Source organism: Dermacentor andersoni, chromosome 1 (genome assembly GCF_023375885.2).
Source record: "Dermacentor andersoni chromosome 1, qqDerAnde1_hic_scaffold, whole genome shotgun sequence".
NCBI lineage: Eukaryota > Metazoa > Arthropoda > Arachnida > Ixodida > Ixodidae > Dermacentor > Dermacentor andersoni.
In genome coordinates, this window is record NC_092814.1 from 255,505,830 (window position 1) to 255,745,881 (window position 240,052).

At 45.9% G+C, this 240,052-nt stretch overlaps 1 protein-coding gene, 1 long non-coding RNA gene and 1 pseudogene across 2 annotated transcripts; 2 read left to right on the plus strand and 1 right to left on the minus strand.

The window, feature by feature from the left end:
* Positions 1-19,229: 19,229 nt before the first annotated feature.
* LOC126548144 (solute carrier family 23 member 1-like) lies at positions 19,230-174,812 on the plus strand. Its single transcript, XM_050196262.3, has 13 exons — positions 19,230-19,316; positions 24,700-24,913; positions 26,785-26,886; positions 50,209-50,310; positions 51,249-51,406; positions 65,014-65,197; positions 84,288-84,469; positions 88,225-88,345; positions 137,919-138,060; positions 163,656-163,909; positions 165,956-166,229; positions 168,694-168,789; positions 173,996-174,812. The coding sequence occupies exons 2-13, from the start codon at positions 24,734-24,736 to the stop codon at positions 174,241-174,243; spliced, it is 2,043 nt and encodes a 680-aa protein (XP_050052219.1). The 5' UTR covers positions 19,230-19,316; positions 24,700-24,733; the 3' UTR covers positions 174,244-174,812.
* Positions 174,813-197,429: 22,617 nt separating this feature from the next.
* Positions 197,430-205,314, plus strand: LOC126548632 (uncharacterized). Its single transcript, XR_007602998.3, has 3 exons — positions 197,430-197,768; positions 199,267-199,402; positions 204,522-205,314. It is a non-coding gene; the product is annotated as an uncharacterized lncRNA (long non-coding RNA).
* A 19,221-nt stretch (positions 205,315-224,535) lies between these two features.
* Positions 224,536-225,348, minus strand: LOC140215310 (uncharacterized; annotated as a pseudogene).
* Positions 225,349-240,052: the final 14,704 nt, after the last annotated feature.

Here is a 240,052-nt window from a genome sequence, read left to right on the forward strand (position 1 = left end):
GTTATCACAATTAATAGAAAACGATGCTCACATCCGAGTGTTCTTAAAGCGATCAAGTTTCTGTCACTACATAGTACGTATAAAGTATTGTTTATTATGAGCACAAATGGACCATTAGAAGTAAACAGGTAGTTTTTCTACATGTACAGGGTTCTTCAGAGAGCGCGAATTATCGCGTTACCGCCTGAAATGTATCATTACCTAAGTGACGTAGCCTGTTCGACTACGCAAGTTCTCATGCTTTATGTCCATAGTAATCCCGCGGGGTTGAAAATTGACCTTACTTTTGCTCCCATTTTATGTTTGCTTGGGCGCAGTTGACGTTCTGAAATATTCGAAAAGTACTCGAAAAGTAGGCGCATATTACGAATACTGACTATTTGATTCGTTATTCGAAGGTTTCGCATATTCGCACACCTCTGCTAGTATGGAGGGAAAACACGGGGAAGGCGAGAGGTGCAAATTCAGGACGGTGAGCAAAACGAGAACACGGTAAAAGCGGGAGCCGGGTTCCTGCTATTACCTTGTTCTCGTTTTGCTCATCGTCTACTGATATGCGTTAGACACGTCACCGTACGGTTCAGGAAAAGACCCTGTGACGCAGCTCGAGCTCTATGTATGTATAGTTGGCTATCTGTGACGCGGTGTCTGTATGTTCCGGTATTGTCAGTATTGCTATGCCGTTTCAGCTGCATTCGCGACATTTGTTCTCTCTCCGTGCAGGTCATATATTCTGCCCTATATGAGAGCACAAGTGCTCTTTTTAGCTCTCTTACCGCTTGGTTTACTAAAGTAGCGATGCTTATTATGTTTTTGTATCATACATTATTGTTTATCCTCCTTGCATCGTGAACATTAGTAGCCATTATAGCTGTAAGGTAACTAAATCTTCCTCCTTTACTGTCATTTCAATAAGGAAAAGAAAGAAGCACTGTGTACACTGCAAAGCAGGTTTAGAGGAAAGCCATCTGCTTTTGTGATTGCGTAGCCTGCTTTTTCACCAACGCTACGCTGCGGGGAACTGCCGGCGCCCAATGGTGATGCTGTTAGACTGCGCACAAGGGCAAGCCATGCAGTCTCATGCGTTGCCTCCGTCCTCCTGGGTGCTCTCTCCACCTTAATCTCCTCCTCGCGGCAGCTGCTTAGCATATCCGATGAAGCTCACTAGGTTGGCCTAGAAGAACTAAACTACAGTCGCAAATATAGAAGCACCCAAGTTGGCGCCAGCAGCTACGAAACACATTGTGCGCTTGAGACATCAAAAACTGAAGCTGCACCACGGAGGCCAGAAGGGACAATGGAAGAATAATTCATTCTTCTTTGCCGATGCTATTATATTGAATAAGGGCGACGAGGGGCCTATCGTCACGCCAGAATGAAACTGTGGAGTGGAACTTACATAACACAATCTTTATGTCGCCCAGAGAAACAGCACGACAAAAATGTAAACGCCCTTATTATATGTATTTTTTTTTTTTTTTTTTTTTTTTTAAATGCGAGGATAAATGCCTCAGGGCATACAAGGGTATGTGATGGGGGTGAATAAGGATGAATAAGGACAAATATAAATAATGTAAGAAAGCAACAATTTTTCGTTATTGCGCTAAGAATATTATGCGAAGCTGAACATGCTTCTCTTCAGTAAAAAGAGAATATGGCCACTCTTTTTGGCACAATTCTTTCATTACAGGTAGCTCGGCCTGCATAGCTTAGCCATTCAAACGTATCATATTATTCATCCCAGCTACAACTAGCTTCACGAAAAGAGAGTTTTCTTAGAAACAAAAGCATTTTTCGTCATTTTGGGTGTATGATAATATATACGAGAGAGTAGAGCTGTATTACACGACTGCTTCTCGACCACAGATAGGTTGCTATATTCAATACGTGTTAAAAGAACGCTGTGGAAGTGGTAACGATGCCCGCTCAAAGAGATAAAGACTGCGGTTTTTGTTTGGTCAGCGCAATTAGATTCACCAACAACGTTGTCACATTTTCATCCTTGTGCACTATTAGTGCATGTACGGATGCATAATGGTACGTATAAAGTATGACATGGCTTAAATAATGTAAATGACATATCTACCAGGAGGTACTCTGGAAATGTACACGTGTCGTCTAGTGATCGTAAAGTTACCCGTGCAAAAGCATGCGCAAAGCTACAGTGCTTTATAATCGCGAAAGTAGGACTTCAAGAAAATTGGTAGGCGACTTTAATCTTTGACTTAGGTGTCTCTTAGTGGCACTCGCGCCCCGGCGTTGGTGTTCCTTAAGGCTCATTCACACCGGCGACTGACAGTGGTCGCGCGACCAAGTTGGTCGCAAAGCGATCAGTCGCACATGGTCGGAAATGGTCGCTTTTCCCGAAAAGCGACTATTCTGGGCCAGTCGCTCGCTGCTGCATTTTTCAGTTGCGCAACCATGGTCGCAAAACTGCCAAACCAATCAGCGGTGCGCCGAAAGTCATGTTATAGCATGTGTTTTCTACGGGCGTTCTCCTGCGTAGCAGTAGGTATAAAGTTCAGGCCACCATGGCAGACTATACAGGAATGTGATTGGTGTCTTGCCTCGTGATGCTGGGATGCTGCAGTTCCAGCAATGTGCCGAATGTACGCGGTAGCATTCGCAGGAAGCGGAACAACAACAAAAGAAAGCCCAAAAATTGGGCATCGATTCCCGCGCAACGCGAACTAGAAATTACAACTTACTCTCGATACTATACTCCTCGTCGCACGCGCGCAGTTCGAGCAGGAGGCGGCTTGCGCGGCCGGCCACGCATCGCGAACGGAAGCAACGGCGCACGCACTAGCGTCGCTTTTTTTCTTAAGTGGCTTCCGCGCTGCCACAGCTCTCACCACGCACGGCACAGCGCATCAGCACAGTGTCGACGTCTTCCTCTTCGCTCGAATCTAAATCCATGGCTGATGCCTGAACGCGAAAACAGTCAAGTGTGCGCAAACTGCGTAGATCCCTACAGTTGTCGCTGAGAACGATAATCACCGGAACTGCGACTTGCAGGTAGCGCTCAGCCGTACTTGCCCGTGTGAGCCTCTGTCACTTTCAGTCGCTTTTTCGTCGCCAGTCGCAAATGGTCGCGCGACCTCCCCAAGTCGCCGGTGTGAGTGAGCCTTTGGTTAATTTTAGGCGAACGCAACGCACGAACCGTAGTCAAAGGCAACTGTTTTCCATTAATTAGCCGGTTAAATATCATGCCACCTTCTTGTGTGTGATGTCATTAGTGACGTCATTACTTCCGCTTTTTATTTCCGGGTTTCCAGGAATTTCGCCAAGGTCGTGCTCGCGTGGCGGGTCTTCGAAGTCTACGATTCTGTGCTTTGGTGTGTGGTAATCGGTGATATTTAATTGATTTTGATTATCCCAGACACTCCAGTAAGTGAACATGTAACTAAACTTATGCTCCGATATCATATCTCTAATGAAACCTATGAATTTCGTACTGTACTTTTTTTGCTATTTTTTCGGGTTTATCTTGAATTTCCTCCCCGGTCGTCTCAGGAGGCGAACCGGAAGTGCTGCGCGAGATACAAGAGTGTCACTCGATGCTCATGCGACTAAAAATGCGATAGGAGGTTTAAAATGCTCGGTGTTCACACTGGCCTCTCAGATGCCAGGCCATATATCTCCTCTTTGTTTTCGTGTACTTCGGGTTACGAGGTTGTGGTTCAGGAGAGAGCTTCGTGACCCGACATTGAAACATGTAGCGTCGCGCTGTCCTTCCGTCGATGTGGTCGAACGCCGATCGAAGACCCACATCGGGTGTGAGCATACTCGAGTGCGCGTTTCCGAACTGATCGAACAACTGCGGCGCCGCGCTCTCCTTCACGAGTCGTGCCAGCAGTAACGAGAGAGCCGACTGCCGCGTGCACCTCGGCGACTACAGAGGCGTACGGGCAGGACTATAAACGAGCCTCGGAACTCCTTTACGTCTCCCGTCTTTCGACACATGGCAATGAAGTCGTTTGTCTTCCCCTTTTCGTCGCATCCGCCCTCTGCAGTCATTATTCAGCCGGTGGGCGGCTTATACGAGCGACGCGAGATAGCGGAACCACTCGGCTGCCCTCCCCTTCGCCATCTTCATATCGGCTTGCTCGGGGCGAATACATTAAGCCCGAGGCGTTTATCCTCTAATCGCCTGATTAGATTACTCAGGCCGTTCTGTGGGCCGCTCCGTTTTCTGTGTGCCGTTCTGCAGCTCCTGTTGTGGCAGGCACACAGTGCGCGAGGTGGTTCACCTCCTTTCTTTTCCCAGTTGCGCCTTCTTCTCCTCTCCGTGCCAAGACAGCAATCATTTGTGCTTGAACGAACTGCTCTCAGGGCAACGGAACAGAATAGAGAGAAAAGAAGCAGCCAAAGGAGTGATATGAATGAGAGAATAGGAGGGGCCGGTAATGGTACTCGTTTCAGCGACGTTCGTCCTGACCATTTTGTGTGTGTGTGTGTGTTTCCTGCATCTGACGCGTTCTTTAGGCTTACGCCTAGCCCAGTACAATTGCGCAAAAAGTGCGAAATTCAAGTTACGACGTCAGATTAAGAGGCCATGTGAGTGTCTGCCGCAGAAGAAAGAACAGTATGACCACGCTTTGGGGCAATCGATGATGAAAAGTAAGGAGAAGAGGAACCTACGACAGAAATTGGGCAGCCGCATAGATTAGACAGCACACCGTCGAGTGCGGCTTTCTGGAAGGAAACGAGCGACTGAAGCAATTAAAATGAAAAATGATGCAAGGTTAGGGAAAGTTTTTCGAGTAAGCATTTCTGAGACCCTATTGAGAAGATCGTTCTCCGAAATGGCATCATTTGTATATATAGGTCCAGCCATTCTGACAACTGTCGGCGAGCTTAATAACTTAGTTCCACTGTAAAGGTCGAAAATGAAAATAGAAATATGATTGTTCGAAGTGATTGCACCTCATTGTAATCTTATATACGCGATCAGTCTGATTTGCAATGAAATCTCCTTACATTGCTTCAGGCTTTCTGTGCGAAAGTTGTTACCCTGAATGGAGTAACCATAGGAATTGACGATCATAGCTGTGGTATGAACGTCGTCTTCGGCAAACTGCAGAATTCGTATTTTCTGGGCTTTGTTCCAGCTAAAAGTAAATGTCTCAGATAAAGTGCTGCGACGTTAGAGCCGAAGTGGGGAGTGAATTAAAGAAAATAAACATTAACTGTGCGATTTTACACCTTAATAAGACATTCTGGCTATGAAAGACACCCGCAAGCCAGGCTCTCGATTAATCTTGACGGCCTCTAGTTCCGTAGCGTGCACTGAAATCTGAAAGACGAAGATATTTGCAATTAGCTCCCATCTGAACGCGGCCATCAAAGCCAGGAATGCATTTGTAATCTCTTCTTTTCTTCTGCATTCATCGGAAGTCGTCATCCGCGGCCCCGCAACGCCACCGACGGTCATCCTGTTCCAGCCCCACGACCTTGGGATGTTTTCTAGGTGTTGCAACGTTGACGTCGATGAATGGTTGCAGAATTACGAACGGGTCAGCCTACTGAAGAGGTGGGATAATACGCTTATGCTGGCTAACACAACATTATACCTAAAGGAAACTGCACGGGAGTGGTTCGAGACTTCTGAAAAAGAGATTAAAGGTTGAAGCCAATGCAAACCTAAGCTTCGAGATTTTTTAGACAAGCCCATCGGCCGCCAACGTGCTGCTAAGTAGGACCTTGGGGCCGGGGCACAGACGTCCACTGAATTTTATACTTGGCTTAGATCCAGGAGGTCCTGGCTCTTTGCCGCAAGGGAGATAACAACATGGCAGAGACAGAAAAGGTCAGGCCACGTTTTAAAAGGCATCACGGCGTCTTGTTTACAAGAACATAACAAGGGCGGTATAACGTAAAACTATTCCAATATGTTTATATTCTAATCTCCTGATGTCAAATTTGCCTAATCACCGACGCAAGCATCGGGCGGTCGCCCACAGGGTTGTCTGAACAAACCAATGAAATGCTCCCCTCGTTCATAGGAGGTCACTTTTTATTTGCTTGAAAAACGAATAACATTGCCTGCACTGAGAGGCTTGTCTTATCTAATTGGCTGACAAGAGGCGAGGAGCATGCTCAAGTGGAGAGAGATTCGATGGGGCCGAACCACTGCACTAAATATCGATAACCGGATGAAGAGGGTGGTGCCGGCGTCTGCGATTGGTCCGCTGTTACATAGCTCGCGGTGGCTCGTCGACAATCACGGCGGGATGCAACGGAGCTTAAGAACGACGCTAAAATGGATCCTCAGCAAAGAAGAGTTGGCAGAACGAGGTCGCAAACGTGTCAAAAGTTCTCTAGAACGTTACATGGCCACACAAAAGGTTTTATTACACGCAAATAAACCCATGCTCTCCGGCAGGGGCGAGTAGCCAGTGCCGGACCGATCGGCGGCAGCCATCTTTTATTCCTTTCGGAATGGGGCAGCCTGCGGCTATTCAGAAGAAAATTCAGTTTTGTTCGCCATATTATTGCATCTTTAACGCTACGCGTCGCTTATACGCCGTAAGGTATTGCGGTTTTGTGACGTCGCGTGAGAAGCAGGTGAAATGGGTGCAGCCCGAAACTTTTGACCAATAGCCGAGGGCTAATGGCAAAAAGGCGTCGAATCAGAAATAACTATCTTTTTTTTTTTTTTGTCAAATTGTGCATAATCAGTGAGCACACATCATATCAGATGGGGAGGTATCGCGGCTTTCGTGACGTCGCGTGACAGACAGGTGAAGTGGGGGTGGTCCAAAAAAGTTTATGACCAATCGCGGTTTGCTGATTGCAGAATTGGAATACAAAAGCTTGGAATAGTTTCACGTTATAGCGCTACAACAGTCAAAAAGATCGTTAACAAATGTCGATACCTTGGAGACGCGAAGAGCCGCCGCATAGTTCAGCAGTTCACGCATCTACCCAACACCGCTGCTTTATCGACATGCGAAGACCTTTGTCTTCCGCGTGCGCCCACTTCCTGTGAGCACGTCGTAAGTATAGTCCGGCGAGAAATTGAAGCAGCGTCTCCTGCTACAACAGTGACGCAGTGCTTCAATCGAGCCATTCAATTGGTCATTCGCCAAGCAAATGCCAATGTGGATCTGCCGTTGATCTGCTCCGGCGACCATCCTGACTTCGCTTCGTCTGCAGTCTCTGTCCGTGTTGACCGAAGCCAGTACGGTCCCTACCCGAGCTACCGCGATCCGGCTGAATGGCGCTCACATGATGATAGACTGATCTGCTTCTATTGTGTGCGTGTGAGCCACATTTCTTGCCACTGCCGAAGTTGCTGCTCGGCCCACTCTCAACCAAGCTTTCCTGTCTACTGACACTCCCCTCTGAATACTCTCCTGCCTGCACCCTCCACCGAGATCGAGTATACACCTGACAACGCTCGATTCACTGCGACTAGCCACTCACCATTCTCAACCACTCTCATTCGCCCCACCTGCGTCGCTAGCCGTTCCCAGCTTGCCATTGCCACTCTCCAACAGGAAACTAACTGGGGCAGCTCCTGGAAGTGACGCTTCTATAGCACTCCACCCTGAAATTCTCTACTGACCCTGCCTCCTGGTCAGAACATTTTGGACGTGGACGTGGATGGTTCGACATCGACACTGGAGCGCAAATTTCCATCATGGTTGCAGAGCTTCGAACGCGCTTGAAAAAAACACTTACTCCTGCTCCGACTCGACTGCTCCAGGTCGCCGACGGTGGAACTCCGGCTGTGCTTGGAATGCGTGCTGCACGTGTCAGTGTCATTGGCCGCCACAAGTCCGTTTTGTTTAGTGTGCCTCGAACGCTGCTGTTATGACATGATCCTTCGACTCGACTTTTCGATCATCCTTTCCGCTCTGATTGACGGTTCAGTCTGTGTTGTACAACTTGACCTACCCCTTTCCATTCACCTTCCTTTCAATTTCAAGCCGGAACCCAGCTTTGTTCTGTGCATTTTATTAGTCTCCCACCTCAAGCAGTAACCTGCACCACTGTTTTAGCCTGTCCACCTCTACCTGGCCGAGACTATGTCCTTACTCCCGCGACTTACATTGTGTTGGAGCATGACCCAAATGTTATGGCCATAACCAAGACCAGGCTACATAAGAATGTGAGTGATGCCGACGTCACATCCCCTGGGAATTCGTTCGTGAGAAGAGACCTGGAAGGTCGACGTGGTGGTGTAGCATTCTTGTTAAAGAGGTTACCGTATATTATACTAGAGACTGGGAGAGCGATGGAAACGGTTTGGATCAAAACCAAGTTAAGTGACCGTCACGCCCTTATTTGCTGTATTTACAGGGCTCCCAACTCACCTGTGGATGTTATCTTTCACTTAAGAAAATTTCTGGAGTGAAACATTCATCAAGGCAGTAATATTATACTTTCAGGTTATATTAACTTGGTCGGCACTGACTGGCCGACACTTTCTCTGGGACAGATAATCTCGATATTCCAACAGATTTTGCAGCATGCTTTCAAGTAATGACAGATTATACAAGAATCTGTGAGACTAGGTCGTCAATACTTGATTTAATTTTTATGTCAAATTCTTTAAGATCATATCTAGAAATATGTAATACTGAGCATGGTCTTTCGAACCATAAAATGGTGCAAATATTGCAAAGATTAGCACATGAATCTTATCTATGAGCCACTCATAAAACATTTTAAAAATCTTTCTCCGTTAATGATCGTATGTCGGACTTTTTAGGGCATTCATTCGACCATTTCCTTTTCTCTTTGAGTCGAATGCTAGTACAGAGGATTTATGTGATTACTATTTGGTAATGGTCATGGATTGTATTAGAAACTACATACCAAAGCGCTATAATAAAATTAAAAGGATAAATCTTTGGATTAGAAGGACACTTACACATCTAAAGCGAAGATTGAGACGGAGACGTAGGGTCTGTGCGAAGTATCCAAGCTCCGATAAGAAGACCTTAATTCAACGCGTAAGCCAACACTTGAAATGTCTTATAAGAGAATATAAAGACAACTTTTATAAGGTGACACTAGCGATGTTTTTTAGGGAGGTACCTTTTAGAAGTTTTTCCGTTATGTCAACCCATCCACAAAACAGCTATCCTCGGAATCCAGCGGCACTGCTGAAACGCAAGATGATCATTTAAAAAATTAAATTATGGGGTTTTTACGTGCCAAAACCACTTTCTGATTATGAGGCACGCCGTAGGGGAGGACTCCTAAAATTTCGACCACTTGGGGTTCTTTAACCTGCACCTAAATCTAAGTACACGGGTAGTTTCGCATTTCGCCCCCATCGAAATGCGGCCGCCGCGGCCGGGATTCGATCCCGTGACCTCGTGCTCAACAGTCCAACACCATAGCCACTGAGCAACCACGGCGGGTGCTGATCATTTTAATTCGTACTTTACATCCGTTTTCACTAAAGATAATGGTCATGTACTTCATGTTATCAACACGCCCACTAGACCACCCATTTCAGACATTGAAATCCATGAACAAGGTCTTTTAAATTTCTTGCTGAATACTGATGTTAAGAAGAGCCCTGGTGCTGACGGTAATCCAAATAAGTTTTTATGTAGATATGCGGAATGGAACTCTAAATAACTAACTAATGTTTTCAGTCCTCTGGTGATAGTGGTTTCTTCCCGGTAGCCGGGAAACGCGCAAAAATTATACCAATACACAAAATGGCAGCGCCAATTTGTGTATTGCGCCAATAATTCGTGCCAAAAACAACTTGCCGCAGGTGGGAAACGATCCCGCAACCTTCATATTTCGCGTGCGATGCTCTACCAATTGAGCTACCACGGCGCCGTTTCCCCATCCGCTTTTTCCGCTGGAGATAAGGTGCGAGAAGTGAAGGCTATGATGCATACATTATGTCCGTCGATGTGTTCGAAAACAGCACCAAGGCCACAGTTAGAAGCGTGTGTGGAGGCAACAACAGGAAGAGCAGGGTCGTACATATGAAGCAATTGGATGGAGGAAAGTTGACCTTGCAGAAGCTAGCGTGGCAGTGCCACTCCAAATAAAAGGTTGGCCTTTCCGAAGCAGGACTCACATTCGTTCCACTACGCCAGCAAGATTTGGCACAAATTGAGCATAATACTGCACCAATCCAAGAAATGAACACAGGCTTGCAGTGTCGGTAGGTGCAGGGGCGCTATAACGTAAAGCTATCCCAAACTTTTCTATTCCAATTCTGCAATCAGTCCACCGCGATTGGTCAAACACTTTTTTGGACCACCCCCACTTCACCTGTCTGTCACGCGACGTCACGAAAACCGCGATAGCTACCCATCAGATATGACGTGTACACACTGATTATGCATAATTTGACCGAACAAAACAAAAATGGTTATTTCTGATTCGACGCCTTTTTGCCATTAGGTCAAAAGTTTTCGGGCTGCACCCACATCACCTGCCTCTCACGCGACGTCAAAAAACCTCAAAAACTTACCACGTCAAAGTGACGCGTACGCCTTAAAGATGCATTAATATGCCGAACAAAACTGAATTTTCTTCTGGGCCGGTATTTTGTGGCGATGCCTTTTCCGATTCTATGCTTTTTCAGACTTCTCGCGCTTGGCCAGTGGTCAGAGCGACGGTGTGCCCACATTATCAACGGGATCAGGCGGCCGTGTGTGGTGGATGATAAGAATAGCATAGAATAAGGCATAAGGCATCGCTACAAAATAGCGGCCCTGAATAGCCGCAGGCTGCACCATTCCGAAAGGAATAAAAGATGGCTGCCGCCTATCGCTCCGGCACTGGCTACTCGCCCCTGCCGGAGAGCATGGGTTTATTTGCGTGTAATAAAACTTTTTGTGTGGCCGTGTAACGTTTTCGAGAACTTTCGGAACGTTTACGACCTCGTTCTGCCAACTCTTTTTTGTTGAGTATCCGTTTTAGTGTCATTCTTAAGCTCGACATGTCATTCTTAAGACACGGCATGGCGCTCGCTTAACTTTACTGACGCCAGTCGAAAAACAAACTAGAGCATTGGGGTCGAAACAAAAGCAGATAATACAAAGTTATCAGATGCGAGAATTGGGCTTTGCGATGGTTAAGGGCACACATTTTTCTAGCCATGATTCACTTAGTCGATCGTTGCTTTTGGCTCCCAGCGAATATCAGACAAGATAGTCAAAGAGAGACTCTATGCTAAATAAATGCAAAAAGTTCACTCAATAGAGTACTAGATATACAAATTGCTAAAGTATCAGACTAGAGTACGAGATTCTGAAAATTTATTTCGTTGGACTCAAAATGTTTTCAAAGTACTGTAGACATATAAAACAACACAAATGTAGGGATCGTCGAAGTGCTTCATATTGTCAAACAAATACAAAAGGCCGAATTGATAAAAACTTTTGTTCGCTTTCAGAAAGAGCTGCCTTTGAAAACCTGCGTTAGACAGCCTGCCCCTCTTCTTTTTGTATATATAGCCGCGACGAAGAGTTGACGGAATTGTAGCCGGATGGTCTAATGGAGCTTGAACTTCTTTTTATTATTATTAACTGCGCAGAAAATAAAGTTTTGCTAATAAAGAGTTGGCTATACCAAAGTGCTGGCTAAAGAAGCACTTAACCGGAGAACGATATGGACAGAAAAAAACAAATGCTCAAATATTTTCACAGTTGCGTTGCTGCTACAGCACGCAGTTCCATTTTGTACGAGCACATATATTATTGAGTATAACCCACCGTGGTTGCTCAGTGGCTATGGTGTTAGGCTGCTGAGCACGAGGTCGCGGGATCAAATCCCGGCCACAGCGACCGCATTTCGGTGGGGGCGAAATGCGAAAACACCCGTGTACTTAGATTTAGGTGCACGTTAAAGAACCCTAAGTGGTCGAAATTTCCGATGTCCTCCACTACGGCGTGCCTCGTAATCTGAAAATAGTTTTGGCACGTAAAACCCTATAATTTTTAATTGGGTATTTATCACATCTTAATTGTATTTGTGGGTACTTCGTTTTCTATTTAAACTGACAAAGGTTTTTCATCTCTACTAAGATGCTTGTTTAGAAATTCTTGTCGGCTTTCACTGTTTTGCTTCAACTTAGTTACAATATTTTTGTTACATACGATGCGTACTTCTGAGTTCCATTGCAACTTGTATGACATATGCTTCTATTGCATTTACTACGTATAGAATACCGCATGCTTGGTCCAATGTGGCCGCAGTAAATAGCAAAGAAAGAAAATCTTATAGCTCCACATAAAGTTACAAATATCATGTATATCAAGCACAATGCCGACTCACGACCTATGGTAAGGATGAGTGTTATCTATTCACGCTGAAATAGTTCAATGCACAGCAAAAACACACAAAAGGTCAATAACGCGGAACAATTATCAAAAATTTCAGTTGAGCAACCTGTGTCGGCATAAAGCAGATCAAATGTCAATGACGAGGAAGTCGACACGATGTTATCATCTAATACAAAAGTCGCAGTTTCTCCCGAAAGGCGATGCATCGATTGCGATAGCGAAACAGTGGACTGCTATACGAAGTAAGGATGTAGTTTTATCGGCCGTGTAAGGTTGGAAACATTCGCTTACTACTGAATTAACAAGCATGGTGTCAGCGCGCACAAGTAAACATGAACACATCACATTCGATGAGCACGAACACTCGCTGTCAAAATGCTGGTGGGAGCAAGCGCGGCAGCAGTAGCGAGCGAAGTGACCTTCGTGCGGTGTATTGCTTCAACGCAAGAGCGGCGAGAACACCGCACACGCAGAAGCATGAGCCATCTGCAGATCCCCTTCAATATAAGCGCGCGCAACCGTGCAAAGTACACGCTTGTTGGGGGAGTTCAAGCCGCCCCCACCTCCCTCCCACACTGCCTTGCCGCTTTCCTCTATATATGGCGCGAGATTGAGCCGCGATCGTCAGATCCCCTTGCGCCCCGTCGTTAAATGCGTAGTTGCTGCCAAAGTACAACGCCGTCCCCCACCCCCCACCCTCCCTACCGTCTTCCCACGGCCTTTCGCGCAATGGAAGGCTTGCTCTCTCCTTTCCTCCTTCGCGCGCGCCATATTGAGCCGCGATTGCCCGTTTCCCTTGCGTGCTTCACTCGCACATACAGCATACGACGCGCGGCGATGGTGCTATCGCCCGTGGGCTTTACACGGAACATCACGGCGATGCCGAAGGCCTCGGGAAAAATGCGTCTGGAGTGTCCATATAATTGCTACAGCAAATGAATTATGCAAGAAAAGGTGAGGCGTGCAGACAGAACACAAGAGAAGTGGACAACACGAACGCGTGTTGTCCTCTTCTCTTCTCTTGTGTCCTTTCTGCACGCCTCACCTTTTCTTGCATAATGAATCCTTACCAACTAGCTCAGCTTTCTGTCGTTCTACGCAAAAAATTACGGCTCTGGAATAGCGCCATTCACAAATAACTAATAAGGTCACGGTTCCCAAGAAATCAAGTAAAGTTGATACAGCTTATATCCGTTTATAGAAACAACCTCTACCAACGTCTGAGCGGTTCCTTCAACGGCAATGGACACTTGTTTAGAAGTCAAGACGACTACGAAGTGTCAACCAATATTGCCCAAATTGTGGGAATTTGATGACGATGTGCGCTACAGAAGCGTCCGGAGCGCCACAATGTCTAGTGAACGTCGACTGACCAACATGACTGCAAGGCCTCAGAATATGCATAAGATTCTCTGGTTCAGCGTTGATCACTCTTGTATTTGAAGGGAGGTAACCGCATATCCATGCTCCTTGCGTACAAAAAAAAAAATAAGGAAAACGCGTCGCCATAGTCTCCGTTTCAAAGAGCAACGTCATGCAGAATCCAAACATGTAACGCGCAGTAAAACACCACAAAAGAAAAAGATACTCTAAGTCTATTTTTTCCTTGTTTATCAGGCGCTACGCATCTGAAGTGAAGACGCACCAACTCGCCCAACCGCTGTAGACGCATGCAGAGGCGGGGAAATATCTGCAATGTGGTGTGAACGCTACAGAAAAAAATTTCCAGTTGCTACACTTCCTGTAGACGTCAGAGACCAACCCTAGTCACGATGTGCACCTCCTCAATGAATCAGAACCCGCCGTGTTCTCTCGCCTCTTATGTCCCTGTTTTCATCTCTTAACCTCCCTGGTTCCTGTGTAGTGCAGCAAATCGGACGAGCTTCTGGTTGATCTCCCTGCATTTCATTTTTCCCTTCGTTCTATCTCTCTCTCTCTCTCTCTGGAGACGCTGTCTCTAAAACGAAGCATGGCAGATGTGCTCAACGACACAGCAACCTTGCGCTTGAGAAAAAATTCTGAAAGGCTGGGGTACTTCATTATAGATATATCGCTCGCTACTGCCTTACTCGAGGGAGGTTCGATAACTCGTCCTTCGCAGCGGCACTCTCGCTGTTGGCTGCCGGCAATGGTGGAACGAGAAGCCGCCGTCTTGTGCCGGACCTTGTTGCTCCTTTCCATGCAGAGCTCGCCGACTCGCCCTGCGCGGCCGTGTCAACGCGGCTGTCGTCATCCATCTTAAATATAGATGACGGCGTTCCTGCTTTTAGCGTTCCGATTTTGTGACATACGAAACCACATTGGCTCATGCTGATTGTTGGTTAATGTCGGTAGGAGCCATGACTAAAGTACTGGACAAGGTTGTGCATCAGGCAACAATGCTATGCAATCGGACAACTGGGGTTGAAGTACTTTGAAAAGTATCTTGAGGCAGTGTGGAAGTCAGTGCCAAAAAGTATTCAAGTTACAGTACTATATAGTGCTTTGCAAAAGTGTTAATAAAGTATCCATATACTCAGAATAATTAAAATACAGTATTTTGAATAAAAAGAAAGGAGGTTAAGTGAGGGGCCCTATTTTTTATTAATCATATCATAAGAAGCCAACAAACAAAAACACCAGGGCGTAGTGCGAAGACGTGGGATCGTTTCCCATCTGCGCCAAGTTGTTTGTTCATCTACTTTCATTGTCATTAATTTATAACTTCTTTGATTCATTTAGTAAGTACAAGTAATCTCCCCTATGTTGTCTTTGGTGTCTTTGTTTGTTGGCTTCTTATGATAGTATTTAGTTTAGAGTATTTCAAGGATACGTAATAGTCTGGCATCAATTAACTTTTGCCTTATGCTGGCCACCTAGTACAATTGTGTTCAACCTCTGGCGCAGAATTGGCAGATTGCACTTTCTTCACTTTTTCCACTTTAAATCTCCTAAATAGCACTTTACTCACTTTATTTCTGTGTATTTCATGATGACCAGGTCCCCAGAAAAGTGGCGGTTATCAAATGACTGAGAATTCATTTTATCTATTAATTCCTTATTAAATAATGTAGAAGATAACGTTGTTTGCATAAGAACAATATACTCCCGTTTGCAAGTACAGTCGTCATCATACTTAACCAGAACATGCCTTAAGGTACATTTGGTTCTCTTGCAGTGGGTGCTGGAGATGTTTGGTTGGGGTATGTTGAATGGTGCTAGCTTACTGCATCTTCCTTCTAAATCATGCAATGTTAGCTCCTCAGCGCCCAGGTTTAATAAAGTTAAGTCGGTGCATATGTGGGGTTTCAATGGTCGGTTCAGGTCTCACGGTGGCTGTACAGTCACGGACAGATACCGAAACCTAAACAAACGATTCACATTGGGAAAAGAAAGGGAGGTTTTTCTTAAAGGAACTAAATTTGAAACTATTCGTGTAACCAAATATACCGTATATAGGAAACCGGGGGCAATTCCTTTCGTATCTAATGAGATAAGATTTCTTTTTCATCTTTATTTTTGCATTTTCGCGTTAACGGTTCATTCGTCCATGGCTGTGCCTGCACACAACAGCAAAACTAACCCAAGCTTCTTTAAAAATATCTCTACGGTTACCTCGATAATACATTTGTGTGTGGCTGAGGGTGCTGTTAAGGGAGAACATTACTGTATAGAAACCGAAATATTCATAGAATTGTTACTTGCGGATTGCACGCACTTCAAATTACAAGGAAATGATGTAGGCTGCCTTTTACAGTAAGTCCGGATTTCGAAACATACGTATAAAAAAAAAGGACAATTTTTTTCACAGCAAGAGGAGGCAGCCGAGATGAGAGGAGTGTTTTATCTGTTCATGCTTGCAGTTTTGCGCAATGCATTTTCCTACGCCGCAAGCAGATTCAATTTCACCATCACTGCGAAAACTACTATGGTTTCCGCGGTCCTATTGCAGTTTTCCGGCTAGATGCATGAAAGTCAAACAAGTTTCTACCCTGTTGTCTTTATATTTGAGAAACTCGCAGACCGTTCGCTTTTGTGATAAAAGCAACATCGAGACGTGGGAAAAAGAACGTTTTCCCTCAAGAACACCATATTGAGGGGCTGCATGTGGAAGTGGGAGCATGTGGCTAACATTTGTTCTGCAATAGGCTGCTTTAGCTCGACCTTTTTCCTCTCCTGCCACCGCTGATCCGGAGCGCGAGGGGTGTGAGCACGACCAGACCGGCGCACACATGTCCACTCGCAATCTCACTCGGCAAATCTCTGACCGGTGTGACGAAAGGGAAAGCACGCGGACAGCCAGTCGCGTTCCGGTTTATTACGCAGTGTAAAAGCACAATGCTATGAGGTTAACACGCTAAAATAATATACACTTGATGTCAACTACTGCAAGAATTCCCGTTAAATATAAATAACACTTTCTGCGTAAAGCTGCTTAAATAGCACATGTTTATAGTCCCTATGTGGGACTAGCCGGGTGGCGCAGGGTCTCCTCTGCGTCCGCTCTGGACCTAATAAAGTTATTTCACTCACTCACATATTTATAGTAGTCCCAGTTTTCGCTATCAAATCCCGCCATAATTAACGAGCTACACGTTAAGGTATACTACTGCACGCCAGCTCTCATACGCCGCTCTCGCACGTTGCCCAAGATTAAGTCACAAATATAGGTCACCTGGTATACCTCCCCCGCATTCGCGATCCATCAGGGGCACCGGTTTCTCCTAGGGTATTCGCCCTGCTACTCTTTCTGAAATATGAGGAGTCTTCACTCGAGTTGTCATCCTATTGCGCGATTGTACTTTCCCGTTGCGTCGGCAAAGTGGTAGAAATTATTATTTTTTCTCCCAATAAATGTTACCTCGAGCGCTTCAACATCTATCCTGACGCCATTACGGGCTTTCAGCGGCTTCGCCTTTCATCGACAACATTATTAAGTTCGTTACATGTGTTCAAGGAAAAAAGACCTATCAATCGCTGATCAAAGTGTCTTTTTCTCGATGGCGAAGGTGCATAGTAGAATGCCGCACATGAATACTTCCTAAGCTCACATGTGTTGGTCGGATATGTCAATGGATAGAGGATTTTTTGGCCTCGAGGTGCTTCTTGCAGACCCAGGACGGCCCGCACTCCGGAGTAGTCTGATGTTGAGCCCTCTATTCTTCCTCACCTTCATAGGTCTTGCTGAACATATACCGTGTATAGTTGATCTCTCAATAAACGCTGATGATATTTGCCTCTGGGTCTTTGCGGTGACTCGCCCCCAGGTGCAGGCAAGGTTTTAGCGGGCGGAAACAGTGACGGCGTCTTATCTCTGAGAGAAAGGCCTAAGTACGTCTACCGAAAACAGGGCACGCTCATTGTCCTCACGCCTGAGCCTATGTCGTTGCATAAGTGGCCAAGCTGCGTTCTTTGTTAAGACGCATCGCTGCTCCATTGTCATCATAAATCGAAACATCTCGTGGAACCTACGATTCGCAGGTTCCACGCGTCCATTCCAGCGCTCCCCCTCTGCAGTGTTTGTTTTCATCGTCATCCGTACGGATTACGTGCAAACCGTACAAAACAGCATTTTTTATCGGCTATACCTTAAGTAGCTCTCTTAGACGTATAAGCACGCTGATTTAGGCATTTGCATAGGGAAAATCTGGCGGTCATAACCGAATGATAAGGATTTCTTATTATAAATAGTACATTGTAATTTAGCAACATAATATTACAAATATTAAGAAGTTCTGAATATATGCAGAAATTAAATTAAAAATACATGAACTGTGATATGGAGCACATGCACAGGGATTACGAGTGGCAAATCTTGGAGAAAAATGACATATAATACTGGCCATAAAAAAAAAATCGCTCCGGCGGCGTCGCGACCAGCGACGCCGCTGGAGCCGCCGAGTCTGGCCTAGTCTGAACCGGCTCACAAAGGTGAAAGCGAAAGCGAAAGCTACGCTCACATAGCACCACTGATTCACACTTGCCGGCGAGGCTTCCCACATTTCCTTTCCGAACTCCCTCTATCTTGCCGTGGAGGCGCGAGAAGTGGTCACAGTTCTAGGAGCAAAACGACGTGCAGCGGGTAGGGAGCGTGGGGCAAGCAGCTGCCGTACGTTTAGACTGAGCGCCACCGACACTGCAACGGCTCCGGCCTAACGCTACATGCGCGTACGAAAAGCTCATATGCGGGTGCAGGTGTGTGTGCGAACGTAAGTGCGGGGGACCTTCAGGCGGCAGTGTAGATCCAAGTGTTGTGCCGTTGTGGGGCGATAACGCGGCGGCTGCGTGGTTCCCTGCTGGATCGTTTTTTTGTTCCTCTTTGTGCAGTCGTTCGATGTGTGGTGCGCGCCGAACGTTTCATGTTGCCGACGTCACCACTATTTTAGCGATCGGTTTGTTTTAAATTGACCATAGGTCTGCAATATAATCACAACTCACTCATACTCGCTCACAAAATTTCTTTTTAGCTTAAGGCTCACTCGGACTCAAACTTACGAAAATTCTACTCAGCCAGAGTATACGCCTTTCAATAAATATACTCGAATACTAACTTGCCCCATCTGCCCCCCATCCGGGTAATGAAGCCAAGCGGGAGAAAGTCAAGTGGCTCTGGAAAAGACCCCAGCCGGTGGCAATGACGCGAGCAGCTATCGGGCAATGTGGATACCACGGGGCGAAGACGGGGACGTGGGGTTGGGCGACATATCTCAGCACCTTTTCGAGCGTCGCCAGACAGTGATCATAACCATAAACGTTAAGAGCACCAATTCTGTGTCAACGTTTTCGTAGAGACATGCTGCTGCCGGTCGAAAGCATCCTCCACTATCTGCTGCTCTGAGTTTCCTTCACAGCCCCTGTGGTGGGGCGGCAGCCGCCAATTAGCGGCGGAGGCTCACGGTAGTTGCTGAATTACACCCCCTACTTCTCCCGCCCCCACCTGTGGATTGACGGCAGTGATAGCAAGTGTCCCGTTCTTTCACACTCCCGACCTCGGAAGAAACACTTGCACATCAGGAGCTTAGAAACTACCTCGTCGCGCTCGGCCAGGTCCTAACTGCGGAGGTAAGCCTGTACAATTCAGACGCATAAGGGTATTCTTTCGGTTCATAGAAAAACCACAGTGCGTATTGTGGTGCACGTATCTAGCCTGTCGCTTTGGTTGTGTATGTTTTCATAATCCAGCACAGAAAAAGAGCAAAAGCTCTGACGAGGCTTATCGTTATGCCATCCGAAGGTGACAAGATCGTCGAACAGACCTTTTACAAATATTTGTAAGAGATCTTTTCAGACGCATTTTTAAACACTCGTAAATTGGTGTGCAGCATTAACAGACTCGTAGCTTGAGGCTGCGCTACCTTTCCGCCTTGTCACATAAAGAAGCACGGTCTTTCACTAAGCTGTGAAGTTCGTCCCAGTGGCGTGTTAACCCTTGCACAGGAGACCTGCAGTCACCTGCCTTCATTGTCATCAGATTTCGTGCAGAGACTCACTGCAGATTACATCCAACGAACATATTTTTGTTCTTCTGTAAATTTTCTTCGCATGATGAAGGTTCCGTGTGAGTACCTTACCTAGATAAACGTACTCACGCGCATACTCTAGAGGCTGACAGGCAATCATGAATCCTTGCTCCCTTTTCAGGCTATCGAACGATACCTTTGTCCTCTGCATATTATTATTCAACCCGACTTTTTTTTCTTCTTTAGTTAAGGTCCTCAATTATCTGTTGCAATTCATCCCCAGTGTTGTTGAACAGGACAATATCATCTGCAAACCGAAAATTAAGATATTCGCCGATGATCCTAACTCCCAAGCCTTCCGAGTCTAATAGCATGTAGTGAATAACGTTAGATATATTGTCTCCTTTCCTGTCCCCTTTCTTCTTATAAAATTTTCCATGTTTCCTGTGGAGAAGCAAGGTAGCAATGAGATCTTTGTAGATATTTCCGAAGATATTCACGTATGCCACCTGTACTCCTTGATTACGCAATGCCTCCATGACTGCAGGTATTTCGATTGAATCAAATGCTTTTTTATAATGTATGAAAGCCATCTAGATAGGCTGATTGTACTTCGCAGATTTTTGAATTACCTGATTGATGACATGGACGTCATTCATTGTAGAACAGCCCTTCCTGAAGCCAGCCTGTTCTATTCGTTGATTACAGTCAAGTGTTGCCCTGATTCTGCTGCAAATTATCTTCATGAATATTTGTACAACAGTGGAAGCAAGCTAATGGGCCTATAATTCTTCACTTCTTTAACGTCTTCTTTATCATGGATTAGTATAGTGTTGGAATCCTTCCAGCTCTCTGGTGCACTTCAAGTCCTGAGGCATTGCGTATGAAGGGTCACAAACATTTCAAGCATATCTCCTCCATACTTGATGAAATCGACTCTTATTCCGTCTTTGTCTACCGCTTTTCCCCGGGATATTACTTGCATGTTTTCAGGACACGTCTTGCATGACTTGTAAATTTCAAATGAAGTGTCTAAACATGCTGAGGGGTCAGGTGCTCCTAACTGGAATTCTCCTTTGGCACATCAAGGGACAAGCATTCTGTGGGTGCGACGGCGCGCATTTTCCATTAACAATTCTTTCTTTCACACATGAATGTGGCAACTATTCGTAATCTACAACCGTTTCCCTTAGTGAGATTATACCGTCCACATTACTAGGAGGACAATACCGGAATGACTATTTTCACGAGTGCGTGAAGAGGAAACTGGACTTTAATAATCGCTTTGCTCGCAGTACTCGTCTGCTTTTCGTCATCTAGTTTCCAAATCAGCTCCATGAATTTTCCATACTGAATAACTGCTGCCGTAGTCGTATACCCTTTGTCACTCACATTTACACTGTTCTGCTTCACCTTTTCGTTGGTTGAATCGCTAGCTTCGGTGTAAGCCAACAAAACTCTATATTTCTTGTTCTGCTCCCTTTGATGTTTTCTGTTATTCTACGAATATTTAATGGTTCCGCGAATGGCATGCGAGTAGCAGGATTCTTTATGGCTTTCTTTAGCATTAATATGACAAATGCTATGTCGTAAGCGTGCGACTGCGCTCAATAACTCTGTCGTGCGGCAATTTTCGACAACCACGTATTTGACTTCGGCAAAATAATATCTTGGGGCGAAACGATCGACATCATCTGCTCATATTACAACGTGGCACCTTTTCCCGTTATCCATCAGAGAGCCATTCGTTTGAATGAGTGATGTTTATCGCTGAGTCATGAATGAGTGATACTGCCCTCAATGGCGTCATTATTTGGACAAATACACAGCATCTCAACGCGAGTATTTAAGTGCGTAAACATGATAATTACTAAAGCTGATGCCCCCATGTGTGCGAACAAAAATTATGCCTTACGGCGCCTGCAACAAGGCCACGATACACTGCAAAAGTTCAAAGCACCTCATGAAAGGATGAATTGGCATCACCGATGCACCGATAGTAGACAGCTATTGTAATTCTTACGCTTCTTGGTAAAAATAGGCACGGGACCACACTCTATCATGGCAATTACGATGTTAGGCAGTCCTAGCTTGGGTCGATTACTCACAGAGAGTGTCTTATGAAGATTGCTGATTTGAGTGCTAGGCACCGCCTAGTCAGCAGTTTTAATGGTAATTCTGAGTGCATGTGCCAGTCCTCGTGTGCGAGGCGCGTGACGCACTCTTGAGGAGAATGAGGTGGGTGGATGGGGACAGTAAAAAGCAATACTCAAGCAGCTTGGACTCGTACTACAGTGTGTCAAAATTCGCTTTTTATTCATTTGGCAGAAAAAGGTTTATTACTAGAGGGAACGAAGACCGCGCCTCCCTTTATTTTTGACTTCGCGCCAAAGCTTTAGCGCCTCTGCGTCAGTGTGACCTCATGAATTTCAAGGTACTTTCTCCTATTTGCGCTGTTTCAAGCCCCTTGCGTCTTTTGAACAGAATATGCAGTCCTTGCTTACCTATAGTCAATTACTTACGCTCAATCAGACGCTGTCAAAATCTGCGACCATGCGGCGAGCTGGTCCGGTGAACTTTAGGGCGGCGTCACTAGCCGTCTTTCCTTCTTGGGCCGTTTCTGGCCTATTAAACCTCCTCGCACCGTAAGACCTTTGATTTTGCTATTGCAGAAAGATAGTTTAGTAATACAATCAACATTTCTCTTTTCGGCTCTTTAAATTATTTTTATTTCGATCGTTTCGTTGTACAGTCATGGAAGGAGAAAAACACAGCCACAGCATAATATTAAGAATGAGATTGAATGCACAACGCAGCTGTCTGCAGCCGTGTTGATACTAGTCTCGCGTTATCTCTGACGTTCACCGGTGCTAATCACAGCGATATCGTTGGTTCCCAGAACCGACCACATTTACCTGGACGCACAAGCGCCAATGCAAGACGCGCTTTCATACAACATGGCTGCAATGGTGTCCAACGAGGCACGGTTTTCCATCACCAGTCTTGTAGTCAATCTTGTGACCAATCTTGGGACGCACGTTCTTTGTCTAATATCTTGAATCGAGCTAGTTGGTTGCACATATCGAAAACAAATACGGCAGTTTAACGGCAATGCACTGCAAATAATGTGGCTGCCTCCCGCCTTGTTTTGCAAGAATCAGTTCATCGGGGGAGGACTAGACAAAACGTAAAGGAAATTATAGAGGCCTATCATATCAATTGTAAAGGTGAAAAGTGCGTCTGAATGGCACCCTTGTCCCTTCCAGAAAAGGAATTGGTGTTCCTAGATGTATCTCCCTGTTCCAGTTTATATGCGTGCTAGTCTTGAATTTCTGGTGCCTTTTCGTGGCACGGCGATTGCGCTCACCAGACAAGCAGGATGCGCCAATGGATGCGTGTGTACCTTCGAATCAGTTGGTAGTAGGCGCCCGTGTCGTTGCACGTGTTTCGTGCTCGTCTCTAGTGCCGTCAAGTGTTCTCGATTCTTGGTCTTCTAGAATTTTCGAAGAATATTCATTTTGTGCTGTCCATTGCGCGCGACGGCCAGGATTCCGTGTTCGCGTTTCATAGGCGCAGGTTTCAGCCGTGTTAACCTCAGTGCCTGCCTTGTGCTCAGAGATTGAGCAGTACATTTGCGGCAATTCTCAGTCCCCCGATTCGTTGGCATCGAACACTCGTGGTGCAGCATATTACATGCAGTTCGCAATAAACGGCGTGCGCAAGTATTTTCGACGTTGGTCATTTGTTAGTTCATTTTTTGTCTTTCAGCTGTGTAGGAAAGTTAAATATTGGAAGATGAAGTGCGTTAAGTGCATTAGATTTTTTTCCCACAATACGACATTTCAGTACAGTTGCTAGCAGAGTTTAATTTTCTGTCGTGCATAAACTCCTGGAGTATAGTAGCTGCGGCTTTTTCTCAATGTTGCTTTTGCTCTAGAAAAATGGATAACTGACCGTAGTTGCCTAGACACCGCAAGTAAATAGAGTAATTTTTCGTCTAGTAGTATATGTTATTGTTCTTTCTCATTTAGTCAGCAGGTCAGTAATTTTTCTTGTTTTTTTTTTTGTTTGTTTCAAACAAGTTGATGTTCAGACGAGTTTAAGAGACCAGAGGCTAAAATAAAGCAACTCGTTGCGTAGGGACCTCTCCTCTGTGCTGTTCTTCAACCATGGAGGATCATTTAATGAATAGAAAAAATAAAGTCTTTTAAGAAATCACAAAGCGTTACTTCATAGCGTCTTTTCAGCGCTTTGTGAGTCTCGCGTTTCTTTAAGAACACGTTGCCCGCTTTTCTTTTTCTCTGAGCTCCCTACATGCAATTTTAGTATCCGTTTTTCTTTCTGTGTTAATTAAACAGATAGGGCCATACGTATCGGAAATGTGGATGGTACAACTGTAAAGCAGCAGTGCGTTTGTCTCAATGATTATTTCCCTGAAAGAACAGCTTTCTTTAGGTAAATCTATAGTGACTAAACATTCACAGTTTTCTTTGCATTCTCACGTGTTTTAATCGTAAGATTTTAGAAGCGGTCACCTCATGTTTTCAGTAGAGCAGTGAGGAGGAGACAGTGAAGCATTTGCGACACATATACTTTGTTGCTTTAAATTGGCAAATAGCGGATAAACGAGCAGAAGCAGAAAAACCTACCTACCTAGACAATGCAGACAACAGGACGGCAACACGAAGAAGCCCGACACATCTGGGACAGCTCTTACTGCCTTTCGAGAACCTCGAACACCTCACGGTTGAGTGGTTCTTACTCTCGTTATTGTGCACGTTTTGTTTGAATCTGTCTGCGAGAGATAGCGCTTTCTTGTAAACGCCCAAGGCAGCAACACCCTACATTCAGAATTTTGTAACGAAAAGCAAGAAGGCAATAAAAAAGAAAAAGAAAGCATACAGAGAAATACTAAAGCGACTGAAAGCCAATTTTTTTTTCAGAGCTCCTCCTCTTTATTCCTTTGGGTCGTATTCTCCTTTCAGGTTCACAGCAGGCCGCCACTGTCGGCACGCCATAATGGATCCAGAGAGGGGATCCAACGCCGGGGCCCAGGAGGATCCGTCTCCTAACCACGATGGAAGTGCCCGGGACGAGAGTCACGCTCACCACAACGGCCAGCCGACGACCAGAGTCCCTGAGGAGGTTCCCGATGACGGCACCAAGCTGTCCGAGAAAGAGCCGCTGTTTGCCCACAAGGTGAGGGGAAATGAAGGATACAACCGGTACTGGGGGCAGCGCATCATAACGCCTAAGGGTCATCTTTCTCGACACGAGACGTCACACACCCGTTCGATCTCTTCCTCCACCCCTTCCGACACACACGCACACTGTCCGTGCCCTCCTTAACCTCAATCGTATGGGCAACATCACGTGCTCCATGTCTTGAATATGTGGATTTTCTTTTCTTTCTCTTTCTTTCTGAATTTTTTTTTTCGTAAGCGTAGTTCGACCACGCATTTTTCGTTACCTAAGGCTGCGACATTTTTGACAAATGGAGAGGGCAGATAAAACATTCTTAGAACGAATCTACGCGCAGAGCATTGCCTCGATCCTACCTTGCAACGTACAGATGCAAACAATCGCTCGTATAACATTTCTTCTGTACTTATGGTATGGCAGGGGGATGACGTGTATTACCGTTAAGCACTAACATAAATCAATTATTGGAGAACATCCCAGCTTAAAAATTAAAATTAAATTATGGGGTTTTACGTGCCGAAACCACTTTCTGATTATGAGGCACGCCGTAGTGGAGGACTGCGGAAATTTCGACCACCTGGGGTTCTTTAATGTGCACCTAAATCTAAGTGCGCGGGTGTTTTCGCATTTCGCCCCCATCGAAATGCGGCCGCCATGGCCGGGATTCGATCCCGCGACCTCGTGCTCAGCAGCCTAACACCATAGCCACTGAGCAACCACGGCGGGTAGCATCCCAGCTTACTAGATCTTATTGTCTTCTGTATATATTTACGGCTTTAATCTCAGTCCAATAATTCGCGCAGTCACATACGTTAGAATTACATATCAAGATTCATTACAGATCAGGATTGAGTTCCACAACGAGGCGATTCGCTGCAACTTTCAGGCAGTTTTGGCACCACTTTAGCAGGGCTGGTTCAAATGCAGAAGCTTAAGCGCACAGAAGCCGCTTATCTTCACGTGGTCGTGCTGCATCTCTGCGGGGGGTTGAAAATAGTCTGCTTTCTTTCTCCTTTGCTCAGAGAGTGCAGCGAAGTAGCTAATAGAGAGTATTTTGTCCAATCCTGCCGGTTCTTCAGTGTTCAGGGCAAGGCAGTGTTTCACAGCTTGCGAAGAACTTTGAGAAGAGAGGTTTTTCGTTGCACATTTGTACAATGACTATTATTCACCACACCACTGATGACAGTGCAAAAGTAACTGTTCAGTTTTTGCTTCCAATTGCAGCCAGAAACACAATTCTTGTACACGTGGTGACAATACGTCTTAGCGTCCTGTAAAAACATGTTCGAGCAGAGCCTCCTCTGGCCCAGACTACCAGGCTTACTGAACCTAACGAGCACCCTCCCTCCCCCACAACCCTAATCAGCTCCACCAGATTCAGTAACAAAACAAAAGACCATAACGAGCACACCATGTAGGAATTCTTAAGGGAACTGCGAGAATCCTGGCGCCTTTCTTGATTTGTTCGCTCTCAGTATGCCAAACAAAGCTTCAAAACGGCATGCAAGCCGTGTGCTCAAGAACGCTGGAAACATTGCAACGGCATGCAAACAGAATTCAGCAACTATTCGTAAACAACCAGTATCACTACAAAGAGCACGCATTCTTTTTGTTCCCGCATATGTGGGTGGTTGATGTATGTTAGCTATTGTTATTAACACTTTTATAACGCATGCCACATCCGGCATGTTAAACCAGGGCAAATAATTTTGTATGAGCTATCCTTGTTCTTACCAACCAGGGGCACTCCTCGACGACTGTTTCTAGATTATGCAAAATCCACTACCTAGTTCTTTGTTAATTTAAAATTTCGACATGTTTGTGTTAGTATAACACATAATGTTCTGTTTCATGCTTGTGTCGGACAGGAATTACCAACTGGAGAAGACGTTTTCGACTTCAGCAAAGCACCAATGGAAACCCCGCGTCCTGGGAACGGGGAAACCCACCTCACCTTCGAGAAAGAGCCGGTAGGTTCAACCGATTTTCCAAACATTAGACCTCGTATTACAGAACGGTGCTACACTCGGAATTCCACTTCAGGATGGATGGATGGATGGATGGATGGATGGATGGATGGATGGATGGACGGACGGACGGACGGACGGACGGACGGACGGACGGACGGACGGACGGACGGACGGACGGACGGACGGACGGACGGACGGATGGGCGGACGGACGGACGGACGGACGGATGGATGGATGGATGGATGGATGGATGGATGGATGGATGGATGGATGGATGGATGGATGCTATGAGTATGGATGGATGGAAACAACTTTATTTTGAATCCGGCAAATTTGACGACCCGGGCTCAGGTCTCCCATGAGGGGACTTCGAGGCCTTGCCTCGTCGCCGTCTCGCGGGCTTGCTGGACAGCCCGAGACACTCTTGTGTCTTGAGGTTGGAGCTGCGCAGAGCGGCGGCCCACTTCGACGCAAGAGCCTCCGGAGCTACTGCCATTGTAGCTGATGTAACCCGACACTCCCACAACATGTGTGACAGCGTCGCTCTAGTTAACTGACATAATTTGCAAATAGCAGTCGGGTATTGCGCGGGGAAAATGTGCTGCAATCGCACCGGACTGGGAAATGTTTAAGTTTGCAATTGTCGCCAGATGACTGCCTGGCGACGTTTCAGCATAGGGTGAGGGGGGGGTAGCAACCGCCTGCCTAGCTGGTAGTGCTTGGTGATGTCATTGTACCTGACCAGGCGTTCTCTCGGGTTTTGGACCAGGAGTTCCGAACTCGAAGAGGTGGTCTCCGATTCTGCGCGGCGGGTCAGTTCTCGCGCAGAGCGATGTGCTACCTCGTTCAAGTTAATGAGGCCTTCATCGGTGGGGGTGGCGACGTGCGCTGGAAACCATATGATCGCGGTGTTATCGAAGTGCTGTCGACCAGCTTTCCTTAGAATCTGGAGAGCTTCGGAGGAAATGCGCCCCCGCGCGTAGTTGCGAACTGCGGATTGTGAGTCGCTAAAAACTACCTCGCAGAGGGGGTCGGTAAGCGCAAGCGCAATCGCTACCTCTTCCGCTGTTTCGGGGTATTCCGTTGCGACACTACACGCGTGCGTAAGCCGGGAGCTAACGTCTACGACTACCGTCGTGAACCGGTGTTCTCGTGTGTATTCTGCGGCGTCTACAAAGCGCGTAGTCCTCTTTCCACCCAAGGAGCGCAGCAGTGTCTTGGCACGGGCCTGGCGTCGGCCCCGATTAAATTCGGGGTGCATGTTTCGAGGTATAGGGGCGACAAGCAGCTTGTCGCTGAGGTCGGGTGGAATGACCTGTTTCTGACCGTGTTGGACGTGGTAGTTGAAGCCAAGTTTCTGCAGGATGTACCGGCCCGTGGCTGTCAGAGACATGCGTTCGAGTTGAGAGGTTCTTTGCGCTTCCACGACTTCCTCAAGCGTGTTGTATACCTCCAGCTGTAGCAGACGAGCAGTGCTTGTGGACTCCGGTAGGCCAAGGGCATTCTTGTAAGTCTTGCGTATAAGGGTGTTGATTTTCTCCCTTTCAGTGACATTCCAGTTATAGAAGGCAGCCACATAAGTGATTTGACTGATTGCGAAAGAGTGTATGAGGCGCATGACACTGTCCTCCTTCATGCCCGTGTGCTTGTTTGTAATGCGTTTGATCAGGCGGGTAGCCGCTGTAACCTTGCCTTCGATTTTGCGAATAGCTTCTATGTTTGACCCGTTGGCTGTTATATGCATGCCTAGGATGCGTATCTTCGGGACTCGGGGAATGCAGGAGCCGTCTTGTGTATAGAGGATTATGTCGTCACATTGGCGCGATTCGGCTGTAGGCTTGGGCCGGCGGCGCGGGCGGTAGACGAGCAGCTCCGATTTCAGTGGAGATAGTCGGAGACCTGTGTCTTGGAGGTAGGTTTCGACTGCAGAGACCACTGCTTGTAAGGTGCATTCTATCTGACCGTCACTGCCCTTGTTGACCCACAGGGTGATATCATCTGCATACAAGGCGTGATGGAGGCCATCGATCTCGTCGAGGTAGGCCGGGAGACCCAGCATCACGAGGTTGAAAAGGAGCGGTGATATGACCGATCCTTGAGGAGTGCCGGTGCTTCCTAGTGTATGTTCGTCGGATGTCATGCTGCCGACCGCGAGGGTGACTGTGCGGCGCGACAGGAAGTCTCTGACGTAGTTGTAGCTTCGCTCACTCAAGTTGAGCTTGTTTATGCGGCTCAGGATTGCTGCATGTGCTACATTGTCAAATGCCTTTTCCAGATCTAGGCCGAGGATGGCCCGGTTGCCACTAGTTGGGTCATTGATAATCTAGGCTCCAGTGTTCTCGAGGTGGTGGTTGATGCGGGAGAGGAACGCGTGCTCCATCACCTTGCCAACGCAGGATGTGAGGTAAATGGGCCGCAAGTGATCGAGGCTGGACGGCTTGCCTGGCTTCGGTATCAGGACTGCTTTAGAGCGTTTCCACGCCTCTGGGATGCGACCTGCTCGCCAGCATTTGTTGATGTATGCCGTAAGAGCGGTTATCGAGGCATCATCGAGGTTTCTTAGAGTCTTGTTGGTAACCTTGTCGGGACCAGGTGCTGTTTGCCATTAAGGTCGTGGAGAGCTTCGCGGATCTCTGACTCGTGAAATTCTTCATCGAGTGACATTTGTCTCTCCAGTGTATTCTCCGTGTTGAACATCGGGCCGTTGAGGGAAGTACTTGGCTAGCAGACGTGTCACAAGCTGGTGATCACTCGTGGTAGCCTGTTCCTTGTGCAAAAGGCGTTGCAGGTTTGCTCGCTGAGCAGACTTGCTCTGCGTTTCCCCCAAGAGGTGACGAAGGAGACGCCACGTGCTTCCATTGTGGAGCTGCCCATCGACTGCGTTGCAGATGTCATACCACTGTTGGCGGCTTAAGGTCCGGCAATGTTCTTCCAGCTGGCGATTGATATGTGCTATCTTCTTACGAAGCTTTCGGTTGTGCCTTTGCTTCTTCCATCTTGCGTTTAGTGATGTCTTGGCTTCCCACAGGTGGGCTAGTCGGCTGTCGATCTTGTCCACCTGGACTTCGGGTGCGAGCGTCTGCGTCGCCTTGTTCATGTCGTCGTTGAGCGTCTCCATCCATGCCTCGATGTCATCGATGTTCTCCTCACCTCTCTGTTCCACTCGCTGCTTTCGGAATTTGTCCCAGTCCGTCCATTTGAATAACTTGGGAAAAGGGGGTGTACCCGCCTGAGGAATTCGTGTTTCTATGATCATGTGGTCACTACCGAGATCTTCAAAGGTATTGCGCCACATTGCTTGAGGGATGCTATGAGTATCCCCATTGGAACGGGGTGGTGGGTTGCGCCACCATGCTCTTGTAATATACTGCCCAATGCCCTAGCTATGCTAAAAAGAAAAAGAAGGAAAGGCAATAAAAACAAGTGATGAATTCCCATAACTGAACTTTCTGAGCCCCTATTGTAAACTTTGTTTTTGCATGCCTCCGTTGTTTGCCGTTTCCCTACTTTTCTTCTGCCAATCTTTCAATCGCCGCTTACTAATCTCTACTGCGGACATGTTTACTTTCCCCCTGCTCTCCCTGAACCCAAGGGCTTCAGGGAGGTCAGATATGCCTAAATCAACCGCTCGGCAGATATCTTCACATTCTAATAAAACATGCTCCATCGTTTCCCTACCTTTACCGCAGCAAGCACATGGTTCTTCTTCCTTCTTATATCTCTCTTTGTAAGTGCGTGTTCTAAAGCATCCTGATCTCACTTCGGAAAGCAATGAGCTTCCTTTTGAGTTATCATAAATTGTTTCGTTCCTGATTTCATTTTTTCCTCGTAAGTAGTTACTCATGGCAGGTTTCTTTTCTATTGCGCCACCCATGAGATTATTTCAGCCTCGCTAACTTTCCGCTTGACGTTCTTTGCTGCCACCTTATAGGCTGCATACTCGCTGGTAAGCTTCCTAGTTATTTTCCTCCACTGTGAATCAACGTGTTTCCTGTACAAATATCTCAGCACTCTCCCAGCCCAGAAAAGCGTACGGCAGTGCCGCCTCTCGACTGCAGGGGTCACTTCGCTGCAATGACACACGACGGTAATTCCTGAGCGAAAATGTAGTAACCAGGAACCGTATGTTCGGTCGATCACTTTCAGGGGTATCACTTTTTGTGGACACTGGTTGCCTAAGCCAGCAGGTATCGCAGAACTCGTCACGTCACGCAAAAGTTGAACTATCCCCGAATGTTATCAACCGAAAATACGACTCCAGCCTATCTGAACGTTCACTCGAATTCCATGGACGGAAGGTGAGCGAAACGAGAACAAGGTGAAAGCAGGAGCCAACGTTTCCACAGTGCTCTTGTCTTTTTCAAGACGACATACGCTGTCCTCGGCACAACATATATAGGTATGGTTTTACTAAAGTGGAGAGAGGGTAAAGCGGTGGGCGAGGAAACTACCGAGGATGTGTTAGCGGTGTGGGTGTAGAATTGAAAAGAAAGGTGTGCTACTCAACGTCGGTGGAGGAATGCGAGGTAACGCCATGTATCAGCCGGTTAGCGTGTACTATTGGTTCCTCTTTTCGTGGAAGAGGCCCGGACGACGAAGAGGGGGGGGGGGACGAATATCGGCTCCGCTTGAGGTCAACGAACAATCGTCTCTGTGAAAGCAAGAATGAAAATAGCAGCAGAAACTGGTGCTCCTGCAAAAAATGAATAGATATGTAAATAAAAAAATGAAAGAAAGGGAGATGGGAAGATTGGAATAGTACTGACAACCTAATAACAAAAAGAGAAGAGAAAAAAAGAAAGAAAGAAAGAACTAAGCAACCCAATGAAAAATAACTAAGTAGCGAGACATAGAGGGAAAGACAGGAAGGTTACCAAGTTCTCAGACCGGCTGGCTAGCCTGTGTTGCTGCCTATGTTAAAAAGGGAGCTGATAGATGGAGTAGCATACGTGGTATAAAGGTCATAAACAGGGTAAGATCCCTCAGAAAGGCTGGCCAACATTTCGAGGGGAGGACCTAACTTCGTCAAAGGCGGCCTCGTCATCCTCGGTTAGGTTTAACGGGTTAGTGGAGCGACGTCTGAGAAAAGCGTTCCCGGAGGTACCAAGGGTTACCTATCGCCGCAGCAGAAACTTAAAGACATCTTAATGCACGCAAAATCAGCCAACCTCATTCCCCCGTAATAAACGTATGTTCTCCCCCCAGGTACAATACCTGCAGGCACCTTCAAGGTGACCTTAAAATTAAAGGCACCGCAAATAGCTATACACACGAAGATACACTATAGCAAAACCCAGTATCCAATGTCCAGTGCCATGCCGGATCATGGGCCCAGTTTCGCGCCCAGCATGCTGGGGCGCTGGGTGCTATATATATATATATATATATATATATATATAATCTATCTATATATATATATAACATTTGAATATAGAAAGCAACGCAGAGCATTTTAAAGCAAAAAAGAAAAACGAAAATATAAAATGCCGCCACCAGGATTCGATCGTCCGTCAGATCCCAAACCCGGTACTTTACCATTATGCCATTCCAGCACATAACGACTTGTGAATAATTTGCCATATCAAGATTCTGGCGCAGTTTCAGTTTCGCACAGACCTGTCTCGCACCGTGGAGGAAGGGAAAGAACCGTTTTCTTACCTCCATGCCTCGCACAGACATCGTAGATTCGCTATCGCCCCGAAACTAAAACTTACGCCTGTATCAGTATCAGAAAGAAAAAGTTGTCCGTATTCAGTAGTGTGCCTGGAAGTGTCACGGCACTGATTTTGTTTTGCGATTGGTATTTTAACTTCGAAAAAATCCTAAAGGAACAGCTGACCCGGGTCGCTGTATCGGCTGTTACTGTCGATTTTGATAACCGTTTCTTGTTCTTGGCGCTAGGGCTATGCAACATTTTCTTAGTTCAGCGATGCGTTTCAATTGACATGCCTGTGTAGTCACATATCACCATCAGATAAGCGTATGGTAGCGCGGCTAGCAGCCTTTGGCGAGAGCACATATACGTATGTTTATAACGCGTTACGTCGGTGCTCATCGCTTCTTGTGGTGACACTGTGGACACAAAAAAATGGGTTATTTAAGAACAACGAGGCAAAAGCTTAAATGTAGCGTGATTTGTCCTTGTTAGACTTGTTTGCTCCTGAGCCCAGACTTCTTAAAGAAACCACTGTTTCATGCATTAAATCACAAAAGTAACTGGAATACCAATGCGTTTCAACGGACATTTCGAAAGTTTAACACGGCGCTTTCTAGCGCAAAAACTCTAAAAAAAAAAACAGAGAGACGAAAAGGAAAGGAAAGACGAGCGCGCGTCTTTGCTTTCCTTTTGCGTCTCTCTGTTTTCTTTTTTTAGAGTTTTTGCGCTAGAAAGCGCCGTGTTAAGTAAACACCAACTCGCCCAAGGAAAAGTCATCCTCAAGTGCTTTGAAAGTTAATATATCGGAACCAGGGCTCTCCAGGAAATTTGTTCCAAGTGGATACGCCGTGCGAACTCAGCGGCTATAATTCGTAGAATAAAACATGTGGCGTAAAGTAATGAATTAAAAAGTTCATTAGCGTAATTACGCGAATGATTCGTTTGCACATTATGAGTTCTCGTATAAGTAAAGGCCGCCGCATCAAGTACCTGAGATCAAGGATTAGAATCGTGCTATCCGACATGGCAATTCTATATATATATATATATATGAAGAAAAAGAGTACGACGTACGTTGAATAAGCACAGTATATTTGACTGACGTTTCGGCTGGTGGGCCCGCCTTTGTAAAAGTAGAACCTCCGCGATATGTTAACACCCTGAAAATTAAATGAGCACAACAAGACGTCTGGCTGCGCCCCATGCAACAAAGCACGTTGCAAGGTGTGTGTGCACATGCAAACCGCAGAGAGAGTGATTAGTACGTCCTCCGACTTAACCCTAAAACTTCGCGGATGTCTAATTGCGATACCTCGAATGTTGTATACATGCTGGAGTGCACAGTTTGCAGGAAACAGTATATTGGCCAAACAGAAACCTCGTTTCTGTTTAGCAATACGCTTTAATAACCGCACATCGCATGCCAATACTCTTCCTAACCTTCCATCATCAAGACATATTCGCTTACCAGAGCATTCTTTCGAATAACTCAGGGCCACTATACCTGAATCAGGCTTTCATTGCCATCACGATCGCGAAGTCCGCGAGTCTTACCTAATCTATAAGTTTAACACCGTGTCATATGGCATTAACGAAAGCACGGGCACACTAACCAGCGTGCCTACTAGGCATCCTTGACATTAGCCGTGACGCCTTATGTATGCTATGAGACGCAGCTTTCTTTCAAGAAGCCTCTATTATTATTGCCTTCTTTTCGCTGTAGCGTCAATTCTGTGTCACATAATGTCCATAGTCTGCACACGACAGTGTATTCCACCGTATACATGCCAATAAAAGCCCTGGTCATTCATCCTGCTCGCTATGACGACTACTGAGCAGTGCGCTTCACCTTACCCTGAATGTACTATCGCGCGGTGCCTTATTATCTGCATGTTTCTTTTTATTGTATTGTTACACACGAGGTGTTTAATTCAGAACCAGATGAATCTGGTTGATAGGCGCTGTTGTTGAAGAGCGGTCTCGCGGCAGCTTGGCTAACGTCGTTCTCTTCTTCTTCCACCTCGTTGTCTGCGCGGCAGGCGTGGTTCATGACAGCTTGTGACATTTCCCCGCTGGCAGACGAAGCCCGCCGGGTGAGTCAGTCATCTCGTGGATAGTAACGCCTCAGACGCGCGACGTGTGTCACTTCAGCCTTGGCCGAGCGTCGTCCACTGCTCGTGAGACGCGCAATGCGGTAGTTTACTTCGCTGAGGCGCTCCAGAATAACGTAAGGGCCGACGTAGTGGGCGAGAAACTTCTGGCACAAGCCACGCTTCCGCAACGGCGTCCAGAGCCACACAAGGTCACCAGGATCGAAGTAAACGTGGCGGTGACGCCCGTCATAGCGTATCTTGGACTGGTCCTGCGATGCTAGGGTGCGTAGCCTAGCGAGGCGTCGCGCTTCTTCTGCTCGACATAGGATCTCATCAATTGATTCGTTGTCGTGAGCGAAGTAGGGAAATATGGTGTCGAGGGTGTAGCGCGGCGGACGAGCATACAGAAGGAAAAATGGTGAGTAACCAGTGGTCTCGTGTCTCGCGGTATTGAAGACATAGGTAATGAAAGGCAAGATACTGTCCCAATTCTTGTGTGCTGAATCGACGTACATGGACAGCATGTTGGCAAGCGTTCTGTTTGTGCGCTCGACCAGACCATTAGTTTGTGGATGGTAGGGCGTAGAATGGCGGAAGCTACATGAACATAGACGAAGGGTTTCTTCAACCACGTCCGCGGTAAACTGTCGCCCACGATCACTGATTACTATGCGAGGAGGTCCATGTCGGAGTATAACGTTAGCCAGCAAGAAGATAGAAACTTCTGTAGCTGTGGCCGATGGCAATGCGGCGGTCTCACAATAGCGGGTAAGGTGATCTACGCAAACGATAACCCAACGATTACCCTTGGAGGATCGCGGGAAAGGGCCCAGAAGATCTATACCAACTTGCTCAGAGGGGACGCTAGAAGGGGGAACTGGTTGAAGCAGGCCATGTGGCGCTTGTGACGGACGCTTGTAGCGCTGGCATTGAGAGCAGCTGGCGACGTACCGTTCAATATCTTTCCGCATCTTAGGCCAGTAAAAACGTTCTTGAGCCCGATAGAGTGTACGTGTGGAACCAAGATGACCGGAAGTTGGGTCATCGTGCATGGCGTGTAATACTTGGTGGCGAAGGTTCTTGGGGACAACTAAAAGGTAGCGTGCATCGGTGGTCGAGTAGCTCTTCTTATACAGCGCGCCACCATCACGTAGGCGAAAGCGACTGCCTGCAGGTGACTCCTGTGCTGCCGCGAAGAGCGGTTGTAAGCTCTCGTCCTTGTGCTGCTCGGATATGACGGTACCCATATCCGGAAATTCCGGGGACACAAAAGCGATGTATTCATCAAAATTGTCCGCAGCACATTCAGTTGTTTGAAGTGGCATCCGAGAGAGACAATCAGCGTCAGCATGTCGCCGGCCACTTTTGTAGCAAATAACGAAATCGTATTCCTGTAGACGGAGGGCCCAGCGCGCTAGTCGTCCTAAGGGATCCCGCAGATTCACAAGCCAGCATAGCGAATGATGATCTGTTATCACAGTGAAGGGGTGCCCATAGAGATATGAACGAAACCGTTGCACGGCGAAGATGACCGCCAGACACTCTTGTTCGGTGACTGTGTAGTTGCGCTCGGAGCGGCTCAAGGACCGGCTAGCGTAAGAGATCGCGTGCTCACTGTCGCCAACACGCTGAACTAGCACAGCACCGATGCCTACGCCACTGGCATCGGTGTGAATCTCAGTTGGTGATGAAGGATCAAAGTGGCGAAGAATTGGTTGGGATGTCAACAGGAACTTGAGCTGGCGAAATGATGAGTCGCAATCTGCAGTCCACTCAAAGGGAACGCCTTTTTGGAGAAGACGTGTAAGGGGATGAGCCATGTCGGCAAACCGGGGAATGAATCGGCGAAAATAGGAGCACAAGCCCAAGAAACTTCTTAACTGCTTGACAGAGTTGGGTACTCTAAATGCTTCGACGGCGGCAGTCTTTTGTGGATCTGGTCGGATGCCTTCTTTAGCGACCAGATGGCCTAGCACAAGAGTTTGTCGTTCCCCAAAACGGCATTTTTTTTAATTGAGCACAAGACCCGCTTTCTCCAAGCAGTTCAAGACCAAATCCAAACGCTTGTTGTGCTCACTAAACGTTCGCCCGAAGATCACAACGTCGTCTAAGTAGCACATGCAAACTTCCCATTTTAAGCCGCGTAATATCGTGTCCATGAACCTTTCGAACGTTGCGGGCGCGTTACACAACCCGAAAGGCATCACGTTAAACTCGAATAGTCCGTCGGGTGTTACAAATGCTGTCTTTTCTCTGTCGTCCTTGTGTGTAGGAATTTGCCAGTAACCTGACCGTAAATCGATTGAGGAAAAGTAAGATGCCGCAAAGAGACCGTCGATGGCGTCGTCAATTTGTGGGAGCGGATATACATCTTTCTTAGTAACGGCGTTTAGGCGACGGTAATCAACACAGAACCGCCACGTACCGTCTTTCTTCTTCACCAATATCACGGGGGCTGCCCAAGGACTAGATGATTCTCGAATGACGCCTTTGCATAGCATTTCTTGGACCTGATCGCTGATTATCTTGCGTTCTGACGGGGATACACGATAGGGTTTTTGTCGGATTGGCTTGGCGGCTCCTGTGTTGATGCGGTGACGAGTTCTGGACGCAGGAATTGATGGCGGGCCATCGTGCGGCGCAAAGTCGAATACCGAGGTATGTTTCGTAAGCAGGGCCATCAAAACTCGACGTTCATGATCGCTGAGTGACTTATCAATCATGGAAAGTATCTTCGAGCTCCCGGGGCTCGAGACACTGGTTGCTCCTCCATCGGGGAGCTCTGTAAGTACTGCCACCGATACGGGCGAGTCTTCCTGAAACGTGGCAATCTTTAGGCCTTGAGGTAGCACTGCCGCTTCAGTGGAACAGTTTAGCGCCCACAGCCCCGCGTATCCATTGGTCACTGAGACCACGCAGTGCGGAACTAACACGTTTTTCTTGGGGCACTTCCGATGTACAGGTTCCACTGCAGCATCGAACGAGATAGGAGTCGGAGATGAACAGGCGACGGCAACACGCATCGCGGATAAGGCGGGCACAACTGTATCCTCAGACACGCACAACACACTCTCCGTGCAAGCTTCACCTTCAAAGAGCACAGGTGAAACACTGGTGTCGACACTGAGTTCTCCCGTCCGGCAGTCAACATTCGCACCACAATTGCAGAAAGTCAATCCCCAGAATCACGTCATGCGAGGAGCGAGGAAGAATATATTATTTTATATTGTTGATTTCAAGTGGTTTACATTGGGATATTGAGCAAACGAACGATTCATTTCTGCACTGTGCGCCACGTGTGTGGTATCGCTATCGCCAGTGGTATGGCTACATTTATGTTGTTTTTCTTGTTGTTATTATCGCGCACAACTTTATCTGATGTATCGCGGGTTTTTAAGGAAGCCCAAATGCATGTACATGTTACTTTGACAAAGGCTGGTCCACCAGCCGAAACATCAGTCAAATATACTGTGCTTACTCAACGTGCGTCGTACCCTTTTGCTTCATTTTAATACCGGAGCCAGCGTGATTTCCTCAGCCCTAACTATATATATATATATATATATATATATATATATATTCACACAAGGAGGGGGGCTGCAAGGGTCACCCATCTGTATATGCCAGTGGCACAGGCGTCAGTGCCGAGTGTTGTGGGAGCTCTTATTGAAGTTAACGAAAACTGGCTCTAAAGTGAAGTGTTGCTTAAGGCCTTGAAGAAGCAGATGCGCAGGTCCTCAGACAGTGCGGAAGTGACCACGAACAGGAGCCTGTGTAGAGAAGATGCAACTCTGGCGAAGTTGTGTGTGAACCGATCAATGTATAGTTGAGAAAGCTGTGCAAATATTTTTTTATGCAAACGGAGAGGGAGTTTGACAACTGAAGCCATCGTCTCCCAGTGTAGATGGACGCCACATTTTGTAAAAACGTGGTCGGGGACTTTAATGCTATTTCTGGTGAATTTGCACTTGCTGCTGATTTGAACCTCGTGGTAGAAAGGCATATCGGCTCTTCGTCCAAACTTTGGAAATGCTGGCAGAAACAAGATGTAAAAAGATAACGATGCGTTCCAAGAAACAACGCAGGTATTCCGTTTTATTCCTTGAAGAGCAGCTGTATGTATCTGTCGAGTGCGTATTGAGCTCGGATTGGAGCGACAAGAAAGCCTCTACGTAACCGAAATACACACTGTTTTATATTTCAGTATACTCCAATACGGTCTCGCGTAAGACAACAGAGACGTGTTACTTAAGAGCCTGCTACGTCGGCGGTTCCAAACTGGTACTAACGTGGTCTTAATTCTCCCGGCTCCTAACACTACAATACCCTGTGTTCAGACGTGCCTGGGAGATAGAGAGATATGAGGTTAAATGCAAATGTGGCTGGACTGTTACAAAGTCCTATAGACATCAGGCTGAACATGTTATGGCCGTCTCATATAGCGAATACTGTCAGTCGAACACAGGATCAGGCCAGTGGTAACTGGGCAGCATGACGAATTGTACGAGCGGTGATAGGTACTTCATATAGGTACTGTATTCCTGAGTAAGTTTTGATTTCAGCGAGCCTAAAAAGGGTGAAATACGCATTAGCGTAGCTCTCACACAAGCTCTTTTATTGAAATTTTCATTGTTTGCCTAGGCAAAACGTCGAGGATGGACTTCAAGCTACCCGAACGTCTAAGCCACTTAAGATGAATCATTAAAAAGTTAATTCATGCAACCCACCTTTATTATGCACGTAACTGCGCAAATTACTCCTTATCTAGAGGCTACCAATGAGCAGCTCGAATGATAAACATAACGTCGCCTTGATTTACGTTGCTTCAATTTCAAACATTTGGTACAGCTACCAAAAAAAATAACAATGCAGTATTTTCTGCTTCCGAAGATCCTATTTCTTCGGGCGCGATCGCCGTCACCTGAGAAGCAATCGGTATGAGCCAATCCGCTCGCAAAAGCCAAAGGCCTCCTCATGGGGCAGAGGGGAGCCCCAATGCGACCAGGAGACAGCGCAGCAGCCGTGTCGCCGCTTCACGGCGGGGGTGCGTCAGGGTTGGCGCTCGGCGAATCGCTTCGTTTTCCCCGTTCCAGGGACTCAGTGACGGAGATAAATCGAAGTCAACACGAAGGCCCACCAAAAAATATGCCAGCATCAGTTTCGTACTTCTCGAACGTCTTGCGAGCCAGCAGACCCTTGAATCGATCTATCTTCGGGAACACCCGGGAGACGACGCTACGCTCCGGTGCGCCAATCAGACCATGAGCGAGTCGGGTTCGATCATTCTCGCGTGCTTGCGCTGACTGGCAATAGATTCTTGCGCCTTTCTTAACGATAGCTGCAACCTTTTCCGAAAAGCTATGCAGCCGCATTGCGCAGCAGGATCAAACATGCAGTCGACAACGTCTAGTGCCATCGCACAATATACAAAAATGTACGGTCGTTGGATTTGAGGACAATGGTGGTAAGTGCTTAAGGTTTTGAAAAAATACAAAAAGTAAGGGACAACGTGAATATGCTCTAGCATTGGATATGCTGCCAAGGTCGCGTGCAATTTCGGACCTCGACTGTGTCGAAAAAGCTTACTTTTCCGGTTTGCACATTTATTTATTTATTCATTTATTTATTTATTTATTTATTTATTTTACCGGTGCCCCATTAGGACCAATAAAATGAAGGCCAACATAGAGAAGGCGAGTCAGCAGTGGTTGACATCGAAGAAAGGCAAGATCGTCTTGAGCGCATTAGTGCACCATGAAGTTTGTAGTTTAGACTGCACGACATTGGGGATCGGCCCGCACATTTAGGCTGCACTATCTTTAAATGAAATGAAATGAAATGACGTGAAAGTTTATTTCCATCATGTAAGGTACAGATCTTGTAAGGTACAGATTGGGGGGGGGGGGGGGAAGCTATCCATTGGACAGCTTGACAAGTCTACCATCCCTCATTTGGGCCGAGGCAGCATCACATTCTTTCATTCATTAAAAATATACACACGTATACCGCACATACATAATATTGCACATCAGATACATTACTCAAAAGTCACGAAGAGCATCAATGGAAAGATACACATAGAATGGTCACACAAGTGTTACAAAGCAATCACATACATCAGCCGGAGCTCATCGAGAGACGAAGAGAAAAGATTGAAACGAACCGAATTGTAATAATTTAGGAGTGTGGGTAATGTATACCTCAGGCACTGTTTCCCATAATTTGACCATGGTGTCGGTACTGTCCAGTCTTCGAAGTGCTTGTGATATAATTTGGAGCTCTAGTTTGCAATTGGGCGAGTTTATGCAGACTAAAAATATTCTTATAGACTTCCGCCTTACAGACGTGACTTAATCGATATTTGTACAGATCATACGCTGGAATTACACCGGTGTTCACGAAGAAAGTTGTTGTCGATGCAGTGTAGGGAGCATTATATGTATGTCGGAGATTTTTTTTCTGTAGTAAGTGAATATGCTCTAGATTGTTGGATGTCGTGTTTCCCCAGACTAACTGACAATGGTTCAAGTGTGAAGAAAATAGGTAATTGTATAGCAAGAGTTTGATGCGCGTAGAAAGAATATACCTTAAGCGGCCTATTACACCTGTTATTTGGTTCAATTTGATTACAACATATTCGACATGATTATCCCAAGACATGTTCGCGGAAAAGATGATGCCCAGACATGTGAAATTCTCGACTAATTCAATACTTCGCGAGTTTAATTTAATATCTTGATGCATATATATATATATATATATATATATATGTTTGTTTTTCGGCTTAAATATAATTGCTTTCGCTTTGCTCTCATTTACCTTCCTCAAATTAAGTTTCGACCATTCCTCTAAGGGTTTCATTGTACTCTTACATTGTTTAATATGAGTATGGATATCATTACCGGAGAAAAAAATGCTGGTGGCATCTGCATAGATAATAAATCTTGCCTGAGGTTTAATGATGATATGATTAATATAAATATTAAAAAGTATAGGGCCTAAAATACTTCCCTGGGGCACTCTGCAATGGACAGTCCTGGCTTTCGATATAAAAGTATCTATTTTAACAACTTGGGCTCTGTTGGAAAGGTAGGCTTTTATAAGAGATAGTGACTGTCCTCGTATCCCATAATATTGTAATTTCTCCAGCAAAATATTATGGTCAACTAAATCAAATGCTTTAGAAATGTCTACGAATATACCAACAACTATTGCCTTGTTCTCAAACTCTGTTAGTATATATTCTTTCTGTTATAGTAATGCTAATTCGACTGATTTGTTCTTACGAAAACCGTATTGATGTGGTGTTAACAAGTTATGTTTTTCAATAAAGTTTGTCATCCTTGAAGACAAATTTTTTTCAAACACTTTTGAAAACACAGGTAGAATGGATACCGGCCTGTAATTGCCCAGATCATTGCGATCTCCTTTTTTTATGAATAACAGTAACCTTTGCACACTGCATTTTCGCAGGAAGAATTGCTGATTGCAAGCACGTGTTAAAAATATGAGCGAGTACTGGGGCAATAATGTCAACCACATGTTTAATAGGGCCAACTTGAAGACTGTCAATGTCACAACTGGTGCTGTTGTTCGAGGCTTTTATGACGGACGCAACTTCATACAGTGTTACAGGATGAAGGTACATTGTGTTGTCATTATGAGCGCATGCGTAGTTACTAGCCAGAGAGGATGGAGACCGAGTCTTACCGATACTTGTGAAAAAATTATTAAATGCGTCAGCGAGTTTAACACCGGTTAAATCTTTGCCATTAATTTGTAATTTCGTTAAAGGCCTATGTGAATGACTTCGATTTAGGAGAGTGTTCAACCTCGACCATAGCAAACTATGTTGACGACACTCAATGTTCAGCAAAGATGAATAGTATACTGTGCGTGCATGTAGCAACTTTCTTGTTAGCTTATTGCGATACTTTTTGAACGCGACAAGGTCATCGGTTGATCGTGTCTGAAGGAAATGTTGGTATAACTTGTGCCTAATTTTCATTTCATTGAGTAATTCAGGAGTAATCTATGGTTTCCGCGTTTTCTTACTTTTTCTTCGTGTTCTGAAAGGGAAGCTCTTGTGGTATAGTTGTGTCAGTATATCCAAGAACTTGTCGTAAGCCTCATTGGCATCTGTAAGTTTAGTTATCATGTCCCATTCTGTTGACATCAGGGCGTCGCGAAAGGACTTCAGTGTTCCATCTGTAATTAGTGGATACAACACTGGTGGCAACTTCTTTCCTTGTGACTCGCTTAATTCTGCACACAGAAATACCGGCAGGTTATCACTGATTGAACACGATAAAGCTCCAGATTTAACGTTTGACTGCATGAAATTAGTGATGAATAAATCAAGAGTTGACTCGCCTTTTGGTGTAACCCTAGTTGGCACATTAATTAAGTTGGCAAAACCATTTTATAATATAACCATGTCGAAAGCATTTGATGAATAACTGTTTGTACTCATGTCAATGTGAAAATCTCCACTGCCTATTATTGTCTTAGAATTATGATTTTGAGCCACAAATGCTAGAAATTGGTCATAAAACTCTAGAAACGCTGATATATCACCGTACGGTGGCCGATAACACACTGAAAATACATGCTTATCTGTGCACAATGACAACAGTTCATAGTCTGGAGACATTACGGTGTAAGACTCAATGATTTCACATTCAGCATCACCCGTACTGAGGAGTGCTAATCCACCCCCTCTCGAGTTTGACCTGTTTAAATTATAGGTATTATAATTAGGCAACCTAAAACCATCACAGTCATTAGTACTCCATGTCTCGGTTAGCATGATAACCGAAAATTCAAAAGAAAATCTGGTAAATAGCTCCTTCAAACATGACACCTTATTTCTCACAGATTGTGTATTCAGGTGGATACATTTGATGCAGGGTGCGGAAAATGCTGCGATAATTTCATCTACATCATTAGGCAAGTGGAACTTCACCTCCTCATGCATCCTTCCTTTATCACCCACAAAAAAAAAACTGTTCATTATGGCTCTTCCATTTCACCCCTATCCTTAATGTGAAAGGAATGAGCTCCGTTAGTCTTTCGAACAAGTACCTTGCCGTTAACATAACAAGCTAACTTATAGCCTTTCTCTTTTGCCGCTTCTTTTGCGGATCGTAGAAGCTCCCTGTTTTGCCAAGTCTAGTTTTCTTGAAAGAAAATTCGCGGTTTTTCATCCCGAAGGTCGTTGTTTTTCTTAAGCCATGCATCTCTGGTGTCCTGCCTTGTGAAACGAACGATAATTCCCGGCACGTAGTCTCTCCTCGCGGGCAGCCGATGCACGGATGCAACGTCAGCCTCTACAAGCTGAGGTATCTGGAGCTTATCAGCAACCTCATTGAGAGAGGACATCAAGTTTTCATTCTCCTTAACAGGGAGTCCATGGACTTCTAAGTTCAGTCGCCTACTCCGGAACTCAAGGTCATTCACCTGCTGTTGAAGGCTGGATTGTACGGACGCATGCACCTTTTCTCTTTCTTCCAGTTCTGGCACTTTTTTTCTTAGATCTTTGCTTTCGCTGTCCTGCTTAGAGGTCTTTTCCTGAAATTCATCAAATTTTTGTGACAGATACTGAACTGCCTGTTCCATGCTGTTCACTTTTTCTACCACAGTCGGCAGGCCCTCAAGCTTCTCGTTGATTGAAGCAAGTTCCAGGCTTATGGCAACGTCATCCTCACTGCGACTAGCCCGCAAGCCAGTGCTCTTGCATGTCGCGCATTTCCAGGCCTTTTTTGCCGCCTCAGATTTTGATTTGTAAGACTTTTCTTGCAAACCAGCACACTTCCCGAAATGATACATGTACGTGTTGCTTTACTAAACATGTACAAACACTCACTACATTTCACAGACCCTTTGTCCTGTACAGCAAGCTGGCACGTTAAGCAAATGTCAGACATAGCGCAAAAAAGGCAAAAATAAATGAAAGCAAGGAAAAACTAGCAACCAGGAACTACAGTAAACCAGTCATTGGCTAGCACAACTGTACGATTCTACAACAGTGGCAGCAGCGACAGCATAAATGAAAACCGCAGGATTTCAAAAGAAAGCTGGAAATTACTAAACTGCAACAGCAGAGTACAAGGGTTCGACGTGTTTCCAGATGCTGCCGCCACTTCCAAATGACCGCCGACTGCGAAACGCCGCACTATATTAGACTACGATGCGTCGAACGGCGCTTGCGCAGAGAGTGTCCGCACGGTTGCCAATCCAGAAGCAGAGCAGAGCCGAGCCGTCGGATTTCTTCGCAGAAACAATGATGATACGAACGGCCGCAAGAAAAGCAGTTGATCCAGGGATGCTCCAATTGGATCAAAACAGCTAGGCTTCGATGCAGCAACTGCAACAGCAGAGTACGAGGGTTAGACGTGTTTCCAGATGCTGCCGCCACTACCAAATGACTATCTGCCACTGATAGTCATTTGCAGCATGACCACTGCCAAATGAGTATCTCCGGCATCGGCCGATATTAATCGTTGAGTATGCCATACTTCCGGTTTCAGGGGCGTGCAGTTTGAACGAGTGTATATATGTTTAATTTCGGCCTTTCTGTGCTAATGGCGCATTATTACTGCTCCGTAGATAGCTCTACCATACTTTTATTTAGCTGCACCAAATTTTTAAGAATTATCTGTACCAGGTGCTACAATTCTAACCCTCGAGATAAATTACTCCGTGAGGTGATCCATTGCCTCTACGATAAATCAAAATCCCTAATTGAATAATTAACATAACTGCGCTAATTCAATTTTATTGCTATAGCAATTATATGGACGCTCCAGGCGCATGTCTGCCGTCGACGTCGCCGTGACGCTCCGTACAAAGTCCGAGTGCGATAACATCGTCGCCGCGCGCCGTATGCTGTATGTGCGAGTGGAAGTGTGTGAGGGTGAGCCGACGATGGTCGCTCACCTTTAAAGCGGGATGTATCGCGCCATCTTCCATCGCGCACCGTGGCAGGGGGGTGGGGTGTTCTACTCCAGCGGCGGTTGCGTATGGCGCGACTGAGAACGACCGTTCGAGCCCTATCTTGAAAGCGATCTGCGATGGGGACAGAGTGCGCCGAATGCTGATACGACGCCCCCTCTACAAGAGCAGGCCTGCGCGCTCGGCGAGCAACGTCACGGAGGGGAGGCCGGCGGCGGGCTCGGGGATACGGGTTGAACGAAGGGATCGCGCCCTTATGGGCAACGTTAACCAGAGCGCCGTTATTGTTTTATTTTAGGCATAGTTCAGCAGACGGCCCGCAGAGAACAGAGGGTGTTCCAAAATTATTTTATTTATGCAAAACTATTTGCGCGCTGCATTATTAAAAGGCCCGTCCATAAAAAATGAAATGGTTCAACCTTAGGATTGAGAACGAATTTCGGGTAAATGCTGACAGGGAGCAAGGCTTATATCGAAAAGTCACACTGCTGCCTTCTTCTTCAAAGTAGCTTCATTGCCTTGATTTATCGTCTGCCGCAAAGAGTTTGCCGTTCATGCGACCACAAAAGTTCTTCAACAAAATGTTAGCGCTGCACCAAAACACATATCTCATGACAACTTCACCGGTGTGCCCTTCTTCACATTCGGGACACATGCATTTATTCCAGTCTAGATCAGGCTCTAAACGAATAATTTCGCTTTCGAGGCATTATTGCATACAGTAGCGCATTCCACATATTTACAACACCTCAAATGAGTTTAGCAATGGAGATACAAAACATTCGTGCAACTATTTACAAACAAACAGTTGCCTTATTCCACAGCATTCCAGCTTTTCTCTTCTTTGCTTTAGCATTCCCACCCAATATTCTGTCATTGATCTTGCGAAAACATGAACGCATGAATTTTCGGCCCCGATTTGTAATTGCTCTAGCAGTTGGGCAAGCAGCACTTATTAGGCATATCCTGGCATGAACGTAATCCACATTCCGCGGCAATGAAGGCTTGCCGGACACACAACCGCAATCGCAGCACAAGCGCAGAGACTACATGCACGGTTCACGCCCAGAAAAAAATTGCGCTCGGAAGCATGTCGCAGCATGCCAGGACTTTTCTAACCCCGAAGCTACCCAAGGAGCGGCAGGGTTCCCGGAACTAATCGAATTGTTATCGCCCTCGTCGCCCACTCGGTCTTCCGCGTCTCATTTTCAACACAGGTGCGCCGCTCGGAGCTTCGTAGCACGCTGCACGGAACTTCTATGTGGGCCTCTTTTGCGTGACGTAGCTCAAGGGGAGAGGGTACATCCAGAAGGCCTTAAGTTCTCTAGAGGGTGTTGACTGATAGCTTCCTGTGCGCTGCGTTCTCACCGCTTAGTTCGCGTTAAAGCTAGAGGGAACATGAAGGGCTATTCGCTCACTGCTACTGCCGCGCTTCTTCACTCCAGCATACTGCGGACAGTCTGTACGTGCTCATCGGGTGAGATTTGTTCATTTTTGCTTGTGCGCGCGAGACACAATGCTTGTTAATTTATTTAGTAAGCGAATCTTTACATGTTTATACGGCCGATAAAACTACCATCTTTACTTCCTCTAGTTGTCTACTAATTTGACATCGAAATCGATGCTTCACCTTTCGGGAGAAACTGCGATTTTTTAAATTAATTACTTTAAGGTACTTATGGTGAGTTCGCAAAGCGTACCTACTTGAAATGAATTCTCAGGACTACGGCAGTTTCGAGCTATTAATTTTCAAAAGTGTCCTACGAAATGCATTCGCTTTCGAGTTACTTTAGTGCTTCAGTGCACAAGACAGCGTTTTATTAAAAAGTAAGTCTTACAACACTCCATCTTTACCGCATGTTTGACGGCGCATATATCGAAACCGGTGTCATTCTGAGAATTTTCCCATATTGGAGCATAGCGATCGCTTCACGTTCCCATCACGAGCCCCGCTTCCAATTTTAAAAAAATTGTGGGGTTTTACGTGCCAAAACCACTTTCCGATTATGAGGCACGCCGTAGTGGGGGACTCCGGAAATTTCGACCACCTGAGGTTCTTTAACGTGCACCTAAATCTAAGTACACGGGTGTTTTCGCATTTCGCCCCCATCGAAATCCGCTTCCAATTTCTTTCCGACCTGTTCTTTTTTCGCTGAACACCGCAACCAATGGCCGTTAGGAGTTTTCTGTAACGGCCGATTTATTGAAGACACGTACCATAATCGGTGACGTTGCCGGCAGTGCGTTTGACGTACAGGCGTCTATGCGTGCAACCTTGATTCTCCTTCAGGGAGCGGGGCTCCCTCAAGAGGAAGGCCGCGCGTGTTCTAGTTTGAAATTTCAGCTTTTTTGGCGCCGGGCAGTGGTTCGATACTTTGCAGGCACTATGGTCAATATGAGATCGACACACAGCGCTTGTCTGTTTGCAATATCCAGACCTGGCGAGGGGCGCTTTAAGGAGAAGTGCCTCAGCATCGCATTGTAGCCACTGAATTCATGCTGTCCCAACTGGAGCTTGCAACGTAAAAACTGAAGATATTTTAAAATTATACGCTTTTCTTCGCTTAGCAAGAGGGTTGAAGTAGGAACTGCTCAATGTATCAGTTGGCTTTGTCAAGGTTCCAGTCAGGTGGCCGCATCCGTGACATTTTTCCTTTGAGAGCCCCAGCACATGCTCCTGCAACATAAAAATATTCGAAGACTAACAGAAAAATTAAGTAAATACTACTCTCAAGTATCACGTGACGACTGTGGACCGACAGTCATCCGCAGTGGAGTCGGGCGTCTCGCTCCTAACGCAATAAGAAGGCTTTCAGGGAAATTATTTGTTCATGCAACTTTGCAAGCAACCCGTCACCATCGCTATGGAAACGCGGGCCTATAAAAGCGACAGGAGTTGCTGGCGGTCGCGTGGACAGATGCAGCGACCAGCCTACACGTTTCCAGTCTTTCGCCAGATTCTCGTGGTGATAAGGGCTGCTGCCCACCGCTGACGGAGGCGTTCCTGACGAGAGGGATGTTATTCTATAATGCCTCTTGATGCAGGACAAAGCCCGCCGTCGTAAGAAAAAAAAATAAAAAATCCTGTAGAACTCAGAGACAGACTAAGGGGGGGCTATATTAAGAAAAGAAACGAACCACTATTTACAGACATTATACATACAAGACCTTTACAGTTATATTATGAGTTATTTAATAAAAAGGCTGTTCTAGTTACGCAAATTTTGCTTACGCACATGGCTGGCTTATGCTCTTTGCCGCACGCAATGCGAGTTAATACATGATTAGCAATGACCTGTTACTTTACTTTTTTTTATGTAGGGATTGCGGTATACGTCTATGTTAGGTACATGAAGAGACTAGTATTAAGAGAAAGCTCTCCATTATGTTGGATACTTCTAGAGCGTTTGTTTTCCAAGATAATCATAGTCAAATTTGGCACTCAGTACAATGATTTCGTTTTCAGAGGCGGGAATCTTGACGAAAAGACATAACTTCAATGGGGCGCAGCTGAGAATGAATCCCGTCTTGTATTCGCTACCTGACAGCTGGAGCAAAGCTGTTATCAACACCGCTAAATCAGCTACGTCTTGACGAGAGCCGAAGAGAGGGGAAGGGGGAGTGAGCGGACGTCTTTTTGTCTAGACTCCCGCATCTGAATGCAAAATTTCTGTACTGAGTCTGCAATTTGTTGTTGAATATCTTGAGACACAAGCGCTATGGAAGTGTCCAACAATATAAAATTAACCTCGAACACCGCTGCCGTCACGTACCGTAATCGGAAAGTGAATAAGTTAACAACAACACTGTCCACTTATGAAGTCATGGACCCTTTTTTGTCTGCGAAAATTGTTTACTTTGAAGGTCTTATATACAGGTATCTTGAAGTTAAACTATCGCACTTTTAAGGGGGGAAAGGCTATGTTAGCTAGCTACGCAAGTGCTGCTTGCGCAAACTGTTTATGTGCTTTGGTGGGCACAATGTTCAATAATAAGCAAATTATAACATATTATTAATACCAACATTGCTAATGCCAGGGTACAAACGCCAATATTGTCAGTAGCCCACCTTCTCTTTAATATCTTGTTGTCTAAGTGTATCAGTAGGGGACAAATGCACTTGTTTAAATATGTATTTCTATTTCAACAGAGAACCCACATTTTAAAATTTTCTGCAAGCAGCATTGTTCTTCCTCACTCGAGTTTTCGTATGCGATGCCGAAAAATACGCAAGAATCAAGGCAAATGCAAAGCAATTCGCAAAGATTATCTTAGGCAAGAGCACTTCCCCCTTGGCTGGCGTTTGGACACCCGCCATATAAAGAAAGACGTTATAATGAGTCAATATATAGCAGAGCCGATGATCAATCGCAGAAAGTACATACGTAAGAAATGTTCTGCGAATTCGGACCCTGAAGTGTTAAGCTTGCATTACTAGACAGCATCCTTAAAACAATAACAAACACCAGCACCCTACAGAATATGGCTTTAAACCTGTTTATAACCGCACAAATATATACTTCAGAATAATTAGGTGTTGAAAGTATTTTCATTACTAGAAGCCGAAAGTGGACGATAGCCTTTACCCATCATAACCGACAGATTATGCCAATGTTTCAGGAAGTCAAGAGGCTCACCTCACAGAAGTCCTCGGACAAGGCCATGTTCTACGGTGTCGATGACAGCCCGGCGTGGTACTTCAGTGCTGTACTTGGCCTGCAGGTAAATCACTAATGCCTCAGAATCTTAAAATTAAATCAATGCATCAGCTGTAGACGGTTTCATGTGTTCGATAGCAGGAGCAAGCGAGCGTCCCCAAGGAGCTTGTGGTCACGTGCCTTACAAGCCTACTACGCCGGAACAAAAAGCGTGTTATAGTTGTCTGAGTGTACTTAAAATCTCTCTTTACTTTTTCAGATAAAAGAAATGCCCACAATTGAAGATAATACCTCTAATTTTTCGTATAGCTTACGGCAAATTTGATTTTAAGAATTGTGGTTATGCACAGGGGAAACGTGTCCTTTAGTTTTAAAATACTTCTGCTGCTCGCCGTTTCATTTTTCGCCCCATAAATTTAGCGCGCCACGTGAGTGGCAGAACCAGAAGTCACCCAGGGTCCATGTTTGCAAACAGTGAAATCCAGCAAGGGCTGTCAAGGTCTGCTGTGGTAAGGTTGAGGAGTGACGTAGCGGTGAGCGCTACCTATAGTCGTCATAGCATTCACAACAGGTCCTCTATCGTAGACTCTGGACGAATATTAAATGGCTAGCTTTCAGGTAAATGCAATTAGCAGCCTGACGACAAATTGGACATGCAGTAGCATGCTGTGATTGGCGAACATGGCATAGTTTCTACAGCGTTTGGCCCCTCCCATATTTATTTTTGCCTCACTAACCGTCTTACCGCTACTTGGATACCTGGCTGACATATAACATAGCTGATGCACAGTAATGGGGTATCGGTGTTGATCTACACTTATCTGCAGACGATATGAAGACGCATGCTAAACGCACTAAACTTCCAGTCAGACGCGTCTTTATGGGCCTTTCGTTTGATTGTTAGAAGCACCGTTTCCGTTCTGTCTTTGTTTCTTTTTTTTTCGACCTGACCTTTTGGCTTTGGCTGGAGTGCAGCTGCGTCTCGTTATGGCCATTGTGCAGCACTACCTGATCGTGACATCGGGAGCGCTGAGTTATCCCTTCGCCTTGGCTCCGGCTCTCTGCATGCGCGAAGAAGACCCGGCGCGCGGATACCTGATCTCAACGATCTTCTTCATATCGGGCATAGGCACGATCATCCAGACAACGCTTGGCATCAGGTGCGCGGATGGCGCACGAGCGCCTTTTTCCCATTTTTTATCTTTGTCACTCAGAGATAGGTTAGATTGGACTGGCAGATTAGACGGGCAAAGTATTCTTTGAAAACTCAGTGCTTTAACTCTATTCGTTTGGCAGAAAAAAATGTGTATTTACTCTTACTGGGTAAAATAGAATTCACAATTGTGGACGTCACGTATTTCGAATTATACGAGGGACGTTCCGAAAGTAAGTTTCGTTATTTATTTTCGCCTGAAAACCTTATTGCCCCTCCCCCCACCCGCCCCTCCCCCCCAAAAAAATACATCATGACGTCATGAACTATACACCTTGCAATATTTTTCCACATAGTCGCCACCGACATTAAGACATTTGTCGTAGCGCGCAATCAGTTTGAAGAAACGACTCTGGTAAAACTCGGTGCCCTGCGATGCAAGGAATCGTCGCACAGCCGGCTACGCCGCAGCATTCTTTTGGAAGTAACATCCAGAGAGTGCGGCTTTCAATGGAAGGAACAGGTGCCAATTCCTAGCGGATAACAGCGCACATTTCCATTGGAGACCACGTTGTTAGCACACGTCAGTCTGCCATTCTGATTTGTACTCGAATAACCTCGGACACCGTCGGTCTGCTGCTGCTCTCTCTTTTCTTAGGCGCTCTCCGCATATCGTCATTCCTCCTCCACTGACGCTCCTTCCATCGTTGAACCAGCAACGAGCGTGGATTCTTATGGCGATTGTTTGTTTCACCTGGTGTACCATCTTCTCTTTCAAAAAAATGACGAAACTTAATTTTGGAACGTTCCTCGTATTTATTAGGTGTGGAATTTTGGCATGAAAAAAGCTTTGTTCCTTTGGAATACAATAAAGCCATTTGTGGCGATTTCTCCTACCTGTATTTTTCAGAATAATTGTACCGCTTTTGACGCTGTCAAAATCCATGATGATGTCAAATGCATGACGGCGCGCTGGTATGCAGAAGCTTCAGGGCGCTGCCGAAACACGTCTTTCGTCTTCTCATCTTTTCAGGACGGCGGCCGTTTTGCTGTTCCACAAGCGAAATTGATTATGCAGCTTAAAATAATGTTGCCGTTCAGTCCCCCTTTATTCACAATAATACTAGGGGTTCTGCATTCCAAGGCGCACTGTTGGCAAGAAAGAACGCCGTAACGGGGGCTTCAGTATTGCTTTTGTCCATCTGATGATCCTTAACTTGCGGTTAATAAGGCGAAGGAGCGCTCTATTTTGTTTTTCTTTGCCTTCTGCTCTTACCAGAATGCAATGGCTGCTATCTTTATGCTTCGATATTTCACTTAAAGAGGCAACGCTCCGCATTTCTGCAAACCCCTCAGCCCTCGGCGAATCACCGTGGGGATTTTGCGCGCTCTCACATCGACTTTGATGCCATAACCTTTAACTCTCTCGTTTGTGTTACAGGTGCATGTGTGTGGGGAACAGAATGAGTAATTTACTCTCCGCCATCGCATTCTCTGCTGGGCAAATTGAAGAATAGCATTCTGAGCCCTACAACGATCTCTTGCTCTTCTGCGATGGTTTCGTCCACGTGCAGATACTTGTAGGGCCGACGCTGTTTCGCGCACATAGACCGTCGGTTAAAAGACATCGTTCTATTTCGATATCACTGTAATATTTGCTGGCAATTTGCCTGCCTGAAACTTAAGCGCGCACTTGCACGAATTGTAGTCATTGGGCCCTATAACGTAAAACAATTTCAATATGTTTTTATTCCAATCTCCTGACGTCAAATTTGTATAACCGCCGACGCAAGCATTGGGAGGTCACCCGCAGGGCTGTCTGAACAGACCAATCAAACGCTCTCCTCGTTTCATGGGAGGTCACATTTGTTTGCTTGAAAAACGAATATCATTGCCTACACTGAGCGGCTTGTCTTATCTAATTGACTGACAAGATGCGAGGAGCACGCTCAATTGGAGAGCGATTCGATGGGACCGAGTCACTGCAATAAAAATCGATAACCAGGTGTAGAGGGGGCTGCCGGCTACTCCGATTGGTTTGCTTTCCCTTACTTAGCTTGCAGTGGCTGTTCGAAAATCGCGGCGGCATGCACCGGAAGCTTAAGAATGAAGCTAAAACGGATCCTCAGCAAAGAAAAGTTGTCAGAACGAGGTCGTGAACGTGCCGAAAGTGCTCGAAACAGTTACACGGCGAAGTAGAAAGTTTTACTATACGCAAATAAATCCATGCTCTCCGGCAGGTGGTACGAGTGAATTTTCTTTTGAATACACGCAGGCTGCCCCGTTCCGAAAGGAATAGATCACTCAGGCACTGGCTATAGCCGGCCCCTGAGCGATTGGCGGCAGCCATCTTCTATTCCTTTCGGAATGGGGCAGCCTGCGGCTATTCAGAAGAACATTCAGTTTTGTTCGACATATTAATGCGTCTTTACCGCGTACACGTCATTTTCACGCGGTGAGTTTTTGCGGTTTTCTGACGTCGCTTGACAGGCAGGTGAAGTGGGTGCAGCCCAAAAACGTTTGACCAATAGCCGAGGGCTAATGGCGAAAAGGCGTCGAATCAAAAATAACTTTTTTTTTCCTTCGTTCGGTCAAATCATGCATAATTATTCTGTACACGTCATATCAAATGGGGAGCTATCACGGTTCTCGTGAGGTCGCGTGACGGACAGTTGAAGGGGGGGGGGGGGGGGGGGGTTGCTCTAACAAAGTTTTAGACCAATCGCGGAACGCTGATCGCAGAATTGGAATAGAAAATTTGGAATAGTTTTACGTTATAGGCCTTCCTTTATATGCTTAGGACTTCCAGATTTTGCGATAACCTTAATATTACTTTAGGAAAGCGTAAAAAAGATCTGCTTCCTACCAAGAGACCATTTCACAGTCTGCAGATACTGTACGAACGCAGATTTGTGAGTGAAAATGATGTAACACCCCTTTGAAGCCCACGTATACGACGCTGTAGAAGGTACGGTAAAACAGGGAACGCGCAAGGCTGCTATATTTGCAGTTGTTTCTATATAACCATTCTGAAGGTTACAACCTTGCACTATCCAAAAGTAAGCTGAACAAACGAACAAGAGAGAGCTTAGATTCTTGCGCAAGGTCGCTTATATGAGCTCTTTCGACATCGATACAGTTGTTCTAAGACTGAAATTCAGTTTAGCCCGCGGGGCGAGAAATCAGATGTTTTTTTCTCGTGATATCGAACAAAATCTAAGGCGCCATTTGTTATTGTTTACTGCTGTAGGAGGGGTTTGGGGAATAGCGGTGATTGCAATAAACGGGTTGAAAACAAATACATAGCACGCACACTGAACGGCCGCCTTGGAATACCCGATGGCGGCCTCGTACGAGTCTGAAGCGTCTCATATTGCGCTTGCCACTTTTTTAATTTTTATTTACATGATACTGCAGACCTATTTTGGTCCAAAGAGGAAGGGCAAATGCAAAGGAGGAATACAATGCATTTTGCAAACAGCAATGTACATATATGTTAAGATGCATGCATGTAGATATAAAACACTTCCCAATACATATAGACATCAGGCACCTCCAAAATTATCACAATGCAAGTGGCAAAAGACTCTCTATTAGAGGTTAAAAAATATCGTTAATGGCCTTTGTAAAGTTTCCACACGTGAACAGCTCTTCAGGTAGGGAATTCCAGTCGGCTATTGTTTTCGGGAAAAATGACAACTTGTGGGTACTTGTTTTGGGGAAATTAGGAGTTAAGCTATAGTTGTGTTTGTGTCGTGCTTTGCGGGTTAGAGCCGGCGTGACAGATGGTGTGGCCGGGATGCCGAGCTTTGCATGTAACAAGAAGTGCAAAATTCTGTCCTCGCTATTTTGCTTCTGGTACAGAGAAATTTTATTTGATTAGTTTTCATGAGGAGATATGGAGAGTCAGAATTCCTGTATTTGTTGTAGAGGAATCACACGGTGCGCCTTTTAACCTTCTTAATCTGTGCAGTGTCTTTTTCTCGTGTGAGGATCCCACACCATGGCGGCATACTCAATTTCTGGCCTTACAATAGATTCATAGGCTAATTTCTTCCCACTGGCAGGTGCTCCCCTTAACTTGTGTCTTAAAAACCCGTTTTTTTCATAGCAGATGAGAGTATAAAGCAAATGTAATCACTACAAGTTAGCTGCTTGTTATTGATTACGCCTAAATATCTGAATTTTGTGACCTGACTCACAGATGTAGTGTTGAGGGTGTAGTTAAACGTAAGAGGCGTCTTTTTCCTGGTGATGCACATAAACAATGTTTTTTTTTTCAAAGTTCAGTGACACCCCCCAATTGTTCACCAAGACAAAACATAATTCAAAGCAGTATTCAGCAGGCTTTGATCTAAAACAGAACGTATTTCTTTAAACAACATGTAATCACCGGCGAATAGGTTAATTTTGACGTCTTCATCAATAAAGGAGGCCAAATCATTTATATCGGCCAAAAACAATAGCGGTCCCAGCACATTCCCCCGCAGAACACCTGATGTGCCCTCAAGTGGAGGGGAACAAAAACCGTCAATTCCCGCTTATTTTTTTTCTCCGCTTTGAGTTAGCAGCAATCCATTTTATGAGTGGTGCCGGTACTCCAATTATACCCCAGTCACACGAACATGTCAAAGGTCCTTTGAAGTTAAGGAGCATTGAGCTTTCGAAGGCACATTAGTTCAAGGGATATGTGTCGGAGCTACACGATCTCGAGTCTCCGTTGAGGCTTTTAACCGAAACCACAACGTATCGTTAGCGCTGCCATCGCTTCGAAAGTAATAAGAAATATGGCCCAAATACGTCATATAATAAATTTGTCACATTTTTAGCAATATTTATTTTCCCTAATACATAAAAACATCAAAACAAAATGCACACGTAGTAAAGGCATTACTTTACCAAATACAGATGTATTTATTGTAATGATGGCGACCATGTGTACCGCTTCGTACACCGCATGTTGGCGTCGATTATTCGTTGTTGCCCTTGCTTCAGCTGCTTTGTTTCATTCCTTATGGCTAGGCAGCAGTAGGTACGCGTAAACGCGGTAAAACAAAGGACTACAAAACAAAAGTGACGAGGAAAGAAGACGCGCAGAAAAAAGCCGAGGAGACAGATGCCTAGAAGCCGCTAACCAAAGAACCAAATCGCACATGGCAACCGTGTTGTGTCGATGTTGCTGTTGACGGCAGGCCGTGAAAACGCTGCTGTACCGGCACTTTCATGATGCAGATTGCGGGTGTCCCGAAAGTGTTTAATACTTTAGTAATAGTATTCAGTACTTATAAGCTTGTTCCGAAGAGGTAAAAATTGAACTTCCATATTTTTAGAGATTATGTTTTCTGCTGTCCGATGCCCTCTAGGCTCGAGAGTATTCCCTTGAGGTTTCAAAGGACGAACGCGCACTCCTTTGACTCAAAGCTACCTTCCAGTAGGGCTCCTTTGCTGTGCCTGTGTGACAGCGCGCATTTTCCCTTGAAGTAAAGGATCTTTGGTTCAAAGGACTTTGAAAGTGCCCGTGTGACTGCGGTATTAGTTTAAGCTTCAGAAGTAGTTTATCGTGAGGAATCTTGTCGAATGCCTCACTGAAATCAAGATAAAATACGTCAACTTGTCCGGAATTACCTAATACGGCCCTAAGGGTGTGAACAACTTTTGTTAATTGTATAACAGTTGAAAATCCCTTTCTGAAACCATGCTGACATGGACTGAGCGCGGAACTTGTATTTAGAATCTGAAATATATCATTTGCAATTATGTGTTCGATGAGTTTATAGAAAGAACAGGTTAAGAAGATAGGACGGTAGTTCCCCACTTGTTTCACTGGGCGGTAAATCAAAGCTTTGAGCAACATCTCCGATTTTTTTTTTTTGCTTCGCATTGTAACAAAGCAAATCAATTGCAAGGTGCAATTCAAAGGCTATGCAGATTTATTGATGGCCTTTTCTAGGTCTCCCCAAGATTGCTTATGTCAATGTCCTGCTCGCTCTCACTTGGCACATTTTTGCGGTAAGGCATCCACAGGAAGCTTAAGATGGCACGACACGAATCTGAAGTTTTACGCGTATAGACTAGTTTCACACGACAAATGAGAAAATGTGACAAAGAGGATGCCCGTGGTGCCTTTCATTTCTTGTGAGCGTAGCAAAAGGCTAGCGGAAGGGGCAGACAGGCAAAGAAAGATAGACAAATCTTAAAGTAAGAACAATAAAGACACAAAGACAAAATGCAAATAAAGCAGGTGATGCTTTCAGAAGGGATCGGCAAAGCGAGAGAATAAACAGAGGGAGGGGCAGACGTGTTAACCAGAATAAGCCTTCGTTGGAAGACAGGCGAGGAAAAGCAGAAAAACGAAAAAAAAGGAATGCTTGCAGAAGCGAGAGTGAAAGAGTGTGAAATTAGTTTCATACCTTGTCACAAAAGCCGCATGTCCTCTGCAACCCCATGACGGGCTGAAAGCTTCCTTTCCACAAGCTGGTTTTAAAGGAGAGAGAACCTAGACACTGGAGAAAAGTTAGTTTATAAAAAAAATACGACCTGATAGTATGCGTAAGCAGGTGCAAAGCGCATCTATTAAGATACCAAGCGCCGGTTTCAGAAACTGCATACATGGATAAGTGTGCGATTTGTGCGCACCGGCTAATATACTGGTATTGGAGACGCGTATGCACGTTATAAGCATGTACTGCATTCAACGTACATCGAGACACTGTAAGCGAGTAACCTCAATTTGCATATACATATTTCAAGTACCGCCATATTTACAGCTATAATACATGAACCTGTGTACACTGGTCTAACGTGTAGATGGATGATATGTCACGTGAGCTCTCAGTACGGCCTTCAGTTCAAAGGCGTGCAACAGTGATGGACACCGCTCGATACAGTGAATATATTTAAAGATAATCTCGCGATAACGCATCGGAAGGTGTGACAACAACATATATGGGAGTTTCCTCCATAATGACTTAACACATGAATGACACAACATGTTTAAGCGGGAAGACAAGTTTCGCTACCGCCTCCCGTTCCTCTAAAGCTGGCGCTTCGACGAAACTTGACTCAATGTCAGAGTTTAAATGGCTCGCGCGTCATTAGAAAGCCATGGTGTGAACATTCAAGATGTTACTGCCGAACTGAGCATGAACCATGGATTTGTACTTCAAGCATTTCGTAGTACTGGCACTGGCACTGGTACTAATTAAATTAGTAAGGATGGTGTCATGCGCACAAGCAAACATGAACACATCTCGCTCGATGGTCACACTCACTGTCAGAACGCTGGAGTTAGAAATTGCAGCCGCAGCAGCGAGCTAATTGACCTTCACGCTGACTGTCGCTTCAGCGCGAACTAAACGGCTAGAAAGCGCACACGAAGCTATCAGCACTCAGCGTACTCTGCCCCCATCGCGGATCGCTGTCAAGGCAGGGCCCACGCGGCCGCGTGCGGCCACTGAATTAGAGCCCTCCCTCCCTTCACCCCGGTGCCTTGCGTAAGACGGAAGACGGCGCCCTTCCTTCCCGCATTCCTCCCTTGCGTGCGCGAGATTGAGCCACCATAGTCGGCTCACCCTCGCAAGCTTTCTGTCGCACATACGCTTACGGCGCGCGGCGACGATGTTATCGTCCTTGCACTTTATACGGAACGTCAAGGCGACAGTGACGGCAGAAATTCACCTGGAGTGTCCCTATAACTGGCATCGTAATAAAACGCTCGCCAGTTAGGGACGATAATCGAATGCACGGTATGCTTAGTTGGAAACACCATGACTAGCCAAAGGACAAGCATAGGCAAGCGATGAGTGCTTTCAAGTTTCGTCGCAAAGATTAAAGGTTTTCAATAGTACCTTCAAAGGAAATGGTTGTGCCCACGGTCTCCTGCATTCATAAAAAGCTAATTCTCGGATATTGGGCTATAACACTTGTCAACAACAATGCGACTTCCTCGAACACAACTGGAAGCCTCCCACAAGGTCGAAGCGATTTTGCCTCCTAACAGCATGAGAATGAGCGCTTCCGTACGACTGCTGAAAAATGCCATGGTTCGGCGGTGTCAGCGTACTCCGCGTACTAATCCGACCAGGAAACAGGTGATCTTATTATGCCAGTATCACTTCAAGCAACTCTTGGGAGAATGAACTTTAGCAATGAATGAATCACTAAAAGTAGAGCAGAACGCATTACTGTTCCCGTCAATAACCTTCCTAAATTTAAAAGAATGTGCGTGGAAAACTGCTGAATGAAACAGCAAAGCATTCTTTGTGAAAGTATTCCCTGTGAGAAAATATAATTGTCATTTAGCTTGCATGTATTTTCTCTCTTTAATACTGCGCTGACGCTAATTTCATGTCGCAAACTGCACAAGCGTATGAGCGAGACGTGATAATATGATACTATGCGATGTGGCGGCATCCAATCGGGCATCACCGAAAGTTCCCCTCGGCCTTGCTTCCTTCCCTCGTACTGCTCCAGAAAATGACCAGCCGCTCAGGTGTCGTGTGCTTTCTATGATTCGGATATGGATTGTCTTGCAATCCGACTCGGAGTACGGGATCAACCACCCAAATTCATCGTTAGCAGGGTGTGAGACCGGGCTAGTTGGCATTCCACTGTCGCATTTTTAGTGTCCCGTGTCCACTCTTGCGCTAGTCACTTCAGCTTCACCGTTCGATTGCTAGATTGCTATACCCCCCGTGCTGAACTGAACATCAGCGTCAACAACCGCCACTTGTGGAAGCACACCGGCGTGCTTTTCCGGGAATCCGAGAGGAGATGTGGCAAGCGATAAATTATTATCCACTGTTTCACCGGCACTACGAGCACTATCTAGGCATTTGATAATCCTATACTCGTGGACAACTTTCTGCGGCTATGAAAGCTACGGAGGCAAAGCGCGCACAAGTGAGAGCACCTCTGAAAGAGTCCCGTGTTTTAATGCACGTCAGTTTAGGCCGGGTTAAAGAAAACATAAACACCTTATAAGCAACAGTTAAGTAAGACAGAACACACCATTGAGTTCAAAGGTTTACTTATTTTGCGGCTTTCCGTTCCGCGGCTTGGGAAACGGGAAACCCTCGCACGTAAAAGCTGCGTCGATTCAGCGTCTGTTCCGAGCAACCAAAAGCACTCTCAAACGCGGCCGGACTGCTTGGCGTGGTAACACATGTGCAGCAACCTTGTGCCCGTAGCTTTCCCTCAATAGCCACAGAAAGTTGCCCGCGAGTATAGCTCCTTCGCGAAAACGGCCAGTGAGATGGCATAAAGAAGCCGGCTAAACTCGGCAAGAATGCTTCGCATTAAATGAACCAGTTCTGTGCGTAAAAGAACCAAACGTGAAATTCTTGCAGAGACAGAGTTCCATGTGTTTTTTTTTTGTTCATCCTTTCAGTTTTACCCTTAGTTTAAAAATAAGTAGAGCAGAACGAGTTAGCTTCAAAACACGTGCTTTATGTTAAGCGTGCAATGAAACCGTTCTTTTGTATTCGGGCCATGACAAGCCTAACAAATAGACACCGCCACAAAGAGACTGCCATGTTAGGAACTACTTGCAACAGCTACAGCGAGAGCGGGCAATCAGAAAAATCCGGGGACACCTAAACAATTCTTATGCGTTGTGAAGGCGAAAGCATTAATGTCTAATGGAACAGCCTTGAGCGGTCCTTCGATTTTGGTGCTGCGAGTAATGTACCATAGCGGTACGCGCTGCCCAAGCCACCAAGCAGCAGCAGTAGCCTGCGGTGTCAACGTCACATGCCACCGACGCGGCGATGCCCATCGGGTGACGCGTCGAGGGGATGCCCTCTCCCCTCACGCATCCCCTGCCGCGCTAGCATCCCAACAGGGGTTCCCTTTTGCCCGCTCTGCCACTCTGCTCCGTCGAAGAGCGCTCCTGCAGAGAGCAAGAGCGATGGTGACGTGGCGTCGCGGCGGTGTCCTCTCCACTCATGTAACACCTGCAGCGCTATCGAGGAGCAGGTGTTCCCTTTCGCCCGCTCTGCACCATCGAAGGGCAGCTGGCGACATGGCCTCGCAACCAATGGCAATGCGAGTTTAGATGCCTTTTCGCTGATAAAGAGTACAGACACTAGTTTTTCGCTAAATTGGCCATTAGACGCTTTCGCTATAATAAATTCACTACAATGGCAGCGATAAACAGCTTCCGCAGTCCGGCAAGCCCAACAGCTTACAGAAGGATCTAATAAAAGGTCCAGTTATTCGCACCATACTGCTTTCTTCAATGTGAGTTGCCGCTTCACCTAACATCAACTTCTATAAAACGGCTTTTATGAATTTCTCCTTCCGCTCAAGTATGCGCGAAGAGGAATTTAAAATATAGATGTTAACATGGCTAACAATGCAAGCAAGGGACTTAAACAGATCTTTTCAAAAAAGAGAACAGTCGTCTGTGTTCTCCTGTTATCTTAGGCGAAAAAAAAATAATCTTTGTTTCAAGGGTGAAGGAACAGTTCAAAAACTGACAAAGGTCGTTTGCAAAGGGCTTGCGTACTGGAAAATATTTATTAGGACCAAAATACAGCGACAATTTTGAAATTTACATCGCATAATGTGCATCAATTGTGTACTGCGTAAAATAACAGAAAGTCTATCTCTGCTCGGTATCAAGCACATGCATTGATTTGGAAAAGACTTGCAGTACAGAGTGATTGACAGTGGAACACTGAGCTCCGTAGCCTCGTGTCACCACGTGCGGGCTGCTTCGCAAGATCTCGGACGTGAAACCCGTTTCTGTCGAGGGCTGCCGCACGCTGGCGCAAAAGCCACACGAAGTTTTCTCGCTCCGGTGCAGGCTCCGACCGCAGACCGCGTTATGCCTGCAGAGTCATGTCGCATAGCTGAAGCCTTTGACTCTCCTTTGCTCCTCCTCGTACAGATCGACACGTGTAGATTTCGGAAGCACTCTCACGCATCTTTAGCTTTAGCGTGGCTCGACGACTTGGCTATTTAATATTTGTGGAGGTAAGATTCACTATTTAAATTAATTTCTGTCCGTGCCTTCCACCTCAACTTTTCGCATTTCTCTCTTTGGTATATTTATATATATATATATATATATATATATATATATATCGTTCTGTGTGTGCTGAGATAACAGCAGCCTCCATCGCAATATTATTTTGTTTTGAATTGAAGGGACACTCATGAAGTTCCGGCGACTCAGCATGTTTTCAACTCTCCCTCTACCCTTGCTGACAACTCTGTGCCCTGGCATTTGGACGACCTCGATGAAGCCTTAAAATCTCCTTCACACTGCGAAAGAAAAAAAGATAGTGTCCGTTTCACTGTCCTAATAAAACTGTGCACCGCTGCGGAGCCTGCAAGCCGCCGTTAACGTACCTCGCGCCCAATTCACAATAATGGCCGCATTTCACAACGATTCGGGCATTCCAGGTTAGCCAGCGTAGGCACCGACGCCGAAAACAAGAGGCAGGAAACGATAACAGACGTTTGCAGTGGAGAACTGAGAACTTTTCTTGCCCAGCTCATCGAAAACCATTCTTGCCAAGTAATTCTGTACCAAATACCTGCCAGTCAGTCCTGAACAGCTCTTACCGGTAGATTGAGAGCCGTTCTTGCCAGCCGATTGAGAACCGCTGGTGCGCGAGACCGATCAACAAACACTAGCTGTAGGTTCCACAACGCTGCATCGATTTAGTGAGACGCACAGAAGATCGGCTGCTCCATCCCACTCGAAAGACTAATCGCTTCTTCCTCAAATTTTCGTGGGGGCACCACGCACTACCTTCTCTGCGGTCCGAAGGTCGATCGAATGATTCTGGAGAAGGTTAGTGTTTCCGATTGATTTACTTTATATTTTTGTTCCTTCCGCTGGAATTAAATTTCACAAAACCGGGGACGGGGTGAGTTTGTGCCACCATGTGCGATATATTTAACTGGTAGGAAAGGCGAGACATTGCGAACAGAAAAAAAAAAAAATCCATTTGTGCCTCTATCAGTTCGTTCCTTCATCCCTGCCCGTAGGTAAAAAAATAAGTTCACTCTAAACAATACACATTTGGCTTTAGAATCAAAGTTTTGGTTGCTATGAGAAGAATGAAAAAAAAAAAAAAGACATTCGCACTTTCGGTACCGCTTTTTTATTTCCCACAGTGTTCGGGGGAAAAAAACGCAGTCGCGTAAAAATGTGCCGTCCCGCATTCCAGCACATCCTCCAGACTCGGTTTACGTTAAATATCTCCTAACTTAAGACAGATTATTGCAACATAAATATATCCTCGAATGCAATGTTATCCGTGGCATATGAAACGAGTGTCAATGTACATAGAAACGGCATGAATACGACCTAGTTGGTACGAATCCAGCGGTGATAAAACAGCGCGAAAAGTAAAAACTGGCAAGGAAGGAACACAGGACAAGCTCTGTGCCCAGATCCACAGCAGTTCTCCGTACGAGTCCGTTGTCTCTCCGTACGAGTTGTATTTCACAAGGCAGCATTGCATGTCCTCAGTGCACTTTCTTTATCCTTAGTCCACTCACCAGCGCTGCACAAACTACATCGTGAACGCATACCAACTCGCTCAGTTTTCTATCCTAATGCAGCACTGCGAGGCTGCAAAGAATCTGCACCAATATTGACAATCAGTCCAGAAGTTTTAATCTGCCAAGTCTATTCAGTTTCCGGGTGAATTCGATTAAAGTTCAAATTTTTCGCCAAGAAAGACGCTTCCGTGAACTCATTTTCATATCTGCAACTACGACCAAGCTACTTCCGTCAGAACTGCGAGTAACACACTTATGAAGCAAGTTACAATATTGAAGAATTATTTGTCTTGATCAAGGCATGTGATCAAGTTCATGTTCCTGTTTTTACAAGTCAATGCAGACAAACCTTATGACTTTATCGCACTGAGAAGGTGACGCGCAGTGTATATTACTTGCTACCTCTAGTATTCATGTTTTGCGTGTTGTTACCCCTATAAAGGATGGCGCTCTTTGTCCATTAACGTAGTCGTCACTATAAGCTAATGCAGATTAGTAATGCAAGGTGGAGACATCAAACTGGCCATAAACAGGCCAGTGATCAGAAGCAGGACTCACCATCTGTTATCCCGGGCGTTGTGGCTACTGCAGTGCTGCGGGCTTATTGAACGGAAACGGGAATGAAAAGCGAAAACTGCCTCTCTGGTGAAACGAAACGCCAGCACGAGAACGACGATCCGAGTCGTCTTAAGGCAGTGGACGCACGAACATGCGATGGAACGTCGATATTGTCAAAGCTCAAGCTTCTATGAACTTTCCGTGCAGGAGAGTCCTTCTCCTGCACGGAAAGCTTCTGAAGGCATGTCAGCCGCTTCCGCGCAGCTGTCACACGTAGCAGCTGTCCGTTCTCTGACGTTAGGGGCAGAATTCACCAAACTTTTTGCTCGCAAGTGATGCTTCCAATTAGACAGCTGTCTTCTCTAATAATATGTCCAACATTACGTCTGTTCTTGCAAAAAATTATAATATGGGAACTTTTTTTGTGTGTGTCTGTATTAGTACTGGATCGTAAACATGGAGTGATCGCTTGTTGCTGCAATTACTTTCTCGTGTCATAGCCGACTCACGAACGTGGCTGATGAACATGTGCCGCAGGCTTCCTATCATCCAGGGTTGCAGCGTGACGTTCCTCGTGCCCATTCTTGCCACCATGGCCCTGCCAGAGTGGCGCTGTCCGACCGAGGATGAGCTCATCGCAGCACGTGATCCGGACTCAGGCATCACGGGCCCCGCCACTGACCAGGAGTGGACAGCCGTCTGGCAGGCACGAATGAGCGAGGTACATATAAGCGCAGCATCTGCGCCCTGACCACAACCCGCCGTGCTGCCGCCGTGGGTGACCACACCGGCGGTGCCTCTGTGACGGCCGCACAGACGCTGGCGGTTTCAGCAGTGGGGGCGCACCTAATGGGCGCAGTCCTCCGCTGGCGTCCACCAGCGGAGGCGCCGCAGGAAGCAGCGATGGGCTTTGTGCGAGGCGGTGCGACCTATGGGATGTTCCGGAGCATGCCGCCTGCTTCTGTAGTGGCGATGACCGAGCGTTGTTAAAATTGTTGATGTTGTTCACTTATCAGGCCATAACCACGAGAGATATCGCTTGATTATGGATGAAAAAATCCGGTCTCGTGCAACTGGGAAGCATGAGCTACGATGCAGAACTGTAGGGCCCGTACTGACAAAGGGATGTTGCGCTAGAATTGTTCGTCTCTGATAATTCTAGCGAATCCTTATGAGGGATATGCTATTAGCGAAGGCAGCTGGCTAATGGAAAAGAGCACTTACAAACGAAAAGCTTTGCCACTTCGGCCCCAAAATATTGCGCACACTTACAAACAAAAAGATTTGGGAATTCGGCCCCAGAACATTGTGCACACTTATAAACGAAGAGCTTTGCGAATTCGGGCCCAGAACATAACGCACTTTACTGCTCTATAAAAGTGAAAACTGCGGAACGAAAGTACGTCGAGGTTTTGACGTGACTATTTTACATGCGCAGCTTTCTACCCGGGGCACCGAGTAAACGTGCATGTGATAATTATTTTTGCAGCGGTGGCGTACAGGTAGAACACCCGCCTCGCGTGCAAGAGGTCCGTGGTTCGATTCCCGGTGCCGCGCAATTTTCCACCGGATTAAAAAAAAAAATCCGCGTGTTGATAAAATTGCATAAGCAGGCCTGGAGTGTGGCCTGATCCCGGTGACCAGAACCGGTAACGCACTCCCTCACCAGAGCAGGATTGGCCACCCTGGTGCAGTACTTGGCCACAACCTCCTATATGAACACAAAAATAAAAACCCCGGCCCTCAGTCCCCAGCAGCTGCGAAGCAACTGACCACGGCGGCGGTCAGACCTGCGACGCTGCAGAGGGTGCTAAGAATCCCTGGCTCCGCACAGGCCGCCATTGGAATATGAACCTGGCAACGTTTAACGCTAGAACGTTATCTAGTGAGGCGAGTCTAGCAGTGCTATTGGAAGAATTAGAGGGCAGTAAATGGGATATAATAGGGCTCAGTGAAGTTAGGAGGCCAAAAGAAGCATATACAGTGCTCAGAAGCGGGCACGTCCTGTGCTACCGGTGCTTAGCGGAGAGACGAGAACTAGGAGAAGGATTCCTGATTAATAAGAATATAGCTGGTAACATACAGGAATTCTATAGCATTAACGAGAGGGTGGCATGTCTTGTTCTGAAACTTAATAAGAGGTACAAAATGAAGGTTGTACAGGTCTACGCCCCTACATCCAGTCATGATGACCAGGAAGTCGAAAGCTTCTATGAAGACGTGGAATCAGCGATGGGTAGAGTGAAAACAAAATACACTATACTGATGGGCGATTTCAATGCCAAGGTAGGCAAGAAGCAGGCTGGAGACAAGGCAGTGGGGGAATACGGCATAGGCACTAGGAATAGCAGGGGAGAGTTATTAGTAGAGTTTGCGGAACAGAATAATATGCGGATAATGAATACCTTCTTCCGCAAGCGGAATAGCCGAAAGTGGACTTGGAGGAGCCCGAACGGCGAGACTAGAAATGAAATAGACTTCATACTCTGCGCTAACCCTGGCATCATACACGATGTGGACGTGCTCGGTAAGGTGCGCTGCAGTGACCACAGGATGGTAAGAACTCGAATTAGCCTAGACTTGAGGAGGGAACGGAAGAAACTGGTACATAAGAAGCCCATCAATGAGTTAGCGGTAACACGGAAAATAGAGGACTTCCAGATCAAGCTACAGAACAGGTATTCGGCTTTAACTCAGGAAGAGGACCTTAGTGTTGAAGCAATGAACGACAATCTTGTGGGCATCATTATGGAGTGTGCAATAGAAGTCGGCAGTAACTCTGTTAGACAGGATACCAGTAAGCTATCGCAGGAGACGAAAGATCTGATCAAGAAACGCCAATGTATGAAAGCCTCTAACCCTACAGCTAGAATAGAACTGGCAGAACTTTCGAAGTTAATCAACAAGCGTAAGACAGCTGACATAAGGCAGTATAATATGGATAGAATTGAACAAGCTCTCAGGAACGGAGGAAGCCTAAAAGCAGAGAAGAAGAAACTAGGAATTGGCAAGAATCAAATGTATGCGTTAAGAGACAAAGCCGGCAATATCATTACTAATATGGATGAGATAGTTCAAGTGGCTGAGGAGTTTTATAGAGATTTATACAGTACGAGTGGAACCCACGATGATAATGGAAGAGAGAATAGTCTAGAGGAATTCGAAATCCCACAAGTAACGGCGGAAGAAGTAAGGAAAGCCTTGCGAGCTATGCAAAGGGGGAAGGCAGCTGGGGAGGATCAGGTAACAGCAGGTTTGTTGAAGGACGGTGGGCAGATTGTTCTAGAAAAACTGGCCACCCTGTATACACAATGCCTCATGACCTCGAGCGTACCGGAATCTTGGAAGAACGCTAACCTAATCCTAATCCATAAGAAAGGGGACGCCAAAGACTTGAAAAATTATAGACCGATCAGCTTACTGTCCGTTGCCTACAAAGTATTTACTAAGGTAATTGCAAATAGAATCAGGAACACCTTAGACTTCCGTCAACCAAAGGACCAGGCAGGATTCCGTAAAGGCTACTCAACAATAGATCATATTCACACTATCAATCAGGTGATAGAGAAATGTGCGGAATATAACCAACCATTATATATAGCTTTCATTGATTATGAGAAAGCGTTTGATTCAGTCGAAACCTCAGCAGTCATGGAGGCATTGTGGAATCAGGGTGTAGACGAGCCGTACGTAAAAATACTGAAAGATATCTATAGCGGCTCCACAGCCACTGTAGTCCTCCATAAAGAAAGCAACAAAATCCCTATAAAGAAAGGCGTCAGGCAGGGAGATACGATCTCTCCAATGCTATTCACAGAATGTTTACAGGAGGTATTCAGAGACCTGGATTGGGAAGAATTGGGGATAAGAGTAAATGGAGAATACCTTAGTAACTTGCGCTTCGCTGATGATATTGCCTTGCTTAGTAACTCAGGGGACCAACTGCAATGCATGCTCACTGACCTGGAGAGGCAAAGCCGAAGGGTGGGACTAAAAATTAATCTGCAGAAAACTAAAGTAATGTTTAACAGTCTCGGAAGGGAACAGCAGTTTACGATAGGTAGCGAGGCACTGGAAGTGGTAAGGCAATACATCTACTTAGGACAGGTAGTGACTGCTGATCCGGATCATGAGAGTGAAATAATCAGAAGAATAAGAAAGGGCTGGGGTGCGTTTGGCAGGCATTCTGAGATCATGAACAGCAGGTTGCCATTATCCCTCAAGAGAAAAGTTTATAACAGCTGTGTCTTACCAGTACTCACGTACGGGGCAGAAACCTGGAGGCTTACGAAAAGGGTTCTACTTAAATTGAGGACGACGCAACGAGCTATGGAAAGAAGAATGATAGGTGTAACATTAAGGGATAAGAAAAGAGCAGATTGGGTGAGGGAACAAACGCGCGTTAATTACATCTTAGTTGAAATCAAGAAAAAGAAATGGGCATGGGCAGGACATGTAATGAGGAGGGAAGATAACCGATGGTCATTAAGGGTTACGGACTGGATTCCGTGGGAAGGGAAGCGTAGCAGGGGGCGACAGAAAGTTAGGTGGGCAGATGAGATTAGGAAGTTTCGAGGGTCAACATGGCCACAATTAGTACATGACCGGGGCAGTTGGAGAAGTATGGGAGAGGCCTTTGCCCTGCAGTGGGCGTAACCAGGCTGATGATGATGATGACGATAATTATTTTTGATAACATTTGAGTTTATGGCTGACACAAAAAGTGCCACGATCGCCGCACGGCAACAAAATCAATTGAATTCAGTTTTCGTTAAACTACAAATTATGCAATGGCTCCGAGGTCGCAAAAAAGAAGCCACCCTTCTTTTTGTGCTTCACAGTGTCCGCGAACCTACATGGCAAATGGCAGCATCCATACTAATTCCAAGGGCACATATCAATACTTGTGCGTCTCGACAATACGGAAGAAAGGTGAAGCGAGAGATCGCTTCACCTTTCTTTCACCTTCACCTTTCTTTCACTTTCACCTTCACCTTTCATTACATCCTTTTGTAATATCTCAAACAAAAGGATGTAAAGACGGCGAAAAAGTAATTTACTTCAGTATATTTTGCTTCAGATGATGACATAGTAAAGGTAATTACGCAACACCGTAGGATGTGTTTTACCCGGATTTCTCCACAATTGAGAGGAATGTCACGCGTTTTTGTTCGTAAACTTAGAGTTGGCATCTTGCTTAAGAAGTTATCGTTTTGCGTGCCTGCTTTGTAGCACCTATTTAATGCGGTTTTATAGAAGCCTGGGAGCCGAAGGGAATTCGTTTCTTGAAAGAGCAGCTTTAGGCACTGGTCGTGTGGAAGGTTTGCAATGAAATGAACAGCCTTTCTTTCCACTTCATAAAATCAGCTTACATTACAAATTGTCGTGGCACCTCAAAGTGAACGGAAATAATTTATGTGTGACGAAGCAGCGTATTGTAAATGAAGTTTAACTCCTTCATGCTGGCCAAACTGCATTTTACGAAGTACGCCACATACCATGGATGTTTTACTGATAAAAAATTTTATCTGCGCATTCCAAAACATAATGTGCCTCAAACAAACGCCACGAAAAGCCGCTTTTCCAGCCATCAACGTGACTTCGCGCTACACGTAGCGCCCGTCAAGGGGCAGCACACGGAAGCGTTGCGACTTACTATCAATACCGTAAAGAGGAAACTGGCTCAGAAAAAGAATTTTGCCAGCGAATTGCTACGCCCGCAAAACTTATGCGTATGTGTACGTTGTCTACGAGTTGAGAATTGTCCACGTAAGTTTTGGGGTTCACTTAGTCACACAACTGCACTTACCTCCTCCTTTCTATCGTGCGCAGGTTAAAAAAAATAAAAGTGGCATATTTGCAACTACAACTTCATTTGAAACATAATTTGCTTCGGTCAACTCGACGAAGCTTTACACTATGTCAGAAACCAAACCAAGGACGACATCACATGTCCTCGTTAAGTCAGGTACTCTTCGCGATAAACAAAAGGGGGAGGGAGGCGAGGATAAAAATCGCGCGCAACAATCCACGTTACACGCTTAGAGTTAAGCTTATTGCAAGAGTCGCAGCGTGCGCGTAATTAGTGTTGAAACAAACTTGCGCATTTCCTGCTTTTGTTCGTGCCGCCGCTCGGCGCCTTCCTTTAATACCCTTAAATAAAATGTATTCGCGGATCTGATGCGTCACGGCAGACATCCAGCGAATGTAATCCATGGCGACTGTTTACATACTAATAAGGTGTAGTGCGCAGCTGTCCCACATATGACGCACGCGAAGCGCCGGAACGTAATCCGCCGTTTGTAAATCCTACACAACGGCCACAACAGCCGAACCTCAAGCGACAGCGCGACTGTGCGACTGGCGCCAGCTGGCTGAGCTAGCGACGACATTTCTGAACTAAATCAGGAAGAACGAGAAGAGGAAGAAAGTTTTGCGCGCACTTCCCGAGAGCGTTTCTAGTTATAAGCTGTTAGACAACTGTTTGGAGCGCGCGTATTTTGGCGCTTGCGTCAGTGAAATACGTTGCTCCGAGCCATCCCGATATCGACATGAAGGTCTCTTTACTGAATTGAGCCATATTCGATTTCGTTTGCATTGGCTTTCCCCCACGTATGGCTAATTTTCGCAATGGAGAGTCGCCAAGAAATTGCCGGTGGAAATATAACAGGAATTTAGTCCCTTCTTGGGGAACAAATTAAAATAACATAGTGAACTAAAAATTTTCTGACACAGTCAGAATCAGAATCGATTTTTATTGCATAAGATATGTACCGAAGAAGGCCTCATAATCAAATACTGTAAGGCCGAGACCTCCTGTCTATAGTTACAAACAAGAAAATAAAAATTGTTCTTACAGTAGACGGCAAATCGATATGATTTCAACATGAGCGTAATTACATAAAAATATGTATGATCGTCTTGAAAGAAATGAAAATTAATCAACTTTTGAGCATGCATGCTAACGTTTGTGACTAAGAAAAAGGGCGTCCAGAGAAAGAGTGTCAGGAATGGGAAAAAATTCAGTCCTAAACAGCCAAACGTTTTGTCGTTTCTATATCGCCGTCGTTATTGTTATTGTTCTTGCTCTTTTACTACCTTCTCTTTCTTTTGAATCCACTTGTCTGTTCACGTGGTCTGCTTAGTCAATTCTTGTAGATTCTCCAGTATTCTAGATTTTTGCTGCATTCCTGCCTTTAATAGATTTTTTTCTTCAACTACTCTGTTCTGTTTGTTTTTTGTTTCAGGCTCATAATAATCAACAACATTATCATTACTGATTAGCAGTGGCAGATGCACAGTACTGCGGAGAGTTGGCCAACACTTGTGCCGCATGAGCAATAATAATGTGAGGGGCTTTATAGATGAGGTAATGCGTGCAGGATAATAAAATACAGCGGAGAAATGTCAAAACCAGGAACAATGAAAAAATACTAAAAGAAAAAAATAGCAACGCTGAAGGCATAAAGTGATAACAAGAAAAGGCGATACAAACGCTTACGAATGTTCCAGAACACGGAGGCTGAAAAATTATACAGTAAAGAAACATGCAGGCTGAGACAATTATGACGCATCCGAGAATTGTACAGTCGCTCTCCTTTATGACGCACACACACACACACACACACACAAAACCAATTGGCTGCCAACCCGCAAAAACAATCCCATCTTTCGGGTTTACTGTGGAGTAAATGTAAATAGAATATTCGCATTTGATCCGGACGCGATACAAGTAAATATTTAAATTAAAGAAACACAGCGCAGTCTCACGAATATGGTCTCTCCGTTCCACAGACTATGGTGCTCCAGGCGAACAATAAACGCTGATAACCAGGGAGAAAAGGCCCGTCCGGAGTAAAAAAAAAAAAAAAGTCATCCATAGGTTCAAATCTTCGGAAGCTAGCCATATAGAGATTTAAGTTAGAAGGAAGGAAGCTGCTGGCTTTGTAAGGAAAGCCTTGTCCCATGAATAACAAACCTCATATATGGCCGCAGGCATGGAAGGAGGCCTTAATGACACGGAAGCAATGAGTACAAGGCCATTAACATGAGTGAGCCATTGCGCGCAGTAAACGGCGAGCTTATCGATAATGAGTCGGTGGCTATTCCAACTGTTCCGAGGCCAGAGTTTAATTTACGCAAGCCTAGAATGACCGCTAACAATTGCGGAAGATAGATTCGAATATTTAGCCAGGGGGTAAGAGGGAGATCGGCCGAATTAGAGATAAAGAAATTATTTCGACAACTGCGTATTCAGTTTCCGAGCAGTCCGTCACTACTGCAGTGCTCTTAGGTATAAATTAAGGGATCGTACAACTGCATTATCAAGCGACACTGCGTTGCTCCCCACTGCGGGCCTACCACGTAAATACACAGAATCGAGGTTTGTTTGCACAAAGACAATTAAATTAAATCCGACGACACCTGAGCCCTTTTATGAGTTGTGAATGCGAAATCATTAATGTCCAATTGAAAGCCGCTGAGCGGTCCTTCAAGTTATGAACTTCTCGCGGGAAAGTGAGCGCCTTGAGACGCTTGGCCAACGCCTCAGCGATAGCACAAGGCCGGTACACTTCGATCCGTGACGTCATGCTACCTTGTCCGACTGCCATAGAATCTTATGGAGAAGCTCCCGAGTAAGCCGCGGGGATTTTGACGTCACCGCTTTCGTCACACCTGGCTTGGGAATGCTAATTTTTGAACAAGTAGGATGCTGCCGCAAAGCAGAGTGCCTGCTATGTGGTAAGGCGCTTGTTTAGCCCAGTGGGCAAGACACTCGGCTCCTGCGAGTGGGGTCGCAGGCTCGAAACTCACTACCGCCAACGTTTTTCCTTTCGAATTTATTCTGCTTTTTATACACAAATTTCTTTAGAGCGATTAGCGAGACGAAGTTAGAACGCAGGTGAGAGACTTGCGCGTACAAGGAACGCGCGGACAGCGTAGGCTTCCGAGAGTGACGTGGCTGTCGCATCGATGCCGTCACGCAACACCTGGCGCGGCAGCGAGTGTTCCCTCTCGCCGGCACTGCTCCGTCGAGGGGCGCGCGTGACGTTGCGTCGCAGCCAGTGGGAATTTAGGTGCCGTTTCGCTGCTACAGACGCCGGCGCTTTCTCTCATTGAGCCATCTGATGCTTTCGCATAAAAAAAAATCCAAAAGGGCTGCTATCATGCATGCTACGTTTCGTACAGTTTATGTAGCGTACTTTAATTTCTTTTATCTTTCTACTTGGAATGACGTGGTCAGTGTTTTCATTCTTTAAGTAAATTAAAAAAATATACGCTGCATTTTGCTGCGCCATTCGACGAAAACGGGAAAATGAATTAGAATCAGTACCAGAAGTACTTCCGGCTAATGGCAAATGGACGACTGCAACAAGGGGCGCTATAACGTAAAACTATTCCAAACTTTTCTATTCCAATTCTGCTATCAGCCCTCCACGATTGGTCAAAAACTTTTTTCGACCAACCCCCACTTCACCTGTCTGTCACGCGACGTCACGAAAACCGCGATACCTCCCCATCTGATATAATGCGTACACACTGATTATGCATGATTTGACAGAAAAAAGAAAAATGGTTATTTCTGATTTGACCCCTTTTCGCCATTAGCCCTCGGCTATTGGTAAAAAGTTTTCGCGCTGCACCCACTTCACCTGCCTGTCGCGCGACGTCACAAAACCGCACAAACTCACCGCGTCAAAGTGACGTGTACGCGATAAAGATGCATTATTATGCCGAACAAAACTGAACTTTTTTCGGAATAGCCGCAGGCTGCCCCGTTCCGAAAGGAATAAAAGATGGCTGCCACCTATAGCTGAGACGCTGGCTACTCGCACCTGCCGGAGAGCATGGATGTATTTACGTGTAATAAAACTTCTTGCGGGGCCGTGTGACGTTTTCAAACACTTTCGGCACGTTTACTACCTCATTCTGCCCACTCTTCTTTGCTGAGGGTCAGTTTTAGCGTCATTCTTAAGCTTCCGTTGCATGCCGCCACGATTTTCGACCAACCACCACAAGCTAAGTAAGGGAAAGCCGACCAATCGCAGACGCCGGCACAACCCTCTTCACCCGGTTATCGATTTTCAGTGCACCAGCTCTGCCTCAGTGAATCCCTCTCCACTTGAGCGTTCTCCTCGCCTCTTGTCAGCCAATTAGATACGATAAGCCGTTAAGTGTAGGCAATGTTATTCGTTTTTCAAGCAAACAAAAATGACCTCCTATGAACGAGGAGAGCGTTTCATTGGTCTGTTGAGACAACCCTGCGGGTGACCGCCCGGTGCTTGCGCCGGTGGTTACGCAAATATGACGTCAGGAAATCGGAATAGAAACATATTGGAATAGTTTTACGTTATAGGGCCCAAGAACTAGTGCTAGGCAAAGTCAGAAGACAGTCGTACTGTTTCATACGAGGGGGCGGTGCAAACACAATAATGCAATGTTTTTCTTTTCTTTCTGTTTTTGTCATTCCTTTACATGCGCTTTCATTAGGGATAGGCGCGCGATGTACAGGGTACTTCTGTTTTGTGGATAATATTGTAATCAACGTTTGGCAGGAAGGAAAGTATACCTATTTGCACGATGCCGTGTTTGGCATTGCAAATTTTTGCGGAAGCTTGTGTTGTTGCTCCAGCCCTCGGAATTTGGCACAAAGCCTTGTGTGGTTTCCCTCCACCTGGACGTGCCTGGACGTTCTCTATTGCTTTGACCGACCACAATAATGCGTGCGAAGACAACTTCCCTCCACGAAAAGCGTCACCACCTGCGGACATAAAAAGTTTCGCTTAGCAAGTGCAAGGTTCCCGTAATAAAACATTTTAGGCAAAACGAATGTGAAGAATTCTGTGGCGACTGTCGCAAACTTGGCGCTCAACCATTTACGATTTGCATTGAATTTTTTTTTGCCTTTCAGAATAAAAAAAAAAAGTATTCTCGCGAAAAAAATTACCGAAAAGTGTTTTCAAGCAGCTGTAGCGTTGTCTGAATTTTGCCGGGAGAAACTAAACTATGTACAATAAGAGGCGTTGCGAAAAAACACATTCTTTCGTTGCGAGGCCAAGGCTTATTTTTCTCTGTCAGAGAAGTGTCAGAAGCCTAAGATAGCTTTTGCTTCCACCAATCATTATTCCCCTCCTCAGTTTCTATACGCATTAAGTGCGGCGAAATCGGTTGATGTTAAGGAATTCTTGGGGGGAACAGCTGTGTTTCAGTACAAGCTTACATTTCTTCTCAATTAAGTATCCAGAATTTATACTATGCGTGAAAATTGTTTTGTGATGGAAATAACGTGCAGCTATACAAAGATGACAGCGAATTTCCAAAGAAGCTAGTTTTAGTGTTTATGTTCAGCCACAGATGAAACACTGCGGTAGCACTAGTGAAAGACATGCCACATTGCAAACCTATTTAATTGCTTCTACGTTCAGTTTATGGAATCAGCATGCTTTTGTAAGGGGAAAAATGTTTTCGATGTAGTGTCCCACTTGTCTAAAAATAGGTGTCGTTTTTCGTCGTTGCCGCGAAGCAACCTGAAAGCAAATGAAACCTGCAAGGGCGCAGGCGTTATTGAGTCGACGTACACATATGTGCATCTGTAGGACGCTTATTATAGATTTCAGTAGCCGTCGTCCACGCAGGCGCTACTCGAAGACATCGATCGTCGGCCCACAAGGCTGTGAAGGCACTCTTGTGTTTCTCGAGGGAGACAAGCCGCTGTGAACGCGTTAGACTTTGTGGCGCCCTCCGCGCGCGTAAGCGAAATCACCGCGTCTCTCTCTCTCTCTCTCTCTCTCTCTCTCATTTTCCACATCGCCGTTCCCATAACCCCCAGCTTGTACAGGTTAGCCAACCAGACGCCTTTCTTGTGAACATCCCTGCCTTCGCCCTTTATTTCCACCTGCTCCTCAGGAGGGAAAGGAGGGAAAGATATAAGTAGAAGGCAGGGAGGTTAACCAGAATAACGTCCGGTTGGCTACCCTACACCGGGGGAATGGGGAAGGGGGAAGAAAGATAACAGGGAGAGAGAGAGGAGGGAAGGAAAGAAGGAAATTGCGGTGAGTTTGCTGACGTGTGTGGTCTTACAGAAATTGCATTAATAGTCACAGGTGGTCGCACAAGCCCGTCGTCCTTAAGAAGCACAAAAGCGCCTTCACCGCTTTATGGGCCGACGGGCGATGGGGGCGGTGTTCCAGCAGCACCTGCACAGAAAGCGGCCGATTGTCCAGTTTTTGGAAAGCTTTGGCAAGTTCTTGTCTCTCTGGGGTGTATCGCTTGGCAGTGGCACAGCAGGTGGTAGATGTTTTCTTCGGTGCCACAGACCTCGCATGCTGCACTGTCAGTCACTCCAATTAATGTAGAGTAATTGCGTTCAGCGCTATAGGGAAGCTGCAAGCAGTCTCAGCCATGTAGACACGCGAAGACCTATGCTGGAGTCTGTTCAACCACACGTCGCTGTCGGCTGACGCCCCGTTTGTCGTCTTCCAATGGCTTCCGGAAACATGTCGACGCTGATCTGTTCAATCTACACTACAGTGCTATAGAAGAGGACAGAACGTATATATAATATTATATGTAACAACGAGAAAAGAATTCTCATCGCTTTAGAATGACTACTTTCTTTCTCCTTTTATTCCCTTTACCTCTTTCCCCAGCACAGGGTAGCCAGCCGGTACTTACACTGGTTAACCTCCCTGTCTTTCCTCTCCTTTGCCTCCTCTCCTCCTTGCCGTCATAGAGAAACACAATTTTGTTTGAGCGTCCCAGCTGTAGGGGCGTTAATATTTCCCGAAAAGGCATCCCATTAGGCTTAAGCTATCGCCTAAAGAAAGTCCTTCGAGGTAAAAGAAAAAAGAGGAAAAACGTTTCGTTGCTCTCTCACCGTTTTCAAGACAATTTGGCGAAATGGAATCGCGTTTCACCGTTTACTCGTACTAAACGTGAGCCGCAAATTCGAGCCGACGGTGAGTCAATGGTGCCACGTGGAAGAACCCGGCAGCCTGGAAATGCCCCACGAGTAGAGTGCAATGCTTAAACGCTAAACCATCGTCCATTTTCGGAAGCAAAATCTCATATATCTTAATTTGTCTGGTGTCATGGTGTCCTTTGTAATAGCGCTGTAGAGAATGAAAGAAACATTATCGTTTTTTCAACGAACTCTGGAGCTTTTTGACCACATATTAACCACAACAGACTTCGGTCAAATAAAGACAAATATAAGGGTTTGTCGCTAGTCTACTCAAAGGAAACCTTTACTGGGAGTAATAAATGCCCGTTTCCTTGAATCAGCCTTGAGAGGAGCGCAGCGCATAATGCGACAAGTATGAAATAGCAAGGATGACAGCTTATCCTAGCTTCTGCATGTTTTCTTGCGAAAACTGGCCCAAAATACCCCCTCCCGTCCTTCCGCCATGATTTCCGTGTCGCGCACGTTACGAACGCTTGCTTGTACGAAACGGTTTGCTGCAAGAACGTTTGGGAAAAGGTGTCATTTGTATAGGCACTATTCATACGTACATTGTGCATGACTCATCTCTCCTCTGCACTTCCTTAAGTATCCGTGACGTCATGCTCCGTGTCCACTTTTTTCTTTCCTCTGATGTTTTGTTTTTTCATGCAAGAAAGGAGCACATATAAACTTTCTAATGTCCTCCGTATTGCTTACCGACTCCACCACCGCCTTTCCTGCTTCCTCTCCCTTTCTTTTTTTTTCTTTCAATTTTATGCATTGGAGAATAATAAGCGCTTCACTGTCATATGTTTTCTTTTTGTACGTTTTCTTCCCGATAGTGACTTCATGAAATATTGCATGCTGGAGATAGGTTTTTCGCGTTGCATGCCTCATTTACTTCTGCCTATTCATTTGTCTGCATGCCATGACTCTATACTCTTTTTTTTTTATACAAGGAGGCCTTAGGAATATTTGTTATGGACCTTCATTTGTTTGTGAATTATTGATGTTATTTAACTCCACAGCAGTGAAGGAGCACGTAAACGCGAAAAAATGAAAGAAGGGGGGGGGGGGGGGGGGCAATGGTGCACTCACATAGAGCAACTATCAACATTTTTGATCGCTCTTGTTATTGTTGTTGTTTTTTTGTTCACGGCTTCAGAGCACAAGTGGGAAACTGGAAGCATTCTCGTACGTTCAACTGTACATTGGAAAATAAAAATAAGCTTTGGAATAAAAGGAAGGAAGGCATGCCTATATGTTGGCCTGAGTAAGTTATAGATCTACTGGGGTTCTGGGCCTCAGGGCGCCCTAAATTTGTATGGATGCGGCCATAAAAGCTCATAAATGGTAGAAAGAGAACATTCAGCCGTGCATTAAAATTGCCGCTTCAATTTCGCATATGAACGAAACGTAAAGCCAAAGTAGAGAGTTCCGCTATCGTCAGACAGCATTGGTGCAAGCCGTCAAAGTAGGAAAGCTGCTTTTTTTTTTCTTAAAGGGGACGAGGGAGTTGGTAGGAGGGGGGGTGGGGGTTCCTTTGACTTGGTAGGAAATTGAGCGCGTCGATAGCCATGTTTTTGGCATTGTTATGCTTGCTTGCACAGGGCACACATGCAGCTTTCGTAAGTTTACAAAGTACGCTGGCTGCTTCAGCGCAATTTATCACAGGAATGGTCATGTGTCTTTGTGTCCTGGCTCTGTGGTCCCCCATAACATACAGAACTAGCGCGAATAAATTTCACTTATTGTCACTGATGGCTGAGTACATTTCGATTCCGTATATTCAAATGAATATATGTGCCCACCCTCCTTCCTTGTATATAAGACCGTGCTGCTGGCCTGCCAGAAGTAACTCGGCATGTAAATTTTATTACCTTAAGAAGTTCTGGATGCTGTAACTGTGATTACATGTTTTCTCGTCAAGGACTATAGCATTCTGTGCGACATCCCCATGATCTTCCTTACAATTCAAACCAGCCACATAGCGAAACGCATTCGCGATTTCATTGGAGAGAAGGGCATAAATGATGTGGGAAAAACACTGATGTTAGCCGAAGTAGACACATCCGGTTTGCTACCCAACGCTGGAGGACTGGTGAAGGGAGAAAGCGCGAAAGCAGAAACGTGGGAACAAAACACATGCACAAGAAAAAAAAGAACACAGAACAACATCGGAGTTTCCGAATCGATCGAATAGATTGCTTGAGCGTAGAAAATTAAATAGCAACCTTCGTCGCCTGCTGGTGTCACGAGCGTAAAGGGCGGCACTGCAGGCTCGTTATCACCGAAAACAGTCCGTGGTTGAGACGCGCTCGGTCATGAGCGACTGCCTCGGTGCACTGTAGCGAGGACAGCAGCAAATACCGTGTTCGATGGCTTCCTCGAAATTGAGAGCATCACAGAATCCCGTTGGATCTGAAGGGAACATGTTAAATGCAAACACAGAAAACAAAAGACGTAATATTGTTAGTGTTTCGGCTCCCACACGTTGTTCACAATGAAACTAAAGGCCATAAAAGAGTCGCTTAAGTATGTTGCATAATGCGACCGACACCCATCGCACACAGGTAATGAATTACCATCATTTCGGCGAAAAGTATCCACCATAGTTTGTATGTGAAGCGACTCTGATAAAGACGCATTGTTCGATTCCTATATTTCGCATGCATACGTGCTTGATCCCAATTAAGAGCATGGCTTGACGAAACACAACCTTCAGCAACCGCGCTCGATGACATGTGTTGCTTCTTGACGTCGTTTTGATGCTGCTCTTGAAGTTACCACTTTCGCTGATGTATATGCACGGACAATTGGTGCACAGAATAGCATACAACGCAACCGCGAATTTTCTCATTCTTTAGTTTATCTTTGAGGTTCTTCCCCGCTGCCGGTTCCTCACTTGGCTTCCTCATAGGGTCGTCGCTACCTCAGTGGTCGCAAGCACCTCTGTTCGCAGTTCGGTTGCGAAAAGCAAGAGTTTTGTAAAGGTTACACCAAGCCAGAGTTGACAAAAAACAGTTATGTCAGTGTAAAGTTGTCCAGGTAGAAGATGGAGTCGGAGACAGGGGGCGCTATAACGTAAAACTATTCCAAACTTTTCTATTCCACTTCTGCAATCAGCCTTCCACGATTGGTCAAACACTTTTTTGGACCATCCCTACTTCACCTGCATGTCACGCGACGTCACGAAAACCGCGATAGCCCCCCATCTGATATGACGTGCGCACGCTGATTACGCAGATTTGACCGAGCAAAAGAAAAACAGTTATTTCTGGTTCGACGCCTTTTCGCCATTAGTCCTCCACTATTGGTAAAAAGTTTTCGGGCTACAGCCACTTCACCTGCCTGTCACGCGACGTCACAAAACCGCCAAAACTCACTGCGTCAAAATGACGTGTACGCGTTAAAGATGCATTAATATGCCCAACAAAACTGAATTTTCTTCTGAATAGCCGCAGGCTGCCCCGTTCCGAAAGGAATAAAATATGGCTGCCGCCGATCTCTCAGGCACTGGCTACTCGCACCTGCCGGAGAGCATGGGTTTATTTGCGTATAATAAAACTTTTTTCGTGGCCGTGTAACGTTCTCGAGTGCTTTCGGCACGTTTACGACCTCGCTCAGCAAGCTTTTCTTTGCTGAGGATCCTTCTTAGCGGCATTCTTAACCTTCCGTTGCATGCCGCCGCAATTTTCGACCACACACCGCAATATAAGTAAGGGAAAGCAGAACAATCGCAGACGCCGGCACCACCCTCTTCATCCGGTTATCGATTTTAAGTGCTGTGGCTCGGCCCCATCGAATGCCTCTTCACTTGAGCGTGCTCCTCTCCTCTTGTCAGCCAATTAGATAAGGCAAGCCACTCAGTGTAGGCAATGTTATTCGTTTTTCAAGCAAACAAAAGTCACCTACGAACGAGGAGGGCGTTTGATTGGTCTGTTCAGACAACCCTGCGGATGACCGCCCGATGCTTGCGTCGGCTGTTACGCAAATTTGACATCAGGAGATTGGAATTAAAACATTTTGGAATAGTTTTACGTTATAGGTCCCAGGGGTCGAGGCGATGTGCAGGTGTGCTGGAAACTTGGCGTGCTTCACGCGAACTGTGTGGCATCATGCTCGAGCATGGTAAATTTTGTTGTTGCTGCACGTGTTCTTGGAAGTAGAACGGGATCCTGCACGCCCTCTTGAAGAGCAAACCGAGCAGCGTCATCGGCACGTTCGTTGCCCACTATTCTACAGTGGCCTGGAAGCCACTGAAACGTGAGGTTGTGCTGTTGTTCGGCGATACGATAAAGGCCTTCTCGAGCTTCTATTTGGTCGTATGGTACACTCTACAAGGCGGATACCAAACACTGTGCAGGTGTTTTGGGATCACTCAACCCACTCCATTTTAGAGTTTGTTGCTCAAGAATCAAAAGAACCGCGCTACGAAGAGCAGCAAGCTCTACAGCTTTCAATGTTGTCCGGAAGTAGGTCTTGAGGAAGGTCACAGATCCAGCAGATCCACCCACAGTGAGCAATCGATCAGTGTAAATCTATTTATGGTATTTGTTTGTCTCCTGTATAAGAAGTAGATATAGCTGCAGCAGAGCTGGCACCGTGAACCCTACCTTGGTCCAGGTGCCTTGTACTTATGGTCGAACTTGTCGTTCACTTGCCACTGGTGGTGAACCGGTAGTGTCGCAGGAGCCATGTAAAGTGACAAAAAGGCAAACAGAATGAGGCGATATCGCTTGACAGAAAGAAGCACGCGTGGCCGGTTTTGTGGCATCAAAGCGAGGTAATTAGAAGGGGCGTGAGCAAGGTGCCTGCCTGACATGTGCTCTGAGTGCTTTCAATGTATACAGCGTGAGTAGTGACAGTGCAGTCATGAGCCATTGCTATAGTTCGTGCAGTCGACCCCACACATCGTGATATTCCAGGACAAACCCTAGAGCCTGCTTGAAGATTTTCAAGAAAATTGCACCAAAGCGCTGTGCATGCCATCGACACCTGCAGCCATTGACAGATCTAGAAATCCAAGAAACAACGTTCTTTTGGGGCTCAGACGTTGACGTTAAAATTACTAGACAAGTACGAAAACCATTATCACAGATAGTCTTTGCCAGCCATACTACCCCAACTGAAGCTTGATGCGCCTTGTAAACCGGCTGGGCATGAGACCGTATTCAGTCACAAAGTTCTTAAGCCATAGCCTTATTCGCCACCCACGTGAAAATTTACGCACGCATTACTTTAATTTACAGGATTGACTGGCCGCAGTGACCATTTGTAGAGATGACATGCACATCTTCGGGTACGCGCCGCGACTTTTGTCTTCTTTCTTTTTAGTGACGATTACCATTTTCGGATTCACTATCGGGTCTTTCCCTAGTAACTGTATATAACAAAGCGCTCGCTGAGTTTCGATGAGTCTTTTCAAAACGCATAGCAAACGTATTGCAGCTGTAGCGCACCTCAATTGCACACGAATAAAAACACTGCCGCCGTTTGAATTTCACTAGACAGGTGTTCAAGGTGTTGAACTCTTTTCAGCTCCAATGCTTACATGTTCTAGCATTAGGAGCTAGTAACATTAACTAATCATATTGTTACTACACCCTCTGTTGCTAGGAAAGCGGTAAATACGTACTGTATTTACGAGGAGCTGCTAAGATTATTTGGGTAATATTTTTTTGCCTTTTTTTTAGAGTGTTACTGCAAAGTGCATTTTGTCAGGCTTTACATGCCTTCCTTCTGTGTGCCAGTGCGGTTTTCTTCTGTGCCGCTCTTTCTTTCTGTGCATTAGTTAAATTTCTGTTACTGCGTTGCGTAGCTAACTCAATGTTCCCAAAAGTGCGGAAAGCGTTGACATCAGCGAAGAGCAGTAGTGTGTTTTTAAATTTCCCTTTCTCTGCACACCTTGCCATGTGCGGTTCCGCCATGCAGTTAGAAGTACGTGAGGTCCGAAAAAGTGAATTTAATTAAACTGTTTGTTTCTTGTTTGTTTTTTCTCGGGCAAGAAAAGCGCGACTAAACGGGTCCCCATTTACTGCCCCCACTTTCCGTTTAAAAAATTAAACGGATTGAGGTAAATGACCTAAAATATGAGTTCGTGTCACTTTGCGTATTTATGCGCCCGATTATTCATCCACTTTGTGTGATGCTTTTGTTGTTAGGTGGTTTGCTGTGTCTCCATTGTTCATTGCACTGAGAAGCAGCCGCGATCTGCGTCGCCTGTCTCGGGACACTGGATCCGACTTTTTACGCATGAAAAACGACATGGAGGACAACCTTGGTAACGTTCACAGAGACGTAGCAAAATAGACTGTGAGAAGTAGGAGAATGGTGAGGATGAAATGAGGAGCCCCTGCAGGCTGAACCTTCCTTCTGTGCATTCCCTCGTCCGCGTTAAATTTTGTGCTTGTTCCTATTCTAAAAATATGTACCAACTCGTCCAACAATGCACATTACTATGAACCTTCCTGTTGCACCGTAATTCTTATCGTCGAATAGTACTCATAAATGAGGGTCCCAGGGAATTGTCATTTCTTCTGCAGGGTGCAGGAACTCAATTTACACTCCCTGATATGAGACATGCGATAATTTGCCCCCTTCTGTTCATAGGCCTCGTGGTCATCCCTGTAAATAAATCCGTTTTCACCATCTTTCTTCTATTTCGTTTCTCGAGTTCGTCCAGGGGTGCCTTGCTCTGCGTAACGTGTAAACAGCAGCATGCGACCTGCATTTCTTTCTTTCTTTCTTTCTTTCTTTCTTGCTTTGTCAAAGCGCTTCACGCTTGGATTAATAATATTGCTCAGCGGACGCCAACGTCAAACGTCCATTGACGGGGATGCTCAGGTGCTACGTCGTTCTTGTGCAGATCTCCGGCGCCATCATCGCGTCAGCGGCGTTCGAGGTGCTGCTGGGCTTCACGGGCATCGTGGGTTTTCTGCTCCGATGGGTGACCCCGCTGGGCATCGCGCCCTGCATCGCGCTGGTCGGCCTGTCGCTCTTCGAGGAAGCCGCTCGGCTGAGCTCCGGCAACTGGGGCGCCTCGTTCATGTTGAGTGCCCACTTGTCCTTCTGCCACTGTCAATAACGAGCGTGCATTCTGCTGCAACTGGTTGACCGCAGTGTCCACTACACCAACTCGCGAGCGCACGTACAGGCACATGGGAGGTTCACACACACACACGTACACACACAAAAAAAAAACCTGGGGCACTATAACGTAGAACTATCCCAACATGTTATTATTATAATCTTCTGACCTCAAGTTTACGTGACCGCCGACGTAAAGATCGGGCGGTGATCTGTAGCGTTGTTCGCACAGCCCACTCAAACGCTCTCCTCATTTATAGGAGATAACTTTTGTTTGCTTTCAAAGCGAATAGCATTGCTTACTTTGACTGGGTCTTCTTATCTAATTGGCTGACAAAAGGCGAAGAATACGCGTAAGTGGGGAGGTTTTCGGTGGGGCCAAGCTAACGCAGTGAAGGTAGGTAACCGGATAAAGAGGGTGGTGCCGGCGTCTGCGATTGGCCTTCTTCCCCTTATTTAGTATGCAGTGGCTTGTCAAAAGCCTCGGTGGCGAGCAACAGAAGGATAAAAATTCCGCCTAAAACGAGTCCTCAGCGAAGAAGAGCGTATAGAGCGATGTCACATACGAGTGGAAAGGGCTCTACAACGTTATACTGCCATGCACAAATTTTTATTCTACGTAAATACATTCTCTCCGTCAACTCCGAGTAGTCAGTGCCTGAGTGATCGGCGGACAGCAATAGTCGATTACCAATGTTGAAGACTGGGCCTGTTGGTATAGCATACTAGAGGTACTTTCGAAACGGGGCAGTCTCCAGCTTTACCGAAAAAAAATAATAACTCAGTTTTCTTCGTCATATTATAGCACCTTTAATGCCTACATGTCACTCAGATGTAGTGTGTTTTTGCGGTTTTGTGACGTCGCGTAAAAGACCGGTAAAGTGGGCGCAGCCCTAACCTTTCGAACAATAGCGGGACTAACGGCGCAAAAAACATAGAATCGGAAATAATTATTTTTCTTTTGTTCCGTCTAGTCATGCTTAATCAACGTGACACGTTATAGCAAATGGGAAGTTTTCACGATTTTCGTGAAGTCACTTGACAGACAGGCCAAATGGGGGTGGCCCGAGAAATGTTTGACGATTGTGAAGGACTGAGTGCAAAAATGGGGCGCTATAACATAAGGCTATTCCAAACTATTTCATTCCAATTGTGCAACCAGGCTACCACGACTGGTCAAAAATGTTCGGGCCAACCCCCTCCCCCATTTCACCTGTCTGCCACGCGACGTCACTAAAACCGCGATAGCTTGCCATGTGACATGGCGTGTATACACACTGATTATGCATGCATGAATAGACCGAACAAAACAAAAAAAAAATATTTCTGATTCGGCGCTTTTTGGCCATTAGCCCTCTGCCACTGGTCAAAAGGTTTCGGGCTGGGCTCACTTCCCGTGTCTGTCACGTGACGTCCGAAACTGCGAAAGCTCACCGCGTCAAAGTGGTGTGTACGCATTAAAGATGCCTTATTATGCAGAACAAAACTGAATGTTTTTCTGACTATGCCGAGACTTCCCAGTTCTGAAAGAAATAGAAGATGGCTGCCCACCGATCGCTCAGGCACTGACTATTCGCACCTGCCTCAGAGCAAATCTTTTGCGGGGCAGTATGATGTTACCGAGCCCTTTCGGCACATATACGACATCGCTCTGGCGGCATTCTTGTACAGGGGACGCATGGTAGGATTCGGCGTCCGATGCGACTCGCGGGGCTGCTTGCTCCGGCATGCCGCATACGGCGATTCGGGGCGCAAAGTACCTGTATCCGAACGAGCGAGCAACGCTCAAGCTCCGCCCTAATCCAGGGCCCCAGCTTGTACGCTGGGAAGACTGCATATCCACGTCGAAAAATCCAACATAAACAACTTTGCACTGTTTGCACGCGAACACTGTTAATAAAGTGATTCCTCTGTGAGTGAGAAAACACCTTACAACGGCGCGTTGTCCTGTGACGGATGCACTGAGAGCCAGCGATAGGGCCGGTAGGCCTAGCTCGCGACGCCGCTGCCGCCTGCGCTTGCGATCCAGCACGAGCTCGTCGAAGAGCGCTTATTTTTGCCAACACGATTACCACTGTACTCTTAGGTGACCCGTGATTAAATACACTTGGTTTACTCGACGCCGTCGATGCGAAGGGCAAACGTGCAAAGCACTGCAAGCCAAGCGAGCAGCCTCGCTCAGACGATTGGTGTGTGCTACGGTCGGTGTGTGCTGTCTACGTGCGAAATGCCCGCGTATCACGGCTCGCTATATCGCCAGCAGCTTAGTACCAGTGCAGTGGGCGCTGTTTTGCAGAACAGCAACACGTTCCAGATAATTTGACTGAACAGTTAATTATTTCATGTCGGAAACGAATTTTAGCATACAAGACGAAGAAAAGAAAAGCGGCGAGAAACCGGCCCACCGGTACCGCCTCTATGGAGGGAACGTCAGAGAACGTCACATACCAGCCACGCTGTCATTGGCTGCGGCAAAACGATGGTGCGTTTATGAAAACCTGCCCGGTTCGCCGCACACCGGGAGTCCGATCGAGTGCTTCCGCACGGCAAAACACCTCGATTCTGGCTGCTGTTCCACGCGCCTGACTCCGTCTCTGACATCGAATAGGACCGTGTGTCTCCCGCTTTACCCTCCGTTACACGCCGTCGCGATTTTCGACCAGCCATCGCAAGCTAAGGGGAAGCGGACCAATCGCAGACGCCGGCACCACTCAGCTCATGCGATTATCTATTTTCACTGCGCTGGCTCGGCCCCTTCGACGCCCTTTCCAGTTGAGCGTGCTTCTCACCTCTCTTCAGCCAGTTAGATAAGAAAAACCGCTCAATGTACGCAATTTTATTCGTTTTCAAAGCCAACCGAAGTGACCTCCTATAAAAGGAGAGAGTTTGATTGGGCTGCTCAGAAAGCGCTTCGGGTCACCGCCCTATGCGTGCGTCGGAGGTTACGCAAATTTGATATCAAGAGATGCGAATAAAAACAGATTGGAATAGTTTTACGTTATAGGGCCCGTGGAACGTATTATAAGACCTCGCTTCGAAACAATATCCTTGCGTCTTCGAGCAAAGCATTGTGTACTGCTCCACACAAATCGTCGGATTTTAGCAGCGACCATTCTAGATATATATTTGCTTGAGCGAAAAGCCGTACGGCCGATTTGCTCAAACAAATCGTGCGCAGCCAGACGCTTTGCGTTGATCTGATTTAATTTCACTTCGCTCAAGAAATGGTTATTTCCTGACTAGTGTTCTAAGTTAAAACACTTAAGATCGCCACTATAAAGCCGATCCCAAAAATAGCATTTATGGGGAAAAAATGACCACACTGTTTTATCACTGACACTCCCCAGCCTCACTATTTATTTTCGTTTCATTTTACTGGTGCCCTAAAATGATCGCAGGCCAGAGTATTGTCCCATATTTCAAATCTGAACAAGTTGATAAGAAAAATTAGGCTTTAACTGCTTGTACGCGCAAATAACAATTGTTAAAAGTATAAATTCTCCTGTACCAAACGGCGGCCGCATTTCGATGGAGGCGAAATGCGAAAACACCCGTGGTACTTAGATTTAGGTGCACGTTAAAGAACCCCAGGTGGTCAAAATTTCCGGATTCCTCCACTACTGCGTGCCTCATAATCAGAAAGTGGTTTTGGCACGTAAAACCCCATAATTGTTTTCCTATACCAAACTACAATTATTTTTCTTCTTCTTTAACAGGAGCATCATACTCATGACGATCTTTTCGCAATATTTTCAAAACGTCACAATTCCTGTTCCTGGATGGGAGCGCGGCAAAGGCTTCTTTGTGAGACAGTTCGCCATCTTTAAGCTTTTCCCGGTAAGTTGAAACTCCTTATCTCGGTTTTTAAAAACGACAAAAAGTGAATGTACGCTTTGAAAGAAAGACATCGCTAGCTGTTATTTCGCTATGCTCTCACCAATATACGCGTGGCCAGATAGTCGTGTGTCCCAGTGAGCAGCAACTGTCGCTGCTCAGTGGCATCATTTGGTTTCTGGCTTTCATTTGAGGACATAAAGAAGAGAAAAGTGAAAGTATGTGTTGCCACAAAAATGGAAGATAACGCCCATCCGCCCGTCTGTCCATTGTTTTTTGTTTGTTTGTTTGTTTGTTTGTTTCATTGCTTGCTTGCTTGCTTGTTCATTCGTTCGTTCGTTCGTTCGTTCGTTCATTCGTCTGTCGGTTTTGTGCTTGTTTTTCTATTTTTTTGTTCGTTTGTCTGTCTGTCCGTCTGTCTTTGTTCGTTTGTTTTTGTTTGTTTGTTGTTTGTCACTTTTGATTCCACTCGGTTTGGAATGTTCGGGAGCTGAGCTCATTCAAGCCTCGAAGCCAGCACTCTTAGGCCATGCGCAGAGCTATTTCCGTATTGTTGATGCGAATAAATGAAATCACACGAATGAAACTGAGAAAACCAGTTTATCTGACCATGCTGCAGTGTCGGATATACGTGTACTTTACGCTAATATGTGTCCGGTAAACGCGAATTTCATGCATTATGCTGCTACAACTGGCTGATATGAGCGATAAAAGGTTAAATATAAAAGCCTCCACTGTTGTCAAGCCTATGTTAAAATATTTATTAGTCTCAAGTGGAATGCAAAAAAATTTAAATGAACACGAAGAGAAAAATGAAGAAAATTAAAATTCGCGTTCTAGATACGCGGTATTGACTATAGGCGCAAAGAAGCAACGCGATATGATTTGTAGGACTAAATAAAGAAAAAGGTAAATCAAAACTGAGAACACCCGATATAACAATCGCGATGCTATAGCATCTTCGTGATGGTGTGAGCATTGAAAGCACCAAAGGATAAATGGTCGCCTCTGATACTGGGTGAAGCCAAGACAGTACTACGAGGCTGACGATTTAAGCACAAGAAGCTTTTGACGAAATGATTGGAGCATTAAAGCATCGATAACTAGTTTGATTCACGTTTTGCCCTGTACTTGCAGCTGTTGTCGTCCACTGAATCGAAATTGGATGCAATACGTAAAGGAGACGCTATCACTGTTAAAGCTTTCGACTTTGGAGCTATATTTGATTGTTAAGAGGCGTCACTTGGCAAAAGCAAGATCTGCATCCTGTATTTGATCGTAAGGAAGATGTTTACGCGTAAGTTTGTACTCAGGCACACAAAGCTTAGTCGGGAAGCGTAAAACTGCGGTAATCTTCGGACGTACTGCCAAACATGACTAGCGCAAAAGTAGCGCCACCGAGTGATTTCAGGCGACGCGAAAGAGATAAGAATATTTTTAAGCGTTTTTCGTTTTTCGTTCTTTATTTCAGAGAGTAAAATTACTTCTATGAATGTGTGGTACCCAGTAATATTGAGCTTTTTAGAAAACAAAACTAAAAATGCCTTTAAAGCGAAGTAAGAAAGCCTATGCAAGAAGAAACAAATAATAACAATAAAACTGCGATGCTTCTAGGTTTGAACGGAAGCGATAAGAGTGGCAGAAGAGCAGCTTACGGCAACTTATTCGTTGTTACTGCATGCCAAGTCTCAAGCCTTTCATTGCTTCCGTACAGATTATCCTGTGCTGCCGCATCGGTGCTTGAACACACTACAACAAACAAAGCCGGATGATGAGGATATTGATCGTGTAATGCTCTTAGTTTTGTCACGCCACGCTGGAGAAGAAAAATTCTCACTTGGACACGCTGTTTCCGCTAACTTTAATGTTGTTTGCTTGCGCACCCCTTTGGAACTCTGTCATTTCCACTGCGTTTATGCGCCTCTCAAAACATTTCTGCTTGCAACGCGCTACAAATTGAGCGACTGGATTAGCAAGACTCTATAAGCAGCTTTGACCGGCCAAAAGGTACAAGAACGCTCTCATTCAGCACCTGAACGTCGCCGACACCAGCTTATAGGGACGCAAAGAAAACGACATTGTAGGGAACCGGGGGCTCGCAGCGGAGCACCAGAACAAGAGGATCAGCGCAGCAGGGTTCTAGAACCGAACTCCGTGTGCCGCGCTTGCGCCTCGAAGGCGCGCTGCCCATCTTTATTTTTCTCTTCTTTTGCAGCTGGCGCCGAGAACGCCGACCATAGCGTCCCCGCGTTTTGGCGTCGGTGCTCGCTACAAGATATTCGCAAAAACTCACGCTTCATTCGTGTGGATGTTACGCACCGAGATTTGCCGAGCATAAGCTCGAGAATGCTCGCACATCTATCGGAAGCACGCCGAGCCACGCTGCGCATGTGCACTTGTACATTCTCAGATCTCGGACACCATTGACTGGTAATAAGCGATCAAAGATGTCACAGCGAATGTTTATCGCCTCCCTGCCATTTTGCTTCCATTGCTCGTCAGACGCCGCGTGTTCTAACGCAGCTGTCAACTGCGCAAAGTTTCAGCGCAAGGTGCCTATAGCTGGCACGGGACCTACAGGCATTTTCCTATAGCGCCTGCCTGTAGGCGAAACAGTACCAGAGCCAGCCACTGACTGAGTTACAGTGGCGACAGGCGCCCAACGGAGATAGTCTTTAGTAGGGTTTAGGTGATACTTTACGTACGGGCCTTGGGTGTACTACGAAATCATATTTACAGAAGATCGCGAGTTCTGCTACGCGTCTAAGCCGTCTGTAGTACGAGGGGAACACCCCAACCCCTTAATAACGCGTTGGTTTTATGGAGCTCTTTGTAAATCTGTTGCTACGTTCTCACGCTAGGTGGGTGTAGCTGGACACATTACAAGCCAGTAGTCAAGCCAATGCCACAACAGAATGTCTTACGGGTTTGTTGTGGCATTCATTCCCACTGTTCTCCCGGTGTACTTTTGCCAAGTCGTGACGTCTGCTGGTAACAGAGAGCGAATCTTCTTGTGTTTTTATCGTTCTACGAAAAAGCAACGATAGAAAAAACTTCAAATGCTTCAAGTGACGTTTACGGAGGAGTCACTCAGCCACACAGGAGTTTTTGAATGCTTTTGGTGATTCCAAGAAGAAAAATGGGCGTCAAAATCCACCCTCGTGTCGGCCGACCTTGAACGAGATTGTTGTAAGCGTAAAAAACAACAACAACAATGAATTAATGAATGAATGAATGAATGTTTATTTTGACAGAAATAAAATACAAAGAATCTCTGTCAAAGAGGTTGACAAAAAGGCACGAATGCCTGACTAAGTGTCAGTCCCCTTCCCCGACCCATTCCCAGTGCACAAAACACTCAAGCACACAGGGCAAGCATGGTACACAGAGTGGATACATACACAAAAAAAATGAAAAGTACATGAAATACGTAACAGCAATACTGAATTTGATTTGTGTACAAAGAATGAACAGTCATACCTGAAGCGACAGCAAATACATGTTCACTTTTTTTTGGAAGTCTTTAAGGACGGTGATTCATTTATTATAGTGAGTAATCCAGGGTGATGATTCAAAAAATCCGCAACTATGAATGCCTGTTTTTGCATGCCGTAATTGGTACGGATCTTGCCCTTGTTGTAGGTTAATTGCCTTGTGTTGTATTTATGTTCATTCGGGAGGTATGTTTTAAAAAAGGCGCTTTCATTGAGTCTTATTTCTTTAAATATTGCAATGGCTGTTTTTTTGTTAATAAGGTTTTCTAATGTTAAAATACAATTCTTCTTGAAAAGCGGAGCGGAGTGACTTCTATAGGGCGCATTCTCAATTACCCGAATCATGCGTTTCTGTAAGGTTAGTAAACTATGGATGTTGGTTTTCGTCGTGGTACACCACACAGATAAACAATATTGGAGGCGCGAATGCACTAGGCTATAGTATAATTGTTTTTTTAATCTAGAAGGTAACAGATGTTTTAATTTATTAATAACACCGATGGATCTTGCAATGCTGGTTTTAATGTTGTCGACATGACTGGACCAGCTTAAGTTTTCTTCAAACGTAACACCAAGGAACCTCTGGCACGTAGAACGTATAATGACTTCATCACGGAATTGTAATACTAAGCTCTCATCAATACCTTTGTTACGAGGCCGAAAAATAATGTATTTTGTCTTTTTACTGTTTAATTCCAATTTATTTGCTCTAAGCCAGTTTGAAAGATTACTGAGCCAAATATTTGCTTCTTCCTCGAGAGTAAGCAAGTTTCCACCAGAAAAGAAGATATTAGTGTCATCAGCATACATGATTATGTCAGGTGTTAGAGGCACGTTTGTGATGTCATTAATGTATAATAAAAAAACAAGTGGCCCTAGGATGGACCCCTGCGGAACACCGTATTTGATTTCACCCATTGCCGATTTGGAATGACAAATGTTTGTGTACTGTAGTCGGTTGGTTAAATAATTTTTAATTAGGTTAAAAGCAGTTCCCCTAATGCCATACTCACTTAACTTTTGTAACAAGATATCGTGTTTAATGGAATCGAATGCCTTTTTAAAGTCAAGAAATATTCCTATTGTGTGCAGCTTGTCCTCAAAGTTACTTATTTTTTCTTTGATCTTTAGCAGCGCCATTTCAGTACATTGGTGTTTTCGGAAACCGTATTGCTTTTCTGTTATAATATTATTTTGAGTACAGAAATTTAAAATTCGTTCGTTAATGACCTGCTCTACTATTTTGGAAAAGATTGGGAGAACTGAAATCGGTCTGTAGTGGTTCACGTCATTCCTGTCTCCCCCTTTAAAAACTACCGATGCCCGTGCAATCTTTAATTCATCGGGGAATGCGCCAGTGCACAAAATTAAATTGCATATGTGTGACATCACGTTACAAATATGCAGCGCCACAGCTTTTATTGGTTCTGCCTTTATGTCATCCACACCACATGCTGTGGAATTCTTTAACTTTAGAAATAAGCATCTTATTTCAGCCTCATCTGTTGGTGCAAGAAATAGCGATCTGCTCATACTACATGAAATATAAGACCTGTAACTTGGGCTATCAGCATCAAACGCATCAGACGCGCCACATTGTAAGAAATGCTGATTAAACTTATCAGCCAGCGCAGTCCCTGTGAAAGATACGCCTTTATCCATAACTTCAAAAACAGGATTATGGTCACTGTTCGGAAGCAGATCATTCAATGTTTTCCAAACTTTTTTTGGATCATTAAGAATATGAGTGAACTTATTCTCATAGTACCTCTCTCTTGCCAGTTTTATAACACGGCCCAATTTATTCCTGATTTTTTTGTAGTTCATTAAGTACTCTGGTTGCCTTGTCTTTATAAAAGTAGCGAATAGTCTATCACGTTCCTTTATGCGTTTTAGAAGGGCGGTGTCAACCCACGGTTTCCTGCATTTCTTGCTTCTTGTAGCTTCTCTTAGAGGCAAAGCTTTGTGATAAAGGTCTTTGATTACGCCAAGAAAGCGAGTGAATGCCTTGACAGGATCCGTCAATGCGTATATTTCGGACCATTCCACTTTGCTGACTGACACTTCAAAATCAGCAATCGTGTTCTTGGTTATCAATCTGTACTGAGAGCGTGTGTCATTTGTGCGCTGTCGGTACACTTTCCTCTCACGTGTAAAAAACAGGAAAATAGGCATGTGATCGCTTACATCAGAGATGAGGACACCCGACACTAATCCAATTAATCGCGTTGTAAAACACAAGTCAAGTAGGCTTTCGGAATTGTTCGTCACCCTGGTTGGAACATTAATAACATTTTCGTAGCCAAACGAAAAAAAAACATCCAGAAACGCTTGTTTGGATCGGTCCATTGAAAGCAGGTTAACATTAAAATCACCCGTTACAATGAGGGGAATGCCAAGCTGTGTACAAAAATCCAGCATACGTTCAATGAAATCTAATAACATGGATACAACACCGGATGGAGGCCTGTAAATAACCACAAATATAGTATTCGCACACTTGATCATGAGGGATTCATAGTGCTCGTGTATTACAGAAAACTCGGAAATTACATCAAAGCATAGATCGTGTTTTACATAAATAGCGACACCACCCCCTTTCTTATGTTTTCGGGACAGCGAAGAACACTTATAGCCTGAGAAGTGTACAGCGTCGTATTCGTCGCGGAACCAAGTCTCAGAGAACGCTAAAATATCGAATTCATGCTGTATTTCATGTAGAAGCATGCAGACAGATTCGTGTTTGCCTTTTAAACTTTGTGCGTTCAAATGAAACAAAGACATCTGATTTCTATTACGTAACTCTCTGCTCTGTCTGAAGGAAAGCTTGTCGTAGTACTTGCTTTCCTGAAAAGGGATTGCCATCTTGAAGAATGCGCATAAAAAGCCATACTTCTAGATTATCTTATTCTGTCAAGGTCATCCATTGTGATAACCCTAATGACTCGATCACGAGGACCACGACGCACGAAGAATTTTCCATTCTTGTGCCAGGCGAACTTGTACTCTTTTTCAGCCGCCCGCGTCTTCATATGCCAGAAAAGCTTTTTGTTCTGTGCTGTGAGATTTTCATTCAGGTAAATTTTTTATTTTGATTTCCTCAGTTCCGTTTTTTTCCCGAGCCAAGCATCTCTGGTCGCGCGAGATGTGAAGCGAACCAGGATAGGTGGGACTTTTTCTGATTTTTCTGTACCGATTGTTTCATTTTCATCGTCAATTGGGTCAGCCCTGACTTTCAACGGAATGCGGTGGACGGCTTCAATGTCCTGTTTCGAAAGTTTTGGAAGCTCGAGATCATCCGCTAAGCAGTTCAACTTTTCTAGCAAGTTTTCATTGACATGATGCGGCAGACCATGCACTTCCAAATTCAGGCGTCTGCCGTACTGATCGATGTCATTCAAGTCTTTCCTAAGTTTGTCGATTTCTTGTTCTTTTACCGTGATCTCAAGTTTTTCCACACGCTTTCGAAGGCCTGCAATGTCTGAACTTTGCTGCTTCATCTCAAGGATGACCTCATCATATTTTGTAGCCATTTCCTGCATTGCCTGTTCAACGCTTGTCATCGTTTCTTTTATTTCTTCCAGAGCGTCTATCTTGATTTTCATTTCAAGCAGCACAGCAAGCTTGCGGTTTATTTCTGATATTTCGTTTGTTAGGTTCAATTCTGGTCCTTCGTCGTCATTTGCTGTGTTCGGACTGCTTCTGGTCCTGCCTGTTTTGCATGTAACGCACTTCCAAGATTTCAAGGCGGTTTCAGATTTTTTTCGGTACGTGCTTAATGTTGCTCCCGAGCAAGTGCCCGCATGATAACCAAAATCCCATTCACAGCATGATAAGTATGGCTCATCATCGTGAAGCGGTTTGTGGCAAACAAGACAGTCCGACATGATTTAGTTGTCACGTCGAAAAACACGATCACTCGGCAGCAGTGGTAGCACTAGACCGTACGAGTACAAGTTGAAAAACAACCAACCTGTGCAGAAAGATGATGCTAGCTCAGAATCAGAGCAGCAAGACCGAGTGAAGCCACTGCTGCCGAGCGTGTGCGGGTGCCTGCAGGATGTCAGCGTCCTTTTGTAGAAGCTTGCGTTGACGTAAGCAGCTGGTTCTTTCTTGGGGCCAATGGCAGTCTTCTAGGTCAAGGGATGCGCCGGGCTCTTGCCTGGTATGTGACGCGTCAGTTCCTGTGCAGAAAGAAGATGCTAGCTCAGAATCAGAGCAGCAAGACCGAGTGAAGCCACTGCTGTCGAGCGTGTGCCAACAACGTGTGCCAACAAGCGTGTGCCAACAACAACGAATGTCGTCGCAGCCCAACTGACAAGGTTTCAGAAGCTGCTGGCACGAGTTGTGGCTCCTGTGAGCGGATTTTGAGAGTTGCACTTGGGCATCATACCCGTCGGTAGCAAATTTATTGCCCACCTACTCATAGAGAACACTTTGCCGATCGCGAAGATTACAAAAAAAAAAAAATCACGTCCAATGTGAGCCAAACCTTCTTTGGAAGATCTTCATGCAAGGACGACGAAACTTGGTGCTATGGGTATTACCGCACAACCAAAAAAAAAGTTTCTAGTAAATTGAAGACGTCTTCATTACAAAAAAAAAAAAGAAAAGAGAAAACGAAGCAAGCAAGAAAGAAAAAGCGACGAGTGGGCTTGTGTGAAATCGGTGGTCATCGCCCCCCCTCCCCCCCCCCCCCCGCCACTCCCTTTTTTTCTTCGGTGTTTGTGGAATTGTGCTGCGGAAGTTTGTTCTTCCTGGACACACTGTTATTCATAAATTACACTTGGACGTCTTGAGCCGATTGAGAGAGAATATTCGAGGACAGCGCGCAAAATTGGGGAATGTGGATGGATATTGTAGAAAGCCGCACAACAGGCGAACACAGGCAAACCGACCGCTGATCAGCTTCCCTTCGGCATGCCAGACAGGAGAGTCAGCGCTACCCGTGTTACTCGCACAGCTGTGGTTACGTCGGGTCTCCGTTTTCATGAATTCCCCCGCGCGACTGGCGAACTTCAGCAGACAGAACGCTGATAAGAAGGCACGTGCCTCATTGCCTATATTGTGCCCTATCTCCCACCACAGTGGTCATCATAACTTTGCAGCGGGCAGAGATAGAATAACGAGGCCACCAGAATGGTGGATTTGGGCTCATACAGCAAACCCTTTCGGTGCCTGGAAAGAAAGCACTCGCTGCGGACCGCCTCCCACGTCGTTATTCTGTGAAAGGCCGTAAATTAGCGCCCTAAACGAGCCACTGCAGTTTTCGCCCAAATAACTAGAATGTCCTTCCTACGCGTATCTAGCATCTAGACAATCCTATTGGAATAAATAACGCCATAAATAGCATGCGGTCATGCTACCGGAACTGGTCGATGAGCTTATTTCGCTTCTTCGCGAATCAGAAACGGCCGTCAACCGCCCCTCTCCCCACAATCCCCAGCCTCTCCCACTTAGACAATGCATTCGAATCGTTATTGCCGGTTGCCCCACGCGCAGAGGATATCAGCTCGCCAGCAACTCTTTCAGTCCGGACTTCGCCACGCTTCTAGTCTCGCGTGTACCGGGTAACGACGAACTCTAACATAGTGCAGGTTACTTGAATTCTGCCTTCCACAACGTGCCCTGACGCTAATTTTTTCTTTTCACAATTGAAAGAGATAGAGAGAGAGAGTGAAAGAAAAGAAGCTGGAAAGGCAAGCAGGTTAACTGGAAGAGACGCTTCTTGTTTACTACCCTGCACTGGCAGAAGGGTAAGGGAGAGAAAACACGGAAATAATAGCTTTCGCAATGAGCTCTCTGCGTCGCACTAAATGAAATCATCGGAGAAACAACTTTACGGTTTCTTCGCGGCTGTGAATGAGACGCCAATGTGCGTTTTATTGCACGTTTATATAAGGAAGCATTGAGCTCTGGGCTTTTTCCACTGAGGGCTACAACATTAGAGCTGCTTCGGTGCGCCGGACACAGCCCGCGACGCTGCAGCTTGTCTCTTTGTCTGCATGAAATCTATTTTAGTAGCATGTCGCTGTAGCCAATTAGTGATAAACAAATTATCGTTTCCATAAGCCTGAAATGACCCTCTCCACAACTAGAATTAGGCCGCGTTAATCGTCTGAAACACATGTTATCGCGCGTTTAAGAGGCCAAGAAGGCAGAAGATAGCTCGCAGGAGGTGTTCGCTCGACAGGCAGAGGGAACTTGCGGATCGCACCGATAGCAATCAGCCGACGGCAAGTCGTTGCTTTCTCTACTCTCACTCCAAACCGACCTGCATTGCTAGCAATCTTATGTTCAAATGGCCATCTTAAGACTCGATACATCACTTGCGCTGCTCTTCCCATTAAAGAATCTCGGCGTCTAGCACTGATGCCTTTGAAGGGTTCTTTTCTTTTTCTTTTTTTTAAATAAGTAAGCACTGAAAAATGATGTTACATCCTCCTTCAAAATCTCCGTTCCTTGGCTTGTTCGTGCCAATACGGCCTGTTATATTAGCTGACGGATGAACTGCAAACATTCTTGAAATATTCATTTCCACCGCTGCATGTTTCTTTTTTGCACTACAGAGCTTACACTCGAAATATGCGTGCGCGATTCTATTGTGCTATAACAATGTCGGGCCCCATTGCTGTTCTTTCTCTGCGCTTGAAATTAAAGTTATGTAGGATAAAACAGTGATCGTCCTAACACACAATGCAGTCTCTCGTGCAAAGACTGCTATAAATGAGTTCCTCCTATGCAAACTACCGTCTGCGAATAAAAGTTGTATGCTGTGCAAGTTGGTATTGGTTCAAGATGTAAACGGAGCAAGGAGAGAAAAGAAGGACGGAGGAGGGCATTGGATAGGGCACGTGCGTTCGCACTATCTGCAAGCTTTCCAATGCACCAAAAAACCAAGGAGGCGCATGGTTAGCCTATTATATGCGTGTACATACGTTAAGTATGTCTGCAGGACAAGAAAAAGTTGAGAGAGCACTAAGGGATATGAAATGCAGGAAGGTCTAGCCATAGTTGTTCTGCCACCACACAGATGGGTAGTAAACGAGATACTTAGGAGGAGCTATAGAACATTTTGTTACATATGGAGAGGTTGTCTCTACAGGAAGCTGGTTGTGTGAAATGTAATGAGCCAGTAACTTTTATAAAAGAAAGCTGAAAAGTGAAGCACGAGAGAGCATAGAAACATAAGGAACTTTATTAGGGTCGATAGCCGGACTAGTTGGTACGGATGCACTGGCACAAACTGCGCGACAAGGCGGGACACAAGGTGAAAAGAGTTGCACACGAGCGTCCCATGTCCCGTAACTTGTGTCTCGTCTTATCGGGTAGTTTGTGCCAATGCATCCGTACCAAGAATTCCAGCAATCGACCCTATCATTGTACATTTCTAGAACACAGGGTACCTCTCCGCGTTACCTGTGCTCATTTATTCCCGTTTTTACATTGTGCTCAATCTTGTCGCACCATCTGTACAAATACGGAAGACGATGAAAGCACCTTGATAAGCAAATTACAGCCTGTTAGAGTACGCTCAGACAATACGTTTATTATGTCCTCGGTGCGCTATCGTCCATACGTGTGCTGTATGCTATCGGTGTCAAACGTTCACCAAGCGCGGATTCCGGGATAAAGCTGAAATACCGCGGCGTTTGTGCCATACTGCCAGCAAAACAACGCAACACATAATAGTGCAGGATGCAAACCTAGGGACGAATTCACAAAGCTTATTGATTCTTAAGTGCTGCTTACTATTGGACGGTCACCTTCTGGAACCATATGTCTGAAATCACGATCAGAAGGCGTCTTTCCTTATGAACAATTATAGCGTGAGGATACCGACAAGTTAAAGCCCCGAATTCCATCCTTTGTCGGCTGACTGCTCAAATATTCATATGCTTGCAGATTCTGCGCCCCGCAACCTTCTCACTCCGATAGTAGACGATGAATGCATCAACTACTGTATAATGTCAGTGTCAGAAACTTACGGTTAGTGCGTTCTGCGAATGTGCTCAAGTTCTTTGTTAGGGCGCGCTGCAGTACTTAGACGAGTGAAATATCATAGCGGTCCCTTCTGCACGTACTGTTGGAAACCATAACATTGAATTCGAGACTATATATGGGAACAGGCTTTGCGGGAAGTCACTTTCATTTGTTATTTGTGGTTATTTGAGGTATAGCTGCCCGCGCAAACAACCGGAGCCCTATGTGTAACTTGTCAGTCTCTAGCATGTTAGCTAGTAGTGTATATTTTGAATGATTTTGAGAATAAACAAAGCCTTCATTTGATCACAATGAGCGCTTGAAATTTTTCTTTCTTTTTTTTTACGTGCGGGGCAAAGCGAGATGTGTTCTCACAAGTGTGGGAAGATGGTTTCGCAGAACGATCCGCTCACTCGTGCGGCAGCAAACGGTCCACGGGTGGCATCGGTCTCGTATAGCGGCAAGCACAGCTATATAGGGTAGGCCGCAAAATAAATTTTGTGAGGCAATTACTGCCCATACATACGTAGCGTCCATATTTATCTTGAGTCTACATCCAAAGTTGGGACTGTGCGGATGCCGAAGGTGTGGGCAGAAGGAATGCTGCAAAAGTGCGGTGAGCCAACAAGATGAAACGGCGTATCTCCACAATAGGCGCGCAGCGGACTACGGTGATGAACGCGCCCTGCAACCGTCAGAGCAGGTGTTGGAGAAACGCGACAGAGCGACACCCAGGGTCCGTATTCTGAAACGTTCGCCTTCCGCGATAGTCACGCTCAATAAATCAAGCAGCTGCTTACCTGTGACGTCAGCGTGCACTACCAACACGTGCTGTCGGGAAGAGGGAGGAAGGTAACGACAAAAAAAAATTTTTTTTTCAAACACGGTCATCCACCAATGCCAAGCCGGCTTTGTCCTGTCATCATATTTGCTGCACTTGACATCGCAAAAAAGGAACCACAGGATACAAAATTTCAGATTCGCGCGTTAGAAAATTTATTTCCTTTGCACTAAGGGATACTGATGGCATGCTCACGCACATACTTCCCAAACGCGCAATTTCAGCAGCTTCGATTATCTCTTGCGTCATTTGGCTGCCATCTTTGCTCAGAATCTTGCATTTCTGAAAGAATGGCCGACATCCGCAACCTCTACAATGTATCACAAGGTGTCCGGTGACTGCTTTTTAAACGTTATAATCATGCTCCTTTAATCTTTCATTCAAACATCGTCCAGTCTGTCCGATGTACTTTTTGCCGCACCCTGAAGTGGAACAGAATATACCATTCCCTTAGTGCAGTCGACGAACTTTTTTCTGTGTTGTGTTTCACAGCCTCGTTTCTGTGTGGCACCTGGGTTTACCGTTGCACACATGCTCAGCAATTTTTCCGGTTTCTAAAAAAAAAATTTGTTTTTTTGTTCTTCTCGTTTTTTTTTAATTGTTTTTTTGTTGTTTTTGGCGAAGCGATTCCACAAAGCTTCTCACAATCGCTTTTACAGTTGTGGAGGAAGAAATGAAACCGTGAGTGGTTTCTCTCACGGTTTAACTCGTCAGTCACCTCTTTATGGAGTAGTTAGTAAGTTATAGTCTCGATTCAATTAAAGAGTGATTTCAGCGCACTTTGTCCCCTTCCTCGCTCTCGTAGTACAGCGCTTGTGCACTTTAGCCCGCATGTAGTGCCGAAGGAAAGAGACCCAACCAGAACAACGCCAATCGCTTATTGGCTTGTCCATTTGCAGGGCAGCCCGCTTAACGGCCATGAGCTGGAAACAGGCGCTGTTTGTATGTAAATGCGCTGCTGTTCGCGAATAACTGATCATAGAGACCATTATTGCAAAACGACTGGAGGATTCTACACTCTCATCCCCGCCTATCACTTGATCGGTACTGTTTGCCAAGCCGAAAACTTGTTCAGCACGCATTTGAAATTTTAGATAAGCGAGTGAATAAAGGCTTACCAAATTTCGGGAATTTTCGCGCAAGGAAAAAAAATTCTTAAGGAAAGTACGGCGTCAATTGGTATGCTACACAGATGTGAAAAAAGTTCCAACACTCCGGTTAGAGCTCGCTCTTTAATCTCGAAACGGTACATTTCGAAACGACTGCACGAAACGGGAACTTAAATGCTGGAGATGGAGTGGGGTGTTCGTTCAAGCGTGTGGCCGAGCGGTTACGAGGGGCAATCAAAGTCGCTGATAAAGGCACGCGCCGCGTATTGTTTTTCGCCGTAACTTGGCCCAGTTCACTTACGGTCCATTCGATTTGCCTGCACTCTTTTTTTATAAGTTCACCGCGCAGTTTTAAGCTCGTGCAGCGCCACTGAAGATCTGAAGTGAAGGAGCTAAAACGACGGTGGACGAAGCAGGAACACACACACACAGGGCGCCTGTGTGTGCGTGTGCGTGCGTGTGCGTGCGTGTGCGTGCGTGTGCGTGCGTGCGCGTGTGTGTGTGTGTTCCTTCTACGCTCACCGTCGTTTTAGCGCCTTCACTTCAGATCATGCTTAACCAACGCGCCCAACTACCCATCCTAACGCCACTGAAGAAGTACGGCAGCACTGCGACACTACAGGGCCCTCCGGAAACGAAGGCAAAGTCCCCGATATGCTGCAGGCCTTCTGTTTCTACGTTAGCATCTCGCGCTTTTTTGTTTCTGGCGTTGACCAGAGTGTGCTATGACTGTATTGCGAATGGGTCTTTTTGTCAGGTTCGCGGCCATCGTGCCATAACAAAAATGATGGGCAGTAGCTCTTTGCAAGCACTTTGCCAGTGAAAATGATCTGCTGGCGCGTGAGCTGGTGAGATCAAAAAAATTAGATATCTCGACACAGTGAAGAGGTGCTAACAGATTATTTAAATTTGAGTTCAAGCGCTTTTTCCGCTGGTCTGGAGAAACGTTCGAGGGCTACGTAGAAATACTGGCTTCTCTCGTGTACATGGGTGCAGTCATTGCCGATTCAAGGCGCAATTTCTTCCATTCAGCCGCACGGTAATATTTCTTGTAGCGCCATGTGCTGCCATGACGCCGAAGAAATTAATTGCTGCTTCGTCGCTGCACTGACAATCCCAGCGCCACAGATAGTTTAGAAAATGGGCATTATTCTCCACTTTTTGAAACGAACAAGCGCCGTGCAGAGGGTGCCAAGCTTGCATCGCTGGAACGAACTAGTTCGCGAAATGCTAGCAAATTGGACGTACAATAACTGTTCTACATAGTGTTCTTTGCCACTGCTTGCGTCATGGCGGAAATTTTGAACACTAAATCTCACGGTAAGAGCATCCAAACTCTGATGCACCTAATTTCTTATGGAATGACGAAGAATGAAAGTGTCTAACTCAAGAGATCAGATATAATTCGCGGAACTCTCAAAACTGGTCAACAAGGCGAAAATAAGTTATATTCGAAACTATAATGTGAGAAAGATTGAAGAAGCCGTAAAAAATGGACGCAGCCTGAAATCAGTCAGAAGGAAACTTTGCATAGGACAAACCAAGATGTATTCACTGAAAGATAAGCAGGGTAATATCATCAGCAATCTCGAAGATATAGTAAAAGCAGCGTAAGAATTCTATACTGACCTGTGCAGTACCCAGAGGAGTCAGGATACCTCAATTAGAAACAGTAATGAACAGGATACAGAAACTCCTCCTATAACTGGCGATGAGGTCAGAAGGGCCTTGCAAGATATGAAACGAGGAAGCGCGGCAGGAGAAAATGGAATAACAGTCGATTTAATCAAAGAGGGAGGAGTCATAATGATTGAAAAAGTGGTGGCCCTCCATACGTAGTGTCTATGGACTGCAAGGGTCCCTGAAAACTGGCAGAATGCAAACATTATACTAAGCCACAAAAAGAGAGATGTTAAAAAATTTAAAAATTACAGATCATTAGCTTACTCCCAGTATTATATAAAATATTCACCATGATAATCTCCAATAGAATAATGGCAACAGCGGACTTTAGTCAACCAAGGGAACAGGTAGGCTTCAGGAAGGGATACTCTACAATGGATCACATCCATGTTGTGAATTAGGTAATTGAGAAATCTGCAGAGTACAATAAGCCTCTCTATATGGCTTTCATAAAATACGAAAAGGTATTTGATTCAGCAGAGATACTAGCAGCCATCGAGACATTACGTAATCAAGGAGTACAGACCGCTTACGTAAATACCTTGGAAAATATCTACAGAGGTTCCACCGCTGCTTTAATTCTACACAAGAAAAGCAGGCAGATACGATACCTATAAAGAAAGGGATCAGACAGGGAGAGACAATCTCTGCAATGCTATTCACTGCGTGCTTGGAAGAAGTATTCAAGCTATTAAACTGGGAAGGCTTAGGAGTAAGGATCGACGGCAAATATCTCAGCAACCTCCGGTTCACCGATGACATTGTTCTATTCAGCAACAATGCGGACGAATTACAACAGATGATTGAGTACCTTAACAGAGAGAGTGTGAGAGTGGGGTTGAAGATTAATATGCAGAAGACAAAATAATGATCAATAGCCGGGCAAGGGAACAAGAGTTCAAGATCTCCAGTCAGCCTCCACAGTCTGTGAAGGAGTCTAGGTTACCTAGGTCAATCACAGGGAACCACGATGATGAGAAGTAAATTCATAAAAGAATAAAAATGGACTGGATCCCATACGACATACATCGTCAGCTCCTGACTGGAAGCTTACCATTATCATTGAAAAGGAAGGTGTACAATCAGTGCATTTTACTAGTGCTGACATATGGGGCATAGACTTGGCGACTGACAAAGGAGCTTGAGAACAAGTTAAGGAGCGCGCAAAGAGTGATGAACGAAGATTGCTAGGCATAACGTTAAGAGACAGAAAGAGAGCGGTTTGGATCAGAGAGCAAACGGGTATAGCCGATATTCTAATTGACATTAAGAGAAAAAATGGAGCTGGGCAGGTCATGCAATGCGCCGGTTAGATAATCATTGGACAATCAGGGTTACAGAATGGGTACCAAAAGAAGGGAAACGCAGTCGAGGACGACATAAGACAAGGTGGAGCGATGAAATTAGGATATTCGCAGGCGCTAGAGTTGGAATCGGTTGGCGCAGAACAGGGGTAATTGAGATAGCAGTGAGGGGCCTTCATCCTGCAGTGGACATAAAACATGATGATGATGATGATGATGATGATAATGATACCACTATTTGTTTCAGAGCGTTTTGGCCATGCTAAGAAAGTTGCGAAAAGCTGCTTTCAAAGCTGTACTACGTGGCTTAGCGGTTCAAGTAGGCGGTAACCTGTAGCGTCACTATCGCCATCAAACCCGCCTATACGCTAGTAGTAAAGCCTAGTAGTTGTGTTACATTATTTTCCTGGTGCTTTTAAGCGCTCTGAAACGGTCACTCGAATATGCCATTAGTATATCGCTGACCGGGCGTATTTTACATGTTCTGCTTGCAAATGAGTAGAGCTTCGGACAACGCGCATCAGCTGCGCATGCTTCTTTAAGTTACAAGGTAGCCACTTATTGCTGTCGAAAAATTTCCTCTTGTTTTTGCGGTGGCAGCCGAGTTTGGTAAAAAATTTTAAGAGTACCCAAACTCCTTCTGGTGTTCACATGGGATTCACTAACCGTATCGAGGAGTATGTTTTGTCGAAGTATTTCATGCAACACAGTATTATACGCGGAGACAACTTTTCTTTCCTATGATGCCAAATTTACGGCGGAGCAGTTTGCGCACGCGTATCAGTCCGCAAGCATAATCTACTTGTCAGTTAGGAGTTTAGTTTTCGCGTCCGAATGTTTAACCTTCCGCAACTTAACACGTGCGCAGCCTTGCAGCCGCTACCGGTCCACGTGTACGCAAGCTATTTGAAAGCTATTCATGACGCCAATATTCTTTAAATGTTAACAGTTATACAGCGTAACAACAGCTCGTACTTTTTTATTATGTTCCAGTGGTAAGTGATGTGACACGACACCAGACCTCACTTTCACCAAAAACGCAGGCAACGCACATTGGCGCAAAACCCAACACGACCTCGGGAGGGATCACTCTATCATCGAAATTACTCTCCCACACCTAACAGCCATTATGAGAAGAACAAGGGACTTTACTTGGACGGACTGGGATGCGTTCCGTAAACGCCGTGTAACAGCAACGACGGACACTCCCATTACCGACATAGAATCATGGTCATGCGATCTACTGTCTGATACTAAATCGGCCACCCGCATTATCACAACAGACGCCCCGACTGAGCGCATGGACAGTAGACTCGCCCACCTTATCGAGGCCAAATCATCCATCCTCTCTAGATGGAAGGGACAACAGCTCAATAGAAGACTCAGACGGAAGGTCGCACTTCTCAACAAGGAAATTGAAGCACACTGCCGCGTTCTAAGTCAACAACAATGGACAGAGCTCTGTCACTCTCTAGACGGGCAACTTCACCACCCCCGCTCGTGGAAAATCCTCAAACATTTGATTGATAGCACCACCACCCTCTCATATCAACAAGATCGCCTCACCAAGCTTTTAGTCACCGAAAGCAAGATGCATGGCCAGGACCACGTTAAGAATAGCTTATGTCAAAGGTACATCCCATCTAGACCCACTCAGCCTCACGGGCCATACACAGGGACCTCCAACCCTGCCCTTGATGAAGATTTCAGCGTGGCAGAGATTCATGCTGCCCTGCATAAGCTGATCAGCCGTTCGGCGCCAGGCCCAGATGGTGTTACGAATAAAACACTAAGAAATCTAGATGACCCCTCGGTGCAACAACTCACCGAATACATCAACAACTGCTTGCGCCAGGGATCCATTCCCCCGACATGGAAAATGGCCAAAGTAATTCTCATCCCCAAACCCGGTAAGCCATCTAGCCTCGCCAATCTCCAGCCCATATCGCTAACTTCATGTGTAGGCAAGGTCATGGAGCACGCACTCCTAACCCGTGTAAACACTCACCTCAAAGACACATGTGCTTACCCCCACTCGATCTTTCCACCCAAGACGCTATGCTCCAACTTCAGCATCAAATCCTAGATGGCAAATCCCGTCCTACGAAGGCGATCTCGGGCCTCGACCTCGAGCGCGCCTTCGATAACATAAGGCACTCCACCATCCTCGAACGCATCTCCTTGCTCAACCTTGGAGAACGCACTTACAACTACGTAAGAGACTTTCTATCCAATCGGAATGCCTTCCTGTCGGTCGGAGAGATTCGATCGGAGGAACTCTCCCTCGGCAGCGCGGGCACACCGCAAGGCTCTGTCATTTCCCTAATACTGTTTAATCTGGTTATGCTAGGATTAGCACAAGAACTACAAAACCTCGACGGCATTGAACACACCATATACGCCGACGACATTACGATCTGGGCTGCAAAGGGCAGTGACGGCCAAATCGAAACTGCCCTACAAGACGCCATTGACGTCGTAGAAAATTATCTTGAAGGCACGGGATTCCGCTGTTCCCCTAAAAAGTCGGAGCTTCTCCTATACCGCCCCACACTCCGTGGACGCCCCCCGCGGGGCTCCACGAATAAACGCCAATACGAGGAAATAGAGCTCAACCTTAGAGATGGCAGACCTATACCCGTGGTCCCTAGCATCCGCGTTCTTGGTATGACCATAGAAGCCAACGGAGATAACTCTACGGCTATCTCCAAGATCCTTCGACAGACCGCTAATACATTCAGACTGCTCAAACGAGTGACCAACCGGCGAGGGGGTATGAAGGAAGAAAGCCTCATCCGCCTTGTCCAATCTTTTATCGTCTGTCACATTACTTACGTTGCGCCCTTTCTCAACTGGTACAAAGCTGAAAAGACTAAACTGGACATCATCATCAGAGGAGCCTATAAGCAGGCCTTAGGACTACCCAACCACACCAGCACGGAACTTCTACTACAATTAGGTATCCAAACACGCTAGACGAGTTAATCGAAGCCCAACGTCGATCTCAACTAGAGCGGCTTACCCTCAAGTAAACGGGCCGCAGCATTCTAAACAAGCTTAAATCACCTACCACCGTCAACATTGAGACAAACACCCAATACCACGCGACATTCAGCAATGGATACACGCCGACCCTATTCCGAAAAACATGCACCCAGACTACAACAAAGAACGCAGGAAGACACGAGCTACCTCCCTCATCAAAGCTTATGCCAACACCGCGGACGTCACCTTCATCGACGCAGCTTAGTACCAAGATGGACGGCGCTTTGCGGTGGTTACCATAGCAGGCGGCTTGCTCCGACATGCTGCCAGCATCGTTACCAAAAATGCCGAGACGGCCGAGGAAGTGGCCATCGCCCTGGCCACTGTTGACCCAGCCTGTCACACCATACTGAGCGATTCTCGTGCAGCAATCAACTTGGCGGCTCCTAATGCAAAAGCGCAGCGACCAGGAACGGCAACACAGCCCGAAGCACTGCCCAAAAAGGCGACAGTAAGCAACAGCGCGAGCGGAGGCGAGCCGCGCGTTGGCGATGCGGCTGTGCCACGAGGCGCGTCTTCTTCTTCACAATGTCCCGCCGGACAAGAAGAGCCATGCTGGTGCCTTAAGAATCAGGAGACAGAGGGTCGTGGTAGGGCTTGAGACGCGAGACGTGGACAATGTCACGTCCACGCCGGCGCAAGTCTTCAGGCAGTGACAGTGACTCAATTAGAAAATTCACCGGAGATGTTTGCTCCAAGACCCGGCAAGGCCCTTCGAATTTTGGGACGAGTTTCGAGGAAAGCCCCGGAGTCTGGAAAGAGACAGACAACCACACAAGAACGCCTAGAGCGTAGGTGGTGTTTGGAAGCGTGTCGGTGAGGTTTTCTTTCTGGCGCTGCTGTTGCTCTGCCGTAAAGGAGCGCGCTAGCTGGCGGCATTCTTCGGCTTATCGGGCGACGTTGGACACAGGTAGACACTCGGAGGCGTCAGAACTGTATGGAAGGAGCGTGTCGATGGTATGCGTAGGCTCGCGGCCATACAGGAGGAAGAAAGGTGAAAATCCCGTAGTGGCCTGGATCGCGGTGTTGTACGCGAACGTGATGAATGGAAGGATGCGGTCCCTATTACCATAATCAGATGCCACGTACATCGACAGCATGTCACCAAGTGTGCGGTTAAATCGCTCTGTAAGCGCGTTAGTCTGGGGATGGTATGCCGCGCTTGTCCGATGAATAATACGGCATTCCGAGAGCAAACTTTCCACGACTTCGGAGAAGAAGGCGCGACCTCGATCGCTGAGGAGTTCTCAAGGTGCGCCGTGTTGAAGCAAGAAGCGATGTAGGACGAAAAAGGCTACATCCCGCGCTGTAGCACTTGGTAAAGCAGCAGTTTCGGCGTAGCGTGTCAAGTGGTCAACAGCAACTACGATCCACCGATTGCCGTCTGGCGTCATAGGAAGCGGGCCGTATATATGTCGATGCCGACGCGATCGAAGGGTGTGGCAGGGCACGGGAGCGGCTGCAAGGCACCAGACGGGCGTAAAGGCGGTGATTTGCGGCGTTGACAGTCAAGACAGCACCGAACAAATTTTTGTACAAAATTGTACATGCCGCGCCTGTAGTAGCGGTGGCGAATTCGTTTGTACGTCTTGAAAACTCCGGCGTGGCCACACTGTGGATCGTTGTGGAAAGCGGCACATATTAGTGACCTTAAGCTGCGGGGAATCACCAGAAGCCACCGACGGCCTTCAGGAGAGTAATTGCATCGGTGGAGCAGCTGGTCACTAATGGCAAAATGAACTGCTTGGCGTCGGAGGGTTCGGGATACAGGGATGGTCGATGATCCAGATAGATAGTCGAAAGGAGAAGCGATCCATGGGTCACGACGTTGTGCGGTGGCAAAGGAGTCCATGTCAAGAGATGACAAGGAGTGTGCGGAAGTTGTTCCGCAGGCCGAGTCTGGAGGTAAAGGTGAACGAGACAGGGCGTCTGCGTCGGAGTGTGTTCGCCCACTACGGTATACGACGCGAATATCGTACTCCTGGATGCGTAATGCCCAACCGGCTAGGCGGCCAGTGGGATCTTTTAAGTTGGCAAGTCAACAAAGCGCGTGGTGATCTGTGACCAAGTCGAATGGGCGCCCGTACAGGTATGGTCGGAACTTGCCAAGTGCCCATACTAAGGCCAAGCACTCTTTTTCGGTCACGCTGTAATAGGCCTCAGGCTTCGTCAGCGTGCGACTCGCATAGGCGACTACGTATTCTGGGTAGCCGGGCTTTCGTTGGGCGAGGACGGCGCCTAGACCGACCCCGCTGGCATCTGTGTGTACCTGAGTTGCAGCTGACGCATCGAAATGGCGAAGAATAGGTGAGGAGGTGAGAAGACGACGCAACGTAGCAAAGGCGGAGTCACATGCAGGGGACCAGGAGGAGAGGGTGGTGTCACCGCGCAGAAGCTGAGTCAATGGCGCCATGATCGATGCGAAATTCCGAACAAAGCGCCGGAAATATGAGCATAGGCCCACAAAACTTCGAAGTTCTTTGATGGTCTGAGGCTTTGGAAACTCAGCGACTGCTCGAAGTTTTGCAGGATCGGGTAGAACGCCGTGCTTGGACACAACGTGGCCAAAAATGGTGAGCTCTCGCGCGGCGAAGCGGCACTTCTTGGGGTTGAGTTGGAGGCCAGCGTTCGTTAGACAGGTCAAAACAAGTCTGAGGCGGAGCAGGTGAGTTGGAAAATCAGGCGAGAAAACCACGACATCGTCCAGGTAACACAGACATATGGACCACTTGAGGCCACGCAGCGTGTTGTCCATGAGTCGTTCAAAGGTGCCAGGGGCGTTACAAAGCCCGAACGGCATTACGTTAAATTCATATAAGCCGTGAGGCGTAATGGATGCGGTTTTCTGGCGATCGGCTGCAGCCATCGGTACCTGCCAGTACCCTTAACGCAAGTCAAGGGACGAGAAGAATTCTGCTCCCTGAAGAATGTCGCGGGCGTCGTCGATGCGCGGCAAAGGATAGACGTCTTTGCGCGCTACCTTATTTAGCCGACGGTAGTCGACGCAAAAGCGAATAGACCCGTCCTTCTTGCGAACGAGAACGACAAGCGATGCCCAAGGACTGTGCGAAGGTTGAATAACGTCACGGCACGGCATATCTTCGACTTGGGTGGTAATGACACGACGCTCTTCGGCAGAGACGCGGTACGGTCGTTGACGTAACGGCTGATGTGAACCGGTGTCAATGTATGACGTAGTAGTTCTGCGGAAACCCGCAAGGTGGAGGGAAGTAATGAATAAAGGGAAAATCAGACATCCACCCGTTCGTAGCAATTGCTGCAAAGGAAACCCATACGGGTTCCTCGAAAGAAAAGCCTCAAAGTTGAAGAAAAAGTCGTCCTGGTCTGCTGTGCTCGGGCGCGAACGCGTTGTTCAGCAGGCAGCTTGCGAACAGCGGGTCGGCCGAACACTTCCGTAAAGGTTGTCTTGAAGATTGACCATGTGAGTAGGTCACTTTCGTGGTTGTGAAACCAGAGTTGGACAACACCAGCCAGATAAAAGATGACGTGGGTTAACTTCGCTGGATCATCCCACTTGTTGTGCGCGCTCACCCGTTCATATGACGCCAACCAGTCTTCTACGTCTTCGTCGTCTGCACCGCTGAAGATCTTGGGGTCCCGTTGTCGTGGAACGCCGGTGCAAGTGACGGACTGTGGCGTCGGCGTCGTTTGGGATGAGCTGTCGGTCATGGCGGGCGATGGCGTTCTTGATCGCAGCGCAAGGGTTTCAAGCGACGGGGTTGAGTCCCCGCACCTTCACCAATTGAGAAGAGGTTTATAGGCGGCTCCTAATGCAAAAGCGCAGCGACCAGGAACGGCGAGACAGCCCGAAGCACTGTCCAAAAGGGCGACAGTAATCAACAGCGCGAGCGGAGGCGAGACGCGCGTTGGCGATGCGGCTGTGCCGCGAGGCGCTTTTTCTTCTTCACAACTACATCAAAGGTCCTATTTCTCAGCAATCACTCCGTATCCTACGACAAGCCCCGCATTCATCTGAAAATCCAATCACCCTCGTCTGGATCCCAGCACACGCCGGCGTTGTCCACCCTCACCTCACCAACCTCAACGAGGTTACACACTCCGTAGCACGAGGACTAGTCAACCGTGCCGGAGACGGTGCAGGTGCACCCGCAGGACGCGACCGCCTTACAATATACAACGACCTTGTGAAGTCATTTTACCTCGCAAGAAAAACCTTCCCCACCCCTCACCGCAAGTTAAACAGGGCACAGGCAACCACCCTTCGCCTGTTACAGACGAATACATACCCCTCCATCACACGCTATCGTATTGATCTCGCATTGATAAGGAGGAAACCGAACGACATCGCCTCCAGCAGCTTTGGCCTGTGTATCAATCCGATATGCTTAAAGGCGGTGCATATTTCGGCTGGCGAAGTTTGCTTTTCAGTTGGTCGTCGGAAAGAGATGCTTTTCTCCCTCAGCCAAGATGTAATATCTGACTTTTGGGTTAAAAATGTTGGCACTTTTTCTGGTTGAGTGTTGTGAGACGATGCATCGTGCATAACAGTCACATTGCGGAACTTGATGCTTGGATAGAAGCTGCTCAATAAACCATGATTCAAACCACACAACGTCTATCTCTGCATGATTGTATTGCGCTTAGTGTTACACTGACGAACATGAGCAACAAGCCGCGGGCGTACGTCTTGTTCCTTATGTTCGTCCGTGTAATACTACTTAAGCGCAATACAATCAAGAAAGAATAACTGCATCTTCCAAAATGAAAATGTCCTTGCAGCCTCCTCATTTCTCGCATGATTTGGAGGTACTTCCGTCGCCATGTAAGCATATCGTCTCTTTCGAGCCGGGCGGAATTGCGCTTTCTTTTTTCAAGTGCAAACTCAGTGTCCTTAACAATCATTCGTATAGTGCCGATAATGACATTCCACATTCCGGATGTCATGATAGCTGACGGCATTGTTACGGATCTTTCCCGCTGTTGGTGCCCCGTTGCGCATAACTTAGCCATGCGCTTGACGTCACAGAGCAGCTGTTGTGAGCATGTCGCAGACACCTCGTTCTTCCAGTCTTCTGGTGATATTGTTCACCCGTGAATTTCAGTTGTGCACGTTTCGTTTTTCGAATGTCAGCGCAGAGCTTCATCCTGGCGACAGACCGTTCAATCACGCCGGTGATCTCGCTCACTGCGCGGTACGCACCAACTGTGGATAAGCCGCGCAGACTGCATCGTACACCGGCGTACAAATGCTTCGTCTGCTTTGACAGTCATTATTTCCCGGTATTTGCATAAATCCTCATCGGGGAACGAAATGGCGAGACGTCGTTAACACACGTGCTGGTGCACAAGGTGGACGCCATGTTTGCTGCGGAGGGCAATCGTACTTGCAAAACGTGGAGCAGACGAAGGAAAAAAGAAAAAAAAAAACGGAAACGAATGTTTCGCTGGAGCAATATAAAGCTTTGTTTTTATTCATGAGCGTTCATGGGCGTGCTTTTAAAATTATTAAATTCAACAAGAGGAATGCATTAGGCTAAGCAAACATTAAAATTATAGGTGAGACTGAGGAGCTATTTCGTGGTGCGTAGGAAAAGGACGCGTTGCGGTTTTGTAGCTTCCGTTGGTAAGAAAAATCCGACTATAGAAGAGGGGGGAAAATAGACGAAACTATAAACAGAAGGAGAAAGAAGACGGGCTAAGGTGAGGAGAGACAAGGGCGCTCTCCTTGTCCGTCCGTCTCTGTGTATCGAGAAGCCGGAGGCTTACAATTGCTCTTCGCAGTAATTTTGTTGAAGGAAGTCTCGAGATTTCTTTTTTCGGAAGTTTCAAAACACCAGTCACTGTTATTTATTGTCTATTTATTTTTCCAAACACCATCAATGTAAAGATATGCCCTCACCGTAATATGCCCTTTCATTGTTTCGTAACTCAAGCTTCCAGGGTGTTTGGGCTACGAATTACATAACGAAAATGAATGCGGTCCCACACGCGTGACCTCGACACTATAGCATTGATATGACCTCTGATGATCTGATTCTATGATTAAACTTACAATCTTTCTTTGCATAGAAAAGGTAGAACAAAAGTAATGGACAGCAGAAAGAAGGAAGGAAAGATAGGCGAAGGATAAGAACGGCAGCACTAAGGAAGAGAATGAAGAGAAAGAAAGGAATGAAAATAAAAGAATGACACAAGGCCCGGAAGGTCGAAGTAAATTAAAGATATAAATAAAGATGACAGAAATGATGAAATACAAAAAAAGTAAATAATAAAAAATAAATGTAAACGAATAAGAATATAGAAGAGAGAAGATGGAGGAATAGGTAAGGAAGGAAAGATAATAAAATGGTGGTAAACAATTGGGAAAGAAACAAAGAAAGAAGGACTGAGAAGAAGGAAAGAAAAAAGATGACTAAATAAATAAAAACAAATGATAGAAAGTGATATAGGAATGGAGGTGAAGGAAACAAAGAAAGGTGGTGTGGTTTCAGTATCGGTGTCGTTGCCTACTTGTGTGCTTTTCTTCCTTTCAGCGCAGGAAAATTAAGGCGTTGTTGATGTATTGGCGATGAGAAAAGGGATGGGAGGGGGGGGGCGACTTCAATCGTGATGAGTGAGGGGAACGATAACTTCATAGCGCTGCAAAGACATTCGAATTCGACGAGAATAAAACTCCACGACGTGATACCTAACCTTTGTAAACACAAATGATGCCACCTCACCGAGCTAAGGCATCCTGGAAGCATTAGAAGCATTTATTAGTTCTTCGGAAGTTTACGTCCGAGAACCCAGAATGCTATGACCACATAGTTGCAATATTTCTAGTAAAAGTTTATTATCACGTGCGTAGTGTGTTATTTCCGACTAAAAAGCGCTCCACATGTACACCCATTCTGTCGCGTAAAGAACGAGAGAAAAAAAGAAGAGAAGAACAACATAGATAAAACAGTAGGCTGTAACCCGATAATATATCTATGAATTCTGGTGCCAGTGTTCTCAACCCCACATAGAAGAGGAAAAGGAAATCACAGCGAGACCCAAGCAACAAAAGCAAGAAACGCGCAAGACGTTCAAACGGCAGCAGAGACTGCGAACCAGACCAGCAGGTTCATATATACGCGAACACTTCTTTCAGCTACGTACGAGTTGCGAGAGCCGAATCGGACGTTTCAAAGTTATAAAGGCTGATTTATGCCAGGAATGACGCGAGGAAATCGACTAGTAAGGAAACGTCGTGTTTGTGGAGGCGATATTAAAAACCGGCATGGCCATCCGCGAACGCTCACCGCACCTCAGAGGCATTTCGATCCGTTCCTTTGTTCTTGCTGTTTTTTCTTTGTTCGGAGAAATGTAGGAGTCTCAGCTAACAGCAAGTCCAGTGGGACCGGAACAATTTCCTTGCAAGTGGTTTTCGTCCGGGAACGACGACGCAAATGTTTGAGACTCTGACGCGTGTTAGAAGCAATTCCTTCCATTTTCCTCTTTTGTTTGCCTTTTTTCTGCCTGCCCGACTGAAGTGCAGTACTTTCTTGAGCGGGTGAGCCAGGTCTGTTCGGCTCTTTGGAAAGCACAAAATGCCGAAAGTAGAAACAACAACAATAACATACCAAATTTTGTATGTATACTGAATTGAACCAGGTCTCCCTCTTCGCATCTCGTTTCTCTCTCTCTCTCTCTCTCTTGCTTCCTTCTTCATGTTCTAAGTTATCATTGTGAACTTCTTTTGTTTTTTGTCTTTTACTCACTGCTCCCTGAATGTTGGAAAATGTGTTTTGTCACATCGAGATACAGCCTTTAAAGATTCGCGGGACCAGCAGGACGATTGCTGCGTCACTTCTGAACGATACATCCACGCCTGAAATGACAGCGCTGGAGTGGCATTCATAAGCCTGTTCGTGTTCTTCGTCCAATCGTGTGTCACTCATCTAACGCTCTCCTAAAAAAAATTAACGACGAAAGCCAGAGAGAAAATATACGCATTAAACAAAATGTGTACCAAGCGCCAAGGAAACTGAACATGGTTGTACCAGGAATTCCCGGAATTTTGCGACACGGAGAAGAAATATTGTGAATGGCAGATGTCGTGAAGAACAATATCCCGCCGGAGGTAGACAGAAAATGGCAAGAATTAAAGCTGCGAAGCCTGCTGAACTTGCTTGTCCTTTGTCGCTATGGTTTCATCGATTTAACCCTTTTCCAGCAGTCGATGCCGCGGGAGATAGACGGTGTAAGTACGAAAGTTTCGTGCGAAATATGTGGACTATTTATTACCCTGAATTCTGACCAACGAAGCAGTGCCAGTGGACACACCTGTGTTCTGCGTAAATAAACAACAAATCACGACATAAAGCCTGCATTTAGGCTCGTACGTATTTCTTAATCACAGATACATCGTAATTGAGTAGCGCATGACATTCAGCGGCTTCTTTGAGTTTCCTAAATTTCTAATGCTTGGCCTATAAAAATCTTGGGCCACTGGGTCTGTGCCGGTACGTACGCATTCTTGGTCAATCCCCCGGGTAATATATGCGCTACTGCAACAGGCCTTAAGTGTGATTACGTATTGTGTTTCTTCTACAGCGAAGTTGTTTATGCGGACCCTGTGCCGTCCTTGTCGGACTTCGCTAAAAAGGTGTCACGCGACCTAGTGGGAGAGAGAAAGAAGAGCTGAACAGGGGGAAAGGGGTTGGCTGAGCCCTTTCCCCCTGTGAGAATGCTTCTTATACGCGAATTCTATACGGGTGTCACACGGTGCATTTTGGTTGATAGAGCCAGATCGGCATCGAATTTATCGACGATTGATTCCCCCTTGCCGCGGCAGAAACAAATGTTATCCTGGCGGTCCAACGAACAGTGCCCAGCGATTGAAACGCGACACCAGGAGCGCGTGGCTGGCGGGACTTCTTGCGCCAGTGGCCAGCCGCGTCAATTGTCAAACCAATCCAACCAATCGTCAAAACGATTGCAGCGCCTACATCTCCAGTGGTGGGCCTTGTGTCCAATACAAGGAGCTATGGATTAGTGTTTCCGCACATTTCATCCCAGCTACAACTATGGAAGACCACGAGTAGTGCGTACTCCCGAGGAAGAAGCTGCCTACCGAGAGCGTCAGCGAGGGGCGGCAACTTCCACGCGAAAAACCAGGCGGAGCAACTTGCATGCGAAAGAAAGCACGGCAAAACAGAGACAGAAACGTCACGCGAAATGAAAAGAAAGGAATACTGAGGGAACCGCAAAAAAAGCACTCCTAAAGCATGCTCACCCCGCGAAGCACGTAACAGCGAAAATGAGGTGAAGGAATGGTGAAAAAAAAAAAAGATTTACAATATAGACTGCTTGCGAAGTTTGACTTGCATGGTGTAACACTAGGTGTAACTAACACTGCTTCGCAGTTCGACCATCTTCACGGACTGGAAGGGGCGGTGATCTTTATTTATTATTCTATTATCGGAAAGAAGAATAACTAACGCGCAATTTACAGGTCCCCAAAAATTTGAATATAGTTCAAAGGCACAAGAAAAGAGCTTAGGTAGCGCCCAGAAAGCCCAATAAATATGCATGCTGCATGCGTTGCTAATCCTTGAAGACTTCATGGAATGGAGATTATCTGGCGTTACACCTCGCCCCGTACATGCATCGCACGTGCCTTTCGGAAAATATTTTCCTTCGCCTTAAGCTGTCGTCAGCCGAGTGACTATGAAGTAACGAAAGGCGTTTCTCCATTAATACGAGAGCGGACGTTTGTGTATACAAAAGCCTGCAACTAAGTAAGACAACAACTTAATTTGATGCTAAACGTACGTAATTATCAGCTTTTGGAAGCAACGCTAAGAGTGTTATTGCTAATCTGACCTACTTGGGAAAATATTAAGATGAGCAAAATGGTGTAAAACAACAGCGAAAGAGAAAAAGACGCGGACCTAATAATTTCCGCAATAAAAATTTAAGAAATGAAGAAATTATCAAGTCAGATTCAAAGACAAAGGGAAAAAAAACTTCAAATTGTGTCATATCCTATGCGGGAGTTTTGTATCCTAGTAAGGCTGAAACCAAAAACTCGTTTCGAAATTTTAATACGTTCGAGTAGTTTAAAAATTAGGCGGTTTTACGTGCCAAAACCACGATCTGATTATGAGGCACGCCGTAGTGGGAGACTCCGGAAATTTGGAACACCTGGGGTACATTAACATGCACCTAAATCTAAGTACACGGGTGTTTCGCATTTCACCCCGATCGAAATGTGGCCGCCGTGGCCGGCATGCAATCCGGCGACATCATGCTCAGCAGCCCAACACATTAACCATTGGAGTAGTTCTTGATGTAGCAGCATCAGGCGAAGCCGTCTAATGTTATAGCTATCTGCTCTGTGGTTACCGTCTACATAGGTTACATCTTCGCGCAAACTAGAGAGATTTACTATGACAGAAAACCTGAGAGGTCGGCCTGAACTACTGTTCCGACTTGCTACTCAGCGTGGGGAAGGGGAACAAAAGGAGACGGAGGAAGTGACTATGATGATAATAAATAGAAGAGATATGAGTAAAAAAATAAAAGAAGACGTTTACCGGGAACACTCATTACGGCCGTATGTCCTGTCCACTATCTGTCAAAAATCATACAACGACCTTCAAGGTCTCTGTTTCAAATAAAGAAGGTGCGCCGCGCACGAGCGGCGGCCACGGGCGCTGCTCGCGCAGTTGCTGACATGAGGACGAAGGAGTCAGACGTCCGGGTCAGGGTCTAACCCTGTCATTGTTTGCTACATCTGAAATGGTGCCGAAACCCACCCTGTCGTCTAACCCTCGAGTTCCGGCAATAGAGCAACTCCGCGCCAAGCGCGGCTTCGTGCGGAGGGCCCTCACCGAGGCCATTGCTACAATCGACGCCTTGCCGACGGATGATGCCAGCCCTATTCACGGCTGCTGCACCAGCACCTCGAGCTTGTTTTAGCAGAGCAGGCAGAGCTCATCGAGTTTGACCGCCGCCATCTAAGATACGCTTACTGATGCCGATTTGGAAGCGAACCTGACCACAGCTTTCGAGTATGAACAAAAGGTCACCTTTGACAAGACAAGCGTGCGTCTCGCTACCGAACCGCGGCCGCCTGTCCTGCCCATCTCCATCGAATCCACAGTGAGCCCTGCAGCGCAATGTGCCTCGACAACGCATCCAGCTGCCCCTTCCGCGTCGCGTGGTGTGTCGCCCGCGGCGTCGTTCTCTCGCGGTGCCATCACACAGCTGCACATCCCGATTTTTTTTTTTGGAGAGCGGCGCGACTGGTAAGGGTTTTGGGACCAGTACCAGGCAAGCATTCACAGCAATGACTCCCTATCCAAGATCATCATCATCATCACCATCAGCCTGGTTACGAACACTGCAGGGCAAAGGCCTCTCCCATACTTCTCCAACTGCCCCCGTCATGTACTAATTGTGGCCATGTTGACCCTCCAAACTTCCTGATCTCATCTGCCCACCTAACTTTCTGTCGCCCCCTGCTACGCTAATCCAGTCCGTAACCCTTAATGACCATCGGTTATCTTCCCTCCTCATTACATGTCCTGCCCATGCCCATTTCTTTTTCTTAATTTCAACTAAGATGTCATTAACGCGCGTTTGTTCCCTCACCCAATCTGCTCTTTTCTTATCCCTTAACATTACACCTATCATTCTTCTTTCCATAGCTCGTTGCGTCGTCCTCAATTTAAGTAGAATCCTTTTCGTAAGCCTCCAGCTTTCTGCCCCGTACGTGAGTACTAGTAAGACACAGCTGTTATACACTTTTCTCTTGAGGGATAATGGCAACCTGCTGTTCATGATCTGAGAATGCCTGCCAAACGCACCCCAGCCCATTCTTATGTTTCTGATTATTTCACTCTCATGATCCGGATCAGCAGTCAATACCTGTCCTAAGTAGATGTATTCTCTTACCACTTCCAGTGCCTCACTACCTATCGTAAACTGCTGTTCCCTTCCGAGACTGTTAAACATTACTTGAGTTTTCTGCAGATTAATGTTTAGTCCCACCCTTCTGCTCTGCCTCTCCAGGTCAGTGAGCATGCATTGCAGTTGGTCCCCCGAGTTACTAAGCAAGGCAATATAATCAGCGAAGTGCAAGTTACTAAGGTATTCTCCATTTACTCTTATCCCCAATCCTTCCCAATCCAGGTCTCTGAATACCCACTATAAGCACGCTGTGAATAGCATTGGAGATCGTATCTCCCTACCTGACGCCTTTCCTTATTGGGATTTTGTTGCTTTCTTTATGGAGGACTACAGTGGCTGTGGAGCCGCTACAGATATCTTTCAGTATATTTACATACGGCTCGTCTACACCCTGATTCCGCAATGCCTCCATGACTGCTGAGGTTTCGCCTGAATCAAACGCTTTCTCGTAATCAATGTCAGCTATATATAATGGTTGGTTATATTCCGTACATTTCTCTATCACCTGATTGATAGTGTGAATATGATCTATTGTTGAGTAGCCTTTACGGAATCCTGCCTGGTCCTTTGGTTGCCAGAAGTCTAAGGTGTTCCCAATTCTATTTGCAATTACCTTAGTAAATACTTTGTAGGCAACGGACAGTAAGCTGATCGGTCTATAATTTTTCAAGTCTTTGGCGTCCCCTTTCTTATGGATTAGGATTATGTTAGCGTTCTTCCAAGATTCCGGTACGTTCGAGGTCATGAGGCATTGTGTATATAGGGCGGCCAATCTTTCTAGGACAGTGTTCCCACCATCCTTCAACAAATCTGCTGTTACCTCCTCCTCCCTAGCTGCCTTCCCCCTTTGCATAGCTCCCAAGACTTTCCTTACTTCTACCGGCGCTACTTGTGGGATATCGAATTCCTCTAGACTATTCTCTCTTCCATTATCATCGTGGGTGTCACTCGTACTGTATAAATCTCTATAGAACTCCTCAGCCACTTGAACTACCTCATCCATATTAGTAATGATATTGCCGGCTTTGTCTCTTAACGCATACATCTGATTCTTGCCAATTCCTAGTTTCTTCTTCACTGCTTTTAGGCTTCCTCCGTTCCTGAGAGCTTGTTCAATTCTATCCATATTATACTGCCTTATGTCAGCTGTCTTACGCTTGTTGATTAACTTCGAAAGTTCTGCCAGTTCTATTCTAGCTGTAGGGTTAGAGGCTTTCATACATTGGCGTTTCTTGATCAGATCTTTCGTCTCCTGCGATAGCTTTCTGGTATCCTGTCTAACGGAGTTACCGCCGACTTCTATTGCACACTCCTTAATGATGCCCACAAGATTGTCGTTCATTGCTTCAACACTAAGGTCCTCTTCCTGAGTTAAAGCCGAATACCTGTTCTGTAGCTTGATCTGGAATTCCGCTATTTTCCCTCTTACCGCTAACTCATTGATCGGCTTCTTATGTACCAGTTTCTTCCGTTCCCTCCTTAGGTCTAGTCTAATTCGAGTTCTTACCATCCTGTGGCCACTGCAGCGCACCTTACCGAGCACGTCCACATCTTGTATGATGCCAGGGTTAGCGCAGAGTATGAAGTCTATTTCATTTCTAGTCTCGCCATTCGGGTTCCTCCACGTCCACTTTCGGCTATCCCGCTTGCGGAAGAAGGTATTCATTATCCGCATATTATTCTGTTCCGCAAACTCTACTAATAACTCTTCCCTGCTATTCCTAGTGCCTATGCCATATTCCCCCACTCCCTTGTCTCCAGCCTGCTTCTTGCCTACCTTGGCATTGAAATCGCCCATCAGTATAGTGTATTTTGTTTTCACTCTACCCATCGCCGATTCCACGTCTTCATAGAAGCTTTCGACTTCCTGGTCATCGTGACTGGATGTAGGGGCGTAGACCTGTACAACCTTCATTTTGTACCTCTTATTAAGTTTCAGAACAAGACATGCCACCCTCTCGTTAATGCTATAGAATTCCTGTATGTTACCAGCTATATTCTTATTAATCAGGAATCCTTCTCCTAGTTCTCGTCTCTCCGCTAAGCACCGGTAGCACAGGACGTGCCCGCTTCTGAGCACTGTATATGCTTCTTTTGGCCTCCTAACTTCACTGAGCCCTATTATATCCCATTTACTGCCCTCTAATTCTTCCAATAGCACTGCTAGACTCGCCTCACTAGATAACGTTTTAGCGTTAAACGTTGCCAGGTTCATATTCCAATGGCGGCCTGTCCGGAGCCAGGGATTCTTAGCACCCTCTGCTGTGTCGCAGGTCTGACCGCCGCCGTGGTCAGTTGCTTCGCAGCTGCTGGGGACTGAGGGCCGGGGTTTGTCTATCCAAGATAGACACATTTAAATGTCTGCTGACGTACGTGTCCGGGTCAGCTAAGACGGCAATTCAGGGTATCCGCCTCGCCGAGGCCAACTACGATGTAGTCATCAAGGTGCTGTCTGACCGGTTCGGCCGTCATGACATGCTGGTTGATGACCATCTGGACCACCTACACGCAATAGCACCCATTCGTAGTTCAGCAGATCTCGACAAGCTTCAACATCTCTATAATGAGATCACTTTCCACACGAGCGCACCGGAGAGTCTTGGCGTTTCACCAGACGACTGAGCTGCTGTGTTGCGACGCATGAAGGCCGTACCACCTGTCAATGGTATCCTGTACCATCAGTGGCAGAAGGCGGCTTCTTCGTCGAAGCACGCTGACATGTCAGCGGTTACAGAAGACAAGTCCCAGCAACTGAAACATCTTATGACCTTGCTACGAATTCAAGTCGAGGCGAGAGTGGAAGGCCGTCTCGACCAAGCTAGCTCATATGCAAGCCAGCTGCATCGTCAGCGTGAATTGCCATATCGGGAGGTAAGCCTGCCCACTGCTGCGGCTCAATCAATTGAATTAAAATAGCCCTACACGCCCCGCTGCCTCCTGTGCACCGCGTCGGACCATACAGTTCAGGAGTGCTTCACGCCACTCAATTCGGAAGAAAAACGCAGCTAACTTCCGGCGCGCAGGCGTTGCTTCCGCTGCGCCAAGCGCAACCACATCACCGAAGAGCGTGCCGAAGCGCCAGAAGTTTGCAATGCGCCCACTGTGATGAACAACACTTGAAATCGCTGTGCAACTTATGTACTCCGAGCCAAAAGTGATCAGTCTAGACAACGCGTCCGCGCCGCTCCTGTAACGTGTAAGCGGGATGGAATCCATCAACACTTCATCTCGAGCAACATCCCTGTTTACGAGTGTTACTGGACTCATGCCCATGTTTCTACAAACGGGCAGAGCTTGGGCTGTCGCACTAGCAAGGGCAGTTTTGCGGCGGTTCCTTCTAGACACGCACAGTCAGCGCACTTTCATTCGACAGGACGTTGCTCGAGCACTTAATTGTCCTGTTCAAGGTGTGGAGCTCCTCAACCTATTCATTTTCGGGAAACAGTACCGTGCGCCACACTCCTGAGTCAGCATAGTACCAACGAGATCACTATAGATGCCCTTGAAGTACAGGAAATCTCTGCGGTAACTAGTCCACCAGCGGATGGCGCGATCATCACCATGATCACAAACCTCGGTCGTGTTCGCCCTGATGCAAGCCTTGAAGCAGCTACTTTGCGGGAAAACGGGGTCAGCATTCTCATTGGACCTGATATCTGCTGGAACGTTGTAACTGGCCTGATATCTCGATTATCGCCTCAAGTTACTGCAGTGGAAACGCGTTTTGGATGGACGATCAAGGGAACCCTTGACGACTTCTCTCAAGGTACAACTGTGCAAAGCGCATCTCTGACCTTTGGTATGGGAGAGCCTCCCAGAGACGATGCGTCATTGAAAGTAGTCACTTCTCTGATGTTGCACCTGAATACAGTTGGCATACGAGACATTACTGAGGAAGGTAACTAATACAAGTGCAAAGCTTCCCTCATCATGGAAGGTACCGGTACAGCGCCGCAGCTTGTTCATCGTTTACCAAGCTTCCATGCAAGAGTGATCCTTTCCAGAGAACAAGCAGTCACCATGCCTCAGGAGGACGGCAAAAAGATAGCAAGGACAAGGAAAACAAGGGAAAGACAAAGAACACAGGAGCTTTCCAGAGACACGACAGTGACAAGGTTGTCGATCATGGAAGGCCACCTAAAGCAGCCGCCACAGACGCGCCTAAGGAACCTAAGTTCAATAGCAGCGTCACCAAGTCTCCCAAAGGCAAGAAATTTTGATCTCATACAAGGCCGTCCAAATGTAAAAGACGAGGCTCAAGGCCATTACCATCGATGGTTTCATGCACTCCGGACTGTAATTCAACAATAACTGCAATCATGACAATATGCAACTATGTCAAGACGCAGGTGTACAAACGCCGTCCTTCCGGAATGAACGCTGGCGCACAACGGTCAACGTTCAATCAAAGCTCAACACAAGCGGAGACTCACGTACCGCACAAATGCTACGTCGAGCCATAAGGGCGATGGAAGGCCACTTGACGCCTTCACATTTCTTGGCAAACATGTAACGTCTTTGCCTGAAGAGGTGGGCGCCAGGCTACGCAGATCAACTTTAATTAAATATTCATCGACTTCAACAGGCCATCTCTGGAAGCGCTGGCTCAAGGAGTAGTACTTGCTGTTCTCCACTCTCCACATGAGGCGACACCGAAGCTGCCACCACGACTTCAAGCTGGAGACGTCGTCCTGGTGCACGACGATGATTTGTCGCCTATTCTGTGGGAGCTGGCCCAGCTGACGGAACTGCTTCCTGGTCACGACGGCATCCCTCAAGCGCGCTGCCTGAAGTTGGCGTCCGCCTCCATGATGAGATGTCCCGTACTATAAAGTTCGCTTTCGTGAAGCCGGCAGCCTTTAGAATTTTGGCGGCTGCGGGAGCCTTGTCTTGTCTTGTGTCCCAGACAGTGGCGCGTACCCACTATGGGGGATTGGCCAAGAAGCAGGCGGTTTTCCGTATGGTTAGAAGCAGAGAGAAACTAGATTTGTATAGTGGAGCGTGGGACGATAGTACTGTAATTTAGAAGTGTAATTAAATAGTGTTAGGAATTCCGATAAAATTAGTAAACGTAAAGAAATGAAATAGTTTAAATTATGGATAATTTTAGAAATTCAGCAGGGTACCCTTTTTGTCTCTAATAAAATTGTAAATTGCAAGAAAAGCATCCCTGTGGCTGGATCCCAGTGAGGTCGCACCAAAAGAAAGAATGGTTGGCGAGGTTAGCGATAGCCCAAGTGTGGTGAATGAGTATACTAATAGTTTTCTTTGTCTGAGAAAGTGGCGGCAGGACAGAAAATAATGTTCGATAGTTTCAGGTGCACTGCAAACAGAACATAGAGGGGACATAGCGAGACCAGACCTGTGTAAGTAAAAATTTCGAGAAGGTATACGACATCTCAATTTTGTAAAAGAAACTTCCAGTTGTCTTGAAGGACACCAATTATTATTCCACGGGAAGCCAAGATGGTGGAAATCAGAAGACGATGTTAGCATGGATGTTGCAGAGTTTTGAGATATAGCGAAATTTCTGTACTTAACCGCGGTGACATAAGCTGATGTCGGCTAAACAGATGCGATAGGGCCGTTGAGGGATGCTCGTGCGAGTGAATCGGCCATTTCATTCAAGTGTAACCCATGATGTCCCGGTACCCAAAGCAAACATACTTTCCGTAAGTACGGCGGTACCATCGAACGAAATGTTCTTTGAATTCTTGTATCTAAATATACAGTTAGTGCTGTACATACATATAGCCAGTCGGTCACAATAACAGCTAATGGGTCGTTTCGGGGGAGTTTTTGTAACGCTAATATAATCGCTAATAATTCTGCTTGAAATATAGGTGTGAAATCGGGAAGGCGAAGGGAGTAAGACCATTGTAAAGATTCAGAGAAGATTCCCACCCCTGCCTTTTCATTGCACACAGAAGCGTCCATAGCTATTACATTGTCAGTGGTTAGATGGTGTAGGTGGCCGTTTAAGATATTAATTAAATCTCGCCTTGGTAATAGTTTAGCATGATTTGGAAATATGTCATCGAATTGAATTTCGAGGTCTGGTAAGGCATCATTTGAATGGTAAACATGGCGTAGGGACACATCCAATTTTTGTAACTGTTCTTGTACGAATATTACCTGAGGACTGTGGAATTTCGACCACGATACTTGGAAAAACTCAGACGGTTCAGTGATAAATATATATTGCGTACGCCTTTTTAAATAGTCACACATTTTTTAAAAATGTCTGAACCGTAAGTATGCGGAATCTGCAATCTAGGGTGGGTATATGAGCTTCCTGATAAAGAACAAGGTTGGCAACAAATCTAGGTAGCCCAAAGCATGACCGTAGAGCTTCTCTTTCTAAAAGTATCAGAGGTTTAATTTTGTAGGCGGGGCCACCGGAAAATATTACGCAGCCGAATTCTAATATGGGCCGAATATACATTTTATGGATCATCAGTAAGGTATCCCTGCGTAGTCCAGAGCGTCGGTGGCGGAGCCGGCGGAGCATAGCTACGGCTCGTTCTGCCTTTGTTTTAATATATTCAATGTGACTGCGCCAGGTGAGTTTGCCATCGTAAATGACACCAAGGTATTTGACTTCGTCTACTTGGGGAATGATTTCCTGTCGGTATTGTAAAGATATGTGTACCTGTGCAGTTAATGGGAATACTAATACCGCACTTTTGCTCATATTTAACGTCATACATAACCCCTCTAGCCATGTCTCCAGCATTCCTAAGTAATTCTGCAACGACTGTTGTAGTGAATGTATATTATTTGCGGACGTAAAAAAATGCGATATCGTCCGCATAAACATAAACACGTACTTCGGGAGACAAAGGAATTGTTCTTAGCAAAATGTTAAATAACATAGGGGAAAGAACGGAACCCTGTGGTACACCTCTTGTCTGCTTGTGCTTGGAAGTCGAAATACCGTGTTGGTAACAATAAAACTCTCTATCTCATAAATTCATAGATCCAAGCGGTTATATATTTAGGGAAATTCGTAGACTGAAGTTTATCGAATAGAATACCATGTTCTACAGAGTCGTATGCTTTTGATACATCTAGCGTCACCAAAGCGGCGTACTCTCGTTTGCGGTGAGCAAGTTTAATGCGGCTCTCTAAATCTACATGGGCGCACCATATGGAGTGCCCGGGACGAAATCCAATCTGGCAAGGACTGAGAAGGGTATCATCCTGCATACAATTTGTTATGCGGCCGTGAAGAACTCTTTCTATTAATTTGACGACATTGGAAGTAAGAGAAATCGGTCTTATGCTGTCTAAGTCAAGTCCAGCTGATTTTTTCTTTAATAATGGAATAATTTTAGATATTCTCCACTCTCTTGGAACCCATGCGTTTCTGAGAGAGAAATTTATTATGTTTAGGAGCTCCTGAGGCGCATAATCAAATAAAACTTTTAGCATTCCTGTTGTAATTCCATCTGGACCGGGGACTGACGTCGGTAAGGAACTAATAATGCCTTGAAGCTCTGTCGCTGTTACTGTTTCAAAGTCGTCTCCCAAGGGAGGTTTCTGTAGGCCTAACGGCACTTTATGTTTGAAACGTTGCGCAAGTCCTTGAGCAATTTTCTCAAGTGATTCCGATACTCCTTTCGTTGTTAAAACGACAGAATCGACATTCACGGGTGCCGGTATAACTTTACGAGATCGAAGAAATTTAAACAGGGCCTTTTTATTGCAAGATTTCGAAAGGTATGTGTAGTGCTTGGAATCATAATCCTCCTTAGCCTTTGAGACTGTTCGTTTAAATGTAGTAGCTATATATGTATAATCAGCCCAATTAATAGGACTTTGGTTGTCTAAGAGCTTTTTCCACGCAGATTTTATACGTCTAAAATCTCGCTCGCAGTCCGAATTCCACCAGGGACAATATGATCCACCCTTAGTAGATTGCACAATAAACTGAGCTTTTTTTGATGACTGTTTTAGAATTGAACATAGGCTCATTGCTTTAATATCCCTCTCCATGCCCTCCTGAGCGTGTAAAGCTGATTTTAACGCATTTAAAAATTTTTCGTAATTAACAAAAGTGCGCACATTGCTATGTAAACTAGTCAACGGGGTAAGCAGTTCAAAAATTATAGGGAGGTGACCACTGTTAGTTCCGGAGTCTACAGTCTTCCAGGAGGTGACAAACATGCTCGAGGTAGCGAACGTAAGATCTAGGGCAGATCGCGACTGACCCCGTACGAAAGTATGTGTTCTCGAATTTACGCAAGAGAAATTGTTCGTTAAGACCCAATCCCACAAGCGTTTTCCACAAGTGTCCGTTCGGAAACCCCACGACACATTTTGAGAATTAAAATCTCCCACCAGTATGATGTTCTTCTGACTGCGAGCAATAGAGATTTCCAGATAGCGGGTATCTTGCACTCCAGCGGGGAAGTACGTGTTAATTATAGAAAATGGTGTGCAGCCAGAAAGTATTATATCCAGTGCTAAGATTTCACAGTCTGGAGACATTATCTGGTATGCTATAGTAGCTCTATGGCAGATTTTTGATGAGACGAACAAAACTAAACCACCGCCTCGGGATAGGCGATCCAATCGAAAACATCGGAAATTTTTGAGGTGAAAAGTCTGACCAGCAACAAGCCAAGTTTCCTGTAAAATAATATCTGGAGAATATTTAGAAATAAGATATAATAAATCTGTTGCAGCGAAAAGTATGGAACGACAGTTCCACTGAATTACTGTTGAAGTTCCTATTGTGAATAAATCCGAGCAGCAGAGACTGCTTAGTCTAAAACGCTCTCTTTTAAGAAGTCCTTCTTAGTCGGAACCTCTCTAACGTACTTTTTTGCCTTGGAGTTGGTGGGAGAGCTAGGTTTTTTCTGTGTCGGTGACCTTGTTCGTTTAAGAGATCGGGGGTCCATATGTACATCTTGATTTTCCATCCCATCTGTGTCGGACAGGCAGATTTGGTCGACTCTCTCAGAAGTTGATGGCTTTGATGAATCGATATTTGTGAATGTCTGCGTGGTCGATATTTCAATTGGTGGAGTACGCGGTAGACCCGACACCAGATCCTCAATATTGGCTTTATTATTCAGTTTAAGCCACGGAGCTAGTTGTGAGGACAGCACCTGAACAAGGGAGTCGGTGAGATTTGTCATAATGCGCTCCATTGCTTTCTCCAGCGCCTTTTGTACGGAAGCTGCCACAGCCTCAGAGATTGAGTTTTCCGTACACAGCGTTTGACGGGCCGTTACACCAGCATACCCCTGAGTCCTGCTCTGAATTTCTCCAATGGCCTCACGACGTGAGCATCGACGTCTATCGATTATTTCAAGGATTTGTACTTTTTTAGACCTTGCAGGGCAATTAGGCTCATCTGCGGGGTGGGGACCACTGCAAAGGCAGCAGGACTCATTTCGGGAAGAACAGTCATTTGAATGATGGCCTTCTCCACACATTCAGCATCCTGTGTTTGACCTGCAGCCTTTTATGGTGTGTCCGAACCGCCAGCACTTTAGAGACTGAAGGACACGAGGTGATAAAGGCTCAACTCGGTATATAAGTGGCCATGCCTTGATTTCCGATGGGCGGTTCACTCCAGCAAAAGTAGCAATGACTGTTTCTGTGGGTATGCGCTTATTGTCAACGACACAGAAATCACGCCTGCCGCTGAAAACATTTCCAAAATTTCTGCCGGACATAGACTTATGTCGGCACCGCGAACTAGGCCTTTGGTACATGCGAGGTGATGAGGAATGAAACTGCTCACCGGATGTGTCGCGAAAACATCGCACTTCAGTAAATCTTGAACACAAGCCTGGTCTGACGAGCAGCAAAGAATGCCCCCTCGGCCAAACTGTCGAACCTCGGTGATTTGTTGAAAATTGTGCGAGGCCATCCGGAGTTCGGTTTGAATTGCTTTGGGATTCTTCATGCGAATCACTCCGCCATCACTTGGAACCAAAGCCACAGGAACGCTGCTCGTCCCACTGCGTAAGAAAAGCTCCACCGGCAAATCAGAGTTAGGAACAGAAGCCGACCAGGAGGAAGCCTCCTGGCCTGGCGATGAGAGTGACATTGCAAAGAAACAGGTAATTGCTCTGGAAGGTTAGCAGATAATGAAACAAAAGGTCAAAAAGAATTACGTAAAAGAGACAGATTAAAATAAAACCCCCAGCTACTTGACCAGAACCAGCTCCACGGGGTCCCGAATCGCAGGCGCGCCGCGCACGAGTGGCGGCCACGGGCGCTGCTCGCGCAGTTGCTGCCATATGACGAACGAGTCAGACGTCCGGTTCCGCGGGTGTAATCCGTGTCATTATTTGGTACAGCCTCTCTAGCGGAGCACTTTGGCCATACACCTAAAAGAAGGTTTTCAGAAAGTGGCCTGTTGTCAATTCGTGCCGAAGGCCCCTCCATTGATTGTCTTTCTCGCAACCATAGTGAACGAGAAGAAAGGGGGTTAACCGAGGAGCCCGATTTTTATTGGTCATATCATAAGAAGCCAACAAACACGTACACCAAGGACAACATAGGGGAAATTACTTGTGTTTAATAAATGAAATAAAGAAACGACGAATTAATGTAAATGAAAGTGGATGAAAAAACAACTTGCCGCGGGTGGAGAACGATCCCACAGCCTTCGCATTTCGCGTGCGATGCTCTACCAATTGAGCTACCACGGCGCCGTTTCCCCATCCACTTTCTTGGATATTTATGTTTCCTAGTAGAACCCTAGGTGTGTTAGCCAGCGCCACCACTCACAGACCTTGGCGGTGGATGTGGAACATCCGTTCTGCCGCAAGCGTCACGAGAACGTGATATTTTCGAGTGAAGGCAACCGGTCGATAAACCCACACATGTTGCATTGCCACACCAACATTGATGCCTTCAGGTAGCATGTGTGGGTTTATTGACCGGTTCATAAAGATGACGGCTGTACATCCATAGGACAGACGCCTTGCTTCCGCAATTGTCTTTAGTCGACATGCAACGTGGAAGACCTAGGTATGCACGCTTTGCTGACTTTCTTAGGTGCGTAGGCAGGAAGGTTGAACGCACGTAAGTACTGCGGAGCAATATCGCAGGTAACCTACGAATAGTACATGGTACAACTCGAGCATAAATTGTCCAGACGGGCCTCGTTTCATTCCTGCTACATATCTTGGAACATGCGCAAGTTTGCTATGAGCATCTCCACGTGCTTAGGCCAAGAAAGGACGCGCGCGATCGATGATTACGCCAAGGAATGTGTAGCGATTGATCTATCACGGCACCGCCGGGGGTAATCGGATACTGGCTCATTGCCTTGTGGGGGAAAGCACATTTCGCACTTGCCACTTGCAAACCGCGAAGGCCTAAGTACTTGGAAAGAGCAGAAGCAGCACGTTGTAGTCTCGTGCTTAGTTGTGGGCTCTGTGAGACCCCAGAAGCCGTAACACAAGGGCCATCTGCGTGCATACTATAGTGCTGACAGCTGCCGGAAATCCTTCTGGAAGCCCAATTAGGGTTGCATTAAACAGCGTCTGGCTAAGTGCGGCTCCCTGAGCAACGCGTAGACATATTTGGTGATGAGCGGTCTCCTTATCAGCCGTTTGCTCACCACGATCTCCTAATATTGATAGCAGAGAGCTCCGGCACTCCGACGGTGCGCTACCACTATGGCGCGTGTCCCCATGCGAGCGTTTCCCATGCGTCCCAGCAAGGCACAATCATCGCCACTCTAAACACGGCAACCTTCATCGGGGTATTTTTATAGGTAACGGGCACTCTATGCACTAAATAATGGTCATCTGCCCTAAATAAAACTATAATGTAGGTTCTAAAGTTTAGCTAAATCGAAGCAAAGTTTACGAAAGGCCAACAATTTGTAACTGTGGTGCCAGGTGTCATGTTGCAGTGGTGGAAATTCATGAAGGACTGAAGTAAGGATGTCCCCTGTCTCCATTGTTGTTCACGCTTTATTTTAAGGGCACAGAAGGATGACTGGAAAACTATGAATTAGCGTTTGATTTATCATACATGCATAATCCACAAATGGTGCATCAGAAGGGCCTCAGACTGATGTATGCGGAGGACATAGTGCTATTAAGAGACAATGCAACAGATTTACAGACTTGCTAATATGTGTAGTCCTCAAAAAAGGCCATAATTAATCAAAAAGTAAGTGACTTAAACAGAGACAGTAAATTAGATGTCAAGAATGGAAACAAAAAGGACCATGGAGATTTGCAAGAATGACAAGAAATTAGGAGAGAAAATCTGTATGATAACACAAAGGGCAGTGCCTTGCTATTTTGAGGTTGCAGCTGGTTGCCTAAGTACAAAAACATACCGGGACAAATATTTGCGACAAGATGAGGCATGTGCATGCTGCGGCAAAAATCCAGAGCCCACTCATCACATCCTACAGGATAGCGAAGGGATTCACCCAGTGAGACCCGTAGGTAACGCACACCTTCCAGAAGCGCTTGGATTTAGTGAATGGAAGCATCAATCAGTCAGCAGTCGAGATCTCAACTTGAAAATCTGTACCTCCCTTCGATATTCCACAAGCAACAAGCTATGTTTGAGAACTTGCGAATAAAATGTGGCATGAAATTGCATTTGTGACGCCACTTTTATATACTTCTTTGCTGACATGAACATGACAAATTTATGAGAGCGTGCTTTCCGCTCTGTTCCCTTAAAAGGCCTCTGCAACACCTTTTGTGAAAAATGCAGAATACCTTTGTATTAAAGGGCATCTCATCGGAAATCTTTTTCAACCAAAAATATTTTCAACTGCGCTTCCTATAAGTGGTGTTATCGACAATTAAATGCGGCCGCTGCCATATCCCAGCGGTCTTCCTCTCGTTTTCGTCGTTCCTACTGCGCTCAAAGCTTTGTCCCGCGCACATGCAGTACAATGTCCGCCATCCTTCGCCCATCAGCCCGCTTATCTTTTTCACCGACATGGCCTCAAGGCCCGTTCGGACTAAGCTCTCTGCGAGCGAGCGCGGAGATCCAGTCATGACATGCCTTGAGGTTATGCGGCGCCATTCTCCGCCATGCCACCAATTTTGACGTGGCAGTGCGCGTGGACAATACAGCGCCAAACATCCGCCTTGTATGCAGAATACAAAACTCCATGGACCTGCTTCATTGTCGTACTCCATGACCACTAATGAGTGGCGTCATGTCCATGCTGGATGATGTGATAAAAGTGCTCTCTAGTTTGTAAGCTAGTTGTTTCCGCCTTTGACCACAGTGTAAGGCGGAAAGCATACATTGTAGAGCTACCTTAGTCATTGAAAACATTCCATTTAAAGGGCAATTCCTCAGGAATTACGCCACGTGCGTTACGAAGAACAGCAAGTTCCGCGGCTATCGATGTCGTCTGGCGGGATGTCTTAAACTATGGGAGGTGATTTTCACTGGAAAACTTTCCGATCCCGCAGACCCGTCCATGGTGCTTGAATCATCAGTGCACATATGTTCATGATTGTTGTATGCCTCGTACAGCAATAGCAGAGAAAGTTGCTAGAGAGCTGGTGATGAGAGTTGTGACTTCGTCCGTATTCCTGGTACTGTCGGGTCAATTTGTGGCTGATGCAAGCGCCATGGGGAAACAAAACTCTCGCTGCAGCTGTGTAATCTCATCGAAGGAATACAAGATAAGGCCATAGCCTGTGGCAAAAAGATACACGTGATCAGTTCTCTGGGAGTGAGGAGAGATGGTGGGAAGGAGCACGAGCAAGGGGTATGACGTGTGCTCTAAGCGCTTCCATTATAATGTGAGTGGTGGATTGGTAGTTGTACGCGATTGCAATGGTTCCTGCTGTTGTCACGATGTTAATTCTGCAGGTATTGGTAAGCAACGTCAAGCTGTGTCGCAGATACGCCAGAAATAGCTTTCTGTACAGTCCCATCATCGCGTGCGCTCACGTGCCACAGGCTTTACCTCGAAGAAACTTGAACAAGTGAAAAATGACCGTCAGTCGTTTTTTTTTTTTTTATGTAGGCCACAAGGGGACTCCAACAGAGGTCATTCCCGATGGTTGCCCCTAAGAATCTGCGCGTCGTAACATAAGATATATTATGTCCATCGATAGATATGGCGTGAGAAGTCCTTCGCTTCCGGCTAAAAAGACCAACGCGCATTTTTTTTTTTTTTTTGTAGGATCTCAAGGCTTGTTTGTTAAGGTACGCCGATATTAACGTCGCAACTTCCTTGAGCCTTGGACGCGCCTGAGGACGTGTCACACCCGATTCCGAGAAAAAGATCTGCTTATGAAGATGGCGTGTAGGAACCCATCCCGCTGTCAAGAACAGATGCAGCAGCGAAACTTAGACTGCTTGAGAATGTTGCCACAGTCCTTCTAGAACACACCAAATTTCCAGCACACATGACTGCATTGACTGGACCCCACTGTTCGACATTGTCCTCTATCTGGACGATCCCAACCCGACGCAACAGTACTTTGCTGACTGTGTGTGGGCTTGGTGTAGCCTTCAGAAAATCCTTTGCTTTCTGCATCGGACATGTTGCTTGTGGCCACTGCGGCAGTGAGGGAATATTCGAACATGTTCTCCGCCATTGTCCTCGCTACAGCTCACACAGGCAAGTTGGTGACCAAATTGGCGCGTCTTAACGACTGGCCGCTTTCCGAGCGGACAATCCTGGAATGCGGCCAATAACATAGAGTTTCCTACAATAATTACTAGAGGGAACTCTGGCGCTGCAATCATTCAGCCACTAAGGGAACGGTGGGAAGTGCATGGATTTGTCTTACCTTCGCGCTTGTGGATTCAGACGTTCTTGTGGCTTTGTTTATTACGCTTTATATGCCTTAATTGTCGTAAATTTCAGAGTAATCCATATTTTTCGAAGTGCAGAAGTAACGAACCCGCCCAATCACTACTAATTGCCACAACTAAACTTGTCGAGGTGGCCGAATCAAAACGCGCAAAGCGCATCAAGTCTCTGGCTTACCCGCGGTAAATTCATATGTCGCTTCTCAATGCATGCCTCCGTGGCGTAATGGTTTCAATATAGGGCTTATGGGCTAGAGGTCCTATGTTCCTGCTGTCCTGCCGTCGGACAATTTTCATAATGTTTATTCAGCCACTTATTACACAGTGCTTCGTGGAAAAGGACGAGTTTACAAAGCCACGAAGCCGTTTGAAGCCAGAAGGGTGAAGTTTAGCAAAATCCATATACTTACCATGTTTCCCATTCTGGCTTAACCGCCCCCATTGCAGCTCACGTAGACACTAGCGCCCGATTTCTGTCTAGTAATCATTGTATCAAACTATATGGTCTATACAGTCGTCACACCACAAGTCGGTCAAGGCGCTATTGAAATTTTTACGTTCGAGTGTACTATTATAGCGACTATAATTATCCCAGGCGTTCGCCGCGGCCTCTATTTATTCTTTTCGGGCGTTTACTTTATTTCTCCGCTGTTCTTTCCGTCTTTCTTTCCCCATTACCCTTCATCCACTGTAGGTTAGCGAATCAGAACCTTCTCATCCGGTTAACCTCTGCCATTTCATTTCTCTTATCAATGGCCGTAGCGTCTAAGAAAGCTCTCAATCGGCTGTTCGGTCATAGGTGCGTTCAGTTCAGCTGTACATTAGATAAATGGAGCACGTGATTCATACCATCGTGGACATGAATAATTGTAGCCATTCTACACCGCATTGTCTTTGAAAGACACGCTAGCCTTAATATAATGCATTATATCTACTCATGGCCCAACACCGTAGTTGATATCCATGATTGAAAAGCGGGAAGTTGTACATATGCGCATCGGTGTACATGGAGGTTTTTAATTCGTTAGCATTTTTAGAGTATTTCACGCACTTTTGGGGGGTTAACTATCTATGTATTTAGGAAAGGTAAAATTCTCATCCACCCGTTTGCAGAACGAAGGTACAAAGGAAACCCATACGGGTTTCTCGGAAATGACGCTTCACCGATGAGTAGAAAACCCGCGACAAACGCTTTTCCAGGACGGTCGCTATATCATCTGAGCTAACCAGGACGCTAGTAGATCGCAGCGCGAGGGCGAATTAATCGACAACCTGAAGCACAGGGACACAGAATATGTGAAATCAGTTCTGCGGAATCCTGCAAGTTAGGGGAAGTATTCTGCAAAGGTAAAATTGTCATCCACATGAGTGTAGCACGTAGCTTCGTGCTACACTCGGGTGGATGACAATTTTATTTTCCACCTTGGGGGATTCCGAACAACTGACTTGTATCTATCTTTCCACCTTTCTGGGTCAGTGGGTAGTCCGTGCTCGAATGGGTAAGCTCATCGGCCTGCCATGCTGAGGGAACATGGTTCGAAACCAACCGTTGGACCAACTTGGGTCACTGAATATTTGGCAATGTGTATAATGTGCCGTTCTTTAACGTATCTCTTTCACGCCGACACGGGTCCCTGTCGATGCGGCACTGGGTACATACCACTGTTCAATGAAACTTTTCGACGCCGACTTGGAGCACTGGGTATGTGTCGCTCGGTCTGTGCTGGTCTTCAATGAACCTCAATGAGGCCTACTTCGGTCACTGGGTATGTGCGAGTAGGTGTGTGCCGTTCTTCAATGAACGTCTCTGACGCCAACTTGGGTAAATAGATGTGGGCCACGGGGAATGTGCCACTGGTAATGTGCAGCTCTACGATGACAAAAATTACAAAGATCTTTTAAATTTATCCGATACTGGACGGAATTGAACCCACGACACAAGGGTTCCTTAAGGTCGCAGCCTGCACCACGACGGTTTAGCAGGCTGAGCCACAAATGCACTAGATGCCGCTTTCCAATGAATGTCTTTCACGCCAACGCTATAGCGAGCTGCGCCATGAATGCACTGGAAATGTGCCGCTCTTCCATGAACCGCTCGCCAACTTGAGTCACTGATTATGTGTCACTTGGGTCACTGAGCGTGTCCAGAAAGACGCGCGCGAGAGGAGCCCGGTTGACACATTGCGCGTTTCTCGTTTCGGAGGCCAGGCGCAGGCTTCGTGGTGGCACCGCTGGATGGCGCCGAGTGTTCATAGGAAAGAAATCAAGAAATCAGGAGAGAAACAATTTATGATAGCTCAAAGGCAAGCTCTTTACTTTTCGAAGCGACATCATGAAGGATGACTTACAACACGCACTTAAAAAGCGAGATTCAACAAGGAAGACGAAGCATGTGCTTGCTGCGATAAAGCAAGGGAAACAATGGAGCATGTTTTATTAGAATGTAAAGATCTCTGCCCAGCGGTCGATTTAGACACCTCTCACCTCCCTGAAGCCCTTGGATTCAGTGACAGCAGGGGAAAAGTAAACATGTCAGCAACAGAGATTAGTTAGAGGCGATTGGAAGCTTGGTGGAAAAAAAGTAGGAAAACGACAAACAACGGAGGCGTATCAAAGTTGCTAACAGGGGCTCAGAAAGTTTAGTTACGGGAATTCATCGCAGGTTTTTTTTTTTTTCTTTCCTTTTTTTTCTTTCTTTAGACATAGGTAGGACAATTGGCAATTTAATAACAAGTGCTTGGGGGCGCAAGCCATCGCCCCGCTCAAAAGGGGACGGTCATAGCATCCATCCGTCGGAAGCGTGAGACAGGAGTCCCGCTACAGTACACGCCTCATCACTTGTTTAGACGGTGGCGATACGTTGTATCAATATATTAATTCAGTGCTAAACGCTTTCTGTCGACAGTTATCGTGAGATCGTCCTGCCTATTTTTTTATATAATCAGAGGTCAGAAAAACGCGAATGCATGCTGTTGCGTCTGAATACGGGATCGTTGCGATAAACCAGTTTTGAGCTTTGTTTAGATTGTTTATTTTAGAAGCTCATCAATATTCTGAAAGAGATGGTTTGCGTGCACATAAAATTCGGAACCTTTGCTTTCTCGATATGTCGCCTTTCTTTTAAGCAGATAAGTTGTATTAAAAGCGGAGGCCTTTGGTGCAGTGAGGCGGTGCTGACATATGCTGATGTTAACTCAGACGTTTAATATGTTCCTACATGGAGTGGGCTTCTGTATCTGGAGCCAGGATGAATAATGTAAAATCAACACTTCTTCCTTCATTCCTACTACCGGTAGTATTCGTCAATGGCCTTGGTGGATTCCTGGCCTAAGTGCCACCTCGAGCCGCAACAATGTGCAGTTGAACGCAGCATAGCCGCGGTACCTGAAAATAATGTTTTATCCCCAGATTCTGCTGGCGATCCTGATCTCCTGGGGAGCCTGCTACCTTATGACCGAAACGGAGTACCTGCGTCCCGGTGATCCAGCTCGAACTGACATCCGCTCCAGTATCATCGAAAAGAGCCCCTGGATACGAGTACCCTACCCAGGTGAGGAATGCTGTTTTTGGTGCGTTTAATGTGAAGCATTCTTCTACGACCACAGTCATGTTCTTTTTTTTTCAGTAAAAGGGTGGGTAGGGTACTTCGCCGTTTTCATGGGCCGATCCCGGTGATCTCGCAGTCTAAAATGATCTGCCACAGGGGTGGCTGGGTATCCGCACAAGGTATTGGCACTGGGGCCACTGGGTATGTGCAATGGGGACACTGGGTATCCTCTACTGTGTTTTAGTTTGCTTCCATTCATGTACAAGGACTGAGTTTGCTTGCCACTGTGTACAGTGACGTCACATTTAACAAAAACACGCCTTAGCATCTACTTCCTTCTCCTGCGGATGAATACTGCAGATTTATGTGTGGTGTGCCTTTAATACGCTAGCTAATGCGTCTTCCTTTCAAGGCGTTCGATGTTTGCACCTTACAGCCTGTATTTGTTAAAAGTTAGGCAGCTGTAGATCTGCCCTCACTGTTCGGGTTAAGCTTGACCGCCGCTGTACCGTGCGTGAGGCCTGGTCTGTGCGATGCAGTAAACCACCTTCAACTGTAGCTTGGTCCCTTTCTCTTCGGTGGCGTCTGCTACGACTGTGACGTGCGCAGGTGGGAGAGAGAGTGTGGGGTGGGAGGCTCCTTAATGAATCTTGGAGAGGTTTTCCTAGCCGCATGCCTACCGTGCTACTCCAAATGGGTATGAGAAAAAATGAAATGATAGGCACAGTGCACGTCACAGCTGCACAACATCCACACAACAGTACAACAGGTATTCAACAAGCTCGTTGATACCATTGTCTCTGAGGAAGGCTAAAAGTGATTTCGCTGCGCGAGATGGACAGGCAAAGTTAGTCTATGATTCAATTACGTGTTGTAGCTAAAGGATGACAGTCTTTAATGAATGTTCAGTGCTGACATAAGGGCTGATTTTTCAAGTGTACACAGCCTTCAAGTGCAGATTAAATTCCCTATGCCTTCTCGTGCGTAGCACGCAAGCCACAGTGGCGGTCTCATGCGTTCAGTTTTATATAGGAATGATTTTGTATTTGCGACATTTAGCCGAATGCGGTGCAGACATGCCCAAGTTCTTTTCCACAAGCATTCCGTGTGGCTGATAAGGCCACGTGGAATGTGCCACTCGCACATTGGATCGTAAGTGCGAACAGGCCCATGCTACTGCTCCGAGTCCGTCCAGACAGCACACGGCACACTCCGTGCAAAAGAAGACACAAAACCTGCTTCTTCACTAGTTTCAGGCGGTGTACGCTGTCTTTCAGCAAGCCTACAAAATAATGAACGTTCAATGAAGCTACATGCAACACGTGCCAAATGGAACTTGTTATACGCTTTTACTGCATATTTATGAGCACCGACATTGCAATAGGATTGCTGCGATTTCCCATAATCTTACAGGACGCGCGGGATCACGCAGCTGATAAGGCATTTACAGCTGCGTATCCATGATTTGTACTGGCGCACTTTATCCAATCGTGTTGCACGAAACAATTGCCCAACCAGCCTGACCATTTGAAGGATGCAGGCCAGTCGGTTCGAAAAATTCAGTGCATAATGCAGTGAGTGGAATTTTTCCTGAATTTCACCGTCGACGTTTTATTAGCTAAGCCGACTGCTCGCTCCGTTGTCTTCATGGACTGAATTTTAAGCGGGAGACACCGCGATCTTGCAGAGCTTTAAATTCGAAGCATTTCTTGGTGAACGTTCGCCACTTTGACAGTATCTATCTGTCTATCTATCTATCTATCTATCTATCTATCTATCTATCTATCTATCTATCTATCTATCTATCTATCTATCTATCTATCTATCTATCTATCTATCCAGCTGTCGGTCTATCTATTATTATTATTATTATTATTATTATTATTATTATTATTATTATTATTATTATTATTATTATTATTATTATGGAAACATACGAGCACACAAATGAAACAGGGAGACCGCAAGCTGACAACTGCCACCGAGAGGGTCACAACGCCTGCCTACTCTTTCGAGAGGAGGGAATGAATAGAGGAGAAGAGGAGAAGAGAGAAAACAAAGAAATAGGAAAAAAAGTAGGACATAAACAAATCTATCTATTGGTCTATCTATCTAGCCGCCTACATATTGGTGCTCTCATGGTCGTTTCGTAAACTTGGTAGGTGCAAAATTGGCATAATATGACAAAAGTGTATGACGAACATAAATGACAGGTCGTGACATGAATATCATGACATGTCTGTCACGTAGGTCATGAAAATGCCGCCAGCGTTTTGGTGCTGTCATGGCCGTTTCGTTAACTTGGTATGCACCAAAACTGGCATAGTATGACAAGAGTTTGTGACGAATATAAATAATCAGTCATGACATGAATGTCATGATCTGCGGGTAATGTAGGTCATGAAACAGCCCCCTAGGCCTTGGTATTAGCCAAAATTGACATAATATGACAAGTGTTTATGATGAACATAAATGACAGGTCATGACATGAATATCATGACATGAGTGTCATGTAGGTCATGAAACAGCCGTCTACGTCTTGGTGCTCTCATGGTCGTTTTGTTAAATTGGTATGTACCACAATTGGCATAGTATGGCGAGAGTGTATGACCAACATAAATGATAGGTCGTGACACGAATGTCATAAAATGCGTGTCATGTAGATCATGAAACAGCCGCCTACGTCGTATTGTTCTCATGGTCGTTTCGTTAACTTGGTAGGCTACTCGTACACTGCTTCGCATAACATCGATTCCCACTGAGCATGGGATCTGCCGGCTTTTTTTGTGCTTTGCTCGCAGACCACATAAATGTTAATTGTGTCTGTTCTTGTTTTGCTCATCATATTGAATTTGTATCTCGTGCCTTCCCCCTGTTTTACCTGTATTAGTATATAAATATTGGTTCAAAAGATTTGCTGTAACAACAGCAAATAAAGTGGTCGTGGTCGTTTGAAGCCCTCAGCAGGTTAACGAAGTGATTGTGCTTTACGTCCCGAAACAGCCTAGCAGCTACAAAATGCGTCATTTGGAGCGGGCCTTCGGAGTAATTTTGGCTGCATGATTTTCATGAACAGGCATTCAATTTTTTTCGGTACGTAGGTGGTCGATTTTAAATACGGCCTTAAATCGGAATGCGGCATTTTTTTCAGGAGCAGATCACCACAGCCGCTGAACAACTGGAGTCGGTCTGCCTGTACTGGAAATAGGCGTTAGCACATTTCTATTTAATCACAAGAGCACATTTGGGTAAATGGCCAACAATTGCCGGTTTTTGTTGTTCCTCGCCTGCAACTCCTTTGTTTTAGACAGCCCTCACGTTTCCCTTATTCCGCACATGACTCTTCGAAACAGATAAAAAGAAAAGAAGGTTCGAGTGAATAGGGTAGTCTGGTAATGGCAGCGAGTTTAAGCAGCGTTGACTGAACACATTCCTATGATGGCTATTACCGTAACGTCTTTGTCAGGCTTCCATGGCTACAATTGCTATAGTTCTTGCGTGTTAACAAGTAATATTTAAATAAAAGGTATAGACTCAAGGTCCGCTGCAGCAAAAGGCGCACGATTTGCGGGCGGGCAACCGTGCTGCAGGTTTGCTTGTCACGCGCCGTCCTGTTGGCGAGCGGCGTCCTGCTGCAGAGCCGCTTCGGCGAAGGTACGAGCATCTTGGTCCGGCTCTGTAATATGTTGAGCAGCCTGTTGCGACGCGCTCAGCTTCAGGAATGAGAGTGGCAGAGTTGGCCGCGTGCGCCGCGAACGCGCGAAGGTGTTCTGCTCTATGCTGGCGTGTCTCTCGCCGGACCAAAGCGAAATTCGCCCGTTGACATCGTTGCCTTTCTGCGCCACATGACGCAGCAGTTTCCTTAGTTGGTGCCATCGCAAGCGAAGCATTAGGTGGCCTGTAAATAAACGGTGCGAACATGATGAAGCATGTTCAATCTGCACTCCGTAGCCGACAAGGCGTCACAGGCTAACCGGACCCGAAAGACAAATCATGTCCGCAAACTGCGTCGTCACCTCGACAATAGGCCTACACCACCTACATCAGGCTACGCCGCGTGGGAGCCTCCGCTGTGCTGACACTACCGGAACGCTCACTGTCAGCACTCGCTAGATGGAAGCGTCATCCCTATTGAGAGAGAGCATATTTTACGCATTAGCGCCGACGTCACATCTGTTGCAGGAAGTTGATGGTGGACCCCGGCATAAAACTATTTCGTGTTAAAGACTTTCGTGCAAAAGGCGCCACTCCAGGCTTGGAGTGGCGCCTGACACCAGCAAAAGATACCGAGAGCCAGTGGGGCTATACAAATTCAGGTACAACCAAATTAGGAAGGCCTATACTAAGCTTCAAAAAACACACTCCCTCACCAAAACAGGAATTGGCCTCCCTGGTACAGTATTCGACCACTACCTCCCTCATGATTCTTACAATTAACCCATGGCCCTCAGTCCTTAGCAGCTGCGGAGCACCTGACCAATACGGCGGTCAGACCTGTAAGGCAGCAGAGAGTGCTAAGAATCTCGAGACTCGGACAGGCCGCCAATGAAAACTGACCCTGTCAACCTTTAACACCTGAACTCTGTCGAGTGACGCTAGCTTAGCAGGACTCTTTGAGGAACTATTAGACATTGTTTGGTATATCACCGGCCTTAGTAAGATTACAAGAACTGGTGAGGCTTATACAGTGCTGACTAACGGCCATGTCCTCTGCAATAGAGGTCTCCCAGATAAGAAGCAATACGGGGTAGGATTCCTAATCCATAAGGACATAGCGGGCAACATTAACAAATTTACAGCAGTAATTAGTGGGTAGCTGTAGTCCTAATCAAACTTAATAAGAGGTGTAGAATAAAGGTAGTACAAGCCTACACTCCAACATCCAGTCAGGATGATCATGAACTAGGTCAGATTGATGAACATGTGGAATTAGCGAAGAGAAAAGCGCATACTCAGTATACTGTACTAATGGGCGACTTCAATGCAAAAGTGGGGAAAAAGCAGGCTGGTGAACAAGCAATTGGCAACGAAGGCGTCGATTCTAGGAACGCTAGATAAGATATGCTGGTAGAATTCGCAGAAAGGAATAAGCTGCGAGTAACGAACACTTTTTCCAGGAAGCTTAGCAACACAAAGTGGACCTGGAAAAGCCCTAATGGTGAAACAAGGATTGAAATCGCAGGATAGTGCAGGATGTAGAAGTGATAGGTAGGGTAAAGTGCAGAGATCATAGGTTACTGAAGGCTAGGATTCACCTCAATTTGAAGAGAGAAAGAGCAAAATTGGTCAAGAAGGAACTGGTCAACCTAGAGGCAGTAAGGGTAAAAGCAAACAAATTCAGGCTGGTATTGCAAACAAATATGCAGCCCCAGAACAGAGAGACGATGATGACATAGAGTTAATGAATGAAACCGTAACTAGGTTGGCTTCAGAAGTAGCAATTGAAGTGGGAAGCAAGGCACCAAGACAACCAGTAGGCAAGCTCTCCCAAGTAACAAAGGACCTAATAAAGAAACGACAAAAAATGAAAGTGTCCAACACTAGAGATAACATAGAATTCGCGCAACTGTCAAAACTGATCAGCAAGGGCAAAATAAGTGATACTGGAAACTATAACGTGAGAAAGACTGAAGAAGCCGTAAAAAATGGACGCAGACTGAAATAAGTGAGACAGAAACTTGGCATAGCACAAACCAAGATGTATGCACTAAAGGATAAGCAGGGAAATATCATCAGCTATCTCGAAAAAATAGTAAAAGCAGCGGAAGAATTCTATACTGACCTGTACAGTACCCAGAGGAGTAAGGATACCTCAATTAGAAACTGTATTGAACAGGATGCAGAAACTCCTCCTATAGCTAGCGATGAGGTCAGAAGGGCCTTGCAAGACATCAAACGAGGAAGAGCGGCAAGAGAAGATGGAATAACAGTCAATTTAATCAAAGGTGGAGGAGACCTAATGATTGGCAAACTGGCGGCTCTTTATACGAAGTGTCGATCGACTCCAATGGTCCCAGAAAACTGGAAGAATGCAAACATTATAATAATCCGCAAAAAGGGAGACGTGGAAGAATGAAAAAAAAAATAGGTCCATTAGCTTACTCCCAGTATTATATAAAATATTTACCAAAATAATCTCCAATAGAATAAGTGCAACACTGGACTTTAGTCAACCAAGGGAACGGGCTGGCTTCAGGAAGGGATACTGTACAATGGATCACATCCATGTCATCAATCAGGTAATCGAGAAATCCGCAAAGTCCAATCAGCCTCTCTATATGGCTTTCATAGATTACGAAGAGGCATTTGATTCAGTAGAAGTAGCAGCAGTCATATAGGCATTAGTAATGAAGGAGTACAGGACGCTTATGTAAATATCCTGGAAAGTATCTACGCAGATTCCACACCTACCTTAATTCTACACAAGAAAAGTAAGAAGATACCGTTAAAGAAAGAGATCAGACAAGGAGGTACAATCTCTTCAATGCTATTCACTGCGTGCTTGGAAGAAGTGTTCAAGCTTTTAAACTGGGAAGGCTTAGGAGTAAGGATCGACGGCGAATACCTCAGCAACCTTCGGTTTGCAGATGACATTGTTCTGTTCAGCAACACTGGTGACGAGTTACAACAAATGCTTGACGACCTTAACAGATAGAGCGCAAGATTGGGGTTCAATATTAATATGCAGAAGACGAAGATAATCATGTATAGCCGGGCAAGGGAACAGGTGTTCAGAATGGCCAGTCAGCCTCTAGAGTTAAATTAAGTAAATTATGGGGTTTTACGTGCCAAAACCGCTTTCTGATTATGAGGCACGCGTAATGGAGGATTCGGGAAATTTCGACCACCTGGGGTTCTTTAACGTGCACCTAAATTTAAGCACGTGGGTGTTTTCGAATTTTGCCCCCAACGAAATGCGGACGCCGTGGCCGGGATTCGATCCCGCGACCTCGTGCTCAGCAGCCCAACACCATAGCCACTGAGCAAGCACGGCGGGTTGCCTCTTCAGTCTGGGAAGGAGTACGTTTACCTAGGTCAATTACCCACAGGAAACCATGATCATGGGAAGAAAATTCACAGAAGAATAAAAATGGGTTCGAGCGCATACGGGAGACATACGGCTCGGGACTGGAAGCTCACTATTATCATTGAAAAGGAAGGTGTGCCATCAGTGCATTTTACCGGTTCTGACATATTGTGAAGAAACTTCGAGACTGACAAAAAGTTTGAGAACAAGTTAAGGACCGTGCAAAGAGCGATGGAACGAAGATTGCTAGGCATAACGTTAAGAGACAGAAAGAGAGCGGTTTGGATCAGAGAGAAACGGGTATAACCGATATTCAAATTGATATTAAGAGAAAAAGATGGAGCTGGGAAGGTCATGTAATGCGCAGGTTAGATAACCGGTAGACCATTAGGGTTACACAATGGGTGCCAAGAGAAGGGAAGCGCAGTCGAGGGTGGCAGAAGACCAGGTGGGGCGATGAAATTAGGAAATTCGCGGGCGCTAGCTGGAATCGCTTGGCGCAGGACAGGGGTATTTGTAGATCGCAGGGAGAGGCCTTCGTCGTGCAGTGTACATAAATTAGGCTGCTGCTACTGCTGCTGCTGCTCCTGCTGCTGCTGCTGATGATGATGATGATGGTGATGTTGATGACAGGGTGGCAATTCGGGCTTCTTGGTCATCTGTTACGCACACTAGAGAAGGACAAGCAAATTTTCATTGCGTTCAATGTGCGTTCCGAGCAGCAGTGTAAGCCGTCTCTATAAACAGTGTGTGGTTACAAGAACATCGCTAGGATAACTGTAGTCTTTTCTTCAAACATTTGAACTGAAAGCATGGTTATAGACGGCTGCAGCAGATGTTCCCTTTTGCCATTAAAACAATTTAGCCTTCGTCCTGCAGTGTACATAAATTAGGCTGCTGCTACTGCTGCTGCTGCTCCTGCTGCTGCTGCTCCTGCTGCTGCTGCTGCTGATGATGATGATGGTGATGTTGATGACAGGGTGGCAATTCGGGCTTCTTGGTCATCTGTTACGCACACTAGACAAGCAAAAGCAAATTTTCATTGCGTTCAATGTGCGTTCCGAGCAGCAGTGTAAGCCGTCTCTATAAACAGTGTGTGGTTACAAGAACATCGCTAGGATAACTGTAGTCTTTTCTTCAAACATTTGAACTGAAAGCATGGTTATAGACGGCTGCAGCAGATGTTCCCTTTTGCCGTTTAAACAATTTATTTTTACAGGTAAATATCTATAATAACCCTTTAACTTGCAGCTCCGCAATATTGTTGACCTCACAAAAGTACTTACAAGCGCTATATAAAATCAAATGTTAGTCCGTGCCTTTCAATTTACCTCAATTTATGTACCTGCTCAACAGTCGTAGTCACAAAGCAGCAGCAGATGTTTTGGTGACAAAACTCGAAGACATCGTCGGTACCGTCTTAGCGGACGTGGTGGTCCTATTATCGCTAATGCGAAATTTTATTAATTTGTTTAACAAAGAACACACATTTACCTTGTCAAAGCAAGTACCAAACACAAGTTTTGGACCATATATTTTTCTATAACCAGTTATTCAGCAATATTTACGACCCGTTCTAGGTCACTTGGTTTTCAAAGAAGCCGCTTCATATTTATTTTAATATGTATTTGAACAACATCAAGAAGAAATAAAGCAATAAAAACGTGCTAGGTCGTGTCTTTCTTATCTTGCTATTTAAAGGGTCAAAAATAATAATAATAATAATAATAAGAAGAAGAAGAAGAAGAAGAAGACGAAATGTCTAGTCTAAACTTGCCCTGGAATTTTTTGTGAGAGCAAACGAGATTGCCGTACAAGGCATAATAAGCATTTCGTCAAGTGTTCAAAGAGGTGTGACCTATGCCATAGCCTTGTCTCGCGGTACAACGTATGTCGGCGAAACCGAACGTTGCATGAACTACCGCTTACGGGATCTCGGAAGAAAAAGGACAAGTAGCCTACGTTACTGAGCGAGCCTCACGAGCCTGTGTCGCTTCTCGGGGACAACAATTCTGAGCAGGAGCGATGGCACCCCTTCAGGGCTTGCGCTGGAAGCCTATATTATACAAAAGAACAAGGACTGTTTTATAAGAAAGCCGTCAATTGCACTGCACACCTCAGTATATGAACTACTGAGCACCCACCTCTGATGCATGCATGTGTCATTATGTGATATTGCTGTATAGACACTTTTATCCCAGCTGTGACAGAAGTCTGTTCACGACCTCACGAAACTTCAGATTATGCATTTTTGACAGCCAAGTTATCCAAAGAAAAATAAGTATTTTGTCTCCCAATTTACTATAGGCACATGTTGTTGATGCGTTCACATATATAGAACGTGCCCCACGCGTCGAGCTCATGTATGTAGCGTTATAATTGTACTTAGCAGTAAAATTTATTTTTCGGACATTCTACCTCTGTGGCCATGCTAGTGCCAGCTGGAGAGTTCTATAGAAGGTGTTTCTACGAAGATCTTAAGTAATCGTTAAAAATTGCCGCTTTGAAATAGAGGGACAGTTCCTTCGGAGACATGCCGTCAGTGGTCCATGAGGTGTCGGCTGATCGGGCAGCGCGCTGGCAGCCCGCTGCTGGGAAGCAGAACATCGCCTCGAGGGGCGCGGTTCTGCGCTCGCAGCAGCCTCCAAGTTTCGGGGTTCACGTGCTCTGATAGCCTAATTTCCTTGTTCCAAAATTTCACGAGTAATCGCATTTTTCTATATCCAAAAGTTGATATGGCTTATACAAAGAGCTCACATCAATTTCCTAGTTACGATGAGGCTGCTGAAACTACAAGCTTAAATGTTAATGAATGCCTCTTTAATAATTAGTGACGAATTACAATGTATCCCTATGCAACTGCAGTGTGCACAAGCGGCACAATGCAAAGGTTACACACAAGCGCTGTATCGCCATGTGTCACCCGTCCCCTCATGATCGCCACCACTAACGGCATGTCGCCGAAGTACGGCAAAACTTTATTGTGGTCCTGCAGGACACGCTTAGCGTGTAGCGGGCATCTCCCACGTAGGGACCGACAGCGAGTCACTGGCGGCCGCTTCGCGGGCCTGCTGAACGGCCCATTGCTGGTCGGCGAGTCGTGAGCTTCTGAAGGACTTTTCCCACTTGTCCGAGGTAGAGTCGGGAAGAGCGTTTCTACACTCCCAGAGCACGTGTGCGAGTGTCGCATGAGCGGCACATGTCGCTGGGATACGGGTCTGGATAGAAAACGTGTATAATTTGACAGGATTTGGGTACATGTGCGTGTATAGTAAGCGTATGGTGTTAGCGCCTGCAGCCTGTTAAGTTTGGGGTGTGGTGGCGGAAAGATGCGGCGCCACAGGCAGAAGTGTTTTGTGATTTCGCCGTACGTAATGAGCGCGTCCCGGTTGTCCTCTAGCTCGACGAGGTGGGGTTGCCCGGGGACGGCGCGGTCGGTAAGCGCGCACGCTACGTCGTGGGCGATCACGTTGAGATTGGGCACCCAACCCGGCACCCGACCGAGATGGGCGGCGAACCAGATGACAGTGTGGTGCTTGAGTGTGCTCGGCTACGCACTACGGAGGATGCGTAACGCAATGTTGGAAGGCTCTGATGGACGCTCTGGAGTCGCTGTCGATCACTTCCCGTTTGCCGTCGAGCACGACCAGGGCAATGGCTACTTGCTCCGCCAGCTCGGGCTCACGGTTGAGGATCGTGGCTGAGTTGAGAGTCCGCCTCGTGGATGCGAGCACGACCGCCGAAGGAACCGTTCTTTTATTTCAAAGGGGCTGTATTTAAGTATCAGTTTGTATTCATAGAAACACCCAGTATATTTATAGGCTATTTTAACTTGCGTTGTCATTTTCAACCACCAAATTTAGCAGGCTGTTGCACAGGCCCTAAAGGGACACTAAAGGCAAATATTAAGTCAAGCTAAAGTGTTAGATTAGTGCTCGAGAATCTCTAAGGCGTCAATATTATCGCGAACAGAGCCTCAATAATCGAGAAATTGAGGTAAATGCAGGACGTGATTAGAGACTCCCCTGGGACATTCATGTACTTGCCTGATGGCGAAAGAACTGCTCAGTTAAATTTTGTCATTAGTACTCAACCGCTCGTTGCAAAAAACATGCCTGTATTGTATTATAAGACGAGGTAGAATGCTACTTTTCCAGTTCTATTTTATTTTTAGAAAAAAGAAGTCATTGAAATTATCTTTGACAACGACGCAGGCGGTCGAAAGGTTTCATTTTCGGTCGACTATGCGCCGCCCACGCTTTTGCGTTCCAGTAGATTCGTTATCGCGTAGTGCTGCGCTGGTTTTGCTGGCTCGCGAAATTCGCACAAAGTGGAAGCAGCAGAGAATTCAACTTCCATGTGATGTTGCGGGATGCCCGAACGGCCTACACCACTTGACTGAAAAGCAGCATGATGTGCGATCACGTGACTGAGACATGTGTGGGCAATGGTTTAAGAAGCCGTGTTTCTTTCGAATAAACGCTGTTGAAAAAAAGCGCTTGTGGTGTCGTCTTCTCGTCTCGTGTCTCGTCTACGTTTTGCGCTGTTAACACCATGGGGGTAAAAAGCAGCCGCAGCGGCGAATCCACTGCTCTGTCTTGGCTCGGTACCGCCGTCTCTAGCGCACCGTTTTACTTAGCCGCGGCAGCAAGAATGGTAATGACGTATGCAACGTAACCACTCCCCCAGTTGGGCGGCGAGAGATCAAATTTCGAAAAAGGTTTTCTGACCCTTCAGAATACCTTTTTCAAACCCTTCAAATGCAGTTTTCCTGTAAATTAAGTATTTTCTTGGCACGAAACAATTGTTGCGACGTTTGTGGAACGGTATTTAAACAGCCTACGTCGACTTAATATTTGTCTTTAGTGTTCCTTTAACCAGAAGTCATTCGACTAGATATATATATATATATATATGTGTGTGTGTGTGTGTGTATATATATATATATATATATATATATATATGTTGTAACGACGTGGGATCGACGAGTATGCGTAGCAGCACCGCCAAGAAACGCACTTTACCAGTCGTCCAAGGGAACAACAACAACGTCTTCTTCGTTTTCTCCGCTTCACCTGAAAACCCGCGCTACTTCAGCGTCTTCCCCACTGGCGCATACCCGCTGAATTATGGTTCTGCCAAATATATTTGTGTCATTTGCTCCCCCTTTAGAAAAGATCATCGTCCCGATGATAAAGGCTTGGAAAGCAGCGGTAAAGAACTGCGCAGTCTTGGCAGTCCTCATAGTACGGCTTCATACGCAGCACGTGAACGACCTCGGGTAAACGCCGTCGGCGCTTTGAACAGTGCGAGCTGTCTGGAACGACTTCGTAGTTGACGTCACTGATGCGTCGGAGAACTATGTAGGGCCCGAAGTATTTGCGTAGGAGCTTTTCAGAGAGCCCACGCTGTCGAATAGGTGTCCAGACCCACACTTTGTCGCCGATGTTGTATGTTACGGTTTTGTGCCGAAGATTGTAGCGTCTGGCGTCACAGTCCTGTTGTTCGTGGATTCGCAGACGCGCAAGCTGCCTAGCTGCCTCTGCTCGGTGTGTTGTCTCTTCAGCACCCGTCTCGTTGTCGTCAAATTCATGAGGAAGCATTGCGTCTAATGTTGTTGTAACCTCACGGCCGTATACGAGACTGAAGGGCGTCTTGCGAGTGGTCTCTTGACGAGCCGTATTGTACGCGAAGGTGACATAAGGTAAAACCTCGTCCCAGTTCCTATGCTCTACATCTACGTACATGCTTATCATATCAGCCAATGTCCTATTGAGTCGTTCTGTCAGTCCGTTCGTTTGAGGGTGATACGCTGTTGTCTTCCGGTGGGCGGTACTACTTAGACGTAGAACGATATCTAAAAACTGGGCCATGAACGCAGTACCTCTGTCCGTGACGACTACTGCGGGAGCGCCATGCCTTAAAACGATGGATTCCAGAAAAAATCGTGCCACTTCATCTGCTGTTGCCCGTTGCAGGGCACTTGTCTCGGCATATCTAGTGAGATAATCCGTGGCAACGATTATCCACCTATTACCAGTAGTAGACGTTGGGAAGGGGCCCAGAAAGTCCATGCCTACTTGTGCAAATGGTGTGGCCGGTACGTCAACAGGGTGCAGTAAGCCGGCTGGTTTGACGGATGGCGGTTTACGACGTTGGCAATCCAGACATGTCTGAACGTAACGTTTAACGACCGCAGTAAGTCTCGGCCAGTAGTAATTCTGCCGAATCCGTGCCAATGTGCGAGTGTAGCCCAAGTGCCCAGCAGTCGGCTCGTTGTGGCAGGCGTGTAAGATTTCACGTCGAAGCGGTGATGGAACAAGTAAGTAGTTGCTGCCGCTAGGCGAGAAGTTCTTCTTGTATAGAGGACGTTGCGACGCAAGCAGTATGGTGCCACCCCTCTTGCAAAGAGCCTCGGCACGCTGTTGGTTCGTCTTTCGAGGTAATCAATAAGCGGCAGCAATTCAATGTCATCCCGTTGCTGGCGTGAAAGATCGGCAATATCCACGAGTCTCAGAAAAACCGTGTCGTCATCGTCTTTTTGCTGCCGGCTCAACAGGAGACCGAGAAAGGCAGTCGGCGTCTGCGTGCCGTTTTCCCGACTTGTACGTAACAACAAAGTCGAACTCTTGGAGTCGAAGACTCCAGCGTGCGAGCCGGCCGGAAGGATCTTTCAAATTAATGACCCAGCAGAGGGAATTGTGATCACTAACGACGGTGAAAGACCGACCATACAAATACGGACGAAATTTCAGAACTGCCCATACCATTGCGAGGCATTCTTTTTCAGTAGTGGAGTAGTTAGCTTCGGCTCGGGATAGTGTCCTACTGGCGTAAGCAATCACTTTTTCGCGGTCGCCCTGCCATTGTACTAGCACCACCCCTAGACCGACATTACTAGCGTCTGTATGCAATATCGTCGGGGCTTCCTCATCGAAGTGTGCTAATACGGGAGGCGATTGCATGCGTTGCCGGAGCTCGTGAAATGCCCACTGCTGGTCTTCGCCCCAAGTAAAAGGCATATCTTCTCGGGTCAGCTGTGTTAACGGCCATGCGATACGCGAGAAATTCGTAATAAATCACCGGTGATATGCACAGAGTCCCAGAAAACGTCGCGCGGCTTTTTTGTCTGATGGAATCGGGAAATTAGCGACGGCGGCAATTTTATCCGGATCAGGTCGGACTCCTTGGCTACTGACGACGTGACCGAGGAACTGGAGCTCATGAAAACCAAAATGGCACTTCTCAGGCTTCAAAGTGAGACCGGCAGAGCGTATCGCTTCAAAAACAGTTTTCAGCCTTCGTAAGTGTTCGTCGAACGTTGCGGAAAAGACAATCACGTCATCCAAGTACACCAGGCATGTTTGCCATTTGAGTCCGGAGAGCACAGTGTCCATTAGACGCTGAAATGTTGCTGGCACCGAACACAAACCGAAAGGAAGTACCTGAAATTCATAAAGTCCGTCAGGCGTCACAAAGGCTGTTTTCTCACGGTCTCTCTCATCCACTTCGATCTGCCAATAACCGCTTTTCAAGTCCATTGAGGAAAAGTAGCACGAGTTTCGCAACCTATCCAAGGAATCATCAATACGTGGCAGTGGATAAATGTCCTTCTTTGTGACCTGATTGAGCTTCCGATAGTCGACGCAGAAGCGCAGGCTACCGTCCTTCTTCTTCACTAAAACTACAGGTGATGCCCACGGACTATTAGATGGTCGAATAACGCCATCTTCCAGCATCGTCTTCACTTGTTTTTGTATTGCTTCGCGTTCCTTTGGGGCCACACGATAAGGGTTTTGTCGGATGGGTCTGGCGTCGACATCAGTAATGATGCGGTGTTTGGTAAGTGGCGTTTGACCAACTCTTGACGCAGAGGAGAAACAGCCCTGGTACTGATTGATGAGCTCAAGAAGACGGTTCCGCTCAACGGCCGTTAACGTCGGATTAACGTCTACAATAGGTGCAGCTGTGTGGATTGTAGAGGCCGACTCCTGCGCTAAGTGGCAGTCTTGTATTTCTGTCACTTCGTCGAAATAGGCGACAGCAGTGCCTCTAACGATGTGTCGGCGCTCCTTACTAAAATTCGTCAGCAAGAGTTCGGCGCTTCCGTCGATTACATTGATAAGTGCTCTGGCAATGGAGACACCGCAATTCAGTGCTAGCGCACTGATGTGTTCAGCTACTCCAGTCCCATTTTGCAGGCTGTCACAGCGCACCTGTACGAGAGAGCAACTCCGCGGCAAAAGTATGACGTCGTCCGCGGCAATACGTAAGCGAGGTTGTTGTGGCTTCTCATGGGTGACATTATCCGAACTCGTGGCAACTCGTGGAACTCGTGGAACTCGTGGAACTCGCTTCTGTCAGGGATGTTAATCACGGCGCCGTACTCCCGTAGGAAATCCATGCCCAATATAAGTTCTTTACAACACTCAGTAAGGATGACGAGGGGGACGACGAAGGTTGAACCGGCGATTAAGAGTCGGGCCGTGCATTTCCCGACAGGTGTCATCAACTGACCTCCGGCGGTTCTTATGTTGGGCCCGTGCCATGGTGTCTTCACCTTCCTCAGTTTGTCAGCGACCTGTAAGCTAAGCATTGAAAAATGGGAGCCAGTGTCAACCAGAGCGGCTATTTCGTGGCCGTCAATGCAAACGATGAGCTCGGCGCTGACGATGTCAGTTACGTCTTTCGTACTTCTATCCGTCGTACTCGTCGTTGTGCTGGGCGTCTTTTTCGTCAATTTAGTCTTCACGTCGTCGTTCGTCGATAACGGGGGATGTGGAGCAGTTAGAGTATTGGCAACCTCACCCCCGGAGGTCACTGCGGCTAGTTTCCCCGTCGAGGGCTAGGCGATCTGCCCCTAGTGACGTCGGCAAAACTGCGACGAGTCGGCGAACTGTAGCGCGCCGGAGATGGAGAAGGAGAACGTGGTCGGGGCGTCGTCGTATATTGTGGCTGACTGTTCACAGGAGCGTCGTTGTAAGCGCGTCGACCATCGTACGGAGAATAAGCATAGTTGGCAGGAAAGCTTGGGTGTTGAGCGGCGCGATAGTTGTTCCATTTGCGGCAAACTCTATAGACGTTTCCAGCTTCACCACAATGGTAGCACACTGGCCGACGGTCGACGGTGCGCCACAAATCGGTTTTCCGACGCTGATAGTTCTGCGGTAACTCTCCATGGAGCCATGGAGTGGCGTGAGAATGTCGAAAATACGGCGTTGTTTGTGCTGGCATGATCGGCGGGGTCGGTAGAGTCGACGAGGGTGACGATGCCGGCTCTATTTGTGGCGTAGCTGGTGTTGTAGTTATGGGTGTCAACGGCGTTGAAGTTGCGTTGAGTGGACGGCGAACAGCCTCCGCATAAGTGAGGCGCCGCGGAACGTTGCCACAGTCTGGCGCTGAAAAAGCTTGCCGGACTTCCTCCCGGACTACATCAGCAACAAAAGATAACGCTGGCGTCGGTTCCGTAGGCGCAACCACAAAACCGAGCTGCCGAAGCTCTTCTCGCACCACTTCTCGGACAACTTCACGCAGAGACATGTCGTTACTCGCAGCCAGTACGGAAGTGTTCGCCGCCTAGTTGCTCATGTCATGCTGGCGGTATCGTTGATGCAGGGCCCGTTCAATGCCTGTAGCCTCTTTTGTGAACTGTGCCACTGTTGTCGGTGGATTTCTCACAAGGCCGGCAAACAGTTGCTCCTTCACTCCTCGCAAGAGATATCGCAGCTTTCTTTCCTCTGGCATGTCTGGGTCTGCCCTACGGAAAAGACGGGCCATGTCTTCCGAGAACATAGTAACACTCTCATTGGCTTTTGAACGCGGATTTCAAGGAGACGCTGCGCGTTTTCCCTCCTGTCGATGCTTGAAAAGGTATCCAGCAGCTGTGCGCGTAAGTCGTCCCACGTGGCAAAGCTCCTCTCCCGGTTTACGTACCACGTACGAGCATTGTCCTTCAAATAGAAATAGACACTCGAGAGTTTGTCCACCGAGCTGGTCTTATGGTTATACTGGGCGACGCGCTCGAACTGGTCTAGCCAATCTTGGACGTCTTCCAAGGCATCACCATGAAAGCTCTCCGGGGCCATAGGATTCTGTAGTGTTACTTGCGATGGAGCTGCGGTGGCCATGTTATTTGTAGGAGGCAAACGATTTCTCGAAGTTTCTTGCAGGGGACTAGACTCGGGCGCTAAGCCTAGCAGGCGACGACTGAACCGGTGGACCGGTGTTTCGATGCGCGATGGTGATTCCGAGCTCGATCGTCGGCTCCGCCAAGGGGTGCCAAGCATGAAGAATACCCAGCACCTCCACCAGTGTAACGACGTGGGATCGTCGAGTATGCGTAGCAGCACCGCCAAGAAACGCACTTTATCAGTCGTCCAAGGGAACAACAACAACGTCTTCTTCGTTTTCCCCGCTTCACCTAAAAACCCGCGCTACTTCAGCGTCGTCCCCACTGGCGCATACCCGCTGAATTATGGTTCTGCCAAATATAGTTGTGTCAATATATATATATATATATATATATATACGTATCAGGGTGTCTACCAACCGGGTAAACCGAGAATTCTCAGGGATTTTGAGTAGTCTGGAACAACTCAGGGAATTTGTGCCTCTATCAGGGAAAATTAGCTGTAATTTTATTAAAGGGTCAAGAGTCGCGGTAATGCTGGCTCGAGTAACACACAGAAATCGTAATGAATCGTCTTTGACGCCCTGTCGTCGGCTGGAGGAGTTGCCAGTGTAGAGTCAACGAACAACTTCCCGGATTCCCGATAATTTGGACGGTTTCGCGGCACTACCATGTACCCCATAGAGCTAATGTATCAGTACGTCTAAAATTTCGGATGCAAGAACTCTTCGACGTCCAATCTTCCGGACGTTTTGCCATGACCGCAGGTCCAAAACGGCAATAATCAAGCCACCGCCGCTGCCATTTTGATCACCTCGCCGCCTCGAACCGGCGCTCTAGCACGCAGATCCGCTGGCAGCCGTAGCCACTACTGTGGCAACGCAAGACCTGGCTGCTTCGACGTTCGCTATGAAGCTCCTTGCCGTTGGGTGCTGTGTTTTTTATTGAAAGAATTCGCTGCTGTCAGCAATGGCATGGACTCCGCCTATGTGGTGCTCGCGATTGACTGAGAAGCTTGGAAAGCACGGTGCGTGGCATAATGGCGGTTCCCGAAAGTCAGCTTCGCCTTTTTACAGAAATGTTACTTGGTGAACCATACGCAAAAGTATTGCAGTGAAGCATAACACGCATGCGAAGGGGCTATTGCCACGGGTCACAGTATGTATTCCTTAATTATACACGCATGCGCCCGCTATTGCCTGTCAGATTACGAGCACGGACATGCCTAATACGTGTACCGACAGGCCTTCAATCGTTTTAGAATGTGCCTGTGGCGGTTTGCGCCCCTAAGGCCAGTAAATGATATGCATTTATTTTTTCCAACTGGCCGATTTGTCGAACGTTTTCGCGGCCCCTAGGGAGTTCGAAAAATCGGCCGTGGGCTGTGCAACTGACCAAGAAGATTATTTAAATAGTCAGTGGGGCGAGCGAGTGGCGGAAGGAGGACAAGAACAGAAAGAACCTACGCATTCAGGAATTAACGGGAAGGGAAGCGTGCTGCTGCCGTTTTGAAGGAGCTTGAGCTCAAAAAATAGTGTTGGCTGATGCCGAGATGCAGATGTCCCTCATCCAAACCAAAATAAGCTCTTTAAAGCAGTGAAACACAACACTAAGGTGGTGTGCGCGGGCTAAGAGTATACCTCAACTGTCCTGACATATATTTATTTATTTATTTATTTATTTACTTATTTATTTATTTATTTATTTATTTATTATACCTCAAAGGCCCCAGAGATGGGGTATTAGATGAGGGATGGGCTTTAACAAAACAGTGATTCGAGAGCAGCCTTGAAGTGATGAGTGTTGGAGTGGTGCGTGATGTCGGCAGACAGACCGTTCCAGTCCCTGGCGGTTTTCACAAAAAATGATCGTAGATGAGAGGTAGTCTGCGCCGGGGGAGGATACACGACTTTGCTGTCGTTAATGCGGCTGGACTGACGATGAGCTGGTAATATAGCTGAAATGTGGAGTGGTGAATGATAGAATTTGTGAAAAAGACACAGTCTAGAAATAAGACGTCGCGATTCTAGATTAGTAAGACCGGCACGGGATTTTAGTTCAGACACGCTTGCATGATAAGAATATTCAGAGTAGATAAACCGGGCTGCACGGTTTTGAATCGATTCCAGTGTATTAGATAGGTTATGTTGATGAGGATCCCAGACAGAGCATGCATATTCTAACTTAGGGCGGACATATGTAACATAAGCTAACAATTTTACTGATGGGGGAGCAAGTCTTAGATTCCGGCGGAGAAAACCGAGGGTTCGATTCGCGGCATTGGCTAAGTTAATGACATGATGTGACCAATTTAGGGTAGTTGAAAAGGTTATGCCGAGGTATTTATACGAGTCTACGGATGAGATTTCGGCGCCGTATATGGTGTATTTCCCTGATTGGTGATGCTGTCTGCGATGGAAAGAAACTAGCGAGGTTTTTTTAGTATTTAAAGACATCAACCATTTGTTGCATCATAATTCAATGCGTTTTAGGTCATCTTGAAGCAAATGCATGTCTGAAGTGTTAGTTATGCGTCGATAAACTACACAATCGTCTGCGAACAATCGAATGTTAGAAGAGATCTCAGTAGGAAGATCATTAATGTAAATTAGAAAGAGTAGTGGTCCGAGAACTGTGCCTTGTTGTACGCCCGAAAGGACAGAAGATCTTTTAGATGACTGTGTGTTAGCAAATACAAACTGTTGTCGGTTAGTGAGGAAGCTACGTATCCAGTCTAGTACAAATGGATTAATCTTGAGACGGGAAAGTTTTAGGAGTAGCCGTTGGTGTGGAACTTTGTCAAATGCCTTTTCAAAGTCTAAGAAAATAGCATCTACAGGTACGTTCAAGTCGAGGTTAGAGCTTAGATCATGAAAAAAATAAAGCTAGTTGGGTGTCACATGAAAGACCTTTACGGAAGCCATGTTGAGCTGGGTGAAAGAAGTTATTGGATACTAAAAAGTTTACCATCTGAGAGTAAATAACATGCTCCATTAGTTTGCAACAAACACTGGTGAGTGAAATGGGGCGATAACTAGAGCACAACGATGGAGGACCTTTTTTGGGGACTGGAACAATCTTGCCTACTCTCCAGTCTTCCGGCACCACTCCTGATGACAATGATTGCTGAAAAATAGCACATAACATCGCGCTCACATTTGTTTTGGTGTTTTTCAGCATTTTAACATTTATTTCATCGACGCCAGACGATGATGTAAGTTTTAATGAATCAATTAGTTTCTCAATGCCGTAAGGACAAAAGGTAATATTAGGCATGACTGCATGATCTGAAAGAGGGAAGCGAGGTAATATGTTAACAGGTTCAGTTGTGAAGAATGAAGAAAAAGTACGGTTAAGTTGCTCAGCAATTTCACAATCGGGAATACGATGGTTTTGATCGTCAAACAGAGCTAATGGCTGCGAGTTATTAGGGTTAATAACTTTCCAGAATTTTGGGGGGTTATTTCTCAACATAGACGGCAGCGTTTGCAAAAAAAAAGTGCGTTTTTCTTTATTTGCTAGAGCTTCGAATTCTTTTTCTGCAAGGTAATACTTATTCCATGCGCCTGCGTTGTTAAATCGTTTAGCAGAGCGAAAAAGCCTTTTCTTTTTATTGTTAAGACACTTTAGTGTGATATTAAACCATGGGGATGACTGTTTTTCGGTTAGGGTGATAACGGGTACGTATCTCGCGAACACATCGAGCATCTTGTTTTTAAAAAGCAGCCAGTTAGTTTCGACAGAACGCATAAAAAAACTGGTGTGGAATGAAGCAGCAAAATGTGCGAGTTCCGAGTTAATTGCCGAGTAATTCCCTTTGTCATACAGTTTGATCACTTTGGTTATCTTTGTAGGTTGTGTAAGCTGACAGGAGTAAGATGCATGGATTATAGAATGATCACTAAGACCAGGCAAATACGTCATTGCATAAACTTTGTCAGGATCAGAAGCAAAAATGAGGTCGAGTATGTGAGAAGAATTACAACCTTGACGTGTAGGTTCAATGACAAGTTGCGTTAATCCAAAGGTTAGGCAGGAGTTAACAAAATCGCTTTCGGTACTGTGTTGCGAAGTTCCTGATGTTAGGTTAGTCCAGTTTATGGCGGGGAAGTTAAAATCACCGAACAGTAACATCGGAGAGTGGTGATGCAATTCAGTTACCGAACGCAATGTTTCGTGGAATTCTGCAACAAAGTTAGGATCATTGCCAGGGGGGCGATAGCAGACTGCGACTATTGTGGGTGGGTAAGAGGCATTACACAGGACGAACAGAATTTCTAGGGAGGACGATGTCTTAATTTCAGTACATTGAAGGTCCTTATGAGCGCCAATGAAAACGCCGCCACCACGTCTGGTAGTTCGATCATGCCTGAAAATATTGAAATTAGGAAAAAATGGCAATATTTCAGAGTCTTCTATTGTAGAATTAAGCCAAGTTTCAGTAATAACAATTAGGTTAGACTCTGTTGTGTCGGCAAGATTACTGAGAGCGTCAAGCTTCGGAAAAATGCTTCTAATGTTAGTAAAAACAAATGAAAAACAATTTTTCTTGGAGTTAGCATTGCTGGGGCCTAGGCATTTAAAGCACGAGAGACAACCTTTTGGGCGTTGCGGTCAAACGTGTAAGCTTTGTTTCCAATAGTTAGCTTGTCATGTCGGAGCTTGAATGGTTTCTGTTGTGTCTTGGCGAATTCGACTAAACGCCTTCTAGCTGTTAGAGTGTTAGGAGAGTAATCTTCTGAAATTCTATATTCAGTGCCTTTGAGTTTCCTACCCTGTGAAAGAATTTGTTCTTTTACTTTGAAATGTGAAAGTTTTACAATAATTGGCCTGTTGTTGTTTACTTTGAATTTGCCCAAACGGTGGGCACGTTCGATGTCCACCGACTGAACAGTTATATTTAATTCTTTACAGCATAGATCTATAATTAACGATTCTGACTCGGCCCACGTTTCACGTTCGCGATCTGTTAATCCAAAGAATACTAGGTTTGAGCGTCGCGCGCGCTCTTCCGAGTCGTCCAGCCTGGCCTTAATCAATGATATATCTTTTGAATTTTGATCGGCAAGCGTCCGGATATCGTGAACTTGTTCTTTTATTAGTACCAGGGATGCGCAGTATTCTTCAATTTTGACAAGGCGGTCTTTAATCTCCTTTATAGCGCTGTCGCTCTGGGACAGCTTACGTTGCAGGGATTTCATTTCTTTTAGTAGTGAAGCTTGGCCAGATTGAATTTCAGTCAGTGCGGTCATTATGTCACTGGATGTTTGCGTTTCGCTTGCACGGGTGCTTGGACCTGGGTTTAACTCGACGTCTCCGGACAGTATTAGTAGTTGATGAAGGACACGTGCACAATCGAAAGCAATATCAATACAACACTGTGGGCTCGGCAGCACAACAAGGGCCATATAACGAGTACGTCGGCCATACACTGAATACTGACAATTTACCTGCAGAACGAAAAGGTGTCGCAGGTAAGCGGCTGTTGTCATGGCTGTCGTGCCACCGAGCCCATAGAATGCCGCGCTGCACGGTGTCACACTTATATAGTCCTGGGTAAAAGGTGACGTTATCTGGTGGCTTGGTAACGGTAGAACCAGGGGGCGCAGTTGTGAGAGCCAAGGTGGTGGCTCGTGAAACGGATCTTGGGGCGGCGATGTAGCAGTCCCTCGTGATGTCGGTGGGGTGCGCTTCGTCCGGTGTGGCAAATCAAGGTCATCTGCTGCGTCTGGCCAAGCCGGGAGCCAAGAGACCTCCGGGATGTCGCCAGCGCATCCGTTGTTAAATAAGCTCTTTAAAGCAGTGAAACACAACACTAAGGTGGTGTGCGCGGGCTAAGAGTATACCTCAACTGTCCTGACATATATGTCAGGACAGTTGAGGTTGCTTTACGAACTGTTGAGAGAGAATCTCAATTGTGACAAAGTTCGGGCCTCATACCACTGAGCTTGCTATCAGTTGATAGAAATAGTTCATATTTGAAAATATTTGCTTCTGTATGCATCTCCCTTTTATTCGTATTTCAGAATGTCCGACTCCATTTGCAATTTTTTTCGAACACATTTTATTTGCTGTGCATTTTACTAACCCCCCCCCCCTCTATTCTCTTTTGAATAACATAAACACTGCTCGTTAGTATTCAATTTGGATTAGGTCGTTTTCTTTTAATTTTTTTCATATGCGTACTAGAGAGGGAAGGCATCGGGCGATATGGTTTCATCCCGTCTTGACATAAAACATAGTTCTTCATCACTCAGGGAATTTTGCATAGAAACTCAGGGAAAACCTGGAAAACTCAAGGAATTTGGAAATGTCAACTTGGTAGACACCCTGCGTATATATGCGTGTGTGTCTATGCTTTTTAGCGCCTGGGTCAGCACAAATGGTATGTGTGTGAATGGTGTGGGAGGCTCGAAATCACTTTGTTAGCTTTAATACTGGCCCATGCGCGATGCTATGGTGACACTTGTCAATCTCCGTCGCCGAAACTAATTTTTGAGAGAATGAAATGTGCAATAAATTCTACGAAAGGAAAGCCGTTGGCATCGTCAATGAGTAGAGAACTGCAAGCGTCATGTGGAAGTTGTGGACTGGGCTACCATTGGCGGCTAGTCATTTTCCTTTATGAATTAATGTACGAATGTCGTTGTTTGTTTAATCGTTGTTGATGAATAATTCTACAGTTGAATAAATATACGTGCGTGCGTGCGTGTTTGTGTGTGTGTGTGTGTGTGTGTGTGTGTGTGTGTGTGTCTGTCTGTCTGTGTGTCTGTCTGTCTGTCTGTCTGTCTGTCTGTCTGTCTGTCTGTCTGTCTGTCTGTCTGTCTGTCTGTCTGTCTGTCTGTCTGTCTGTCTGTCTGTCTGTCCGTCCGTCTGTCTGTCTGTCCGTCCGTCTGTCCGTCCGTCCGTCCGTCCGTCCGTCCGTTTGTCTGTCTGTCTGTCTGTCTGTCTGTCTGTCTGTCTGTCTGTCTGTCTGTCTGTCTGTCTGTCTGTCTGTCTGTCTGTCTGTCTGTCTGTCTGTCTCTCTGTCTGTCTGTCTGTCTGTCTGTCTGTCTGTCTGTCTGTCTGTCTGTCTGTCTGTCTGTCTGTCTGTCTGTCTGTCTGTCTGTCTTGTTGGGACTGGGATTTCGTCGCGGATGTGATGTCGAGTTGGTGTCGTGCCGGGGCAGTCATCAGGGGACAAGTTCAGGGACGGAAGAAAAACTACACGTATTGACATGTTTGAAGGAACTCAGTGAACAGACTCCGGCGCTCTTCTGTGTGCCGGCTCCGATTGGTCCATCCCCCTTTTTCCTTACTCCACGCGGAGGCCAGGATCCCACCAATCCGGCAACATTGGTAGGGAACATTATAAGTCACGAGCACGCACTTCAACTGAGAACATTTTCTCCTCTCAAAGGTCGAGGTCCAGTTGACGTCGCAGAAATGTCAAGGTTGAGTGCTGACAACCGGCGACATCTCTGGCAACCCTTCTAGGAATTTCGCAGTTCGTTGAAATCCCGTTCTCCGAACCTGATCGGGGTCGAAGCGTGGAGAGCGCCAGTGCGCGGTGCGCTATTGTATCCTCACCCGGGTCTTTGCAACACCCTCTAGAGAACACCCTCTAGAGGTCTTTCTCGGTCGCTGAGAGAGAGAGAAAGAGAGAGAGAGAGGGGGGGGGGTACGGCGCCGGACGCCGGTGATCGGAGCGTAAGGGTGAGGTCATAACAGCATTTCAAAGCTGCCGGTTTGGCAGTGAAACATTCTTGTCCAGAAGGACCGTCGGGCACAACAGTGTGTAAAACCCTTCCTGCTACTAAACTGATGTAAGTACGCTTTTCTTCGTCCCCACTTCCTGCGTGTGGCTTTTATTTTTTCACTAATTCCCTTCATACGCTAGACAATAAACTTTCTATGGACGCTTTAATTACCCGCCGGGGTGGCTTAGCGGCGGTAGTATTGCGCTGCTAAGCACGAGGTCGCGAGATCTAATCCCGGCCGCGGCGGCCGCATTTCGATGGAGACGAAATGCAAAAACGCCCATGTCTCGTGCATTGCTGGCAGGTTAAAGATCCCCTGGGGATCAAAATTATTCCGGAGTTCCCCGCTACGGCCAGCCTCATAATCAAATCGTGGTTTTGGCACGTAAAACCCCAGAATTCCCTTCCACACTTTAATTGTCATCACCATTCGCGTTGCAAGTGGCATTTCGCACAGCCGGGATGCGTTCCAGCAGAGGGCCGTAATACAGTTGCACAATTTTAAGAAGTCGTTAGGGTTTCCGAAATCTCTGGACATGTGAGAGATAGCGCCTAGGCATCTCTGACTGGACTGCGTGTGAGTGTTGACGTGTTCAGATGTTCAGAGAACAGTAAAGTGGCGCCAAAAAAGGACGCAAATGACGCGTATACCTCAGCCCTGTGCACCTAAAGAAAGCTGAGAAATTCACATTTTACACTGCAGGCCAATTCGGCATGCCCCGGGTGTCGTTGGGCGTGGTTCTCGGCATGCTGTCAGCCATCCTCTCGTCGGTGGTGGAATCCGTGGGCGACTACTACGCGTGCGCAAGGCTCTCCCACGTGCCTGTACCACCGACGCACGCCATCAACCGCGGCATCTGGATGGAAGGCCTTGGCTGCATCGCGGCCGGCATCTGGGGTGGTGGATGCGGACTCACATCATACTCCACAAACATCAGCATCATTGCCGTTACGAAGGTGGGCTCCGCGGGTCTTACACGCCCTGTCAGGGACATACCTTTTCGTTGGACATGAAAAAGTCCTAAGCATGTGATGTTTAGCCAACCTAACGTTATTAAAACATACTTGAAGGAGAGCCAGAACATGATTTTTCGGTGTTTAATCAAGCCATCGATGACATGAGCCGCGGAAATTCCTGACTCCTCTCCTTCTGATATTTGTGAAACTTTTTTTCTCCTCTCCTAGTTCTTATGTTGATGTCATGATGCGAAAAAAACTTATAAAACCAAACGATTTCGCTGTTGTATTCATTGCACTTTAACAAGGAAAAAAAATATGGGGCATAGGCTGTATCAGGGACGCAGCCGCAGTGCGCGAAACCTCTTATGCGTGCTACATTCGGTGTGTGGCCACTAGCGTACAGAAATGATTTGTAGGGCCCGAGGCTGCCCTGCGCCGCTCGAGCCACCGCGCTCGTGCAGAGTGTTGGGGCTCCTGCATTGGTCTCAATTTCCGGTGATTGCGCTCTATACGGAGACGGACACGTTGCGCCGTGGTCTAAGTGGTTAAATGTCCCTCTGCCTTGCTGACCGAGTCCCATAACGATATTTCTGAATCCTGCGTGTCGAGCGCGGGGGCGCCATAACCGAGCAAGCGTGGAACTTCTGCAAAATATTGCACACTTGTAGGCCTTCCCGATGAGCACAGATTTCAGTTTGGCGACTTATACCTACTATGGCTGAGTGAGCTCGCTCAAATGCGACCACTTTCGGTCGGATCGACTCTAAGCGCCGAGCGAGAAGCTGCATTCGTGGTGCGACAACGGCGCCATCTGCGCACGCGACACATGAATGATCGAGTAATGGCGTCCTTCCTCTAGACAATGATACTCACATAAGGCGCGTTGGTAGTGCGGCTGCAAAGATATAAGTGAAAATACAATAACATTTTTTTTTCATTACATGCAGATTATTATTTTTTCATTACATGCAGCGACTCCCTGTGAACGATCTTAAGGACGTTTCATGCCAAAGTACAGCATAATCGTCATCCTCAAATTTAAGCGAGTGCAGCAATCACGACTGAGCTTTACCCGTGCTCACGTTGTCATGTGTAGAACGCATGGAGTAGATGTGTGAATATTCGAAGCTATATAATAATGAATCAAATATTCTCCTATTTGATTTGGCCCTCGAACAGAATAGTCACTGTTCGATTTCTTGCTCCAATCTCGTACTCACCATTCATAAATATTAGTATTTTTGGAATTGTTTCCGAATACTTCACGCGGTCGACTGCGCATGGTCGGACATGAAATTGAAAAAGAAAACGCGATAACTCTCATGCCATTCACCAGGGGACATAACGTGTCAGAGCAAGCTGCGCCGCTCAGACAGCCAGCCGTTTCCGGATAAGCACGTTCACGAACAATAAAATGTTGTTTGGAGATGTCATTAGCAGTAGGTATTACTTGGTACTAATTATAGATGCAGCGCTTGTGCTGTCTCCGTGGGTTAAATCTGAAAACGCTTCATTGTAACATACTCGATACAACAGGGACACCATCTGCCGTGACCATTTGAATTAGAGAAAAAGTGATTTCTTTCTTTCTTTTGCCCTGCCATCGCCGCAGACGACGTGCATTTCTGGTTTGGTTGCGAAGTTATGCACATATCTTATATTAGCCCCCAGAGGGGCTACCTTTATAAATGTTGAATTAAAATCGCGTATGGTCCGAGGAGCCCTGAGGTGCGAACAAATTGGTTAGTTGTTCCTAAGGCTGATTTTGGACTTTCAATGAAGAATGCTTTATGATGTGCAGTGTAACGGCAGAAAGTTTCTAATACTATTGTGAATGGCAGGATGTGAAAATAGTCTGGTATTGATGGTGAAAAGTCTGTACATTATTCGCAAAAGCTCTTTGAAAAGTATTCGTTATTCAATTCGATTCGCTTCTGCTGCTATTCGATGTGTATTCAATTCAGCCTGAAAAAAAAATATTGTTCGCACACCGCTGGTGTTGAGGGCTGCTTTAGAACACTTTTTTCGCCTGTGACGTTGCAGGTGGCCTGTCGATCTGTAGTCCAGTGGGCAGCCGTCTTCATGATCGGCTTCGGTGTTGTGGGCAAGATAGGCGCTCTGTTCGCAACCATTCCGGACCCAATAATTGGCGGCGTGTTCTGCGTCATGTTCGCCATGATTGCCGCAGTCGGTCTGTCAAGTGCACAGTGTGTAGACCTCAACTCATCCAGGAACCTGTTCGTGCTAGGATCGTCGTTATTCTTCGGCCTCATGGTGTCGCACTGGACGAGTAAACATCCGGATGCAGTTAAAACAGGTATACTGTATGATATATTTACGATGTCAGCTGACTTTTGCGTAGTAGTGTTATGTGCGTGCACTATGTGTTGTTCTTACTTTTTCTCAACTTTTTCGTGTTTTTTTTTTTTGCTACAATGTAAACACGACCTTAGGATGACAAATTGGACTATGTGGTAACGAATATTCCGAGTCGCACCATGCCAAGCACAGGTAGAGCACGTATCCCGTGAGTCTTCTCTTTCTGTTCTTGCAATGCAGAGAAAACCGAGAGCCATCACCACCACATCGCAACAAAGTGTATTAATAAAAAGCACAGCTGCTGTACAAATTTTGCAGCCAGAAATTCTGAGCCCGTGCTTGCAGAGCCTTTCGTACAAAACAGAAATTCCTATACGAAAGAAAACCTTTGTATACGCAGCACTGCCGATAACCCCATCCGGAGTGACGTCGTTAACTCCGCGGCGCCATCGACTCTCGAGGTCACAGGCAGCATCACTCGGAAGCCCGTGAAGTTTCTCGCGTCTTGTTCTTGTATTATAGGACGCAATAACTTAAACCTTAAGATCTATCAAGCTCAGCTGTTTCTGTGATTTCATAATAAATTCCAAAACGCAGTACCTTCCTATCATTTGCATAGCAGGCCGCGTATGCATAAAACTCTTACGTGAGAGTATTTTTCCCATTGGCAGCGTTCGGGTGCCCGTCACTCAATATAGGGACGAGCGTGATAACGTGGCTATTACGTTTGCGATGGCTATCCCAGACGGCATTTGAGTAAGATAAGTTTTGTGAATACGGGCTCGCTATATGCTGCGCTACTTGGTTGGCCAGTAGTTCAGATTTACATTTATTTTAACCGTCCTCAAGATAAGAGTGTTTTTTTGGCACCTGCAAAGGGCGACGTAATGTTAAAGCTGCAGATGTAGCGCTCGCTGCGAGTTCCGTTTAATGGCACGCGCCATTTTGTCTTTTTTCCGAGTGTGTTGCCCGTCGAATTCTGCGCCTAGTGCAGCCTGCACTATTTCCTGATAGCATCGCCAAAAAGAATTGGCGTTGTCTAGAACTGCGTTTATTTACTACTCTCTGCTACCACAGAGCGGAATCTACTGATTATGCATCTTGACTCGAGCATCCCAACATAATAACCTCACCAAAATAATTTATAAAGGTAACAAAATATCAACACCGGAGAAAAACAGGACAACGCAAGAAGACAAGAGTGCTCTCGAATTCACCGCAAAAGTGCGCAGGACGGCATTTTAGCGCGAGCAATTTGAACAGGAAACACTTCTGATTTATGGTTTTTCTATTTATCTCACTGCCTTTCATCTTAATCTCTTTGTGGGTTTGAACTGGCTGAGTATATATAAAACTCACCTGATGTATTTGCAGTGTGCAGGGAGTCCGCAGCGATATCTGCGAATTGCGATTTCTGTATTGTTTTCTCGATATACACAAATCAACCGCACTCCTGAACACCGCAGCGCAATTTAGAAGCGGTATCGCCCTATAGTAGTGATGACGCCATCTATGAGGAGACAAAGCAAGCCATCTGGAACTTAACCATCACGCCATCTCATGGCTACATTCCTCAAGACAAGTGCGCTGCGTTTCAATCTACCAGCCTGGATGATGCACCACACGTGGTCGTCATGAATGCTCCAGAAATTTCAAGTCACTCTGCAAGATATTAGGTGCCATTTAAAGTGATACTACGGAGTTGATTTGCATTAGTAAACTACTCTTCAACAGTTCTCAAAAAATACACGCTGACCCTGTGAGCAGGCCTGATAAGCCGTAAAAGACGTGAAAATGAAACCATTATATAAGCTTCTGCACCAACACGTCACGAAATCATTAATTACATATATATATATATATATATATATATATATATATATATATGTGAAATTTTTTATCGCACGTGCGGACAATACTGTATACATAAATGAGCCAAAGATTCAACACGGCAAACCTCGACAGCTCTTAAAGCGCCACAACAGCCCAAATACGAGAAAATACTTTGACATCAAAGAGAGAAAGACAAAATAATTGGGTCCCGTAGTACCGCGGGTTCTAATCATCCACTATAAGCATGACTTTTTAATTCTTTATTTAAGAAAAGTTATGTGACCAGCGAGAGACGTCACAAAAGAAAGAGAAGGCATCCTTTCCCATCGCCACAGTCGCCACAGCAAATGCAACCAATAAAAACGAAAACGAAAAAAAAAATTGGGGGCCGGATGGGACGGTAATAGTACATAGTCACATAGATAGTGCATGATCATATACTCGGATAATTGCGTTTGAAAAACCTTCTGAAAGAACGAACTAAAAGCTTCATTTTCAAGTCCTTACAAAATTACTATTGAAAATATGAATGGTTCACTTGCCATCACGATCTCAATAATTTTGTTTGTATGCCTAAAAAAAATTGCTCTTCATGTGTCAGCTCAAATGCTTGTTGCTCCTCATTGCAGGCTATGACGTTCTGGACCAGACAATCGTGATTCTCCTCAGTACAAGCATGTTTGTTGGTGGCTTCTTGGGAATATTTCTCGACAACACAATACCGGGTGAGGACACAATTTTTTTCTTTCTTGTTACCATTATTCAACATTAGCCCAAACCAACGAACACATATGCGCCGTTCCTAACGTAACCCTTCTTCAGAGTGATGCCTGAAACACACTATGCTACTTCGTACGATATAGCGTAAGTAATACGACACGAAAGCAGCAAGTTAGATGTTTTCCTCTCTAAATAAACATCGTGGAAAGTCTGCTGAACCATTTCAGCTTGTTTTCAAGTGCCAGGAGTGTTCTGTGGTGTGCACCCATGCAAACATAATTTTTGTTGCACTTGCGTATTTTTTAGTCGCACGAGCATCGAGTGACACTCTTCTTTCTCGCGCAGCACTTGCGGTTCGCCCCCTAATACAACCGGGAAGGAAATTCAAAATAAACCAGAAAAAAAAATAGCAAAAATATAGTACAGTACAAAGTACATGGGTCTCATTATAGATATTATATCAGAGCATAAGCTAAGTTACAAGTTGAGTTACTGAAGTGTCTGGAAAAATTAGAATTTATTAGAAATCACTGAGGCAACAGGGGACGAAATTCAAGATAAATTAGAAAAACAGAAAGAAAATAGTACAGTACAATATTCATGGGTTTCATTATAGGTATGATACAAGAGCATAAGATTAGTTACAAGTTGAGTTACTGCATTGTCTGTAATAATTAGAACTAAATAGAAATCAGTGATTAGCGCACACCAAAGCACAGAATCGTAGATTTTAAAGGCCCACCACGTGAGCACGACTTTGGCGAAATTCCTGGAAAGCGGGACGTAGAAAGAGGAAGTAATGATGTCCCTAATGTCGTCACACACTAGAAGGTGGCTTTATATTTAACCGGCCAATTAATGGAAAACAGTTACCTCCGTGTTCGGTTCGTTCGTTGCGTTCGCCTAAAGTTAACCTTAAGAACACCAATGCCGTGGTGCGAGCACCATTAAGAGACCACCTGTCAAAAATCAGGGCCGCCTATCATTTTATTCGTGCTTTTTTTCATTTTATTTTTTAGTAAACTAGTCTGCTATATCCTGAAAGCATGAGCCATTCACACCAGTATAACTAGTATTCAAGCTGGTAGTTGTCTTTTCGAGCTAGGTTTGTAGCAAATCAAATGTTAAAACACATTACTTATCCTTAAACAGGCAGCGAACACCAAGCAAATAGCCTTCTTGCTGCTCATTTACCCCGCCCAGCCATCATGCCGTAAGTTAGATATAATAATGCACAGCTTAAAGTTGTCACCTTTTCAGGAACTACCAACATACTTTCGCCCGGAGCACAAGCTTCTCGGAATATTTTTGGCAACCTCGCAATTATCATAAGTTTCGCAGGTCTTAAATTGTACCTAAGCTCTGCCAGAAAGCAGCGTAATGCGGCGAAGCGCTAAAATTGCGACTGCGTTTTCGTATGAAAATGTGCAAAACCGATTGCGTTTTCTTTTCCTTCGCTGCTGCGGGCAAAACGTAATGTGAGCCAGCCGGACAAGGCGCTTCCCTTCGCCGAGCGATATCAGCGGCGAATCGATTCGGCGCCTGCGTGAAAGCAGGGTAGGCTTTTCCGCAGGGGCGAAACAATAGGAGTGCCCAGAGAAAATTGTCTCTCTCCTGGACCAGGCCAACAGCAATAGCGTCGAACTGCTGCTCCGGCGCATTGCCGTACGAAATCCCATCGTGCCATTAGCATGTCGTCATCCTATACGTCACACACAGCCCTGCCTTGGTTTCGAAATGATTTCGGTGGAACGGTTTAATAAGTCTTAGCCGATTCTGCACGCCCCTGTGTGCGCGCCGACTGTCGCTACTCTGAACTCTGTCATTGCATTACCATTTATCTATGTGCAGCTTAGTGAACAGGACTCGTACCTGCTCTAGCCTGTCCAACACTCACAACTTTCTGTCTTTATTTTTCTGGCTTTCTCTGTGTGTCTCTCCTGAAGACAATGCCCAGTGAGTGCTCTGTAAGGTACTTTAAAGTAAATAAATAAATAAAAATAAACGGCCCCAATAATACGCTTGTTGTAGCGCTTTTCCCAGGATAAACAGCTCTTAAGCCATAGGAAATCCTTGCTCTGCTGCCCTAGGGTTGCTTTACCGTAAACATCACTTCCGGCCTTTGTTTGAAAAAACGGATAGGAAGGTATAACAAAGCATTCAGCTGCAAATACGAACGGGCGTTTCCTGCTTTGACGTCAATCCCCTATTCGAAAAGAAGCTCATGATTTAAGCGGCGCACAGATATATTCCAGCACCAAGGTATGCGTAAGGAAATGTTCTGTCCCCTCGCCGTCAATCTCGGTCAACAAAAACGTGCGCGGGGGAGATAGGGCTAAAATCTCGCTCCCGAAAAGGCTGGTGCTTTGAGGAAGGCTGTCGAAAAGCTCGCCCATATACACCATACGACAGCTATTCCTACACACCCACGTAGCACCGCTGGAGCTTTTTCTTCCTGACCTTTACCTTGCCTCAAAGAACGTGTAAGAAGAAGCACGCATTCATTCCTATACGGGTTCAATTTTCAGTGTGCTCTAGAGGGAGCCTTCTTCTCGCAGCTCGTACGTTCTATAGCACAGTCTTTTCCTTTCATCAGAAAAATCGATTCAAGCAATGTTTCAAGGAATCAGTATTTAATTATTTACGTAGTACAGGAAAAACTAAAGCTGGGGTCTCGTAATCTAAAGATTATTTACGGCCGATTCTATCCGTTTCGTGTTATCCGCGCCGCCGAGTTGCCGATCTCGGCGGTGACGGCGGGGTCGAGGCATTGCGCGAGCCATCGAGAATAGGCAAAAGTAATAGCAAATAGAAGCAATCGTTACATAACACGCAGCCTTGCGTCAAATCAACATTTCCAAGGAATAACGAAGTTTCACGAAAGTCCTGTAATGGGCCACACGAAATGTAATATAGTGCGTTTGCGGTGCTTTCGCAGCGAAATTAGGCTCTTCGAAACGGCGCGCCTTCCTAAACTGCTGCATTAAGCGCGCATCTATTCAAAATTTTAATACGCAAAGACTTCCACGTTATAGTTGCTGATCCGCAAATCATAGCTGATGTGTCAGCTGCCCTTGGTAACATACCTGCAAAGACGTCCGTGACACCAGTGTCTCACTTGGCTGTTCAGTAACTTTCGAGGAAAGGGAAAGTGGATGTCACGACCCCTTCAAATGCGCTTCCGCAACCTGAACGCACATCCGACGCCGTGTTTCGTAGCTTCGTGACCTGGACACAGAATACGTCAAATAATTTCTGCGGAAATCCCCTAGGTAGAGGCAGTTTCAAGCAAAGAAAAAGATCCACTTGCCAGTAGCACGAAGCTCCAAACGGAAATCCATACTGGTTTCTCAGAACAAAACCAGTACTTTCGATTAGTTGATTAACTCAGCTGTCCCCGCCATCTGTTGCCCTCCTCGTTATCTCAGATGGTATAGCGACCCCCCTGGAGAAGCTCGGGTTTGATCCGCGAACCCCTACGAACTTTCTTCTTCTTTTAGGAAAGAAGCTTTCTTTCCAAGAAAACCGTACGGCGTTTCTTTGTATATTGGTGCTACTGTCAGGTGAATGGCACTTTTTTCCGTTTCAAGTCCTGGACAATTAACCGGTTGCATGCGGCATATCGTTTCGCAAATCACATGGAATGTTCCTCGTCCTTCTCGACTAAATGACGGCATTTGTCCAACGTATTTTTAGATCGATAAAAAATTCACCTCGCCCTCTGCCCCGGAATACGTCACAAAACTGCAAAAGGGTTTCTCGAAATAATAGCTCCCAGTTGAAGCAAACCTTTTCGCTGCTATTCTGGTCCAGAGATCGAGCACGGAACCATCGCATCACCGGCAGCAGTCGCTGTAGAAGCCGAGCTATCCAGTGACGCGAGTGCATCGGATCCATGCTTAGCTACGGCCAGAGGACTCTGCTACGGCCTAACAAGTTTATTAATGAACTGATGGTGACTGCTTTCACTATATGTTCGCTCCCGAGAACAGCGCTTAGTGAGTCCTCTATTGCTTCCTTTCTTTTTTCAAGTTTTTTTCTATTCGATTATTACTTTTTTTTTATTCGTTAGTCGATTCATCAGTATTCGTCTCAAGCATAAACATTGACTGGTTTGTTTACAGCAACAATCCTAAAATTTAATTCACTTCTCAAATGAGCATTTTAAAGGCTCCAACGGCATTTTCGCGATTTCCTACGCCGTCTGTGATATGCCTCTAAGTTCAAGATTTTGTAAGTGATTTGTGACATTGCGCATTTATTTCTTGCAAAGTTTCTTTTTAATGTGGCAAGCAGTCCGCAAACGGCAATTTTTTCGTCTCCCTGAAAGCATGGCTTCCGAAGGTTAGCCCCATGCAACGTACACAAAACACGCGTTATTCCTGCCAAATTTCATCTTTATACACTCGACAGTTCCCAAACGACTCAGAGTTGAACGCCATATAAACCTCCAAACGGCAATTATTAGAAGAAAAAAAAATAATACGTCCCGTGGCAGCTTTGTGGATATAAGGATTTGCGCTGGTGAACTTCATGTCCCGGGTTTGCACCCGGCCACGACGGGCCGCATTTCCATTGGCGGCGAAATGCAAAAACATCCGTGTACTTAGATTTATATAGGTGCAGGTTGTCAAAATTATGCCGGAGTCCCCCACTATAAGGTGCGATTCAACATCTGATCGTAGTTTTGGCACGTAAATCGCCCGAATTTTTATTTTATTTTATAATATGTTATTTTATTAAAAAAGATATTTGCCACAGCGCGCATAATTGCTCCACACACTTCCAACTTTGCCCGCACATCACCCTACACATCCCCGTCATATCTTAGCAGTTCGCTAATTCGCTCGGTACATTAACGTCGACGTCTTGAGCGGACGTTTCTAGCGTATATGTTTTGTAGAGGACATTCTCCGTCGCCGTCTATAGCGGCAATGTCAACTGTTTCAAGTGATTCGACTGCAACGCAAGATGAATTAGTGTTTATATTCACGACCTCAGGCATACGCGGAACGTGGACAAGCACGTGTGTCCGTTAAGTCCTTCTTCGTCCTCGTCCGCTGTATCCTTCAAATCATAAATATGGAATTTTATATCCCTCTCTCGCTTTCTATAAGCCCCTCACAGCTGTACACGCGTTGGGTCGTTACCTAACAGGGTGGTTCCTGTACACGCGGTCTTAACCGCGATGGTCGGGTTACTCGTTTGCAGGCACACCCGAAGAGCGGGGCCTGGCCTCCGGAGGCCACCACGGCAACGTCGGGAGCGCTGGCGGTGCCGCGGACTCCACCAAGGACTGCTACGACTTGCCCTTCCTGCGGGCTCGCCTGGCGAACGCCGCTTTCTCGTACCTGCCCATCAGCCCAACTTACAGCAATGCCGCGCTGCTGCAGCGCATCACGCCAAAGTTCGTGCGCTCCCTCTCGCGGAGGTCCAACAAGGCAGCCAGCGAGGCCTGATGGCCTGGCTACACCGCGCTCTCCAGTGCTTGCCCCCTTCGTTACGCGCCTTGTGGGAGCGCGCACACCTGGCCTCTGCCGCTAGCGGCTATTACACGCGCTTCCTCAGTCACGAGGCTCCGAGATCAAGTCGGCGTGCCAGGAACCTCGCATACAACTACTGATGCGGACTTGCGCGAAAGGGCACCACCGCCCGCAGGAAAAGTGATGTGAACGCTGCGAATATACATATGCCAAGGACAAAAGAATGCATTCGAGGAAGGTGCGATGTGATCTGGTGAAAAAAACGCCTGGTGGAAGGGCATTCACACGTCGTAACAAGCGTGCGTGCAAATACATTTAAGAAATTTTCGAGTGTTTATCACCGTTGGCTCACTGCAATTCTGGCGTTGGGACTCTCTTCTAAATATAGCGAACCTATCCAGCTTTTCTGGACACGAGGGTTTAGTTCGCGTGAGTGCCACCACGTGGCGTACTGACCTTAAATTTTTCAAACTTCCAGTGGTGACGCGGTGATAACGTGAACAAAACAAAAATAAAGTAATTAAAAGCTATCCCTGGGCATCGAACTTCACGATGTTGTCCCGCCGGCGTTATCACTTTCCTTGATAAAGCGTTCCCGCCCGTCGGCTGAAAATGACTTATCAGCCAAAGAGCGTTTAGTCGCGACCAGCGCTGATTGATTCTGCGCTTTTGATACGGTTATTCTTTATTTTTTGTCTTTTCTTTTTTTTTCCTTTTTTGATGCTACGGAGTAAGCAAGCTAGGGCAACCGTCAGAAGCACTCTACGGCAGCCATTTTTTCAGTCAACACACATTCCTAACATCCGAACATAGCACAGCGTCTACCAGAGAGATGCCGTCATGGACGGCTTTTCATTTTGACCTATCGATTTCGTTAAGGTGCCTCCAATTATTTCTCTAGCGACTTTGCTATCCGCTCTCATGGCTTACCGCAGCAGCTGCAAATCGATATATGCATAACTATTTAGATGGATACGTGGATAAGTTGGTTTTGCACCTTGAGGCAAAAGGCACGACACAAGAATTGAGCAAACTGACTCGGCGTCGTCGTCCGTTAGTATGATATGGCCGAAACTGCTCGCCGCCATATTATGTCATATTTACTGGCCACCGCGCCATGTACACCTTTGGATATGACATAGCAGCACTTGCAGTTAGTTCCCAAAGTAGTCTCTTGTCACGGCTATCCATGTGCGTGAAGGAAGACCGCGCTATTGAAAATTATTGTGCAGTAATATATGCTGGATTTGTCTGTTCTCCATGTTGTCTACCACGTTTTCGTTCCACTATTATAATATAGCCGCAATGTAGACTAGCAGGTATCGAACGCCATAAACGCTACCCACATACTCGAAGACCTCGCTCACAACTGCTGACACTTACTCGTATTCAAGAGTTGTGCGACTGCCAAGGACATCCTTAACGAATGTTACATAATAAATTATGGGGTTTTATGTGTCAAAACACGATCTCATTATCAGGCACGCCGTAGTGGGGGTTCCGGTAAAATTTGGACCCCTTGGGGTTCTTTAACGTGCGCCTAACCCTAAGCACACGGGTGTTTTCGCATTTCACACCCATCGAAATACGGCTGCCGTGGCTGGGATTCGATGCCGAAATCTCGTGCTTACCAGGCGAACACCATAGCCACTAAGCAACTATGGCGGGTAAGGAATGTTGGCCGTTCGAGGAAGGTGACAGTCGGCACATGAGACAATTTGTTCCCATCGTCATTGCCCGAGAATCTGTACCAACTGTCGACGAATGACACCGTAGAGTACACTGTATTTAATGTGATGGAGTCCGCGCTTAATATTTCAGACTGGAATCCCCCTGTAACGACTGACGACCAGGCATCTCGCTTATACAATAATATAATATAGACGCCCGCGCCTGACAGATGCCGGGCGCGGGCGTCAGCCACAGGACCTACGTACTTGACCACTTTTCAACACTTGCCGACATTCTCGCCTTATTTTGCACCATCGGCCTTCAGCTGAACTGCTTCAACAGCGAATTTACTTGTGCCAAAATTTGGCCACCCTGCCAATGTTATGATATTTTTAATTTTTAGGTCCTCTTTTATATTTAAGCTGACGCTGTCCTGAGGTTTCCAGCGGCTTCACCTTTCTCAAAATGCCCGCATTTTTGTCGGCCTCTGTTCATATTTTGGGGGATATTTAATAGACGTTCAAACCATAGCACGGCCCCCTGACCACGTTGCTCAAAAAGTCATTTTATTTCCCTGAGGTTTTGTCCGAGCTTCTGTCTTCTTGCCGTTCATCAACCTCCTGATTTCCCTGTCACTTGTATCCCATTTTGGTGACTACTATCCCACGGAATTTGGCAATGAAGTAATGTCATGGGATTGAAGCCGTTTAAATCAATTCAAGCCGCTTTTGCTCACTGCGAAGGAAAATATTGCATCAATGAGCGCCATTCATAAGCATCTAAATTCACAGTCTAAAAAATAATGCGGATCCCACGCACTATGCCAACCGATGTAAGCGCAGCTTTCTGTGTTGTTTGCTTTGACTGACGTTAATTAGCGGTAATGCTGACTGCGAATGTATTGATTTCTTCAGCGCATAGTGCAATGCGAGAGTAGTGAGTTGATGGCAAATGTCACCTTGCGCGCACTACTGCTCTTTGTCTGCATAGTACACAACACACAGTGAGCCGTGTTTCCTTGAGGCGTTGTTGCGCGCCATTGTTTGTAACCTGTGAGAGCGTTGAGCATTGTCATTGCTTCACATGGCACATCGCATCGCGGCAGACGTGTTCGTATAATTATGGCGCTCTACGTGCAAAACCACTATCGGATCATGAGGCACGCCGTAGTGGCCTACTCCGGATTAACTTTGATACCCTCGTGTTCTTTAACGTATTCTTTAACATGCTTTAGCCTCGAACCCAGACGAGCCGCACCAGTGCATGCCTAAAGGCAAGTTGAGCGGCGGGAGCCATCTCACGGCAGGGAAAGAATGCAAACAACGCTTTAAGATCCAATACGTCGTTCGACGTCGTCGAAGAGAAAGAGCCAGAGCCGAAAGCAGCCGTATGAGAAGCCTTACCCCGGATTACCGCGGTGCCGAGCTCCAGTTCCCGGAGCTGAACAAGCATCGCCCCCAGCAACCAGCCCCCGAGGGAGGTCGCCGTCGCTCCAGATTGCGGTCTAGGGGTCGCCACAGTTCCAGGAGTTTATCCCGGAGCCGTTCCTGTGGTCGCTCCAGGGGACGATCTGCTTCCATGGTTCGATTCGAGGCAAGAAGCCGATCCAAGTCCAGATCCAGAGCCAGGGGGCATCATCATCAGCAGCAGCAAGTCGTCCAGAAGGAGGGCCGCCTCACTTGGGCAGATCGGGTCCGTCGAGGACCATCGGAGGTGATGTCGACGTCGCTGCCAGAGCGTGATGATAGCTTGGAAAAAATCCCGAGATTAGAGCGCGAGAACAAGGCCATGAGAGAGAACATTAATAGGCTAATGGCTGAGATAGCAGAGATTAAGGGCGCTAGGAACTCTCAACCCACCGCTACTGTCTACGCAGAAATCCTGGAAATCCCGATGGCCGAGGGTAGCGACGGGTCACGACCCCCGAAGAAGAGGGCAATAGCTTGTGATCAGGAGAACGTGTCACGTAAAGCTAAATCAGAGGGGCGCGAGATGTTGACCGCTCTCAGCGAAAGTATGAAACAGTTAGGTGATAGGATCACTGAGGTGCAAAGCAAGATGACGTTAGAAGCAAGCATAAACCAGCGGTTGGCCAAAATGTAATCCTTTCTCGAGTTCGTTGCGGACCTGTGAGCACCACCGAACCCACCGATACGTCTTTCTGACCCAGCAGTTAGCAATGTAGCCACGATTCTAGCCCCACCTAGGATTGGTGTCCAGCTCGTAAGAGATGGCTCCGCCCCTTGAGACATTCCAAATTTGTCATTGGAACTGTAGGGGCTTCTCTAGAAAGAAGGCTCCCCTAAAGCATTATCTACGCAGTTATGAAAGGAAGCCCCAGGTTATATTATTACAGGAAGCCCTCTTGCCTGGCATCTAGATGACTGGGTTTTGCGGTCGCCGTGTAGTCGGGTGGGAGGGGGGTATGTACTCCCGTTAGTAAGAAAATCATTCATGTGACACATGATCTCAAAATGGCTGGTAGTAATATTGAGTATGCCATGTTAGTGATTATACCTGGTCGGGTCAAGCCAGGCAGCATATATGTTCTTAACATTTACAGTAGTCCCAACGATAGAAGGCAACGGTTTAAGACTTTGCTCGGCAAGGCCGGAGACCTGGCAGGGGACTCCAATACCCCGCTTCATGTCTGGGGTTATAAATATGATACCAATAAGGGTAAGGCTCTCTGGCAGAATGCCATGGATCTGGACCTGACACTGATCACTGACCCTAACTTTCCCACCCCAATCGGGATATCCACGTGTAGAGACTCTACCCCTGATCTCATCTTTGTCAAGAACGTGACTGAGGCCAGATGGAATAACTTGGCTGAGAACCTTGGTAGTGATCATTATATTTGTGAGGCCCAGTTTCCTATTACGGGTAAAAACAGCAGAAATTCTCGTACGCGGACTGGGATAAATTCCGCAAGCTTCGGGAGGGGAGGCCTCCCCCAGATTCCCGATCTACCATAGAGAAATGGATGGATCAGGTCCAAGAGGATGTTCGGCGTGCAACCTCTATGGTCTGCACCGACCTTCCTGTTGAGAAAATGGATCGCAGGTTAGCCCATCTGTTAGAGGCCAAACAGTCCATTCTCAGCAGATGGAAGTGTGAACGACTTAATCGCAGGCTACGCAAAAACATACCTGAGATTAACAAACACATTGAGGAGCATTGTATAACCCTCTCTAAACAGCAGTGGCACGAGGTTTGCAATTCGACAGACGGCCAAATGCGTAATGGTAACACTTGGAACTTGTTTAAGCACAGATCTGCTTAACGAGACCAATACTAAGCCTAACCAGAGGCATCTCATTGGTAGAACCATACATGAGGTCGTAAGAATGACCTCTGAGGATGAGTTAATCCGCACGCTTGCTGACAAATATCTCCCAGTCGGCTCAAGGCGGTCTCCTGTACATCTCGATTACCAGGGCCAGGCCAATTCCTACCTGAATGCGGAGTTTGGCGTTGAGGAGATTCGTGGGGCTCTATATGGACTCAATGGTAGATCCGCACCAGGGCCGGATGGCATCTCCAACAAGACGTTGCGAAATCTGGATGATAAATCGATCGCATACCTCACAGAGGAAATTATTGAAATTTGGAGGGATGAAACCGTCCCATTGCTTTGGAAGACTGCTCTCGCAGTACTCATCCCCAAGCCTGGCAATACACCTAGCGTTGACAACTTGAGGCCCATCTAGTTTACAACCTGTGTGGGTAAGGTAGCGGAGCACGCGGTCCTGAATCAACTCTCCCGGTTCTTGGAGAATAACGACATTTACCCACACAGTATGATAGGATTCAGAGCAGGCCTATCCACACAGGATACCATAAAACTCATTAAGCATCAAATCATAGACAACGACTCTAGCGACACTCGGGCCGTTTTGGGACTTTATCTTGAGAAGGCCTTCGACAACGTTCTACATTCGCATATCCTAGCCTCGATATCTCGGCTCACTCTGAGTGAGATATTTTACAGCTATGTTACATCGTTCCTCTCGGATAGGAAGGCTACCATCCAGTTGGCCGATCTCGAATCACTACTGCTGGAACTTAGCGAGAAGGGCATCCCACAGGGAGTCAGTAATTTCCCCCTCTTTGTTCAATATAGCTATGGTCGACCTTAGCAGAAAGCTTCTCGAGATTGAAGGCATCAAACACACAATATGTGCTGGTGATATATAACTATATGGTGCACAGGAGGCAATGACGGTCAGGTTGAGGGGGCCTTACAGGAGACCATAGACACTATCGAAACCTATCTCGAACCCACCGGTCTCAGATGCTCCCTCTTCAAGTCGGAATTCTTACGGTATAGTCCCAAGAAACGCGGTCCAAGGCCCAAGGGGTGGACATCGTTAGAAGACAGAGACATTAACCTGTATACAAGAAACGGTTCCCGCATACCCAGAGTCGATTCAATCAAGGTCTTGGGCGTGATCGTTGAGTTAGGGGGTACAAATGGCAAGACTATGGTCAAGCTAATTGCTAAAACTGAAAGTACCGTTCGTTTAGCTCGGAGGGTATCAAATCGGCACCATGGACTCAAGGAGGATAACCTCATTCGACTAATGCATGCCTTCGTTCTGTGCCACTTTACATACGTGGCACCCATGCATCGATGGAAACGGGCGCAGCGGGAGAAATTGAATGCACAGCTTAGGAAGATTACTAAGCGGGTTCTCAGGTTACCCGTATACACTTGTACAGAGCGCTTAATGCAGCTTGACATTCATAATACTCTGGAAGAGATTGCAGAGGCCCAAGAGCGCGCGCAGCTAACTCACCTCACAACAACGAAAGCAGGGAGGTCCATCTTGCAGGAACTCGGATATCACCCCGGAGGAGTTCTCTGACGGTTATCACCCAGGATACTACGCGGAGGAGTTCTCTGACGTTCCTCCGTCGATTTGTGAGAACATTACGGCCGCGCCCATACCTAGGAACATGCACGCCGACCATAATCGCGGTAGAAGGAGGGCAAGCGCGGCCAACCTGCTTAGGCAAATACACAGGGATCAGCGACAGGTCAGCTTTGTGGATGCCGCTTCTTGTAAGGGACGTCGGGCTTTCACCATCGTCACTGTCGATGGTCAGCAAGGAATCACCAATGCTGCCTCGGTTCGGACCAGGGACTCCGAAATTGCTAAACAAATGGCTATTGCACTAGCCCTGCTGGATAGATCAAGGGATGTCATCTATAGTGATTCAAGGTCTGCAGTCAGAGCATTTGAAAAAGGCACTGTTTCCAAACAGGCCCTCAGACTTCTTGAGGGCAAGGCAATCACGCACGACTTCATTTATTGGTTTCCCGCACATCAGGGTCAGATAAAGGGTGCTCCTCCCAACCTCAACGAGTAGGCTCACGGGGCTGCACACGAACTTGCCCACCGCGCTACCCTCAACCAATCGGAAGCCGACTCCCCAGAGAACAGGGACGTGCCCTCCACCTACAACGAGATTCCTAAACACTACTATCTCAGCCGTAGAACTTACTTCGTTCCTCATCCGCGGCTCAATAAAGCTCAAGCATTAACGCTCCGTCTACTACAAACGAATACGTATTCCACTCCGTCGCTGTTACATAAAATCTCTCTGGATACTTACACCAATGATACTTGCCGCGGTTGTGGAGAAATAGCCACGTTAGAACACATGTTCTGGTGGTGTGCCCGGTCCCGCTCTATCATCGATAACAGCTCGGCCAGTTGGGAGCCGGTTCTCCGCAGCTCTCTTTTGGCTGACCAACTCTGGGCTGTCCAGCAGGCCCACGATGCGGCCGAGATGCTCGGCCTCCCGGTTCCCACGTGTGAGCGGCCCGCTTCGTGAAGACTGACGATCTGCAGGACTTTATTAAAGTTTTACCATGCCATACCATACCATACCATACCATACCATACCATACCATAGAATATTTAGTACAAGCACATGCAAGCAAATAATCACTTACCTATTACCGAAATTAGCCGGCCAATGGGAAATAGCACTTGCGAATCAAAAGCTTTTTCGATTCGTCCTTAGTTCTGGGCCTATATTCACGACAATTATCTTACGCTTCAATTGTTCATGATAGCAAACGCCGGCCAATCGGGATGTCACACATATTATTAACGAATGCGGCTACCAAATGGCAAGTAACACTCAAGGCCAAACTATACACGTAAACTTGCCGGCGCGCAAAAGCTCGCGCCGGCGTTTGCCGCACCTCGGGAGGAATGGCGGTTTGCACCTAGAAGGACGCGCGCTAGTGCGCGCCCACTTGACTTACTGATAGACGTTTTGACAGACATCACTTCGTACTTTGGTATTGAGCACGCATGAGGAAGGAAAAACTAAGGATAGGCCCTGACGTCGCTCTTTGTGAAGCTCAGTGACGCCGGAAGCTGACGTTAGTCCGCCATTTTGTCGGGGAAGATTGTGCCCTCTTCTTTGCATTTGTCGTCTTCGGCGCGCTACCAGACCTGACTTCGCGAACGTACGCGCGCCGTGGCGGTCTGACCAACGGATCCAATCGCGGTATACACCATTCCGATACATTGCCTATTTCGTCCAAGTATGTGCTCAAGCGTTGAAGGGAGCTTGTAATGAACTCCGCAAATTATACTGTGAGGCCGGTCCCCCGCTAGTTTTCCAAGCTTTCTGAAAATAAATCTGTGCATTAACACTGCATGTACTGCAAGAATGCACAGCCGATGATCGGCAACACACTTTACGCACATCAAGGACTATGGCTATGGTTTATGAGAACAAACACGTATGCTGGTCGTGGCTTTATAGGAGTCGTTTTGCTTTATTAAACAAGTTTTGGGTGACCGCGCTCACCGCGGAGATGTGAGAAGCCACAGCGCGCCGACGAAGAGGCCAGCAGAGGAGAACGTCATTACGCGTTTAAATACTCTGGCTGGTGCCTGAGGTATACTATATATGCTCACGGTAAGTGAATTTTCTGGAATACAAAGTTCTGTGGTATCTCCCGCGTGGTTAGGGACAGTAAGCGCGTAGGCGTGCGGCTAGTGCATTGAGCAGGCCTACATGTGGCCATCAGCCGTTTGACGTGCGCGCAGGGTTACGTTCCTTTGTCGAGCCTTGTTCACCCTTAGACCACCTCCGCTAACCTTCAAATGCCTGTGCCCTTCGAGCACATAGATATCTGCGGTAAGGGGGGTTCGTCTCTTAATTATTTGCAGCGTCCGCTTCTTTCCCATTCTGCCACGCGGCTATTTTAGGTGCCACAAATGCATCGTCCGCTGTCAAAAGCAGTAATATTGCACATGTGTCACTGACCTGCAAGGCGTTTATAGTACATGTTCTGAAGGACAGAGGTTTCAGTTTGTGATGACACGTTAGCATGAATCCACTGAAGACAGGAAATATATTTCCAGATCGTCCTTTGTCCGTGCGTGGTACGTGGTGTGCAGCGTTGCATGCGCGCTTGCGTTACGCTTTTTATACATCTTCCATTCCCGCACAACAACAGCCGGGAGAGACCGGTCTAGACAGAAAGGCAGAACCAAACACGGAGACTAACGCAATTCTGCACACACGACGCCTTTGCCAGGATACCAGAGCTACATCGCAGCGCACGCATGGGAACACACCATCATAACAAAACCGCCATTGTGCCCCGACAACATGGCCGATACAGTTAAAAATACCACGTGACTTCCTCCACACTATTTTTCTACCTCGCGGAGTGGGTAGAGGCTTTCAGTTTTTTCCTTCTTCCATGGTATTGACAAGGCTTCGAGATGCTAAAGTATCGATAAACGCAATTGTTTTATTTTTTGAGCCATTATACCAGCCCAAAATGTAAATAAAAAGGACATTCTGGCATGACAGAAATCTGCCTCACTGAGTGATGATTGTACCACGTCTTAGCAGCGTAACCAGCTGCGAGGAAACCAAGGAGGTTATACACTTAAACTTCTCGAGTGGAGGTGATTCTCCAAAAGTGAAGCCAGTCGCCGCCTTTTTGGTAGAGGCGAGAAACCCGAACCACCGTAGCGGCCGTTGAAGAGGGCAGACCATGCTCGTGTGCTTATTGTGTGCTGTTGCAACAGTGTTAAAATGATTGTGGCATGCTTTCCGAGGGCATTCCAACAGCTAAGTAGGTCACATATCTGCACCAGTCGTGTAAAGATAGTTTAATGTTTCAATTGTAACATAAGCTGAATGAATATGCTTAAAAACAGATAAAAACCTAACACACAGTAACAGCTGTTCCTGTGTGTGTGCAACATGCTCCATTATATGTTTCAATTGTCGCTTGTTTTGCAATAACAATTCCTTTAGGCGCATATAAAAATATAAGAGAACGTTCACAGTGAAGTTCCGTGTAACGCAACCTATAGGCGTCCGATATAAATATAGTCTTTCAAGATGCAGTTAAAGACATGTTTTGCGATGCCTTTCTTGTGTAAAAAATGTTGTGTACTAGAATAAAGAGCAGTTCGTATAGTTTTGCGATTGAAATAAGGCTTCCGGGGGCGTGAAAGGCTTTCTTAGAAATATCTGCAGCAGGTACAAAATGTTCAATACAGTTTCTACGCATGTCCACAGCCATGTGATACCGCTCACGAAGTATAAAGTGGCGGTGGCTCAGATGTTGGTGGGCGGAAAGTGTATTCGGTCTTTATGTAAGATGGCTGAAGTTCTCTCACATCATTTAGTGGGTAAACAGTGGTGAAGATTCATTACGCGGTCACATCACACGAATCTAATTTGTACGGAGAGACTGCCAAAATTTTACCAAGGGAAAAAGTACGATTGGCGAAGCGTACCGCCTGTAACGTTTCTCGAATTCTGCGGCAACAAATTTACGCAGGAATACTTTTATTGACAACAGTGACACATAATTGTGAATTGATATACTTCCCAGAAGGGTTCCTTCTTGATTTTTCATCCCGGAACCACAAACGCAGTGGATCGCGGCGCGCATTCCGCGGGTGCCTATTGCTGGAGCTATGGTGTACTGAAATAGTGCAGTGTGTCGCCCGCTAGAGAAAACGTGCCTCTTTTTGCGATAAGGGCCCAGGGTGCTGGAGAACGCCGGTCTACTGCTGCGTCACCTGTCCCCGCCGCCTCAAGTCATTGCTGACAAGCGTAGGCACAATGGTGCAGCACAGGCCCTCTGAGATCAGTAGTTATAGTTGCACCATCAAGCACCATCACCGCGTCCTACGATTATGTGCGAGTGAAAGCGTGCAAGGCGAGCCAACGATCACGGTTTAATCCCGCCCGCTCGAAAGGAAGGAGAGCGGGGAGGAAGTGTGCCGCCGTCCGTGGCGTGCGGGGCACCCAACCATGAACCAACGTTTCGAAGCACCGGGAGGAGGGGATAGAGGGGGGTGGAGTTCTGTTCCAGCTGCATACTGCGTATGCGGCGGCTGCGCGCGGTCGCGCAGCCGTATCTTGAGAGCAATCTGCGCTGGTGGCAGAGCCTAGCTGCGTCACAGGCTCGTAGCTTTGTGTGTGTTGTGTGTTCTCGTAGCTGAGTTTGCGTTGAATCGATACAGCGCACGAACGTCACTTCGCTCGCTGCTGCTGCCGCGCTTTTCCCCGCCATTTCGGCAGCCAGTGTCCGCGGTCATCGAGCGTGATGTGTTCACGTTTGCTGTGCACACTGACACCATTATTGTTAATTTAGTTAGCAAGCGAATGTTTACAAGTTGATACGGCCGATAAAATTGCTATCCTTACTTCGTATGGCTGTCTGTCAATTTGCTGTCGCAATCAATGCTTCGCCTTTCAGGCGAAACTGCGCCTTTCTTTATGTGCACAGCAATCGCTGGGTTGTAAATCATTTCTTTACTGCGATAGCAACTATGTGGACACTTCAGGCGCATTTCTGCCATCGTTCTCGCCGTGGCCGTGATGTTCCGTATAAAGTCCAAGGGCGATAATATCGTCGTCGCGCGCCGTATGCTGCATGGGCGAGTGAAAGCGTGCGATGGTGAGCTAACGATGGCGGTTCAACCTTCTGCGCGCAAGGGAAAAAAGCGGGGAGGAAGTGCTCCTGTTCTGTCGCGCGCAAGGCACCGGGGAGGGAGGGAGGGGGCATTCTACTGCGGCGGCTTCTGCATATGGCACGGCGGCGTGGGCCCTATCTTGAAAGCAATCTGCGATAAACACAGAGTCTAGCCGCGCCGATGGCTCATACCTTCATGAGCCTTGTTGTTTAGCCGCTTAGTTCTCGTTGAAACGAAGGGCAGCACGTAGCTCAATTCGCTCGCTGCTGCTGCCGCGCTTCCTCACTCCAGCGTTTTGACAGCGAGTTTCCGCGGTCATCGAGTGAGATGCGTTAAAATTTAATTTTGGGGTTTTACGTGCCAAAACCACGATCTGAATATAAGGCACGCCGTAGTGGGGGACTCAGACATAATTTGGATCACCTGGAGTTCTTTAACGTGAACCTGAATCTAAGAAATGCACGGGTGTTTTCGTATTTCGCCCCCATCGAAATGCGGCCGCCGTGGCCACGATAGCTGCCGATATCTGCCGATAGCAGTAGTGCTGCCGTCTACTCGCCAATGAAAGCGTGCGCCTCATGTCAGCAGACAAGAAATTGCCGTATATGAGCACATTTGGGACTACATCGAAACAATACGTCGCAATGTATAATTGTATGGTGCCGTTACGAAAAAGCGCAGTTCCTCTCCTTCTTGACGAGAATTAAGAGCACTGACGTCTACGAGGTGTAAGGGCATTTGTGGACAATGTGCCAGTGTTCAATAGATATTCGGTTTCTTGTCTACCTCAACGCACACACGTACGAGAGGTCTGGGTGCACGATAACGCACTCCTCTGTAAAAGAGTCGACGTCACTGCATCATTTAAATTTTAGGTGAAATTAACAGCTCATTCAACGAATGTACCCGTATCCTCAGTATACTAGCCATATGGCCGGACAAATACCTCCAATATTCTCTATCTATCTAGCGGCCTTCTGGTTATTGTTTATTTACCTATTGCTTATGAAACTATTGCACTTAGTGTACCTGTCGCGTAGAAAATATTGAGTCCCATAACAACACGGAAGACTAATTCGATTGTATATTTGTCAAAATATGCGTGCAACTAAGTGTACTCAATGAACGACGCATAGTATCTCTTGTAAGGACCACTGGCGCAGACAGTGCACTTGGCCAATTCCAAAGGCAAGTAGACTTTTTCCGATGTTGTGCAGGCGGCCACCGTGAAGATGCCGAGTGGTCAGTTATACGACACATGAGTGGCATTTATAATTCATTCTCGTGCATTACAACCTTCTTGCAATAGCCACTGACGAGGGGGACTTCTGCTTTATTTTAAACATACAAAAATGGGAAGATAGGCTTCATGGGGCCGCCTAACCGGAAATACCAATAGACTACTTAGGCAAGAACGCTGAAGAGAAAAATAAAGAATGAAGAAAGAAACTTCAACACGCACTAGGCAATCATTCACAAGACACAAGCACGCAAACAGTGTCAGTACTACAGGTATTAGCACCGGCAGCGTAGTCCAGTATATGGGGCAGTCAGCCATCACAATGGAGAAGTGGAGCACACACAAGTATTTTCATGTATACCTATACATACGACACCCGTGTGCGCGGATATAGATGAGCGCGAAGGACGTGCAACACGGCCGTGGTCTCTATAGGGAGAAAAAAAATTAAGGCGCCACAACATCAATATCTTGAAAATCAACGCATGCAGTATCGAAGTCATTTCTCACGAGAGCTCGGAAGAGAACGCACAGCTTCTGAGTCAGATTTCGTAAGAATAAAAAAAACTCACCGAAGATTACGATACTTCCTAATGCGAAATTTGAGCGCAGCTCTATACGTGTTTTCAATTCGCGATATATTGACTGACGCGGACAATTTCTCTTATGCGGTAGGTTGCAAACAGAGCGAAGTGTGGCGCTACTGCCTTCCTAATCTGGAGATTGCAAGTGGCAGCTCGTGGGTGACGCGTGGGGGTGATTCACAGAAGCCGCCGCAGACAGACCTCCGCTCATGCAGCGCTTTGGTTTCATGTATGGTATAGGTGGCGTCATCGGTGAACGGACGACGCGCGCTACTCTGGTGCCATCTCGTAGCCATCGTCGCCGCAGAGCCGGTCTTGCGTGGCACTAAGTTTTTATTCTCACGCTTTCTCTATACCCCCCTCATCCGCTTTCCGCCTCATGGTTCCGCTTCACCATCCTCCTCCACTTTGCTCCTCGCACTCTCATCGCCGTCTTTCATGACCCGTTGCGCTCCACGTTCGATCTTTCATCCTTCACGGTGCTCGTTCGCTCAGTGACGAGGACACCGCCGCTCACCACAGGTACGAGCGCCTAAGAGCTGCGCTCTAAAAAAAATGTTCGAACCGAACCGACTGCTTGATTGCCATATATCGCACTTCCGCATGGCTGATCTATCGCCGGAATAGAGTACTTACGCAGGGGTTCCGGCAAGGCTCGCAGATGCGCTGCAAGCAACCACAAAAAATTGATGCCGACGAGAGAGCAGCACATCAGTAAAAACACTTTTTTTTCTTCTTTTCTTTTCTCGTAGGAGCGTAGTCCTTTTTACTCGCATAAGCGACGCACAGCTGTCCCCTTTGTAAGCTAAAAAAGACAGAGCAATAAAGGCAGCAGTCGTTTTTCGTGCAGTAGAAAACGACGCCGCAGGTTAAACGGAGCATTTCCGGTAAAGATTCCCAAAGTGCTCTGTCGGAATAAGGCATTTTTAATGCTTGAGCATTTTCTTTATTGAACATACTATCAGTCCTATTCAGGACCAAGGTAGGAGTGGGTGATTACAAGCATACAGAAAATGATCATAGAACCCTCTCATATCCATAGAAACACAACAATACGTGAATTACTTGTTAGGTAGAAGCATACAGGTCATAACTCTAAAATGCACGTATACGTGCGTTCAGCCCATGCAGTCATGCCCACGGAAAACAGAATGTATGAACTACATATGTCAGTTGCTACAACAATTCAATCAGCATAGTGTACAACTTATCGCGGCTCTTTGCTCGTACAATATGATTGAGTAGCGTATTCCAATCACGCCTTGGCGTGCTTCGCGCACTTTCCGGGGGCTATCTATCTATCTATCTATCTATCTATCTATCTATCTATCTATCTATCTATCTATCTATCTATCTATCTATCTATCTATCTATCTATCTATCTATCTATCTATCTATCTATCTATCTATCTCTTTATCTATCTATCTATCTATCTATCTATCTATCTATCTATCTATCTATCTATCTATCTATCTATCTAACACCTACCTGGGTCACTGGGTTGTCCGTGGTCGAATGGGTGGCGCATCGGGCTACTGTGCTGAAGTAAGAGGATTCGGAACCAACTTTCAGACCAACTTGGGTACATGCGTGCCGCTCTTCAACGAACCTCTTTCACGCCGACATAGGTCCCTGTAAGATGTGGAACTGTGTAGGTACCGCTGCTCGCAGAAACTCTTTGATGCCGACTTGGAGCACTAGGTATGTGCCACTCGGCCTGTGCTGAAGACTTTGACGCCAACCAACTTGGGCACTAGGTATGCGCCGCTGGGAATGTGCCGCTCTAATATTGCTAAAAAGATCCCTTAAGTTTATCCGAGCGGAATCGAACACCAGGGTTCCTCAAGGTCAGCAACTCGACGCAGTAACAGGCTGCCCCGACAACGCACTAGGTATGTGCCCCTTTTTAAAGACCTTTCACGCCAGCTCCTTCGCGAGCTACGCCACGAATGCACTGGGTATGTGCCGCTCTTCAATGGACCTTCCGCCAACTTGAGTCACTGAGTATGTGCCACAGAGTTTGCGGCAAGCGAGGGAACAATTGTCAGAGTTTCAGGCAGTGGCGCGCCACGCTTCTCGACAGTGCCACTATGTGGTGCACTATGCCCTAAAAGAAGTGCGATAGAAGAGCCCTGTTCCCGCACGACGCGTTTCTCAACGTTCGCATGCACCGCCACGCCATGCAGGCTTCGTGGCGGCGGTACCAGATGGCGGCGAGTCTCCTTAGGTAAGCGTGACAGAAGAGTCCAGCTGCTGCAGACGCCGCCTCATACATAACTCATTTCGACAGTGGAAATACGCTGTGTCGCTATATTGATTCAATGCTAACACATTACCGTCAACAGTCAGCGTGAAATAGGTTCTGTCGCAATTTTTTTGCTGACTTCCGTGATGCAGTAAGGCTCTCCCAAATCAGAGGGGCAATTATTTGAAGCAACGCTCATGTTGCGTCACACGGCGTGTCCTGAATTGACAGAAATTCGGCGTGTTATGACGAGATAAGTGGCGCAGAAGACTAGAAAAAGAAAGTTGCTGTATTTAGAGAAATATAACAGCTGAATAAAACTGTTGGCCCTGTTTTGAATGGCCGGAGAAATCGCCTTCTCCGTTATGATTTTTCCGGTCAATGCTTTTCAATTTCGGCCCGGTTCAACACCGGATATATACCTCATATTCCAGAGCTGCAATACAAGGTTAGTGCAACACGGAAGTGGTCATGCTATGTATACGGCCTCGCACTTTATTTATTTTATTTGTACATACTGCAGCCCCATAGGAGAGCTATTGCAGGAGTGGGTTAATACAGCGGTGAACAAAAAATAAAGTGAAATCAACAATGACTCTTGCAACATTTGCAACTGCATTTCTACGACAGTCAAAGAACTGGAAAATTGTTTTCTTCGATTCTAAAAGCAGCGAAACAGTGAAATGCATACACATAAAGCATAAATCAAACCTAATTTAAGCAGTTACATATACTCGTATTCATAGAGAGCACTTTCGAATTCGCTCATCTGGAGTAAACGAAGGAAGCCAGGCAAAGAATTGCATACTTCTATAGTGCGGGAAAAGAAGCTGTACTTAACATTACTTTACGGGCATCGAAAGGGTTAAGATTAAGCTTGTGGAAGTTATGCGTGCAATGCTTGCTGGAAGATATACAAGCAGTGTTTGAAGTATGATATGACGTGTTAATTATGTTGTGGAAAAATTTTTATCATTCCGCATCACGGCCTACTGAAAGCAATGTTAGTTGCAGCGTAGGGATGGCAGACGAGGGTGAAAAATAGCAATCATACCGGTGAAAAATGAAACGAACGGCTTTTTTCTGAACTGTTTCTAGTTTGATTATGTTATTTTGGTTATGGGGTGACCACACTGGGGTGGCATAATCGATAACGGGGTGAATAAGAGCTCTATACATTAAGGGTTTTGTGTCTTTCGGAGCCTTCTGCATAGTACGACGTAGCTATCCAAGTTGTTTTAGGCCCCTTGAACATGTGTCGTGAATGTGTATAGTCCATGAGAGATTGTGAGTAAATGTATTTATATTGCCGAACTCTGGTTAAAGATGACCCATTCAAGGAATATGTCGCAATTACACGTGCCGCTCTTTTCGTGAAGGACACAACAACCGTTCTTTTAGAAATTATTGTTAATTTTCCATTTTCACACCAAGCACCGAAAGAGACAAAGGAATCGTTCAATCGCTTACAACTATAGTCGCAGAGTCAATCACGTCGTATAAGAAGCAATCGTTAGCGTAAAAAGGAATGCTGAAAAAAAAAACATTTTTTCAGAAATCATTGACATAAATTAAAAACAATAAAGGACCCAGGACTGGTCTTTAAGGAACCTCAGAGCCTACTTCAAGAATTGATGATCTTGCAGAACTGAAGTCGACGTATTGGGACCGGTTAGAAAGGAAACTAGCAATCCAATCGACCAGACAGGAATTCTTTAGTACTGCATTTAATTTTTACAAGAGGTGAGAATGAAGTAATGAATTCAAAGCTTTTTAAGAATCAATGAAGATAGCCTTAATCTGTTTACCGAGATATAATTGATAAGCAATGTCCTGGGTACAGTCGGTTAACTGTGTGATGGTACTGAAACCACGTCTAAAGCCATGCTGAACATTACTTAGAATGTTGTTCCACTGAACAAAATCTATTATGTGTTTGTAAATACTATGTTCCAGTATTTTGGACGAGTGGGAAGTTAAAGAAATTGGTCTGTAATTTGTTACGTCTGTCGTGTTACCTTCTTTATACAAGGGTATTACTCTTCCAAGTTTCCACGATGAAGGAACGATTCCTTTTTGTAAAGACTTATTGAATATCATTTCAAGATAGCGTGAGGTACATTGTGAATACAGAAGTAAAAACGAGTTGGGAATACCATAATATCCACTAGATTTTATTTGTTCTGAATTTAAAATCAAATTAAGGACACCATTGACTGTAATGTTGGAAATAAAAAATCTGAATCCTTTTCAAAAGCAGACATGAGAATCGTTTGCGTACACAGACTGGAAATATTCATTGAATGCATTGGAGATGCGGGCAGGATAATTTACATTTTCATCATTGATAGTACGTGAAGATGAAGAATCAGTAGAAGGCATGACAAAACGCCAGAACTTCCGAGGATTATTTCTTAGAAATCCTGGCAGCTCGACATCAAAGAAAAAGTCTTTGACCATAATTATTTTCAAATTTAGTTCCTCTTTGGCAGATGTGAATCTAGCAATGGCATCAGGGTGAAACGGCGTTTTGAACGTCTCAGTCTTCTAACCCGGCGAGATAATTGCCAAATTTATCTTTTCATCCAAGGGATGGCACAAGTTTTTTTTTTTTTTTTTTTTTTTACTTTTTAACGGAGCAAAGCGTTGAATACACAGCTTTGTGATGTTTTCAAATTTGGTGCGCTAGTGTATTCACGTCACAATCGTTACTGAGTGTGCAAAATGATTCGAAGACTTTTGATAAAACTTCATGAATAGAAGTGTCGTAAGAGCAATTAAAGTTGAAAACTGTTTTCGACACGCGGTTTACAGATTGTGCAGTTTAGCGATATAAACAATGCCTAGTGTTCTAAAATTCCGTCAGTAATTTCGCTATCGGGCAGCGTATCAACAAGGTTTGAACTAATAAACACGAGGTCAAGAAGTGCGTTCTCTCTTCTTGCGCCATCAACTACTCCTATAAGCCCAAAAGATAAAGAAACGCTAATTTCTTGGCTACCTAAAGAACTGCGATGCGATGGTGAGGGCCAGTAAATATCTGGTGTATTAAAGTCTCTCATTAGAATTAAACTAGATGAATGGAAAATGTACACGTGTATATAATCAGCGAGAACAGAAACGTTATCGGGTGAGGAGGCCGGTGGATGGTAGAAAACTGAGACTATGGGCCCTATAACGTAAAACTATTTCAATATGTTTTTATTCCGATCACCTGACGTCACATTTGCATAACCACCGACGTAAGTACCGGGCGGTCACCCGCAGGGTTGTCTGGACAGACCAATCAAATGCTTTCCTCGTTCATAAGAGGTCATTTTTGTTTGCTTGAAAGACTAATAACATTGCCTGCACTGAGCGGGTTGTCTTATCTAATTGGCTGACAAGAGGCGAGGAGCACGTTCAAGTGGAGAGGGATTCAATAGGGCCGAGCCACTGCACTGAAAGTCGATAACCGGATGGAGAAAGTAATGCCGGCGTCTGCTATTGGTCCGCTTTCCCTTACATAGCTTACGGTGGCTGGTCGAAAATCGCGGTGGCATGCAACGGAAGCTTAAGAATGACGCTAAAACGGATCCTCAGCAAAGAAGAGTTGGCACAAGGAGGTGGTAAACGTGCCGAAAGTGCTAGAAAACGTTAGACGTCCACCCATGCTCTCCGGCATGTGCGAGTAGCCAGCGCCTGAACGATCGTTGGCAGCCATCTTTTATTCCTTTCGGAACGGGGCAGCCTGAGGCTATTCAGAAGAAAATTCAGTTTTGTTCGGCATATTAATGCATCTTTAATGCGCACACGTCTCTTTGACGAGCTGCGTTTTTACGGTTTTGTGACGTCGCGTAACAGGCAGGTGAAGTGGTTGCAGCTCGACAACTTTTGACCGATAGCCGGGGGCTAATGGCGAAAAGGCGTTGAATCATAAATAACTATTTTTCTTTTTTGGGTCAAATCATGCATAATCAGTGTGTACACGTCATATCAGATGGGGAGCTATCGCGGTTTTCGTGACGTCGCGTGACATACAGGTGAAGGGGGGGTGGCCCAAAAAAGTTTTTGACCAATCGCGGAGGGTTGATTACAGAATTGGAATAGAAAAGTTTGGAATAGTTTTACGTTATAGCGCCCTATGATTGTTTTTTCGCCTAAGTACAAGTTACACTAAACAGACTCCAGATCTGCTGGAAGATAGACAACTGAAAACTTGAAGTCAGATTAAAAAAAAAATGACGACTCCACCTCCGTTGCCAGTTTTGCGGTCTGATCGGACAGCTATATAGCCGTGTGAAGTGATTTCAGAGTCATATATGTGATCGTGAGACCAGGTTTCAGTGACACCAATGAAATGAGGGGAATAGGAGGTTACCAGGGAAAGAAACCGCGGGAACGTATCGACTGGACTTCTTGCATGCAAATTCAAGAAAGTAAGCATGTAAGAGTCTCCGATATATCAATGTGTAGACGACGTAGCCGGGGGAGTGTTTGGCAAGCCTTCAGAAAGACTGGAATTATTCATTAGGGTGTTTGCAGCGAGACCTGAGTCATCAACTACACTCTTAAAATTTTCACACCCTTATGGGTGTAATGCGGGTGTATTCGTCTTTTCACCCTTGTAAACACCCTTGAAACACCCTTTTTTAACGGAAAAGGGTGTTCAACAAGAAAACACCCTTGGAACACCCCAGTCTTTCTAATTTACACCCTAATCATAAGGGAGTAAGTGAACAAGCTTACAGTATATGATAAATGAACATTGCCCGTTAAGGCGTTGATATTGGCTATACATGAAACGCGCGCTACCTGCGCTTGAATCAGGTAGCTGGAATGATTAGATCGGGGCATCTAGGCAGCAGCCCACTGGCTCCGAACAGTGGTCAAAAATGAAGTTTCCCACGAATGTTGATATCGAACGGATGACACTAATGCGCAGACTTTGCATAGCCAGATATCTGCAAAAGGCTTCATATGATCAATGGCGAAATATTTACAATGCTATCACTGAATACTTAAAGGTGTGCAACCAGTTAGACTGGGAATGGTTAGGAGTGAGGGCTAACGGTAAATAGCTCACCAACTTACGGTTTGTAGATGACATTGGCATACTCAGCAACGCTGCAGACTATTTGCAACAAACGTTTGACGACCTTGTCGAAGAAAGTGTAAGAGTCTGATTGAGAGTTAGTATGCAGAAGAGAAAAGTAATGTTCCGCAGCCTGGCGAGAGAACGAATGTCATGGTCGGCAGTCAGCCTCTAGAACCTGCGCAGAAATACGTTTATTGAGGTTAATTACTCGCAGGGGCATCTGATCAAGGAAATTAACAAAAATAAAAAATTAGCTGGAGAGCTTACGGCAGGCATTACTAAATCATGACCAGGGAGCTTACTGCTAACCATTTCTTTCTACCGCTACTAACGTATGGGGCCGAAACTTGGAAGTTACCAAAGAAGCTTGGGAAGACGTTTAGGACCGCGCAACGCGCGATGGAAGGAAAATTATTAGGCATGACGATAATAGACTGGAAGACAGCGATATGGATTAGAGAGCGAACGGGGATAGCTGATATTCCCCCTAACTTGTCAACGGAAACGGGGGACGGGAGGGCAGCTGCCGCCGGGCCGCAAGCCTTAGGCAGCCCAGTTACCGGCTGCATTTTCCTTTGGACGTGAATACTGCTCTAATGTCATTACACTGTAGGATTCGTGGCGGTTCGAGGGCATGCGACAATAAAAAAAAGCACATACAGCCATCAGAAAGTCTTAGCTTGAGCAGATCATTGGGAACTGGGCAAGACTCTCACAAAAGAAAAAGAAGCTTGGCACCCCTCTTACAGGCATTGTCAACTCTGGGTCCCACCGCTGACTGCACATTTCCGGTAAAAAAAATCACACAGGAACTCCTCTCGGATTTGTCTAAGTGTGCGTAAGCATTGTGACTCTTCCTCATCTACACGCAGTCCATGTCGTTATCAATGTTATGAGACTTGATCCTACAAGTATAAGCGACAGCGCTGCGGCGACACGAGCTGCTCTGGTCGACGGCGCAAGCAAAGTACTGCAGGTGGCGGGGCCAGGCGCGCTGGCGACGTTCCGTTCGTTTTGAGCTGTTATCGCTCTTTAGCCCTCCTCATCCGCGTCGAACCATTATCAACCGTTCTACGGCGGCGGCTGCTTGTGGCACGGCCGCGCGAACCGTATCTTGAAAGCGAACTGCATTGTGGACAGAGTGTGCCCACTGCTGAAAACTTCACGCGCTGTGTTCTCACCGTTTACTTCGCTTTGAAAACAGACGCGCGTACACCTATCTTGAAAGTGGTCTGCGAAAAGCGCATAGTGCGGCATGAGCTGAGCGCTTCGTGAGCGCAGTGTTCTCGCCGCTTCCGTCGCGTTGAAGCGAGAGCTAGCACGAAGGTGAATTCACTCGCTGCTGCGGGTTCTATTTTGAAACATATCGTGCGGTACGGATTGACGGACGGATGGTTTTTCTTGTTGGATAACTATAGAAATGCTTACGTTATAAAAAAAAACGCAGGGTTCGCGAATTTCGCGATAAGAACCAACACCAACCCACTCCCCCGCCCCCCGCGGAGCGATGCCGTCTTGATCGCCCCCTCCCAACACCGGGAAAAGGGACACTACCTATCTCACTTGAAGAAACGATGATGAAACGTTAACGACAAGAACGGCATTCCCTAACGAGTTGTCTTATGGCCTCTAAGATTTGCGCGCGAAGCTAGCGCGCGCGAACCTGGGAGGTCATAATTGGCCGCTTAATAGCATAAAAAGACAAAGATAATACCAAACGACACAGTTAAAAATTCAAACAAATAACTGATCTTAGCTATACTGTTTGGGGAAAAGAAATACAAAATTAGACAGCTGCAACACACGCCACTAAAGCCACCCCCGCCGGCATAAAGTATAAACCCCATGCAAGCGATCTTGCACGCGACAGCGACAAGCGACGCGATGGAGATGGCTGTCGCGTTCGCTCGTCGCCTACAAGTTGCACCCCATGCGAGCGATGACTTCGAGCGACGTCTCCCCAGTGTTGCCGGTATGAGGGCAGCAATATAGGCGCCGAAACTAGCGTGACGCGTGCTTTATTAACTTAAGTTGATGTATTTTACTGTAAAAAGCAGCATAACTATTCCTGAAAGTCTTGCAGTAGGTTCTTATCCTTGCACGTATCAAAATTCAATCGTTTGCTCGTTCCGTGCGACAATCGGAAGTACTGGAGTTATGTACATCCAGTTCCGGCTTTGCGCTATTGGCTAGTCGCTCATAGCACTTCCGGGCGATGAGCGACGAATTCTAGATTTGCAAAACCGAGCGATCGCGCGACAAGACCGAGCGATCTGTTCAAGCGACGGCCCGATCCGTCGCGCGAACCCGTCGCTCGTCGCTGTCGCGCACAAAATCGCGCTAATGGGGTTTAGCCTTAACGCGGAGCCAACAGTTGGCAACATTCATTCGCGCGTCATTGCTTCGTCCGCTTGGTCCGCTTCGTCTCCGCAACGAGAGCCGCCATCTTCTTGCGCCTAACGTTTTGTATGGTTTTGTTCTCTGCAATCCGCGCACACAGCTCATCGGTGGATGCACGTCTGCTCGGCGTCGCAATACGGCCTGCGTCATTTTCTGGTGTTCGCGCAATCGGTGTGAAACATGTCGCATGTGAAATGTTTGATAGAAGTGCCTCACGTCCAAGTCAAGCCGCCGTACGGGTGTATGGCTGTGCGCCCCGTTCTCGGAAGCGTCGACGGGTTTCCGGTATGCGGATTTCAGGTACGTGCAAATACGTTTCGCCCTCCTATTGAGCTCCGGAGCAAAGCGTGCAATATTTCATGTGAAAGATGCAGTGCCCGTCATCATGGTGTGAATTTCGAGCGGCAAACGAGAACTTTGGCACTTAGAGCACACCGCGGCTCCTAAGTTAGCGTGGAAATTGTTTTACGTTACCGTAATATGTTGCTGTCAGTCTAATCTGAGGCTTCTAGACAGCTAGTCCATTGACTTTTGCTTGTGGCAGCAATAGGTATGTAAATGGAAGCGGTAATAAATTTCGAGAACAGAGAGTTGTTTCGCTCGATGTTTGGTCGTGTTCATGGCGTTATGAAAGCTAGAAAACTTACTGGCTTGATCGTGCTTAGTTCCAACTCCAAGGGGCGTAACGTTGGCGCTGTATATGTTTGTTTTCGGTGTCACGAGTACCACTTTCATGCTTTTGTTGCATGAGAGTGGTAGCAGCTGCATGCCGTCTGGGCAGAATACAATAAAAGCAATTTCCTCACTTTCATACGTATGCAATGTGACGTAACAAAATTTCCAGCGTTTTATTCGGAGCGTAAATATCCAGTATAGTTTAGTAAGAAACTCAAATTCTGTCTTAGCTTAGTAGGCGTGAAACAAGTGAAACTCTCATTCCTTTTTGAATTCGCCCAAACCGCACCGCCCGCAGATGCGTCATCGGGTAATTGACAGTAGCTTCGCTACGTGAGTTGTTTTATGCGCCAATATTGCCCGGTTAAGTATCCTGTTAATTTATGCCGACGCTCGTTCATCTTGATTTTAAGCGGTTACTATCCCCGAGTACCGGACGATGCCAAACTTGTGAGGTGTAGCAAACGCGGGAAATTCAAAGTGGCGTGACTGCAAGTTCCTGTTTTTACGTTTCTTGCATTCAAAGCCAACAGACAGAGTATCACTGATTTATTTTCCATTACTGCAGTACTTGATCAATCTAATGTGACAACTGCATTTGCTCGTTAATGTTCTCCATTTACTGTGTATTCAACTTGGCTGCCGTCCTCACTTCAGAGGATGCCGCTGTGATAGCTCTTTCGCATAGCACATGCCTCTAGGCCCTTGTGTTTCAAGGGCTCTGGCGAGGCAGCAGTGCTGCAAGTAATTTTACCATCCTATATATTTTCTATTTTGCATCATTCTTCATCGATGGATTTTAACGTTCATAGTATTCGTCATTAGTCATCGCCATAATCTTATAGCACGTAGATTTTACGCACTTTACAGCGACAATTTTTAGTCCAGTTTACAGCGAAGTATCTTCAATAATACATCGTCAACATTACCACTTGTCATGGCGCTCTTTGGCCAAACCTGGCCCTTGCGCCATAAAACACCACACATCATCATCATCACCTTGGCTGCCAGAAAATGCTTGAATTTCTTTCAGTATCCAAGTGACGAAATATTCCACTGACGACCGTGTGTGAAACACGCAAGATGACAAAACTGATAGCAAAATGATGAGATTTTTTTATAGCGTTTGTACTCGACTTTTGGTGAGGATGTCGATCGACCTTGGGCCTGGTGACAGCACACCCACATCGCCAAAGTGCAGCCTATCAGTTGAGTGCCCCCGAATGGACCATCAACATCGGAAACTGAAGCAGAGCCAGGTAGGGGCAATTTTTACTTTGGAACAGAATACTGACAGCTGCCTATTTTTTTAAGAACTAAATAACATATTTACAAACCAATCCTTTCTCTTTGTGCAGCCTACATAGAATTGTTTTATTGTTATACAGACCTTCAGAAAGCAGTTCTTTTGAACCCTTTTTGCATGCACAAATAAATAAAGAGGAGTGCACTTTCTGAAGAAATTGATGTACTGAAATGTGCGTTCGACACACAATGAGATGCAAAGTAACCAACAACTTTAAAGCGGTAAAAAAAAACAAGTTTGAAACATGTTCTAACATCATAACCCGCCTTGGCATACGGATCTAAATATAACAGCAACAGAGGTGCATGCAAAGAAGTGTAAATGTTTGCAAGATATGTACATTGTCTAAGAAATTGTTTTTATTTACTTGGAGCTTCTTGGTGACATGGCAGTGCAGTAAAAGCTCAAAATGATGCCCTGCTCCTAATAAAGCCCCTTTAGATTTTAAAATTAAATTATGGGCTTTTACATTCCAAAGTCACAACCTGAAGTTTTGGGAACCTTGCCTTCTTTAATGTACACCTGAATCTAAGTGCATAAGCGTTATTGCATTTTACCCTCATTGGAGGGCAGCTGCCATGGCCTAGATTGAAGCTGGGTCCAGCATGACTAAGCAGCATGGCATCATAGTAAGTGGGCTATAACACCAGGTCAAAATGAGAAATACTGCTTAGAACTACCAACTTCTTGCCTCACAAGCACTTTGCATTAAGTTAAAGGAGTATGGAGTACTTACAGCGACTGTTTATGTACCAATTTCTTTTTAACCTGACTCTATTATTAAAGTGCGAAGCTTCAATTAGTGAAAACCAGCCTAAATTACAGAACCAGCTCAACACACGCACCATGTATAGCTGGATTTGGACATGAAAATGGAGTCAATTCATGTCGCCGAAAATGGAGGTGGCAGTCACACTGTTTCATGCATTTTGCCTAAAACATAGTCAATAATAATTAATCAATTTCTAAAATATAATTTTCAAAAAGTTTTTTTTCAAGCATGAAAGGAGGAGCCAAATGGTGTTCAGGTGCACGAGCGGTTAGCTGCACGGCACTTCTTGCATGTGTTCACTGGCTTCTTTCAAGCTTGAAAGAAAAATTTGTTGTACCTATTGAGCAGTAGAAAGCTGGATTGGGAATTTTTCAGGATGCTCTACAATTTTCGCACTGACACTTTTGCTTTGAATATAATATTTGAGCAGTTAAGTAATCGTTATTAACTAATTACCTAATTAGGAAAAATGCAAGAATTGGTTTCACTTCCTCAAAACGATGGCAAACGACATTACCTTGGTGCTGTCCAGCTACGTGGCACTTGTACATATTTAAAGCTTGCACATGTCATACAGACCACCTGGTAATTACAAGGCATATATAGAAGTGGCTAAGTTGTGTGAGCCAGCCATGTGTAGCGAATCATGAGAAACAGCCATGTTTCTTTGACTTAAGGGCATGATAAGATTTACATGCTCGACACCTTGTATCAGTGTGTTCTAGGCCTGTTCGTAGTTTAGCTGCTACATAAACAATATTTCTCCACGTGTAAGCTCATATGCATCTTTCAAGTATATTGCCTCGTGTGTCCAGAATAAACCATCCTCGCGGTTGCTTCATTATGTCTTCATCTGTTGCTGTGCTAAATTTTTAACATGCAACTGCACAAATTTTTATCTAGTTTTCATATTTTCTCGTTGTTTGGTGGCTTTATTTCTGAACAAGTTGTTTTCGTTAAACCCTGTTGCACACAGCAGTACACAGCATTTCTGCGTAGAGTGGGAATTGTTTTTTTTTTTCAGATTGACATAGATACACCTTGCCTGGGCAATGTAAGGCATTCTACATAACACGGCCATGCAATAATGTTTTATATTGCATTCAAGCATCATGCAGAACTGTTTACTTACCAGATTAGAATATGTATAAGTGTTGGAAGTAACAGAACTGGAAAAAGCCAGCAGATAATGAGGCCAAGGAAAGCATACAGGAACATGTTTTAGGTTTTTTTATGTGAAGTATAGAAATGATAAATTCTAGGTAAGTGAAAGTGAATTAAAAGATATCCACCTGTGGGTGGGGAACGGACCCATAACCTTCACATTACGCATGTGATATACTAACCACTGTGGTACTACGGCCGTGTTCGAGCGTCGACAATCTGAGGGGCCATTGTGGACGGTTGAATGCTGCTCGGTGGCACAGTGGTTAGTGCATCGCATGCCTAATGCGAAGGCTGTAGGTTCGTTCTCCCCCCATGCCTGGTTGGTTTTTTTACTATTTTCATTTCCCTTTATCATTTCTACATTTAAATAGAAAATTACAAATAAGTTTCCACGTGCCTTCCCTGGCATCTTCCAGCTGTGATTCAGAAAAATTTTGACCCTCGGTATCCTTTCTTCTCGTTTGGAAGAACAGGAGCTTCATTTTAAAAATAATGAATTAACCTTGCTCAGCATCTCAGTGTGGTCTCAAATCTTATCATAGCATGTGTATTACTAAATGAAGTTTTTGTTAAGATGATATAGCATGGGATCTAATTAGTAGCCTTTGTGTACAGATATATGACTAGTCTACTAAATAGGAGGATTTTAAGAAGCACTTCTAACATGGTCTGAGCATGTGTTTAAAAAAACTAATCTAGCATGATTTCATGCATAACTGTTGCCCCCTGAAAAATATTTGGATCATCTGCATTGGCATTGTTTTTAGAGAGCACCAATACTGCTTTGATAAAGGTAGCCTCGTGGAACATGAAGCATCGCTTCTTGCTGAGTCAAGGAAATATTATCTGCATATCTGAGGTGCATGTGTCATATGCTCGAATGCTGTTTAAAGGCTGCTAATAAGAAAATTACTTCACTTGCCTTCCAGAGATTGCTTCAGTAGTCTATGCTACTCGATCATAAACAATTTACCAGAGTGAACATTCATCACAGTTGGCTTTGCAATGTTTATGCAAAATACCACAATTGCCTACTAGACATGTGACTGCACTAAAACTTGGAATTAATGACCAGTAAGACTTATGGGACCAGCAAAACTTAGTTTATTACTCCAGAACAAGATGCGAGGCACTTCGGTTATTTCTGCCATAGAGTTTCTTACAGTAATTACTAGAGGGAACTGTGGCGCTGCAGTCGCACCACCATGGGAATGATGGGAAGCACATAGATTTGTCTGATATTCGTGCTTGTGAATTCAGACGTTCTTGTGGCTTCGTATATTATACGCTATATAAATCTTATTGTCGTAAATTTCAGCGCAGTCTATACTCTTCGAAGTGCAGAAGACGGCGCCAACACGCACAATTGCTATTAATTGCAACGATTGAGCTTGTCCAGGTAGCCATATCGAAGGGCGCCAAGCGTCTCAAGGCACTGGTATGCCCGCGATAAATTCATCAGGGCGTTGCACTCGCTTGTCGTTACATGCCTCCGTGGCTTAATGGTTTCAATATCAGACTTCTGTTCTAGAGTTCCTGTGTTTGAATCCTGTCGTCGGACGATTTTAATGTTTATTTATTTATTACACAGTATATTGTTGAAAATGACTTGTTTACAAAGTCACAAAACCGTTTGAAGCCAAACAGACGAAGTTTAGGCAAATCCATGTACTTCCCGTAATTTCCATGCTGGTACAGCCGTTCTTGTTTGATCTCCTGTGGACACTAACGTCAGAGTTCCCTCTAGTAATTGTATGAAACTTTGATTTCTGCGCCTACTCGTGCAGAAGCGGCACCACACCTGCTGCGTAAACATGCACTACCTTTCGGCTAAGTGCAGGGAATGCTGTGAACTTGCCCTGTACAAAGCCTGCACTAAGTAAAACAAATCACAACGTGCAGTTGCTGCCACGTTGAACTGGTGGAATGACTAGTGAAATGCAGCGCCTCCTGAACTAGTTCAGAAAGTGCAGGTTAATCAAGTGGAGATCATATAGTAACAGAAGTTGAGTGATTCTGCATTACATTCACGAAATATACTTCATAATACTTTTCCATTTATTTCCTCAGTTATTAAGAATCCCTTTTGCATTGTTGGACAAAACTACAGAATGCCAACATATTTTCTAGCATTCACTGGTAGCAGACGTCAAAACTTGTTCTAGTGTCTGGATTGCCGCTTTAGCCGTTAACCCCCAAGTTAATTCCGGAAATATGTACCAAATTTTTTACGTACTCAATTTTTTGGTGTCATTCTCATTCTAAAAATATATTACTTCATTGGCCTCTGGTTAGAAATAACACAAAAATAAGAGCTGCTCTTGAGGGCAGCTTTCCCTCAATGCCGACTGTAACTCATCTTTGACAATAAGAGCAGCATAACATCGGGCAGAAAGAGTGCAACTCGTCATTGGCGATATTGGTGCTACCTCCAGTCACTAGTACAGCTTGGAATCAATGGTTAAAGGTTGCGACTTTGTTGCTGCCCAATTTTAATTCTGCAGCTGTTACACTTGGGTTTAGCATGTGTATGTACGTGTGCATGCATTAAAATGACTCAAGCTAGAGCAAAGCAACTGTAGTGCAGAGAGGCATTAGTCATCTTTATATATTTGCTTTGTAAAGATGCACTAAGTTTGTCCTTTGCATATAGACTTGGCGCTCATTGGCCAAAGATGCCCTTGTGCTACTAAAACCTATCAATTAATTCGCTTTTTGCAGTAGCAGGTGCTTATTCCTTTTTCAGGATCGGTCTGTGAGTTTTAATTTGTTTTTCTTGAACTGTGCAATTCCCACTCAAGGACTGCATGTCATGTGAGGTGTTCCTTTTTAAATCAAGAATGTTGAGGTTGTGTTTGTGAAACTCGATTTCTTGCCTCAAACGAGCTTGTACAAACTGACCAAGCTGATAATTCTACCTGCTTATATGATAAATGTGTTGCGGTTGTGAACCCTCATAATGAATGACACATAGTATAAAAATTTTATCTAATAAAACAATTTAATGAAATTTTTCATGTTTTTCGCGTTCGTGTTCACTTCTCTACTCTCGTGTCCTGTCTGCATGCCTCACCTCTTTTTTTGCATAATAAATATCGTATAAACGTAACCATGCTTTTTTACCACAATGCAGGGGGAAAAGGTTCCGGTAACACCATGCATTCAGTATGGTGGCCCAGACGTGTATGCAAGCAACCTCCTTCATGTGGACCAAGAACTACTCTGCAGTGTCTCACAGACTTCCATGCAAAGCCCTCAACATTCTCGTCTCAGTGGAATGGCTGCTCATCTATCTGCGTGTCCATCACCAAGACGGCCAGTTGTAAAGCTCCTGTACCCGTTTAAGAAAGCTTAATGATTTTTTTATTTAGTTTTCACGGTTGGCCGTAGAATCTTAACATTTTTGATGTTCGTAACGTTTTTACCTGGCACAAAGTGGTGCAATAACTTTAAACCAGTGTAATGTATTTAAGTGATGCTCACTCTAATGCCTATCTGGTTTTGTTTGTGTTTAAGAAATTTGAATGTCTGATGAGGTAACAGCATTTAAATTTGTCATCGTGGCTCGTTTCAATGAGCTGCTAGGAAATAAGATGCAAAACTTATCACACGCCAGTTGTAGCATTTTTGTTTTCATGACTAAAGTATACATGTTTCAAAAGATGGAAAGTGGGGAAAAAAGCCTCAAGAACATAATCATCCTAGGATTGTCATGTCCTTACAACTCTGCAATGACTAATGCCTCATACATCTTGGGAGCACATTGGTCGCAATGCCTACAGGTATACTTGATAAGAGAATAGCTTGCACTCAGATTTGCCACGCAGTTGATGGCTGATAGCTTTTGTTTGTCGTCTTCATGTTACTACTATGTATTCAATATTCATTTATATGTGCTGCGGTTTTTTGCAGTCACCTATATATATATATATTTATATATATATATATATATATATATATGTTCGTTTCAATAAAAATTTAGTTGAGAGTTAGCGCTCATCCTGTCTGTGTCCGTGTCACTTCGCGCTACAATCCAAGATCATGTTACTGTACCAACTCGCCCAACTTTTTATCCTTTTGTTAAAGACACACTCAGACTTGTTCTTACTTATGTGACCGGTTATTTTTGTGCTTTATAATAAGATGCAGTGCTTTTCGAATGAAAACATGTGATAGTTCGTAGTGAGGTTATTTAAAAAAAACTGTTCTGCTTAAAATTTAATTGAGCAAGCCTGTGCCATTATTCGGTGCTTATGTCTTTGTATTGGTATGGTTTTACTCATCTTCCTTTTTACTTTTAAAATGTGCAAACATTATTATGTAACCATTTCTCTTGAATGAAATAAATACTTCTGACATTTCGTCACAAATTTTACAATGATTTTGTTCAATTAGGTAACCTTAGACTAGCTGATTGTTATTCTGGTAGCTTAACTTACAATGCCTGTGGAATATTCAATGCAAGCACATGGTGAAAAATAAACTAAGTTATTGGGTATAAGCAGGTCACTGTCAGTAAATGAAGCATACACATATTTCAGGAAATAGTGCATGCTTATATATTGAACAGCATGCACAGCTACACATGCTGTTTTGTTCGTAAATGCTGAAACATTATTCGACGTGGAAGCACTTTGTTCTTTGTCTCTCAGTGCTACCTTTAAGTCGTATGTGTCAAAGTACTAGTAGAAGCATCCCGTGGAGATAAATGACAACTTTGATGAATAGAGGTATAAAATGTGTGCTTAAAACGGCAAAAAACTGCTTGACAGGCAAACGTATGCTTCTGTAGTACTGCACTTGTTACCGTCGCTAGTCCATGCATTGCTTGCGCTCTATTGCATTCAATATGAGCTACAACAACGAGCTGTGGTGTCTTTCCCTCCTGGTTGAGCTGGTGTTGCGAAAATTTTTGACCAAGAAAAGTGGAGGTTTTTAATTATTTCTGAAATGCATGTAACTATGCTTTTGGCTGTGTGCTGTTTCCACGGGGTTATAAGAACTGGTGCGCCAAGGTGCGGGAGATCTTGTGTCCTTAGTGCAGCGCGCATTGTTATTGCGCTCTGCATCCTGCCGGCAGTGTACTATCACTGCAGAGGAAGATTACGAAAAGCATGGCGTGTGTGCCTTGCTGCAATGGCGAAACCTTAAATTGTTTGCCTGAAAGGGTCGCACGTTATGCTACCACATGACTGACCAGAAGCGCAATATGACGACGCCTCACAGATTCTGGCTCATACGGAACAAGGTAGTACCATAGCTAAGGCTAGGCAGCATTCACAACAGCTAGTCTGCCCATTAACTACATGGCTGTAGTGAACGCTAAAATACTTGCAGGGATAACGCCCTTTTGGAAGGGTGTTGTCCATGCTGCACCCATATTGAAGGGGTGGTGTCTGTGTTACACCCCATATAGAAAGGGTGTTGTTTGTTTTACACCCATAGGCGAGGTGACGTCATATTAACACCCCTTCTTTTGTGGGGTGTTAATTTGCACTCTTTGCTTGGGGTGTAGCAATATACCCAAAAAGGGTGTCACCCATGGGACAAGTCATTTACACCCTTAAGGGTGTTAAAATTTTTAGAGTGTAGGGCGTTAGCTGTATCACTCCCCCTGTTGCGGACACCATTTAAAATAACCTGGGCATAACGCAACCTCCCCACAGAGCCATGGTCACGAAAAGAAGCGGTTGCTGCCTATAGCTTTTTGCGAATGGCTCGTACATTAGCTGAGAAATCTTGAGCGATGTAAAATTGTATTCCTTTCAGCTTTGAGACAATTTTCATTATTTCGGTCTTATTCCTGAAATCTAATACTCGTAACATGATTGGGCGGGATCTACCTTCCCGTTCGCTGCCAATTCTATGACAGCATTCGTTGGGCAGGCATTCAATTTGAAGTTTCTCTGTGAAAAACTGACGTACACTAGACAAAATCGTGTGAGTGTTTTCAGCATCATGTTCATCAAGGTCTATGCAAAACTATATTGTTCCGCCTGGAACAATTTTCAAGGTCATCATTTTTTTTTGACTAGTTCCGAATTGGCCTGAGATAAAGAGCATACATGAGAACCAGAATGATCAAACGAGACTGTAGAATCAGCGCTAGCGTTTATTTTTTTTAATTTTTTTTAGGGCGGCCAAATGGAATTCCAGAGCGTCGAAACGCTTGCTGACAGTTTGCTGGAAAAGCTTGATGTCAGCGATGTCACGAGCCATCCGTTTTTGCCCAGCCAATAGTTCAGCCAGCATTCCGGAAATATTGTTCGAGTCATTATCGGTTTTATCGGGCTCAGATGAGCACGAAGTTTTATCCGAATTACTGGTGTTATGACCACGATTTAATTCTACATCACCGCTAAGGACAAGCTGATTTACGCATCTACAGTGCATGCATAAAATGAGACAGAAAGCTCTATGGGCAAGAGAGCAACAGCAAGATATTGCAAGCCATTGGCTTGAGCGGCATAAGAGTGAAATACCATTTGAAGGGAAGAACGTCTCCGTCCACGGAGTCCCGGTTTCTTTAAATTGGTTCTCCCATCGTTCGGATCACCGTGGCTTTTGCCCTCTATAGACCTTTCTGTGCCGGTCACCTGACCGGCACAGAAAGAGGGCCCCTCCTTTTCTGGTTATACCGAGCCTGCTGCAAGGAGGAGGTCGTCACGCCTCCTGGAATTGTAGATGCCTGTCCGTCTCTTCTGCGCGTTGCGGGTTCGTGGAAGTTCTCCTGTAGTTTGTTCGAGGAAAGGGTGTCTTAACTCGCACACACACACACAAACACACACACAAACACACACACACACAAAAGAGGCCTGTACACTGGGGGGCTTCCGCCAGACTGGCAGACACTCGAAATGGTCATGGCGAATTAGGAAGTCACGCTTCATTTCGACGAGGCCTGGTGGAAGAAGGAAGGGCGAGAGAAAGTTCTTTCTGCATGTGGTGCGGGACGCCAACCATCGCAGGAGAATTTACGCCTCATTTCGACAAACAAGGTCGCGTGAGAGAAAGTTCTTTCTGCACGTGGTGCGGGACGCCAACCATCACAGGAGAAGTCACGCCTCGTTTCGATGAAGATGGTCGGATGAAAGTTCTTTCTGTACGTGGTGCCAGACGCCAACCCTAACAGCATCTCCGGCGGGGGAGGAAGATCCCGACGCGTAGGGGCCAGCAGCCGCTGTGCGAGGGATCGGCGTTTCAGTAGCAGAATTCCCCTTAGAGGTGACGAACCCTTAGTTCGTAGCTGGTAGATTCCTGGGAGTTGTCATCAGTCCCCGTGGCCGCTCTTGTGACTTTTCTTCCTGGTCCGGTCGGGTGAAATCGGTCTTGCAAGCAGGTCTCGCAACTTTTCGTCTCCTACGTCGGCAAGCAATCACCCCAGAACAGTGCTGGACCCACAACCACAAAGCAGCGAGCACAAGGCCACCCTCCTCCAAGACACACCAAGCTTTAAAAAAAAAAGAAAGAAAGCCGCTACACCTTTCCCAATCCTTACGCGTGTCCCTCCCCCCTGAACACTAAAAACAGCCATTTCTTGAAAGCGTTAAGACGTGATTATTAAAATCAGCTAACAATCGGCTACAGTTCGGAAAAACGTATGAACGAACGTACAAATGCCGCGGAAACCCGGGTGAGCATGAGGCTTTCGTTACTCTAGGGGCAACGACTCGAACCATCGGCATTGCCGTTAAGCTTACCCTTCTTGTAGCGAATATCGAAGCTGTACTGTTGAAGAGCCAAGCTCCAGCGCAAATGACGACCGTTTTTCGTAGACATGGACTACAGCCATGATCTGATGTCCCGCTTGGTGCGTGGTTGCGGGAAGTTGTCTATTGCGGTCAGTTAACCTCGGAAGGCCGACGATGACCTTGCCCTAATACATGACCTAGATAAGCTACCTCTGCATGCCCTAAATGGAATTTAGGAGCCTTAACAGTTAAGTTGGCCCCTCGTAGACGACACAGCACGGTTCGCAGGTGCTGCATATGGTCCGCCCAGGATGAAGAAAAGATTGCTATGTCGTCTAGATATGGAAGTGCAAAGTCCTCCATTCCTCGTAGCACCTGGTCCATAAGGCTAGGGAAGCACTCCGGCGCATTCTTCAATCCAAAGCTCTGGACTTTCGGACGAAAGGTTCCCATCGGAGAAATAAATGCCGCAATGCCCTCTCGGTCAACGGAACCTGCCAATACCCTCTTACTAAATCGAGCGTAGAGATGAAATTAGCACTGCTCATTCTCTCAAGCCTTTCCTCGATATGCGGTATTGGATAAGTCTGGTCCTTCGTGATTAAATTGAGCCTGCGGTAGTCGATACATGGTCGCGGCTCCTTTCCTGGGACCTCAACCAAGAGGCGAGGTATAATCACTCTCTCCTGGCTCTATTACACCTAGCTCTGACATCTTCTTTATTTCAGCGGTCATGACTTCACGTTGACGAGGCGAAACCCGATAAGCTTTCGAACGAACTGGGTCCGACGGGGTTAACTCGATATCGTGAATGATCGCAGTGGTCCTGCCCGGTGTGTGTGAAAATACGTCTTTAAATTCAAACACGAGTTCCCTCAGTTCGGCCCTTTGATTGGGACTCAACTCCGCCTGTTCTACTAACTTGTCAATGGTCTCGTGAATGTCTTTTGCCTCCGTCACTGCTGTTAACTCTGGAAAGTCTACAGTCATTTCCTCAGGTTGGTTAAGGGACATGTTCACAATGGCTTCCCTCTACCGGTAGGGTTTAAGTAGATTGCTATGGTACACTTGTGGTGTCCTTCGTTTTCCCGGTACCGTGATTACGTAATTTCTTTCAGATAATTTCTGAATTATGTCAACCGGTCCTTCCCATTGAACCTCTAGTTTGTTTTTCAAAGAGGGTTTCAGGATCATTACCTTTTCCCCCACTTCAAAGCGTCGCGTGCGAGCAGTCCTGTCAAAGTAATGCTTAGCATTGCTTTGTGCCTTACGCATTTCCTGCCCTGCTAATTCCTGAGAAGCGTGTAGACGGTCCAACAGCTCTAGTACGCATGCCACTACTGAAGGATCGTCTGCCCGGCCTTCCCAGGCTTCTCGAACAATGCGAAGAGGGGAGCGAAGCCAGCGTCCGTAAACGAGCTGTGAAGGTGAAAAACCTGTTGATTCGTGAGGTGCAGTTCGAAGCGCGAACATTGCTGCAGGCAAGCAACTCTCCCAATCGGCTTTGGCTCATAACAAAGGGCTCGCAAAAGCCGTTTCATGACTGAGTGGACTTTCTCTACCGCGTTTGACTGCGGGTGGTACACTGAGCTATGAATAATTTTAATACCGCACCTTTCCAGAAACGTCGAGGTCAGTGCGCTCGTAAAGACGGATCCTTGATCTGACTGGATTTCTGTGGGAAACCCTACTCGCGCGAAGATAGATAAAAGCGCGTTGACGATCTCCACCGAGCTTAGTTCTTTGAGAGGCACTGCCTCGGGAAATTTCGTTGCGGGGCATAGTGCAGTAAGAATATGTCGATAGCCAGACGGCGTTGCAGTAAGTGGTCCCACTGTGTCTATATGAGCCTGCGAAATGGCTCCGTGATAATGGGAACAAGTCTCATTGGCGCTTTAGTCTTATCTCCGGGCTTGCCTATGCATTCACATGTGTCGCAGCTTCTTAAAAATGCTTCTACTTCTCGAAAGCAGCCGGGCCAGTAAAATTCCTGCAATAAGCGGTCCTTTGTTTTACGAATGCCCAGATGCCCTGTCCAAAAGCCCCCGTGAACCAGGTGCAGGAGTTGCTCACGATCGGGATGCGGCACCACGAGTTGGTCGAATTGCACTCCCTTTCGACTGGTGTACTTTCTATAGAGGACGCCTGCCCTCTTGAGGAACTTCGCGTTCTGTTTGGCCACACCTTCTTTAGCGTCCGGCCTTAGGTTACGCAGGGTGAAATCTTTTTCCTGCTCAGCAATCAATGTGGCAGGGCTTAAATTCAATAACCTTTGTCTGCCTTCTGCCTCGCGAGACATTTCAGGCTCTGCTGCTTTCCTGACCTCTTCATTAGCTGGTGTACTTTCCGCATTATCCCCTATAGGGCTGTCCTGTTTGGTGCTGCTTGACGAATCCTCCGTCAAACCGGTTTCCTCCACCACTGGACACTCATACACTGCCTTGGCCGCGAGCTCCCTTGCCTTGGAACGAGTTAAGTCTTGCACTATATCTTCACTAAACCCGATTTCCCTGCGTCACAGCAAATCCTCAGATTTGTTAGAAAACAAATATGGATATTGATTCGGGAGATGTGTCGAGACGGCAGCTTCAATGTCCAGCAATCCAAAAGGTCATTCGATATGAATCTTGGCCACAGGGAGACAAACACTGGAGCTTTCCACGGCTTGCCTTATCCAAGCACAATCTCCCGTGAACTGGCCTTCCTCTACGTACGACGGATGCACCACGTCCATTGTGGCTGCCGAGTCGCGAAGCACTCTACACGGTTTGCCGTTTACCACGAGGTCTCGAATGCACGGTTCTAGCAATTTCAGATTTTCCTCGTTACTAGTTACTGACATCAACACTAGTTTGGGATTTTTGCATCCCACGGAGATATGCCCCGTTTGCTGGCAGTTCTAGCAAACTATTGGTTTCTTGGCCTCGAAAGCTTCTTCTTTTGCCTTTCTGCCCTGTGTTCGGGTGACTCCTCCCTTCCCTTGCTGTTCTCGTCACTACTTTTCACCGAATGTCACCTTTCCTTTGATTTATACTGATTCGGCTTTGACCATCGCTCTGGCTTGTCGGGTCTGTATTTAATCACGTCCTTCTTAGGAGCGTCGTTGTCTTCGAACGCACGGCGGGTTCCGTATTCCCCAGCGAGATTGGCCGCTCTCATGATAGTGTCTACGCCTGGCCTATCCTGAACCCAATGCTTGATGTTTACTGCCAGCCGGCGGTAGAACTGTTCTAAAGCAACGCACTGCATTGTCTTTTCGGTGGCGCCGAGCGCACCCTTTTCTCTGAGCCATTCCTTCAGGTTTACCTCCAAGGTGTATGCAAAATCTGAGTACGACTCGTTTTGGTCTTCTCGACTTCCCTGAATTTTCTCCTGAATGCTTCCGCTGATAATTACACTTTTTAAGCAGATTCGCTTTGACTTCATCGAAGTCCTCTGCTTCTTCTTTCCCCATGCGGGCGATGATATCAGCTACCTCACGTGGCAGTAACGTAAGCAAGCGCTGCGGCCACGTGTTTCTTGCGAATTTTGCCTTTTCACACGTGCGCTCAAACTGTACCAGAAAAAGACCTATGTCCCCTCCTACTGCGTAGGGTGCCATCAAGTCTGTCATTCTGCGCTCGCTTTCGCGTGCCTCTGCGCTATGTCTTCCAGTATTTTGAGCTTTCAGGAGCTCAATCTCTAGGTGCTTCATTTCGAGGTCGCGTTCTTCTTTGGCCTCACGTGCGGCGTGCTCCTACTCTTCTTTTTTCTCTTGGCACTTACGCTCTTCTTTTTCCTCTAGGCGCTTACGCCCTTCTTTTTCCTCTTTCTCAAGGCGCTTACGCTCTTCTTTTTCCTCTTTCTCCAGGTGCTTACGCTCTTCCTCTTTCTCAGCAATGCTCTGTAGGCATTCCTTCCGTTCATCGTCGTCTGCCCCGATCGCTTCGATCGCCTGTATGATCTCCGGCTTTCTCTCTGATTCGGCAATTGGGAGGCCCAACTCTTTGGCCAAGCTCAACAACTCCGGCTTCTTAAGTGCCTTAAAGTTCATGGCTGCCCTTAGTGCTGCTAGCTCTTCACTCTATAACAACCTTGACGTACTCAAAACTTCCGTCAACGGTTAAAGAAAAAATCACTGCACTGAAAAATACGCAAAGCCAAGTGATATCTCAGTGAAGAAAAGACATGCACTCACCATATGCAGTCATGAATCCAGACACCTTCCTTCCGAACGTCGTCACCAGGACGAAGAGGCTACGATCTCGTAGTTGTCGTCCAAGTTTGGGTCTCCAGGGTTCCGTATCACAATCGCTGCCAGTCAGTTTGTTGCATACTTTAGGGTAGCGTATCGTACTGCTGCCGAGTTGCAGCGGCGCCTGCCTATCGAAGCTCGACCGACGTTACTTATTGGGTAGCGTGGCGTTGTCGGCGGGCTGCAGGCATCCGGTAGACCATGGCGACCAAGCAAGGGCGAGACGAATTCTAGTGCGATACTTGCACGGTTTATTAAAATGTTGATGAAATATGAAGAGAAGAGAATGAAGTGATCAAAAGTACATTTCGGAGCCCCTTAAATAGGCTCTCTACAATCGTGGGCGGGATCTTGCTTCCATCGACGTCACGTGACCGGCACAGAAAGAGAGCCCCTCCTCCTCTGGTTATACCGAGTCTGCTGCAAGGAGGAGGTCGTCACGCCTCCTGGAATTGTAGACGCCTGTCCGTCTCTTCTGTGCGTTGCGGGTTCGTGGGAGTTCTCCTGTAGTTTGTTCGAGGAAAGGGTCTCTCTACTCGCGCACACACAACACACACACGCACACACACACACACACACACACACACACACACACACACACACACACACACACACACACACACACACACACAAGAGGCCTGTACACTGCGGGGCTTCCGCCAGACCGGCAGACACTCGAAATGGTCATGGCGAATGAGGAATTCACGCTTCATTTCGACGAGGCCTGGTGGAAGAAGGTCGGGTGAGAGAAAGTTCTTTCTGCACGTGGTTCTGGACGCCAACCATCGCAGGAGAAGTCACGCCTCATTTCGACCAGCAAGTTCGCGTGAGAGAAAGCTCTTTCTGCACGTGGTACGGGACACCAACCATCGCAGGAGAAGTCACGCTTCATTTCGGTGAAGATGGTCGGATGAAAGTTCTTTCTGTACGTGGTGCCAGACGCCAACCCTAACACCGCTCCAGTAAGGTCTCGTAGAGAGATGAACGGGCACTCACGGTATGAGGCCACAATGGCGGCCGGCCAAATGAGAAGAGAGAAAATATACAAATACAAACGAACAGCAACATCTTTACACTATAGAACATTAGAATCTTGATATACTGTTATGTGACACTTTGGGGGAACTGTAGCTTCATTTTTGTTTTTATTTGCGCTCTGTAGATGGAACCCATAATCTAACGCGCTTCAGCTACAGCCAAACGCGAGCGCAGTCATATCTCCTCTGCGTTATGTAGCTCTCAAGAAGCATGCTGGGAAGAGTATCGCCGGTGCCGACTTTTGGTAACGGTCGTGTCGCGCTTTGTTTGATCGCTTTAACCACATTTAAACGCTCTCTGATTTCGTGGTGTGCGCTTACCAAGCGTGTTGTGTTTCTGCGTCGCTCGTGACGTGTGGTACAGTTACCAAAAAGACTCCTAAAGGTGTGCGTGCCGCTGAAAGGAAGCATTGCCGCCGTGGAGCAGCGACATGTTTGGCGCGCTGCGTGGCACCGGCCGCTGCAAGGAGCCGCATTGCCGATGGAATATGGTAAAAGATCTTCGCTTACGCTAGAGTGGTGAGCATCGCTTATGTTGTGACTGCTTTAACGAATACTGAAGACAGCAATAAAGGTGACCCAGGTAAGCCATGCTCCTTGTTCAATTATTTATTTGCTGGTGTGTGTGTGTGTGTGTGTCGTATATTTCACCGTCAATTCATGCTCATGCTTACGCTACTGAATTTTATTGAAGCGCACTACTCGCTCGCTTCATAAACACGCTTTTTTTATCTCTATGAGTCACCGTGTTTGTTATTCTTAAAGCTCAAGTACATGTTGCACTTTTGTGCGTACGTACAGCATTATACCTCATGCACGGAACTGGTGTTTTGCGCTGATATGGTCATATGTTTACAAATGAATTGTAAACTATCCTTAATTAAAGAATAATAATTGCAGTAGTTCATTTCGTAATCACTTGATATCGCGTTTTTATTGTTAAACTGTCACATTCTTCCGGTGTTGTTTTTTGTACTGAAGAGGAGTACGGACTGACTTGGAAATTAATTTGCATGATTAGTTTGAATTTATTATTATTTTTTTAAATATTTAACCTTGAACTTTTATTGTTACCGAAATGTTACCGAAAGGGTCTGTCGGAAACTGCTGTGGACAATTTCGAAGCTATATAGTGTGGAGTAGATTGTAGAGGTCTTATTCAAAAAATAACATTGAAGTCCGCCTCACATACTGTATTCTAGCCTGCTACTCTGCCCGAGGGAAAAGGGAAAGGGGAAGAAGTCTTAAGGGATTATGAGGACAGATTATAGAGGTTCCACCTGTATACAATCGTGCAGAACTGCTAATCGCGCGAGCCAGTTGACGTTATTGAAATGTTCTAGAATTTTGCTCAATGCGAGTGTTTCACACCTTGGCTACGACCACTGACGCAAGACAACGTCTTTATAGAGAGCTTCAGGATGTCGATGTTCAGGAAATAATGGCGGCGACTGGCACTCATTTGCGAACGTAGGAGAGGCGAATAAAATCCGACCTTCGTATTCTGTTAGTGAAAAGCTGCAATGAGTGGTTCCGGTGCGGAAAGCACCTGTGCAGTGGCCTTAGCTGCTGGCGTTTCAAATCGGAAAGAAGCACGCGCATGTAGTTGAGTAGAAGTTTCAACATGCTCTGAATTTTCCCTTTGTCGCTACTTTCAGTCCATTTCTGACCTAGAGCACCCTTGGGTTTCTCAACTTCCCTATGTGCAGAGAAATGGTGCGGAGTAGGGCTGTGTGTGTGCGTCTGACGGCAGCGAAGGCCATTTCGCGTCCAAAGCCGTCGGTTGCGAAAAATGTTTAAGTATACCTTTTCCAGCGAAGCTGTTTAAGGGGATTTTCGCAACGGTTTTTGTACGGCGCTAGACGATGGCGTGATCGACATCAAATGTAAAGGCAACCCAACGTGTGTGGGGTTCCCGAATTTGCATTGAAACATAATGATGACTAAATAAGGATGACTAAATAAAGGTTACCTTGTGTATATCTTATTTGAGTAGACAGCAACTTATATGCGCGGTTTCTTTAACCAGTCATCCGTAATTTTCCTTTCTCACGTAAGGTCATACCGGCTGAAGGTCATACCGGCTGAAGAACGCAGCCCGCGTGAAAGTCGTCACTAAGAACAACCAGCCACGGCAGATGAGTCACAAACACAGCAGCAAAGGCGCTGGTGCGTTCGAGCGAGACTGAGCTAGCAAACAAACCCCTAGTACCACTCAAGGATCAAAATAACTTTGCAAATCAAGATAACTTCTTAGTCAATAATCAACAAGGATTCCGTAAGAACTTATCGTGTCGAAGGTAAAACTACGAGCTCGTAACATACCTTCCTTCATCTATGCATACACAATCTTTTCTCGGTCGATGCCATCTTTATAGATTTCAAGAAGGCGTTCAATAAGGTACCTCACAAACGTTTAATGCTGAAAGTTCGCAACATGCATCTCGAGCTAAACAAAACGCGATGGATAGGAGAATTTTTATCTATTAGAACGCAGCAAGATGAACTAGACAATCATATTTCTACTTCAGCATGGGTAAAATCAGGCGGACCACAGGGGTCCGGGTTAGGCCCGCTGTTGTTTCTAATATATATAAATGACATCGCTGCTAACATTACTTACTTAATCCATTTTTTTTGTTGACGCATGTGTAGTTTATAAAACAATAACTAGCCCCTCGAACGTAAACTCCCTAAGGATTGATCTATTTTTGCTTTCAGAATGGTGTGAAGATGGCAAATGGATATAAACGAACAAAAGAATAAGCATGTAAAATTTTTCACCGCTTCTAATACTACTCCTTCTATGTACAAGACTATTGACGTCACTGTATAAGTAGTCCCATTTCACAAATACTTAGGTGTCATTTTTACTTCTCATCTTAACTGGACAGACCCCCCCCCCCCCCCATACAGAGCACATCACTTCTTATACCTCCAAGAATCTGGGACCACTGACACTTTGGTTACATCTTGCTAAATAAAGATAACAGACTCGACGCATATACTTAATTAATCCGGTCTTCTATGAAATTTGCTTCCGTTATTAGGCATCCCCATCAAGCTCATCCTGCAAACTTGCTTGAATCAGTGCAGAACAAAGCAACCCGTGTCATTCTACCATCATAATCACTGTATCAAAGCGTAACTACTTTAAAAAATACCTTACTATCAACCCGTTTGCGATGCGCAGAATGCTCTCACGACTATATTTTCTTTCGGTCATAATTGCATAGTACATCTCCGCTCGCGCTTGCGCATATTCTAGCAGCCCCTCACACTTCATCACGCCTTGATTATTGCTACAATGTTTGCCCAATATTCTCTCCCACGAATAAATTTCAGAACTCGCCGTTAAATTTATCAATAACGGATTTGAACTTATTGCCATCCAGAATTGTCTTCGTAAAAGAGGCAGTATCTTTTCTCAAACCACTTCAAAGCTACTTAGAAGACAGTAGCTTTTCACAGCTTTCATAATGCATTCATTGAGGCTTTTCTTTGTTTTGTTTTGTTTTTCTTTTTCCCTTTTAACTTAGTGTGTCATTGTATGTAAACTTCTGTTATTCTTAGGTTGTCACGGCCTTCTCTTTTCTGTTTTTGTGTAGTTGCGAAATACTTGAGAAGAAGCGCCTATTGGTTTAATGTTGCGTCAACTACTGTGTAATGAATGTATTATGCGTACGCATTTTCAAGTGTATCCTAATGAGTACTTATCGTCCGTCCCCCCTATATAATTCCCGCTAGGGATTTTAGAGTATTCAAATAAATAAATAAATAAATAAATAAATAAATAAATGATGAAATAAATAAATAAATAAATGCGGAGAACACGCTTATTCAGCTTCGATTTCTTTCAAATATCAGCTGTCAGATTGGCATGCACCTGTGAAGGGTTTCCTCTTCGTTCTTTTTTCCCTGATGGACAGAAGTAAATGTGGTAAGGGTGAAGGCTGGTCTGGAAGAGACTTCATTTGGATGTCACAAGCTACCGTCCCGTCGGCGCGTGGATCGAGAACGGCGCATACGGTGGCGGAAAGTTCTCGCAGCTTCTTTGGGCTTAGGGTTGTTTCGTATTATCTTCCAAAGAATACTCATTACATCGTTATTTTCGAGCAGTGCAGCGATGTTGCTTCGTGGTTGCGGTAGCAATCTGCGCACTTTACAGTTCTGTGTTCATGAACTTCACCGCATCATTTGATCGTCGCCTCATGCTTGCAGACTCTGCTGACATGGCCTAGTTAGGGGCACCGATGGCACTGCAGCGGTCTTAGTGCGTAAGGGCATACCGAATGCCTCACGTGTCAGATTTTCACTTGCGTAAGGTTTCTGATTGGGATAACAGTGTGATGCGTCTGGATCGCCCAAAGCGAGGAACGTTGACAACTAGAACTGACAATGAAAAAGGTCTCGCGTGCACAGTGTGAGGCTCCACGTTTCCGACTTAACTTGTACGAAACCTTCTGTATTCTCTTTGTTCATGTTAAATAACTGCAATGTGGCATCAACATTGCCGTTCTTATACTCTTGTAATTAGCCTTAATCGTTTTCACAACTCACACTTTATTGAAATCTAATATTTTACCGCTTTTGTATGATTGCTTCAATAGAATTAGCAAACTACATTGCCTCCAGATTCTCTCTTCATGTAAAACGCACTCAGTAAACTTAAAGGCAATGAGTAATACTTCATAGTGTACATGCAAAATGAGGATGTAAAACAAATACAATATACGAAAGACAGTTAGGGCACACTTGAAGTTTGGCAGGCTAATTTTAAATTTGCTGTTTACACTAAATGCTTACATTTGACGAAATACGACGATCGTCTATGCGCCGACCTGCCTACTACTTTTAGACGTTACCAGGAGTGCCTTGTTTGAGAAATCTTATAAATGTGCGTTCTCGCGCTTCCAACAGACATGGAGTAACTTTCTTTTCTACGTGTCCGCTCTATCTCGTGCATTTTAATCGTAACAGCTGCTGTGTGAAAACATTCTGTACATCTGTTGGTTCATCGCGTGCATGTTCTTGAGTTCTGGGGGACACGTGAAAGGCAAGCTTGACAGTCGCAAGCCTGCACGATGGCCTACTTTGAGGAACAATGAACTCGATACGCGCACTTTCTCGGCTAGGACAGAGGAAGCGAATAACGGTCTTCCCCGCTCCTACCCGCAGAAAACTCCCAATGCACGATATTGTGCTCAAGATACCACACCATTGTTCTGCAAAGTGCTGTGCTGGCTGAGAAGACATGTGCGATGGTTGGGGCCCGCAGAGCTCCTAGAGGACATAGAGGTATAGTGAGTGACATAATAGTAAAATCGGACTCATTTTTGTTATTAAACGTGCGGGAAGTGACCTCAGGTTAGAATGCTTGATGAAAGTCCACGAAACTACCTAGAAGTGCTGCATTCTCAAATATATCATAATGAGAGGAATTCACTTAAAGGCACACACACGCACATAATCAACCGTTTGGTTGTCTTCATGAACGTAAAGTTGGCAATGCCAGCAGGATCGCAAGAGCTGAATTCACCTTTCATTATTCAAATTCACAATTCAAAACTGGCGGTGCTAAAGACCAGTTCTGAGTATGCACGTACTTTTCTATTATTGTGCATCTGTATACATATACAATTAGCAAAGGGATGGCCACTCAACAAATGGCTTTTATGAAAAAGAAACTTGGTCATTTTGGTCCCTGTGCCATTACATGACATTATGGCTGAAATGCTTCTGTTTGGTAAACTGAATGCAAACTCGCCTTCTATCCTAATTAGAATAACCCCATACCATCATGTCCGCCACCGAACTTCTACATTTCACTATTTTGTGTGTGCTTGCAGGCGCATCTCTCTCCCTCTTTCGCTCTCTGTTTGTATGCGCACTATGGCGCTCACTATGAGCTACAACGTGCCACCGCTTTGCCACGTGCTTTCGTGTTGTAGCTCATACTAAGCGCAATAATACGCGCGTGCGTGCGTGCGTGCGTGCGTGTGTGCGTGCGTGCGTCTTTCGCTCCAAGGTGCTCTCAACGTTGGTAGCCACAAGCATCCAGACGCCTGAACTACCTGCCGTCAAAGAAAGAAAGAAGGAAAGAAAGGAAAGGAAAGAAAGAGCGAAAGAAAGCTTGTTTGAGTAGCTCCCACAAAATTCCTGTATTAAACTTTTGCTGACGGACTCACAATGTCGACGAAGAACCCTCAACTACTGGCTCCTATTGTAGAGTTTTAAGATCAACAAATAACATGTTTAAGGGAATTGGGGCCACCAGAACCAAGACTGCCGAACCATTATGTTTAATAAAGTTTATTTTCATCTTCTTCTTTTAAAGCAACTTTGTTATTACATGCTTAGCTGCCCAACTTACCCTTTGTCTTAAAACGGCTGCCAATCTGTGCGCTCTATATAGCCGCAGAGAGCTCTCCGAATGCCGGTTACGAGCAGCCTCGCGAAGTGCCCTTCCAAGCGCCTCATCGCATCGCCATTAGGAGAGCGCTAGCAACGCCTCGCGCATGAAGAGGCAGCGCGTGTCTCACGCGCACGCGCCAGCGCCGCCCGCCCAATGTGAAGTTACGGCGTGGCTGCTGGTCATCGAGGTGCGTGAAAGTGTGAGACGAGCTTCAGTGTTGAATAGGCTCCAGTGAACTCTGCTTGAAATTGACACTTTGCAAATTGACACTCCCAGGGTTCTACTAGGACACATAAATACCCCAAAAAGTGGATGGGGAAAGAGCGCCGCGGTAGCTCAATTGGTAGAGCATCGCACGCGAAATGCGAAAGTTGTGGGTTCGGTTCCCACCTGCGGCAAGTTGTTTTTCCATCCACTTTAATTTCCATTAATTTATCATTTCTTTATTGGATTTATTAGGCACAAGTAATTTCCCCTATGTTGTCCTTGGTGTCATTGGTGGCTTCTTATGATATGACTAATAAAAATCGGAACCCTCGGTTAACCCCCTCTCCTCGTTTACTGCCTAAACTAAGTTATTTAACTAATTTATGTAAAGTGGCTAAGGAAGGTATGCTACTCGGACTAGTTTGGTCAGAACTCACTGGCATACCCTGTTACAAATGGTTGGAAGGGGTGAAGAACACATTGTCCCTATAAAAAGATCACACTTTCCGTGCACATAGGTGCCCAGTGCAAGACTTCGGATCAGATTGCCATACGTAACGTAACTCTTTTGTTAACGTTGTGCCAAATCCTTGAATTTCAAAAGATAGATTAGAGAGCCCTTATATCTCCTTGAAAATAAATGCTCTCCTTAAAAAGTGCAGTTAGAGTTTCCTTTTGAACATTAAATGTAGCAAACTTTGCATAAGTCTGTGCTATGAACACTGTTTATAGGGAAACGGCCCTAGATATACTTTAAGAATGTCGCTAAACGATTGCAATGTGGTGTATCCACAGACACCAATTACAGGCTTGTTAACTCAGCATTGTCATTGTGAATGTAGTCAAAGCCAGATCAAACGACCAAACCATATTTGCTAGTTCATTCACACCACAGCCACCATGGCTACATATGCGAGCCGTAGCCTCTAGAAATGCCCAGCAGCGACCATTTAGATTGACGAGCATATTTGGCTTAATGCAGACAGTAACCAATACTCATGCTAGAAGGTAACGTATTACAGTGCGAAAGTCAACTTAGAAAAGTGACCAGCATAGTTCAAACCGCGTGTCCAATCAGCAGCTGCTTAGCTGCAAATTACAGCGAAGAATATTACAGAATTTTTCAATATGTGCAAATAAGGTTTGTTTCCTCCTAGAATGTTGAGTGAAATGTTCAGTGTGTACTCTGAAATAAAATGTATGAACTTTGTACAACTACACTGGCCATTGCATGTTTACTTTCTCAACACCACTTGTAGACTTTCTCCTTTGTAGCGATTGTTTACAGAATGCCACAGCCTTCTTTGGGTTTGCCCGAGCAAATGAAGAGCACTATGGAAGATCTATTATTATGGACAATTTGAAAGCATCTTACTAGTTACTGGGTGCATGACAGAATGCTGGTGCTTCTAGCACTTCGAAATCAAGAAAATATGTATCCCTGCATAATATACCGCTGCAATTACACGATAAATTACCGCTAGTGCTATAATGGTATTAAATATACCAGAGTTAAATCAGTCTTAAAATATGTGGAATAAAAAGAAATGTAATTTTATTCACAGCACATACAAACTTGTGTTGTAAGCATACAGTTTAGCGAAGGCCGGGGTGCGCAAAGCCACCAATGGCGACAACCATAAAAGTGCTATACATGCAAAAATACATGTGCCATACACGCCACGCAGCTCCACTGATAAACACAAACTTATAGAACATACAAATTTGTTTACTTTGGATGGCTCATCGGCTTATAGACTATGGGGCTGGGAACTGTGGGCCAGCTGTCGAGAGATGCTATACACACACATAAAAATACAAAGTACTATTAAAATTGATGAAGAAAACATTTCACTGTTGCCCTCATGAGAGCACAGCATATTATGTTTGAACATTAAATCTGTAAGAAGGAAACTTGACATAGGAAAGAAGACTATATATTCAGTGAAAGATGGGTATGGCAATGTCTTCAGAAGTTTTGACGATATCGTAAAGGAAGCACCGAAATTCTATACTACACAGTTTCTAGAGTAGCCGCACAACCTTTACTGGAAGGTTTCGTGTGACTAGCAGTGACGTGTTACAAGGGCTTTGCAAGATATGTCCTGGGGGAAAAGACAAGCAGATGGAATAACTGGAATAACATTCGGTTTGATGAAAGATGGGGAGGATATCGTACTTGAAAAAGTTGTGACCCTTTATACAAAATATTGACGGCATGTTTAGAAGTAATCAAGCTATAACACGTGGAAGCACTGAGAACAAGGATCACAGCTACCTGCAGGTTGCAGGTGACATTGCTCAAGGCATTAATTTTTCTAATTAACATTGAGAGAAAAAAATGGCGCTGGGCAGGTCGTGTAATGCGCAGTTTAGATAATCGTTGGACCATTAGGTTTACAGAATGGGCACCAAGAGAAGGGAATTACAGTAGAGGACGGCAAAATACTAGGCGGTGCGATGAAATTAGGAAATTCTCGGATGCTAGTTGTAATCGGTAGCGCAGGACAGGGGTAATTGAAGATGGCAGGGAGAGGCCTTCGTCCTGCTGTGGAGATAAAGTAGGCTGCAGCTGATGATGATATCAAATATTTATACGATATTCCTTTCACGAAATCCCGCTGTGCGATTCTTGTACTTGATTACTGTATACATATCGGTATGCATGAGCATGTGTATTCCTACATATGTATATACATATGCAGATATACGCATGTCGTCTATTTATATTGAGTTTGATGCGTCTGATGTACCCTTTTTTTTTTCATTTTCTTTTTAGCTACATTGCCACAGCTTACCTCCTGAAATTATTTTTTATGTACCTCTCTGATAGCGTTTTTCATTTCGTTCTGCTACATAAAAAAAAAAAAACAATCTATTGCCTGTACACCCATGTTACTGTACTAGACATTTCTTTTCCTTCATATTTTCTGTAAAGTGCGGAGATTAATGTTAAGCTGTCATGTACCTATGTTTGTGCTGCACACTAGAACTGTACCACAGGAAGCCGGGCTTTGTCAAGCTGCAGTAAGGGAGATTTCTCCCGCCGCCCCCTTTCTCTCTTTTTTGAGAGATGAAATAAAGTTTGATTTGATTTCAAGTGTACCGAGAGAGGAGTGCCAACATGGCAACCGCAAAAATGTAGGTATTCGATGAACTATAGAATTACAGGCCTATCACCTTGCTTTTGGCATCTTATAAAGCAGTCGAGTTAATTTCTAATGGAATCAGGAGAACACGTACTTGACTGCATCATCGTGATAAACAGGCTGGTTTAACAAAGCAATATTCAATATTAAATCACTTTTATATCAATCAGGCAATCAAGAAATCTACGGTACATATCCCCTGTCTCTGTACGGCTTCTGTAGGCTATGAAAAGGCATTCAGTTAAACTAACAATACCAGCAGATATGAAGTGTGTAATCAAGGAGTATGGAAAGCATATATGTAACATCTATTATATCACTACCTTAATTTTTGACCAGCGCAAAAGTATGGATCAAGAAAGTGATCAAGCAATGAGAATCACTGCGAAAATATTCACAACGTGCTTACAAGTAATCAAGCTATAACACGCGGGAGCACTGAGAATGAGGATCACAGCTACCTGAAGGTTGCAGGTGACATTGCTCAAGGCATTTTCATCATCGTCAGTCGGTGTCCTTAATGAGTACATATCGATAATTGCTTAAAAAGCAGCACACTTTGAAGATGTGCTTGGCAATATCTATCATACAAATTGGAAATGGCCCGTATAGGATATGGAAGCTTTTGACGCGTGCGGTCACCCTTTCTACATGAACCCTTACTGATGCAATGCGTCTTGTCTCCAATGCATCTTCGGCATTCATTTGTATTTCATGTCGTTCTCGAAATGGAGGCCTGTGTACAGACAGTCCAGGAGGCAAGTAGGGTAATGTGAACCCTTTGTCAACCATAATAGCGTCACCAGGCTCCAAGTCATCCAGGAGCCCACTGCACTGCAGAATATTCTTATCCGATACAGAGCCTCCCCATAAACGGGATACAAACGCGATATATGCGTCAGGTGTGCACCTACTGAGGAATTTATATGTATTGTAGTGTTTGTAGGAAGAAAATGCCTTGCGCTGTGCGCTTTGAGATGATGGTCGCTGGATTCTGACCTCCGTGGCATCCAATATAAGCCTGGTGTTTTTAAAATTTCGGGAAGATTGTGGGAGATGTGGCAGAATTTCGTTTCGTGAGGGTATACAGTTAAGGTACTGAAGTTCCCTCTCTAAGAAATTTATCCATGTTGTGAAAATACGACTGAATTGGCTTTCGTATATACCCAAAATTGCGCGCTAGCTCTTTCCACGAATTCCAGTCCTAAGCAGCACAAGAACCATGAAAAATTCCATGGCTAATCCAGTTTCTTTTCGCCGGCCACGAGTTTCATTTTGGCTTTTTTTCCCAGTTCCAGTAAAACATCTCACCAGCAGTAGTTGTAAAACTTCATAGCATGGTAGCCCAGTGTAAAACATACAGCTCTTGGGCAACTTCTGAATCGTTTCTAGTGTAAGCGATTGCAGCTTAGATGGATCAAGCTGACTTTCAAGACTGTCGTTCCTTTTCTGCAGTTGTGACACAGTTTCATGCAGCACTCCAAGTTTTCCCTCCATGTGCTTTAGGTTCTCCTTCAACTCATCTCAGCAAGCACAATCTCTTCTAGCGTGTTGCTCGTAGCCTGCAAACATAAAGAATTAACTAACATCAGGTGTAACGAAAGGTACAGACAACTAGTTTGGACAAGGAACTACTTTCAACGAATCAAGTTTAAGTGTCGGGATCCTGAACTTGAATATGTAGCGAAAACGAAGACTGGGAAACTCGAGTTCTGTTCACGCAAAATTGCTTACCACGGCAGTCATTGGTTGGCTCCTTTAACCGAGGCAGACTCTAACCTACAGCTTGGCCACTGGGAGCCTCCTCAGGAAGAGTGCATCTTTCTGAAATAGAAATGTTTATCACACAAAACCATGTAATACCTGATATTGCACTTAAACATGAACGTAGGCATACACGTTTGTTGAACATACAGCATTGTCATCATCACTTCGCTCAGCTGCAGTGGCATAATGAGTTTCCAGTTATGTTAATCACAACAGCTGAGCAAGATCCTTGCGAATCAGTAAATATTAGGTGAGCAGTGCTGGTCAGCATGCGTGTAACTGTGGCTGCTTGTTAGTCTGACCGGCAGCATAACGGTTTCATATAGTATGTTCATTAGCAGCTCAAGTGCCAGGATCCTCAACTTTAATAAGTAGTGAAAGCAAAGGTTGGGAAACTCTAGGTCTGTTCACGCCAAATTACTGACCATTAAATTTATTGGGTAGCTTCTTTAACCGTGGCAGATTCTGACCTACAGCTTGGTCACTGGGAGCCTCCTAAGAAACAGTGCGTGTTTCTGAAATTGAAATTACAAGTTTGTCACACAAAACCATGTAATACCTGATACTGCATAAAACGACAGAAAGCTGAGCTAGTTCGTAAGGATTCATTATGTAAGAAGAGGTCTAAGCTTGCCCAGATGAGTTTTGTGTCTTCTTTCTTTTTTTCGCCTCAGTGCTCCCTTCAGTTGATAGTCGGCGTTCGTGTTGTCCACTTCTATTCTCTTGTGTCCTGTCTGCACGCCTCACCTTTTCTTGCATAATGAACCTGATATTGCACTTAAACATGGACGTAGAGATACACGTTTCTGAACATACGCCATTCCCATCTTTACTTCGCTCAGCTGCAGTGGCATGATGCGTTTCCAGATATGTTAATCACAACAGCTGAGTAAGTTCCTAGTGAATCAGTAAATATTAGGTGAGCATTGGTGCTCAGCATACACGTTGCTTGTTATCATGACTGGCAGCATTGTCACTTGATATTGTTGAAGCAGGTAGTATTGAAAAATGCTCACCATTTTTGTCCTTATCAGATGCAGCAGTCCCGTTGGATTTAACGTCTGTAGAGGCACTGTTGCACTTGTTTTTCTGCAGTGCTATAGAAGGTAAACCACCTGTATTACAATTTACATTCAGTGCTGTGCAAACTGTTACGTGTATGTATTAAAAGAAAGCTAAAATCAAGCCCAGTGATGAACTGGGTGGAGTTGCATAGACGCTTACACATGCAACCTGTCGTATTGCTAGCTGTCGGAGCAGGCTGCATTCGGTCGGCTATCCTTTCATATCACTCACTTATCTCGCACTTCGAGTGGCAACATAGAATGATCCCGGACTTGCCGCCATATTTTCCAACAGATTGCATTTATGTCATAACTCGTCGCATCAACTAGCCAATCTATGTGCAACCGGATGTGCAGTGGCCTGCGCGACTATGAAATGACTTCAAAAATAATCGTTAGCAAATGCGGCCCCTCATTTGTATTTCCTCTCGCGATAAAAAACGCGTATGTTAGCTGGCGTGAACGCAAGGTTTAAGCCGGCGAGACGCTGGCGGAGCGAGCCTGCGCGCTGGGAGCTAAGAGCGTCCACCGAACACAAGAGAGCCCTCTTAAACTACAAGCTGATGAGACGACGGCGGCGCTTGCCCAGGTACAGAGAGCATGATCGTACACCGAGCAAAAGAGCACGCTCTGAAAGCACTAGTCGATGCCGCGGCGCGCATGGTTGAAGCCGCCGAGATGCCCTCTGCGCGAGCCCGCGTTCAGAGAGCTATGAGAGTATACCGAGCACGAGAGTGGCGTTCTGAAACCACTAGCTGATGCCATCGCGCGGATGCCACACCGGAATTACACCTCGCTGTCACTTACGTGCTGTTCCATGCCTCTTTACCCAGCGACCATGCCGCTGCACTGCAGCCTGTTCGGAAGTTCGGGTGTACGAGAACACAGTTGGCACGTAGTCAGGGTGATCAGAAAATTAGGACGGCCGGCCTATTGAAGAAGGGGGAATATTGATACAAAGGACTCGATACAGGCCAAAATTCATGTCACACCTGTTATGAAGTGCGCGCTGCAAATCCTTGAATGCATGTATGGCTTCCACCCTGAGCCGTCCGTATTCAACCGCTTTACGGCGTTCACCCACGACGCTCTTTTCAGCGGGTATCGCTTCTCGGACGGAAATCGAAAAAAAAAAAAAAACGGCGTTATTTTTTCCATAATAGTTAGTACAACCATACGCGACGCAGTTTGCTGGCATGGCGTTCAGAAACGTAGGCACGAGGCTTGCCTGAATGTGGCGGAGTGATCAGCCAGGCCTGGAGCCGTCTGCTATCGTTCCAACCGCAGCGCAGCAGCTTTTCTGCAAAGTGTCAATTGCGTGAAAATGTTTTAGTCTGGAGTTTGCGGGGAGACGTTTGCCCACAATAAACCAGTTTGTTTATTGTGCTTCGTTGAAGAGTGTGAGAATATGTTAAGTGTAAGCTCGTCGTGATTCACGTCACCCAACTTTTAGAAACGTGATGCAACTAGAAAAAATTTATCCTCATTCACATATATTTTTATGGGCGATGATTCTCGAAATTCAAGTGACTCAGAGAACTTACTATACCTGTCACCGACATACCTATACTTAAAATAATAATCTGTTAACTTGTACACACTCATGCGAGCCTTAAATTAGGCCTTATGGCAGTTTTCTTTCTTTAATCCCGTACCACCCGTTGCCTGTCTCCTCGCTCACTTTGTCTCATGTGTTCGCAAGTACTGTTTGCCATCGGCTGGCTGCTTTCGGCTATACTTTGATCAAGATGACAAATCGCAATCTGCTATTTAGAAAAGTTGCTGCGTGATAACTTGATTTCTGAATATTTGCCACGCGTTTTTGAATGCCGTATTTGTAATATACGTCCTCTTCTCTATAATGCGCACACTCTGGTAGCAATGAAATAGAAATAAGGAAACGAATGACTAAATGAATATAGTAGTGAGTAAGGAGAACGAGCAGTTCGTGTCTGGTTATGGAGGCCATTAGCTGGTTGCTTGAGGCCTTCCTCCATGTAAAAGGAACGGATGGCATACGTATAGCGCCCGCCATCATCACCGCTATAGAGGCTGCACACTTCCGAAAGTGTCTCTGGTGGCTTCGCCGGGACAGCGCGCCGCTGGGCTTTCGTTGCCGCATGGAAAGAACCGCCGCCTTTACTCGCACCTCTCGGAGGGCCCCGCTTTGCGTAGCTCTCGTGTATCACCGGCTCCGGCAGCCCATCATTCCGGCTGCCCAGTGATCACACAGAGCACAGCTGGTGAGCATGACGGCATAGTTTCAACTCCTGGTCGTGGCAGCCGCATTCCGGAAAATTAGTGGGGCGCAAAAACAGTGATGTAGGTGGACAGTAAAGATCCCTATAGTTGAAAATAACAAACAATCCAAAGCTTTCCACCATGAACGTTTCCGATAACCCATATGCTGCTTGGCGATATTAACACAAAATTACTTACGATCAATTAACGGTTTAACTTTGCATTAGACGTGTCTTATTGCCGCGCGCTTCTCATATCGTCGCAGCTTTCCCATCTAACAGCGCGACTTCAGAAGGCTCTTTGGAGGCAGCCCGTGCCTTGCTTCCGCAGGCGGACGCCGTACAGCGCATCGCTCGCGCGTCGAGTGACGAAGAAGGCTGGGCGCACGTCTGAGGAGCCCGCCTACGCTGTCGGCAAATGATCGACGAAAAACGCCCACCACAACCACCGACTGCGCTGCGCCGGCACTCACAGGAGCGTGAGGCCTACGCGCAGGAAGAAACCTGCGGCACGTGCCGAGGATATATACATACCCTTGCTCGTAAGTGGGATTAATAGTTCCCCACGCGCTCCGCCCGGCGCGAAGAATGAAAACTTTTTAAACGCGACACTCGCTCTGATTTAGCCTCGTGTCGTGCGGCCACCACACAGGTTCCTTGGGTTTCTCTCGAAGTTGTACACTTTCGTTGCTGACAACACGAATGATAGGTCACACGGCAGTTGCATAATCTAGGTCGCAGTGCGTTTTCAAGATCTCGCATAAAAAGATGGAGGGCGATACTCACAAAGTTGTTCGTAACTACGGCGTTTCGTAGGGAGTGACATCGGCTAATCACAATTGCTAACACCTTACTAGAAAAAGCAGCCGGTCATCTAACAAACAATTTCTTATTAAGGAAAAAGCTTCGCGAAAGCGGTGTCACATCCGATGTTATCCAGCGCAGCTCTCACGCTCGAGCAGGGCGCAAGAACAGCGGGCGCTGACGAGCCATGAGGGCAAAGAATGTTATTAGGAAACATGGCTGACCAATGGTAGATTGTTCTATGTGACTGCTCATATGCTTTGTAATTTGGTTCCTATGCAATTTAGAACGCGGCTTCACATGCTAGAGCAGTTTGCAGAAAGTGGCACCGGCCGATTTCAGCGGTTAAGGTATTATTATCGATGGTTCCTGGCCAATCACGATATGATCCGGAGAACGAAAAGCTTTCTCGATTTGGCCCCTGGGGCGGAATTCACTAAGCGAACCGACGAACAAATATTGGCGTAATAAAAATCTTACGAAGAAAGCGTATTCGCTAAGCTAAAAACAGCATGTTCATCAGACCAGCAAGCTTGCGCTGCCCGCCGCTGCAAAGATGAGCGCTGTAGTCGAAAAAAGGCGAGCATGTAATGGTAACTCAGGTGCGAACTTCAGTACTTGAGCCAATAGTAAGCGTAAGTCGATTCATAGAAACCTAAACTGTCGTCACAGCTGCCGATGTAAGAACAAACTTCTACGATAGGCGCCATTCTCGGATAGCCGAGGATGGAGCGTGCTTATATTGTTTTGCGACGTGCTCTAATTTGTCATCTCAAACTGCATTGATCAATTTTAGTCTATAATTATATTGAGCCTGCGCTCCTGTGGAAGGCACTAACATTATTGCGGTGCCGCGAACTTCTGATTAATGTCTGATGGGCGGTGTTTCTTAATGCGCGCGATAGCCTGACTTTTCATACTGGCCATGACATTTTACACTCTAAAAACAGTTGCACCCTTTGGGGTGTATATTTGCCACACAACAATAATCGTCATCTGTCTTGTCCGCATTTCCTTTCTCTAACGCTGCAATCCCGGTACTTCGCAGTAACAAACGGCATGCGCGCTATCAGCATGATATAGCATTCCCGACTGGAAAGTAACGAGCGCAGCGTTTTCAAGAAAGGAAACGCAAGCAAGGCAGATGCCGATTATCGGTGTGTGCCAGAAATACACCCTAAAGGGTGTAAACTTTTTTCAGAGTGTAGTGTCCGTCCCTGACAGCCGTCAAGTTTGTCACTGAGGTGTGTTGAACGCTTCTTTTTTTTTTTTTTTGATTGAGCTTTCTCTTGCTCATAGAGCTGCGGGTGTTTATTGTTCCCGACACTTTTGAGGCTATAGTTCTTCATGCGAGATGAAACAACGAAAAAATGCCTTAGCATTTCTAATTGTGAAAGCTTGTTGTTGTTGTACAATTCCCTGTCGTCTTCCGTGTTGTTAGCCTCAGCCTTCTATTATATTGCTCGTTGCTTCAATTTAGCACCAAGTCGAAGCGACGTAGTGTCTGTGCCCACGGTTTTGCTCATTCTGTAGCGTATACGGTGTGAACGAACGTATGCGTACGACGTATGCCAATCCTGTCTATGATATGAAGCAGGGCGGCAATACGAACACATATTAAAAAAATGAGATGGCCGATCAAACCACGTGCTACCATTGATACGAAAATCTTGTGGACTGCTCGAAATAAAATACGCCTCACGAACGAAGCGAAGAATCGTCGCGATATATATATATATATATATATATATATATATATATATATATATATATATATATATATATAGCCACAATGACGTGTATCACTGGAGAAACTTCGTTTTTGATAAAATAAGCGCGCAGAATAACACTCATGAGGACGCCACTACGTTTATCCTTTGCATGCACAAAGCCACTAAGAGACAATAGGCCATGGAAAGACCAGACGGTCAAGGAAAGCGACAGAAGACGACAGCAATCGTCGTCTTATGAGTAGCTGGCGATGCTTATTCTAAATCCTAGGCTGACATCAGTGCGGGGCGAAATGACGTCCCTTACGCGTTTTAGTCGCTTCGTGCGATGTTCTTTCTATAGTTTCCTTCTCTCATTTGCTCTTAAAGAGCCCTTCATAGGCGTTTGTGAATGCCGCGCAAGAATTTTCTTTCAGGCGGCGACAGTCTCACGTCGTTCCGCTCCTGCCGCATAGTAGTCAGGTGAACATGACGGATGAAAAGTCCTGCCACAGTGGCGTGGTATCGTGAAGTGAACGGTGGGAAACGTGCACGACGCTAAGCGCGGTTACTGAAACACGTCGTGTCAACAAGATCAGCGTTTTCGACACTCGAATTATACTGCCTTGTGTGCTCTCCCGGCGGCGCACAGTTCGATCACTTAGTTCAGCGTGCTTGGACAAAGCTAAGACATTTGCATTTAATTAGCGGTGCAGTTGCATATCACATGAATTGTACTGAAAAACTGAACGAACTTCTCATAAAGGCCGTGGTAATTGCAGCATTCAATTGGCCACTCAAAAATTAATTTTGACATTTGACATTTTTCACATATATGATATACTTCATATTTGCATATTTACGTTCAACCACAGAGCACGTATCCACAACTCCTCTGGCTTCGACTCTGCCTCAGTGATAGTTCCCGCTTCACATGTTTTAGTGATCTGCCGGAAAAGTGGGAAAATACTTATCAAGAAAGTGGTCAGGCAAGGAGACAGTCTCTACAAAGATATTCACTATACCTGCTCAAAAGAAATATTCAAGCTGTTACACTGGGAAGAATTAGGAGCGACGATCAACGGCGAATATCTCAATAACTTTCAGCTTGCCGATAGCATTGTCCTGTTCAGCAACTCTGGGGACTCATTGCGACAATTGATTGAGGACCTTGACCGAGAAAATATAAGAGTAGGTTGAAGAATACTATGCAGAAGACAAAGGTAATGTTTCGTAACCTGTCAAGGAAACAATAATTTCTGATCGGTTGTCAGCCTCTATGGAGTGTGCATTATTACGTTTATCTGGTCAATTACTCACAGGGAACCCTGGTCATGAGAAGGAAACTTACTGAAGAATGAAAATGGGTCGGCGCGCATACTGCTATCATTACCAAATCGCGACCGGGAGCTCACCGTGGTCGTTGAAAACGATAGTCTACAATAATTCAACTCTTCCAGTACTATCACATGGAGCAGAAACTTGGCGGTTAGCAATGAAAGTTTAGAACAAGTTGAGGAGCGCTCAAACAAGGGGTCGAATGAAAAATGGAAGGCCTAACGTTAAGAGGCTGGAGGAGAGCAAACGTGGGTAGTCGTACTTGAAATTAAAAGGAAAAATTGGAGCTGGGCAGGTGACGTAATTCGTAGGGCAAATAATCCGTGGTCCATTAGGCGTAAGGAAAAGAAGGAAGGAACGACAGGGAGGTCAAACAGACACACGCCCGGTTTGCTATCCAAAAGGGGGGAATGGCTTTAAGGGATGAAAAGAAAGAAAGGAGAGGAAGCGAAGAAGGATGTTATCAGTGTGAATACGTGCGGTTGTCCATCACTTCACGCCTACAATCGTTCACTGAGGTCAGTCGATTTCATGAATCGTAGGAATTCCCGCGTCGCTTTGTAAGCTTGTGACACGTGGAGCCATGGTCAACGAATTTTTTTCTCTGAAAGTGGTCTGCTGTCTAATCGGTGTATAAACTCCGAAGAACGTCGAGTTCGATGTCATAAAGATTACAAAAACATAAAGATTACAAAAAAGATTACAACAAGTTGGACCCAGTCAGTAGAGACGACAGTTCAAGAAAATCGGTGTGTTCCACGAAGTTTCAGTCTTGGCTTGAGCAAGTAAACGAAAACACCTCACAGCGTCTGTCCTTGATAAAGACATAGGAAGTTTCTTTATGGGCTGACCGGGCAAGGTCATAACCGACAATGCCACAGTGCCCCGAAAACCACTACAACATGACGTCATGTCCTTTTATGAGGGCTTGAAGGAGAACATCTCTAGTCTCGAACACCAGTTGTTCATGAGTCTTGAGTCGTAAGGCTGAATGCAGACTCTGAAGGGTTGCCTTTGAGTCACAAAAAGCTACCCACCTTCGAGGTTTTCCTTCTGCGATGTAATTAACAGCTGCACGTATGGCGGCATCTTATGTTGCAGTAGAGGTCGTTATGTGGGACACTTTGAGCTTCATGGCGACTTGATGATCCTTTAGAAATACAGAGTGGGTGCTAGGGGAAGGGAAGCGCTGTCGAGAACGGTAGAAAATTAAGTGGGGTAATAAAATAAGTAAATTTGCAGGCACCACTTGGAATCATTTAGCGCAGGTAAGCGGTAATTAGAGATCGCAGGGAGAGGTCTTCGCCCTGCAGTGAACATAAAAATAGGCTATTGACGTTGTACAACATCCAAAATTCGTCCGTAATTTTAACGCACTGCTGCTCTTGAGCCACAGTCCGCCATCGCATGTTTACAGAATGGTGTGTGCCGCCGCTTGGATACCAGCACCCCCTCCCTTGTCCTCGTACTACATGCACAGTGACTGCTCCGAACAAAGTGCAAGATCGCAGAAATGAACCGATCTAATCCGAAACCAGCTAGACTGTTGAACCATTAGGTGCATCGTGTACGGTGCGGTGCAATATTCTGACGTGCACTTCAACACATGTGTTCTTATGCATGAGGCTGGTAAATTGATGGAAATGTTGACGCGGATAATTGTGGTGATGTTTACTCACTAGTCTTGACTTCTATGAGGTTCCACTTGGGCCATGACAGACAACGTACTCGTAGATAGGGGCTCCAGGCCCTGACGTCATCAACCTATGATTTATTACCGGTCTCCAAAATTGAAGTGTACGTGCCTCTGTGCATTTCGCCTTTGTCGAAATACGGCCACCTGAACCTGCAAAACAAACTCTTGACTTGGTGCGAGATATCATCGTGTTTTATCAGCTGTGATAGGCAGCAAAACTTGCGCACGTGCGGATGTTACAGAGTGAAGTTTTCTGTCATAATTTGAGAGTGTCGCTAGCGACGGGTTCTTTCTGCATTTCTTTTTTAGGGCTGTTTTCATAGCTCTTCGTGTACTCTGCCACGATCCTATGCGAAGAGAGCGCGAATTTCGTCGTCGGTTGGTGCTAGACGACATGCTCGACTAGCCCCTTAGACGGTAACCGGCTACCCAGGGAGCTCATATTGAGCCTATGCGCGGCATTAGTACCGCACCTGCAACTTTGTGCAGCGCGATCACATACCATACCGGTGAATGTACGGGTGCTGGTCACCTTGCCTTGAGGCCATATGAACTATATATTATGAAGTTTTTTTTTTTTTAATTTCTGTAATCAGTATCGAAATAAAGACATTTACTCGCTTTGTAAGATGGTGCTGGTGGTGATGTTGATATAGGCGGGGTTAGCCTTGCCGACTTGGTCGGCAGTTGCTTCGCTGAGCGTCCTTTTCAGCGCCAAATATGCTGTCATGCGCCCAACCAGTCCTATGTCTCGCAGAAATGTATGAAGAATCCGTGGCACTTCCACTAGCATTCTTTTGGTGGCGGTGCGGTGAAGGGACGAGCTAGGTGGCGCTTGCCGGCGCTGTAGCAGACGCCCGGAAAAGGGAGCTGTCGAAGAGGGGTGTGTAGTGATTTACCCTAAGCATGTAGCCTCAACTACAGATGCATGATGTACGATCATGCTATCGGTTGACCGCGCTACTTTCGTTTCTTGTCGTTTAATGCGAGTTCTGCTTCTTCCTCGCTCTCATACGACTCCTTAAGAGAGATGCGTTGCTACTTCAGTTGCACTTTTATATTAGCGTATAAGAACTTCTTGGCTAAGAAAATGCATACGAACAGCGCAGCTCAGTAAATTCCGCCCCTGTTTCTTTTTGTCTACGAACGGAGCGAGCTGGAATTAAACATCACTGACAAAAATAGAATACATCCCAAAAGGTGAACGTTAAAGCCAGGACCGGCTTTGAGCACCACTGAGTTTATTAGGGTCTTATTTCCCTTTCTTTATCGGTAGCGCGAATGAACGCACATTCTAATGGTCCCAATTATATATACTCTTTGCGGGTAACATTAAGTCTCGGAGGGAACGAACAAGCGCGTCTGGTATGCGGGTAAACAGGTGAAACAGCAATCAGTTTTTAACACGTAAGCGCTAACACGATTCCAACGGAGGAATCCGACGAAGCAGCGTGGTGCGCCGACAGCGGGCGCTCAGGGACCAGGCTACCGTACAAGTGCTTCATATACGCTTAAAGGTCACAAGTAGCCCCGTCTTCGAAAGCTCAAGGCGTATCTGCTCCATGTGCTGCCTGTCTCCACAGAGGAGCCAGCGTGCCTTGGGGCGTGTGATGGCGCAGTTTTCCGAGAAAGAGCGACCCTCGTTCTACGAAGTGAACCCGTATTTCACAGAGCGTACTTTCTCTCATTTCTGCCGTCATTGTTTATCTAATCATTATCTTATTGTTTGTTCTCGATGATCCGCCAACTCCGCGTTGACTTGGGCACGGTGCGGGGTAGGACATGAAGCTAGTCGAGCTTCAAGCTCTTAGGGGGTCTCCAGGGCACGTCTACACCGAGTGTATTGCCGAGCATGTTCGGCACGGGCTTGGTGTTTAGCAATGATTTCGGTATCGCTAGGCTCACGTTGTAGTAGACGGCACTTCCGTTGCATCTAAGTCCTAGCTCAGCGACCCGCTCATTCCATATTACTTGCAATATTACAAGCAATGACTGTTCTTTTGAAACGCCGATGCAGAACTGATTGCGTGCCTCTCCGAGCACCCAGTTATGTCGGGCGCTGAAACCATCCGCTCTGTGCCGCGCTACATGTGCGTGCTGGCACCACTGCCAGCTGTGCCGACGACGTCATGTGCAGCACCGCTCGCCTGTTCTTATCTAGGTCATTGATCATCCGCCGTGATAGCTGTGCCGCTGACCTCATTCTTGGCGCTATGCCAGCTTCTATAGCGGATCTTCATACACCCGCACCGCGAATCTTCAAAGTGGCGGCATATATGCTCACGCGTGAAAACGAAACCAAAAGCAAACATATAATACGAGGCTCCACGATGCGACCTGCCAGACTCGCTTTTTCCTGTTATATAGATTCTCCCGCTCTGAGTTTTAACTCCGAACAAAACGCCAAGCAATCCCCTCCTACATCCCTGCGCCTCCTTCTCCCACCACTCCCCCCTCACTCGTCGAAGCATCCTAACACAGTTTACGAGTCGTACAAATTAGATGTGTTCTGCCTACCAGAAAACGCGCGTCTGAGACTGCACATGAAGATGAAAATCTTGAAGCTTAAAAGAGAAAACTTCCGTCATTCTTGATGCTGGGCATATTATTGGCAAAAGCGGCCAGCCAGTGGCAAAGAACACCTACGACGAAAGGTTTTCCGAGTTCGGCCCCAGATACCGTACACCACGGCTGTAGATTTAGCGGAACGGGATGAACAGAGAAAGAAAAATGTGAATTAACTGGTGCTGTGAGCGGTTTTCATTTTTTTCCTAGATTGCCGTAGGTTTACAGTTCAAAGAAAGAGGCCCGTGGAAAGTCCCCTTCGTCAGCGGGGGCTTCGCTTAAGGCTACCTGTGATACTCTCCCTTCAGGCGTCGGCACTACAGATTGCTGCGGCAGAAACGTGTGTGACGCCATATTTAATGTTTAAGTGAAACAAACAAGCTACCATGCGAATTTTCACAATGTATGTTTTTCTCATGATGACTAACAACATTAATAACACATCTTTAATATATTCTTTAAATTGAAATTACGAGGTTTTAGAAAATTGCGCTCCTTTATTATGACAATCATTAATCTATGGGTTTATCATCCCATCCATATCTTGTTCATTCACAAAGTTCCTTTTTAGTTATCTTCCTTTTTTCCCTAATACTGCCTGATTCATGGCCTATCCCGTGTAGGGGTTTCAGTAATGACACCAGACACCATCCAATCGAGCAATATCAAGAAGACCAAACGAACGCTCCTACATACTTCCTGTACGATCACAGATTCCATGTTTACGCGGACATGGCAATTTGCACAGGCGCTTTTGTTGTACGACATCGATCGGTCATCGTTAAGTACTTCACATATCATAACGTCCAAGATATACGAACTCGCCGCCACTTAGGAATATCTTGGAAAAGAACTACCTTGCGAATGAACAACATTCTGTTGCTCAAAGGCCGTCCTTCAATGCGTGCTAAGTTTTCACCGTCTAAATTACGAGCAGCTGGTTTTCCCAAATCAATTGAATTTGTCATTTCGCTGCTGCCAGTGGAAACGATATAATCTTTCAGAAGAAGCAGGGACATTGTGGTATTGTTGGTAACCACCTTGCCGATGATGCTTTCCGGTGTTGCCACGCCGGAGTGCCGACAGATATTATACAACTATCAAAACTAGATGCTGCAAATAAGCTTCTCCATCTTGCGCGTATTATCACGTTGGCTGTTTGGAATAACCAGTAGAACTCCTACCATCACTTGCACTGACTCAATTAGTCACTGCAATTGCATTTACCACCAAATCTATCACGAAGTGACTTTCCAGTGCTCTGTCGGCTCTGTGTCGTAGTAGCATTCACCAAGTAGTTCAGCTATAGTATTAAAATGACTGACTCACGTATATGCGCTGAGTACAGATGAGAGGAAACTATCACTCACCTCCTCTGGCACTGTACCCGCTTCCACGAATAGTGTCAGACTCTCCAGCACAAACTGAGTAGAGGGCTTTCAGTTTCAGTTTCAGTTTATTATTCTTTAAATACAATGAATGGTTAAGAGACAATATACAGATGAAGGGGTCCCAAAGTCAGACTGCAACGGGACCCTCGGTTAATAATAACAATGGAGAGATGTATTAAAGATGAGCAAGCGAAGTAAAAGAAACAAACACAATAGAGTGATCAGTATTTTAGCGAAGCAAACGCCTTGGGAGCCTGGCCTCACAGCTCATCAGCCCAGATAACCATGGTAGTTCTTCTACCATACCTCAATAGTTGAGTGCCCGTCTGTGAAAGCGATGGGCACCGTCCAGCGCACACGCATAATTTGAACTTTATCTCTCTATATTTTCTCTACCTGACTCCAGTTTCCCCTCTGCACGTCAAAATCATCATCATCATCATCATTGTTATAATCAGCCTATTTTATGTCCACTGCAGGACGAAGGCGATCTCCCTGCGATCTCCAACTGCCTCCGTCTTGTGCCAACCGATTGCAACGTGCGCCTGTGAATTTCCCAATTGCCTCACCCCTCCTAGTCTTCTCTCGTCCTCGACTGCGCTTCCCTTCTCTGGACACCAATTCTGTAACCCTAATGGCCCACCGTTTATCTAAACTACGCATTACAAGGCTTGGTCAGTACCATTTTTTTCTCTTAATGTGAATCGAAATGTCTGCTTACCCCGTTTGTTCTCTGATCCCCACCACTATCTTCCTATCTCTTAACTTCACTGCTGACATTCCTCATTTCATAACTCTTTGCGTGGTCCTTAACTTGTTTTCGAGCTTCTTTGTAAGTCTCCAAGTTTCTCCCTCATGTCTTAGCACCGGTATACTGCATTGATTGTACGCCTTTGTTTTCAATGATAATGGTAAGCTTCCAGTCAGGATCTGACAATGTCTGCCGTATGCGCTCCAAACCATTTTTATTGTTCTGTAAATTTCCTTCTCTTGATCAGGGCCCCCTGCGAGTAATTGACCTAGGTAATCGTACTCCTTCACAGACTCTAGAGGCTGACTGGCGATCCTGAACTTTTGCTCCCTTGCCCGGCTATTGATCATTATGTTTGTTTTCTGCATATTGAGCTTCAACCCCAAGCTTACACTGTCGCTGTTAAGGTCCTTAATCATTTGTTGTAACTCGTCCCCAGTGTTGCTGAACAGCACAATGTCATCTGCAAACCGAATGTTGCTGAGATATCCTCCGTTGATCCTCACTCCTAAGCCTTCCAAGTTTAGTAGATTGAATACTTCTTCCAAGCATAGAGTGAATAGCTTTGGAGAGATTGTGTCTCCTTGCCTAAGCCCTTTCTTTGTA

What these genes read in the sequence shown, in the direction of transcription:
- LOC126548144 (XM_050196262.3), top strand. Translation starts at nt 24,734, where the DNA reads ATGGATCCAGAGAGGGGATCCAACGCCGGGGCCCAGGAGGATCCGTCT. An exon ending in TCACCTTCGAGAAAGAGCCG is followed by an intron (nt 26,887 to 50,208) that starts GTAGGTTCAACC and finishes CCAATGTTTCAG; the next exon opens with GAAGTCAAGAGGCTCACCTC. An exon ending in AACTGGGGCGCCTCGTTCAT is followed by an intron (nt 84,470 to 88,224) that starts GTTGAGTGCCCA and finishes CTTCTTTAACAG; the next exon opens with GAGCATCATACTCATGACGA.